This window comes from Leptosomus discolor, chromosome 8 (assembly GCF_034619465.1).
Source record: "Leptosomus discolor isolate bLepDis1 chromosome 8, bLepDis1.hap2, whole genome shotgun sequence".
Classification (NCBI taxonomy): domain Eukaryota; kingdom Metazoa; phylum Chordata; class Aves; order Leptosomiformes; family Leptosomidae; genus Leptosomus; species Leptosomus discolor.
In genome coordinates, this window is record NC_141398.1 from 29,434,926 (window position 1) to 29,723,283 (window position 288,358).

The following is a 288,358-nucleotide window of genomic DNA, read 5'->3' on the forward strand; positions in this document are numbered from 1 at the left end:
TTCCCCTCCTGAGCCGGCAGGAAAGGGCAGGGCCCTGAGGGGAGCCCCCGCCTCCCGCCCTCAAGCAGGGCAGCGCTTGCCCTTCTGGGCGTCGCCGCCGGGACCAGGGATCGCGCTGCGTGTGTGGAAATGACTCGGGAGGAGGGAGAGGCGACAGCGCCCACCGTCCGCTCGCGGCTCCCTCGCCGCAGCGCCCGCCAACCACCGCCGCGGGGCGGGGCGCCGAGCCGCCAAACGCTCCTCTCAGCAACGGCTGATGGCACACGGCCCTGCCCTGAGTGACACCGGGGGTCGCCAATCAGAGCGCGGGCAGCGGACGGGGGGTGCCGCCTGCCGTCCCCCTTCACGCCTCAGGGGTGACGCGTAGGCCGCTGGGCTGGGAGCTGCTCGGGACCTTTCCTGCTTCCCAGGGCACGGGCTGCAGCGCCCGGAGGGTGGCAGAAGCACGCAGTGCCCTCCCTCGGCGGGGAGACCGTAGCGCCCAGCGCAGCCCGCTGATGGGCAGCTCCGGCCTGCCCAGGCCGCGGCCTCCAGGCACCGGTGCGGCGCGGAGCTGACAGGGCAGGGCGGCAGCCCGCCCCGCCGGGGAGGGGAGAAGAGTCCTCCCCTCCTGGGGAGGCGGGGCGGCCTCGGTGGGCAAAATGGCTCGGCGGAGCGCGGGAAGGGCCCTCCGGGCGCTGCTGCTGCAGCCGCCCACCCGGGCCGCGCCGCTCACGCCCCGGGGACCGGCCGCCTCCTACGGGTAAAAACCACAGCCGCTTCGTTGCCCCCTTGCCCTGAGGCCTCGTCCCTCCCCTCCGCCCGGGACTCGCGGAAGGTGACATTTGGCAGGCCCGGGTGGGTGTCCCCGCGGGGGCGGGGGGCAGGGAGTGAACAAAGGGTTTGAGCAGAGGGGGTGTACCCTAGATTTGGGAGGTTGACAAGGCGAGGACGCTGGTACTACTCGGAGGTGCATTAGGCGGGGAGGTTCGTCTTGCTTGGGAGGGAAGACCCCTTGCCTTACCTGCAGTCCCTTCTCGTTCGTGTCTGTCACCCTCCTCTCCGCGAGTCCATTTTCCCCCGGCAAGGCAGGACATGCTGCTGAACGACCCGATTCTCTGCCACCTACGGATAAGGTGTTTCCTGGAGGTCGCCACGGTTGCGAAGAGAATATGTATGTGTAATGTATATAATACTGCTTATTCTGTAAATCCTATTAAGGAACACAGACATCGCTTTTGGTTTTTTTTCCTCACACAGATAAATACTAGGTTGTATTGTAGCTGGAACAGAAAGGTAGTTCCTAGATTAACCTGCAGTCCTACAGAGTATGAGGTGAAGTGTGGCCTCCCACAAGGCACAGTACAAAACCTGCCTATTCTGCATCTGTACTGTCTTGGTAAACATAGGCAGTATGTATCCAATGCTTCTCAAAGGGCGATCAATTTAAGCATTAGTAATTCAGTCACACAATAGTGGGGTTTTTTTGGTTTTTTTGTTTGTCTGTTTTAACATGGTTTCTGATTGTGCCAACCAATGGAAAATGCAGTCTTTATGGAAACTTGACAGAAGTGAATTCATTGTGCTGACAAGCCTACTGAAGTGATTTTAGGCTCGCAGAAACTTGGTCTGAGGAAGACCAAATCTGTTTTAGGTGTAGCCCGTTCCAGTACAGTTTCTCAGCACATTAAAAAACCCAGCTCATTTGTTCTTAGTCCAGAAACTATTGAAAACACTGTCTTTGTGAAACTCCTGGATTTCATTGAACCCTACACTGAGGCACAATCCAAGAATAGAAAATCATCACAAACTCAGCAAAATTCTCAAGCCCCTGATGTTAATAATTAATCCTAAAAAATGCAGAACCGTGTAAAAAACCAATCTAGCATCTGAATCAGGAAAGCAGAATATACATCCCTTGTCTATGAAAACTGCATGTTAGTAACACTTTTTTTTTAAAAGGTGACAAAATGGTGATTATTTCTGTTTTCTTAGGAACTGGAAATGCTTTTGTCATTAATCAGAGGCCAAAAATCCGACCACATATTTCTATAAAACATAGTAAGAGCAAGGCGCTTATTTGCTGTGGTGAGAGCTATGATAAAATAACCTGTTGAATGACAAATGAAAAGATGATATATCAAGAAAAAAAAAAGAAAACCCCATTTTCTTTTATAAATAGAAAAAAGTAAAATTCAGTTATTCAAAAAGGCCATCTGAATGCTACAATTCAGAATTCCACATCAGGTGTGATATATGGACTCAGCATTACAGTCAAATAATCCCTTGAATCGTATTTGCAGAACACTTCAGCAAAACGCACTGAAGTTATAACGACGCAATGAGTTTCTTTGAGCTGTATTCTTGCCAGAGGTCTACGTTTGCACTCCAGTTTTCAGACTGGATCTACACAGGTAGAAAGGGCTTCTGCACAGTCACAGCTTATATTTAGGCATGTAGTATGACTAGTTATGTAGACCAAGATTTTACATAAAATCCAAATGGCTTTGTGTTGAACAGGTTCTGCGGTTTAACTGGCACTTATGTGTTAGGAACCTGAGTTTGCAAGCTACTGTTCATTTTAATTTTCCTTATGAGAAGGGTTTGAGTTTGTGGGATTTTTTACCTTTAATCCACCGTTTTAAACTCTGTACAGGTGGGTCTATGCTTACATGCTGTAAATAGTTCAGAATTTATATGTTAAAATTGAATTTTTAATAGGTTGCACAGTGTGTATCATGGAATAGAGATTATTGTTACATATAAGACTGGAAAGCAGCATTTTTGTATGTGTGTGAAATTTACATTGATTGAATTCATAAGGCAAGAATATTTAATCTAGGTAAACCAAGAGGTGCAGGGAATGAGAGTTAACCATTAGGCAACCAAACGGCAAAATGTTTATTGTATTGTTACCTTTAAATAAAATCAGTTGAAAAGATGTCTTGCAACCATTAAGGCACAAATTTTCTTGGGAGAACAGATACAAGGGTTTATACTGTTAAGAAGGTACCTCCAATCTGTGCAGCTTCTGCTTTCTCGCTAGGTGTTTGTGTCCAGACACAGTATCTCGAGTTACCTGTTTGCCTTTACATGTCTTGCGTTGTACTGAAGGTTAATGTAGGGGTTTGAGGGTCGGGGCTTACGCAGTCAGTTTCTGTGATACCTCTTTAGTGGGTGGGGTTCTTTGGTCATGTGATATTTTCCAATGAAGCATTATATCCTGCTGAGATTGCACTGACAGATATATTATTATCACATTCTTCTTCTCCACCCTCATCTCAGTGCAAGGTCGTTTTCATTGTAGACCCCCTGGTTCATGAGGAACCATAACAATAGATTGTGGTTTCTGTGGCAGATGGAGAGGCTCGGTTTAGTAACAACAGGGTGAACACCAACCATTTCAAAAGTTACGTTGTGACAGAATGAGATTTCTCTTCTCTAATACATTTCCTTCAATATATTTCAGTACCTGCTTTTGTGTTCCCCTTGTTGCACAGTCAAGAATTTTTTTTCCTCCCCTTTAACTTAAGTAATTTAACTACGTTTGTGAAACCTAAGTACAAATGCTACACAGTGGTCACAACTGCTCTGCTCCTGACAAGTTTTTCATTTAGTGTTCTATGCACCCGTGAAAAGCAAGTGACCCATTTAAATCTCACTGTATTGTTGTTAGTATCTAGAAAAAGTAGTTATTCTGTATTCCTTGAATGACCATATATTAATGAGAATTAACTGTCTGAATGTTTCTCTTTTTGTCTCCCCTCCCCCCATCCCTAGTACTTCAATAACATCTGCCAAAATCCAAGTGAATGGAGTCCACCTGCATTATCAGCAGACAGGAGAAGGAAGCCATGCAGTTCTTCTGCTTCCCGGAATGCTAGGTCTGGAGATTTTCTCTTATCTTTGTAGAGCAACCACCTCTTTTACCATCCAGTCTCAAGCTAGAATGCGCAAAACTATTTTGTATTATGTTCAAAACCTGATTATGGAGCATTGTCATTAAACAAATCGCTACACTTACAACAGATAGGAAAAGGCAGAGTTATTGCAGTCAGTTAACATTTTTTAAAGATTTCATTTATCTCACCAGGCACCTTTTATACAATGTATTGACTGTGTAATAGTCACTCCCAGTTTTGGATTTAACTGAGCAAAGGGGGTGTCCAGCACAGGCGGCAAATAGCTACACAGGGTGCAAAATAACAGGGAGGGGAAATCAGGTCAGCTATATTTGTTACACAGACTGAATTATGCATTCCTGTTTAGAAACTAGGTGCATTCCTGTTGAATTAATAGACATAGTGCAGCACTTGCAGTTTATTATCATAGTGAAAAAGGCGCAGTTGAGACCTGTTTTTGCTTAAAGATGCATTTCCATGTTTTAGTTATTCAGGGCAACATCATTAAGATTCTCAATGGCTTTCTGAGATGGAAAACAGGTTCTGCTAGCTAAGTGCTATCTGTCCATCATTTGATAACAACCTTTTAAAATTAACACAGGCTTTTTTTCCTGGGTTTTCGCAGTTCTAAAGAACCAATCAGACTTACTAGCAGTTCATGGCAGGCTGTCAGTAGGACAGTGCTCAGAGTTGAGCTCATGCTTAACTGAATTGCTGGATCAAGATGATAGAATGTCAAGAACTAAAGAGCAGGAAACATTTGTTCTTCATGGCAGCAACATTTTCAAGTCTTTGTGAAGTGGTTCTTTCTTTCAAAGAATTCCGATGGGGAGGGTGAAAAAAAGTTAATGCTAGGGGTGCTTTAGTAGTCGTATGTTTTAACCTATTAATTTTAAACAGCTTTTGAAACTAGTAATCCTGTGGCCAATGCTAACTCTTTAAGTAGTAATAATGTATTTCTTTAGTTGTGAGTAATATTATTATTACTATTCAGTGTACCTTGCTATTGTTCAGTTAGCATTGTCACAAACAGTAATAGTTAGGCTTAGCATCTTTACCATTATTAAGTTTATGGTTTAATATTTTTGGGCAACACGTAGGGGTGAGCTTTACATTCTGTCACATACTTCTTCGCTTTGTACTGGTACTAAGTTTTCAATATATTGTATTAGCAGACTAATAAGTGTGTCGTGGCAACCAGATAAGCACTTTTAGCTCAACAGAATTAATTAGTCTCTAGACTGTTTGTAAACTTCATTAAAACAGAAGTCACGTTTCTCTTTCTAACTAGAAAGGTACTGAGAAAACACAGCATTCGAGTATGCTTTCAGCCTTGTGGATTTTTTTTTTTTAAGTTACAAAAAATGTAGTGTAACAAGCATATGCATGGTAGTGCAGAAATTCGTACAAAGCCTATGGAAGAAAACGTGATTAATATTAATCATTTTGCATTGGTATTTTTCAAATAACTTGATATTTTTCTTCTGACTCTAGCTAGTAATTAGTGTTGCAAGAGAGAAGAGATCATGTCAGGCTGTAGTCAGCTCATTGTGACATTCTATATACAGCCTCTTTTATCATTTAGACTAGTCGATGGTATAGGAGGAGGTATCTGAGGACATATTTCTCCAGGTAAACAAAACAAAACTTATATGCCCTTAAACAATCTTTTTAATGTAATCATAGATAGTAAATTTCATATTTGATTTACATCATTTGAATATAATATATTAGATCTGAACAGGTATTAATCAAGTAGCATGCGATACTGTTACCACATGGCCATAATGCAAATAAGAATTGCAGTCTTGCCTTCATGCTAGTGTTCACAGACATCTTAGTGCAGTAGACTGGAGTAATTAATTTTGTAATCCTTTGAAGGTCTGAACCATCAATAAAAGAAACTGTTCTGCATCAGAAAAATTGCTGTATTTTGGTAACATACATATTAGAAAAGTCAAGTTACAGTTTTGTGCTTTTGTGTCACCACTGTCTCCTCAGGCAACGAAGTATTTAAAGCTCAGCTTTAAGCACCAATATTGCCATAGAAGTGTTTTATCAAATAAGAACTGTCTCACACAGTGCTTTTCACCTACAGTTTGTAGCTAGAGTCAGTATATTCCTCCCCTTTCACTTTCACCTGTGCTGTCCAGATGAACAGCAATGACCCTGCTAATGCTTTAAATATGTTAAAGATAAATCCCTACCCAGGTAACTCAGTTTAATATTAAAGCATCTGTGTAGAGCAGAGTTTTTGATAAGCTTACCTACCTACCAGAAATGGTTTACTCTGGGCATATTGCAGACAATTTGCAGACAAAGATTTTTATTGTGGTACTTGCTGTCTGACAGTTGCATTGGTTAGTTACAATTAGAGATAAAGTGTACTTCAGCTGATGGATAATCTCTTTTTAGAATTAAGATACAAGTTTCCCCAGGTTTACATTCAGAGCATGTATACTATGTATGTATTGTGGTGGTTACTATAACTGAAAAATGATGATGTTTCAGGGAGTGGTCAAACAGATTTTGGACCACAGCTTAAGTCTATGAATAAGCAGCTTTTCACAATTGTTGCCTGGGATCCTCGGGGATATGGACAGTCCATTCCTCCATCTCGAGATTTTCCTCCAGATTTCTTTGAGAGGGATGCAAAAGATGCTGTGGATCTTATGCAGGTAAACGTATTCTGAGATGGTTTTTGTTTATATATATATATATATTAGAAGATATTTTCCTTAAATTTTGAGAAGGAGGAAGAGTGCTGTTAAGCAGGTTGTTTCCAGCAGACAGCAAGTTATGCAAAAGAGCATACAAATGAAGGCTTAAAACTGAGCAGATGTATGCTATTCTGGAAAATATTTTTGTCTTCCATCTCTTCTGCAATATACATAGAGGTTCAGCAGTGGGAATTAATTATAAAGCAATATGGGTTTATTCCAAGACCCTGCCCTAATTGATTTGCAGCCAAAAGAACCATGTAAGTTTAGGTAAAGCGTGTATAAAAAACAAAGTCTTTGCTAAATGGTTTAACTGAAGGGCTTACAGTAGTGAAAGGCTCTTAGGAAATTTTCTAGCTAATAGAATCTTGGCATTTTGCCTTGAGCAAGCCATTTCAAGAAACATTTGATTCTAAAAATGAACCTGACACTTTGCATTTTACAGCTTATTACTGAAATAATTTTTGTGGGAAGTTGAAAAGTTCCTGTGATCACACCAGATCTCAATAACTAATACAGCTGTTGTGATTATAAAGAATATGACCTAAAGCTGTTATTATTTCTCCATCTTGCACAATTTTGTACTTCAAATCTCTGTTTCTGCATTCCTCTTTTATTCCATCCTGTAAGTGTTAATGCTATTCTCCGGTTTAGTTTTAACTAATATTTTGGCTTTGTTACATTAAGCTATACAGTCTCTTTGGCCATGTTAAGAAAGTTGGCAGAGCATTAAAATTCCAAAAATATGAGACAAGATTCAGACGGTCAATCCAACTGCATTTCTGTAATAAGCAGTAACCTTGCAGAAACCCATCTGAAAATGGAAATGCAACCTTCCTGGAGTACTCTGCATAGTGAAGCAAAGTAAGTCTGACAGCAGAATCGGGTTTAAGACACGGTTTTGCCCTCTAACCATAAAAGCAGTCTCTCTGCACTGTAAATCACTGATTTCTTGTGCGATGCTAACAAAGAAAATAAAGATGCTGCCATGGATAGGTGACAAACTTTCAGTCTAAGTGGTTGTAACCCCCTTTCCTGCCTCTGTTCAAAAAATAATAAATGCAAAATAGAAAACCAAGCCGCCCTGAAAGAATATGTAACCGCGTACCTTCCAGACAAACAGGACAGTAGCCTGTCAATCTCTAAAAGCTGCCAAAACAAATGAGACATAGCATCCTGCTTTTTTGAAGATGTTTATTGGTATAAGCATATAACAACAAATTATTAAAATCTTCCCAAGCATGGGTAACTTGCTTCTATTTTAGCATAACAAAGGATAGCGTAAATCCCAAGGAATCATCCCAACGAGGATTTCCAGAATAAAACAAAGTCATAACTCCTGCAGAGGACTTTATAATGATGTATGGTTTACATACATCACCTGGCCTATACTTGGCCAAAAAAACCATCTGTATAGGTGAGCCTTCAGAACCTTTATTCTAGGCTCCTTCAGATTCTGGTGTCTCTGCTGGAGCTGTGAGTGCTGCAAGGTTTCTGTGAAATAACAAAAGCTGAAATTCTGCAGAGTATTTAGCACCTTGATGCAGAGGACACTGCTCTGTATCACCATATTTGTCCTGTGAAGGATTTTGCTTGAAATAAAAGGAGTATAATGCAAATAAGTCCACTTTGTCACACTCCATCCTAATGTCTAATGCTAACAAAGGCCAACAGCATTAAAACAATCATAATGGACATAATTACTGTTGATATTTAAGAGGTTCTTACTCTTCAGAGCTGCTGTCCTAGCTAAAGGATGAGCTTGGTCCTCCCCAAGTTTCTGTAGATCAACTGCAGTCCTTACTTGTGATATACTCCCTGTGATCCAATGAAAGCAGAGCGCTGTGGTATTGCAACTCACTGTTGTAAGTTACTTCTGTCACAGCATATGATAATTTGATTGCATTTTACATGGGCCTGGATGGAGGAGGTGATTTCAAAAGAGATTTTGTTCACTTGCAGGGTAAAGCCAGCACAAAGCCACCCACAGAATTGAGATGTGCAACGAGCTCTCAGGTTGTTGCCAATGTTAGGTAGAGGCCTGTACTGTAAGTGGTTCAAGATTAAAGCAAGCAAATGTGCATACCATATCCAACACATCTGCTACATCACATTGTTTTTTGGAAGACTGCAAAGGATAAATTAAATTTCTCCTGCTGGAAAGGCATCCTGAGACAACCCAAAGAATGCGTGAAGATAATGGCTAGTAAACAAGAGAAATACTGGAGGCAAATAGATCTCAGCTGAAGCACTGGCAAATAACCTGGCATGAAGAACAAATATTTTAATCAGCTATTCCACCCATCAGCCGACTTTGAGATCCGTAATTTACTATTGGTGGTAGGGGAACAGCAGCAGCAACAGCAAAAACTGAAGCCTTATAAGCACTGCTACCCACTCCCGAAACATGTCAAGAACCAGTAACTCTTCAGCAGCACAATACTGAAAGTTGGTCACATAACTTTTTTCGGCAGGCCAGGGCCAGCTTGTGACCAGCTGCTAAACTTCAAGGTTCTCTTTTCTTGCTGTCAGCTCTTACTTAACATGTCCTTTCCCCTACCTTATTTCTTTTCTGTTTAGTAATTATAGCTTAGCAGAGTGAAGTCTAATATTGAGCAACACTACAGTGAGCCTAATACCAAGGAAGAAGCCAAAACCACAAAAGCCTTACAGTGATAGAAGTTTGCTGGGTATTGAATTGATTGATAAAGTTATGCCTCACTTGGGCATTGAGTTTACAAGCAGACTAGAAACTGCTTTTTCTCTCTCTGTAGTAGTTTCTTTCATTGCCTGCATTTTTGCTTTCTTCTGTCCAAAGAAAGCAGGCCTGGACTTCCAACAACAAAACACCAAGCGCCAAAACAACTCATTCAACTAACTTGCTCTTTTTCCTCCAAAAGTACAATATCTTCCTTAATCATATCTAAAAGGCTGTAATTTCTGGGAAAAAAAAAAAACAAAAAACAACCCCTTTGAAGCCTTGGTGTTTGTTTGCTGAAGAGTTCACAAACTGAGGCTTCTATGTGCAAAATGGCAAATACAGCTTAACCATTGAATATCGTCCCTGTACAACCTTCAGATGCATTTGCTCCTGAGTGTGTTTACTTTCCCCACCCTTTGCCCACTGAACATCACACACACAAAATCTCCTATCCCTGCCTGTACCCCCTACCACAGATCATGGTATATGAGGAAACAAGAGTTTCAAATTCTAGTGGAAAAGTATTGTACAAGTCAGAATGAATTAAGGTCTTGGTTGTCATTTTTTGCCCTGAGATTTCCATTTTGAGAAGGAGATATTTAATTGTTAATGTTTTGAATTTCAATTCACCATGAAGCAACATTTAAAGTGTATATTTAAAAGCTTCAGAAAATGTGGATTAGGCACTAAAATTTGATACAATCCTGTACCAAATACTTTAAGCACTTTTTTTGTTGTTACAGAGCAGATTTTTTTTTTTTGCATGAGTAAATTAGATCACTGGGTTCAGTTTTTCAAGTCTTAAACTTTTCTTTTTCTTAAGTTCATCTTGGTCTTGGATTACCAACCATCCCACACTATGACAGTCTTTGCCAACTTTATACCAGGAGAATCCACAGATTCTTGATACCATCAGGTTCTCTGAAAAGGTCCTTACTCTGTGGTAAATAAACATTTCTTAATTTCGAGAGGGCTTTTTTAAATGCAGCAAGACTCTAATATGACTACTGCCTCTTCATTAAATAGTTGTAGAAAATTGGAAGGGCAGATATAATTCCTTGTTTCTAAATATTTTCTTAAATATTTTTACGTATAGCAGGAAAATTATGTTTTCTAATTATGAAAGCTAACTAAAGTTCAACTATGTAGTGTTGTGTCTAAACCTGTACTGTTAGTTTTCAGGAAATATTTGATATTTGTTTTTAAAACCAGCATATAACTTTCTTGTACAAATCAAGGCACTGAAATTTAAGAAGTTTTCTTTGCTGGGGTGGAGTGATGGTGGAATTACGGCACTCATTGCAGCCGCAAAATATCCAACTCTTATCCACAAGTTGGTTGTCTGGGGAGCAAATGCCAGCGTTACTCAAGAGGATGTGAGAATTTATAATGGTATGTACAAACTGAATATCGTATCCTAAAAGAATTATTTTCATTTCTTCTTGACCTAAGGATCTTAGTCATATAACAGCTAAGAGGAGACAGAGTTGAGGACACAACAAACCTAAAGCAACAGGACACAGAATTCACCAAGTTGCTAAGTATAGGGAGAGATTAAAGTCATTGTGAGAAACTCCCTAACAATTATCCTAGGAGTAATATAATAGACTTTTTAACAGATCCTTACCAACTTACACTGCTGAAAAGCATGAGTTATAATAGCTTATCAGTAGTTTTCACAAAGTAAATTTTTTTATTGCTGTAACAAATTCCTAAAAATAAATTCCAAATAGTACTATTGACCCCAGGCTTAATTTCTTTTCTCGTGTCTTGTACAATCTTTAAACAACGTCCATGGAAAGTCACTGGGCTGGCACATAACAGCTTCTGCCTCCAGGGCCTATGTAATTACATAGACAGTAAGAAAACAAGCTCATAACTTACCATTTGAGTTCAGGAAGCAAATGAATCATTCAAGTAAGTGTCCCAGGATACCTTTCTAATTTGCATTCCTTTAAAGTTAATTATTGTGGTTACAGAACCTTTGCAAAGTAAAGAAACATGGGATTTCTGATCATTATTCGACTCATATGAAATAGAATGTGATCACTTGTCTCTCTAAAGGAAAATAGCAAAAACTGCTGGTGAACTCAGAAATTTCCTTTTGAAATTAGAAATTAAGAGTTAAACATGCAAGCTCTCAACGAATTTAACCCAGTATAGTTTCCTTTAAGAGATTTGAGTTTGATTTATACCAGCTGTGAAATCTGCCTGGCTTCAGCTAAATTACAAGTGTATGTATTGCACATGCATACTTACCTGCACTAAAGCACTTTCTTTGGTAGCAGTACTAGTATATTTTTCAGTTCAGTAAGCAAAATGCTTTTTACCTCTGTAGAAGTGCTGCTTTATTTCTTCACATGCTTTTATATGTATGAAGTTTTTATTATATAATTATGTACTGCATGTCAGTAACAGCCAACAGGCTAAAATGAAATGATGATAAAAAAAGTCTTACTTTACACAGCGCACCCACAGCAATGCCGACCTTTGGCCTCTTTGTGGACTGCTGCTTTCAACATCTTTCTCTGGGTGATGGAACTCAGAGTAGCAGGGCAAGCCTTCCACAACTGGCCCATTAGTGCATCTCAGCTGCAGTGGAGGATTTGGCAGGAGAGAAAAGTGTTTATTTGGTATCTGTGTCCTTTCAACGTTGGCTTCACCCCCCACCTTTTTTTAAATTAAGGCCAGCCACAAGGATAAAACAGTAGATTCCATAAGGGTAACAGCTAGCCTGCGGTGAGCAAACTCATTTCCAATCAGATGCTGTTATAAAACACTTTCAGTCACTCCTACCTTGCTCATTTGGCTGGACAGGTTTCTCTTTGTTATTTAACACCTTAATCTTTTCTTCCCTTAATTCCCATTTGAAACCAATTAAAAGCTTTGCTAGTGGCACATATTGCTGTTTTGTAATTCAGTACTTTTCAGGTCTGTTTCAGATTCTCTGCTATGCCAACATTATTTTGGGCTTTATCGATACAAAGCTATACAGGTGTAATACAGTTTAGTGAAAGTCACCCTTGTGAGTATCTGGTTTGTGAGCAGTACTGAAAATTTTAGGTGAAAAAAACACGTAAATCTGATAAATAACTAGAATGTCAGATTATTTGTACAGATTTAGCCTGCCATGAGTCACAGGACTCTACTAAGTAGAGTTACTTGCTTTTCTGTAAGATTATGGCAAATGTACCATGATGTCAACCTCCTGGAATGCATTAGTAAGATCTTCCTTCCTCTGAATATTGGTAGGAGCCATGGGAGAGCTTCCATCCATGAGCTAAAGCAAAAAGCTGAAGGATGTAACAAAGAATTGCCAGCTCTGGCACGCTATTATAAAAGAGTCCCCTTTTAAAACACAAGGTACCTCCTTGAGCTCCTCTTCTGCAAGCCCTCCAAAAACAAACATCAGAAGTTTTAGGACCGAGTCCTTTAATGATTTTTTTTTTCCTGTTGTTCCTTGTGACCACAACAATAAGATGGTCTTCTGCAGCTCAGAAAGACCCCAGCAGAGATCATAAAACTACATTTTTTTTATAGCCTTTCCATACTATGAATTATTTAAAACCATTCAGTGCAGTTTCAAGTTAGAAATAAACATCTGCAAACTGGATCAAAAACTTACTTATATTAGGTGTTGACAGTACTGGGTTATGTCTTCTTGCTGGAAAGGACTTAACATATTCCAATGTTATTTTATGTAGGCATCCGAGATGTTACAAAATGGAGTGAGAAGGTCAAGAAACCACTGGAAGAGATGTATGGACATAAGTACTTTGCAAAAACCTGTGAGGCTTGGGTAGATGGAATATCTCGCTTTGCTGAAAAATCAGATGGTAAGGCTTTTACAATGTAAAACTGAAGGAGTTATAGTAGCAGACAGTTCTGGATAAAAATCTAACAGTTCCCCTAGCAGCCAGTAAAGGGAGGACTCTGCGTATGGCATTAAAAGCTGGGTCTGATTCACACTGATGAATAAAGCAATTACTTTGTAGATGGTTCACAGAACCAGCAAGGTACAGGAGGAAAACACATTTATGGGCAGCATTAGCTGATGAGTCTCTCCTCTTGTTCCACCACAAAACTACATTATTAAATCATTGCTTTTGTGCAGACTGAACAAGAGGGATTCTACTCAAGCTTTTTTCTTCTCTCACTGTCAAAGGATTAGCTCTTGGTAACATTGTTAAAATATCCCAAAAGTGAGGCATGTTCATTCCAGTTTCTGGGAACAGGAGCTGAAGCCCTATTTCAAACCTAGTAGCATACGAGTTAAAAAAGAAGTAAGTTCAGATTTCGAGAACTCAGAATTAACAAAATACATTTAAAAAACACTAGTGCCACAGCTTAAGTCTTTAAAAATCCAAAAAGAATAGTTAAACGAGACAATATAATTATTAAATGCTTATCTCTGAAGAGTTCTGCAATTATTCTACATAGACTTTTACAGCCACGGATACCACAAATACTAACCTGCAGTTCTGTTTTAATTCAGAGGAAAATTGGTTTTAATTTGCCTAAAGCAGAAATACGTAAGTAAAACAAGGAGTCTGTAATTCTCTTATACACATTTTCCTGTAGCTCTCATAATGAAAGACAGGAGGTGACATACATTAACAGGCAGTAGGTACTACAAGGAAAACATTCCTTCATTTTGTATTTTTTCCATAAAGTTTGGTGCAGGATCAGCAACATAGTACTAGAATTTCTCCCAGTAGAGTGATGTAGCAAATTCTGACCTGATTTTATTTTACCCTTTCTAGAATGCATCTCCTTAAAACTAGTTTATTCTTAAGTCCAAAGCCCAGGCTGGTAAAACTGTGACTGTGACATCCTTTTACTGCGTGCACATGCCTCGGACACTATGAGATGGAGTGAGTGTGAAAAAGAAGCCACCTGGAGATGTGTAACAAGGAGCTGAATTACTTAGATGCTGTAACTGGGTCAGATATTGGGAGAAGCCTAACTTTTGTTAAAAAAAAATGAGCAACCATCAGATTGCAGGTTTTTTCCAGGCATAGCTTAGGGAGAGTGACTTAACAAGCAGGCCTCCTTGGAATTAAATTTAAGGCACGCTGCACAAAAGGTACAGATATGACAAAAACAAGAAAAGGGGTTAATAAAACCTGACAGAGATAACAGGAGGACAGCAAAGCCTTTGTTGATCAAAAACTCAAGGTCTTTTTAAGAAATAGACTTTTTGTCCTAAATGGGACAGCTTTTAGTGTGAAGTGCCATAAGAAATGAACTTTTAGAAGGTGCCAGTGATTACTGAAACAGAGTAAGTTGCATAAAGCGGCAAAACTCAAGATTCTTCTTGCTGTTCTATGTTTTTGGAGTAAATATAACCTAGTGGTTATAGTACAGAACAGTTTTAGGACTAGGAACTAGAAAATAATAGTTCGACTGCCAACAATATCCTTAGGTAAATAACATAAATTTACTTGATATTTGTTCTAAAAACCAGTCAACTTTTGTGCAGGTCTTTGAGGACTGTGGGTGAAATGTTCTGAATGAAAATATTTAACCAGTAGAACTGCAAACTAAGACTATATAAATAACCAAACAATTGGAAAAAAACCTCTGTGGAGTAACATATGACTTTAGAGCCAAGGAAAGTGTGCGTATATGAGCATTAACTGTACAGCTATTGGTAGCTGCAAGGAGGCAACTACAAATAAGACAAAGTTAGCTCCAAGATAAATGGAACCTAAAACTCATCAAGTATGTTTTGCCCAAAGATTCTCTTGTGAGAGCATGGGAAGTTAGGCAATTGGAAACTGGGTTACTGAGGGATGAGGGGAAAAATAAAGAGGGGAAGGGGTGGGAAATAGAAAAGTCTTTAAGGAAAAACATTAAAATTACTTCTAGTGAGATTAAAGACTAGTAAGCATAAAATTACTCTTGAGGTTCCTTAAGATGAATGAGCAGGAAGAATGACTTTTGAACAGTTTTAGTACAATTTGTATTAAATGGTCATTCCTTGCAGACAGCAAAGAGTCTGGAAGGTGGAACAGGCATGAGTGCAACCAAAGTTAACTTGTTGATAAAAGTAGCAAACCTTGTGACCTGACAACTGCGGAAACAAAGTGTAGCATTAACAGGAAGGCCATGAGACACTAAGCCTGAAAAGAACAAAGCCAGGAAAGAGATGCGGGTCTTTGCTTTGAACAGTCAAAGAGCACCTGGAGGGAATGTGGGACAGAAGAACTTCATTCGCTCTGTCCATTTGTGCTAGTATCCATTAATGAAGCAAATTTCAGTGAAGTGACATTTTGGAGAAATATATGTTAGTTATAATCCCGATTTCATAGTTCTGTAGATTAATTGCACACTAGCCACAAGGAGAGGCAATAGCTAGAACCCAGTGGAGTTCACAGTCCTTTACAGAGGCAGTTTCAGTCTTTCATACTATTTTAAAACAAAGCATGACCTTCCTTTATTTTCTCCCTAGGTAGTATCTGCCAACAGTTGCTGCCAGATGTTAAATGTCCCACATTTATAATTCATGGTCAGAAAGACCCTTTGGTTCCACAGGCTCATGCAGAATACATTCATAAGCACATCAAAGGCTCTCGGTAAGTTATATGATGGGGGTATTTATAAACCATTGTTGAAGAAATGAAGCAGTTTAAACTCACAGTGTAAGAAAAAAAGTATTGGGACAAGTTGGCTCTGCCATAGGCAGAGCTATTCTAAACTTCCCTAGCAAGTTACAAGACAAACAGTGTAGCTGGACCTTTCTTGCAATATAAAAAGTGTGGTATTTTAATAAGCTCCTTAAGTCCTCCAAGAGAAACCAAGAAAGATCCTTTTCCTCTTTCCACTTCACACACAGAACCACTCCCTAATATTTATCAAAACAAGCAAATTTCTTTGTTTCTGTTATGGCCATTGCATTCCTTTTGCTGCAGGAGACCTCATTTCTGTCCTGTTCAGGACAACAGTGAACTCGGATGCTCTGAATGGAGAGAGATTTCCAGTTATTAGAGAAGCACAGGATACTGGTGTTTGTTCTGTCATGTTGATGTGAACAACCTCCTCTAAGATTTTCTTCTTCCAACTGTCCCATGAATTTTCAGTGGTTTTAAGAAAAGCAGAATGAGAAAAAAAATAGATGTACAACTATACTCAGAGATTTTTCTTTATAAACAAGAAAAATCTCAGGGTACCATCTGCTTCATTTGAAAATTCCAGAAATGCTTCCTATAAAAAGCTGGGATTTCACCAGTTGAATTTTCTTCATATATTTGCACACAAATTCAGGAGTTCTATTACTACTTAATAACAGGCTGATGATTAACACTGGAGAAAAGAATTAGGAGAACAAACCCCATTTTTATGAATGTAGAGTATAAGGAATTGTTTTCATTGGTGTCATCTCTGTGAAAAATTGAGTGTTTATCTCAAAGTCAGCCCCACTGTTCAGAGAAATGCATTATGCCACAGGAAAGAAGAGACCAAGAGACCTCCCTAACAATCACATGCAGATGTTTTATTCCATGTCTGCTAGCTAGTTACTCCCACATGCCCTGCTCAGAACACTTATCCTGTTAGGTTTCACTAAGCTCTGAAATGCTCCAGATGATGACTAAGGCAAACCATCATAAAAACTAGACAAGGATCGTATAGCTTCTCTTTGGAAGACAAATTGAGGAGGAAACACTGTTATAAGTTGCTATCCAATAAAACAAAGTGATTCTTTGCATGTCTTCACACTGAAGTGTTCCCCCATATGTGTATTTATCAGAAAAAAATCAGACTGATGGTATTTTCAGAAACTAATACATAGGTACATGGCCCCTTTCTTCCTTTGTTGTGCCACAGATGACATGTTCCATTGTGAAGCAGAAGGAAAACCTCAAATTCAGTACATTCAGTAACACATGCTTCTACAATCAGCTTTTCTTGCCTTGATTTTTATCTAGTAGTACAGTAGAAAAAGCTTTTGCTGATTGTAGTGCAGATACATTGCTTGTTTCTCTCATGGTAAAAGTGTGCCATCGTTCTCTGTTTATATGGTATGGCCAGAGCTAGGTAGCATTACAGTGGCTTAACAGCAGTAGCAAATAGCACACAGTGCTATGGATTTGTGCATCTGTGTTGCTGCTTAGTCTTTGAAGAAAGAGACTTAATGAAATTCAGACAGGAGTGCTAGAAGACCTGGGTATGTGGTAATCACACATTACTGCTCCTTTACCCAAGACAAAAACAGCACTGGTCACCACCAAAAGAGGAAAGACCACCCTTGCTGTCATGGGTGTTAGATGACATGAAGGCAACATAGCGAAGTATCAGTCAAGATGGCTTTAGCTCTGTTGAAACTGCTTAGTCTGTGGCACGATAAAATAATCTAAAGAATTTCCCACCCCGTATTAAAAAAAAAAAGTAGTGTTAGAAGTACATACCTGATGTATAGAGTTTTTCCCAGATAGAAAGCAATGGCACATAGCATTTTAGGCTAGTCATGCTCATATCAGTATTACAAAGCTTTAGCCTTCTTCACAGATATTCCTTCTAAGCTTTTGTTATAGCTGAAGTCCTGACTTCCCTTCCTACTTTAATAGGTGAATGAATGGTTGTTGGGTTTGGGCTGTCTTTTTGCAGAGAGATTAGATGAAGTTCAAATGCTAACTAAGTTTGGGTGGTGACAAGAAACATACATTTCTGTAGCAATCTCTTCAATGTGTTCACTGCCCAGCACAACCACTGTTCTCTGAAAGAGGCGAAAGACTCTGGTACTTCACATACCTTTCAAAGATGCATCCTGCTCATATAAGTTTTGGAGTCTTATCTTCTTTGCAGACCACCAGAAGGGTTCCTAGAAACTGGGTCTAGGACACAAAAAATTGTTTTAAGCTTAGTTTATCCTCCCCGAAGCCGGGCAAGCAGTATGCTTGTTGCTTCAACTGTTGCTGTGGTTCACATTCTGAACCACATATATAGGGACAGTACTTAAAACAGGAGTTACTTCAGTTCTGTGCTTGGGTAATCAAAAGCAAGGAGAAGGCAATAAATATTTTAATTAGTCATACTCACAGAATATAATGTATATTCAGTGTTTGATTTTTTCCTCTTTTAAGGTTCCTTCTGATGCCAGAAGGAAAGCATAATCTACACCTGCGTTTTGCAGAGGACTTCAACAGACAAGTGGAAGATTTCCTACACTGACTTAAACTGTAAAACAAGTTAGAGGTGTTTGTCCTTGTCTTGTTTAGAAATTTTAGTTGGCTTTCCATTTTCATTCAACTTACAGGTATGTTTGAGTGCTGTTAGAAAAACATGAAAGAAATTTACATGAGAAGCATACATTTTGAGAATATGTAAGCCTCAGTGAATCAGAGCACACCACTGTGCTGCAAGATTTCTGACATATCTTTAAACTTACTACTTGCCACACAGGCCAAATGGCTGTTCTTTGTCCAATACAGGTGTTAAGAAAGACAGAAAACATGATCTAGAATACATGCCTTTATGTGCTCTTAACATTAAAGGACAAAAACACTGTAATAACTGGGATTCAGAACTGTTACATTGAGAAATCTGTCAAAGTTACAAATGCTGAGAGGATAATTGGGTACACAGTTTCTAGAGAACATGCTTCACCACCACTATCAGAACTGTCAGTCAGTACACATGCCTGCTTTACAGAAGTTCCTTTGATACCAGGGGACTTATGCCTCATCCTCCTCTCCTTCCTCTTCAAACTCCCCCTGCTCATCAGCAGTGGCATCCTGGTATTGCTGGTATTCGGAGACCAGGTCATTCATGTTGCTCTCGGCCTCCGTGAACTCCATTTCATCCATGCCCTCGCCGGTGTACCAGTGCAAGAAGGCCTTGCGCCGGAACATGGCCGTGAACTGCTCCGAGATCCTCTTGAAGAGCTCCTGAATAGCCGTGCTGTTGCCAATGAAGGTGGCGGACATCTTGAGGCCGCGCGGGGGGATGTCGCAGACAGCCGTCTTCACATTGTTGGGGATCCACTCCACAAAGTAGCTGCTGTTCTTGTTCTGCACGTTGAGCATCTGCTCGTCCACCTCCTTCATGGACATGCGGCCGCGGAAGATGGCGGCCACCGTCAGGTAGCGACCATGGCGGGGGTCGCAGGCGGCCATCATGTTCTTGGAGTCAAACATCTGCTGCGTCAGCTCGGGCACCGTCAGGGCTCGGTACTGCTGGCTGCCGCGGCTGGTGAGGGGGGCGAAGCCCGGCATGAAGAAGTGCAGGCGGGGGAAAGGCACCATGTTGACCGCCAGCTTGCGCAGGTCAGCGTTCAGCTGGCCGGGGAAGCGCAGGCAGGTGGTCACGCCGCTCATGGTGGCCGACACCAGGTGGTTGAGGTCCCCGTACGTGGGCGTGGTCAGCTTCAGGGTGCGGAAGCAAATGTCATACAGGGCCTCATTGTCAATGCAGTAGGTCTCATCCGTGTTCTCCACCAGCTGGTGCACAGAGAGGGTGGCATTGTAGGGCTCCACCACCGTGTCCGACACCTTGGGGGAGGGCATGACGCTGAAGGTGTTCATGATGCGGTCGGGGTACTCCTCCCGGATCTTGCTGATGAGGAGGGTGCCCATCCCAGAGCCTGTGCCGCCACCCAGCGAGTGGGTCAACTGGAAGCCCTGGAGGCAGTCACAGCTCTCCGACTCCTTCCTCACCACATCCAGGACAGAGTCCACCAGCTCGGCACCCTCCGTGTAGTGCCCCTTGGCCCAGTTGTTGCCAGCCCCACTCTGACCTGCGGGGCAGACCAGAAGCAAGGCGCTGCGTTAGTGCCCCAGGGAGGAACTGAGATGGTGCCACTTCTCCTGCCCCACGGGCTTCACCCCTCTCTTCCACCCCCACTGTGTGCTACTGGGACTCGGTCACCCAGGTCACCACCTGCTTGCTCTGAGCCTTTTCTGCGCACAGAGCTCCCGCTTTGGGACCCCTCCATCCCACACGCACTCACCAAAGACAAAGTTGTCGGGCCGGAAGATCTGTCCAAAGGGGCCAGAGCGCACAGAGTCCATCGTGCCGGGCTCCAGGTCCACCAGGATGGCACGGGGGACATACTTGTTACCTGCAGGAGGAACCAGCGCCAGTGTTACAGCCCCGCAGCCGGCAGTGGTGCTGAAGGAGATCTGCTGAGTTCCCTTCCGCCTCCCCGCATTTCACCAGAGAGACATGCTGTCTCAATCAAGACTACCCTGTTATCAGAGCCATTCTGAGAACAAAGCTCTCTTTAGAGGAGTTGCTGGCAGATGACAGCTCTTTTTCAGGGCTTTTTCCAGCCTCAATGAGCTGACATGTCTGCCCTGTTTTTTAAAGGACATCTGAGGAAGCAGACACTTACCAGCAGCCTCGTTGTAGTAGACATTGATCCTCTCCAGCTGCAGGTCGCTGTCCCCGTGGTAGCTGCCTGTGGGGTCGATGCCGTGCTCATCGCTGATAACCTCCCAGAACTAGAAGAAATTTTTGGAGACCAGCAGTTACTCCCCACAGCTGGCTGGTGCCAATCACACAGCCCAGCGCCGTCTGTGCATGCCGTGGCCCTGACCACTCCCTTGCAAAGCAGAGCAGCTGCCCGGGAGGAAGGTGAGTCAGTGTGGAAGGGCTTCACTGGCCACAGCAGCTGAACAAGCAGACAGGCAGCTGGGGCTCCAAAGTGCAAATTAGTTATTTTATAGCCTGTATCATAGCAGGACAATCCCCGGGTATCTCAGGTTGGTCTTCTCCCATTGTCTAGCGGTGACTTAAGACCCTCTAGCCACTACGAGAAGATGGCAACACCTGCAGCACCCTCGGAGGAGGGGTTGTCCGTGGCACTGAAGCATCTCTCGTTCCCTCCCTCAGGACCCAGCGCCGCGGCTGCAGAGGGGCGAGGCGGCGCGGGGAGAGCCGCGGCTGCCGGCAGGAGGGCACGGCCGCGACGGAGCGCAGCCCCGTCCCACCCCAGCCCGCGCCCTCCCGGAGGCAGGGGCCGCGGGAGCCACAGCCGCCATGCCTTAGCAAACCCCGGGCTGCTTTTCACTTCGGGACGGGGCTGCGCGCTACTCGCGGGGTGCGGCCCTGAGGCCCCGCACCGGGAAGCGCCGCCCCGGTCCCGTCCCGTACCTTGGCGCCGATCTGGTTGCCGCACTGCCCAGCCTGGATGTGCACGATCTCACGCATGGTGCCAGTGCCCTCTCCTGCTCTCGCCGCTGCAGCAGCCGCGCCCCGCGCCGCCCCTTAAATCGGGCGCCGCGTCCCGCCCCGCCGGTGACGTCATGCGGGAACGGCGTGGAGCCAATGGGCAGGGGGCGGCGGGGCGGGGCTGCGGCATTGTCTCCCGCAGCGGGGGGCGGGGCGTGGCCCGGGTGCGGGAGCGGGTGCGGGTGCGGGTGCGGGTGCGAACCCGGCCCGCTCCGCCGGCAGAGCGCGGCTGGCTAGAGGCGCCGGACGAACCTCACCTTCAGCCGGCCGGAGGAAGGCCGGCATGGCACATCTTAGGCTGAAAAAGTGAAAAAAACCACAACCAACCAACCAAAAAACCTGACTCCTCTTCGCACACCTGTTGGAGCTCTTCCCCTTATTTCCTTCGCCTCTGCTGCACCGCAACAGCACAGAATGCGCTGCTGTGTTTTATTAGCGTCCTCAAGCCTGGATTCCTGGCTCAGGGCTGCTTAATTATGTTTTGGCACGTTTTAAGTGTAAGAATCACCTTTCCATAGCTTGAGCACCGGAAACACTGACTGAGTGGCGATGGTGGAGCCTACAGCTGCTTCCAAGCAGCGCAATCCTGTTCTAGATAGTGCTGCCAAACCTGTTTATGTGGGGCTCTAATTTCAGGAAAGAGGGCTGACATGAAAGTTTACACTGCCACTAAAGAGTGGCACTTTCTGGGAGTGGTCTGCCCGTGACAGCAGTTTGAACACCCCTAGGAATGGGATCTCTTTTTTTCTATAAGTGAAGTTATGCTCTGTCTTACCAGACACCTACCATGCATCTCATTTTGGAAGGTTTTGGATCCTGCACCTCTACTTGTTCCCTCGCAGAAATAAACTGAGCTAAGTACATGGTCGATGACCGAGAGAGAAGGGACAGTTTAAGAGCAACAGTGAGAACAGTATATTTGAACCAACTGAGATACACATCTGTATCTGTGTTGTTGCCATGGAGAATATCCAAAATATATTTCAGCAGTGTCTCTAATGGATTGTGCAGAAATGATTTGCCTTGACTATAAAACATTACTTGATTCACAGCTGTAAATTTTTCAGTAGTGAAAGTAACTTTGCCACACAGCTGGCCAACCTGGTGAGGACAGCTTTGCCCTAGGACCAGGAAAGGGTGATGACAACCCAATCAAACGAGGAAGCAGTGGAATGGGTTGGCAAAGAGGATGCAAAATTATGTACCTCATATTCAGCACAACGGAGCTGGAGGGGGTCCACCTCAAGAAAAATATGGAAGTGCCAAGGGGACAGTATGGCAGGGCAAGCTCCTGAACTTTTGCTGGGAATCAGCAGGCTTGGGTGCCTCTCTGAAGTGACTACACCAATGCATGCAGCATGGGCAATAAACGTGATGAGTTAGAGCTCTGCAGGCAGTTCCGGGCTCTGGTCTCACTGGGATCACACAGACATGGTGGGACAGCTCACGTGACTGCAGTGCTGCGATGGAGGGATGCAGGCTCTTTAGGAAGGACAGGCTGGGAAGGCGATGAAGAGGAGTCGCCCTTTGCGTCAGAGAGCAGCAGAAATGCACAGAGCTCTGCCTGTGGGAGGACAATGAACCAGCTGAGGTCTAAAGGGTCAGGATTAGTGGGCAAACCAATGTGCGCTATGTTGTGGTGGGTATCTTCTAAACACCTCCTGATCAGGAGGAGAAGTACGTAAGACCTTCAGACAACTGGAAGGAACCTTGTGTTCACAGGCCCTAGTCCTCAAGGTGGACTTAAATCTCCCCAATATCTTCTGTAGGGACAACACAGCAGGGTACAAGCAATCCAAGAGTTTTGTGAAGTGCAGTGATGATAACTTCCTGACACAGATAATCAAGGAGTCCAAAAGGGAGACACTCTGCTGGACCTGATACAAGCAAGGAAGAAGTGGTCAGGGTTGTGAAGGCTCAGGGCAGCCCTGACTGCAGTGACCATGGGGTGGTGGAATTCAAGATCCTGATAGAAAGGAACAAGGCAAATTGCAGGATCACAGTTCCCTGGTTTTCAGGAGAGCAGACTTCAGCCTCTCCAAGTATCTGTCTGGAAGAGACCTATGGGAGGTGGCCCTGGAGAGAAGAGTCCAAGAGAGCTGGTTGACTTCCAGGGATCACCTCCTTCAGCCTCAAGAATGGTCCATGCCAACAAGCAGGAAATCAAGCAAAGGTGTCAGGAGGCCTGCATGGACGAACAAGGAGCTCCTGAGTAAACACAAATGTAAAAAGGAAACATTCAGGAGGTGGAAGTGGAGTCGTGTGATCCAGGAGCCACCTAGAGTTACTGTCCTAGTGTGCAGGGCTAGGAAAGTCAAAGCAAAATATGTGAAAGACAGTGAAAAGGACTTCTACAGGTCCATCTGCAGCAAAAGGAAGTCTAGGGAAAAATATGAACCGACTATGGAATATGGCAGGGGACATACTCTGTGACAAAAGGACACGGAAAAAGCCGAGGTACTCAGTGTCGTCTTCACCTTGTTTTTCACTACTAAGATTTGCTCTTAGGAATCACAATATTTTGAGATCTCTTGGGAAGTCTGGAGCAATGAAGACTTACTCTTGGTAGAGGAAGATCAGTTTGAGGAACATTTAGATAAATTGAACGTACAAAAGTCCATCAGTCTTGATGAGATGCACTCAAGTGCCCAGGGAGCTGGGAGATATCATTGCAAGGACACTCTTGATAACCTTTGAAAAGTCAAGCCAATCTGGGGGGGTTCTCAAAGATTGGAAAAAAAAATGGGTGTCACTGCTAACTTCAAGAAGGGCAAGAAGGGGGTTCTGAGGAGCTACAGGCCAGCCAGTTTCACTTGATTCCTAGAAAGATGGTGTAATGAATTCTTCTGAAAGCCATTTCCAAACACATTAATGCCAAGAAGGTGACTGGAAGTAGTCACCATGGATTTATGAAGGGGCAATCATGCCTGAACAACTTGATAGCCTCCTACAACAAAGTGCTGGCTTGGTAGATGAGGGAAGAGCAGTTAACATTGTATATTTTTGTGAGGGCTTTTGGACTGTACCCTGTAACATCCCCATAGGCAAATTGATGAGGTATGGCCTAGATAAATGGACAGCGATATGGAGTGAAAACTGGCTGAACTGCCAGGCTGAAGAGCTTGAGACCACCAACACAAAGTTCAGAACCCAGCCACTGGTGGTGTACCCCAGTGACTGATCCTGGGGCCACCACTGTTTAACTTCATTAATGACCTACATGGCAAGAGAGTGCAGCCTCAGCAAGTTTGCTGATGATACAAAATGGATATGCCAGAGGGTCATGTTGCCAACCAGGGGGGACCCCAACAGGCTGGAGAAGTGGGCTGACTGGAACCTCATGCAGTTCAGCTAAAGGAAGTTCGAAGTCCTGTGCATGGCGAGGAACAACCCCACAAACCTGCTGCGCACCACCCAGATGGAAAGTAGCTTGGCAGATAAGGACCTGGGGATCCTGGTGGACACCAAGTTGAACATGAATCAGCTATGTGCCCTTGCAGCAAGGGTGTCCAACAGCATCCTGGGCTGCATTAGGAACCTCATTACCAGCAGGTCAAGGAAGGGTATAAGCTGCAGTGAGACACATCTGGAGTTTTGCATCCAATTCTGGGCTTCCCAGTACAAGAGAGAGATGGACATATTGCATTGAGTCCAATGAAAGACCATGAAGGTGGTTAAGGAACTGGAGCATCTGTCATATGGGGAGAGGCTGTGAGCTGGGACTGGTTGTCCTGGAGAAGGCTCAGGGGAATCTTATCAGTGTGTATAAATACTTGGTAGGAAGGAGTAAAGAAGATGGAGCCAGGCTCTTCTCAGCGGTGCCCAGTGACAGGAGAAGACGCAACTGGCACAAACTAAATTACAAGAAATTCCATCTGAACATAAGAAGAAAACATCTTTGCTCTGGCACAGGTTGCCCAGAGAGATTGTGAAGTCTCCATTCTCAGAGCTATTCAAAACCCAAGTGGACACAACCCTGATTAACCTGCTCTAGCTGGCCGTCCCAGGCTGAGTAAAGGACTGGGCTAGATGATCTCCAGAGGTTCTGGCCCACCTCAACAATTCTGTGATTATGTGTGAGAGAGAAAGGAGTGAGAGGCTGTGTGTGACCAGCAACAGCAGATTGACAGTTCATTGATCTCAGTGTCACAGTACACTATAACATTATATAGCAATTACAACAGCTTCAAAACCAGCAGATTTTTGCAAAGGTGGGGTAATAATTAATATGGTAAATCATTACCACTATCAAGGAGAAAGGTAATTGCAGCCAGAATGAATAGAAGTATTTACATATTACTCAGGTTAGCTCTGCTTAATACAATATAAATTGATGCATAATGTCATCAGTTTCACTCAGTTTTTTTCCTCTATGGCAGGAAATACTAGTGGCTAAAGAAGTACCATATCTTCGCCTGGCATTTGGCTGCTGTGACCTCAGGAAAATACTTTGGTCATATTTTCAAAAGCAGCTCTCAGTTTGCTGCAGTGAATTGACTTGCTTATCAACTGTGGCTCTTTTCCACCCCTAGCACAGGGAGAGGAAACTCGTCAGCTGCTGTGAAATGTCACAAGCATGGATTTGCTCAAGCTTTGCAACACATGGCTTTTGCAATCATAAGATATCCAGAATTGTGCTGGCACTGAGATCATTTCACCAAATTCTCTTGAAGTTTGTGTTCTTTATATCCCAGCTGTTGTCAGCATTTTCCTTTGACACATTTCTGCAACACTTAATTACAGGCAGCCTTTGTTACTGCTCTCACAACTCACACATATATATTTCTACTTGCTATAGGCATAACCCACCCTTTTGGGCAGCAGTAGGCAGTTCCATCTTCTCACTACTGGTGGAACTGCAACACAACTACATCTCTGGCATCTCTGTGGCATCCACACAGGCATTGAAGAGCTTTTTGGGTGCCAAAGTATTCCTGGCAATCTACAAAGGACCAGCTTGAAGCATTCTGGTTCCCCTCCTGAAGGCACCTGGACAGTCCCTGAAATGTCTTCTTCCCACATGTGTACAGTGGCCTCCTATGGCTTTATAGTTATTCCACTAAGGATTCTGAGTTTTTATTAGAAAACTAATTCTTAGATGCTGTAGTACTGGTCTCTTTGTAGATCCCCACTGTTTTTTTGGGGGATGTAGCTCCAGGTTTTAAAACTGAGTACCTAAAGAGAGGTACATGTTCATGTGTGTAAATTCCATCATCTACAGCAATGCTGAACATCGATGAACACACAATGAAGCAAATTTAGAGTTGATTATTTGAATGTCAATTCAGAACCCTCCATTTTGACAAACACTTTAACAACTGTTAGCCATCAATGTTATTTAAATATATATGGCAGTTCCCTATTGCATTTTTCAGTATAGCTCCATGAACTCTAAGTGTTCAGCGTTGTAAATGAAAGTCAAAACTCTCCCATTCATACAAAGGCAACGCATATGCCCAGGAACACCCATGTGCCCCTGGCAGCTGAAACTCTGCCAGCAGCCAGGCAGTACAGCAGCCTCCACCCTGCCTGCTCCCTCCTGCATCAAATCCTGCCTTCCCAGTTTCCAAGGCAACAGCGGAGCCCGGGCGATGGATGCACAAGGGAGGCAATAGGGATCCCACAAGGTTTTCTCGTCTGTCCGTGATTTCCCATTGTTTGAAAAAGAATTACAAAGGTACCCACGTGAAAGCTGCTCGAGCATACAAAATGTCTGCCTTCGGTTTTATTTTCACTTATTTGTGATGGGTAACATCATGCTTTGTTCAGGCACGTATATCAGAGACTACGTGACTTTTTGAATCTTTCTGTTGATACTCAAATGAGCAGACTGTTCTTTAGCTTATTATTTGCCTTCTACCTGGTAACTACAGTATTCCCACCTGATGAGGACTGTCTGAGGTCACCTTTGGAACCTGATGCTTAATCTTTTGCGATGTGCTTTGAGATAGAAGAATATTTCTGCCAGCAAGAGGGTGGAATAACTGTGAAGGTATTTTTAATTCTAGTCATAAAATACCGAAAATACAAATCTATTTTAAGCTCAAAATTACAACCCACTGCAGGCACTAGAAGCAATTAAATACTACAATGCTGAGCACACTTTTATGAATGAGCAAAAGCAGTTTCATTGTGGAGTCCTCTGTACTTGTGTTTATTATACCTGAGGGGTTGTGTGTTTGGCCAAGAACAAAAGAGACGCGAGGATAAGCATGTGAGAGAACGTCACATTACAGAGCAATTCAGGGAACTGTTGATTCTAAAAAACCCCATGCTTCTTTTGAGGGAAGAACTGTTTCTTCATGAACTTAATATTTCTTCCACGTCCTATGGTTTCTTTTGTGATCTTAGATTATAATCTCCGAGAGTCAGGAAATTCTGTGAATGTGGCTGCACAGGACACAGCAAGCAGAACCCCACTCATCTGGCTTCCAAAGCTACCATAATAAACGTGATCACATGACAAAATGACTCCAGAAAGGGAAAAATATGTTGATCATCACCAGGCAGAGATTTACTGAGAAGAGAGGCAAAACAATGCAGCCTCTCATTATCTCTTCTTGGCACACCAGATGTGATGGGTAGCAACCAGATGGCTCCGGCCCCCATCCAGGCTGCATCTACCTTTTAAGATTGCTCAGTAGATGAAATATGTCTGCTATCTCTATGAACTGGGTCCCCCAGTCAAAATATGACTAAGATTCCAGCATCAATATAAATGAAGTGCTGATATCATGTTTTCCAGGGTCACTTATTTTCTGCACGTCATCGAGAACAACGGACAGATAGCAATTTTGATCTGCTAGTCACTGTTTCTTTTGTTTCTTAGCCTCTTTGCTTTGTCTTGCAATCCGATAGTTACTTGTAACTCAAACTGACACTGAACAAACTCTAAACTTCGTCTTGTGATGTCTGCTCAGTGGTGCAGTAGTTTGTGGTGGGATTCAGGGTATATTGTTTAAAATTGCCCAGGTTCCCCACAGGAGAGTTCAGGGTGCTGTCACAATCAGTGGCTGGATCGGCTAAACACGTTGCTCTGCTCTCTCCTGCTTCCATCTGCCTGCCTTTTCCTCCTCCTTTGCACTAGTTCCCTCTGGCACACTCCCTGATCCAAGAAAAAGCCCCCCCCCCCCCGTTTACTGTCCCTAACTGTTGAATTTAGGGAGCTGTATTGACTCATAGAGGGGTCAGACATACCCTGGAGCTGCCTAAAGGAAATAACACAAAGGCAACACCTGAAGCAGGGCAAGGAGAATAGCATCATTCTTTTTAGCAGCTGGAGGATACAGAATCAGCCCATGAAGCTACCCACTTCCACAAGTGGCAGTTTTCTCAATGCCCTGGAAATCTCTAATCCAAGGTCGCTCTTTGTCCCTGCCTGCTAGGGTGCAGCTGGAATCATAGCGGGAATTTCCAAAAACCAGTCATACAATTAATTTATTAATTATAAGACCAGCATTATACTAGATGCAGAGAAGCAGAATGTAAGAAGTCAATGGTTGAATTTCATTTAAGCTTTGTAAAGCTTGTTGTGAAACCATTTGAATTCTGCTTGAAAACCCTGTTTAATTATTCACTATGAAGGCAGGCACTATCTTTCTGTTACAGCCAAGGAAAATGTGGAAACATTTTTCAATGCAAAGCAAGAGAGAACTGTTTACTGAACGAGCTACACAACCTCTACCAGAGTAGCCATTTCATCCTCTGGAGCAAGTATTTTCACATTCTGCTTAAGATGGATTATTATTAACATTTCTGTTTGCAATGATAGAGGCATTCTTGCCAAAAATAAAAGAAAATGTGCCTTAAACTTACCAAGGAAGCCAAGTGAGAAAAATAACCTGATTATAAAAAATGATATATCAATAAATTGAGACCAGTTAGAAAATCTCTACCCTACAAGAGTCAAATGTTAATAAACAAGATTTTGACAAAGCTAACTTAATTTCCTCCCTTACGAGTGGAATTCTCCTAAGGGAAAAATGGCTTTGAATGGGGAGGAGGGAATGACCTACTCTTTTTTTTTTTTTTTTTTTTTTTTTTCCTGCTTAAATACTGTAAATAGCCTTCTTATACACACACTTAAAAAAGACACAATTTTTCTTTCTGGCAGATTCACAAAAAAAAAAATACTTGAAATAGGACTGATACTGGGAGCAGGGAAATAGTTCACTGCTTGTTAAACTGCTCAGATAGAGGAAAGAGTTGTTACCTTCACCATGTCCTTTGCTGGCAGAATGGCTGGGGACAACGGGACAGGTTTCACAGCTTCCCTTGATGCCCTCCCTGCACCTTGGATTCAAATGAACACGCAGAGGGCTCCAGCTGGATAAGTGTCCAGTAGAGTCAGGGCCAAGAAATGCCTTTCTAAAATGCATCACAGCCTCAGGCACTTTCCTGTGATCAAATACTTCCATTTTGAATTTTCTTTTAGGCAAGTTAAAGATAACAACTACCTAAAATGAGAGTATCTGAGATCCAGTCAGCTGCTCTTTGCCATCTCAATAGGTAACAAACAGACCAGGACAGGTGATTGCTGGAGTATCAAAAGGCAGATGCTTAGCATGAATGAGTATCAGATTGGAGGGAAGTAAATTCTCAGAAATCTTTTTTTTTTTTAGTCACATGCAAGGTTAGCTCCTAATACTTATTTATAAAGGTTTATTTTGAGTTGAAGAAAGGTGTGTGTGTGGAATAACCTTATTTGGATTATCTCAGGCACGTACAATACATCAAAAGTCACAAGCTTTTTTCTGTGGAAACGTAGAAGCATCTGAAAAATGCACAGGAAGACTGAGAAGGGGATTATTTGTAAACGAGAAAACAGTGTCTGCCCTACAATGAGGAGGTTCAGGAGAACGGCATTACCTATAGCTGCTATGCAGGCTACCACATCAGAACAGTCCCTAAAAGTATATGCTCATTATGCTTTAATGTGGAACAGAAAAGTAGAATAACATCCCTTGGGAGAAAGGGTGTGTACCAAATATAGGGGGTAGTCACATGATTTCATCCCCTCATAGCTTTAGCAAACAAAAATATTAGGCCTCATTAAACAGAAAGCAATAACTGAAGCACCTCCCGCTGCAAAGTAGAATTTAATATAGTTTAACAGTGCCTCTTAAAAAAAACCAACCAAACAAAAAAACAACCAAAAAACAAACCACAATGACTTGTGGGGCTGCTTGTTTCTTTAAGTGATTTCAGTGGAACAACCATGAAACTCGCCCTACTCAAAGCCACTACTAGGGTTCATCCTGACCTTCCACACAACTCTGCTATGGGGCCTAGAGGGAAGGGCAAAAGAAGAAGGAAGTAAGGGGAGAAGTCTTTCTGGTGTGGAGCACATTGCTAGATGCCCCAACTCTTCCTGGTGAAGTAAGGAAATTTGTCCTTGCACCACTCTACCACAGTCCCTCAGGGCACCAGAGCTGTGTTTTGCAGTAGTGCATTGCAGCATTGTCCCGTAAGGGCTTTGTCAGTCCATCACAGTTTCTTTAAGTGTTTGCACAGATACCTAGAAGGACCTACTAGTGCTATATTCTTTTGAAGTACATAGCATGTGGTATCATCCATGAGCAATTTCCTTGCAGAGAAGATTAGGGGTTTACCCCATTTTTGCAGCAAATTGGTTGGAGAAGAGATCAAAGACCTGGATTCCCATCTTTCTTCAGGTTATAAATCCTGTTGCTACTTTGGTTTAATGTGTCCTTCGTCTCGTACCTTCTGGAAAGACACCTATCAACAGGATGGGCCTCAGGTTTGATTCTTAGATTATCACATCACTGGGACCATTGTATGTTTAATGCAACCCAATTTCTGATGTGTATGGACACCTCACATATGTTGGGAAGAGAAGAATCCTTATTGCTCCCACTTGACAGGCTAGAAAACATCTGTTGGAAAACAGATACTGGCCTACATTTTCAACAGATTCTTAAGTGTTTTGAAGAACCAGACTGTGTATTGGACCACATAACCATCCAGGACACTGTTGGTACAATAGCTTAGACTGAGGTCCTAGAACTAAACAGGGAAGGGAAATTAGGAGAGATGGCATCTCAGTGCTGCCACACCTCATTCCACTTCTATTTAAATTAAACCTACATAGTACCTAGCTGCTTTTACAGCCTTATTTAGCTTTACCACCTTGCATTTACCAGCAGACATACATTGAGTTGTTTACCTTGGTCAAGACATTCTGCTAATGTGTTTAAAAGTGCCACACATTTAACAAAGGGAATAAAAAAAAAAAAAGATTGTTCCCTTCCCCAACACCATCATCTCTAATTGTTGACAGAAAAGAATATTTCCCTGCAGGCCACCATTGATATGTTGAAACAAAAATATATTGCTTGATATTATCAAGTTCTATCTACACACAAATGAGTCATTGTAAGCAGCTGAAGCTGCACACCACTAAGTCTGTACTATCTATCCTCATTTCTTCCAGGAAAGATGCCTCGTGCAAGACCTTTAGCCTTAGAGGTGTTGTTCATCACATGGACAAATACAAATCAACACCCAATAGAGGTTAAAGCAGTCAGATTACCTAATCTGAAATCCTTCCAGTGGTTCTGCTTTCTTTGTGAAACAGAAAAAGTGCAACCATGACCATTTGCAAAGACATCTGGCAGTCAGTCTCCACTTTTATAGTGAATGATCTCCTGGGTAATAGATGCAGATAAAGCTCAAAGATCCAACAGGAAAAAAAAAAAACACAACCAAACAACAGTACTGTAGCCCCTAGGCCCAGTATCATCCTCCATTATAGTTTACTTACTGTTCCTACCAAGGAGTTTTGAACCTGTTCTCTAAACCATCCAGTATCCCCTTTTCCTGTATTTCCCTTAACTCCTACTGAAGTGGTGGTTTGATTATTTTTCATGATGATTATGACTGGCAAAGAAGCTGTGTAGGATTTATGAAAGGACATGTTTCTGCCTAGAGTATCTCTATTTACGATTTCTCTTCCTCCAGGAAAAAAAAACCCAATACAAACAACAGCAAGCATTGTAGGATGGTGTCCTACTTTCTAGTAAGGGAGCTGTAGTGAAATGTGTTGCTTGGGTAGCTATATTTAAGGGTTAGCTAGAAACAGAGTGTAATTACATTAATTAGAAGCTAGACATGCCGAACGCTAGTGAAACCTGCTACAGTCCCACAGCAGAAAGGAAGATCTTTACTATTAAAGACTAGGTTCTCATCTTTTAGTTAAACTTTGTTTAAATTCCTTTGCTGGCTCCCCTTCTCAGCTGTACAAACAAAGCTATATGATAAACAGTTTCAAGTGCAACCTAGCCAGGTAATTTCAAGGGAAGGTTACTTTGACAACCAGATAAACTGCTATTTCCCCAAAGGGCCTGGGGCAGCACCTATTAACTCAGTTACTAAAACAACCTCAATTTGTTTAATGCTTAATCCTAGAACCGCACAAGCGCTAAGACAAACAAGTATTATTGTGGGTATATATGGTTGTATTTGTTTACTGACAGGTCAGGCAGTTTAAGTGCTTCTCACCCCTCTTTACAGGGTGTACACCAGAAATGAAGCATACAGAAGAAAAGCTTTAGCAGTTGCCTGTTGTCCTGTACACCAGGTTAATAGGCCCATCAGCAAAGGAAGAGGGTACACTCAGAGCAGTGTCTGCTGGCAGGGGGGTCAATTAACAGAGCCAAAACAGGCCAAAATATTAATAATGCACAGCAGCCCCCTTTTAAGTCTTTATTCCAGTAATTCCTTACAAGCATTTCATTAAAGGATCACAAAAGAGGTTGCACACATGTGGATACCAGCTCTTTCAGAGCAGTAAGGACCACAGTAATTGTAGCACTGGTAACAGTTCTCAAAGCAATACCTTTTTTTAGGACAGGAGCACTCCCCTAAAATGACATTTGGATGAACTAAGCTTACACATTGGATAACTGTTATACTCCATGGAGGATCTTACTCTTGTTTTGTGGGAGTAAGAAGAGTCTCATAGACCCTATAACTACTGACGACTCCACTGTAGACTCACTCACTTCTTGCACCCTTTAAGCATTCAGCAACATAACACACACACCCCCTCCTCACTGTAAGGAAACCACTCTTACCTTGGCAAAGGTGCACAACAGGGTGCTGCTGCACTGCTCTCACCATCCTGGCTAGAGATCCCTTCCCTGCTGCAGGGACTAAGAGCAAACAGCAGCCCCATAAACATGGAACATGGAGGCAGGAGACAGCTACTGTCAAGGTGTCTATAGGTGACCACTCCCAAGATCATACGTATGCTCTAAGCAGTATTTTGAGCTATATTATCTAGAAATCTGTCCATCGCCTCACATCTCCTAAAGGAAACTGATTGCCCTGAAAAGTCAATCCCTTTACAGTTAAGGGCAGCTTAGTGGCCATTTTTAGAAAACATTAAAGAATTTTATGCCTGAAGAGAAAGTTCAGGTTCTTAATCAAGTTCTCAAATTGTCTGCTAGTACAGACCCATGCTTCTCCACAAGGACTTTTTATATTTAGAGAACGGGGTTGAGGGAAGATAGGGACAGCTCAGGATTAAGTCAAATCACTGGCAACCACCCATATGCATGTACTATAGGCCCTGGAACGAGTTAAATAAGAGCTGCTAAATGGCAGTGGGGAAGCCTACAGCTATCCTGTCAAATCAGTTTTGACAGCTTGTAATGTGGAATTCAATACCTTCTCCCTGACCTGCCATGTATGTCCATAAATGGGAGTTGCAGGATTCTCAAAAGTGCAGTGTCTTATTTCTATTAGCTAAGGCAGCTTCCTCCACAACAGATTAGCTGTTAGACACAGGAGTGTCTGTTAAGAATGAACCCAAATTTCCATAAATCAGCTACCATCTTAAGCTGAGCAACTGCAGTTCCCACATGCTTCTAAAGTCATGGCCTGAGAAGTCTTGTTTTATTGAGTTTAAATTTGCACTGAGGTTAAGGATTAAACTGAGAAGTGAAGCTACAAAAACTACAAGAGATTTTCTTAATCTAAAGAGAGAAATAAGGCAGAGGAGACAGTTTAGGACACAAAAAGCCTTTATGTTTGAGAAGTTAACCATTTCAACAGAAGACTCTGAAGTATTTTTTGCAACTACTGTTACATTGGACGGTCAAGGATACAAAACTGCTGACAGAAGCAACAGTGGAGAGCACCAAATTAAAGAATGCATGCTTCAGCACAACTGCACAGATTCCTCCTCTCAATGAACACTTGCCTGCTCAGACTATACTTAACTCCTACCCATATCAACTTCATGCCTCATCCTCCTCTCCTTCCTCTTCAAACTCCCCCTGCTCATCAGCAGTGGCATCCTGGTATTGCTGGTATTCGGAGACCAGGTCATTCATGTTGCTCTCGGCCTCCGTGAACTCCATTTCATCCATGCCCTCGCCGGTGTACCAGTGCAAGAAGGCCTTGCGCCGGAACATGGCCGTGAACTGCTCCGAGATCCTCTTGAAGAGCTCCTGAATAGCCGTGCTGTTGCCAATGAAGGTGGCGGACATCTTGAGGCCGCGCGGGGGGATGTCGCAGACAGCCGTCTTCACATTGTTGGGGATCCACTCCACAAAGTAGCTGCTGTTCTTGTTCTGCACGTTGAGCATCTGCTCGTCCACCTCCTTCATGGACATGCGGCCGCGGAAGATGGCGGCCACCGTCAGGTAGCGACCATGGCGGGGGTCGCAGGCGGCCATCATGTTCTTGGAGTCAAACATCTGCTGCGTCAGCTCGGGCACCGTCAGGGCTCGGTACTGCTGGCTGCCGCGGCTGGTGAGGGGGGCGAAGCCCGGCATGAAGAAGTGCAGGCGGGGGAAAGGCACCATGTTGACCGCCAGCTTGCGCAGGTCAGCGTTCAGCTGGCCGGGGAAGCGCAGGCAGGTGGTCACGCCGCTCATGGTGGCCGACACCAGGTGGTTGAGGTCCCCGTACGTGGGCGTGGTCAGCTTCAGGGTGCGGAAGCAAATGTCATACAGGGCCTCATTGTCAATGCAGTAGGTCTCATCCGTGTTCTCCACCAGCTGGTGCACAGAGAGGGTGGCATTGTAGGGCTCCACCACCGTGTCCGACACCTTGGGGGAGGGCATGACGCTGAAGGTGTTCATGATGCGGTCGGGGTACTCCTCCCGGATCTTGCTGATGAGGAGGGTGCCCATCCCAGAGCCTGTGCCGCCACCCAGCGAGTGGGTCAACTGGAAGCCCTGGAGGCAGTCACAGCTCTCCGACTCCTTCCTCACCACATCCAGGACAGAGTCCACCAGCTCGGCACCCTCCGTGTAGTGCCCCTTGGCCCAGTTGTTGCCAGCCCCACTCTGACCTGCGGGGCAGACCAGAAGCAAGGCGCTGCGTTAGTGCCCCAGGGAGGAACTGAGATGGTGCCACTTCTCCTGCCCCACGGGCTTCACCCCTCTCTTCCACCCCCACTGTGTGCTACTGGGACTCGGTCACCCAGGTCACCACCTGCTTGCTCTGAGCCTTTTCTGCGCACAGAGCTCCCGCTTTGGGACCCCTCCATCCCACACGCACTCACCAAAGACAAAGTTGTCGGGCCGGAAGATCTGTCCAAAGGGGCCAGAGCGCACAGAGTCCATCGTGCCGGGCTCCAGGTCCACCAGGATGGCACGGGGGACATACTTGTTACCTGCAGGAGGAACCAGCGCCAGTGTTACAGCCCCGCAGCCGGCAGTGGTGCTGCAGGAGCTCTGCTGAGCTCCCTTCCGCCTCCCCCCCGCAATTTGCTGCCCGGGACGTGGAAGGTGAAGGAATGTGGAGGGAGGCAGTCGGGGATGCGAATACAAAGCAGCCGTTTAAGCCGTGCCGGGAAGCTCGTTAGGGAGGGGCGTTACCGGTGGCTTCATTGTAGTAGACGTTGATCCTCTCCAGCTGCAGGTCGCTGTCCCCGTGGTAGCTGCCTGTGGGGTCGATGCCGTGCTCATCGCTGATGACCTCCCAGAACTGCGCGGGACCGGGGGAGAGACGGGGGGGTCAGCACCGCCCCGCCCGCGCCCCCCTGACCAAAGCCACGCGACGTGGCGGGCGGGGATTCGCCACGAGGGGGGGCAGCCCGAGCCAGACGCCGTCACTACCGCGCCCCTCACCCCCCGCCGACGGGAGGGGTGTGGCATCGCCTCGGTGCCCCCTTCCCCCGCCCGCTCGAGACCCCTGCAGCCCGCTGCCCCCCCCTCGCCCCCGCCCGCGGTGCGCCGCGCCCACGCCGCAGAAGCCTCCCGCGTTCCCCCTCCGGGCGGCAGCCAGAAGCCGCCCCGCACGGACCCTCCCACGGCGGGACGAGCCCGTTGGTCCTCCGGAGCGGGAAGGCGGGCAGCGAGCCCCATGGGACACGCGGAGCACGGCTGAGCGGGCACCGCCCCGCGCCCGGCACCGCCACGGATTCCCAGGCAGGAGACCAGGGAGTCCTTCCGTACCTTGGCGCCGATCTGGTTGCCGCACTGCCCGGCCTGGATGTGCACGATCTCACGCATGGTGCCGGTGTCCGCCGCTGCCCCGCTCTCGCCGCCGCCTTCTCCGCCCGCTCCTGCACTCGCCGCTGCAGTGGCCGCGCCCCGCTCTGCCCCTTAAATCGGGCGCCGCGTCCCCCCCCGCCGGTGACGTCATGCGGGAACGCCGCGGAGCCAATGGGCGTGGGGGGGCGTGGCGTGGCTGCGGCATTGTCTCCCGCAGCGGGGGGCGGGGCGGGGCGCCGGGGGCGTGGTCGGGGGCGTGGCTCGATGGGAGCGGTCGCGGCTCGATGGGAGCGGTCGCGGCGCACCGGTGCCGCCGTCTGCCGCCGCCGCCGCCCCGGTTCGCCGCTGACACCGGGGACAAAGGCGCGGAGCGCGGCGGTGGGGCGGCCGTCTGGGGCCGCCCGCCAGTGAACCGGCCCCGCCGCCGCGCTACTGGCGGTCGCCGTCCCTCCGCCCTCCCGCGGCCGCCGCAGCCTTTTGTTCCCAGAGACGAGCAGCTTTCCCTGCCGCAGCAGCGGGCGGTGCCGCGGGGGAGAGGGAGACCCCGGCGGCTGCCACCGCCCCCGCCCCCTCCCCAGTGCCTCTGTTCACACGGCACCGGCGGGAGACTCCCCTCCCCACGGGGGCACCGTGCACCCGCCGGCATGGCCCAGTGCCGGTGACTGCCGCCCCTCCGCCCGCACAAGCCCGCACCAGCGGTCAGGAGCCCCGCTCCCTGACCCAGTTCATCCACCCTCGGCAGGACGCGGGTGTGTTTCCCCCCATCACGGGCTGTGCCGCCTAAGCGCTCGTCCGCCCACCCTGCCCTATGTCCCGCCGTCCCCCGAGCGGTCCCTGCCCGGCGCCGAGCTGGGCTTTTCTTTCTCTGCCTGAAAAGGCCGGATTTAGCTCCCGCAGCTGAGCCAGGAGCCACTCTCCAGCAAAGCCACCGGCTCCGCGCTGTCCCCCGAGCGGCTGCGGCCGCCAGCGACCCTCAGCCAGACAATGGGCAAGGCGGCTGCTGCTGCACAGGGCCCGAGGTCTTGGGAGGGTGCTTTCCCTTAGCTCGGCAGCAGCGGGGTCTGGCAAACTCGCAGCACTTTGTCGCTTCATTGCGGATCTACACATGCTGAGGGATGAAGAAAGGAAAGTTGAAAGGGCGGGGCGCGGGGGCCAAGGGAGGGTTGGGCATGTGCGCCCCAGAGACGCCTTCCGCTGTTTAGTTTCGAGCATCCCGGTGTGGCACCGCGGGCATTACACGGGCCGCAGAGCCGCGGGCAGGGCACACGCCCCCGCCGCCGGAGGAGGAGGTCGGAGGGGAGGAAAAGCACGGAAGGGCGGCACGGTCCGCGCCGCGCCCGGTGCCCCTCGGTGCGGTCAGCGCGGCGCTGCCGGCTCCTCCTCGGTATCGCCCGTTTCACAGCACCGCTTGTCCGAGCGTGTGGCGCGACGGGAGGGTGCGGCCCCCCCCGAGGGGCTGCCCAGAGCCCCGGCAGCGCAGGCAGGCTGCCCGCAGCCAGCGCCAGGCGGTGCCCCACTGAACCCGGGGTTAGTGACCCGCTAGACGAAGGCTACAGCTGTTCTAGAGGTGCAGGTAAAACTTCCTCACCATTTCCAACCCACATTTCTTCAAGATACTCTTTCCTTTGTTCTGTCCGTGTGCCGATCCTCCTAATCCTTCTAACCCCGTTCATGCACATCGGCAACCCTGCCTATGGATTGCTCCAGGTCTGATTTTATATTCTTCCAAGGCAATCCGTAGAACAACCCGGTTTCCTCTGATTGATATGCCAAAGCATCCACACCTTTCTTTTGTTTGCCTTACGAGAAGGTATCCCAGCTTCAAAAGGGGATGCTAGAAAATACACTCTCAGATTTGTCTCTTCAATAGTGATTTTGAGAAAAATAAATCTGGTCACTTGCACTCTGTGAAATCTGTTTTTACTGGTTTAAACCAGGAGAGCTATTTAATTATTTGGTTCGCTACGCTTTGCAAACAATATGTAGCTTTAATTCCAAGAGAACAATTTTTGTGGCATGTTAACTGCATAATCAACATCCACATCTATAATTACTTGTTTAAAAATAACTTGCAGATTAGCAACTCCAGTGGACCACTGACCCTTCAGGGAATGATTCAAAGTAATGCCAGTTTTTCCCATGGCTGTGGTGGGTGTGTTCATGGAAACACTGGTGCAGCAAAACTCGGTTACAGCAAAGCTGGTGAAAACCACAGGTACCGTGACTGTTCAGCGCTATTATTTCCAGGTATTCTGTGTATTGTACAGTGCATATTAGTTATCTACTAGAAGAATTATTGACATTTCAGAGCAAAAGGGAGTAACTGTTTTTACACATCCTCCATACCTACGTTAAGCTCATTCCTAACAGCTTGAGGCTTCAAAGGAAGCCATTTTAAAATCCAATTCAAGGAAAACAGATTATTAACACTGGAGGAAAGAAATTCACCCCGACTGCTTCATCTTAAAATAAATGAATTCACGTTTTTGAAGGAGGGGGTTTCAAGTACATCTTCTGTGTAGAACTTGTTGAGGCTGGAAGAAAAAAAACCCACCACAACGTGAAATGTTTATTTCTGAAGTAAATAGCTGCATTACTGAGGGATGAGGCAGGAAATCCAGGTCTAACTTTTCCACAGCCCCTAGACAAGACCCTTTGGAGGTACACAGCAGCCATTCAGATCACTTCAGGAGACTTCAGACAAGGTCCAGCTTAATCCGAAGGTAAGTATTAGAAACTGAGGGCTTCCCAAAGGTTCAGCATAAATTATTGCAAATTACTTGCAGGGAGATGAACTGTTCAGCTGCCGGTGCCTCTCTCCCCTCTCTGTATTTGCCTCACATCACTGTGTCTGTCAGCGCAGCCCCTGCCCCAGCCCTGAGCCGGCCCTGGCTGGATTCCTCTATCCCCAGTCTCCCCGGCAACCGCCCCCCCTCGCCCCGGCAGAAACGAGCTGCACAAAAAAAGAAAGGAACAAAAAAAACAGCCTGTAACGTTTTCACTTGCCCGGCTCATTTCCCAGGGTGTAAAAGCAGCCTGGCCGGGGAAGTGCAGAAACGGTGGTGGCAGGGCGGGCAAAATGCTGGCTCGCAAGGTTATCATGCAGCTGTCCTAGCAGGACATGAGAAAGGAGGGATAACATGGCCTCAGTCAAGAGTTTGTTTAATGAAGCTCAGAGGATCAACCTAGTTTTATCCATTGTAGCCTCTCCCTGCTCTCTTTCATGGTTCCCATCCTCCCAGCTTCAAGGTTGGGCGTGATCACCGTCATAAGCTTCCGTCTTAAGCTGACGAAGCGGTCACTGATGAAAGGCCCGACTCCCTTGCAGGATGCAGAAGGTTGCAAAAGCCAGCTAACAAAAGTCCAAGGGAAGGACTCAATCATTTTACTTTATAATAGGAAATATGTTCATTTGTGTGATGTACTGCAGCACAGTTTGTGGGTCACTAGAAGGTTTTTCCTAAAGTGAAACTGGGTCTTTCAGAAAACATGCACCCATGCGATGGTTCAGCATCCCATTTCATGGGTCATGTCCTTGTCTGTGGCTCCACTCAGAAGGACGTGAATGACTTAAAGACCTTGAAGTCATGTCCAAACCCGCAAGAGTGGCACCTAAGCTTCCATATCTTGAGGGTGGGATGCTGTAGGATATAAAAATGAGAAAGACGTTTGGACTCTCACAAGTTGGAAGCCCTACGCCGCAGACCAGGCTAGACAGCAGATGATCTGTCTCTAGGGCGGCTCCTTAGGTCATTTAGGGCAAACCGACATCTTGCTCCTCAGTGTGCATCATTGTAACTCAGAGGAGGGCCAGTGAGGGGCCGGCTGGGAGGACCCTGGGTGCATCTGGGAGGAATTCAGGGTGGTGCCCACCGAGAGGGGATATTTTGTATCTATGCAACCAATTTTTTTGTTGGGGATCTCCATTTCTGTGTGTCTTGATGGTTTTGCATACAGGTTGCTGGCAGGCTGTGCCAGTGGCTGCACCCACCTGTGCCAGCTGGTGAAAAAGGACAAGAAGCAGGACAAGGCCAGTAGCAGCCATGGCTGTGTGCTAACCATGACCCTCAGTAGCCTTGCCCCCAGCAAAAGCCCTGGCTGTAACACGGCCCAGCTGCACAGCCTCGGCCCAGGCTCTGAAGAAAATTGATAAGTTAAGGGAAAGCCAGCAGTGCAGCATCACCCCCGACAAGAAGAGGTACAAGTGAAAGCAGAGGTAGGATTATAGGAACATGATCTTCAGCAACTCAAGGACAGGAGAGAATCAGCACCAGCACAGAAAGCTGTGAGATCCTAAAGGAATAAACCAGGGAGGCAGCAGAAAACTGTAGCACGTCAATGCTGAGGATGCGTTTGTGGGAGCAGCAAAGGCCAATCCTTCTCTGTGGCTGTCCCTGCCTGTTGGTGCAATCCTTAAACCCCAGAGCTCATCGAAGCCAAACTGCCCTCAGGCCACAGTACCCAGGACCAGTAGCAGCATGTGCCCAGTGAGACACGCCCAGGGTGGCCCAGGACGGCCCAGGACTGGGCAGGGAGGGGTGGCCACATCATCAGCATGACCCCAGACCAGACCAGCTGCTGGGTGGGCTCTGGTCACCTGACAAGCCCCAGCAATGCTGTAACTGCAGCCCCTATGCTCACCCGGGCAGCAGCCCAGGGGAGCAGGGGCACCCCTCTGCTGCTGCCCCGCTTGCCAGAGGGCCCCGGGGCTGGGGCTGCAGCCCCACAGCCCCCTCTGGTGCTGCCCATCTTGGCGCATCCCTGGTCTCGACAGGGTGAAGCCAGGGGCTACTGGTTTTGCTGAGAGCACCTACCTGCTCACTAATAACGAGTTACTCATTATTAGACAAACTAAGGATTGCTCTCACGAAACCAAAGCTGGGGCAAGGCTGTCAGCCAGAACTCTGCTCAGCACTCTCGGAAAGGAAACCCCCCAGTCTTGGATTAAGGACTCTTACTGCTGCACCTTGTCAGCAAAAATTTCAGCAGTAAGGCGTCCCAAAGGAGGCTCTGAGGCTCACACCAGCACCATGCGACACCTTTCATGTGCATAACGCCATGTGTCGTCAATTCGGACCCCCCAGCACATGCTGGATCTGTCACAGCGTTATTTCTTGTTTCATCTCATTTGTATTAAGGCTTACAGGTATGCCCTTACATAAACAACTGATAATAATTCAAGCATCTAATAATGTCTCCAACTGTATTTAATAGATAATATAAATAACAGAAGTGCAAGAAAGATGAAAAATGGTTTCCCTAGTTGGGAAATTATTGAATGACAAGAAGCAAAGAGCAGGCAGGAGGCAAAAAGCAGTTTTCCCGTGATCAGGTAAGAGTGTTGATGAGAAATTGATCTGCTCTGAATATATCTGCTTGCCTGGCCACCAAACATGGCAAGACACTATTTGGATGCTGGGGTCCCTGAACCAATGACAGGAAGACATTTTGATTCCTGTGTGCTCTGCTCTCCAGGCATAAATATTAATAAGGCTCCAGCCTCAGCGCTGGTGCTGATGCAGCTGTTTCTACATTCATGTGGAACAAATTCAGTAAATTCGAAAGAGCAAGGCATGAAAGAAAATATTCGCTTGTTCGTCTGAGTTATTCTTGAAATCTGGTCTTGGTCCTTTCTTTCCTAAGCAGGATTTTGTGTGTGTGTGTGTGTGTGCGTGCGTGTGCATGTGTGTGTTAGAGCTGAACAGAGATTGGGCAAATTTACATTGTTTGAGGATCTGGTTGCAAATGGCAGTATCAGAGGGTAAAACCACTGTAGGCCCCTCATTTGTGGCCGCCAGGTCAGAATCTGGAACTGCCGTGATACAAAAGCCACATGCCTAGCAAACAGTCCTTTTTTGCTTTTGATGCTTCCTGGTTAAACATTATTTCTTTCCACCTCAAGGACTCATCCTTAAAACCCTGATAGTGACCCACTGCCCTGCATCCTTACCAGATCGAATTTCTACTGAATCCATTGCCTTGCCCAGCCAGCTAGGATTTGGTATATTAAGGAAGCAGGAGTCTTTGTAAACGGATTGAACAAAGCATTTTTTTTTCAAGGTCTTCTGCCACCACCCTGCTTTCTCCTCCCTGCAGTAATATTGCGGCTGGCAGCGCTGCTGCAAGGAAGAGTGTGCTTGTCAACTCGTTAACACTTTCCTTTTTCCTTTGCAAAAGGCGTGGCTGTGCAAATGAATTGTAAAGATCTTATCAGACAGCTGCTTTGACTGCTCTCAGATGCCTCTGATATGCATCTTTCAGAAGACTGGAAAGAAAATAAATATAATTTTGAAGGCTGAAAAAAAATATGGCCCCAGATCACTCATATGTATATTAAATCTCTGGCTTACTGGAAAAGAAAAAGATTGTTTGGAAAGATTTCTTTCTCCTCAGCATCAGTTATCCTCCTGTATCGGGCTGCAGGGAGATGATCTGGGTGCCAAGATCTTGCAGCCCAGAAAAGCAGGATTTGGGGGAACCGCACAGGGCTCTGGTGTGCTGTCAGTACAGCGATAAAACCTCTTTCCTGATGGCAAGATTTACACAAAGGCTTTGATCATCTGGTTTATTAAAGCTGGAAGCATCCTCCCCAAGCTAGAATCGGAGGCAGAGATGAAAACTCCAGCCCTTCCTTCCCCTGGTACCTGAAGGAATCCCTGCTGCTGGGATTGCAGCGATGGGGAAAAGGTGGCAAAACTGGGGTGTGGTAACACAGGGCTGCCGTGCCAGCACTGACATTGTCACTCGGGGCACGCAGGGTGGGTGGGTGGGAGGCGATTGTATGGGAGCGCAGGGAGGGAGTGAATCTGCGCCCACAGAGCTGCACAGGCTTTACAGCCTGAAGCCTCATCTTCACACGGGTGGGGATGCAGGTAGGTGAGCACCTAGCAGTAACTCACGAGCCCAGACTGCAGCATTTTGAGCAACTGCTAAGCTAAGTTCATCATTACAAGCTTTATCTTCAGCTCATAGGAGCTATCAGGTGGTTTTCCCATTGTTTTCTGTAGAGGCTGGCTCAGATCCTGAATCTATTAAAGAAAGGTATTAGTCCCAAATGCCATGAATTCTTTTGTCCTCTCTCCTCCTATTTTCCCACTTATGGTTCTCTAAAGGATTTAGGGGATGTTTTTCACCTGATCTGTGTTTGCCTCATGAGAAACACATAACAAATGTCCCTTTACAGGACTTCATGTGTAACCAAGCCTGGGGAAGGCCACCGTCCATCCCAGGACTCTGTAACAACAGCAGCAACAGCACCTGGGACCAGCTTTTTCAAACACCAAGCAGAAAAGGGAGGTGATTTCACATGCTTTCTGAGAGGCAGCAGGGAAGGAGATTTTTCAATTGCTGTTCAAGGGCAGGGCAGAGGCTTTACGAAGACCCAGCTTCAGCCTGTTGTGAGTCTGCTTGACTTTGAAAATACAGAAAAGGAACCGACAACATTTTCCTAGGATAGCGTGTTCTGACAGCATAACTATTTCATGCAAATAGGCAACACATCCATCTTTGGGTACTGCTGCTAAGTACTATTTTAAGTTTTTTTAACTCTGGAGATTGGGGAAACATCACTGAAGTGACATTTGTGAAAGTTGTATTCTGTATAATCATCAACAGCATCAGATACACTGATTAGGTGGCAGCAGTAGCTGTTTGACATACTTCTGCTAGGAAGTGAAATACATGCTGTTCAAGAACTGTACTATAAACTTGGAGAGCCTGTCTCGAACAGCCATATCCTTAATGGGTCAGACAAGGTTGGGCTGCTCTCTAGTAATGTACAGGTACTAAGCTACCGCTTAGGATATTTACTCTTTCTGCTAAACCACTGTATTCAACAGAGCAGGAAGGAAAAGCCGAGAGAAAAGGCTGGCTTGAGCTGATCCACCTCTGAGCGAACACTTGGGGGCTGCTACGAGACAATGCCAGGCCTGTTAGCTTTGCTCCTTGTCTGGGGATGAGGAAGCAAAATAATCAAAGCTGATTTTGTCCAGCTAGTTTTGCTTGCAAACAGAAAAATTAAAAGGCCATGGCATTGCTTTAGAAAGTAATGAAAGACAGTGGCTGTTTGGAGAGCCAGACTGAGAGGCAGGCACTTGCTGGTATGCTTGAGAAAGGGAGAAGCTGTGTGCAGGCTAAGGGACTCTGAGACTGAGACTATCAAGTCCAAGGCCCAGTCTAAGGAGGAAAAGAAGATTCATGGAAATTCTGACATCAGCAAAAGGAAAGTGCCCAGAGGGATGGGGAAGAGACCAGAAGCACAGCAAGTCCCATCACCCTAACAATAGCAAACTGTCTTTCAAAAAAAAAACAAACAAACAAACAAGGCATTTCATTCCTCTCCCAAAGCAAGCTGAATCCTGATCAAACCTTTGTTTATGTGGCTGCCAGCATTTCATGTTGAATCAGTGATTTCCACAGCTAAGAACACAACTCTTTGCAACCTGAGCAGCCGAGTCAGCCCTCAAGTCAGTAGCAGACTGGCATCGCCTCCAGTTCAAGCACATGCCGTAGCCTGCGTGTGTTACGTACCCCAGCCTTGCATCCTGCTAGGTGACCCAAGGACAGAAAAATAGCAGGAGCTGTCAGGTGTGTTGTACGTCATGTGGGATCTAGGCATTGAATTGAGCAATATAAGGGGAGACATTTTTCAGTACTATCTCTTCCCCCTGCCCTGCTTCTCAGCCTTTTGAAAGCTCAGTTCCATTAGGCTTTGATGCCTGTTCCCTTCCCTGTCAGGTCACAGGTATGTAAGAGCACATTTCACCTGCAGATCTCACTACAACTGCTGGCTTTTATGCACCAGAGTTGGAGTCTGTAAGCTGCTTTGGGATTCTTCACTGTGAAGTGGTCTCTCTGCATATAAAATATGATTTCCAGTTGACTGCAGAAACCTCTGCTTGTCCCTGAGGGGAGCGATGAGTCACTCCATGGTAGTGCCTCCTGTCCAGCAGCTATGAACCCACATGTCTCAAATGCTCCAATAGATTTAAGACAAATTCTTCAATGACTCATATGACAATAAAAGGAAAATCTCCCATTTGATAATGACAAAAATTTAGCCTGGTCTCACAAAGGTCCTTATGAGCTCTGTGTTACACAGACTTCCACTCAGCTGCAGGGAGATACGCAAGGGTTATTGTAATCTTCCAGTTTGCAGAGGAGTAAAAAAAAGCAGAGAAGGAGGGATTTGCACAAGGTCACCATACCAGTCAGGCACAAAACCTGACAGCCCTGTTTTCTAGTCCAACATGCTCCACAGTGGATCATGACAAGCTGCCCATCAGGGAACCACCGTGCCACGTGTCTCATGGAGCAAGTATAAGCAAGAGCCTTCCTACATACCATTCCTTAGTATTAACTATGAACATCAAGACTATCACTGCTAGAAGCAGACACTGTCTGGAAAAACATGCTGCTGATTTCAGAAAGTGCAGTTACTGAGAAGAGACTTAACTGAAAAGTAAAATCACTGAACAGAGTTCTTTCTGTTTTAGCTCAAACCAGGACATTCATCCTGCCCGAGCAGGGAAATCCCGACAGCCAAGGTTACAAACCCCACAAAAATGAGAAGGGTTTTCCTCAGAGAAAATCTGATACCTAAAGTCTTTTGGAAATCAGGAACTGTATTTCCTGGGAACAGTGCCTGCCTAGGTACCAATAGATGCACTGCGGAGTTATTAAGGCAGTTCTGATAACATGTCATAGCAGCTATTGCAGATGTGGAATTGCTTGTACCTCTACATTTTGCATTTGCTTATGGGTGCTTTTTCAGACATGGGCTTTTGCAAGGGGTTGGGGCAGGACAGGGACCAGCCTTGATATTGCTTTGGCTTGCAAGATTCATAACATAAATTTGGTGTTGTCTCCTTGCAGTTCTCTTAAAGTGAGATTTTCATACAAGTTCACCAGTCAGATTCCCCCATTTTCTGCAGCTCTTTCAAAAGTTCCAGCCTGGAACCTCTTCCTCTCTTTTCTAGGACCGTAAGTCAGGCTGATCAGCACTTGACAAAATTTTCTGAGTGCTCAGGTCAAGGAGCTGTGGTTAGATGTTTCAGGAGCAGTTTCCTATCTGAGCTAAACAAACATCCCATCTCAGGAATAATTTCTGACCGGTTTGGTTCTCCAGACTGACTCATTATCATATCAGATGAGTGCTAGAAAGTAGGATTGGGGCAGCCCCACCTAAAATTGGTTTGGATGGCCACAGCATCACAGCCACAGCACCTATACAGTGTAAGCAGAGCCACTTCTCTCTTTCTTACTTGCCCATGTGTGCCTGATGCTGCCCTCTGTGATGCCAGCATGAGTATTTGAGCAGTGGCACAGCAAGCTAGAGCAGAGGGCTGATCCAGCTGAGAAAAACAATTCAATGATGACAAAAAAGGGGAAGTATTTTTTGAGCTCCTTGGGTGTCCTGATGGCACAGGGAAACAAAAGGACCCCTTCAGTCACCAGTGCCACTGAGGGAAGTCTACATACAACACGTGTCCTAGTCTCAACACAAAGCAGGACCCCGAAAGTCTGGGGCTGCAGCACAGCAGCCTGGTGCCATGAAGCCTCACCAGGGCGGCTGGGAGACTTTGTTTGGCTTTGTTGAGCAGTCATTTACTCCTCTGCAAAAGGCCAACAAATCAAGAAAACTGGCATGTCCTGAGGCATCAACAGAGGGTTCGCTGATACACACTAATGGTCAACTGCTTTCTCACATGTTGAACTCACACTTCATTCATGCAGGAGCGAAAGCACAGAATCCATTTTCCAGTCAGAAAATATTTGCTTCTCTCAGTGACATCCCAGTTCATAACTATGTGCTTTACATCTCTTAACTCCTCAGTTACTACGAAGAAGATTTACTCCTGGCTTAAAACTGTACTGGTAAAAATCAGGGTTTAGGATTTAGGAACTTTTGCAGGGCAACCCAACTTTTGGAGAAAAACAATGAGCATAGAAGTATGCATCTGTAAACCACATCTCCTGGGGCTTGGATCTCATCTAAGCAGCAATATATATATACATATATATATATATATATATGCATCCATATACACACGCAGTGCTTTTGCTACAGTATCTTTGTTTTATCATTAGTTTGCTATCCAATGTCTCACTGCAGCTGAGGCTCGTTCTAGCCTCAAACCCGACAAATAAGGCAGACTAATGGGTGCTGCTTTCCTGGCCACAGAAAAAAGATTAACACGGTAAAGGAAATGCAAGAGGTTCCATACACTGCTGGAGTGCTTTCTCCTTTCGTTCTGCAGGGGCTCTGATGGCCTTGTAGTGCTGTAATTAGGAAATTAATTTCACACTTGATGATCTGGTTCTGCACAGCTCCACTCACTCTCTACACCTGCATTGCAAATAAAAATGCTTACACAGCATTTTTCATGCTAGATGAATGTTTTTCCTCCTCTGAGCTTAAACTAGGACTTAGCATGATCTACAGATGGCAGCTACATTTCACAGAAAAGCATGAAATACTTAGAAATGCTTATGTGCAGAAGAACCCTGTGACTTACCTTCAGAGGTCTGCAGGGCTTAGGATCCCAAGGAAAGTTACAAGCACTTTGGAGAAGACTCCTGATGAGAAGAGGAGCAGATTAGAGCTTGGTGAAGTAGGGGGAGTTCCCCTCTAGGAAGAAACAAACCTGTAGACAGCCTTGGAAGCAACAAAAGAAAATTGTACTTGTGGAAAGATCAGGGAAGAAAACAGAATGCTCTTCGATTGATTCAATCATTTAAATGTAGGTTTAGCACACAAGGAAGCCCAAACCCCTACTTGTTGGGAAGAAATATGCCGGGCTGAGACTTTGTTAGATCAGATCCTTCACTAGAACTCCATGGCAGAAGCCAACTCTGTGAGTAGCAGAAAAACTGGCTCTGAACACTTAAAGAATTTGCCTGCCTGAATAAATCTGCCTGCAAAGCTGCGCTCATCTTACCTTTCACCCTAACCTCCCTTAGACTCAATGGAAATTGGTCAGAGGGGAACACTTCTCAATTAAGAGAGAGAGCTAAAGCAGCTCAGATGAACTGTGCCCTAAAATTGCCTGCTTCTCTCCCCTGATCAAGGCAGCCTGGGGCAAATCTCCTCCATCACCCACAGGTGTCTAATCACAGGAATCTCATCACCACCACCACCACCACCACTACCACTACCACTACCACTACCTGTGTGGCTCCCAGCAGACACTTTATTTGATGCCCAGATTTTTATTTCTTCAATGCTTGTGGCTTTCCCTGTTTCAGCTGGTGGCCTTACCCCCCCACCGAGTGCAGGGCAAACCTGCAGCCAAAACAAGCAGAGAGACGAATGTGACTCAGAGGGAAGAGTTTTGTACACTCAGCCAGCACTCACCCCTTTCCAAGGTGGCAATTGTAATAAAGAATGGCAAACTAGCTTTTAGAAAAGTGCTGCTGACCAGCCTTTAGAGATAGGGAGGGAGGCTGATTTGTACTAACCGTTATGCATATATCCATTGTGGACTAACTAACAAACACTTTAAAGATAAGAATGAAGCAGAATCCGCCAAGCGAAGGACACCAGGTGGAATCCTCCAATCAGATTGTGGGGCTCAAGGAACACAAAAGACTAAGCAGGAGAGATAGGGAGGGCAGCTAGCAAGAGCTGGTGCTGCAGTTTGGAAAAAAAACAGGATGGTACAGGGCATGCACCACAGGACAAGTTCAAAAGTTCAACCATGAGGAAGACTTGGACCTTCATCCCCAACGACCACCAAGGACCCCGACAGGGGGCGTAACTTGGGCGGACTGAGGCGGGACTATGGGAGGAACTTATGTTAATGAAATAATTAGAATAACCCAACCTTTTCTTAGAAGTGTAATGAATAAACATGAAAGCTGTAAATATAAGGCAAGAATCCTAACGCTTGGGCGTGCATGTATGGAAGGAGCTATCCCCCGTGCTGCCCGGCACCACAATAAAGAATACCTGCTTAATAACACTTAGATGTTACTGAGTTTTCTTGGCTTCACTTTTGTCACCTATTTGCCTGCCTGATCTCTGCAGTTGCCACAGGCTAAGTGTCAGTCTATAACAGGCTGTCGGGAGAGGGAGAGGCTGATTTTCAAACCCCAGCACAAGCCCCAGCCTCTGCACATACTCACTTTGTGGGAGACCAACCCACGCAGGGGCAAAAGGTTGGCATCGGCTGCAGAGTGGGTCGCTGGGGAGTAGCACAAGCCTGACGCTGCTTCAGCAGCAAGGTTGGAGACAGGTGTAGATGGAGTCTGCCACCATACACCCCATAATGCTTTGTGCGAGCAGCAAGTGACAAATGTAGGGCAGAGGAGGTGGCCTGCAACCCCCCCCCCCCCAGGCTGATCCTGTGCCATGGGTTGTCGGGGTATGGCAGCTGAGCTGGGCTTAACTGCCTCCTGGGATTTAGCATCAATGTGGCAGCACGGGCAGAAATTAGCAGGGCTGAGGATTTTGTCTTTTGGCAGATGCCAGAAGAACTGGGGCAGCTTAGGGAAGTGATGAACAGCTCATTCCCCCCCCCCCCCCCCCCCCCCTTCTTTAATATGAAAATGAAGTTTCAGAATTTGGAAATGGAAATTTTGATTTCTAGAAGTATGTACGAAATTGGAGGCAGAGGAAATATTGATTAAAAGGCCAATCTGTACCATTAACATGCTCGTTCTTTAGGCAGAGATGAGCACCCTGCCCATGGTGTGAAGATATACGTTTCCAGTTGTAAAGAGCCCACGGCCATCCCTGTGCCGCCTATATTCTTATCAGCGACAGACGGTGCTGTTAAGGAAAATCCTTTTCAGTAATGACCAGCTTATCTGTGCTCTGGTGAAAGTGTGGTGGGCACAACATTCATACCCAAAGCAGGGCCTCTAATTATTCGCCGTTCCATATTCTCCGGAGCTCTGCAAACCCGACTCTGCTTTGTAGATCCCCGCTAACCCTGAAAACCTCCAGAGCCGAATGAAGCCAAGGTCGCCGTGACCTTCCTCCTCCCCTTTCCCGGGGGGGGTGTCCGAGGCTGCACAGCGTCCCGCCACTCCCTTCCTTTCAGTCTGAAACCCCGGAGCTCCTCCCGGGTGACTCACCGGAGCCGCCTGCGCCTCGGTTTACCGGCCGTGCCCCGCACGCCGTGGTTCACCTGCCATCTAGTGGGGTTTCCCCATCCCTGCGGCTGCCTCCGCCTTAACCTCGACCCCCTCGCCCCCCTGCGGAGGGCGCAGCGGGCGGACGCGGAGCGTGCACGGCCCGGGGCGGGTGTGAGCCCCGGGGAGGCCGTGCACGGGGGGAGCAAGCGCCCACCGGGCTGAGTGCACGGAGCGGGTGCGCACGGGGGCTGCGGATGTGCGTGTGCATGCACAGGGGGTGCGCACCGCGAGGAGACTGTGCCCTTCGGGGGGCGGGGGGTGTACACGGAGGGGGTGCGCTCCGACCGCGGGGGTTGTGTACACTTCGGGGATTGAGGGGCATCGACGGGGTACGCTCCCCGGGAGGCTGTGCACGGACAGAGGGGTGCGTGTAGGTGCCGGTGGGGCCTGTGCGCGGAGGAGGTGTTCCCCGGGATGGGGCCGTGCACGAAGAGGGGTGCGTGCAGTCACTGGGGGCGGAGGCGGGGGGAGATCTGTGCGTGTACACCTGGAAGGCTGCGCGCCGGGGAAGCGTGCACCCACGCGGGCGCTGGCGGGCGTGCCCAGGGCGGGCGGCTCCGCAGGGCCGGTATCGGGGGCGGCACCGCCGGCAGAGGCTGTGGCGGGGCGGGCGCGGCGGAGCGCCGCCTCCCCGGGCAGCGGGGCGGGCCGGGCCGGGCCGCCCGCTCGGGCCTTGCTTGCTGAGGCCTGGCCGCGCAGGGGGAAGGGCCGATGGCGGCGGCGGGCGGCGGGGGAGCGGCGGCGGGCGGCATCGCCCTGCACGACTTCAGCGGGCGGCTGGGCGAGCAGCGGGTGCACTTCCACACCATGCGGCTGCGGGACTCGCTCTTCCTCTGGGTGGGCGCCGCGCCCGCCCTCGCCAGCCTGGCCGTCGCCATGTGCAGCCCCCGTGTGAGTGTCCCCGCCGCCCCTCCCGGGCTGCCGGGGCCCTGCGGCCGGCGGGAGCCCGGCGGCAGGGAGGGGGAGAGGGGAGGGGATGGCGGCTCTGCCCCGGGCCCCCCGGCCCGCGCTGCCGGGGACTGAGCCCTGCCCTCTGCTGTGCTCGGCTTACAGGACAGCATCCCCGTGGCCGCCTCGCTCCTGGGTGATCCTTCGGACACCGCCTCCGCCTGCCTGGCCCAGCGCTTGGGTAGGTGCGGGCGCGGTGGCTGCGCGCCCCCGCCGGGACTGGAGGGGGGGACGGGACGGGGACAGGATCCGGGCTGGGAGGTCGGCTTCCGCGGGGGCGGTGAGAGCTGGGGTCGGGCCTGGGCAGGGCCATCCCTGGTGGCCTCGGAGCCACCAGCCGCGGTCTTTGTGGGCGCGGAGGGATGCGGTGCCGGCTGTCCCCGGCCGAGCAGCAGCCGGTGTCCCCGGGGCCGCTGCCGGCGGGTCGGGTCACGGTGGCTCCCATTACGGTTCACATTTTTTCAGCTGTGTACAAATCTGCCTAACCTCAGCTGGCGGGGCCTCTGCCACGAGGCACGCTCAGCGTACCAAAACCGCGTTCTTTAATATCCTGACCCCGGCTTTGGGTGCGAGACGGGGAGCACACACTCCAGGCCCTCTGACCTCCTCTCTAAAGCTGTAATACTTCTGTGTGGTGGGGTGGCCATCGTGCAAGGCACGTGCGTTTTGCCTGAAGATGAAGGCACCCCCCATCACATCTTACACCTTTTAGCCCCCAAATTCTGAGAGGATCTGGCCTGGAAAGTCCCGAGTCATCTTACAGATGCCAGTGTTTGATCTGACTGTCCGTGCAGCATGTAACGGGCACCTCTTGGGCTGTCTCCATTTTCAGACCGTGCAAGAGTGTCGTGCTATGCGTAGTGCTATGCCGAGGTAGTCAGATTTTTGAATCTGAATGCTAACTTTCCAACTCCTGTATCTCCAAAAAAATACTTGGCCTAATGCACCCTAGCACCTCCGCCTCTCTGACAGCTGCATTGTGCTGGTTACTCACTGTCACCTACCAGTAACCATTGCAGCCTCAACTGGTGAACTGCTGAGGTACTTGTCACTGGGTTTTAAATGCAAGATGCTGCGCTGCTCAATCTCATCTTCTGTTGTTTCAGTTGGAAAGGCCACATAATTCTTCTTAACGGTCTGCGTGCTGATCTTTGTTATAGGCAATGTGTCCTGAGCTTGTACTGTCAGGCAGTTTCACGAGTCTGCCCCTACTTCTTCTCTATGGCCACTAATGCATATATAAAAAAAGATTGCTCAAAAGACTGATCTTTGAAAAACAGTACTAGCATCCTTTCTTCTTCCTGATAACTTGTCTTTTAATAACCATTGTTGTAGTCTACCTTCGTGGCAGCTCTTTCTCTGCATACTGGCTTCAGTCATATCCACTCTAAGTAGTAATTCTACGGAGTAACGTATAACATGATTTCTTTGTGTGTAATTAGTAGAAGTGAGTTACTAAAAATGTAGTCAGACAGGATTTACTTTGGATAAAGTGTAGCAGTTTATTCCACTTTCCATTTGGTCTCCTCATTACTAATTTCTTCTGAATCTTGCTCTAAGCTTCTGTGTAGTGTTGGAGTCCAGCTAACAGCTCCGAGTTGTCTCGGTGATTCCCACCTTCTCCTGTCTTTTTTTTTTTTTTTTTTTTAGTACATGGGCTTGCTGTCTTCACTCTTAAAAGACTTATTACAGATTTCATAGCTAAAGTTGGTAATAACTTGCCATTTCTTATATTGGTTCTTTCAGTGTTCTCGGACAGAGTCTGGATGGGTCACCTGCTTTTTCTCCCAGTGAGTTGGCTCAGTTTTGCTGCAGGATTTTTTTTTTAAGTTTTTTTTTTTCATATTTACATTGCTAAGTCCATGTACTTGTTACCGAGAACTGGTAGTGCTGCCTGGTACTGGGATATCGGTTACTCTTTATCATTGAATCACAGAATAGTTTGGGTTGGAAGGAGCCTTTAAAGGCCATCTAGTCCAATCCCCCTGCAGTAAGCAGGGACATCTTTAGCTAGATAAAGTTGCTAAAAAAAAATCCTCAGAGCATAATGCACCTTCCTATTTTCTTTTTGTTTGTGTGCCTTAAGTGTCATTAATTATTTCATCTTAAGCTCTCTGTGCCTGCTGTGGCCCAGCTAGGCTTTTGGTCAATGTTCCTCTGCATCCGTGCCATCTAACCTCTGCGTTGCAGATTTGCTTGCTAGTCAGCCCCTTTTATATTTTTTATAGATACTATTCTTACTTGTGCTATCCTGCTTAAGGTATACTGTATTGAGGAAGGCCTGTAGACCTTTTTCACCTTTGGTTGGAAGGCGAAAGTCAGTAATACACTTCTGGCTTTGAATAATTACATGCTTCATCTTCACCCAAGCATAACTGACTTTTGAGAAAAGAAGTACATATTCTTTCTGAAATCCTGCACCTTAGTATGTAGGCTTGCTTTCATCCATCCAGCGATTTAAGTCAGCTCATGGTCACTTAGTCCAAAATTGTTTATTCTCCTGAAACCAGTGGATCTGCAAGATCATTATTAAGCATCTCTGTATATTCTTTGTTTCACAAAGTGCTCGGTAAGGAAATCTGTGTTCTGCCTTGACTAGAAATTACAAGCTCTGCTGTTACTGGTAAGTTTTCCTCTGGGAAATTAAATCCTTGTTACTCCCACAAATTCTGTAATAACAGAGATGCTGTTCACAGCCAAGTCTGACTTGTAGCTGTACTTCCAAGGTAGCCTTTTTAACCATCCTGCCATGTGGTAATTTTCAGGCAGGCAGTATCTTTTTTTTTTAATTTTTCTATGCAGCCACCATTTTTTAATGCTGTTTCCATCCTGCTCTTCGCAGGAACTAACTTAATTAGCATACAAGGCCATTTGAACATAAGTATTCTTATTTCTTATAGTCCTCAGTCACATTCCATTGCCTGCCTTTTGTTCCTGTAATGTCAGGTTCCCTGCCCTGGAGCAGGAGTTTCACTGCTGCTGTGTATCAGCGTACACATTCTCCTGTTGCTTTCTGTATAGCCTGGTAGGGGTCCTAGCCAGACCTGCTGCATTTGGTGTACTGGCGCTCTCTTTTCCCTTATTTCAGGCTTTTTTTCATTTTTCGTCGCTGAAGACACATTTGCTGTGTTCCTACTCTTCTTTCTATCTGTTTCAGTCTATATCTGTATTAGATGCAGGTACTGTGTTTCCCACCACCCTGCCTGATTGCTCTGGCATGAGATGTGTCTCACTGGTCAAGAAACCCAAATCCTAGAAGATTGCTTCCTGTAGGTTAGTGGATTCCAGTTCTTGAGAAAGTCTTGTCCATTAGTGCCTCCCTTCCCTGCATGTCCTGAAATCACAGCACTTTTGGCCGCAGTGACTGCTGAATAGCACTGCGTCTTCAACTTCCTTCTGGAGACTGGCAGATTCTTGGTGAAGATCATCACCTCAACCTCTTCTTTCAGTCTTTCCCAGGTGGGCACAGTTCCCCTTCACCACCTCTTTTCCAGCAAACTTGGTCTACAAACTTATGCCTAACGCTTGTTCTGTCTGTTCTGCTCCCACGGGGCTCCTCTGCAAGATTAGGTTTGGGCCTTGGCCCTGTCCACGAGGTCGTAGGAGCAGGTCTGTGCTGCCATAGTGCCTCTCGGCACTCAGCATGTCCCAGCTGATGGGCTGCTGAGGAAGCTTTTCCCCTGCTTGGGGGGGCCAGTGAAAGAGGGGTGAGTAGCCAGGCTGCGAGGGAAGCAGCCTTGCTGGAGGGTCTTTAGGGAAGCCCAATCTTTCACGGTTTTCTGCTTTACTCTGAAGCTGCAGATGGTCTTCCATGGAGGCGTAAGATCTTCCCTCTTCTGCCCTTCCCACAAAAGTCCACGTGTCCAAATGAATCTGCAGGAAAGTGGGGACAGAAAAGGTCCCACTGCCCCTCAGAGCCGGGGCACAGTGCTGGGAGCAGAGCTCCTCGACACAGGTAGCCCTGAGGGGTTCACAGTGCTTCCAGGAACTGGAACAGCATCCCAGAGACTCAGTCGGAGCTTACACAAACATAATGATGGAGTTGAGTTTTGACACTGCAGTGTACGATATAGCTTCGTTAGCTAGGATAATGGTGTTAATTAGTTCAGAATTAGTGTTGCATTTATTTAGGGCATGATGATGAAGCACTAGTGCTTACAAAACATGCTGCTTTGTACCACAGAATCTGGTGCCAAGCGCTAATTTTTGCAAATCAGAGCAACGTGCTGCATTATATCAGCATTTTGTAGTGCTGAGTCTTAAAAGGCAACTGAGTCCTTGCATTTCAGAAGCAGCTCTACTTACTGAGCCAGGAAACTGGTAACCTGTTAGAATGGAAAATAATAATAAATTGATTTGCATAATGAAAATGCCTCAAAGGGGTTGTTTAACTGCATTTCATATGTGTATAGATAGGTTCCCTGTAGTTAACTTTCCCATTTAGAAAGGATTGAGATACTAGAAATTATTTTCAATTTTTTAATTTCAGATGATATTTTCAAATATTGAGCAGAACAGTCTGCTTTGTCCCTGGGATTGTCAGCTCCCAGCTTATTCCCTGCCAAAAATATCTTGTGACCCAAATATAATTTTTTTGTCTTGTATTTTACAGAACTCAATTTAAATTTAGTGCCTACTTTTCCTCTATGGTGCTTACATTCTTCATAAAGTTTAGCTTTAGCAATGTATAGAGTTACAAATTTGCTTTTAGTAAAAGCTAATTAGGGTTCCATTTTATTTGTAAAACACTTCTCGGTGTTATCTGTTCTACTCTGATAATTAAGTCTTCCTGCCCCAGTGGACGTTATTTTTGTCACTGTTAATTAGCTCTGTCACGGAAGGCAGCTCTTAATTTTATAGCACCTCTCTGTAGGTATTCGGCATTACAGTAGCCTGGAACTTGTGCTTGGCTTCATCACGTTCAACCCAGGCTCTCCAGCTTCTTTGACTGGACACTATATAAATAAAGGTTAAAGGAAACAAAATTATTGACAGCAGGCTTAGACAAGACTGGTGCACACTTTTGGGAGCCTTTTTAGGGGTTCATAATAAAACAAACTTTGTTAATTGGGGCCTAATCACCTTCTTGTGTGCTTTCCTCTGTAAGAGTTTTTCACAGCACAGACTTACTGACTCATAAACTAGATTTCAGTGCTAAGAGTCCAGTACAGTCTGTGGTTTCACTTAAACTGTACTATATCTAAGAAGTGTCCAAAATCCACTAAGAGCACCATGAGGCTTTTCAGTGACTAACGGCTTTTTGCATCAAGGCCTAAAAACTAGTTGATTCCTACCAGGCTTATAGTGCCCATTTCAGTGACAAGCATGGTTTTACCCAATGTGCCAACGCTCAGGTACTTGTTCTGCTACTCATAACTGGATCCAGCACGGCAGGAGTGGAGAACATTGTCTTAGAAATCTGCATGATATGGCTTTTTAAAAGGCTTGCTTGAGTACCATCATCGCTTTTACATAAGAGCAAACTATGGCTGACTACTTTGTTTTGTGTTTTAGCCAGCAAGACCAAAAAACAGATATTTGTCAGCTACAATCTTCAAAACACAGACAGCAATTTCACCTTACTCATAGAAAACAGGATCAAAGAAGAAATGATGGCTTTTCCAGAGAAGTTCTGATTTTGCATCATTGTAAAATAACCTGAAGTTTTTGTTTTAGAAAAACTGATTGCAATTTTCACACTGACATTAAGTTAGTATATTTGTTTTGTATTGTTTTGATTGAATTTGCAGTTGTTATTAAATATAGATGGACCTAAATACACTTGGACCTGGAGTTTATTTTTTCAATTTGCTACCCTGTTAAGTAGAGGATAGGTGACTAGAGTAGAAAATATGCTGAACTTCATGTATCAACTTCATTGTAAAGTGCGTGCAGTGTCTGTTCTCTTTTCAGTACTGGGATCTGCTGGGAAATCAGTTCCAAATTCCAGCTGTACAATTAATCTACTATGTACTAGTATTGAACATAGTATAGCAGCTTTTAGTGTTCAAGTAAAAAACCCCCACGTTTTTGTATTGTAAAGCAGTAACATAAAATGGATGTTGCTTTACTCCTTTCAGCCCTTCTTGGTTGTAGTACTAGTGCTAAACACTGAATTTCCTTCCATCTCTTGAACACTAGAAGGGTTTCATGAAGGGTTATCTGTACATCCCTGAGAGCTATGTAGAAGGAAAAAGCACAGCTTGAATTTTGGAGCAATAGATAAATCTGTCAGGCTGCTAGACAAGCATCATGTGTGTAAACTGAGCATACTTGTTAGAAAAATCAGAGCAGTCGCTACCATCACAACTGCAAAGCATCCTGCTGCTACGTCTCTGAACTTACTTTCAGGTAAGATGGATATCCTTTTAAAGGCAGATTCATGGGCCATTTTGTTCAGTGAGAAGGGCAACTAGAAGCTAACCATACCAAAACGCCCAAACCAGCCATAGAGCCAATGGCACGGTGACCGTGGGCAGCTGTCTGTAGTACGTGCTGTGCCACACCACCTATTATTCACTGCAATTTGGAACAACATGGAGCATAGCAACCTGACAAGTGAGTCCAAGTTATTTCTTTTTCATTGCAAGTAGAGCCCTGACTCAGACATAAGCTTCTGATATGAACAAAACCTACTAGTGCTGCTGCTAGACAGCTGTCCTAACAACTGGCAGAAAACTGATGGACTTACCTTGCTGTGGTGCCATAATCAGCAATTAAAACCTGTAACCAAGAGGCTGCTGATGTAGAAGGTGCAACCCCTGATGGGTCTCTTATCTGAAGGGGTATGAACACCTAGTGGTTTGATGTGGGCACAGAGGGCCTTTCCTTACCTGGTGGGAACAGCTGCTGGTCCTTGGCTGCTGTTCAAGACCAGAATAGCACAAAACAACTGTTGGAGGGTATTTTCTTTTTAATTTACACTAGCCAGGAAACAAAGTCAACTATTCTGTGATTGAGGATAACAGATAATTAGTTGCAAATCAATGTGCTGATTTAGTTAGCCTGACTTACAATCAGCTCATTCTGTTTGTAGTGGAGGGTGGGACTGTTTGCTGATGTAGCTGCTGCTGGGCTGTTTCAGAAGTCACTGTGAGGGAGCCAGACCAAGGAGAGCAAACTGATGGGACAACATCATTTTATTCTGTATATTTACATACAAAGTTCTTTTCAGTAGGTACAACAGATGTAACATCATGCAGACATTTAGCTTGTAAGACTGTTTTCAGTACTTGATTTAAGCTTGTGCTATGAGGAAGCACCACCAGACTATTCATGATCAAAACATACAGTAACACGATTCTTTAAAACTTCATCAGAAACTGAAATGGGGAGGGAAGTCTCACCCACTAGACATAACACACCATACTCCTTTCCTGAAACATTTTACACAATACATTTAAAATGAGGTTTGTAAGTTTATTTTTCTTAAAAAAAAAAAAAAAAAAAGTTACAGCAGGGGAGATCATCTCCCCACTTAATAGTGTTGTCTTATGTGCCAGCTAGAGGCGCAACTTGACTTGACATTCACAGAGTTCAGTTAATGGCACTTCTGCTTCCAGTTTGGTGACCTTTAATGTTTGGCTCCAGGAAGTGGCAACAGTTATGTAAAATACTTCCATTAAAAAAAAAAAAAAAAAAAGCCTGCTCAACAAAATCAAAAAGCAAATCACACAACCCCCCTTCTGAGTGGCCACAAAACACTGTCAAACAGGCGACTGCCATTATCCATTTGCAGCGTGTCTGGCAACATAAGCAGTACTGAAACCTTGAAAGGGGACAAAACCCCCAAGATCAAGCACGATGTCACTTTCACATTTTTGTTTAAACTTATGAAGATGGAAGGAAGCCCTTACATGGTAAACCCAAAGAAAAATCCACTGATGGGCTTAGAGGTTACGGAAGGTTCACAGAAAAACGCCAAAATGGACAGGACAGCTTTGACTGCTTCCCCTGTTGTGGTGGCGAGAAAGAGCCACCTGAGAAAAGCCTTTCCTGGTGACGGCTGTGGCCGAGGAGCCGATGGTGCGGCAGACTGGGACCCCAGCAGAGAGGCCTGTCTGGCTGCAGGATGAGGCAGAGCAGGGTAAGCATCTTCTGCCCTGCTGCATCACCTGGTACCTGACTCCTCCACACAAGATATGCTTAGCAAAAGCTTTCCAACTCTGTGGGCGTGTGTGAGAAAATATAATAATCACAGAGGTGTTAATCTTTTCAGGAAAAGGAGCAAAACTGAAGCTGCCAAGGCAGGAAATCCATTTGTGTTTTATTGTCATGACAGAGGCAGAGGGCCAGACCAACTCGAGAAGTTGGGGCTCCCTACATTGCAGAAGATCAGTACCGACTACCTGGTTTCAGGCAAAAAAAAAACCCCAAAAAGCAGCAAATCAAGTCAATTTCGTAAGAATTTTTAAAAAATTAAATTGCTGCATGTTCCTGTCACCTAGTTTGTTTACTACATAAATGTTGATATTTTTAGACAACCATTCTCTTCCCTGGGCCCATCTGTCATCAGAGCGCAACTGCCAGAATAGGAAACGATGAAGCGCTGTGAACAACAGCGGTGAGCACACCACGACTGCTGACAGTGCTGGAAGCAGCCGGTTTTATAGGCTTCTGGATGGTCTACAAGAGCCGTACCGTAGCTTGAGCACACAGGCACAGAGACCACAAACGAAGGAGCTGCTGGCTCTATGGCACGATGGATGGCAGGACGCTGCTCTCGGCCTCTGCGCTCGCACCTTCTCCACTTTCAGGCTGTTTTTCTCTTCCCTTAAGACTTGTTTTGCTTCTTCAATTTTTCGTTGTGAACCCACTTTTTTCCCCTGCCCCCCCAATGTATGTGGCTTGCAACAAGCATCTTGCATCGAAGGCAAAAGGTATTGCACAAATTTGGCAGGTGAATACTGCATGAATGGGCAAGGCCTGGGTTTTTTCCCCAGGTGAACACAGACTGCAGAATTCTGAGCGCAGAACAAAGAGAGAAGCAGCTGTGCTCAAGCTTCACAATAAAACTTGAGTGTAAGGAAGGTTGGGCTCTCGCTGTCACAGCAAGTCTAGCAAAGGTGAAAAAAACCCAGTAGTGTATCTTTGGGCAAAACTACCATCAACTGGTCCAGTGTTTCTTATCAGGCTCAAGAAGAACCCAAATGTCCACATCCTCCGTATAAAAATTAGCAGCTTTAGGACGACATTGTTACTCTGAACACAACAATCTCTGTCGCTTCTGCAGGTCTACCTGTCCCCTTGCACTCATCAGCATCTGAGGCTGCACGATGTACTGCATCGCCTGCTGGGGAGCACGTATCTGTGATTTATTTGGGACTGTAAGAGGACATTGGCAGCCTAATGGAGGATGGGAATTGCTAGGTACAGTAGTTAATCGACAATATATACAGCAAAGGAGGAATGGGGAGGGAAGTTAGAGGAGGAAAGTGCAAATGAGCGCTTTCCATGCGTACGAAAGCGAGATGCACATCAAACAAAGTGGCAATCATATGGACACTCAATACAACATCGACATCCTGCTGCTCTGTTTGTTTGAATGTCTGCACTATCGAGCAATCACAAATGGATGGTCTGAGTGAGAAAGGAGAACAGGGAGGGAGAGCAGGGATGTTAACTACAATGCAAGAAAGCTATTTGTTTACAAGGTCCTTGCACTGAACTAGATCCTCACGATATTCGCACAGTGAGAACTAAAAGCCTGTGGCCAAAGGAAACAGTTGGTTTCGGGGCTGGAGGAGAGAAGTCAAGTGGCCACTATCAAAGTGCCAGCTGCACACTAGGAGACAAACTGGGTGTTCACTTTGCTTAGTCTAGAGTATGATCGATCCAATTTAAGTAAACTTGTTCTTTTTGCAGTTGGGGAAGGGGGGAAATCCGGGTGAGTTCACTGTATATTCTTGAGTCAGAACCAGAGAACATCTCCAAAAGCCCCAAGACAGGCAACAGCAGACCATAAGTTGTTATTCACAGGCTATCAATTCATTCCTTTCCAATAGTCACTTAAGCATTTTGTCCACTTAAATTGAAAACCCAAACCCTGGTTCTAAAAACAGGGAAGGCAATGCCAGGACACTCATTTTGCAGGAGCGGGAATCCGAGCTGCGCTGCCTTTTGGAATAAAAGTACAGATCGCAGACCATTCTCCTTACTTTTTGTCCCTGCTGGTCTATGCTTTTCTCCTGCAGCAGTCAGTCAGAGATTCTGGGCCTCCTTAAAGCCATTCTTGGGAAAACTAATTTTTGCATCATTGGTCCAATCATTTACATCATCTACATTACTATTAAAGACCAGTGGGAACCATCGAAAATAGATTAGTGGACTCTTAAAACACAGAAGGCTGATTCTCATTGAAAAAACAGCTTGTATGGGTAGGATTTTCTTCACTGCATTTGGTGAAAAAAACTGTACTAATTTAGAAAGTAACTTTTAAGTACACATGGGCTATAAAAACAAACATAAGCTGCCTAAAATGCAGTCAGAGTTTGAGTCACAACAGGTTTTGCTTTTTTTTTGTGTGTGTGTATACAAACACAGCAGGCAACCTGGGCGCTTGGACTTCCTAGACAGGCAGAAGAATCTTGCACAAATCTAAATTTCAGTCAATTCAACTTTGCAGTAGATCTCTCTTTCCTTTAAAGAAACACAAGAACAAAACAGAAAACAACCCCCCCCATGGTTTCTTTCTTGGAATGGCTGCACCTCTTATTATAAGATGGCTTCATTTTTGTGATCTATGAAAGGAAAAGGAAATAAAGTGCTTCTTGAGAATAAATCAAAATAAATATAAGTTTTTAATGGCAGGAAAAAAAGAGTTTTGAAGGGCTACCTCCAGCCAGGTCTTTTCTCAGATTAGTCTTTTCCCCCATAACTTTTTCAAGAGCAATCTGCACAACAGTTGAAGATGCCAAAAGTTGCTTTAGCAGCAGAGTTGAATTCCCCCAAGTCTGTGTCTGCTCCATCACTGGTTTGTAAAATCTCTGCAAAACACCTTTGCCCAAAGTGCTGCTCCTCCTGCACAACAGCATCAAATAAAATACAAAAGAAAGAGAAGGAAAAAAAAAAAACCCCAACCAAAAAAGAAAGAAGGGAAAAAAAATCCACCTGGTTACATCGACTTCATCCCATTGGCAGTGGTGTTCTCCGAGATCCCGTCGCTCACAGCTGCTGAGTCGTGAAGACCAGAGTAATCCTTGAGTTCAGAGTTTGTCAGGAGCAGGGGCTGCTCCCCCTTCTTGTGTGGCAGGAGGGGCTGCCGGGTGTAATGTTCCCCGTCTGGGATGTTCTCGGGCAGGTTCTGGTTCTTGCTCTCTGGCAGCAACAGGATGCAGATGATGCAGATAAGCGTACAGCAGGCAAAGATGACATGGTGGAGGAAGTAGCCTTTCTGGTTGTGGAGCTCCATGATGGGGGCGGTCAGGCGGCCGAAGCCTGCACTGGCCAAGACCAGCCCCAGCCCACCTCCCCTGCAAACACAGCAGAGGTGAGAGCCTGGCCCCGCATCCCCATCGGCACTGGGGTGGGGACCCCACAGCCCTGACAGGTCCCCCAGACTACCCCCCTGCCTGGCATGCGCCTGGGCATCCAAAATCTCCAAGTCAAATGGTTTGCTTACAGCTTTCATACTGCCTGGTTACTCCAGCAGGGACTTGCTTTGCTGTTGGTGATGACTGCTGCCTATTTGCCTCAGTGTGGGGAAATAACTACACTCACTTAAGTATCTATATACGTACATACTCAATGGCTGGACTCTGATGATCTCAGAGGTCTATTCCAACCTAATGATTCTATGATTCTATGATATTTTCACACCCATATGACTGCCCCCACATAAGGAGAAGAGCAGATTTATTATGTGAGTGTGTAGACTAAAGTATTCCCATTTCCAAGTATTCCCATATTCAATGAGGGAAAACCAGACTTTGCTTAGCGTGCCAGCCTTTTCCAGCTTAGACAAGACACACCAAGAAGCAATAGGTGCAGAAGTCAAATTTGGCTGCCTGTAAGGTATCTGTCATCAATCAACAGTGGAGGCAGGAAATTATAGACTTTACAAGCCACTGCCTCGATCCATTATACCAAATACTGAGTGCTGAAATATTTTCTCCATAAAAAAACATGTTGTGGCTAGAACCTCTCGACACACTGATGTTGTAATAAAATGCATAATTTTCAGAAACAAATTATAACATAGCTAGTGGTCAGAATAGGAGAACAAGAGTTTGGGCTTAATTTCCAAGACGTCCTCTTAACTCGCTGCAGAAGTTGAGGCAGGTCCCTCACTTCACTCTTTCTTGCTTTTCTTGTGTATTCTTGTATCACAGAAAGGTTACAAAAAAGTTAGCATTGGTGAAATGCTTAAATTATAAATAGGTAACTTTATAAAATATTCTTTATGGCAGAAATGCTTATTTGTTAAATGCAATGTGCCTTTAATAAATGCAGACCAAACAACAGTGAAAACACATTAAAGCTTAAAAAAAAAAAGTGTGGAAACAACCTCATCTTCCTCCAGTCACAAGCATGGAAGTTGCTTGTGCAAGCTGAATTCAGCACTCTCCTCTGATGCTCGGCCATGCAAGCAGCCTCTCTTGAAATTCCTTGTCTTTCTCATCAACATCTCTCCAGCTCCTGGAGCAGGCAGGCCCTGCTCACCTCCAGCCACCTCTTTTTGAGGCACAGTTCATGCTCCTGGGGCCTGTCCCTGCCAGGTAAGCCGGCACAGAAGCGGCACCGCAGGCGTTTCTCTGGGGCAGACCATTCCCTCCTCCTGCTGAGGTCTCCAGCCAATGGAGCGTCACCCTCAAGTGACTTGTTTTAGCAAAATCTCCGAGCGCAGCAGCTTGTCAGTCATTTTCCAAAGACCCCGCTGCCTGCAGAGGGAGGCCTCCCCATGAGCTTAATCGCTGGCACCCTGCTCCCCACTACCCCACCAAGCTCGCCCGGGCAGCACGCTTCCTGCGGCTCCTCCAGGAGATGCCATCTGTTCCCAAACCCTCTGGTCATCAGACTGACTCAGGTGCTTCTGTTCCTGGCCCAATGGCAGAGATGTAATTATTAACAACAGCCAGACTTTACAGAAGACAACTACAGAAGGCAAATGAACTGCTTTGCATCAACTACTTGGAAAAAAAATTTCATCAACTATTGAGAGTACCAGAAATCATAGCACTATAAAGCTACAAATGCCAAATTCACTCAGCCAACCACTGTGTTAATCTCCACCCAATCCTTTCCAAAATGCAATGCTGCTCACTTGACAGCTAAAGGGCAGCAAGTACAGGTTTCAAAAGATGCTCCTGGAACACTGATTGGATCAAAAATTCACATATGTACCTTCTAATTCTCCAGGCTCAGCAGAACATCTTTCACAGACAACAGTGATTTCCCCAAATACTGCAAAAGCCCTTATTAAAAACTTGCCAGCTTTCCGATGGCAATTTAGAAACCCAGCTGAATGCGCCCATTGTGCAATTGGCCTCCCTGCAACTTCATTAATACACTCACATGAGTAATCGACACAACCAGCCCTGAATGCATGGCAAATCACTTTCCAAGCTGGCTCTGGAGCAACAAAAGCCTGGTTCATTTACATCACTGTTTGCTACAGCTAAATTGTATCTCAACCCCTGAGAAGGACCTGAGGTGAGTTTTAAAAGCTGCTGTAGAAGGACATCAAGCAAGCTGAAAGGAAACAGGAAAAGGCAATAACAAAGACGGCTCTGTCATTACAGGTCAGGTGGCTTCAGATTTGGATAGGGAGAAAAGTTTTTCCATATGATGTCAGTAATTACAGCAGGTGTTACTTTATCCAGCGCCATCAAATCCTGGCAGAAATGGGCTTGAAAATACATTTTGGTATGTGTTCTGTAAGATTTTTAAAATGTTTGACTATACTGCAAAAACAAAAATGGGAAAAGAAAAAGAAAACTGAAAATACTGTAAGGAATTTTTTGTTGTTCACATGTACATCAGGAAAATGGGTACAGGGCAAGAGGCGGCACCCTCCTAATTCCCACTGTTTTTGCAGGTGTCATGGGGCAGCATGTGGAAATCAAAAACATTCAGGGTGTTTTGGGGCTCCTCCTCATTATGAGGTGTCCCAGGGCAGGAGGCCAGTGTCTGTACTTTGAACATGCTCCAAGGGGCAGAGCAGAGCTGAGGGAGGGAGCGCAAGGGCTGCTGGCACTCATGGCGAGCCCCAGCTCCTCCCTCGCACTTCTGTCTGGCAGCGGCTGCTGCAGGGGCTTTCCCACAGAAGAGGATCACCTGCAGGTGATCAGAGCCGCTTCCCCAGCGGCAGCCAGGCAGGATGGTTTGTGTGAGGCTTATGGTCCTGATGCGGGCAAAACGCAAAGGGATCTTGGTCCGAAAGTTTGTCCTCAAAAAGGGCCTCCATGTTCACAGGGGAGAATTTGCTTGTTCGCTACCACAGCGTTTTTTCAGAGAGCAGCAAAACATCCTCACTGATATCCTTTGCTCGAACCAGGCTAAACCTAAGAAAGGGGACTTGCCCTTCTCAGCACTGCTCAGGGGAGCAGAGAAATGTCGCTCCTGTCTTTGGATGGTCATTTATCTGTTTTGTGCAAACAGGTCGACACCCGGCACGGCTCAGAGTATAAAAGAGCCAGAGAGCTACTCAGGCTGGGGGAGACTTTGGGAGAACACCGATTTCAGCCTCCTGCACGAAGCGGGGCCAATACTGAATTCAGACCAGGATTTTAGAGCTTTGCCCAGGCAACCCAGACACTTCTTGAAGTCAGTCCCTGAAAACCTCCACGGTTTCCCCCTGCCTTTTCTGTACATAAGCAACCCTGTTGTGCATTCAGTCCTAGGCCAGAGCTTCAGTTACACACGAGGATGCCCTTGGCCTCATGGGGCAGGGCACCACCTTTGAAAAGCCAGGCCTGGTTCAGGTCCCAGTAAACAACACTGTATCCCACTGGAAATTTGGCTTGAGACAGCTATTGATGGGTAAAGCTCCTAATTTGGCCATTGCTGCCCACTCTTCATTTCTTTGGCCGGGTGGGTACAAAATCAGGACACAAGAGAGAAAAAGACAGATGTGTCTTCCACTTGGTAGTAACTGAGCATGCAGAGACGGGGACAGTACACACTATGCTTTTTCTCAGCTTTTCTCAGCCTATTCCTGTTTAGTAGCTGTGCAGACTGCAGTGGTGTTCCCCTCAAGACTATTAGAAATGGATTATCAGCACCATTTAGTGCTTAAATTCAGTATGTGGAAGGAGCTCTGTACTGAAGCCCCAGCTACAAGGAACAGGAGCTGCTGGTAAAGCCCTCCTGCCCAGCACCAGGAGACCGGGATATAGTGCAAGGGTACAAACGACTCCTCTGTGCCCTGTGACAGTGTGGGACCTTTGTGTTTCCGAAGCAGGCAGCACCTCTTGGTGATGAAGATGGCTGTTTTCCTCCTACACTGCTGTAACCATTCATCTCAACCCCACAGCGGTGGAGCTGGACAAGTGTTACGGCTTCACTATCATGCCACTGCTCCCTGACAAAGGCGGTGCTGTTTTCCTCCTCCAGGGATGGGGGATTACAGGTAAAGGATTTGATCAGGGAAACTCCAGGGACAACACTAGTATTCCCTCTGCCTCCCTTGTCCTTAAGGTTCTCCGAGAGTCAACCAAAAGCATATTAAGATCATCTGAAATACTAAAGGGCATCCGAGGCAGTATTTTGGAGAACAGGTTTGAGGGAGCAGCCAGATCCCACTGAAATGCAAGACACAAGGCAGCTTAACCACACCTCTGCCTGGGACAGGTTTGTGCACTGTCCTGAGCTCCACCTCCTAATTACAGCCCTGAGTGCACCTTATCAAGAGCTTCACGGTGGTAGGATCGCAAAGTGCGGCAGAGTGTCATCATTCCTATTAATAAATGGGGACCCTGTGGCATATCCATCTATTGTCACTCGCCTGGTGTCACCCAGAAGAATCAGGGGAAGCAGAATTTCAGCTCCCAGCCAGGATTTTGTCCCTTTCTCTGTAAAAACATAAGTGATTTAAGGAAGAAAGCTTGCTAAGTTCATGCTGCGCATCTGACCCTACTTGGTAGATTCTTTTCTGGTTGACGTGGACAATTCCTTATCTGTGTCTTTCAAACAGAGACAAGGAGAAGATTAAAGAGGCATAAAAACACCAAACTGACATGCACATAAAGTAAATAGCTGTTAGGGTTTTGGGCTGCTGTATAATCTCCTCGCCACTCACACTGCCTTTCCCTGTGGAAATAATGTTATCTGTAAAATACATTCACAAAGTCAGATAGCTTGGAAGAAAAGGCCATGGATCAAGGAGACTGTGGCTACTCAGCTGACAGTTTTGCTACAACACTTTTGCAAAGTTATTGAAAATGCATATAATTTGGAGAAAAAAAAAAAAAAAAAAAAAAAAAAAAAAAGAGTATCCTCTTCCCTCCACCCTCTCTCCCTCTCATCCATATGACCTACATTCCTGGAAAATTCAATGGAGTCAGGGTGGACTCCTGAATTGCTGTGGCATTGCTGAAGGCATAATCCAGAACACAAAAGCACAACCTTTGTGCTGCAAAAGATAACAGTGAATATGTAAAATGGTACAAAAACGTGACTATACAAAGACATTTTATGGGAAGCTCTCCAGCAAAGGTCATCTGCCTGACTTCTACTGTTGCCCAGGATGAAAGCGCTCCTCTTTAAAGAAACTTTGAGCCTCTGCTAAGGTAGATCTGGGTGCGAAGAGAAAGATTACTTTATCTGCAATAAAGGCAGACCACTCACACTGCTGCTGCTGCTGTAGGAGCGGCAGACTTGCAGAGCATTTATAAGCACCAAAAGCACTTAACACTGTGTGTTGCAACACCTCCTTTCCACCAAAGCACCCCTATAGCTGGCCTGATCAACGTGCCCTATGGAGGCAGGGATTGCCTGCACCTATGTCCTCCTCTGCATGCTTGTGGAATTTCTCTTTCAATATCAAGCCATAGACTCACATGGTCACTGCCTGCACAAACCCAGCAAAGTAAGCGAAGCAATAACATGGTTCAATCGCACACATGGTTCAATCGCACGACCTGGTTCGGCTAAGTATCTAAGATCGTACTGCACTGCAAACGAACGCAGTTCGTGTGATGCCTGGCCTGCTGATAAGCACCACGATAGGACACAAGGTGGAGCCACTGGAAACAAAGCCTCTGTCTACAGACGGGCATTTACTTAGGCAGACTGACTGCAGCGACATTAAATCAGTGGCCTAAAAATTGCTGCGAGGTCTCCAATTACGGGGGATTTCCCCTCCCATACAATGTGTTACACTACAAAGCCAGTTATCAATTAAATGAGGATAATTTTGTCCCCATCCTTTGAAGAGAGGGGCTCCAATGTCTCACCTGATTACTGTGGGTGTGATTTCAGCACAGAAGAACACGCTGAGGCTTCCAACAGCATGCGAAGAAAACATACCCACGATGGAAAACGCGGTAGAGAATTTGTCTTTGACACTGTCACTCATACCTGCCAAGATAAGCGTGTTCATAAAAAGTGAGAATGAGGCCAAACTTCCAAGGAAGAAAACAAGAAAAACACGTTTATGTTACTCACTCTCCCTAGACAAGAATTTGAGTCATTTTTGTAATACTAATTTAAAGCTGGTATTTATAAAATCCATCCCCATGCACCTGAGACACAAACACACGTCAAAAAGAATCATAATATCATACCAAAAATGGCAGCAATCTCTGAATTATTTATACCCAGCCACCACAAAAAGGTAAAACTCAAGAAAAAAACACATCTTTGGGCAGTCTTTTAGGCACCAGCCACTTCCCTCCCACGTTTGACAGACAAACAGAGGCAGGCAGCATTCATGAGGCTGCTAAACATCTGGTACAGCTCGGTGGCTTAGGCACTGGAGAGGCTCACAGGACAAGAGGGGAAAGAAATAAAAGTACTCCCATCTCCGTGCTAAGCCCCTGCACATGATGGGTCTGCAAACTCTGTCGTAACCCCCAGCTTGACAGCCTTCGCCTGACAACTCTGGGTGAGAAAAGCTGATGCCAAGGACAGTGAGGTCACCCAGCAAGGCTGTTTGCTCAATCATTTCATGGCTGGATAGCAGCAAGGTTTCCAGGAGTGAACAGTGTCTATCAAGCACAGGGAGAAACTCCAGTAAATCTAAACAAAGCTAAAGGAAACTGTCTCCTGGCCACAATGACGATACATCCCTCACTTGATTCCCATGGGGCAGGGGTGGGATATCTGATCCAGAGTCGTACAAACTCATGTAGTCCATCCTGGCCAGCGAGGAGGCCACACTGTTCGCAGAGACTATCATGCCATATGAGGGGAACACATCGTGCCTGACAGTAGCTGGGGAAAGGACTGGAGCTTTGCAGCCAACACCCCCACCTTCCTCCAGCCAAGTTGCAAGATCTGCCTGGAGAAAGGGCTGCTCATCAGCATGCACTGCCAAGCAGGTGTTCTCTCTGGGTTGGATCCAATGAAAGGTAACACCTGCTTTTGTTCTTGCTGAGTATATCAGCTCTTAGGAGAGCAAAAGATACTCCGGAGCTCTTAGGTTACAGCTTCTGAAATGTGCTACAGCCTCCTCAGGGTTGAGCCCTTTCTGCAGTGCACGCCAAATCTGGGGGAGAGAGCAAATACTGCCAGCAGGTAAGGACATGAGCATGGCATCTTGCAAACTATGGGTCTCTGAGGGTCCTTGGCAACTCTTGCATAGCAGGTGAGGCTGCACCCACTGGCCCCACAGGGAGTCGTGACTGTTCAGCACAACAGACCTTGGAAAAGCTGGGTAAGGACAGGTCCATTAAATCAAACACAGAAGAGTAAGTCTTGTTCCCCTATAGCCTGTCACTGCATTGCTATTGCAGTACTTCAGACTGGGCTAATGCATCTGGGGGAAGTATTTTTCTAAGGTGCCTAAGTTGCATAATTGGAAGGGACTTAGGCATCTCAGATCTTTCTGGAAACGACCAAACTGGGAATGTTGCTTCTGAGGAGACTTTCTGAGAAAACCTTGCCCCATGTCTAAAAACAAACCTTGAGGGACCTCTGCACCCTCTCTTGACATGCAGAGGCGAGTCAGATTATGTGTAGGGGACGCTACACTGAGAGACTGCATATAAACAAAGAGGCCTGCCTATGAGCAGTGTCCCAAGGCACTGCATAGAAGCGTGCTTTTCCCCTGCACCCCTCTGTGGTAGCAGCTTTGCCCTGGGTGCCCCGCCAGGGCCTTTTGGATCCACCCGTTCCCGGGGGAGCGCTTCCTGCACGATGCAGACTTGTCTGTAAACCATACCTGAGTCTGGAAGTTGACTGTATTTTCCGATCACTGGATCCAAGACCACAGAAGTCAGAGGAAGACAAAGAAAGAAAGGGAGAGAAAACAAGAACATACTGGTTTTAGATATTTATTTATCCAAAGGAAAAGGAAAAAAAAGAAGGCAAATCCCACATGCCACCCTCGCCCCCCATACACTTCTCTTTTCCTGTGCCATGACTGGCATATCTTCCCATGGCCACCAGATAGGACATGCTGTTTCCAGGCCCCTTTCAGCTGGAGGCCAGCATGCTAATGAGTCAGTGATAACAAACGGAACAGTAAAGCATTTTTTAAAGCCCCAGAATTACCACTGGGATTAATACAAAGGCCTCTTTGTTGTTAACGAAGGGGGAGAATAGAAACTGCCCTCATGCTGCAGCCCTGAGGGAATGGCCAACAGAAGCTTTAGTTAGAGAGCAAAACTCTGGACATCAGCACTGTCACACTGATGGGAGACCTATTCCTTGCCAAAACGCTGAGCCGGTGGTCCATGGGCCGTGCTAACCACCAGCTGCCATGCATCCTAACCACAAAGGAGTGCATGGCAGTACTGGGCAGCAAGGGGAAGGGCAGTGGTGTGAGCTGGGCACAGGTGACAGTCCAGGGTCCGGAGGAAAGGCTGAACACGTCAAGACTCAAGATCCGCTGCAGGTTTGCTGCTGATGGAGAATAGCCCTCTCCCTCTCTCACCCTCCTTCTCAAATTCTGATTTCATTTGCTAATTACACCCAAATTACGCTAAGCTAAAACATGCAGGAGGCTGTAACAGATTTCATAATCAGCACGGTCACTGCTTCTCTCCAAACACTGTCTAAGCTCTTCTGAGGAAGAAGGGAGGCATGGTCTAGAGCAGGGGGAAACAAGCTGCTCTGAAGTTCAAGGCTACCTTTCCGTCCTTTTCTCACAAAGAAAGGGGCGAGGTCAGAGCAGGGAAGGCTGACAGGCACACAGCATTGAGAGAAGTCTAGGTGCCAATGCAGCAGCAAGCACCTAGAGCCCATGGCTGCTCTTAGTTTTACTAACTTCACTCACAAAACCACCCAAACCTGTTATGGAAAAGGTTGTAATGATTCCTACAGGGTGTTCCTCCCCACATCCCTCACCCCTTTTTGTTGTTGGAAAAGCTGCAATCATATTTTCATGGCTCTGGAGCAGATTTTCATGGCTCTGGCATATTTTTTTTCCACTAAGTAACTGCATGTTTATTACTTCAACAACCTCAACAAACATCTAATGTCCTTAAAAAAAATATTAGACATATCTAGTGTAGAGAGACCTTGATGGACACCACCACAAGAACGTGGAGTTTGGGGAGATTGCACACACACAGCGCGCGTCTGCACGTGAATGATCGCAGCCGTCAATGGGCTGGAGATGAGATGGGATAGCTGGACACGGTAAGCTTGTGCTCAAAGGGAATGTAAACATCTGTGCCAAGCTGGGAGCAAACACATGCAATTCTGGAGTTTCCTTCATATCATGAAAGAGGTTCTCTGTTTCCCTCCTACACTCCCACAAATAGCATGTTCATTAAAGATTAACTTAGTAAACACTTTCAGGAAACAGTCTGTAAATATGGACAATTCTTCCTGGCTTGGGGCTGCCTTCAGCATGCGGGAATGCAAAATCTTTCCATCCTCAATGCAGAAAACCTCTTTCTCATTAAAGCCCTTAATTATTTCTAAACTTAGAAATGAAGAACTGCAACAACAGTGTTACGGTGTTCATCTCATAGCTGGTTTATCCAAAGCATGTCTCAAGACTCTTCTGCCTTCCTTGGGGTGAGGTTTCATGGGACAGGGATCTAATGATTGGCAACTGTAAGAGTGGCTAAGCACATCTCCCCATCCCCTCTGCTTCAACACCTCTCTGATCCATCATGTTTAACTTCTTCAACCAACAGAAAATTGAGACAGGGAAATAAAATCAAAAAAAGGAAAGGGACTATTTCTGTAGCAGTTTTAATAGTTGAAGCAGCTCAAAAGGGCCAGAGAAAGGACACTGTCTGCAAAGGAACAGGTGGCACACTCTTGCTTTCATCAAGAACAACCCATTTGAAAAGCAGTCACGTGTATACGTTCACATGGACTATACGTACACAACATGCTAAAAGCAGCATGTCTCAGCTGTGTATTTCCATGCTTACCTGTAGCAAGATGCTCAGAGCAGGCAGAGGACACGCACTTATTCCTTTAACTTCTGCTTGTTTACAGGCTATTCAAGAAGCAGACTGAAGTGGGAAAGTTTTCCCTTCCCAACCCCTACCCAGCTCTTTCCCCAGAGGGTATTTCACTGAAACAAAATTAAAAGTGTTTTTTGCTTGTTTCTTTTTAAGTGACAGCCCTATAAGCAGCCCCAATGCTCAACGAGCTTTGCCACAGGGACTCATCCAGAACATAATGGATGTTCTGAACCTTTGTTAATGAACCTAAGACAACAAGTGTTTGGGAAATCCTTCAGATGAATTCAGCTTCTTAAACTAAGCAGGTGTATGGCATGTCAAATCTGAGAAAGGCAAAGGAAACACTCATATTCCCTGGTGCCTTATTTGCATGTCAAACTTGTATGGTCCTGAAAAGCTTTCATCTCCAACTTACAGTTGAGAAGGCCCAGCTGCAGAAGCGATGCCAGGGCTGTAAGGATCATGAAAAGCAGGAGTCCTCCTCTCCTCCCCAGAAACCCAACCACCGGGCACATAGCCAGGCAGGATGCCAGCGCAATCCCAGCCATGGTGTAGTAGTCCGCATAGAAGTTGTGGGTAATTGCCATCTTCGCTTCGTGCCCCATCATGCTTTTCGCAAAACAGTGGTGTATGCCATAACCAGTCAGCCTAGGGGAAACAGGAGATCATTGCTGAGAAAGCAGCCACACACTGCAACGTAATTCAATGTAGGAATACATTAATGCAGGAAGAATTTATTCTGCTGCAGGAATACACCACCTGGTGCTAAAAGACTCAACTCGGACTTCGAGGTGCTACTGTAAAAATCAGCAATGATGAAAAGAAAAGAAACCCCCCTATTCAAGCAGATACATGCAATCTACTGGCCTCATTTGCTGCTGAAGATCACTGTACAAGCAACTTCATAAGGAGTCTCCTAGTGCTTAACACTGGTTTTCCCAATGTATTTCAGAACCCCTATCTCAAGAAGGAAATCTCTCTGTTCCCAGTGCATCTGTTGATTCTGCAAAGCAGCAGCTTGTGTGCTTGGACAGCAAAACACTATGCAATACAGATGTGTCTTTCAGGAAGACCTGCCTGTCTGTGGGATTTGGTCGTACTAAAGATTGCATCTCACTTTCCAAGCTAGCCTGTTACTGAAAACCCCTTAGAAAGGACTATTTGAAGTCACACATGCTGCAATGATTATTACACTTATGAACCAATAGGCCCTAATTCAGTCTACACATTTACACCACCCTCATAGCAATGTGTCTTCTTCTTTTATAAGTTTCTTCATGATGCTAGTGATCAACATCTTGCCACTCCATTTCATTCCTCTTTCTTCTGTTTCCCCCTGCCCCAAGAAAAGAAAAAAAGAAGAAAAAGGAAGAAAAATGAAGAAAAAAGAAGAAAAAAGAAGAAAAAAACAAGAAAAAAAAAAAAAAAAAAAAAAGCAGGGGTCTGGAGGAACAAGAGTCAGATGAGAAGCCCCAGCATCACCCCTGGCACGGCACAAAGCTGCAGCAGAGCTGCTACAGGAGGTCACTGCTTCCAGCTGCCCCCATTGCAGCACAAATACCCCTGCCAGCAAGGGCCTCCTGTCCCTGGCATTTAGATCAGACAAACCTCGTGTCACAAATTAATTGTGCCTGACAGAGTGGCAGACATAGATGAAGGTCTCCAAAAAATGTCTGGCAGGTACATTACACTAATACACCTCTAGCCTCCTGAACATCAGGAATTTGAAGCACTGTGAGTGTAAACTGGATATTAATACAAGCACGGAAACAGTTTGGGGAAGATGCAATTGCTGAGTGTGTGACAGCCCAGGGCTTCGGGAATTTCTCTTGCAATCTTGTGAATTGATGCTATAGTTCAAATATACACCCTCAATATCAAACACCTTTGTCTCTAAAAAAACCCAGCACAAGTACTTGCTGTTATACAAGAATGTAATTTGCTTTGGCTATCTAGATTATAATGGACTCTTCCCATAAGTGAAATATTAATCAATAAAACAATATTTAATAAGAGGGCAGAGTTAAACAGTGTGTATTTTCACTTTCTCTTCTGTGCATGCAAACACACCTGCTGAAGTTGTTATTTAGGCCATGACCTATAAGCTAAATTAATCTATTATCTGCACTTTGCTTTCCAGCCTGCTTCCCCAGGAATTACTCTACTATCTTAACTTGCTGAGCAGCTCTGAACAGTTGCTTTTAAAACTAAATACATTTATCTCCCTCGATGTCTCATAATTCTCTGCAAAAGGTTCCTTCTCCATGTTCCACGCTGCAAAAATTTAGCACATCCTCATTTAACGGGAATAACAGAATTAAAATTCAGTAGGTCTTTTTTCCACCCCCAAAAAACAAACACGAAAGCTATTTCCTCAAACACACATCTGTTTCATGCGCTACTTGGATGGCAAACAGCCTCCATGCGCTATTGCCAGAAGTCACTCTTTGGGCTGCCTAGTTCTGGTTTAGGGAATTTCCAAATGCGTGTGATTAAAAAGGGAGGGAGAAGGGGAGAATTCCCCACATAAACATTTTTTGTGAATACAGTCAACATTGGCTATTAAATCTGCCAGCTTAGCCTACGAGGAAAATTCTGTTTAAGCACAGGGGAAGTCACCCACTGGTAGGTGGGAGAGACACATAAAAATCATAAACCCAGAATTTTTTCTGCAACCGATAACGCTGGAGACCAACCCCTGAAGTTATGACCGATCCATGAGCCCGTTAACAGGAGTGAAGGCTGCAGAGTAGTGCCCTGACAAAGAAAAAGTCACGAGAGCACTATGTATTTCTAAACAGAGCAGAGGATGAGGGATTTCCAGTCTTCTCCCCATCTCCCATTTGAAAAAAAAAAAAAAAAAAAAATCACAAAAGGAATTCGAATGGGCATTTTACAGGATCAGAAAATTAGAAAATCCACTGCCCTCCCAGAAGCTGGGTTTGGTTATAGGATAAATTTGCAGCTCATCCATTTCCTCTTTACAAGGTGCTCAATTCTGGATGGAAGGTCTCAGAGCCTGTAACCTGCAAAACCCTCAGGCAGATGCCTGGTTTTGCCCACGTAAGCATGTGCAAGATGAAGCCTTAGGATGCAGGCAACCCATTGCTCTGTGTGAGGCCGCACATTCTCATGGTGTGGCCCGTACATGATTTGGGAGAGCTGAAGCACTTTGCAAGCTGCTTTTGAAGACCTATTGAGGACAGCTGTTATACAAGGGAGCAGGCTTGTGTTCACTGGCAAGTACCATCTTCCTCTGCAACACAGCTATATCAGATGTAAACACCTTGAACTTGCGCTCCTGTGGCATTCACGATTACAAAAGTCCCACCTAGGATGTCAGCAGCAGATGTCTGCATGCGTGAGCACGTACCAGCATGTGGCCGTGAGAGACTACCGGTGATAGCAATGCACTTGCAGCGTGACACCTGAAAAGAGACATGGTGCTGCTCCCTGAAACAGCCAATGAGTTCCTCCACGTTTGCCATAAAAAATAATTCCCTGCAACAGCTGGTGTTTTTCCAGGATCATCTATCAGAGACACTAGGAAAGGGTCCCACATGAGGAAACAGAGGAGCTCCTCCACCATTTCGCATTACTGCTTCCAGTTCACCAACCACATAACTATATAAAGAGAAGGAGATGGGACTTACGAGTTCACACACAAAACGACGATGTTTTTCCACAGGTTCCTGGTTCCGACCACTTTAACAATGCAGACTTTCTTCGGTCTCCTGGCGATCTCTTTTTCTAGCTCTGAAAAAAACCAAACCAAGATTATTCTTTCACTGGGGAGAATGAGGAGGAGAAGCTTCACTTGTGAACTACAGATATTCTGAGGAATGTTCTGGAGAGCAGGAAAGTATTGATTTCACTAACAGCAGCTATAACACTGCTAAACAACCTGCCTGAGGTCCAGCTCAGATTCCTCCTTTTCTTCCAGGCTTCCCTTAACTGCCCAAGAACTCCTTCACATCCCAAACCTTCTCCTGGTTTAAAATGTGTATGTAAAATGAGGGCAGTACGGAGTTTGATTCCAGCAAGCATGATATAAGATTTCCTGAAGCACTTCAGGACTCTTAATTTTTAACCCCTCTCTGCAGGCAGGGCTATGCTTGTGCAGTTACAAGACCTGCTGCCTTTCTGCAATGCACACCTGAAAAGCCATGGAAAGGACTGGAGCGCAAACTCATTTTTAGTGGGATTCTTTTGAGGTTTCTTCAAATCCAGGTTTCAGAAGGAATATCCCAAATATCATTAGATTAGAGCTTGAACACCTACCTAAGCATGCCAAAAAACCAACTGTTTCCAAGCTACCGGATCAGTAAGACAGCTACAAAGGCATAAAGTCCAGTAAAAACGAAAGAAGCTGTAACTATGAAGAAGCATGATATGATGCACTCCAAGATGTATGGACTAGGACTGTTTTTTAGGGCAAAGACTTGTACTGCTGTTTTCTAGACTGACTGCATTTAAAGGCATCTGTGTCCCCGTTTTGGACTGTGCGTGCGTTCCCTTCACGCATACGCAATTAGCCTGTGTGTCCTCAGTTGTCCGCACTGGCCCGCCCTGACCCCTGCCTTACTCCCCTGAATAGGAATGTCTTTAAGACATGTGGGACAGGGAAAAATGAAAGCAAGCCATGGGGTAAAAAAAAAAAAAAAAATCAAAATCACTGGAATTTACAAATAAAACAAAAGACAGGTTTGTCTGCTGTTATTTGAAAAATGTATCATAAAAACAATAAATCAAAGAAACAGTATTTATATGCAAATAGTTGAGCTATTGACTGCTTATGGGTCACTCCTGGTCTTCTATCTAGAGTAACTGCAGGGAACACTTCTGAGAAAAGCAGCAAAGTGTATTTCGTATTAATGGTTGTACTCACTCAGAATATTGCCATGCTACTTTCCTTACTACCTGATAATACCCATTTCTCCCCAGAATCTATGCAGCATGAAGCTCACAAAAGCATAAAAATAGAGGTAGAGCAAAAGAGGAAATTGGTCAAATTAGTATTTGTACTACAGGAGCACTCAGCAGGCTCAGCAATGGATCAGGGCTATATTAAAAAAATGAGCAGTAAAAAAGGTGGTACCTAATCTCAAAGAGCAAAGTCAAAATTATTTTTGTAGTAAGATTCTGGAAAGGAGTGAGTGGGAATAAAATAACGCAGAACAACTGAAGCAGTTAGTTAAAACGCAGTTATAAAGCCTATATGATCCCAAGCCAAACTTTCTACAGTGAAAGTCAAAGCAAGCACTAGAAGAAACACAGGGTTTTGAAAAGTTGTTGATGATTCTTTACTATTTCAGCTGAAGGGCAACAATGAAAATCACCACCCAAACAACACACATTGCAAAGATTTCATGTGGACATAAGGGTTCATGCTCAAGCTGTCTAAGAATGACCAGATCTGGCCTGTCAAAGCAAACGATCCCATCTGTCAGCAGAAGACAGTCCTTGATGCCATGTTCTTTGGATTCTCTTAATTTGTGGTTTTTTGTTTCTCAAAGCAATTTTTACTTTTTTCTTTCAGAAGAGAAAGTAGATTTTACTGGCAATACATGCTTTACTGAGCCACAGCTTAATAAAATTAGGAGAAGCAACACTTTGTTATACTTCTCTTTGGAGCCAAACGTTATTTTGCCCTTTGCTCCTGCTTTGTTCGTACATTAAGGGTTGCTAAAAGCCATATGCTCTTTATTTATTGTCACACATCCTTCTCATGTTCACTCAGGCCCCCTTTTATCCTTTCTTATAAATCAGTCCTTCCAAACTAATTCTTGTTGGTGTTTTTCACTGAACTGCTGATCTACCATCAAGTAACAGGTAGCCCGTGGGTTATACGAACTGACACCACCTCCTCTGCTTCAGTCGCAGGGAGGATCACACACAAGGTGGAGTTGACCCCTTCTCTACCCTGCCTCATGCAGCAGTCTCCCTTCAGTGAACCCTTGCTTTTGCTCTGATGGGGGTTGTATTCTATAGATACACAGCATCATTATATGAAAATGTCCCCAAAGAGATTCCACATATAGCTGCAGTACAAGGATTAAAGAAAGAAGGGGGGTGGGGTGGGGAAGAGAGAGAGAGTAAAAAAAGAGTATCTGCCTCAAACCTTACACCAAAGAATGCAAACAGCACCTGACCTTTTACTGAAAGCCATCTGGCTCTACAGCTAGTTACTCCTCCATCCCTCTATAATGTGTTAAAACTCTAAATCTAAGCCACCTGCTTCAGATGAATGACCCTCCCCAAGTCTCCAACACCATTTATCTTTCTGATGACTTTCTCCATCCTTTATTTCTATATACACAAGTCAGCCGTTCACCCAAAAAAACCACCTTACTGCAAAATCAATAATTTACAATAATCAAAATATCATTCAGATAGCAACAAATAAGCTATGTGATGTGCAAAAAAGTAATCAACTACAGAAATGGCTCTCATTTAAGCGGCCTGCTGTCTTTGGAGGTAGCCTGCTTGCACGGAAGGACCTGCTCTGACTGACTGTGATGGGCATCAGGAGAGCGACAGCTCTTAGGCTGTCTGGACTTCATAGGTCAATGTCAAGATCTTAAAAGAGAAGTCAAGCCAACGCCTATTAAAACCCCATGAAAGCAAACTACTGCTCTCTCAATTACTGCAATAACCCCAGGAAATCTCCCCCTACCCCTAACTTATTCTTTGACTTCGCACTGAAGTCAACAGTTCAGAAGGAATTTGCATTAAACGTTTCAGTTCTGACTGATTTACCAGAAGGGTGAGAGTGGAAAATAAAAAATATTTTTATCCATTTACTCAGAGGCCCCTTCTGAGTTTTCCCATACTCTGGACCCCACACACACTCTAGGCTTCCTTTTCAGGGACCCAGTAGGAAAACTGTCAACAAGCTAACTCTTTATATCTCAGTGGAAATTAAAACTATTCATTGGGAGACTAAAAGTCTCATGGGGAGGGGAACCCTACTAGCTTCCAGCTCCCAAGTCTGCTGAATTCTCACAGGATCCTCTGTTTCAGGAGCATTGCTTTCAAAATCAGAAAGTATCTTTAAAGCCTTCAAATGAAGCCACCCATCTCTGCATCACTTGTCAAAGACAAAATACACAAAGCTCAAATCAAGCTGCCGAAAAAGGATGTTCAAAATGACAAGTGTCCTGTGGTGATGGACTTCTACTGGATTATTCTGGCTGCTAAATGATACTGTCAGTAGCTCTTTGAACATGAAAAGAGCTATGGAAGCCCAGAACAGAGGCTCAGTCAATCCCCAGAGTATGACAGCTCTGCAGTAGAAGGCAGATCAGTCTGAAATGCAGAGCTGAAGCAAACTACTCTCAGCCATACTGACTTACCGGTACACAGGATTATTTATACCTTCCAGGATTTCTGTCTCCATGAACTCCTTTTGTGCTCATTTATTTATTTATTATATTATTATAATAAAATGGGGGACTAGCAGCCTGATACTGTGCATTTTTGAAAAGCCTAATAGTAAAGGACTATTGAAGGCTATCAAATCACATATAGAAATTACACGTTGGGTAAGGAGCTGACTGATGTGCAGACAGCAATAAGGGACAGGAAAATGGAAATCATAAGCAGATGGCAGGAGGTTAGCGGCTTGCGGTCACTTGTCTTATTCTCAAAAAGAAAAAAAAGAAATCTTGTTTAATAATCTCACTAGGGAGCTTGGCACAAACCTTAGAAATGTGCCAATGAAGTCTGCTGGTGACAAAGTGAGGCACTGCCAGCAGTACAGCACAGAAATGGGCCATTAGAGGGAACTGGATGAGCTTGAGACCTTGTGTGGCAAAAGCAAGTAAAAATGCAGAATACCAGGTGAGATACTCAGGGACTAATGGGAAATGTTTCTGCTGGAAGATAAGCTTTTAACAAATAATGTTTTGGACTTGGTTATATACTACTTGAACAAAAGTGACTATAAGGCACCAGTTTATTGTGTCCACGAGGTATTTGCAATTCAGACAAAGAAATACTGCTACTTTTTTACAATTCTGGTCATCAATATTTGAGAAACTAAAGCTTTGGCAAGCCTATATAGAAAAGGAGAGGAGACAGAGGAGAACTACTTCTCAGCAAAGGAATGGGGCTTCTGTCTGCTCACACAGCATGGGAAAAGGGAAAAAGACATTTAAAGTAAAGATAGTCACAGACAGGAGCAAACAGGAAAGGAAAAAAAGAGAAAGAACCTGGACGGCTTTTGTGTATTTGAATTGCATGCTAAAATGTACCCCAGTACGAGAGCAATTTGGAGTCTGGAATGGCTATTCAACAAAAGCACAGGACATAAATACTAACAGCATTTAAAATGAAGCTTCATGAGAGCAACTGTATAACTCAATGACTATAATAGCAAGCAACTGATTGCAATAATTTGTTTCAAACCCTTACTTCTAATTACATTCGAAAAAAGATAGGAAAAGCCAGACATAAGGTTGCCATTGCAATCTTCAATTACTCATATACATGATGATATAGCACTTAATTAATGATGACATTAGGTTTTTTGCCCCCCAAATGCTCACTGCAGTCAGCAAACGGGCAGCTATTAATGATGTCTCTAACTTTCCCATTCAACACGTGCCCCTCAGCCTTATTATCCAAACCTCCCAGTGAGTACAAAATCATAGGTTTCCTCAGAGACATTCCAACAGTCCTATCAGAATATTCATGTACTTCATAAATACCAATGAAGTAATCTCCACCACATTCTTGTAAGAGTAAGCACAAAGATTATTCCTGTTTTGCAGGCAGGGAGATAAAATACAGAGGATTTGTGTCCAGAATGAAAAAAATCATGCAGCAATACCGCTTGTAGGAGCATATAAATGCTCCCAGCTTTCTGCAAATCAAGCACCAGAATCACATGCTAGAGACAGACACTGAAGAAACTGTGATTAGTGACAGCACTGAAAGAGCCTGATTCCAGGGAAATTTCCATCATTGTACAAGAACATCCCTGGCAGACAACAGGGAACGAGCACAGCTCTTTGGGAGGCATTCAGCTTCATTTCCCCAAGACTGTCCCTCTTTCCTTCTGCAACCCTCTGCCTCATTCACTACACACCTTCCAAATTCTGCAACAAATGAGGAACAGACAACAGCTTCATTCCCACAGCATCGTCCATCCTATGCACTGATTCGTCCATCCTATGCCCTGTGGAAAAAATAGGTCGTAATCATGTTATTAAAGGCTGTATCATCATGCCTTCATGCCAGGAGGCCAAGCAAGAGTTGCCCAGGCAACCTGACTTCTTGCAGTTCCCAGAGCGTGACTTGTTAACATTCACATCCCTCTAACATCAGCAACATTAAGAAAAAACCCAACACAAAGAACACCTCAAATGTCATTGTGTGGACCCGTATCTGGGCCATCAGGACGTTTCAGATACCTACAGACACATTGCTGCTAACTACTCCTGGAGCTATGGAGGAAACCTTAGCAGGCAGAGCAGGTGAGTTGGGCAGTACGGAGCAGTGAAGCACACATTTCAGGAGTGGATTTCACAAGAGAAGAGTGCTGAGACTGAAACCTTGTGCTCAACAGCTTGTTCTGGAGGGAGGGGGAAGCAAATGATTGCAGCTCCTTTGGTCTCCATGCTTTAGCTCTCCTCTCCAGCCTTTAATTCCCTCCAGTCCCTTGTTGCCTTTGCCCCTTTAACTCCCCTCCAACTATCTTTATTCTTTGCTCCCACAACTCTTTTCACTCTCTGATTTTCTGTCTTCCCTGTCCAGTTGTCCCCTCTTACTGCTCTCTGCCTCCACTTGGTTCCTGAGGTCTCCTCTCCTACCACTCATGTCCATATTCAGACTCACCCATCCTCTTCTGTCTTGGTGCCTGGGGGAGTGCCAGCAGCACCAGGGCTTGCTGCCAGCTCTCCACACGCGGTTCCTGCCCAGCAAAGCCTTCTTCTCTGGGAGCAAAAGTACCACTGAGGACAAAGAGCCACTGTGCCAGTTGGGCACAAAGCAGCTGCGGCAGGCTGGAGCGTGGCCAGTGAGAGTCTGCGGAGGACTCCACTAGTGAGAAAGAGTCATTCAAGCTTAAATAGGGGCTGACAGCCCCCTCTTTTCTTTGTTTACATTTCCTAACATATTTGGCTTTTTCCAGTGGCATGAAAAATCACATCATCAGTAGAGCACTCCCTTTTTCTCCTGTCCCCTCCAAACGCCGCTGCTGTCAGAGGTCACTACTGCCCTCACCAGCCAGGGCATGCACAGGCTCTCCTCTAGCCCACAGAAGAGGACTTACACTGATCAGTTTTATTCTTGTTACTTGTTACTTATCGTGTACCCTATGTCCTGAGAGTTTCACAAACTCCATAAGTTCCTGATCCTGGGCAACAGGGGACCACCAGGAGAAACCCAGCCCCTCCTGAAAGCTGATTTAAGATACAAGAGGGCAACAGAAATCACTGGCTGATTTTGTGTGAGATGGAAGTCTCTGTCGCTGACGCACAGTCCTTTGTAAGACTTAAAGGCTGCCTTCAAGTAGACCTTGGACTGTTTTAACTAGATGTCCCACATTTAGCTGACTGGCCCCTGGGACTTGCATGGGATATTTCAGTTTGGCACAATTAAACAACTAAGAAACAGGATCTAGTAAAGGGACACATCTGGCAGGTGTAGTACACAGTAGCATCATATGGAATTACCTGTATTACGGGGCCAGGGAACTTCCTTGCTTTCTCTAGCTAATACACCTGGCTCTTCATCCACCACAAGCTTTAAAACAAGTGTAGTTGTAGATGTGATTGTCTAAGGATATGAGTAAAGCTTTGTAGGGAGAGTTAATCTCTTCTATTAGGGAAATAGATTGACTTTCAGACATAAGGCTTTTTCATCCTTCCCTCTGATATTTACCCGATGGAAAAAAAAAAAAAAGGCATGCAAGTACATAGATCCAAGCCTCAGGCTTAGGCGAAAAAAAAAAAAAAAAGGCAAATCAAACCAGAAAACTAGTTTATGTATAAAAGAAATCATGGCAGCATGTTGCTCAGTAGCAAGAAAGGTGAATGATATTTTTTTTTTTCATTAAAATGAAAGCCCCTGAAAACCACGGCTTTCCTACTGCAATCCACACACATGCACAACCAGTACTTGTCACCACTGTAGCCCTTCTTCTTCTCCACAACGTGTCCTGCACGCTAAAGTCTTTGTGTGTATTTGGATGCTTGATCTTTGCTGGCCACTTTTGTAATTACATCAATATTATTTCGCTAAGCTTAAGGAATCTTGAAAAGGAACAGCTATAATCTGTCTGTCCACAGGAGCATTCCAATTTTCATCTGGAGATGAGCAAAAAGGGGTTTTGTTATTTAGGCTGGTCAAGCAGTTGTTTTTCTGTTAAGGAACATCTGAAATGTTTTCCACCGCAGGGGAGGAGGAGAAGAACTGCACAAGGGTGGGTTTCCATGGAAGCATCCAGTCTGACACTCGAGTAACTGCTGATAGGGCTTCTCAAGTGGTACATTTCCCAGCGCACCCAAACACGCCAGCAGGGCTAGGTGCTCGTGCAGCAGAGATCAGCTTGCAGCAGTTGATCTGTTCCAGGCAACAAACAGACCCTTCACCCCACAGGAAGAAAAAACATACATCCTACCAAAACACTGAAAGCCACCTCGACAACATGCCTTTAAAAGGTGTAAGGGACAGTTGGTGCTTTGGGATTTCCAGTTCCCCTAAACACTCATTTCTCCTGTTCTTTGAACAGATCTCCATGCTTCCTTAGCATTTATTTCACTTGGGTCAAAACGACTGCCCTGCAGCTGCACTGAAATGTATGTTTGTTTCTTGTTCCTCCTGGGAACAGGAAAGAGATCAGGAAGTTTTTGGAGAAACTGGCAGTGAAAAACTTGTACTGAATTAATATTATCAAAATATTTCATTTGCTCATGATTAAGGCTGACTTTTTTTGGATAGTATTTTGAAATATTTGTCAACAATACTCACCAAGCCTGTTTTACAAATGACATTTCAATATGCAGTTGGATAAAAATAATTCCCTTGACGCAAAAATGAATTAAAACTTTAATTTCTAAAACAGGGCCAAGTGTTGAGAGAACTGATGAATTTTGAGACTCAAAAATTAGGGACGATGTAACCAGGTGTAACTAGCACACTTGGATTTCTTAAGCATTAGAGAAGAAAATGACCACATAAAACCAAAAATAGTGTTATGAAGGCTAATTATTCCTGCCAAAAATCACAAGGTGCGCCAATCACTCAAAACCAAAGCCACTTAAAGCTGTCGAGGGAGCAGCTCTCCTTTGGTTTTGCAACCAACAACAGACACCTCTGGGCCAGGTTACTCAGAAGATAAGCACAATATTAATTTACAACACTCTGGGCTCCTATCAACATCCCTTGTTTCACTTTAATTTGTTTGCTATGCATACTCTTGTGCTGGCTGAACATTGCCCACCAACAGTCCATGCTGATTTTCCCCAGACATGGGTTGTTACCACAGCTGCCAGACCTTTCAACTGCAGCTGGACCACTGTCCAGACATTTGGTTGTTCCCTTTAGAGACATCTCCTAGAAGAGCACTGGCAAATTGCTCTGACCCTGTGGATTGATTCAAAAACAGCAGATAAATTTTGCTTCACCCACTTGAATGCTGCTTCTTTTTATTACAGAACTCATATCAGTTGCCAAAATGGGTGCATATGAAACTACTGTAACTCCTGTAATGATCTGTTATATAGGATACACTAATTTGACTGGTACATACGAGTAAAACTATAGTAGGGGTTCCAGCTGGAAGGAACTGCAAATGAGCAGTTCATGATTTAAATGTATTGGGAGTAATTCAGTCACAGGAGGCTGTTATGACAATGCAGCAAGGAATAACAAACAGCAACACAATGGTCCCCAGCTAAAGCAAAACAGTTTCCAGCCCTTTCAGAAGCCAAACAAAGAACAAAACAAATCACAAACAAAAATCCCTCCACACAGATATGAAAGCTCAACAATGGAGTCAAGGGGAAACAGGGGATATCTGCATCAGGCTCAATGGCATCCTTTCTCCCAGACAAGTACCAGCTTTTTACCCGTTCCCTGCTACGGCAACTACAGGTGTGCAATTATAGCACGAAAAATACGAGAAATGCTTTCTTCTGCTTGCTGACCTACTGGGAGACACATGGCTACATTCTTCATATGAGATTTCTACATTCCTCTTGTCCTCACTCAGACCGCCAACACTTCCACTCACCCAGAATGAGAGAGAAGGTCCTTCCAAAATATTTAGTTAAGCTCATTTCATCCTTTTGATATTGGTTTTCTCTCACTCTCCCTACAGAAATGCAGCAGCCCTCCAGAGCTGGGTCAGTAAAGCCTTAACATGTGGGGCTACAGAGAGAGTTTAAAGAGAAAAAACTATGGAAGAGATAATAAAAAAACCCAACAAAATCCCCAACAAATCCAACATCAGCGAGGAGGCAGAAATTACTATATTCTGTATCACTTAAAGTTTGCAAAGTTGTACTGACAACCGCTATATCTAAATGTATTTGCAGGCAGAGAATCCAAAGCATCAAGATGTGTAATAATGCTGTTTTTCACATGAAAGGGAGTCCCTCCTTAAACAGGAGTGTACCCCTACCATGAACCTGCTGAAAAAAGTAATCAGTCACAAATAACAGTCATAAAACCATTTTGATATTTTGCATTCCTCCATGGACAATATCATTATACACGGCTTAAATAATCCCTCTAGCACACAGTTGCATTTTTTTTTTTATCATATTCCTTAAAGAAAACTTGGGTAATTTATTTTTTTCTTTCCCCTAAAATACATTTTGTTTCATTTGCAAATTCAAGAAGCTGACTAGCTGAGAAAAGCCAAATTTAGAGTTGGTGGGAAACTCCAAGTCTGATTGTGAGACATTTCGTTGCCACAGAGATAGGTTTTCTTCAAGATACATTTTTTACTCTGGGGAATGTTCGCAAAAAGGAGGTGGGGGGGATGGAGATCACCAGGTTAACGGCTGCTCACATACCCCTAAGCTATTCAGAACTTTACCAGAAAGATGGCATTTACATTGCAAAGCCATGTTGTGTGCGATGCAGATCCAGGAACTGTAACACCCAATTAATGCACAAACTAATTAACACCAGTCTGCCAACTGCACCGGAAAGCACAGCAGTGACCTGGGTATGAATACCACAGACCCCAATAAGGGCTTTTTCACCCCTCACTGATGAAGACTGCTTTATTCGTTAGGCACTGATGTAAACGGTGACATTTTTGCATTCTGGATGAAGTCTGACTTTAGCACTGACTGACTGAAGCTACAGTTACCCCAGAGACCTTTGGCAGCGAGTATTGGCCAAGCGCAGGCAGCATTACCCCTACCCATGGGCAGAGCTACTGAGGTCTCCCTGCAGCCCCTGGGGTCAGAGCAGTTAAGAGTTTGAAAAAGTGGGAAAAAAGAAACGCTTCCACTGTTTTCTAACTAGTCTAAATACAGACTGCAACTGACGGTGTAAAATGGGTGTTTATGGGCACTGTCAAGCCCATAAGAAGGAAGAGGGGAGCCTGAACCAAATCTGACAGGTGAGCTGCAGATCTAGAAACTCTTCGCCACACACACACTCACACAGTCTCTGCTGCAAAGCACCCTGCGAGACAGGAGCATGGCTATTTCAGTGACAATCCCACTCACAAGAGGAGTCAGCTCTTTCTAAAAGCATCAGTAAACCAAGGAACTGATAATTTAGACTCTCAACCAAAACCTGCACCCTGCCGCTGTGCCCCCCCATTCCCAGAGCAGCATCATTCAGATGATGCAGGGGAGGAAAGGAAAACAGCTCTTGGAGCAAGGCTTTAAAGAGAAACTGTGATGTGGTTTAGGCCTACCATGGGGCTGACACTTTAGAATTGGGGGTCCAAGCGCTGCTGCTTCTCCAAACTAACAAAATAAGTGTTGTGTGACGGGCAGGACCCCAGCCAGCAGTTTCCTTACAGCACAGTTTCCAGAGGCACACAGGGCTAAAGGTGCCCTCTGTAGCCATGGTAAAATTCTTCAAGAGACGTCTCTAAAGACATACAGCACTGCAGGATGAGACTATAATTACTAGGACTGTTCAACAGGCCAAGTAATTTTAAACACAGAGCTGGAGTTTGGCATGGTTTTTCAAGAAAAGCAAAATGAATGAATGAATGAACAGGATGATTTTACAGGCAGTAAATAGATTATTTAATTCTGGGCAGCAATGCCACATGCAGCCTTTAGAGAAGGACAGAGGGATTTGTGGCTGGCTGGCTGTCGTACTCACCGGGCACCACTCCTTTGATGTCGCTTTCTGTGTTCATCCTGTTCTTGTGCGTGAACTGAAGGATCAGTTCCTTGGATGCCTCAAACTGTTGTGTAGCCATCAGCCACCGAAGAGACTCTGGGAAAATACTTTAAAGATGGAAAACAGGTTAGGGTCGCTTCCAGGTTTCTGTCAGAGGAAGAACTGATAGAGTTTAGCTGCTCATTTAACTGTTCATGAGCCACATAATTCTTTTCAAAAAGCAGAAGAATCACTTATGAAACAAATAAGAGGGAAAACAGAATGTGTAAATTAATGTAATTTTCTTTTACATTGATTCACAAATGGTATAGGAACCATCCTATCACGTAGAAATAGAACGTAACAGAATTTTATAATTCTGCCTGTTAATGCAATTTTGAAAGAACTGGGAAGAGGAGGCAGCACTGTCTGAAACAGACATTTGCTGCCAAGAAGGGAATGAATGAGATATGCAGTTAACACATGGTAATTCAGATCAAAGAAGGAAAATAGCTGACAGAAGTGATTTGGATTCTCTTGTAAAGACAGAAAGAGGAAAGAGAAAAATTACTTTTTAGGATTATAATGGAATAGATTTTTTTTTTTAATTTTTAAACATGTCAGAAATGTTCTCCCACATATGCAGACTTTAAGCCATTCTTTTATACAGGCCAGTATTGTGTATGCTCCAGACAACATTCATTTGTTTCTCTGAAAGTTTACCCTAGCAAAGATAGTATTATGTTAGTTAAGTTGCCTTAAAAATATACACATGCAGACAGAGTTACAAAATAAAAAAGTTTATTTTCCATCTGGTTGTTTCCTTCAAGTGCTGATATTCACCTGATTCATTAGCTTAACTTTTTTTTTTTTTTTCAGAAGAGTTAATTTTAATACAAAACCAAAAGAAATACATAGATCTTAAAACAAACAAACAAAACTCTCATACTTCCATAGATAGGAAAGCTTCCAGATCTGACTCCATGCCTATTTTTCTTTCTTGTTTAGGCCTCATTTTTACTAATCTTCCAGAAGACCTTTCTAAGAACAAATTTAACAACTATATTTCACTTCAAAAATACAATAAACCCGCAAATTTCCTTCATAAAGCACTGTGGATGCTGCCTCAGTTCTTATACCTCTAAGCAGTGGATCGAGCGATTGCACCATTATGGTACGATCTTTTAAGGCTGATGAAATTTGGAAGATAACTTAGCGAGACCTCAATCTTAGGAAGGGCAAGTATTATTTTTTTTTTTTTGAAGAAGAAAAAAAGCAGACTTCAATCCAAAGGATATCAGGGAATAAAAATATATAACAGCCATGATGACAGCCATTCAGCTTTACAGCTTATTTACTATCACCGGTGCTACATGGATGCTTTGGCATATCCTCCTGCAGAAAGTCCTGTACTGCAAAAGCATTTTTTGAAATATTAAAAATTATTTGAATGCAAAATCTCCCTGCACTGGGCTCTGGAGAGGGGACAGCCTCAGCCACTAGTCTAAAAGCTGCACTTTTTGAATGGTCTGCTTACAGGTCCCAAACGAAAAGCCCCATGGCAAGCACCTGCTCCTCAGGGAAGGAAGAGAGACACAGGGATGGGCATTGCAGGGACAAATGCTGTCTCTGCCTTCCAGCCGCTGCAGGTGTCTGAAACTGGAAGTGATGAAGCCTCATGTCTTTCAGCTGCTCCACTACTCAGTGTGAGCAGTGGGAGGATCTTTAAAAACTCCTGGGCTGCTTTAAGCCCACATTATCAGGTACAGCAAGTGGAAGTGCTGGCAGCCTTGTCTCTGTGCAAGTGCCCAAGCTCACTTGTGGAGCGTGGACCCTGCTGCCAAGGGTCATTTGTACGCACCTACTGTTGCACCTTCTGTTGCCAAACCAAGCATGATAACAAACTCAAAAGCCAAACCAAAACAAAACAGCCAGCTCCCTGGCCCCGGTGGACTTCTGCACAGAAATTTGGTCACAACCTCGTGCTTTGTCACCTGGCATTAAATACTAAGTGAGTGAAGCTGAGAGAGCTTTCTGCTGAGGGTGGGCAGTTGCACAGATGACCAGGCTGAGCTGACTGTGGACACCTGGTTGATTGTCTTCTATCTCCTCCATCAGCAAGGAAAGGACCAGCCTTTTGCAGTCAAAGAACAGAACAGGGCAGGTGGGCAGGTACAGGGGAAATGTTTGTCACCTGTTACACAGCTGCTGCCTGGGAGAGGAGAGGGGCACGGTCCTGTCAGGAGCTTCCTGCATCCAAGGTAGAGGAAATAATGCCTCTGTATAACTGGAGCTCCCCTTCCCTCATGGCTCTATACACACACACACACACTTTGAAAAGAGCCTATCTTCTATTAACTTATTTTTCTGTGTGCTCATGTCCAGCTTACGTGGGTGCCGCTCTGCCTTCTAGAACAACCCGAGAGCTCAACAAAGGCATCTGCTCGATTTGCAGGTGCCCCAGCCCATCCCTCCTACACAAATCTGTTGTTTTGCCCTTTCCCCCCTCATCCACGTCCATCTTCCCAATCCACTCAGCCACAAACTGCCTGGGGACAGTATAGCCTGCCACATCCATGTGGCCAGGAGCAGAGTAAATCTATAGGTGGGAGAGGGCTAAGCCCCAGCCTGGAGGGGCAAACAGCTCTCTCACAGCAGGAGATGGAAGTAAAGACAGGAAGGAGAAGGCAGCTCAGGGGCTATCACAGCATCTGTTACTGAACTCACTGCCTTGGGGACACAATGGGGAATCAACAGCAGTGCAGTTTTCCAGTTCTTTTATTACAAATCAGTTAGTTTTCTTCCTTCCTCTGTAACATATGCTGAGGGTCCACACTCTGTTTCCCAACACAATGCTGGGGAAGAGGGAAGGGAAGGAAAGGAAAAAGGTAATAAAAGAATATGCAACAGATGGAAGAGAAAAGCCTAAAAGAAAAGTGCATACTGTACCGACAGTATAATTAAATAGGCATTCTAACCAGAGTCCATTTCTGCTAATGCAAAAACCGCAGGCGATGCAAATCCTGTTACTTCAGCTGTTACCACTATTTATCAAGCTGCCATATCACACATTATATGAGGGGAACTATTTATGTGGTCTGCCTGTCCCATACAGCCAAAAAGCCACAAAGCTCTTGCACATTAGGAAATAAATGTTAGCATTTCCTATCACTTTCAATGTTACCCAGGTATGACCTCTCAACAGGAATGTCCAAGACCCTGACTCAGCCACCTGGAAAACCTGCTACCTCCAGAAGATTGCTGAGGGGTTACTGCTGTCCATGTCATTTACCATGTTCATTAGGCATCTTCATACTATTGCACTGTCCTTTTGGACACAAATATCTGCAAACACAATGTTTGATATTGGGTTCTATCCAGTGGTGGATACAAGGCATTCCAGCTGGCAGGCAGCCCAACAGGAGCTTTTGTGGTAGACCTACATGTGTATAACATATGGCAGGTTTGGGAGAACAGTATCGCACATTAACAAGGACACCCTTGGTTATTCGTCATCAAGATTAACACTGACAAGACGAGACTATTTAGATGTTATATGTTGGAAAACAGGGAAACAAAAAAAAAAGCCATTATCTTGCAAAGGACCTGTTACTTTCTCCTGTGTGCTGCCTTTTGCCCTCAGCTCAAGCTGCAGTCCGTCTACCTTGGGGATAAGTGAAGAAATCCCCACTGAGGGTTACCACTATGAACTCAGGAGAACTCTGCAAGGCCTTCATACATTAACAGAAAAATATCTGTCAAAAACTCTTACATAGTGTAATAAGTTTTTACATGTTGCAACTTGTGAGATGTTAAAACTAGCAGCTTGGCCCTCCACAGTACATAAACAACTTGGTCCTGCACAGTGTGGTGGCCTTTTTTCCTCATTTTTCTCAGTGTACAGCAACTAAATATTCTAGTCTTGTTAGTGGTATCTTTAAAACAAACAATCTAGTGTGTTCTTACTGTCACGGTTTTATACTACACTGCTCTCATAAGCCTCTGTTGTGTTATGCCGCCACTGCGTGTCACTATTAAGACAGAACAACAAAGAAAGATTTTTTGGGAGGTTTATAAAGTTCTGGTGGGGATAGACCTGGCACCATCCCCAAGGTGAGAGCTGCCCTACTTCTCTCAGAATAGTCGTACCAGTGCCGCAGTGCCACGCGCAAGAGAGGAGTGGGAGCAGCCGGGAGGGGGGCGGATTCCTTGTGGGAACGATCCCAAGCCACTGCCCAGTACAGACCATCTACCCAGGCTTTGGTGCAGTGTGTGGTAGTTTGGGCAAAATCCAGCAGGCAGTCTAGTTGAGGGCTGGCTACCTCACACACACAAGACGTCCAACTGCGCTTGTTCAAGAGCTGAACCTAGGTTGGCTAACCCAGGCCAAAGAAACAAACAGTGACAGCCCAGAACCACAATACAGGTTTTAAGAGAAAATTTAGTGGTGCAGTCACAATCTGACAACAGCTAGGCTGAAACGCACCCTCTCATGAACTGTTTTCATCTTTAAAGGGGAAGTGACAGACAGAACAATAGCAAAGTACAACTTGATGCTCAGTGAAAGAGGACCATCTCCTGAGTTCCCACCATGTCGCATCATGTAACCTATGTGTGTGCTACAGAAAATTATAAACTTATTATTTCTTATTTCAAAGTCAAGTCTTTGCAAAAGGTGAATGGAAGAACAAAGGGAAAGGCTCACATGTATTGTGAAGCACCACACTTGCTGACAGTGAAGCACCTCCCGAGTCCAACATTAGGAGCTCATGTTGCCTTTGACCCAACAAGAGGAAGAAATACTTACACCCAGTAGAGCAGCATCAGCAGGAAAGGACAGATGATGACTGCCTGGAGGACCTGCCAGTCCCTGCAGAGGGCAGCCAGCCCCGGCATGAGGAACTGCCCTGCCATTTCGATGAAGCTTGCCACCATGGTGATCATGAACCGGTGCCCAGGAGGACAGAGCTCTATTCCTGAAACACAGAGCACATGCAAACGCATTAGCTCCCCACCAGCAAAGGTACCCAAAAGCTTCCCTTTATGAAATTTTCAAGGAGTTAATGTCACTCAAGACCTTTGGCCAGAGTTATGCACAATCCCATAAATCTTGTTTCCTCCTGTATTTAGACTTCAAATACCCTAGCAGCTATAGAGAAGCCCATTAACAGCTGGCTGTGGCAGAAACATTGCAACTTCCATACACCTATGGCCTCTCCTGCAGACCTGCTGTATCCTCATCGTCAGCTTTCCTTCTCTGCCTAGAGAGGCGTTTTACCAAATTGCAAGATGTTTGTTTTTAAAGGGAATATAGGGTAAAACACAATCCAAAGGTTTTGGGTCGAGCCTTTTCACACTTCTCAGAGACACCACATGCCTTTCCAATCAGTTTGCTGGGAGGCAGAAGAGCTCTCAGCAGGATACAGGCTCCTAGCTCATACGGGATGCCACCTGCCCACAGATTAATATGTGACGAATCAGCCAGTTTCAAGCTGGATTTTGCAGAGTAGGTTGTTTCTGGGTTTGCTTTTTGTTTTCGCGATAGCTGATCTTGATCAACTTTCCAACGAGCCAGCCTTCCATCTGCCTTATCCTGTCCTCCATCCTTCCTTTTGCTGTGGGGCAATTTACTGCCATCACTGGTTGTCTCAGCTGCCTTGTGACACACGCGTTCAGCAAATAAAAAATTTCCTTAAATCCTGAATTCTGGCTATCTTTATTCACTTCTCAGAAATGAATTTGAATTTATCAGAATCACAGCTTTGAAAAAAAAAAAATGTAAAAAAAAAATCACAGAAGTAATAGCAGAAAAATTGGACTGCCCTGTGGAAATATATTCAAACAATTTTTTCACCAGTAAGCTGTAATAGAAGCCCATATTTCGTATTTTCCGTTTGCCCACATTCACATCTACAGATTAATAATTAAGCACAATAAACCTGCCACAAATGTTGCGTAGTGCTTACTGCTATGCTGATATAGAAACATAGGTTCGTAAACAGTCATGATATGTTGCTGTCAGCATTGTTGCTTTTCCTTGGGATGTCTCCTAGGGTTGTTTTAAATTAGAATTTAACAGTTGTTAAAATTGTAATTGAAAAGCTATAAGATAATAGGAAGAGATGACAGCTGCTCTTTCATTCACTCTCTCATCTGTAGCTTGTTCAGCTTTTATCACTGTAACACAGATTTAAACTAGCTGACCAGGAACTAGCTTGTAGATCAAATGCAGGATTAACCACCACACATTTTTTCCCCTTTCTTTTCAGCCAATGACAAAAAACTGTCAATGGATTTTTGCCAATACAGAAGGAAAATGTATCTGCTGCCACAACACGCCCAAACTTTCATTAGCTTAACCACAAACACAGCAGCTTTGCAAAAGAAAGGGGGAAAAAAACCCCTCAAAGACTCTCAATTACTATAAAAGGCTTTTATATTTTAATTAGAAAAACAAGATTAAAACACAGAGGTTATTATGACATTAATATGGTTTCATTCTTACTAATGAAGTATCCCAAGCCCAGGCAATTTTTTTTATTCTATGCAAAGAGATCACTTCTGTTTCATTTCTCTAATCTTCAAATATAAAGCAGTTCTGTTTGTTTTTCTAAACCTTAAAGTCACAGTTACTGTCACTCGAATATTCCTTCATTAAGTACAAGGATGAGTCTTGTTGCTATAGAAACAGGAAGTCTGCATTAGATAGGTAAGACTCTGGCATTTCCATTCCATTGCTTAGTTTAGTATCAGATAAAAAAAAAAATAACCAAGAGAACAACTTTTACATGAAGTCAGAAAGAAGCATCTGAATAATAAAATTATATTTTATTGTCACGGTTGCATTGCACATAGCTCCATATGCAGCAGTTCATTGTACAGAAAGGAAACAATTTCAGAGATGGTTTAGCATCTATTTTCTTCTCTGGATTATCACATGCATATGATCAATTTTTGCCTTTTCCTCTAAAAAGCTGTAGAAGACAAAACCAAAAATCCATGCTGTAGCAGGGTGAGCATGACTTTCAAGTGACATCAGCAGGCATACACATCACACGCATCAGTGTATGTGAAATATCACATCTCTGTTGAAATGTTCAACGTTATTAGGACAGCCTACTGACTTTCCAACGTCTCTGGCACCAATTTTATAGGATAAAAGACTCAGCATCGCAGTTTTCAGCCAGCATTTAGCAGTCAACCTTTTTCTACCTCTGTCAGCAAAGCCACTCACTGCAGCACCTCTGCCCCAGCACCGGGAAAGGCACCCTACTGATGCTCACACCGATGATGTGATTCATTCAGGCATGAGGCCTCTACAGCTGCAACAATTTCCACCCGGTTTGCATGATAAATTACCAACTCACAAGAAACCACTAGAAAGCAGAGAACAGCTTTAGCCACCTATGGCAAATCCAGCAAGAAAGCTCCAGCTCCCCCACTCAGTGAAAAGGTTTCCACCTCAACTTTGCAGAGCATGGAGAGTCAAGTAAACTCTTCTCATACATAGAAATCACAGAAATTACTGTCAGTACCAAAACCTCCCAGATATACCCATTTGCTCTACTTGGAAAATTTTGTGGGGGCAAGGAGACAGGTGTGGAAAGGATTTTGATTCCTTGCTCAGCATTTCTACTCTAGGCAGCACAGTCAGTAGATCCAACTTAGATGCCTAATTTCCTTAAGTCCCAGGCAAATGTCTGTATGGGCAAGTTGAAACCTGTACACAAAGCAGCAAAATCAGACATGCCCAGGACACGTAGGACAGACTTTCTCACTGTCAGCAGATGCCCAGTAACAGCAGACACAAGTGCGGAAGCGGGACCCAGACAGCCCCTGTGGCAGAACTGCTCCACACACACTACAAGTACGACCCAGCCTGAAGGCAATGGCCTCACCACATATGGGGTGCAGACCCGGTCCCTGTAGGCATCACTGACATGAGATGCTGAACACACGAGGCTCATTGCACAGTACATGCCTCTGGCTGGGAAATGCAAAAATAAAGTGTAGAAATCCTCCTTCCGGACCCTGTCCTGTATGTCTTTCCTCTACAGAAATGACCACATCAACATCCAGAGCCCATGAGCCTGCCACAGGGAGAGTCAGTGTGGCCCTTCTTCCAAGGTATTCAAGCATTTTTGGGAGCTGCTTGAGGCACTCAAAGTAACCCCACTACTAACTTGCAGGATGTGCAGAGACACGTTCTGGCATGGAAGGAACAGCACTGGGGCCAGACACGTTACTCCATGAGTCTGCGTGCAGCGATTCGTACCAAAAGTATTAAAACTGATGACAAACAAAGGCAGAGTAAAAGTCTGCGTGTCTGTACGAGTGTATGCATTGTGAGAGCGAGCAAGCAGGCACCAGAAGGCAGGGCAGAGCTCAGGTTAAAAGAATGGCACATGCCCATTATGCCAATTGCACCCTACCTGTGATTTCATTCAAGCAATAAAAGGAGGAGGAACAACCTGCCCTACAGACAAGGTATCAAGATGAAGAATAGGACTGGAGTCATGAAATATCAAGACTATGAGAAAACAGAAGAGAACAAAAATTCATTGTTTGCCTGACAATTATGAGGGATGAGAAAAAACAATGAAGCAAAAAACTACAAACATCATCAACTCTTAAAGGGTACGAAAAGCGACCCCAAACTGGTTTGTTGCTGTCTGCCAAGAACCACCTCAGGGATGTGATGAGGTCACAGTAGCCACTGCCTCTTGTCCTCTGTGTCATGCAAGTCACCCTGGCCAGACCACGTGGACATACGCCTTGGTACTTGTGAGTGCATGGATGTGAGAGCATGCACAAAAGAAATCCATGAGCGAATGAGTGTGATTGTGCAAAATCTGCCCTCTTAGACACTTCGGGGAGGGGGAGGGTGGTGGTGATGTAGTAAAATTAACAATTTTGTCCTTCTATACAGCCTGTGACTGAGTTATTCAGAAATCCTATGGGAAATATTTTCAAATATTAATCAAGGGAATAAGAACCACAGCAGCTATATTGGCTGTTCCTAGTGACAAAGGCCAAGCTCAAGAAAAGGACTTTCAAACCAACGTTTTTGGTATACTAAGAGGACAAATTTCAGAGCAGCTCCCCCACTGCTTCATACATTGTCCTTTTTGCTTACCCCTAGCATTGCAGCAATGGTCCTACTTGACCCCTAAGAGAGCCACGTGGACCCCTAGGATGTGTTAGTTACACATTCTTGATACATGCTGAAGGAAAAAGCCCACACTGAGGAGGGCTCTGTCCCCGATCTTCCCCACATTTCCCTCTGGAGGCAGACTTGGAGACATGCTGGGACAGCTTGCCTTGCTGGTGCCATTCCCCTGGAGCAAAGGCAACCCTTGGGTTTCAGAGGAGTTGAGTTTCATGACAGATGCTGGCCTGAGAAAAGCTGCCTCAGATGCCGATGGACCTACAGGGCTTTGAGCTTGATCAGACTTTCTGGCCATCTAGCTTTAACAAGCATGTTGTCGGGGTACACTCTTGCACCTTAGGTGAATGCAGAGTCCAACAGAGGTTTCAAATCTGCAGCACTTTCCAAACACGTCTAAAAAGCACAATAAGTAGTTTTTAGGACCAGGAAAACTATGGGCTGAAGGCAAAATTGTTGCATGCGACTCCTCATTTGATCCACATTGCACACTATGTGACAGCAGTGGCAAGGTTAGAGCTACATTTTCTTGACAGATCAAAACAAAGAAACAACTGGAAACAAGAAGTTCATTGTTATTTCATAGGAGCCAGCCCACAGCACGCCAGTGCAGTCAGATCAGGTAAGATCTCCCAGGCAGGTTTTGGAATATTGAAATTACTTTTCTTTAAATGGGAGCAATTTTCTCTCCCTCACTCCCTCTGTGTGGTCCTTTAGGACTCTGATTAGAAAGAACGGAAAGCCTGAACAAGCCTTCACCGGGAAAAGCAGGTCCATTGCACTGAGCACATGAAACACTGGGAGGCCCTTCAGCAAGTGCATTTGTGGTTTTGCCAAAAAGAAGCTGTGTATAAACATCAGTGAATTAATTCACTACAATTATAGGGTACTTGAACATTTGCATGCCATTTATGTTGCCTCAGCTGGAAATAGGTGTGCCTGGAAGAACCCAGGGAGCGGAGCAGAAAGGAAGGTGTTTCTGAAGTCAAGCTGTAGGTGGATGAGGTATGGCACATCTCAGATCCATATGCATCTTTGGAGTGTCTGCAGAGAGCCATTAGTCCTGAAAGGTTTTACTTTTTTGTGGTTTTCAGAAACCTAGAAACAGCTTCCAAAACATGACAGAGCTCTAGGCTATTCCACACCAAAATCAGTTGTCCCTGACAGCTGACCATAAAGACTTGGATTTACAGAAAAGGACAGGACTCCATCACGTATCTCTGCATGGCTGGCAAAATTTAGGCAGATCCTAACACTGCCGACAGCTCTGTCGGGATGGTGGGGGCAGCTAGAGTGCCTCCTCCAAGGAGGACTGGGGCACTCTTGCCACCAGCGTACCGAACAAGCTGCACAGGACACAAGGATGGGCCACGAGGGCTCACAGTCAGCCCTGCCTGCTGCATGACTGCGAGCGCTCAGACTTGTCAGGATGTGGGTGAGGAGGGAGCTAACAAAGAGCCTCTACAACGCCACAGGGGCTCAGCCCCACTCCATGCAGACCTGCTCCCTCGCACAGGGGGTCACCATCATCCCCGGGCATCAGCAGAGAAAGACGATGAAACCATAGGTCAGATAACAGGTTACCTACAGCAAATGCAACCGGTGCTGGTGACAAGGGGCACATCGATTTTTTATCAGAAAGGGCAAGCAGCCTTTGCTAACAGCTTCTAGATGAAATGGAAAACCCCCTGGGACGACAATTTTTCAGACAACCTCTTCCAAAAGAAGATGAGAAATCGAGTTAAAGTTGGCCCGACATCTGCAATGCTACCCTCTCCCCTTTCCAGCCAGCTCCTCTCTCCCACCCTCTCCACCTGCAGCTGTGGAAGGAGCAGTGCAGCTGGAGGAGATGGACACCCAGACAGGTGACCGGGGAGGTCTACAGTAACATCAGGTTAACAACAGCTCATGTCACCACAGAGCATGGCTCTGCACAACCCACCTCCTCCAAACCCCACCTTGTGAGCTGTTGTCGCTGTGAAGGGATTGAGGGCCACATACCATCCTTTCTCACTTGGTCTTACACTTGTGCACTAGTAACATATAGCTCGCTTCAGATTTCAGAAATCCTCTTGTTTGTCTTTAAAGGCTGACATTTATTCTCATCGGATATTTGCACAAGGATGAATAGCAAATACTTTTATTTAAAGAAAAAAGAAAAAGACATTGTAAGTCTTTGCAAATAACATATCAAGAGGAAAAAGAGGTTAAATCACATTGCCTGAACAACTCTGCAGCATTCACTCGCCCATTTCCAGTCCCAAAACACAGAGCAATTCTTGCACCACAGCCCAAGTGCTAGCTTCATCAGAAATCAAATGTTAACTGCTTTCTGTGCCTTTGCAGTTTTCTCTCCCTGGCAGGTTTCAGTCTACGCACCACCAAGACCATAATTATATAGCACCATCCCTTGGAGAAAATGGCCAGGACAAAGCACCTGAAGTCTGGTGCAATCCCACTGAAAAAAAATCCCCGGGGAGACAGTCTGATTCTAGATTCACATTCAAAGTTTCACATCATACTAAAAAAACCCCTCATAAACCCCAGGATTTTAGACAGTTTCCCCTGTTATTACTATACACCCATCACTCTTAATTCTCTCCCTCCAAGGACCCCTGTAGATGTTCCCCTGTCCCAAAAGGGAGGAAAACAATCAGACTCAGATGAATAAGACACATTCTATCAGTTGAGCAGAAGAAGGCTCAGTGTAAAATGCGGGACACCAGAAATTCCCAGCAGTGGTAGCATTCTAAAGCACCAGGGCTGTGTTTGCTTTTCAGGCCCAGCAGCTGCTCAGCTCAGTCAAGAGCAATGTGCAGGCTGTGGTTTTAAGCCAGGATTTTGCATTTGGACTCTGCTTTTAAACAGAGCACAAAAGGAAAGAAAAATCGCCTCAGAACACTTAGTTTTCCAAGCTGTTCAGCACTTCCAGCATGTCCCACCACTGCTGTGCTCTCCATCCCTTTTGGCACAACGAGCTCGGTCACCTCCATCACAGAGATCTTGAAGACTGCTGGGAGGTGACCCCGTCCCCACTGCTGCTGTATTTCCTAATTCCCACTAAGCTCTCTCGAACCTCAGGGACCTCTCCTTCCTCCAACACTCTCCGTGGGATTTGCCCTCTGCTGTAAACAGATCATCTTGCTGGATATTCCTAGAATAATGGCCCCCAAGCTCACTTTTGGCTAGTCGACCAGATAAAATTGCAGCAAAAACTATTAACTCCCACACAAGCCTTTAAGATTGCAGCTGGCTGCTGGGGGAGAAGTAAATAAATGTAATCCAGCATATTTGATTTTATACCCAAATTTCCAAGTGTTTACTACACACAAACTTGTAAAAACTGCAAGCTCTACCCACGGGGTACGTACACTTCTCATCCCAATTAGTGCACTTCTGATTCAGTGCTGGCTGAGACGGCCCGGGTTAAGCTCACACTCGCTCCTGGCTGAGTTTAGACATGGAGAATATTTTCTTGATCATCTTTGCTGTCACCAGAAGTAAGGGAGAAAGCACCCCGTGTAAATACAGTTTATTAGAGAACAGTAAATGAAGCAGCACGTGGAAGGGAAGGTTATCATGCACACTGCAGTTCAGACAACTGCCAATTGATGTAAACACAGGACAGAGACAGAGTGGAAGGGAAGGAAAAATCTAATTTCCTCACTGGAGAAATCCAATTGACTGCCAAGCAAAGAGAGCAGTAATAGACTGAAACTCCAATGGTTGAGTAAGAAAAATTGGATTATTTTCCTCCAACTGCACAGCAGGACAAAAGTTACTCTAAAATACATATATGAAGCGACACAGATGCTCCTTCAAAGGCACTTTTCTACACATCATAGGTTTGGTGAGGGTTTCTTTTAAACACACAGCAAACCACTACTTATATCTAATTATCACTTTTAATGTGCGTCAAATAAGTCGTCCGTGCACTGATATAACCCAAGCTGACAGAGCTGTCAGGCTGGTTCCAGGGCAGGCAGCCAGCATGACACCTCACCAGATGTGCAGTGGCACTCTTCATTTCTGACCTGGGTAGGTAATCCATATCTACTGGATGGAGCCAGCAGATAGGTAGATGTCTAATCAGAATAGATCTCTTTCTCAACAGAACTAGATCAGACATTCATTTTGTATACAAGTACCAGAATAGCATTAAAACTGATACTAGGCCAAATACCCTTTAGATACACTACTTAGCCTCTACTGCTGTGCACACTACATGTGTAGAGATATAGCATGAAAAAAGTAAACACAGCTACACCTCTCACCCAAAATCCAACCAAAACACCAGGTGCAACCTTCCCTCTCTTTACTTTCCACATGCCTCTCTCCTGTAAGGCACAAACGACTTACACGCCAATCCAACTTCAGGCCTGTTATTGCTCAACTACGTTAGGATATTTCAGGAGGACCTCTCCTCCCAACTGCAGACAGTCTGTAGCTACCCACAGGTGGAAGGTTTGGACCACAGACACGGAGCAAGCTTAGGTTCGATGCAAGGTTGCTTGAACATGGATGCAGTTGCAGGAGTTGAGGACCACCCGGGCACAATGCATGTGCTGCTGAGCCCCTTCCTGGGGCCAGGCTTGCTCACAGCAGAGAGCTGGGCAGGGCAGGGGTGAGCTTGGCTCCTCAAGGCACAGGAGGCCATGAGCAGAGGCTGCCTGACCACTGCGTGGGATGCAGTTTTGCCTGTGATCATGCTCTGGCTCCAAGCTGGCTCCCACAAAGCATCAGCAGAAGACAAGGGAGCACGTGTTGCTCCTCTGTTCATCCCATAGTATCTGTATTTGCTGAGTTTTATATTGCGCAAGGCAATGTAAAATTCAGTCTGTAACTTCCTATACCCCATTAAGAGACTCTCCAAACCCATATTTATATTTATTTTTGCACAAAACTAAGATTGTATAGAAATACATTGGATTCTTCCTTGTTCCAAAAAGGTGGCTTGCTTTAGAGGAAATGTACAGCTGATCACACGAATATTTCACAAATCAAACACCTCTGCTGTTAACAACAGCTGGCCCCTTTTCTTTTGGCAGGATCTAAATCACAACCATCATCTTTTTGACAGGCACGAACAAGAGCAGCTGAAACAAAAACCAGTGTGAGAGGTATCAGAGGAGCTCATTTCCTTTGATGCTTCAGATGAAAGTGTTCTGCATTTGTTAGCAAATTTTTAACAATATTGTAGCCACTTAAAATAAGAACAGAGAAGAAATTTGAAAGCCACAAATCTGCACGGCAATCTCTTAATTAACCAATGGCAAATAAAATTCCAACAGCAGCTGTTTCTAAATCTCAGTTTGCAACCTCCCGTCAGATGACGGTCCTCAAAGAGGTGAGAGCAAAGAAGTAACAGCCTAACACCTTGTTTCAGGTTTATTAAACATTTCCCAGCTTGCTGAGGCAGCAGGGCAGCAAGGGGGAGCCCCTCTCTCCCTGAGCACTGATCCAACACAGAATGCTCCTTCAAGCAGGAGCTTTTCACCATTACCGCCATGCTGTTGGATGAGTGAATAAATGCACTAAGCCCTGGATTTGAGCATATTCCCAGCAGAACTGCATATTGCCATCAAGAATTTGGGAGCCTTGAGCTGTTTGCAGCCTATCTTACCAAGCACAAAAGACAAGCACTGAGGAAACATTTAAATGCAGGACCAAGAAATGTACTTGGTGCTCCCTAGGTCTTAATAAAGCACCGCCTGCCCTGCATGCCCTCCCTCAGACCAAAGGAAGATGGCTTTTCTGAAGCACTACACACTGGAGGCACAACCCTAGGAAAGCACCTTGCTCCTTTTGCTTCTGTCCAATTGCTTACATACACAGAACCTAAGCAAACATTTGGGTGGTTGATTATTAAACTCTTATACAGTTGTAAACCCATACACATGTGTATGTATAGATGCACACACACATATATATGGGTATGTGTGTATAATTGTAAACGTAAAAGCCCATAGTTCCTTTGCCTTCCCTGACCCCACTCTGATGTCAAAAGCAATCAGTGGAAATTTGGGTGATATCCTGAAGAACCCCGTGCCATTTCAGAGGACCCGAATTGCTCAGGTGGCATCACCAGTGTCGGGGAGATTCTGCAATACCACAGCAGCACTGGCTGAAAGCATGCACCAAGGGCCAGCAGAAACACAGGCGATTTAATCAAAAGCAATTAGTAAGCATCTTTGTGAAAGGCGGTCACACATTTGGCCCTCAGGGTGTCCTTGTTTTTAAAGATTTATGCCAGGCACTCTGGTTAGTTGTTTCATGAACACTGTGAAAGGGGAACTGGGGAGATTCAGAGCCAGTAAGACACTATGTTTTGGGTGCTTTTAGCAAAGTGTGCATTTGCTGAAGAAGGAAGTGCCGCCCAAACTAACGGGTGACTTTTGTATTAATAGTCCTCTGTCTCCAGGATTCAGCATCAAGCCTGACACAGGTCTGGGGAAGGCAAAGGCAAAGGCATGCAGAATGGGAACGCCCACACGACGAGAGGACTGTGCCGAGCAGTGCACGCAACCATTGCACCAGAATCAGCACAAGCAGGATGGCCCCTGGTCAGGTCTCCTCTAATTTTAAACCTATGACAAAATAAAAAGATAAATGAGGTGGTGGTAGTATATAGGTGATGAGAAAACTGGTACAAAAGCAGCTGGTGCAGTTGGAAGCAGTACAGGTATTGTTTTTCATTTTTCTTTTCCCAATGAGCTTTTGTTTTCCAAGTAACATTCCCATAAGGGAGAAAAAAAAAAAAAATTCTAGGGGAAAAAGTAAAGACCAATGAAGATTTCCTTTTGGTTAACTGACTTTAAAGTGAAAAAGATATGATATCCAACCTTGGGAAAAAACCTGCTTCTTGAAGTTATTAAAGTTATCATAATTTTTATTCAAAATTACATCTTAAGTTTTTAATTACAGGCTTTTATTCTTTATACCAAATACATGAACTATATACTGTTTAGGACACGTTCCACCACTTTGTGCATGAGGAGTGCTCTGTATAGTGGGCTTTGCTCATGGATGGTTTGTGGGCAGTCCTGCAGCAAACAGCGTAATTCAATGAGTTCAATGAGAATGCTGAAAACTTGTCTGGGAAAGAGCGTTCCCTTTCCAGCCCTATTCAAGCACATCTCTATTTCAAGCCAAGGTTAACTCAGGAGGGCAGCACCTGTAGTTGCATGCATGGAAGGGAGAGCAGTGGAACGCCCCTTGGTGCTGCTGTCACATACATAATTAAGATGAACTCATAATTGCCAAAGCTTAAACATTTCTTAAATTTTTTCCTTGCTATCTTTACAAATACCATCTGTAAAAAGTTTTTCCAATGAAGCACCAGAATTCCTTGAACTGGTAAAACCTGCCTTGAGGGTGAAGAACAATAAAAGGGCAACTGGCATTAAAATGCCTCCAGAACCTCATGTTTCCATGTAAATTGCTGGGCTAAGGATGTCCATGCAATATCAAACCAGACCGCCCAAAAACATCCACTGGGATTCAAAGTATTTCCAGGATCATCCCTGAAAAATGGGTGCATTTGCTCAAGAGTATCTCATAGCCAAGAAAAATATGCAGCTTTACAAGGGTAAAACACTAATATATCCTGATAAACTTGTAGTAAGAGCTAAATATTTCTGCTGAATGGATGGAAACCCTCCTATTGCTTTGCAATAACTGAAAGAGAAAAAGCTCGCATTTCCTAATATCCTCCTTCTGTGGAGGCTGGCAAGTAGGCTGGGAATACATCCATCTGCCCAAGCAGAAGCCATCCTCTTGTGGACACTCACTTTCCTACAGTGAAAGACTTCTTTCACAAAAACTCCTGCCACTCACAGAAGAGTTCAAAGATGGTAACACTTACCGATTTGTTCCAAATAAAACCAGAACGAATTGCTGGGCTAATTAATAACACAACATTAAAAGGAAACCGAGTTCCTTGGAAAGAATCCAGCTGCAGTTCACGGAAGGGGATTTCACTTGTTTCGATTACATTAGTAAACTTTGTACACGTCGCAGCTACAGCTAAAATAGTGAAGACATATGCTCGCACCCACCCCTTGGGAGATGAATGACTGTTAACCTTTTCTTAACAATTCCTACATATTTCTCCATGTGATTCTCTGTGTTTCAAATGGCACTTCCTATTGAGTGGTGCTTCACTGTTCCAGCAATGGTGCAAAGACAAAGACAAGACCTGTGGGTAGAGGTAATGCTGCCTAGGAGACCAGATGGCAGAGCCTGGTGTAGACCTCACTTTGCCTAGGTATGGCCAAGCCATGCTCTTAAGGTCAGAGGATTTTTGAGAGGTTCTCCCTCCAGTGAGTTCTGCTACTTTGAAGAAAAATGCACACAGCAATCACCTTATCCATTAAGATAATTGTATTTTTGTTTGTGCAGCAATACTGAGATTGAGTATAGTACAAAAATGACAACACAACTTTTATGTGCTGCTTCCTATTCATGCAATGCCAGAGGTGCATGGCATGTGGTGTTAGATTTCCCCTGCTCAGGAAGCAGTTTCAGGTACATCAAAAAACCCCCTCCTGTGTTTACCATCCTTTTGTAGCAAGACAGAAACGTGTAAGGGGTGGGAGATGGAAGAAGAGTGGCAGAAAGGAGATGGTGGCTGCGGGGGCAGGGGGAGAATAAATTATAGACCGATTATCCCCAGCTCACCTTATCAGATTTCCTTCCCACACTGAGCTATGAACAAATCACTCCGCTGCATTTTCCAGTATTCACTGCCTGAGGGTAAATTGACAGTAAATACAGAAGATGGGAACTCCAACAACAGACAACCAACCTCCAACAGTTTCACTACCAGTGATGTTTCCCTCACCCCAAAATCCAGACAACACACACCTGCACGTTTGCTTACATGGAGTTAAACCAGAAGTATAACCTTCACCCTGAGGTGGTTTTTCTTTTAACCTAGCCAGAAGCTGTTGCTCAGATCACTTTGCATCTGACACTGTAGAGCTATAAATAACACATTCACAACACATCCACGTACTCACATGTATTTGATTAAAATAAACTCATCCAAAAGACAGGCGACCTTTGAAATGAAAACAAATGGATACAGGAAGACTGAGGATTTAAAAGCCTGAGAATTGCTGAGCTAGTTACTGTCAGGCTGCCATCTCCATCACTGTGCTAGTATTACCAGCAGTGTTTCTGTATAATCACTTAAAAATCAAATCAAATGAAAATACGACTTTTTTTTAGGAGAGGTGTAGAATTGAGAGCGGGATTGAGAACAACACAGAAATTAAAAAATAATAATAAAATATCAAGGAAACACCCAGGGACAAGCCTAACCACATTAATACATTCACTTATGACTGACAAAAAGTAATATGCAAACTCCTAAAAGGACAAGACAAACACAGGCAGCACAAAAATGGAACAAGGCAAACCATCAGCTTTGGTGGTGGTTTGCTCAGACCCTGGCCAGCACCACAGTTCACTAGCAGGCTAGTGAAGAGATGCCTAAGCCTTGTAACTCCTGGCCTTCCTCCCTTTCAGGGAACTCAATTTATAGCCAGTTTTTGAACTCCAGATACGAGAAATTGGAAACGCTGATATAGACGGAGTCTCTGGGTTTTAGGTAGCACAGCTTGGTTTTAATATTGACCCAGCTGACTGGAAAAGAATCATCTGCAAACAGCAAAGATTAAGATCTGAAGTGTGGTAGTAACTTCATTTCCAAATCCTCCTTCAAAACAGGAAAACTCCCTGTGCAGTTCACCGCATGGAAGAGAGCAGGGAGCAAAAAATATCCAAGTTCTGTGCAAAGAAGGAAAAGTGCAGGTGTGCAAGGCCTGCACTGTTTATTACTGGATTATGGGTAGCTAACATACAAAACCAACTATAAAAGCAACAGCTGTAAAATATTTTCCATTTTAACAATCGTTGCACACTCTTCCTTCCTAGAAGTTACAAAGATTCAAAGCTGATTTTTCAATTTGAACAAATGCTTGCACAAAGGTAACAAAAAGGAAAAAAATGCTAAGGAGGGAAAAAAAAAAATCAACAAAAACCCCACACCTGCTTTTTGGTATCCTCTCCCTCACCTAAACACAAATAATGTAACAGGAAGCCCTGCATTCAAGTATGGGTCCTAAATACATAAACACTAAGCTTCATTGTTTGGGAAAATGAATTAAAGTTCTTTGGAGATGCATGTAAAATAAGTAACAATGTTTGGAGTTGATGCTAATAAGGACATCTTTGTGTCTAAATATTGTATAGCCATACCGAGCTATTTATATCATATTTGAAGCTCCAGGCCTAAAAATTAATTTTCACACCAGATTCAATGGCCCATTAAAAGGATCTTTTTTTTTTTCTCAGTAGTCAATTATTCATTAGTCTCCTAGAAACGTTCGTAGAAGGCATAATTTGTTTCAGGAAAGAATAGGAAATTGTCATTATAAAGACATCTAAATATAATATTTCTTTATGACAGAAACAGAGCAGTAGGTAATGGGACACTTAGCTGGCCAACATCAGAACAAGCTTCAGAAGAATTGCTTTGGACCTTGCATCTTGCAGATCAATAAATGTACTTCCAGCAGAAAGAGTGCCTTACATTAAAAACGCTCCTGCAGTCCACGAAACAAGTTATCCCAGATCCGATGCTTCAGTTATGCTTCCACTTAGCAATTGACCACACTATTTCCACTTCAGCAAAGCACGCTGAATGTTCAAGGAGCCAAATAGACATTTGTACCACTGCAGGCATCACCATGTGTAACAGATAAGGCTTAATTAAAATGAGAGTGTAACATATAGCCAACTGCCTTAAGAACGTGTTTCTCTTGATTATACCTCACACCAACAGGTATTTCACACCAAACAGTAGAAGGTCTCTCTTCCAGCCTCTTCTTTCCATGGTTTCACACATAAACCACTAAATGACTGCGTGCTGCAGCATATGCAGTTAGTTGATATTTACCTATATTTACACTATCTAGGTTGCATGACCAAAGGCTCCTAACACAAGTACTCGCTCTCAAATATGCAGCAGTCACTTCCTGTTTGCTTAGGAGCTGTCAGCACTTGGGACAGGGTAGAACAGCTTTGTAAAACTCCACAGCAATGCTTTACTCCAGCTCAAGAAAGCAGCAAATTAAAATTTAAAAAAAAAAATCCCTGCTCTGAAATGAGATGTGGAATTTACCTAGGTAGGAATGTGGCTTGTAATACTCCTTCACCGTGAAGTGATCTGTGTTTCTCCTTCACATCTTGCCAGAAAGGTGGTGGGCTGGGGGGAAAAGTACTTCATCTCCTGATTTTTCTGTCTCAAGCAGGGCAACTGCAACTGGCCCATGGATTTTGGAGATTACTTATAATGCTTCAGAAGAAAAGGAAACTATAAGTGCTTCAGTGCCCAGTAAGTATCATAAAACAGATGACATCCATTGCAGTCACTCTCCAAAAACCAGGTTAATTAAAAATATCCAATCTCTGGAAGATTCACCAGTTGGGCCCCACACAGCTGAAGTAGGTTTCCTAAAGTTTGGATGGCTAAAAGTTGATAGCAACAAGGAATATTTGAGACAGGATTTCATTCTGAATTTGACAGAACTAAAATATCAATATTGATTAAAAACATGGCCAGAAACAGCTAACTGCAAAATTCTCTGGGGTGTGATTGGCACCTTGCACTCACCAGTGATATTTGCTGCTGGAACACCCACAGTATTTGATCCCCTTTTCTGGAAAGTGGAGTACATTTCTTCCACATAAATGAACTCCTCCCCTCATCCACATTTTTTCACAGCGAGAACAGAAAATTATTTTGGCATTAAAGAGGTGTTTGGGTTTTTTTTGTTTGGTTTTGTTTGTTTTTAAATAAAAAGCATGCACAAAACTATTGCATGCTTTAGGCAATGGCAGTCTCCAGCAAGTGTGTTGTGGTCCTTCCAGCAAGCACACGTTTGAGAGCACCTTGTGCACACTGGATCTGACCACGGGTCACTTGGAATAAGCCTTTCACAGTTGTGGTGCAATGACCAGCACCCCTCTAGCATGGCAGTTTGTAGGGTACTTGCACTGCCGCCAGCCCACTTAGAGCCTCATCCCTTCCCCAGGCCTTGGGGCTGCTTCGATACTGGGCAGGCCATAGAGGTTATGTGGGGAACAGAGCACACAGTGGGAGGGGGAGCAGGAGGTGAAACAGGGAGAGCGGGGATGGGAAGATGTTGGCAGCAGTCAGAGGCACCTTCGCTAATGAAAAAGTGTAAAAGAAAAGCCAGAGATTGGGGCTAAACCCGCCACACCACATATCACCACCAGTTTCAACAGCAAGCAGTCAAGTTATGCCAGAAAGATTCAAAGCACCAAACTTTCTGTAATGTGCAGCATGTGTCTCTTGTGTCCTGACCACCGTGAAGGAACTGTGGATTTGGTGTTGGCTGGCCATGCAGCCCTGGGAATGACACTTGTCACCAGAGCATCACCAGCATAGCAGAGGAGACACTCCCGCACATGAAATATCAAACGATCCTCAATCTAACCTTTGCCAGGTCAGCAACCAAAGAATGAGATTTCCAAGTACATGTGCAAATGTAGGTGAGATGGGATGGGTACATCTGGTTTTTATAACGTTTTAAGATAACTCATGATGTCTGCAAGCGTTATAGGAGATTTTTAGATGAGGCATTTAATAAATAAAAAGAACATACACAGGATCATGAGAGAGTCTTATATTACAGTACCAGTATTTTCCACACAAATTATTGCTTGAATTAAAATTGATCCCCATAATAAGCATACACTGAAGCACATGAAGACCCAAAGCCCAAGACCTAATGCACTTTATATAGGATTAGAATAAGCAAAGCTATGGCTGAAAAATTAAGTTCTCTGTGACTGCAGCGCATTCCCCACAAGAACCTCGCTACAAAGTGCTGTACAAGCTCCAAATGTGTGCCTGTGTTGGAGCAAACGTAACACCCTGGGACACCAAGGGGCTTAACATCTTTGGAATGAAACAAAGAGAGGCAATAGAGAAATAATTTCTTACTACATTTACAATGCTGGCAACAAAGCCTATTTCCATATCTTTCATTAGAAAACAAATGCATACCAATCTGTGGGCCAAATATGCTCCTAATCCAAAAGCATAAATCTGAGGCTTAATAAATAATAATAAAACAAGCAGCCTGATCTCCCCTCCTTCCCTCTTCCCATTTTCTTCTGCGTTAACTGTTACATGACCTCTACGTTGAAATGCTTCAGTGGCTTCTATCATAGGCCTCTTTGAGAGAGGCCACAGGGTCTCCTTCCAAAGAGTAGGATCTTCCACTCTTAAGTCTCATAAGCACACACAGGCAAGTGACTAAAGAAGTGAGAGTTTGGAGAAGATAATTTCTTCCTCATGAACCAAACAAAGGACAACTTCTGCATGGCAAATCAAGGAATGCAAGCACTAGGTTAGCAGTTGGACTCTATGATCTTAAAGGTCTTTTCCAATTTGAATGATTCTATGATTCTATGAAGGAATTAAGACATTTCCTTCCTGAGAGTCACCCTCGAAGACACTACCCAAAATACACAGTTTACCTATTTCATTGGTGCAGTCCTACTTATTTCCAAAATCCGGTGGTGCACCAGGTCTCTGCACTGAGCAGAGTCACCGAGCAAGCAAAGCTGAGCCATCCTCGTTCAAAGATCACAGTCTTCCCTTCCAAAGCTGCCACATCCCAAGCGGCCTGGCACTCAGCTCCTTCCCACAGCCAAACTCCATCCACCCCAGACATTTCTTGCTTCTGTTACACTTAAATCAAGTGAAGCTCCACACAGACTTACCTACCACCCCTATCATTTTTATAGCTATGGCTAAGTTGTTTTCAGAACCTGAGAACACTTGGGTCTCCACTGCATCTGCAAGTCAGACCAATGTTCTGATGATAGAGCTGCTTTTAAATGATGGCTAAAGCCTGCTGAAATCTTGAATTGCACTTAAGCAAGCTGATGATGCTACAACGACCTTTAACTTTGCGATTTCATTCAGACATCACAAAAAGAAGAAAATCAAGGAACTGTTAAAGAAATGGGAACAACAGTTAAGACTGAGACTACTTGGGTTTCTTCCCCCCAGAGACATCAAACTCAAAATTTTTTTAAAAAATTCATATCCTTTCTTCCTAAACCACTGTTTCTCCTTCCCCGACTAGGCATACCCACACAGATACACGCAGACCTTTCTTGTTCCCAAACTCCTGACGGAGGAATTGTACCAGTCTCCCTGCAAACACCACTCAACACATGGTCTTCCCTGATATGAGAACTACTGGTCACTATAGGAGTCAGATAGGGAGCAAAGATAAATTTAGAAAGTCAAATGCATTAAAAGATGTTTCTGTTGTTGCTTGCCCTCACCCTGGAGTGACTCAGGAGCTCCTGAGAGGTGGTGAGATGCTCCTTACACAACCAGCAGCTTCTGAAAGGCTTCAGTTTTAACCTGCTGACAGGTTAAGTGCATTGCAGAGATATCAGACAGCCTAAGAAAAACCTCGCCTTATTTTCGGACATACCCCCTTGCTACTTAGTTTTTATCTCTGATACTGCACTGCAATATGTCGGACTAGTCTTCCTTTCCAGAAAACCTATTCAGGTGTGTTGCATCTCATCTGGGGATAGCTCACGTATGACAGTTACACAATTTTTATTTTAAGAAAAGGTTAACAGCAAAAGCAAGAGTTTCTGGGGTGGGTGGTGGTTTAGGGAGTATACAAGAACCCTTCAAATTCAAATCACACTTTTCTGCACTTCTACAGCTGGAATTAAATCACGCCTATTTGAATCTCTTCATCAAGTATTTTTAATTCTACATTTGAAATCACAGTATGTTTATCTTAAATTAAATTAATTGTAAAAAATTTAAAACTAAATTAATTCAAAAAAGTCTTCAAGCAAAAATGATTTGCTGTCAAATCTTTAAAGAAAGTCAGACACTGAGCATGCAGAAACCATTGACCAACACTCTGAAAAAAGATTTTGCAGAAGGTCTAACTCTGCTTTTGACAACGACATTGCTCCCCAGGTGGGCAAAAAATATTTTGTAAATTTAAGTTTGCTTAAATTAACCTGTCACTGTGAGCTTTGAACTTGTCAACTTGTCACTGAAAGCAAGCTGTGGGAGTGGGGAAACTTCAGAATTCAGAAAGCTTATTCGTCTCTTCCCTCTGGTATCCGCTATGGTATTTACTGTAGTATCCAAAATCTTGAAGGATGTGGTGACCAGAAACAAAAAGCCATAACGCGCCCTTTCTTTAATGCCATTGGATAGCTTTAAAGAACAAAACCATATTTTGGTAAACTTTTTTGCTAAAATGGAAGAGCATTTGAACAAGCTTTTGTTTAACTAATAATTAGCCTTTAAACAAATGTTGGTGCTTTTTAATTCCATTTTCCATTTGAATGCAGCTTGGCACAAACCACAAGGAAAAAACAACTATTAACCAGGAATCTGAGCAAGCGTACGCTGAGCCCTACAGCTGCTTCGGTGAGCATGTACACAGATACAGCATGCTCCCACCCAGTTCTCCAGGAACAGTGCCAAATGAATGTGAAAACTATATTTAGTAACAAGTCAACTTACTTCCCTTTCGAAAAGCATCTTAAATAATTAAGTTCTGACCTTAAGGTAGGGTTTCAGCCCTGCTGTCTGAAGGCAAGAATATACAATCTATAGCCAAATTCTTGATGTTTTCCATACCAAATAACTTGCCTACTTTAAGATGTGGTCCAAAATTGAGATTCAGAGTAACCAGCTGGAACCACCTTGCGCACCAACTAGCAGATCCACTGCAATTTTGTGTATTACACAAAGCACTCTGCCTCCTTCAGTTCCCCCTTTCCCACCAACTACTTCTTGTCCTTCTGGCTGATAGACAAAATGTTCAAGGCTTTTGCATTTTAAAACTGCTCTGCCTGTCCTTCCATTACAGATACAGGAAGGTTTTCTGTCTCAAAGATGTTGTTGGTTGTCACCAGCCAAGTTAAAAACATCAAGACAGGCTTTAGACCTTGCTTCATTCAGCCAGCAAAGCCTTCGACTTGGTGCCAAGTTGAAAAAAAAAACCCCAAAACATCAAAAATGCAGTCAGGTATGTGGAAACAGTTACAGTTCCCTTACAGTAGCCAGCCAAGTCCAATGCTGGACAGGACTTGGACAATAGTGTCCAAGGCAGGACAGCAGTACCTGACCCACACGGTTACAGTGGCAGACGGACAAGAATTGATCAAGCTCTGCCAAGAGGCGGGCAGGGGAGCGGGACATAAAAAATAGCCTTCATATGTTCTTGTGCATGCAAAGGAGAATTGTCAGAGTGAAACTGTACTGAATAAACCTGTCAACCCGTATGGTTGCAGAGTGCCTCTGATCCCACAGAAGCCATCTTAAATCCAGATTTACTGAATCACAAAACCACAACCTTACTATTCTGGCACATTGTAACCATATTTTGCTGATGTAATTTTTGGTGAAACGGAGAGCTGTGTGTCTATGGGGCCATGGAAGGCGGCCAGACCCCTGCTATAACTTCCCAAATTTTCTAACAGTAGAAAAGCTCTTCCTCAATTAATTTGGGGGAGGTGGTGGGCTGTTTATTTTACTGCTTTGACATGTAATGTTTGAAGATATAAGAAAGACAAAGTTCAGAAACGACTCTGTATGAAGCTCTTAATCTGGATTAAAGAAAAAAAAAATGGTCTTATATCTCAGAAGCAAAAATTGACAGCACACAACTAAAACCACACAAAACCAAGCCAACAGGTAAAATGTATTTAGAGACCAAATGATATTTTTGTCAGGGAGATTAGACAAGTGTATTTAAATTCAGTTAATTAAATTTAAATTCACTTGTGTGGGGGCGTTCACTAATTTTCCTCTCTTAAATATATCCATAAACAGATCCATTCCATTTCCCGACAGAGTGTCTTATTGCCAGGCACATAAATTCTGCTCAGTTTGATGATCACGACACATTCTTCTCATCTTCATGTTTAAGGGGAAGTCCAAAGATAAGCAAGAAATTGCATGTTCTCACAAGCAGCCTCTCTCCAGCCTATTCCAAAGAACAAATAAAAGGGAAGAAGTATGTTTGTTTACAAGTTTGGTTTTGACCTTCTGACAAGTGACAGTTTCAGACAAATGAATAAGCCAAATGCACATTGGTAAAAACCTGAAATTTGGAGATTTCTACAAACTATCCAGTTTCCTTTCCAGAAGGAGAGATATACAAGTAGAGCTGTCAAATATTAAGAACATCAATGGAGGATGCAAGGATTTCCTTGTTCTGCTAGTCTATGCGTTACACTTAACTAAAACCTCCTCCTTTAACTGAAAATACATCTTGGCCTGAATTGACAAATCAGAAAAGCAATAGCCCAAACTTCCCTGGGGGCCACTGGTCTGGACTTCTCCAGCACAATCCAACATAATGTCTTTGTGCATACATGAAGTTCATCGCTTTTCTAATTGTTTTTGTTCCAGATAACTTCAGTGAACTGAAACAAGTTGAAGAAATCTTGGTCCTCCCACACAAGGTCTTTCTGTGATCAAGTGCTCTCTGTTAGTGACTGGATGGAAGATGTTTTTCCTGTCTCCTCATCCCTCCTCTCCTTACTCCTCAGACAGTGGAAGTGCATCCTCCTCCATACCATCTATTGCAAACACGTATATATTATGCATCATTTGAAGACACTACAAAGACTTTGTCTACAAAATGCAGAGACTTTTGGTCTACAGAAACACCTGTGTGAGAAGCAGCAGTCTCCACTCCAGACACTGCTATACCAACAGCAATTTCTGAAATTGCTTTACCAAACAGTATTTTGATTTTTCTTCACAAGACCACCCTCAGCCCCTCAGCAGCAAGGCAAAAAAACAGCTTCAGCCTTGCTTTTGCACAGGTTGGCTCCCAAAACAGCCAAATGAAGAGGCTTTAAGCATGTTGTAAGCAGTAGATGAGAAGTCAATGATAATGTGTAGGTGTAACACCCATGGCATCATTTCCTGGTGTGGTACCTCAGAAACACTGTATAGATAAAGGCTTCATCTTGATGTTTCTCTGGCACCAGCACAGTATCTAAAGGTGGCCCAAAGATGGGACTGGGCTCCAAGATCTAATGGGACTGTACCGCATTCTCCATTTCAGCTGTTTTTTTCAAGAACAGGAAATGAAGGGTGCTCCTGTGTTTGAGAGGAATTATGTATGAAGTACATAACTCATTCCCTCGGGAAACAGACCACTGAGTGACTGAGACTTAGGAACAACACAGGCTCCCAACAGGCAATGGCCTTTGCTCAGAGGATGGCGACGCCCTGCTATGACTGCCATGCCACCCCTGGTAGAACTCTGCTGCCATGCTGGGATGTATTTTATCAACAGGCACCAACCACCCCCTGGACAGCAGGTTACATCCACCTGCATCAGTGACCACACTTCTATCAGATCTCAAATGAGCTGAGCACCCCAGGCCCTGCCCAGCATGGGTTTCAGTAAAGCCTCCTGTGAACCAAGTCGGAAAAATAACCAGCCTCAGAGCTTCACACCTACTTATTTAACCTAAAAGGAGAGGGTACTTCCTTACATCTCCAGGCTGTGCTACTTCTTTTATCCAGCTGCCTTTAGTGTACTCCTCTGCTCCAGGAATGGGAAATATTTCACATTACAGCAGTTTGCCCAGGAAGCTTCGAGACTTGCAAGTATTTCCTGGCCCCATCAGCCATATAATGAAGCTTGAAAGTTAAGTTTGCAGCATCATTGAATCAGTCATTATTCTGTCTGCACACAGGCACATACAGAGTTTTGAGTGAAACCTCCATGGCTACCTACACAGGATGAGGGTGTGGCCTGAGATGATCTTTACAGGAGCACTCAATGTTACAAACATGTGGAAACTTGGCAATGGCTAGCAAAGCTTGAAAGCCTTATGAGCTTTCACCTATTTTGCTAGCTACTCTTAAAACCCCTCCTCCTGCCCTTCAGCTGAAGCTAAGCACCCTCTGAGGGTGCCAAATGCCAAGCACATTGGAGCTGCTGGGATGGTACTGCTCAGAAGCAACACTCACAGCTGCTCCAACATGCCCTGCCCTGCAGGCCTGCTGACCTCTCCAGTTTTCCAGACACACCCCTTCTTTGATTCCTCCTTCTGACTTCCCAAATTTCAAGCCTGCTAAGAACTGGCTTCAGACAGAAGGCCAAGATAACAACGAGGAGCTGCATGCCAAGTTTGTGGTCTCTTGCTGGCAGAGAGTCTTGCAAACAAAGGCTGAACCAAATCCCCAGACGGGATCCATGATTCACCACTGTGCAAACGGTATTTGGGACACCCCATATTGACTTGTCTATAAGCTCAGCCTCCACTGCAAGTTAGGAGTTAGAGGAAGGCAGGTATGTTCTCCATCCCAACTGTGCTGGTCCTCAAGCCCTACTCCTCTGGATGGCTCCTGCCAGAGGAAAAAATCTGCCCCTAAGCAGAGCCACTAATAAAGCTTGAACCACGCCAAGTCCTTCCCCCATCTTGAGGAGCACCCTGAGGATTTTGGATTGCTTTTGTGTGACTGAAACCTGTCAACAGGCCCAAAAGTGATGGGGGCAGAGGAAAAAGGAGAAAGTACTGGGGCAAGGAGGAGGATACACAGTGACTGAACAAGTTGCATTAGTTGATTTTCTTAGGAAAACAATGCTTAAAAAAATTAGTTACATGGAATGACAATCATCTTGGCTTGGAGACACAGAAAATTTAAGGCAAAGTTGGGAAATTTGGACTGCTGTTTCTGACTGTGGCCTGTGCTAGAACCACTTGGCAAGACTTTATTTGTGATCTTTTCTCCACAAGACAAGTCTCCACCTGACGCAGCCACAGGAGACAAGATACAGAGCTGCATTTAAACTACAAATCCAGAGAAAGGATACTCCTAAAGGAAATGCTCGTTGCTCTTGTGGAGGCTGTCACACCTTCAGGACTAAGTGCTCTGGCCTTCTTGGCACACCAAGGAGACCTGCCAGCATGTTTAAAATGGCTTGGTTCTGATTAACACTCATTTACATGGTCACCAATTTGAGTAAGCCACAAAATGTGCCTGAAAGAACCACATCCAAAAAGTTCAGTTTAGATCTGCACTCCCCAAATTACCCTCCGACCCATTAAAAATATCCGTAATTTAGCCTTGGTGCAGCAAGGGTGGACCTTCTCCTCTGATGTCCACTCGGTCCTAACAATTAACCACAAGATGCTCATGACTCTTCCCTCATTCCCCAGATAGCTACTTGTTTTCTAGTAACAGATCTGGTCTTAGAAGTATAGAATCAGTTAATATAGGAAATGTATAGAAAGCTGCAATAACTCAAAAAGAAAATAATTTTTTTCTTCAGATCAAGTTGGTTTGATATTCCAGACAAAAAAATCTGCAGTTAGTTTGTACGATATGAGATAACAAGTACTATGGAGAAGGGAGAATGTGTTGGCAGCACAGAGCATGAAATGACATAGGCAATTTGGCTGCCAGCAGGAAAGATTTGATTGAAAAAAAGAGAAGTGTAAAATGTTTGCCTGTGCCAAGAAAGCTTGACCCCTGCTTTTGAGAAGATACATAAATTGGTTCAACAATTTTACAAAGTTTCAATTATGCAGTACTTAGTGCCTGGCAAAAAAACAACTTTATTCTTACTACTTATAAACTCTATTGAATCCCTGCAAACATATTTGCTCAACATTCTAAGTACTGCAAACACAACACTAGGAAGAATGTTTTTTCCTCCACTTCTGCAGGGTTCATTCAATACTGTCACAGATGACCAGTTCAGTCTGGCACAGGGCAGAATGAAAGCTAATCAAAATGTTCTCCCCGTTCTTTCCAAAGGTTTAGTGTTACAGATAAATGAGCAAACTGATTTTCATTTCAGCACCTGAGAAGAAGCTTAAAGTAAACACCTTTAACATCCTGAAGCAGCAGTGCTCTTTGCAACAACAGTTCTGTGTGGCGATGCCCAGAAGAGCATGGAGAACATAAGGCACATGGTAAATCCAGTCTGATACCTGTATTTCTGTATTGATCCTGTTGGTCTCAGTTCTTGTAGTTATAAAAGTGGCTATAAGCATTTACCTTGAAGGAGGGGGGGAAAAAAAAAAAAAAAAAAAAAAAAAAAGAGTGCTGCCTTACAGAAATAATGAACACTTCAGTTGGAAAGAGACAGAGCCCAACCAGGGGATCAAAATTAAAATCAAGTAAAACAGAAGAAAAAAAACCCCTCAAACCAGTAAACTAACATGCTTTGTCAAGTTGGCAGCCAAGCAAGCTGTCTTCCCTGCACTCTGATTTCACTGCAGTTGCTTTTACTTCACTATTACAGTATGTCACCCCTCTGCTCATGGGTACATGATGATTACTAATATAAGAGGCATAGGAAATTAAGTTAAAGAACAGAGGCTCAGGATAAAACAGCTTGTGTAACTCGGTATGTAAGATGCCAGTTCTTCACAACGCCAACTCTGTGGCAATAAACACACAGATAAATATATCACAGCTACAAGAAAAACCCCACAAACCCATAGCCAACCCACACGCAGTGGTTTGTTTGGGAGGGTTTTTTGGCAGATTGCGTTTTTGTGGGGTTTTTGGGTTTCTTTCTAAGGTTTTTTTTTCCTTCTCATTTGCAATTAAATAGATCTGAAGATCACAGTTTGCTGATGTCTCTCAGGTATGATCCAGAGCTGCTTGTTCTCCCCATACATAAAAAACTTCCAGCAGGCAGGGAATCTCACCCAAGCATGATGCAATTGCAGCTTTTGTGCACCTCAGCTCTATATGAAGCAATCTGCCAATTTGCACCCAGTTACTTCAGATGGCTCACACACTTGCCAAAGAGTGCACAAGCTGCCAGGAGTGTGGGAGTTCGTTACCTGTATTAGTTTATTCTACTGCTCACAGGCCAGCATGTGAACTGTAGCACAGTAACTAAATTTTGAAGTGACAGGAATAGAAACTCTTAATTGTTCGCACAATCAACCCCGCCAGCATCAACTTGGGCTAAAGCTTGGACTCAGGGAAGGACAAGAAAAAAGAAAAAAAAGCTTTATTTTGTGAATGGCAGTCCCTAAGACAAGAACATAGTTTAAAGAAAGGTTTCACGTTTGAGATGACACACTTTTTCCTCATAAGCCCTTCCTAGTTTTAATGAAGGGGGAATGGAACAACCCCAAAGAACAGGTAAATAATTAAGCAAAACTACGACAGTTTGGTCAACATCCTACTGATTCCCACTTTCTAAAAAATCTGAATGATGCTACAAACAAGAGCATCGTCCTCTTAGAAGAACAGGACATAAACAATTTCAATCCTTACAGAAAGCAGACCTCTCGAGAATTGTTGTGCCACAGCCCTACATGCACAGAGGACTCTGGCCCTGCTAGATGCAGTTACTAGCGCTGAGGATTCAGACACTTCTCTTTTATCTGTTCCTTTGGGCCACATGAACAGTAATGGACCCCTGCGCAGAGCTAAAAGTGACATAAAACCAGAGCCTTGCCAAATTAGCTGGAACACTAACTAAGAGCAAGAGGCCTAAAATTCATCAGACAAGGAAGTGTCTGAACTCAGCAGATGCTGAAGAGAGTTAAATGTAGGCTCCTACAATTTGAAAGACTACAAGCAGGCTAGATCAATCAATTACAGCATTGTTCCAGGATACCAGACTATTTGAAAATGCAGAGGCACCAAAAAGATGTCTAAATGACAGAAACAGAAGGTCATTCAACCAAAACCAGAGCATTCCAGAGCTGCAGCAACAGATGACAACAACGATAGCTTTAGTTCTTTAGAGTCAGGCACATAGGACTAATTTTTTTCCTAGGTGAAGTAGGTAGGGACAACTACACCCCTAACCATTTTGGGGAAAGTTGTTATGTGCTTACTTGCTCTATTTCAAATGAGGTGCCTGCAATGTCTCCCAGCTATAATAATGAGAAAGACCTGTGGCTTCCACTGTAGACCCTGCATGATAGTCTTCCTCCTTGCAGAAAGCCATTCACATTTTATTTGCATACCTACCTACATGCCCCTGTTCTCCCTCCTCCACCGGTATTTCTCAGGTTGAGAATCAGACTCTCTTGCAGTGTGGAAACTAAGATATTGCCAAGAAGCATGACTGAATATAAATGAATTCATCAAAAATGAAGGAAGCCTAAAATACTATCGCAACTTGAATGTTCCAAATAAAAGTTTCTTATCCCTGAATCAGCATATTTTGCAGCTCCTGTATAGCTTTCTTTTCTTATTATTGCTTCAGATACACTCTGCATCATATGAGATATCAGCACCAAAGGCACACAGAAAAACTTCTCAGGAAGAGACTTCTGCCACACTTCCCTCAACCTTCTTGAGTATATCTAATAGAAATGCCTGTCCAAATTTTTCAGGTTTTCATTTAAGACTGAAATTGATTTACATTCTTCAATGAAAAGTTCTTTTTTTTTTTTTTTTTTAGGATGCTGTTAAAAACTTCTTTAACATTATTTAAAAACAGATCAAGCAACTTCCAAATTTAGAGTTTTTGCTCAGATGATCTTCCAAAAATATTCACATATGTTTTTCTATTCATGCCTCCGTCAAAGTTACTTGGAAAATAATTAGCAGTATCTTCTTTGTTGTGGCTGTCTAAGAGCTATATATACATGCAGAATGGCAGAAGTTTCCTGGGTCATTTCTAGTTCATTCCATTTCTGGCTCCGCAAATCCCTACCTACACAACAATTATTATTAATTAATATATGAAGGAAAGAGAAGTGGGAGGGAGGAGAGAGAAATGTACAGAAAAGCACCTTCAGCCCAGAAAACACTTAAATCCCCTTACAAGCTGACAAAGTTCAAGCATATTAACTACTGTCCTGAATGCAGACTGACTCCTACTCAAGCCCTAGCACTTTTCAGAGTTAAATCACACTGCTGTAACATCTGAGCTTGTAATCAAGGTTAAGGAAAGACCTTCAGGTTCATGAAGAGAAAGTTATTGCCTGAAGCACTACTAGTGACAAACAGAGAAAATAGACTTAACAGGATTAAAAACAACCAACCTGCATGACCTGGTTCTCCAACCCAGCCTTTCAACAATAGCATTAAGAAAGACCAAAAGAAAGAGGAGAGAACCCTCTTCACCACTCACCTATTCTAAATCTTTCAACGAATCATTCAGCTTTGCTCAGAAATGCAGAGAGGATGCGTGCAAGTGATCATGCTCTAGCAAGAGAAGCAAGATCCCCACCTCCTTTAAAACAGAGTCAGAAAATAGACTGTTAAAACTGAGATGGTCAGGAAAAAAAGAATCTGTGAACTAAAGAAGGAAGCCATAAATGTTAAAATGCTGATGGAGACAAATTGAAGCATGTATGTACTCAACAGCTGAAAAGAGAGATGATGCAAGAAGGGAACACAGAGGAGGCTGACATCTCGAAAATCTAGCTATAAGCATTTACAGAACAGACAGTGAGGAAAAAAACAAATGAGAAAACCTGGGGGAGTTACAAGACAACGGGAGCAAAGAGGTTACAATTGTTGTTACTTATTCACCAGATTTACAGCAGTCTATTAACTGGCACTGCTGTTATCTATTGCTAATACAGACTAAAACCTATTTTATTCAAGTTACTGAAAGATGAGTACAAAGGTGACAAAACTTGGCATCGTCCTTGCACAGAAGGTGTCGATGCTCACTCAGGCAGCCAGCAGCAGTGAGCTAATTGAGACTCTGAGGTCTTTCCCCAAGCATGCCTGCTATAGCCTGCAGCGGGGTGTGACCAGTTTACATCTTTGCATGCTCTTCTTTAAATATGTTGATGAATAATTTAGTTCAGATGATAAACCCTTTTGCGTATTTAAGGCATTTTCTCCTCAAGACTGTCGATGTGGTCCCAGACTATTGAATTGGAAGGCACTACCACTCCTCCCTCCCCTCCGCATATTTTGCCTATTTCATAAAAAGAGTGCAGAACACCGGTCCGCCCATGACCTAGAGCAAGATGCATTACCCAAAGGAAACTGGAAACGTTGTACCACATTGGTTTAAGTCACAGTGGAGCTGAAGAACAAGAGAAAGGCAAAGTGCTTTTGCCTCACTAAAAAGCACGCTCACATTATTCAGCTTCCCAAATGCCCAGCACACACCAGAAAGTTTGCATGAGGCATGTGCAGGAAGGCAGAGGATGTTCACAGGGGTCTTAGCTCTGCTGGGAGCAGGGTGGCAGATCTGCTGGGATCAGCCCTGAGCTGGCCAAAATAGGCTGCAGGGCCCCACTGCTCGTTTCCTCCCACCACCGCATTGCGGCAGCTTCCAGCTGCGCAGACAGGTCCTGCCACTGGGACAGGATCATTTCTGCTGGATCTGCTTATGGGTGCTCCCTGTGCATCTGTCACTGGCACTTGGCTCTTCCTTTTGCCTCTGGCACCCCCTTCCAGTAGGGCACATTACCTTGCAGATGTATCTCGCCATTTGATTTAGCAGCAAACCAGCTGATTTGTTGCACAAGCAGAAGCAAATCCTCTCGTGCAATGCACAGGAGAGATTCCAGACAAATTCATATGGCTGGGACAGAGAAGATGCTTCAAGGATGTTGAAATAACCTTATTTAAAAAAAGCAGGTATTATTATGGCATACACTTGGTATAATAGGCATCCTTTCTGCTCCAATTCTGAGGGAAACTCAGATTTCTCCCCAAACTGCATGGAAAAGAACCTCATGAATATCCACTTCACCTCTGGTATTCAAAAAAATTCCTTCCCTGCTTTATTCGTCAGCCTGACCACAAGGAAGCTCTGCACCATGACTGCTGAAGTCCTTCACATGCAGCATGAACATCCCCTGCAATATGAAAACTATGCCACATTTCCAAATAGCATCACAGGTTGTTTACAGTGGCAAGCCAACTAAAGATATTTTTATCCTCATCTCCCAAGACCAATTTATAATTAGTACAGCCTTTGAACAAGAGGCACTTGCAGCATAGCATCAACATGCTGATTCAAAATAGCGCTTTTTGTAGTGCCAGCGGCCTCCCCAGGACAGCTCTTCTCAATGGTGTTTGGTGTAACAGACTGCTGGGTGATAGTAATAGAGACACGGGCTGGCTGCGGGGCACAGTGTGGACTAGGAGCTATGCAGTGAAGGAAAGCACCTTGCAGGTGGAGATGAGAAGTCCCCCAAGAAGTGGTATTCCTTCTCCAAGTGGATGATGCAGCCACCACCACTGCTCTCTGGCCTCTGTACCACCGGCCTCCTGTCAAAAAACTTTCCTCCCTTTCACAGATATCCTAAGACTCAGTTTGCTGCTACATGAACACAGAGCAGCTGCTCTGCAGAAACACTTCCACGGCAGTGACCGTCAGTGTATTTCCATGCAGTTCACATTACAGCAGCCCTCCGGTATCCCCAAGGCCTTCCTACAGCTCAGCTGCTTAGCTCAGAGGGTGCCAGCCACACAACTCCCATCTGAAGTGTCCCCAAGTGCAGAGTTTGAAATATAGGTGGCTGCTGTAATGCTTTTCACAGCATACAGATATAGCACTCCAGTCACAACAAAGGCTCCTTTGTGCTACTGCATGGCCTGAAAAGGGGTGAAAAGACTATTGCCACAGGATATGGCTGCCAGGAAGCTAGGGAGAGGCGTGAGGGGGTAGGAAAGCAGAGAAACAGAGCCAGAAGAGGGAAAGCAACAGGAAACCTGGTTCCAGCTACCTCCTCATCCTCCCCCCAGCTCGGTTAGAGTAAAATATGTGGGCACCCACGATACACAGCATTTTCCTCCCCTTGTCCATGTTTCTGAACAGAAGACCTGAAGAGCTGGAACACAGCAAGGGGAGCCTCCAGGCTCTCACCTGCTCTAAGGTGCTCCTCCGGGGCCAGAGAACAGGCAGGCACCACCCGAAGGGCAGCATCTCTTCACACCAGTGTCCAGAGGGCAAGGGAAGCCAAGATCAGGTGAACCCTTCAAGTCTCATTTATGGGATAATGCAATTATAACCCTCTGTTTGCCCAGAACCACCGATTGTCAAGGCAACAATTTACCAAACCACACAGAAGTCACAGAAGTAGAAGCAGGGAGTAAAGTCCGTGGATGGCAGCGACACCCACCCTGAATTCTTCTCTTCTTAAAAAAGAAAGTCTGTGGGCTTATATGTCAGCAGAAATATTTATGACAAGCTAAGCAACCTTCCTAAACATAATTAGCAGTCTCATTTTATTCAATTATGAGGTCACCAAGACTCTTTTCTGTACTCTGCCAGTTTTCACTATGGGAAAAAACCACCAGAAACGCCACAGATGAAACCCACACTAAATTAACTCAGCTTCCTGACCTCCTTTGGCCTCAAAAAAGCAAAACCTCAGGAAAAACAAACCACCTGCACCCACAGCCTTCTGGGACAGTTTTAACACAAGTGAGAAAGCTGATCAAAGCAGCCACTGTAGTGAGGTGAGAAACAAACATTGTCCACTGAGACCTGCTTAATTAGATCTGCCCATGCTGTTACTGACAGAATGTTGTCCTATGTCCTTAAGTTTGTCATTTCCAGGCTGCTGAGGGTCCTCCTCCTATGCTAGTTTTACCCTTCCACCTGGCAAAAACTTGCTCTGTTCTGCTGGCAGTTAACCAAAGACCAGTAAGATCATCTCCTAGAGCATGCTATGTTATCACAATACAGCACTGATCTCCACAAGCAAAAACCCTCACATTTTCAAGGAAGGCAAAACATTAAGGGCATATAAGCAAGAGATAGCACTTACTATCTCCCATGTATCGAGAAGGGCACACTTCTGGGCTGTAAATCAAGGTTTCTGAGTGTTGAATTAGCCTTCAGAGTCCCAAAACCAACAGTTGCATTGCTTTGCCTAAACCATCATGACTGTAACAACTTTAACAAAGAGAAATAATCCCATGGAAAACACTGGCCAGTTTCCAAGACAAATAAATAGCTATAAGCTGAGAACTGCTCAAATAGTAATTACAGACAATAGTCAGCTGGATGGTGCATGTGGAGTAGCCAGGGAGAATGGATAGACTAACTCTCTCTAATGCGAAGGGAAGCAAGAGGGGCAGCTTATTAGCCCTACAATGCAGATGGGCTACAGCCAAGGTGGCATAAGGGAAAACAGGGTGTGTCTCAAAGCAAATCTCTCGTGAATCGGTACATGGTAGACCCCTGCACACAGAACTGGCTCTCTAAGAGGAGCTATGTCTAATTGGCACTAAGACATTATCTTTAGCTTCCGGAAGGAAACGTACTTGAGTTTGCACTTGAGTTTGCACTTGAGTTTGCACTATCCAACTCAGTTTTCCACATCATCAACACAAGTAAACTGCAAGCTATTATAGTTTTGGTTTGATTTTATACAACCATCCCTTACAGGAAGCTAAATTTTAGAGAATCAAATTAGTAATTATTTTGTTTCTAAAGTAAAATCCATATGGCTTTACAACAAAAAAGTAGTGTTTTGGTGACTTGAAGTGTCACCACTACAGCAGCAGTCCAAGCTAAATTGTATACCTCAGCAATCCCAGAAACCTGTGTTCAAACACAGTTAAAATGAAGAGCCTTGTATTTCTATGATTGCCATAGGAATGGCATACTTTGATCTGATGGGGCATCCTTGCCTTACTGGTGGATGTTTTGCTGACAGAACTGACCAAAAAAGGCATCAGATTGAAAAATAATACTGTGGTTATCTACTAGCCATCGATTCTAGCCAGTACTCAACATGTGTGCAGTTACCAACAGCACTGCAGGGAACAAAGGAGCACAGACCTGGTTTTAACCAAATTTCTTTCTTGAATCAGAAAGAAACATCCTCCCATCAGCAAGGCTGAGCAGCAGTCATACAACCAAGCTGTTCTATTACTTCTAGACATCCTGTAAAACCTTGTTTGCAGACTCTGAAGAATACCCCAACTGAATTAAGAACAGTTCAATGAGGCAGAAAAATAATACCTTTTGCCTCTGGAAACCTGGGTTAAAACACTGTCTCAGCCATGAAGGCAAACACCACGTGGTCTTAACTGCATGGGTCGCTACAAACGTAAAAAAACCCCACCCGCCACCTAGGAAGACTCCATTTACATACAATTGGCAGTGCCGAAGACACCTTCAGAATTTAAGCTCTGCATTTATGAAAAAATTAAATACAAACAAATTAAATACAGAGAGGGGATTAATTCAAAGGGCTTGTATTGGCCACTAAGTCACTCAGCGTACTAGTTGGAAACTAATCTTGCTGGGCTCTCCACCTTTTTTTTTTTCCTCTCTTTACACCCCTTGGGTTTCAGAAATAAGTTATTGCGTCAGAATCCTGTTATTATTCCTTTCTACCTTAAGTTTCCTGTTCCTTCCCTCTCCCCAATGTACATATGCAGCTTTGCCAGCTCCTCTTTTCACTCCTCCTGCTTCCTTCACCCTCCCACAAAGCCTGTCCTACTGGTATCCCCTCATCTACAGTTAGGAGGGTTTGCATTAATTGTCTGCCTCAAAGTAACTGCATTCAGCAAGACAATTCCTTCTTGGAGGGACAAAAGCTACCTTGAGAGACATGTTGCTCCTGCCACCCTCCTCACTTCTGTTAGCCAACCTCCCAGTCTTGCTTCCCTTCTCCCCTTCAACACAGGGAACAGAAATCCACTGACCAAATGTGTCTTAAAACATGAAAGACATTTGCCCTCACCCCATCTTGCCCAGCATGATGTGCAGCGTATAGATGGAGATTCTTCCTCATCAAGTGCACCTTGGAGCCAGAATGTATGACATGCAATCCACGGTGGGCATCAGTTGTATTTAATGGAAAGTAGAAGGGTGAACAGGGCAAAGCACGGCACACAATACTGATTGTCGAACCTGAAAAAAAAAAAGCAAGAGCTCCTCATTTCAGAGGATAACACCAGGAAACCTAATGGGATCTTGGGAAACAAACGGCAGCAGCCGAGCATCGCGCTTCACAGCACTTTCACTGTGGCTGACATTACGTTCTGATTCATCACCTTTCTACACCAACAAGATAGAACAGGAAAAGCACAAAACACACAGGCACCAACAACCTGCAGTGCCTGCTGACAGATCCAAATAACACCTCACCACACGAGGTCTCTCTCAGGAAACTGCAGGAAGGCCCTTAACAGAGCCTGACACAGCCTTTCACACAAGGGAAAGAGCTTATCCTCAGGCAGCAAGATCTGTGTTTTAAGGGTGAGCATTTCCCCACTCCTAGCCAGAGACAGGCATGCAACACGCCGTTCAGCCGGACACGTCTTCTTTCATAGCCTAGTTCAGATAAAGCTGCCGTTTAGTAGTCCTAGTTGTTAATGGATCAGCCCCTCTAGCTAACATGGAAGAGATCTGCAGAACAGAACTGGAGATTTTGTGTCTTAACCTGGCAGCACAGAGGGATTAAAAATGCTTTCTGTAAAAACATATGAACATGTGGTCTAAGGTGGGACAAGACCCCTGTAACAGATTCTTGTGCTACCACCTCACTTTCAGGACGAGGTGGTAGACACGGGGATGTTAAAGAGTACATTAATTCTAGACAAAAAGCCTGCAGCTTCCAAAGGGTAGATGAATTATTAAAGCAGCAGCAATAAAAATACTCAGTAGTTCAGAGACATATACCTACATTATAGGCAGATAAGTGCTCCAATAACCTTATACTTCAATTTGTAGATTCGGTCCCCCCTCCCTACAGGTAGCAACACAGCCATTTAAACTCCACCATTTTTATTCATCTCCCTTTGTAAAAACGAATTAGAAAATATAACTAAGAGGCACCCTCTACATAGTAGTAGCAGTTTCCTCTCTCCTTCCACCTTCTCTCTTCTCAGCCCCCAAAAGACTTGACCATGTTTACTTCACTGGTGAACAAGCCAAAAGAGGGATCATGATGACGGTTAAGAGCTTTTAAATACATTTATTTTTCCTTTAAAGTAATCAGGATGACAAACGCTGGGAGATTAAAGATAAGACCTGTCAGAGTTTGAACAGACATTCCTTAACACCCTCACCTTTCAGAAGTCAGGTTAGCCACTAGAATACCCCCAACCCAAGATATTCAGAATAAGGGTAGGCCTATGTGCCCTCAGGGCATCGTAACTTTGAAGAAAAAAGTCTGTTACTGAAATGTACACGCAAAGTTCACCTAGCTTTGTGAGTAAAAGCAGAGCATATTCTGTGTTTGAATGAGGAATAGTTGTTACCAACTGGCAGGAATTAAGTTTCACCTCAGCACATTCAACCCAACAGAACTCCAAACCACCCATTTATAGACATGAAACACAGAAAAGCAAAAATAAAGTCTTCCAGTGTTGGCTGTGCATCATTTAGTTGAGCAACTCCAGCTAGCAGTATTTAACTTGGTTAAATGAAGAAGTTGGTAGGGAGGCTGGAATCTCAGCAATTTCTCAACAGATTAATTTACTGTATTGTCACTTGAGGGGAGAAGTTTTGAGTTTCTGATGTTTTTATTGCTATACACTGCGAGTATTAAACAGGAGATGACAAACAATTGCCAAGCTGGCTGTCTTCCAGTTAATCAGACTGCTTTGACTCAGATTCATCTGCAAACTGGTGTTGAAAACCAATTGCTTGTTTAATGGGGCAGAAAGATGAAATCAATTTCAATATGCATCTCTAAAGTGTCCCTCTTATGTAGAAGTGCTGCCTGAGGGACCGAGGGACACATACATTTCCTCCTGGTTGTGCCAGTTTCACTTCCAATTTGCTACCCCTACAGGTAGAGAGTTGTAAAATTACATGAAGAAAGAAGTTGTAGCTGCATGCAAACAGTATCTCTTTGGTTCAACAGCATCCTCAAGATGCAGACAGAAGTTCCCCCGGGTCTCCAGGGAGGTGACAGCCATGCACCCAGGTGAGATTTGTTAACACTGACTCATCAGGTGTTTCATTAAGAAGCTGCATCAACGAAGAAACCAAACACAGTGAGCAATGCTAACACCAGCTGCTGCCACCGGCACCCACGGTACTCTAGGGAGAAGCGGTGTCTGCTGGGGTGGAGGGCGTTTCAGGGACAGATCACACTGGTGTGGCTGGGGAGTTCAGCCCAGGCCTGTCTCCAAATGAGCAAAAGCCATTAAGTGGCACTGCCAGGAAATCAGTGTCAATAGTAAGGCAGACACACACAGCATTATATGCCTTTGCTCAGGTGAAGGGCATTCTCATCGTATCAAAAGTGATTTGCTGACTGCACTGCATCCCATCATCTTTTTCCATAAGGAGACAACTAAAGGCAATAGCACCATTTTAGCCTTAACCCTTTTTTCCTCTTCTCTTTTAAACACAAGAAGATTCCTAAGTTAAGAAATAATTCAATTTTACATTCCAACTTGGGAATTAAAGAACCACATTAACAAAGAATTTAGGATTTTTAATTTTGCTGTTCTGTTTTTTTATTATGATTCTATGACAAAACATGCACAAACAATTTATGTGATCCTTTGCTAACATAACCAATCAGAAAACAAAAATTTATGCTACTTTAGGAAAGTATAAGACAGACCACAGCCTGGACCAGTGGTCAAAACACCACCTCCACAGCCCACCCACACCCTCCAAGTGCTTTCAGTATTTTGTGGCTATCACACAGAGAAACATTCCCATGTCAGTATTTTGTGGCTATCACACAGAGAAACATTCCCATGTCATGCAGGTGCACGTGAGCAGGTCTGTGTCCCTGCCAACCTGGTGCTGCACAGCATATTGCCTCTTACAATGGCTTTACACACAATTCCAGGGTGCCAGCCCATCTTCCACAGTTATTCTGAAAGCCAGTCTTCCCAAAGGCATAGCTTGGTCCCTCCCTGCCCCTTGCACCAGCACCATGAGCAGTGTCAGGGTGCTTGGTCCTGCCAGAAACCATGTGATGAAAATGACAACAGACAGCCTACCAATGCATTAATGCTCATCTACAGTTTCAGTCAAAGGCTCCAAGTTCACAGAGAAACTACTTGATGCCACAGTAAGGAATTTCTGTCCCTTAAGACAGCCTAAGAGATTACACACATACACAAAAATGAAGTCTCCTCTGATGTCCCATGCAATGTATTAATTAACACTGCAAAAAGAGTCAAGCACTCAAGCATACCAGAATTAAAAAGCCTGTGTTATCTCTTTGCAAATCTAGCATCTGATCTCATACCATTTTAATCATCACATAGATAACTAAGTTTGCAAATTGTATCAGCCAATCTTTCATTGTGCTTCTTCAACACACTATCTTTGGAACAAGGTACACAGAGAGATTAAATGCTTCCAAGCCCCACAAAAAGAATGCAAAAGAAATGAAGAAAAAACCCACAACCCAGCCCTTGGGAATTTGTTTCCCTCTGGAATGGAGGATTTGAGTAGCATCCATGACAGCAGGACCAGGGCAGCCTTGCAGCTCTTGTCTTTGACTCAGCCATTCACAGGCTTTTCAGGAGCTTTCAAAGAAAGGCTGTGACTTCCTATCCAGAGGCTTTGGACTGCCACCCTCAGTTATCCCAGCTTAAATCAACAGGGGAAAGAATACTGATAGGGTTACCAGGTGCAAATAAGCACGCTGATACTAATGTCTGCAGATTTGGGGAGCAACTGCCTCTCCCACCACATACCCATGCAGCACACAAGTATCACTGCATTTTTCAGGCCATTCTGGGTTATGTTCAGTCAGCATTTTTCTGTAAGCTAGTCATATGTCACTAAGAACTTGAGATAGAGGAAAAGAAATTAAGGTATTGCATGGGAGACTGTGTCAACAGTACATTATATTTGTTGTGTGCATGGGATGGGGAGTTTCTATCCCATGAAAAATTTTAATAGTTTGACACCTGCTTTTACCTAAGTCTGTCCTTGTTGCTTAAGAATTCCCATGATACAACAGACTAGTTCAGCAAGGAAGGAAACTGCCGTGAAAATATACAATCCAGGAATCTAGCATTCAAAAGCACCACATTATCTCCAGAGAATGCAGAAATTAAATTTGACCCAGAATGAAATATTTACAGTTTCCCCAGCACAGGGAGATGCCAGAAAAGTCAAGCATTTTCTGTAGAAAGTTTCTATCTCAACACGATATAGTTTCCAAAGAAGAAATATAGGTGTGTATATATATATATATATATATTTTTTTTTTTTAAGCAATCTTCACCTCCTCTAAGTCACATACCCCCATATACCATGCTTTCCATTTGGTGCTTTATCATGTGCCTTTTACCTGTTTGCCACCATTCACTCATATATCCATCTTTGCTAGGTCTGCTGCTAGTATTTCAGAATTCCAAATGAAAAAAAGACCATGACTTTTCATTAAAAACAGTTGAGTGAAAGAGAGTTTCTTCCCCTCCCTGGCCTTTCCCCAAGGGAAGGTGGCCAGCTCAACTGGAACCCACACCACCATTCCTCACTCGTCATTTCTTTAACTTCCTTTACTGGAGTCAAGGTTGCATACTGCCATTAGAAAACTTTATACATTAATTCAGTTTTCCTCACAGAGTGATGCTCTAATTTCTTCCCTTTCGATTTTGCTCTATCTGAAGCGTACTCTGCAGTACATGAGAAGCTCATCTACGTATAGTTCATTCTGAATGCCCACAGACAATGTGGTGTGAGAAGGAAAGAGCATGCTACAAGTTATGGTTCCCTCATCTGCACCAATCCCACTGTTGTTCAATCACACAATAATCCTGAGGTGGATCTGTTTAAAAACAGAGCAGAGCAACTGGTGGTGGTGGAGTGGGAGTAATACTTCAAGAGGTACTTCTGAATTTTTTTATTTAAGCCACATCACCTTGCAGAGTTGATTTTGAGTGCAGTTATGAAACCAGCTAAATCGGCAAAATTCAGGAGGCAGCAACATGTGGCAGAAACTTCTGAAACTGGCTATGTAACACTAAACTAAACTACACTAAAATTTCTGTAACATGCAGCTATGCCTTTGCTCTATTTTCACGTTTAGTTTCATGACACAGTGCTGGTCAGGATGCAGTTCGCCACCCCATCAGCAAAGTCCACCTTCCTGCGTTCTCACCTCCCCTGACACCTCTGACATTTGCATTTGTTTGCTCCCCTATTTCAACAGAAGAGCAGAAAACCAGCTCAGCAGAAAAAAAAGTCAATTTTGTTTGTTTGTTGGCTGGATTAAGTGGCTGAAGAGGGTAAGACAAATGTCAAAGCCAGCAGAAAGGAAGCGGTTGCTGAAATGGATGTGGGTGAGCAGCGCTGTTGCTCCTCCCAGCAGCAGGAGCTGCTGGGTAATTCCCCCAGGGTTCACCTTGGGAATTAATGTGCAGCTGTAAGAGTGCAAACACAGTTCTATATGGTGACCACAGTAATGGGAACACTATATCCAATAATCACCGAAGATCAGTATCTTACTGGGATCACAGCAGCAGCATAGTTCTCATGTAGTAAAACTTTTCCTTAAAGACTACCAGGAAAACACTGGTACTCTGAGGACTGGGTATTGACACACAGGCAGCAGCTCTGCTGGCCCCCAGACCCGCACCGCACTGACAGCGCCTCTCTCGACGTATACCTGTGCCTGGGCAAGTTGATAGGGTTTCAGAGGAGACCACGACACTGCCAGCCTCTCCAGGTACAGACAACACGGGACAGCTTCACCAGACATGTCCTATGCCCGTCCTGATCCACCAGTTTGCAGAACAAACAGAAAATGAAAGTTTTGATAGCTCATATGTTTAGGTTTCTCAAATGTATAATAGTTTTACACTTAGCTTTTAAGTGAAATTAAATCTGATGCATTTTACCCTGAACACCTGCCTTGAAACTGTCTCAAGGTTTACACTCCAACAGTACCATTTCATAGCAATTACACATTGTACAAGTATAAGTGCAATGCAGTATAAAAAAGCCAACGGAGATTTTTTTGGTTTGGCATTTAACCACGTTACAGCAGTATCTTAAATTTAAGTCACTAAAATTCTATTACTTGAAATTAGAATTGTGCATAGTATTTTGCAGACCAACATTCACAATTCTGAATCATCAGGACAAATTCATTTTCATATAAATCTCACAAATCTTAGTGAATTTTCTTATTATAGCAAGTGTTGTAGTGTACCATTCTCATAGATGTCGTTTCCGAAGAACAAGCACTATTCCCTTCCAGTGTTGAGAAAGTGAAACTCGCTCTCTTCAGTACTACCATTTATAACAAAACAAATGGGAGACACAGCTGAAACCTAAATGCATAAATCCAGAAACTTCCCTTTGTATTTTACTATTTTACACAGTGTAATATTTTAAAATAGAGACGGACATGCTGTAGTCAGGCATTTTCAGGCAGCCCCCTAAGTAGCAATCAAAAATTAGTTAAGCAAGCAGAAATGAAAAAAAACACAACAAAACAAACCACCCCATGAACTCTATGACAATCCCAAAGACATTGCAAATGCCCCAAGTAGAACATCAGGGTCATACGAGGTGGTCAGACAATTCAGCGCACACAGCATCTTTCAGCATCTTTATCCTAGACGCAAACATCTTCATCTCTGCCCCACAATTCAAGCCTTAACCTTTTTTATCCTAATGTCAAAAATAAAATCCAGTCTCCTTAAAGGGCAAAATTTACTGAAGCAAAACTGACAGGACAGCAACAAAATGACCTTTTCAAAGAAACCGTTTCTTTCCAGTACTGTAATATCAGATTGATGGCATGCATTTCTGCTCCTGAAGGTTTAGGACTGCCAAGTCAATGATCAAGATGTTTTACTTTGAATCACAGATTATTTGTTGTCAGCAGCAGGCTGGAGGCTTCTATTTATTCACTAATTCAGATGTTGCTAAGAAAAGCCAGCCAGAAAAGTGGAAATCTCATAACCAAGACTCGATTGTATTTGGTTCTCCAACTGAGCTTCAAAAGTTCTAAATAAATCCAAAGTCTGTATCCTCACTATGAAAGCTGAAGTAAATAAAGTTAGAGCCATACAGATCTCTATAAATTATTTTTGAGAATCCTTTTCTCTACTGCCAATTTATCCGCTTTTCTCCAAGACAAGTTAGTCAGTGCCTAGAAGTGGTGGAAGGACTTCCATCTGCTACTACTTCAAAGACAGCTATCCTGGGAGGAAATGTCAACCTGTCCAAGACATACATTTCTAAACACATTAGACCTGCTGTCTCTGCCAAGATGCAATTAAACACTGTCTAATCTTTAAAAAGCCTGCAAGAAAGTTTTAAATTCCATATTCAAGAATGACCGCACTGAATAAAAGTGAGCTTCATGGTGACTTGTAACAGCCTAATTTGTTTTCACCGAAAGAATTTCCTGACCTAAGGTTGCTGCAATAAGCTCGCAAGAATTGATTCATCCGCACTACAAGGAAGCCACAAAGACTCTTAAACTGTATTTACAGCAGGGCACTACAGCAAGCTGAATTTGTATCATGGCTCTTGCAGTCCCTCCTCTCCCCTTGACTGCCCAGTCACCTGCTCCTGCTCTCCTCCTTTGTCTGGGAGAGAGGGAGAAAGACCAGGGGGAAACTGATTTCAAACCAAACCAGAAAACAAAAATCAATAGTTTTCTGCTGGTTTACACCCTTGAATCAGTTCACTGTAGGACCAGCAGTAGGTGGGAGCACTAGCCAGAGAAGGATGGGCAGACCCAGAGCAGGCAGAGCCAGGTCAGCTTAGGCTGTCCCAGAGCCGTTGTCAGATTCCCCTGCAGGGCAAAAGCTCCAGCCGGTTCCTGCACCGTCATGCTGAGATTTTAACTACTTCCAGCAATCAGGGCAGAAAGGATATTTTTGTTTATCACGTAAATAAAAGGCCCTTTCCCACTTCGACAAGCAGGTGGGTCATTTCTCCAAGAAGTTCACTTCTGTGAGGTATTTCATCTGCACCGCGCTGCTGTGAGCAGTGCCACGTGGCAGCTGTTGGCTTGCAGCCGAGGGGCACTGGGCAAAAGCAGGATGTACATTGCTGGCCTGAAGGAGGAACAGAGACTATGGGTAAATAAATGTTTCCTAATCAGAACAGAAGTCATACACAAAGCTGTCCTGGCACGAAAAAGCAGTAATATCTCCAACGTGAGTTGTGAGTCGCACCAGGCACCGAAAACTCCCAGCCAGGATCCCAGCAAAGTGCAGCACCGAAACGGCAGTGCTGCTTCAATTCACACAAGCTAGCACGACATGCTGCCAGCTTCATCTGGCCATGTTTTTGTTTCCAAAATAACTAGGATATGAAATTTTTAATTGCTGCTATTATTCTTCATTGGATAGGTGCAGATTTCTTATTTTAGAAAAATATCTGTCACATTCCCTCTTATCAGCAGTAAGAAAGAAGAGGCAGCTGTGGTACATACTGTATATTTTATTTTCTTTACTTTCCCTCTTTGGGTCATGCATCAGCTTTTCTTTTTCTCTGCTTTGCCACACATTACTGGCCCTAGACCACACGAAGCACTGACTCTCAGTCAAAGACCACCATTGGAGAAAAGGCCAGGAAGGGAGGAAAAACGCCTGCATGAATACTTATTTTATTGAAATGCACCACTTAGTCAAAAAGTTTGTCTCCTGAATAAGTCAAACCCATCGCGTTAAACAAGGTTTACAAGATGCAGATTGAACTTTGCATATTTTCTTCCAGATTTAGCAGAGGCACTAAAGAGAAAAATAAGTAGGACAGGACAACACTTCAGGCTGATTCACAACTCTAAACTCACATATGACATCTGAAAAGACTCATACGGGTAGAGTCCATGTTGATACAATCAAAGCTGCTCCTCCCCAAATTCCAAAGCACTGGAGTGCAGTAATTGGGTTTCTCTCCTGTACAGATACAAGAGATGCCATTTTTTTCAAATAGATGATTAACACTGATGTCTTTATTTATTTAACTTTCAAAGCAGAGTAATTTTTAATGGGCCTATAATTCAAAAGCTCTTTAATTAATTTTCCTCAAGCTTCCCAGAAACACAGATTTGGTTTTGTGCCTTGAAAAACAAGTCAGTCAATTTCTAAGCAAAAACCCCCATCTCAGAGTCAAAGCTATAAATGAAACAAAAATGGGATTTTTATTAAGAACGCTGGTTTCAATTTCACCACATAAGCTACTTCTACCATTATACAATCTTTTTAAGTTGCTCTTGTTTTTCCTCGCTGCCTTCAATCCATTTTTGTTTGCTATAGTAAAAAAAAAACATTTCTAACCTTATATTGCTTTTTGCCTCATCACATTATTGATTCTGCTTCCTGTGTGTTTTTTGTTACTTTTCCTTCTTCTGACTTACAAAGTTGTTAACAGAGTGCTCTGTATCCAGGAGACAGCTACACTGACTACCAGTACAGGATTGAAATTGGGGTGGAAGCAGCATTGGAACTGGAGAAGGCCCTTGAAGAGCTGACAGAGCTGCACTTCGTTCCTTCTGGACAGTAGTTTCACATCAAGCAGAAAACTCCAGGGATTCATGTATTTATTTTAGACAATGATCCCTGGTCCATGTGCTTAAATATCTATTGAACTGAATGCTTCATGGAGAAAATGCCCTCCTCATTTCTCCAGGGAATTAGCCTCAAGTGTTTGGATAACAGACAGTGCATAAAGTAACCTACTTATGCTTCAGTACCAGGGCGCACAGATCTTCCAACCTGCATTTTTAACAGAATTATTAATTACAGCACACAGCAGAGCTTGCCCTCTTCCACTGCACTGAGGCACTTCTCGTGTGCTTGGCTGGACGAGACTTGCACAAGCGTTGCGCTTTGCTGCTGCTGCTTCTGCCAGAGATTATTCTCCTCTGAGAATTAACAGCAGCAGAATGAAATGCATGTTCTTAACTTAATATATTGAATATGTGAGGTAAGCCGCTGATGGAGATGTATTTGCACTCAAATGCCTGACTGTATGAGAGAGGACTGAGGCATCGGTGTACGAGCCACAAGAGGGTGGTACCTGCCACAGCAACAGGAGAGAAAGCTGGAAGGAGAAGCCACAGGAATAGTTAGTCTACCCTGAATTCCTCTAAGTGCAAGCCAGTTAGAGATGCTGGGGCATCCAGGAGCTGGGGAAATCACCCAGAGAGACACAGGAATGTGGCTCCAGAACTTCTGATGCAAATGCTGGATGATGCTCTGTCCCACTGTTCAGCACAGACACTGTTCATCAAGGGACAGCTCCACTTCCAAGCCACACAGCCTTCTTGAAACACCCTTTTTTTTCCAAGATACTACCTGTTTTATTACCAAGCCTAAATTCAAGAGTATCTGTAGTTGAAAGATTCCTTACCAAACGTATGGGTGACTAAAGCAGACATACAGCTCATATACGCAGAACTGGAGTAGGGCTTGCAAAGATTTGCACGTCATTCATTAGACTTCAGTAAACTGATTTCTTCCCTCACAATTTATACCATAACCAGAATTCAAAGAATGTGAGCAAACAAGTTCTCAAGATACTGACATGCACTTATGTCTCAACTTATCTCTAAAAACTACATAAGTGTATGTACAATTCGTTTCAGAAGGGACCAGATGTTCTCAAAAGACAAAGACATAGCTCATACTTCTATGTCCATCAGTAGTTGCAGCATATAACTTATAAACAAATTCATCTGCAATGCAACATCAGGCAGTTTTCTTTAAAAAAGAAAAGTGATATGAGTGCTGGAACATCCTGTATGATTAAATTCTGTAGACTGGCAAAAAATAAAACAAAGTATTAAAACAAAAGTGAATTTTTTATTGTATTTGACTAAATAATATGCATTTGTAGAAACACTGCAATGAGCGCTGCCTGCAAATTTCATGCTTTGAGTGAAATTTAATTAACTTGAACTAGTAAAAATCCCACAGGGTTATGTTATTTGTAAGTGAGAAAATAGAAGTCATGTCTGCACGACTGGGGATGGAAATTTGGCTAGCCTTGTTAGATTACGGTTCCTCTTGAAAGGCACATAAATATTTATGTGAATTTGTGTGCTGACATTTGTTGCTGGACTTGAATATTCACTTCTAAACCCACCTTCCTTATACACGTGGTTTTTCCTCTATGCACATCCTGTTGCCATGATAATTTAGCTTGCATTTTCCTGACCAGCTAACCTGTCGAGACAGGCAGGAAAGGGAAGTAAAGCACTATTCATTCATAGGTGATTTATGAAGCTGTGCGTGCTTCCTTTTGCAGCAGAAAGTTAACACATGCACCCAAGAGAAATGTGCATATGCCTGTGCCTCACTGGAAGAAGCAGCTGGGGGAAAAAAAAAAAAAAAACAACAAGCCCAGTCCTGTATGCCAACTATCTTAAGGGCAGCTTCTCAGCTGGTTGCTGCCCAATTAATTTCCAACACTAGCCTGTCCAGTTTTCAAGTTCTGCCAAGTGTAAGGACACAGCTGAGGAACAAGATAGCTAAAACTCAGTAAGTCAACAGACTTAGCAGAATAGGCCTTACATGTATGACTTCTCTCTGATGCTCTCTGCAACAAATTCAGTTTCCTGCCAGGAAAAAAAAAAAAAAAAAAAAAAAAGAGAGACAACTGTCAGAGCTTTCACATCCCGGTCTCCAAACCACTTGCATTTCTCTGGGAAAAAGCCTCACAATATAGCACTCAGGTCATGGCAGTATGTGATTAATCACAAATTCACCACAATATCGGACATACACCAGTGAAACAATATTGCTGCACCATCAAACCCTTCTAACTGCGAAGTACGTAACCATTTTCCAGCCAAAATAAGCAGAATAGTTGGAGCCCAGGCATTGGGCAGGCTGTAGTGGGAAGGCTTTAATTTGGGGGTGAGAAGGAGCAGACCTGACAACTGTGGTGGAGCGCTCTCCTCCCGCTGGGAGGACCCCTTGGCAGTACTACTGAGACACACTCTCAGGAGGGGGGCCGGCAGGGGCCTTGCACTGGTGCATAGCAGCCAAAGGACTCTGTGAGATACAGACCACCCACATCCCAACAGCGACATCCGCCACTTCGGACAGGGCTTGCACGGATGCATTCACACGCGTTATGTGATGCTTTTACTACCAGCAACCCTCTGCAATGCTGAACACCAGCTTGGATCTACATAGAAGGAAAAGCCATCCAGCAGCTGTCTTACATCAAGGAAAAAAAAAGGCAGCAGGGGGAACAGACCCTTTACAATTTACTCTTACAGTAAGGTTCTAACACCGCTTTAGCAGAGTCAAAGGGTTGCAAGTGAAAGGAAACTTTCTGGATTTAAGTCAAACACTCCCTTATAGTTTGAAGCCATGGTTGTATGAACGGCTGAAACAAGGCAAAGGAATTTAGAAGGGGAAAAGAGAAGCCCCTCTTGTTTCCTTTCAGTGGCAGTGAGCTCTTCGCTGCACAACAGGGGTGAGCAGACCTATGAGTCTGTTTGACATTGCTCAGATAAAAAAAATAAAAATAAAAATAAATCCCTAAAAGTGTCATTACAATCCTGAACAGTTACAAGCATTTGCATGACAGAAGGTAAGATTTTGAGCGTACCCAAACTGCTGGAGCTGATTTGGAACAATTAAAAGACAGACACTCTAAATGGTAAATGCAAGCTGTGTTTTGAGCTGGGGAAGTTGCAAGTGTACTCTAATCTCATCTGATTGTCATCATCACATGTAAAACAACTGCAGTGTTGCATCTTAATTGCATTCCCAATTGACCAGTCATACAAAAAGTATCTCAAATAAAATTAATTCCTTGGCTTTTTGTCACATTGACAACACACAAGACTTTCAGCAACTGAAATGGAAAAACTGATTAAAATTAGATCCTGCTGCAATTTCTGCATTAACCAAACATCTTCTAACCTCTCAAGGAGCTTTAGAAAGATTGTCCTTTTATTCCCCTTCGGCATACTTTGAGACTTTGTATAAACTAATTTCAAACAGGCTGCCTCAAATGGTACAGTTTTTCCAGGATTCAGGACAATATGTTAGCAATGCTTCAAGGGCATCTCTGCTCTGGAATACAGTTTGTAGGGGTTAAAATAAGGATGACAGCCCCTGCCCTGATGGCAGACATCATGTCCCTAGAAGAGCTCATCACCACTCTGACCATCAGAAAAGGGAAGGAAATTCAGAGGAAGTACTGACAAGGAGGAGGCCAACAGATTATACAAGGAGTCATAATTTGATTGTTCTGAAGGAACCAATGTAGAGCAAGGAAGATTTATACTTATAAGGAGAATACTGTAATTCCAATAACCTTTTCCACTCTTGCATAAATTGAGCCCTCAGGCATTTGATAAAAGGTGTGCACAGTCCTTTTTTTTTGAGCAGCTGGAGCGCTCCTACTGCATACATTTTTTTTTTAACAGTTCTTACACAAAGCTACTAAAAATGCAGAGGTGCTGTTTCCAGAAACTCACATCCCATCTCAATGTCAGAACAGCCTGTGGCCGCTCTTTAAACAAAGTGGTTCTGTATCATTTAATGATTAATGGTCACTTTAGGGCGATCCAGTAAGATTTTTGTTCAGTGGATCCCTCTATGATCACTCCTACTAGATCTGCATCAAGCGACTCAGAGCAAGGAAAGGCTGGTTACATAAACAGAAGGTAGGTGGCTCAACAACCTTGATCTTATCACAGACCTGTCAGTAGAGAGAACTGCATGCTACTGCAGAGCTAACGCACATGTCAATGCACTGGAAAGGAGTCAGATGTTTTCCACATCCTCCGATTTGGGAGTTATTTATTGAGCTGGTTCAGATTACACAGAATAACTTCAGAGCCTGCGGTTTCCAGTGCTTCACCTGTGTTGCCTAGCCAAGGCCATGCTTCCTACTGAAGAGTTCAGAGAGGAAAATGGAGAATAAAATCAAACAATTGCATGTTTTAACCATTCCAACTCGAAGAGAGGTGGGAATTACAAGCCTGGGATGCTTCTGAATCTCAGCACCTATACAGTTCCAGGAGTGAGGGGAAGGGGGGGGAGGGGAGGGAAAAAAAAAAAAAAAAGAAAAAAAAAAAGAGATAAATCTCACCCTTTATGCTGACACCTGACTGGAAGCAAAATTATTTTACAAATCTGACACTACTACAGCCCAACAGCCAGAGGCTTCCACGCTTAGTTTTGGCACTTGCTCATTCTTCAGCCTGGAGCAAGCTTTCTAGCATGCTGCTCTAGCTTTCCAGGATACATGTTAAAAAAAAAAATCTTAAGAAGCCACATTTAGCCTCTCTCAGATCACTGCCTGTGCAATTTACAGGAGTAACAGGTTAGATTGACCTAGCTATAAACGAGAAAGATACATCACAGCTGGACAGCTTAACCAGTCTGGAAGCTTTTGCCAAGCTTCTCCAGGCTTTTGAAACTCAACCTATGATTTTCAACAGTCTTTCTACCCTTTTTCTCCTAACAGTGAAAGAGGAAAAAACATGCCTATTCATCCTGCTACTATGCATCAGAGGGGCACTCCTGCTTCCTCGCTCCAACCTGAGATGTTGTCTCCCTTTCAGCAAAGCTATTTCCAGAGCCTATTTACTGGTTCATTCAAGTCTAGACTTTTTAATTTTGCAGCATAATCTGTAGTTCAGTCACCCATGAAAATGCTGAACAGCCTGCATTTGTGTGCAAATCTGCACCATAGCTTGTGCTGTCTGAGCCCAGGTACAGTTGTTAGCGATGGCACACAGTGCTTTAAAAGGAGGCTTGTTAAACCTGCCAGAAGCATTTGCCAGAAAAATACAACTTTTCCCCTCCTCTCCTCCCCCTTAAATAGTTTAATTAATACTATCATCCTAGTTTGACATCAGGAAGTGACAAAAGCAGGGACATTGTGGAGGAGATAGATGTGGCATAGGAGGTGATCACCTGGAAGGGAACCCTTGCTTCCCTTCATTCGTTTCACTGGCCCTGCCTGGTGCGGGCCCCACTCCTGCTCTAACCCCCGGGCTCAGGCAGCACAAGGGACACGATGCCCGGCAGATGATCTCCCAAAGGAAGAGGAGACAAGATCAGAGGGCACATCCCACTGACAACAGCACAGCTGGTCTTCTCCAGAGCAAAAGTGGAGGCTTCCCTTGCAGAGGGCTCAAGCAGATGCTGGCATCACCGTGGCTTGGGCAGCAGCATGTGAGAGGAGAGGGGGGACTCCTGCCCTCAGCCACGTATCAGCTCATGCCAGCTTGTGAAAGCGAGCCCTAAGGCAGGGACCCATGCTGAGTCAGCTGCAGCATCTGGCCTTCTACGCAAGTGCACAGGAAAAGGCTGCCCTGTGGGCACAGCCAAGGCAATGCCCCAGTGAGACTGAAGTGACCCACAAGCAACACCCTCCCCACCCTTGAGATCATCAGATTTGCTTTCTCCCATGACTTTCACATTTGCTGAGTGTACTTTGTCCCACATGACTTGCAACCAGCAAGCAGAGCTATTTGCAGTAAGAGTGGCACACCTCATCTGCTGTACAAGTCCACAGATGCCAGCTGAGGCCTTACTCAGGCGCACATGTCCCTGCTCAGGGCTCCCACACCTCTTCCCCTCCCCTCTCAGCCTGTCTGAAGGAAAGTCCTCGCAAGACCAGCTTAGGGCTTTCCACCACAATGGGTAAACTCAAACCTCCTCTTCTTCAGCTGGGCAGCAGGCTACGGCACCGTGGATCCAACCATGCTGAGCCAGCAGGTGCAGGATGCCTGTCCTTCCTCCCTAGATGTGCATGCAGCAACAAATACTGGAGCAAAAGGCACCTTCAGAAAAAAATAGCTTTTCCTCTGCTTTCTCTTAATCTGTCCTCCTCCAACCCACAGTCTACACTCTTTCCTACATTTAACTGCTGGGCAGGCCAAACACCCCCTTCCAACCACTGCAGCCAGAGTGCTCCTTAGCACTCCTCCATCATTTCTCTCTCCATAAGATTTTTGCCTCCAGTCCCAGCACCCTTCTCCCACAAGGGACAGCTGGTTTCTGCAGAAATCTGCTCAGCAAACATAGCAGAAGACCTAACCAGCATATCACAGCAGGCAGTTCCAGCTCTGTGCATCAGACAACTGCTCAGCATGCCGTACTGGAAGCCACTTCACCCTCCTGGGGAGAGCTTCCTGAGGACCTTGCTGGTGCCTCACCACACAAGACGTGCCAGCTGTTCAGGAGCACAGGAACCCACTGAAGGTTGGTACTGAGCAGGAAAACACTTTCAGAAGGCTCCCCTGCTCCACATCAGCATGAAACAAAAGCCTTTCAAAGCTGCATGTGTTTGTGGAAAAGGATTAACTGCCTTTCACTCTCCTAGATGATGCAATGATCCAAAGCACCCGGGAGGAAAAAGCCCCAGGGTCATTTCTTCTCTGCTTCCCTTCTCCACAGCAAGAACTATCACCTGCACAAAGCCATTCTCTTCCTACAGGTTCACTAGAAATTTCACCTGAAACACATTTTCCAACAAAACTAGTTTTACGAATCAACATCCAAAAATGGTTTCTTTATACAAGTCCCAAGCAGCTCCAGGCAAGAGGCTGTACTTGGAGCACACAAGAAGCTAGCTCGCTACAACACCAAGGAAAGCCTGCAGAGGAGCACGGGTGGCTTGGGCTCAGTGCCGTCCCTCCACAGAGGACAAGGATTGTCCCTGGGCTCACTCTGCACTGTAGGGCAGACAGGTAGGAAAAGAGCATTAGGCTATAAAGAAGAGTGCCATTTGTATGGTGAGGGCAACTCAACCTTAGCAGCTGTCTTTTAAAGACAGCACTTTGGTGCTCTTCCCACTCCCAAGGCATCCAGGGCTGTTATTTACAATTTACCTTAGGTGGGCCATAAATCCCATACAACTATCAAGCTCAACACAGTGTAAAAGGATCCCTGTGGCAGGCTAATTACCTTTGCAGGCTATGCAAGCCTATACAGCTTGCTTCTGCACAGTAGCTTTGAAAACTTCAGCTAATGACTGTCTAGCAGATCCAACTTTCCACTTTCTACTGTTCTACTCAGGGCAGCCAGCCGGGAATTCAGGGGCAACTCACCTCCAGGGGAAGAAATCAAGGCCATTAAGAGAAAGGGAAGAGGGGCTATGAAACAGAAGATGACTCTACAATGGAGTGTAATGGCATGCTATGGACTTCAGCAGAAAGGGAAAGATAGTAAATCTAAACAGAGAAAAGGCCTAACAGATGACGAGTACTAAAATCAAAACCACCACCACCGACCAAACAAACAAAAAATGCTGTTCCTCCCACTCTCTTAAAGCTTTAAGCATTAATCTTCTTCCACTACTCTACACCAAGATGACAACTTGTTTTTCTTAGGTGAAAATATTTAATACAGAAAACCCCACTCCCCTCACCTCCCTAGCTAGATGAGAAGATTTACCAGAGGTGCACGTGCTGCATCTTTCACATTTTCTCACTTCCATTGAAGTACACTATTGTTCTGGCTGTGGCTAATTTCACACAGTTCTCTGCTAACAACTACTAGCTCTATTCATGCATTGTCTATCCAGACAGCAGTTATAGCAAATACTTGAATTACAGGGGAATCAGATTCAAATCTGTGCTCTGGATCAAGCAAAGCATGAGCTAACCAGGATCTCCCATTTGCTGAATTAAAGCCTTGGCTGGCAAGCTATTGCCTGATCTAAGGTGACACATGCACTCTCTTGCTTTGATCTCAAAAGGTCCATAATGAAACTTTTACTTAGATGGCATTTCTCCATGAAAATCTTCCATTGCAACGACTCTCTTAAAAATCAAAAAAACCCCCGCACCAACCAAGAAAAACTGACATGCTACATCAGGCTGTGAAAAATCCCAATAAGCCTAATTTCCAGCTGAATGTCATACTGTTAATGGCTGAAGCCCCCTCCCATGGGAACCACACAGGTTAAAACACTTCCCAGTAAGAATGTAACATCTTCTATGGTGGTTTCGTTTTTTTGTTGAAAAATTCTCACTAGAGATTACATGACCAAAGGCAAGAGAAGAAAAATATGTGTCTCTTGGGTATCATATCAGCTATAACGAAGAAGTGCAATCCAGAACAAACTCTTGTGTACTCTGGTTGGGCTTCTTTCCTCTTGCTGAAGATCAAAAACAAAACAAAAAACTGTGGAACTTAATACTGTGAAACACTCCATGCAAAGTAAAGATACTCTGCTAAATCTTGATGGGTTAGATACCATCTACGATAAAAATTTATGAAATACATAAAAATTCATGAAGATCTGAACTGTTGGTGCAGTACTACCTGTTATTTACAAACAGCCAAGGAAGCAAAAGCAGACAGAGGGCTCTGGAGCATATGCAAGGGGAACAGGTTAGGCTGGTGGCATCACACAGGCTGGTGGCAAGGCCTCCAAAAGGGGTTTTCAAATGTTTTGACTACAAGTTTACTAGTTACCCCCGTTATGAGCATGTAGACATTTCTCACAAGCTTTTCCTCAAGTTTCTCTCAGTTATTTCTCACACACAGCCCCCCCCAATAAAAAACAAAACCAGCTACGACTAAAAAAACCACCTCGATAAAAGGACATCAGGCTCTTCTCACAGATTTTAACTGTACTTCACAATCCTGAGGCAGGGACATGGGACCTCTTGCTGCAAGTAACAGAGGAATTTCTGAAAATGTACCAGAATATGTACTGCTAGAGACAGCAGAAGTGGAGAGTCTCCTATTCAGCGTAATACTACATGAAATCCTCTCCCATTATACATTATGGCTACAACACAAATGACTTCTAGGTTTGAATAATAACAAAACACCTTATAACTCTTTTAAAATGGGCTCTCAAACAGCTTCACAGTCTGCTCTGTATCAGGCTAAAGAGACAGCTGCAAAATCCCTACCTCCTTACCAAAACTCAGGCTATTCCAGTTCATACAATTCCAATTTGATCTATTTGGAAGAAAGCAGGGAGCCAGAGAACAGCAAACCATGTACTTGATAAAGACACATTTGGATGGGTGATAAAGGTATACTCACGCAGTGCGTACAGGGAGAGGACTATTCCAGCCAAGCAAAACCCCTCAAAAAACCTGAGTGTGCTGAACATGGTCACATTCACTGAGAGTGCCACAGTCAGTCCAAATATCAAAATGAATATGACTGAGAAGAGCAGTACAGGCCGTCGACCAACCCTAAAGATAAGGAAGAATGGAGAAACAGAGTTAAAAGCCAGGACAGACATAACACTAGATCATTACAACTGGCAGAGGGGAACAAGTCATGCAAACCTTGCCAAATATTGCCACCCATTTTTAATGCTTGTTCCATTCTTCTCATTTTTTTTCTGCTTACTAAAACTCAGATTCCTCAGCCAGCTTTGCACTGACAAGTTAATTTCAGATGGCATTAAGCAGAGACAGCACATTGTATTACTGCTTGAATTAACCATCATTTTCAAAACACCAAAGATGAACAAGGAAACATCTAGGAACTATCATGAGCCCATGAACAAGTCCCTTGGAGATTGAAAGCACCTTCTCAGAGCTTTCTGTAGTAGCACAGGAGCGTGTATGATAATGTATATTATATGGCAGGGTAATATATATTATATGGCACGGTATATTATTATTTCTCTGGTCTATAGCCACAGAGCTTATTGCAGAAGTCTCCTCTTCCTAACAGACATGTGCTTTTCACCCTCACCTGCAATAGGAGCTAGCTAAAAACCCTACATTTCTTAGCCTCGTCGCTGAGGGCAAGCCTAACAAACACGGACTGAGCACAAAACAGGGCTCACATTGCTTCACTGAGCCTTACAGAGACAACAGTAACACTCACAGGAAAGTTGTGAGCTCCAAGTCCCTCCACCTGGTATCCCCACAGCAGCTGCAGAGACCCACAACACGAGCCCAACTGGAAGGTAAGGAAGAAACTGCTCCACAAATGATTACTGGCAACAGGGGCGTGAGGATTTGCAGTCCTCCTTTGCAGGCAGGCTTTGCAGCTGCAACCTGTAGTTGCACATGTTGGTGCAGTGCTGATGAAAAGGAAGAGTTATGTTGCTATTGAATGTGGGGGCATTTGCTGTGGAGATTGTCTCTTTTATGTCAAAGGAACATGAGATTTTTACATCTCTTACTCATATGCTTAGTGTTTAGAATTCCCCTTTCCCCCCCTCTCTTCCTGGCAAGGAGAATGACACAAAGCACCAGAGAACACAGCTATTTTTAAGCACGAATTGGATCATTATGTGGAGATTTCCAAAATTTTTCAACTTGTCAACTCCTACAAGTTTTCCAGTGGAACTGAGGATCCCTTTTAGTCAGCTCCATATGCCATTTCCACAAAGAATATATGAACTTGCTTTTCGTAGGCAGCTTTCACAGACCCATTCAAAGCAGTCTGTCAGCTGCAAGCCAGCCATCAGGTTGAATTTCAGCACAATAAATGGCATTTAAATCTCACAACTTAGTCCAGTTTCACATGCTGAAATGATTCTATTCAATTATTTCAACAGACTGTTATCAGTAGTTATAAAGTATATCATATATGTGCATACACAATTAGAACTTTGGATTTTTCTTCACTTAAAATGGAACGAGATCAATCAAACACAGGGTGAAGGGCTGAAAAGGAGACATTATAATTTTTTTGTATTTTCGGGAACTGGAAGAATACACCGGTATGTCTGTACGTGCTTTTTCAAAGTCACACCTAAGAAGGTGGTGTCATGTCTCCTCGCAAGAGGACAGGTTTTCTATTTTTTTTCAGCTGTAGCATCACCCGCGGGGCACCTCAAAGATTTGACTTGTTAGCATTAACTATTCAGTGTTTTAAAACACAACATACCAATGCATAAACTGAAGACAACAAGGTCAAAGCAGACTGCTCTCAATCAGCGTACAAACCCAGCCCACCAGATGACGAGCTGCTTTTGAGCTGAGGGTGGGAACACATCACTGTCTCAGTGATACACAATGCACAGGAACATGCTGGACACCGGGGCAGTTACTGCTTTGTGTGCTTCAGATTTTATATTTATGGAACACAGAGCACTTGAGCAGAGAGGGGAAGTACCTCATACAAAACCTTGAATACAGGAAAAAAAGCTATGAAGTTTGTGTTACCGGCTATCTGCGCAGAAATTTGCAGCCCTATTTTCGTAATTGCCAAGCTGTAATTCATACTAATTAGTATTTGTGGAAGTGTTTTATAGATGAAAGGCATTATGCAAACACTCAGAATTAGGGACTTAATTCTCATCACAAGCCTGACCTGCCAATCCCTGATGTTGATTAAAAAAAGACCTCATGCTTAGCATACTTCACTTCCCTTCTTCCCCTCCTCCCACCCTCTGAACTCAAGGTTATCCATCATTAGGACGCAGAATTTCTTCTACTGTTATACAGCCTATGCAAATGAATGGTTGCTGCTAATGAAGAATCAGGAAATCCAAGACCCTCCTGGGCCTGTGAAAGCCAACCGAGGCCAGATAAGTTCTCTGGTAAGGGCCGTCACCAGCACCTCCCTCCAGACACAAAACTAGTCTCCTTCCTCACCAAGGTATGCAGCACATTCCTCAAAAATCAAAGCTCCAGGACACCTATCATCTATACACTTGGTGAGCCAGCAGTGTTTTGACAAGATGGTGTCTTAGAGCATAAAAAAGCCTTTAAATGTAGACAGAATTATCTGACTAACAGTACATGGAAATACTTGTGAGAAATTAAACCATAAACAATCTCCCTGGTAAAACAGCCCCAGGATGCTATCTCCTGCCATCCAAACTATTCCAGAGAGAGATTTCTATGCCCAAAAGTCTCAGCCTACACTGCATACTATTATCTAGATCAACTGCTAAATGCTGCTGCACAGGTAATTGACTAGGGATACAAGCAACCTCAGGCTTTTGAAGAATCTTCAATCTGCACAGTGTGACACACAGATGTGTCAAAAAGATATTCCTAATGTTGTCAGAGTTGCGCCACAGGGGGAGAGTGAATGGTTTGAGGATGAGACCTGCTCTTCCCATGCTCCTACACATGTACCTTACCACTCTGAGAAAGCTTTGCTTTTGCAGCCAATCAAATTTCTCTTCACAGGTTTTCTCTTGGTTTTGGGACTTGGATCACAAAAGCTCAAAAAAAGCACCAGAGCAGGTGCAAAGCAGGAGCAGTACTGGGCAGCGAGAGGCAGAGACCTACTGTCTCGATGCTACGTGAACACCAAGCCCAGCTGCTCCAGAAGGAAGCCTTCCACAGAAACCTCAACAGCCTCTGTCCAGAGCAGGCAAAATTGCCAGCAGTGCTCTGCCTGTTGAACAAGTAACTTACTCAGGCATTGGACACAGCTGGTCTTCACACAGCTGAACATGTTTACAGATCATCTTCCTATAGATTTGCCACACAGAGTTATCCCAGTATGCACACCTACTGTATTTTGAACACAGACCACTCCGTTTACTTTGCAAATGAACTTAATACACTCTACACCTTTGCCATGTACAGATTTGAAAGCCTTCTTTCAAAAAGCAAAAGCAAAGCCCCAAACCTTAATGGTATAAAAACCAAACCACCTTCTAATGATCTAAACTGGAGAATGGTATATGAGTGAAATGAAAACAGATTTTGAAAGTTTTAACACTTTTATACATTACTCTGTTTAATCTCCCCTGCTCTTGCTTGGGACTGACACCCTTTTTTGTCTTCTTTTTCCTCTTTTTATAGGTACAATCCCCTTTGTATCCATCTCTCCACACAACTCCCTACCTCAGTGGAAACTCAAGTTGAGATTAAATACCAAAGTAAAACTCATTTAGGTCTTCTTTTACCAGCCCCAAATACTACTGCTAAATGACAAAATGTCCATCACAGGACCCCCGCTGGGTCAGCTACATCAGATGGCAAGGACAGAGACTGAAGAGGAGCATGAGGACTGGCTTTGGTGGCAGCAAACCACGTCCTTTCTGGTCACCCACAAAAGGGCAAGGGGGCCACTGTTCCCTCCAGCCACCAAGTTATCCTTTTTCTCCTTTGTACCACAGCTGGAAATCAAATCCTCTTTAAGGTCTCCTAAACTTACTAGACAAAAAAAAAAAAAGAGAAAAATACCTCATTTTTATATGAGGGTAATTTTATACTGCATTGGGTCAGCCAAGCAGCTTGCAGTGGGGTACAACAAGCGCACGTGGCAGCACGAAGTACACACTGGGGACAGAAATGGCTGGAAGAGCAGGATGCTGCTTTCGGTGGCAGAGAACTATTAACTCTGCTTACTGCAATTCTCTCTTGAAGCCAGTGCCTTAGGCAACAAGTTGTTCACTTATTTGTGACTTATTTGTCAATTATAGCAGCTTTTTCCTAACTTGGGAATAAGTCTGTGTTCTCCACACTGATTCCTTTTTAGGGAAGCCAAGCAAGATTCTTCATTTCCCCACTATACTTTCTACGTGTTGTTAGAATCTTAATCAAATTCAACTGGATTTCATCATGTATGTTCCCTACTTCACTGAAAAGTCACAATTCTTCACTTCCCTAAGAACTTTTAGTGACTTTCCAATAATTAAGATGCAACTTTTCTACAAATGCTTGAGCCAAATTACTGCATAGCTGCAGTGGGCCTTTTCTCTCCCAACTGACTGGTGAGTTGCTGAGGCTTTGTAAGATTTCCCTAATAGGAAACTCTTCTTCCTTTCGTGTTTTAATGAACAGCAGAAGAGTTAACTTGGGGCCACTTAAAGCACCAACATTGGCAACTGTGCTGGAAGCCACTGAAATGACTGGGACAGCATTGCAGAGCTGTTGTTTCAGATGTGCAAGTTTCCATTAAAATCACTTGAGTCATGTCTTTAATTTTTTTTCATCCTCTTGCACTACAAGACCCTTTCTTTAAATAAGAAATGAACTCTCAGTGTAACTGGGGTATCCAATAATGTTTTCACTACTGCAATTTAAGGAATTTCACTCTATGCTTTTAAATTTAATACCCCAATGTTAACAGCACATAAGTCAGCAATTCCTTGTTTGCTTAACAAGAGTTTTAAAAATAGAACAATGGAAAGGTTTGCAAAAAAAGCCTTCTACCCACTGAAAGACACTGTGTAAGCACAAGGTTGACATTACATTGGTCTTGTATTCAGTCAAATCAAGACTGCTTCCAATTTCTTTTGGCCCTATCTCCTGCTTAAAAAAAGAAAACCTTAAACTAAAGGCTTCACTTACATAATTAGAAAATACTTAATTCTGTACTAGCATTACAGCTGTACTAAATTGTGTCAGAGGGAAATAATTAAGCCAACTATCAAATAGTTTATTTATGTTATTTACCTTGATATAAATTACTCAGTTCAAGCAATTAACACAGTTTTAAACTGTTTATTCATCATTCTTCTTTCAGAACCTGAAAAATCAGTATGCAAAGTTTTCTTCATGACTACAAAGTAGAAGAAAATTAAAACAGTATTTAATAGTTATTTATTTATATTTACATTGCATTAAAAGATTTTTCACTTACCAGTCAGCTATACATCCTGTTATTAAGTGGCCGAAGATTAATCCTACCAGTAGGGAGAATTTAGCAATGTGGACTTTCCAGGCAGAATCACAAACAAGATCCCACTGGAAGAAAAAAAAAAAAACAAAACACACACACAAAAAAAACAGATAAACTGAAATGAATTAGTTTCTCAGATGTGTTCAAACATACTAACATTGGTGTAGAGCTTCTTCCAAATTTCAATCCAAGCACCAGTGCATGTCCTAGCACCAGTGCATGGAAAGGGCAGAGGAAAGCTTTCCCCCTCAAATCAACTCCAGACCCCAAGAAACAAATTAAAGACTCATTTACTTTGGTAAGTTTTATCAGACTCCTCATTATAAAATGACAATATCCAACACTTAAGTCTCCCCCTCTCCAGACCACATGAGTTTAGACTCAGAGCCGTATCTCCATCAGACATTGGCAGTGCTGATGTAGATGAAGCATCTCACTGTAGCAGCCCTGGACACCTAGTACCAGAGCCCTGTGAAGCCCACCAGTGGCAAGCCTGACAATTTAAGAGCAAGTTCTCTGATTAACCTCCTCAGGGCTGCTTGAAAACATGGGAAAAAGCAGCTGCTTTACCACAGACCCCTGATGGCCATTAGCTCCATGGACAAAGCGTCAAGACACTTTTGCTTTCAGAAAAGCATCCCGATTCCCCAGGTGGTTGAAGGGGATGAAGTCTAACTAATGGCACAACTCATCAGGACAAGTCCTGGCATGGAGCTGGACAGGGCGGCCCAAGATGCCACAGCCGCTTGACTCCTTGGGACAGCAGCCCCCAAAGCAACATTTCACAGCTCGGAGATTGGGCAGGGGCCGAACCTCCACACTGAAGCTATCACTGACACTGAAATTACCCTTTCTGTCGAAAGGAAGAGAAAATGGACTGTTTCAGCCATGCTGTTATTAGAGCACTGCCTCATTCCCATGAGAAAGACGGGAACGACAAGGTTTCTAGTAAGGCTTCCCTAAACTCCAAGCCATTTTTCTCTGAGGCATTACCTTGAGCCTCAAGAGCACCAGGCTGCATTCCTGGCTTTAGCCCAACATCACCATTGCCCTCAGACATGTAACTTAATCCCTGTTATATGTAAAGTGTGGGTAGTACTATTATATCCTTGAATAAGTGTAGGAAGATATGTTTGTTCATGGTTTGTGAAGTGTTCAAATATTGATGGTAATGGGAGCCATATACACTTCATGAAAAGTAAGTACAGCTAACTTTGGAGAGTCAGATACTCCAGAATCGAAACTTTGCAGAATAAATGGTTGTGTGTAATGTAACAGTAGCATCCCTCCTGACACCAGTAACTGAAATTTCATGGCCAAAAATGCAAAGTAAAAGTATGCAATTTATTTTTAAAAGTCAGATGCAACTTCAAAAGAAAGCTTCCCTCAAAAGAGTTCCATTAGGTGCACTGTACTTTTAAGTATTTCCATCACATACAGCGCTTCCACAAATAAAGCTAGCTCTGACTCAGCCCTCTGGTTGAACATCACAAGAGAAGTCCTCCCTACAATACACCATCTCACCAAGAAGTATAGCAGTTTTGTGGCTAAAAGAAACGTGCCAGATTTCAGGCTCAGGCTTTCTGTTTTAGTTAAATGTATTTTTGAGTTCCTCATTGCACCGGCTTGTAGAAGTTGGGACATACATGTCTGATCCTCCAACCTACAGACTGAAGGCACTAAGGAACCAAAAGCGAGTAGTATGAGCAAGTATTTTTTCCACCAAATAGCTATGAATTTTTTGCAGCTAACAGCTCAGCAAGGCAGTGAGAATTGCTCTCCAAAGATGCTGACTTTTCAGAAGTATTTAGCAAGTGTGGGAAATGCAATTCCTAATATTTGCAATTATAGAACCAATCTCCAGATAGCAAAGAAAAATATCTGCCCAGACAAGCCATAAACAAGACAAAATTCGGGAGATACACTGGAGCTCCAGGCAGGCTTTCAAATGCTCCGGGTTTATTTTCACAATCCAGAATGCGTATATGCTGCTTAAAACTGAGAAACCATTTTTGGTTTTGGAGAACAAATTAAGTTTATTGAAAATAGTCATATTTATACAATATCACTTTTTTAAAGGCAATCTACAGGAGTTAATTTTAATTTTATTGCTGTCAGAGGAGTGGTAATGTCATCCAAGTGCAAGAAGAAAAAGCAGATATGCTGGTGCCTTTTCATTTTCACAGCTTACTATTGTCAGGCAAAGATAGCTGGCCCTTGCATGAGCCCCAGGCAGAGATTGTGCAGTACCAGATTGCACAGAGGTAAAGGTTCATGCTTGGAAGAGCCAAGATCTCGTGACTGGCTGTTGTGAAATTTCAGGCCAGGACAACAGATGTCAAACACTTTGGCACACCGGCACACAGAGTAAGAGTTTAAAAGCAGAAGAAAGGTCAATCTATCAGCACGTCCTTCGGTGATGCCTAAAATGCACCCACTCCTTTTGATAACTTATCTGTGAGTCATTTGTTTGTTTGTTTTTAAGGCTATTGCCCAACTTCCCAGCTGCTCTGAAAACAAAAACATGTATTTCCCTGCAAACCCTGCATCTGTCCCTTTCCTGCCCTTGGTTAAGCACCCGCTCTGCTGGCCAGTGTAAAGCAGAGCTGATCCCCCAAACCCAGCCTGACGTGGGTGCTGACAGACACAGGCAGCCCCTGATCCTCTCTGACCCTCTTCAAAACCCTCAGAACTCGTAAATAGAGAAATGGTGAAATATTTCATCAGTTGCTTTAGCACAAGCTTCCAGAAAGTCTCCCATGACCCCAAATTTCTTGCTCAGTACCAAGAGCTCAAGCATACCTCCAGTTTCTCCTCCAACAGCTGTCACAAACCAGAGAGGTCACCATGAAGCAGTTGTCCAAAATAAATTTGTCAGGACAGTGGTGGGTGCCACCAGGGTGTTCAACTCACAGAGACAGAAGAATAGGAAGAAGGCACAAAAGAAAAATGGATGCTGCAGTCAAAAGCAGCCTCAGGTAAAGATGACATTAATAGGACAAAATACATATTTAATAGCTAGCGTATCCTCCCCACCTATCTTAACACAGCAGCAGAGCAAACCAGCAAGGCTTCATCGTGGTGAAAGTGCAGGAATTTTGCCAGAGAACTGCACTCCCCCTTCCCTTCCCCATGGAAAAGCCAAAGGCAGAGGACTGCACCCTAAGCTTTGAAGAGCTAGAAATGAAGCAGAAACCATTACGTAGCATCAGTGCTGCCTCTCCCCTTAGATACACTTGGGCTCGGCAGAGCAGAGCATATTCAACATGTGCCCATGTGGCCTGGCTGTACCTGGAGCCATGGCAGGTCCTGCTGTAAGTGCCAGTAGTTTCATCCTGCAAACACGACTCTCAGATTTGCTCCACAGAGAAGGGAGTGACAGGTTTCCATGTCCCCGCAGAACAAAATGCTGGGCTGGGCACACTGATGACAGTTCAAGTGGCACTCCAAGTAAATCTGCACTGGGAGATTGTTTTGGCTGGAGACTAGATAGTAATCCTCTAACACCTCTTACAAAAGGTAGATTAATCTGTTATAAGCAGGGAGATCATTAAATCCTGTAACTGCTCTGGCTGAATCCTCCTGTGTCCCGCTTGGGAGTGAAGAGTGCCCAGCCTGAAGGAAGGCTACTGCTAAATGCTCTCTGGGATTTCTCTTTGTGTCCCTGGGTCTTGTCTGTCTTTCTGTCCTCCATCCATCCTCATAATGCAAGAGATCTGATAAAGGGACTTGCTAAACCTAAACAATAGGACCATATTGTTATGATGAAACAAAAATAACTATATAAAATATGCTGGTGGAAGGGGAAGATTTAAAAAACCAAAAGTTATTTTTCATAGCAGTACAACAACATAGAGAAATTGCCACCTATGCAGATGTGCAATACATTGCAAGTGGTTTTTTCATGTTGTGACAGCATTTTTTTGTCAAAGCTTAAGGAGTCACACCTTCAGGATCCTAATGTTTAATTGATATCAGTGAGTCACCCCCCCATGCTGTGAGTCACTCTGCTTTGCATCAAGATGGAGACTACTTGAAACATGAGATGCTTGGGAAGACATCTGGCAAAAGGTAACACACCTGAAAGGTGACTATCTTGTAACTTCTTTACAATGGGCGAAAATCTGGACAGAGCTTATGCAGTGAGTTGGTATTTACACAGAAGTTAGGTTATAAAAGTTGCAAATGTAAAGTCTGCTGCCTGTTTGTTACTACGAACACAAACTGTCTCAATTAAGGGCTCCCGCCTCGAAAGCACTTGTCTTCCAGTAGCCATAATGCTGTCTGTGGTGTCTAAGCACGCTGAATAGCCATTGCAAAAACGTCATAATAAGATGCTTACCAAGGATCTGGTTTGTTCTATCTTTACCCTGATTGCATGGAAAAGTGCAAGGCAGACCCTTCTGTCCCAAAAAAGAGCAAAGAGATGGGAGGAGAGATGTTCTGGTCCAACACTTGCCTGGAGCCTGGCACAAATATCCCATGAGAGGGGAGCTGGACATGAACACCTCCCCACACTGGGGATTCGCAGTCCGTTTCCAATGACCAATGACCAGATCGGTGCTGAAAGAAAGCAGATCCTTCCCCAAACAGACTGCAGGTGGATCATAGCTCTGCTCTGACTGCGCTCTGCATTGTTTCAGCACAAGGAGACCAGAGAGTTACCCATGCTGCTGCCTTGAAAGACCCTAAGCCAGGCACAAAGCTGCACCTTCAGTCCTTTCCTGGCCAGACAGCACCCAGCTGCTGCGCTGGCCCTCGCAGACCCTGTCTCGAGGCACATAACATGCCCCACACATCACACATGGCCTCTTGACCCCTAGAGAAAAGGTTCCACATGTATGCCACAGCTTACTCTCAGGAAAAGCCACAAGCTCGCCTGCATGTTAGATGGCGATTTTAAGACCAGTAAGTGAAAATAAGAATCTGTAATTTGCCACAAAGGTCCATGTGTGTTGGGTCTCATCTATCTTTGTTCCTCTCCTTCCTGCTTCATCTTTTTATAACCAAACCCTGTCAATTTCCCCTGCACAGCAGTAGAATCCATCTTCTCTATAAATACCTAATCTAGTGAGAGTTTAAATTTATAATGCCTTCAGATTCTTTTAGAGTGTTTTTCAAAAAAAAAAAAAAAAAACAAAAACCAACAACCCAACTGCAAAAAAACCCCAAAAAGTTGTTTTTAAAAAGATTAGAATAATTTTTTTAAGTTATGCTTTTCATACAATATATGTAATAAAAAGCAAAACAGTCTCTAGGTACTTATTCCTGGTGGAAAATCTCCAAGTCAGCAGAGTAAGCACAAAAAAAAAAAAGTGCCAAACAGAAAGGCAAAAAAGTCAGTACTTCTACGATAATATACCTACTACTAGTGCCTTTTCCCAGTACTGAACTATGTGAGTAGTACTCATAGTTACAGCCATGGGAGACCACCATACTAAAACTTCCCTCCAGGCTGCTACAAGACAATGCTTCTCTCCTCCTCAACTCCTGGTTGCATTTTGAATGTTAAAGAAAGTGTTTAAGTTCCAGAAAAGGGTATGATGCTCAACTCTGTAGAAAATAACTGTGCAGTTAAACAACACTAAAGATGTTGCAGGAAGAGGCTCCCGGGGGATGTGCCAGCCCAACTGCAACACTCAAAGTTGTGGTGGTTCTACTGCCACAGCTGTCTCTATATCTCCCTCTCAGCCACAGCAACCACAGAGCATTTAAACTATTTAACCTTCAAGGTTCAGAGTAAGGATGCCTCTCCTTTGAGATCACAGCTGGGCAAAGCACTCCCCGATCCCTAATTTAAGTGTCAATAAAGTGTTCTTGAGAACACCTGGCATTTTTTGACCACCAGCTCAACCAGCTGGGTGGAAACATCAAGGTCACATTTCAAAATGGGGACATTCAAAAGAGTAAAAAAATTAAACCAAATAATCCTGGAAGACTTGAGAAGAAGGTATAAAAATTAGTTATATCCTCTTTCTTTGACCAGACACTTTCAGAACCAAACATCTCCAAACTACATCTTTCCTTATGTTTTTATTTGACACAACTGGACTTACCTGGAAAACAGAAGAGCCATTAAAATAATAAAAGAAAAACAACAGAACAGCTATCGAGAGGTTTTGTTGTTTGTTTTCTTTGAACAGGCACATAAAGAAGCCTACCTCATCTAGTCCAGAATGCTCAACCCACAACACAGTCAACACCTGACTTTTAAGCTACTTCCTCTCTGTGTGATTCTAGACCTCCAAGTGCTGAGCACATGATAAAGCTGAAGAAAGGTAAGTGGATGCTTTGGCTGAAAAACTTCAGCCAATGTCTGAGTGCTTAGGCCCTCTTAAAGATAAATCCTTCTAAAACAAATTTCTACTGAGCAAGTACACACTGGTACTTTGAGAGGTTTATAACCATCCAAGTTTGCAAGAACTTTTACTCAGGTAGAAAAAGAGATACTGTTGGTAGCAGAGCATCACCTTTTGCACAGTGCCTGCCTCCTTCCTGTTCCTGGCAAATCTGGGGTCCCTATGCCTGTACAGTGGAGCTTGCTAACTCAATAGATGCAAGGGTTTGTTTTGTTTGGTGGCTTCTCCAATTCATTTTTCTTGAAGTGGGAACATCATTTTTTTGCACTTTTCTTTCTCTGAAACCAATAAACCATTTCTGATGATGGCAGACACCTGGCAGGGAAATCTGCAGTCCAAGAAAAATCATCAACAGTGAACACAAGGTCACGCACACAGAAATCGTCAGGTTGCTTCAACTACAGACAAGACTGACTGCTTGGGCAACGTACCACTTGAAAAATAAAGCAAAGAAACTACTTTTGACTACTACCACAAAGGCAAAGGTTTTGGGGACATGGTGAGGGAGGGGAGAGGTGAAAGAGAAAGAGGAGAGGGCACGACGTGAGCCAGAGGACACGTGCTTAACACTCTTCCAAGAAAGATTTAATTAAATCATGCAGCGTTGTATGAAAGCAGTTTTATGTACCTATGAAAACAGTTTCCATCCCTGCAAAACAGTACAGGACTGCACAACCACGGACTTTGCAAATCTTACTAATGGTTTTTGAAGTTTAACATAGTTAAAGTTGCTGAAATACATCCTTCAAAACCACATTTTCTGGTATGCATGACTTAGCTGTGAAATCTCCACATTAATTTTTGAAGTGTGTATTTTTTAAGTCTGGTATTTCAGCCTTGAAAACAAAGCACACAGGCTGCCACACTTCACTGCATGGACACTGATATATAAAACAGCAGTTTCTCCTGGTTTGCAAACTTCAACTCTGTCATGCAGATAGGACACCTAAAGCACAGGTTGAGTCAAGCTGCTTGCAATCAGAAAGGCAGAGATACACTGCCTCCTATATGAAGCACCTCAGGGTAACTAGGCTGTCCCCACTGTGCCCCGCAAGGCAATGCTGTCCTGCTCACACCCAGTATGTACATGGCCCCGTTTGCTGCCCCAGCAGCCGAAAGGCAATGCTGACAGCAGATGCACTACTGTAGCATCTCCTGCCTATACCCAGTGAAGCAGCACCAGGCTGCCGGCCAAGCTGCACTGCACACATCTGCGTGCCCTGTGTCAGATATGACACCTTTCAGTCATGGCTCACCTGTAAGAGACATGTCCCCAGCGTGGTGAGATGGCTTAAGCAACACTGCAACCACAAAACAAGCCCAAAATTTCAAATATGCAAAAGGATGCAAATTAACTTTGTTTCAGAGCCAGTAAACTAACCTGGAAAAGACTTTAAATTGAACGTTCTGCACTAAATCATTCCTTAGTCTATGCCATAAACAAAAAAGACCCTCCAAGCTATCCACGGAGCACATCAGCAGAGTCCCAAGATAATGAGATGCCACCTGAAACACCACAAAACTGGAAGTTTCATTTACCCTTCAACTTCACACTTAAATCAGGAACAATTAGCTCTTCAGTTCACACCCTTGCTCTCATCACAGATCTCTTTCTTTTCCCCACTGGGAGAGGGAAGAAGGAAGTTTGCTAAGTAAATAATCATCACTAATATGCTAACAATTAAAATATGATTTGTTAATCATATGACAGTCTTCTGAATACTCAACACAATTAAATCAATTTTAGTAGCATCCATATACCACCCACTTCTCCATCACTACTTTTCTTTTCATTAGCAGGAGATCCCTTTATTCTGAGACATTTTCATCTTTTCCAGCCTTTACCCTCCCCAGATTAGTCAACTAACTTGTTTCTCAGCTGATGCAATCTGCTTTGCTTTTTCCAGCTAGATAATGTCATCTAACATCAAAAGTTTTTGGGTTGACAGTTGGACTTGATGATCTGAGAGGTCTTTTCCAACCTTAATGATTCCATGATTCTGAGTTGGGTGATAGAAAAACCTTGCTTGCAGCTTTCATGAACACTATATTAAGAATTTTCCAGAGAGCAGGATACTTCCAATCTCTCTTCTACATCTCTGTTCTGCAATTAAGTATCTTTTCTACATGTATTCTAACATCATTGGGAGCCACTGTCACAAAAGTGACTTTAATTTTAAATCTATTCTTTGCCTTAAGACCTGTAGCTGTTTGCCTCCCTCCAGCTGCATGAAAAGACCAGGAGCAACAACACATATCACTAGGACTGATGGAGACACACACAGAAAAACAGTTTTCAAGGGCCCTACCCTCAGTTTTCAGCTGAGACCCTTTATTCCGAACAAGGCGTGTGCTGCTAGGACTGACTTTGCAACCAAACAAAACAAGAAGTTAAACTAGTTTTCAAATTTGTATTTAGAACTGGTCTAAGCACTGTAAATAGAAGCCATATGTAAAAAAAAGCTCAACATTTTAGTTAAATATTAACATTCCTTATCATCTGATTATCAAAACCAAGTTAACACTTTGAGGACTGGGATTTTTCAGGCTGCCAAAACCACACGTGCGTAAAACGTACAGCACGAGTGCAGCCTTGAGAGGGCTGACACGGCAAAATCTAATTTACTGTCTTATTGGGCCTTTCTAAAAACTGGGGGGAAAGATTCGAAAATGTCAAGCATGGCATAAAACTCTGACATAGAGAAGGGGGAAGGAGATGACAAGAGAAGGAAGTCTTTCCTTGTGAGAAATACTTACTTAAAATCACCATAGATAAAAAGATCAGACACCTTATTTTTGACATGCAATTATTACTGCCGTGACCCTGACCTCTCATCATTTGAGAACTACAACTACTGTAACTCAGGCAAGAAGAAAAGGTGAGGGAAAGGGGGAAAAAAGAGGGTCTGGTATTAATTCAGATTTAAATAAATATTAAGGGGAAGGAAGAAGGGAGAAAAATATTCCACTTGTTTTACAAATCAAAATATGAAGCTGGTCTATCAAGCTTGTGTTGTTCAAGCAGGCAAAGTTACACAGCCCTGGGAGACAGAGCAGGGGAAAAGGTCTTACAGTTTAATTTACATTCCTTATCCTTAATAATATGCGTAGGGTGGACATTGCGACATTGTCTACTCATTCATGGACTTCGATCTGGAGGCCAGGAGGAGACCGGGCAGCTCCAGAGTGCTGCAGAGTAACAGGAAGATGGTACTTGAGCCAAAATGAATTCCTCTGTAACTCTGCAGTTGAAAAACCTTTCCCAGGAAACTACACCACCCTGCTCTGAAAACCACATGCAAGGGTAACTACGAATAGCATGCTGCTGGACAAGGCAAACATACTGCTTCCCTGCACCTCAAAAGTAGGATTCTGGATTCTCCCATCTGTGCTACTTGTGGATCTAGATAGGCATCTCAGAAATGAGTATCAGCATATATTAATTTATTTAGTCTTTTGTTCCTGTGTTACAGTAGAACAACTGGCATTTTGGGCTCTCCCAAACTAAAAGAAAAAATAAAAACAAAAGAAGAAGAAGAAAAAGTCTTCACCACAGGAGTGAGTCCCACCCAGCCCATCGCCCCCGGAGCACATTCGCCCTCGCCTCATCGGCTCACAGGGCAGGCAGGAGTTTCCGCCCCGACGCGCCAGTTGCGCTGAAGACAGGCGCGCACCGCAGCCAGCCGCTGATCCATCTCCTGCCGTGTGGGAATAGGTACGGACCTACTGTGCGTTCCCAGCAGGTATGACGTGGCCAGGATCGGCAGGAGCTACTCAACGCGCACGCTAATCACTGCCGCCTGCTGGGTTTTATGGGTCGGTGGCACGGCAGGCTCCGCAGCACCCGCACTGGGCGTGGGCCAGCGCAGCTCTGATATGGTGCTGAGGAGTTATCAGACACTGACACTGGTTTTGCCTGGATATCTGCAACACACCCCAATGACATGTTCTGGAAGGGGCTTGAACCTCCTTTCTCCCTTTTTCAGGTCCCTTCCTTCCCCTTGACTTTGAAAGGGAATTCAGAGTGCATACAAGGTCACCTGCTGTCAAAAGTCAACTGGAAAAACATACAAAATTAAATTACATTATGAGAGCTAAGCACACATTTCAGAGTTGAGGTAACCAGAGCCCAAGAGAAGCTGCTTTGAGGGAATTCAGTGCAAGAACTGAACAGTCAGCACTAATGCAAAGCTGCAGCATCTTCCTACAACAGGGTTCTCTGATCTTCCACACATCGTCTACAGCAAACCCCACTCCTTTCTCCTACAGCTAGATCTCAGCCTAATTCATTCCACAGTGGGTAATCCAGTGCCGGCCAGGCTGCGCTGCAGAAGAGGAGGAGGAAGAAGTATGAAAGGGAGTGAGAGCAACTGTCCCAAGCAAGGATGCCAGGTAGTGCAGAGGGGAAACTAGGCAGAAACAAATAGGCTGACAGGGAAAACAAAAGACAAAGTACACAAAAACACTGGATCCCTTTCAGCATCTTCTAAATTTAGCAGCTCTCTAGAATTCATTTGGAAAGCTTTAATTTAAGACTTTGCACCATTAGTATGGCCAAAAGTTTTTAAGTTAAGGAAAACTACAAGTCTAGTGCTATTCCAGATGTTATTCCATTAAAAAAATGAATGCCTTCACATCTGGCTGACCTGTAATCCTCGTCTCAACGTTACCATTAGAACTGTCTCCAAATTAGGTGCCTTCCTAAGTGCCAGCTCCTCCTCTTTGACAAATGCTTTAAGAGAAACCATGAGGTCATCTTTCATAACCACACTTTCGTAGCCAGAGCAAGAAGAGGTAAAACTGTTAGTGCACTTTAGAAATTTGGTTTTAGACTGCCTGATCAGCTGGTACATATACACCGTAGCCTGCAACTTCTGCCACAGCATGGGCAGAGCCAATATATTTAAACTAAATGACTGAGATACAGGACATATTAGGGAGTGGAACCAAAAACAAACAAGACCTCAACCATTTCAAACATCACATCCATTCAGGGTTAAAAAAAAAAAAAAAAAAAAAGGCAGTTGTTTGACATACATACGGAAAGTGAGGACTATGAAGGGCTCAATAGTCTTGAAAAGCTGAGAATGACTAAGATATTTCAATATGGAATTACCTTCCTGGATGATCGTTGTTAGTTTTAGCAATGCTACAAACTATTTATGGTAGGCTGAAATCAGATTCCTGTATCCCAGACGCTTTACCTTAAAAACCGGTTATAATAAATATTAACTCTATGTGTATTCCCTCTAGTGAAAAAAAAAATCCATAACAAATTGAAAACCTAAGACTGAGTTCTGATGTCAGTATTGGTGTTAATCCAGTTTCTATTTTCTAGACCAATTTCTTCAAAATTTTTTGGCCCATAATGCCCCCCCCCCCCCCAAGTAAAACCAGTATCAACTGAACAACTACATGTAGTCTGGTGATACCTTACTTGCTTATCTCAAACATAAGGTAATTTGCTGTTTGCAGGTAGGCAGAGGACAGTTCTTCACTACCAGGAAATTGCAGGTACTGTTCCTGAAACAGCCCGCCCCTTCCTTCACACCACTCAGCCAGAAACTTGCCCCATTGTTTCAGGGTGTTGCTCACCAGCACCCTGATAACTGGAAGACTCCATCACAACATTCGGCATGTATGGGCAGGCCCCAGAGCAGCTGCAGCAGGACAGGCTGTCAGCTCTCCTTGCTCCCTCTTTAACAAGCAGATTTCTCAAGACTGCGAGCACTCGGACCAGCAACCACCTCGGACCAGCAACCACTAACTCTATCAGCTAACTCACAGAGGGAAGGGGAAGAAATAAAAAAGTTTGGGATCTCTACCATAGCTGAGGAAGCCATAAAAAAAACGCAGAAGAAGTAGTTTGCTCTGGTCTCACAGTATTCCTGGATACCTCTGACCACAGGGACTTGTTGACCCCTTCAGCACCCATTAGGACCAGAGAGAGTAATTCCAAAGCCTCATCTGAAACAAATTTAGAATAGTCTTTCTGCCCATTGCAAGTATCTGCCTTGGGTCCCTAAGCCCCATTCACCCTGTACAAGGGAAGCAAGGGCATGGGTGCAATATCAGTTTCAATCTTGCTACTTCTGACAACTACCACACTGGGTACAATAACTCAGGGTTTTCATTGATTTGGGACTAGGTAGAAGCCAGTCAGCCAGGAACCAACACTGACAAGACAAATCCTGGCACTTGTGGGAAGAAAGAGAAGCATCAGTATTTCTGAAGCCTCCTTGCAGAGACCAGCCAACTGGAGGATATGCAGAAACGGGTGAGATTCCATTCACAAATGGGAGAAGGTAAAGGTGGCACAGCTCTTATTTTGGGAAGGGTCTTGTCAGAATGATCCCTTCAAACTAATTAACAACAACTAAAATCTGAAAGTCCACTTGAAACGCACATCTATCCTCTACCCCAAGAAATATCATCCGACAAGCAGTGCCAAATTTATCACACAGAGGTTTGTTTATTTGTTGTACCATTTCTGGCTACTTACAAATACCTGCTATAATCCCATGAGACATCACAACAGTCTAGGGCATGTGTCACTGCACAGAGCCGTTTCACTTCATTAACCCAGTAGAAAACCCAGAAAAAATAAAAGTAATAATTAAAAAAAAATATTTAAAGAGAAGTTTTGCTACCAGGTTAGCAAGCTGAATCAGCTGAAGGCGTGTCCAGAGAAGTGCCAGAATTGCCATAAAAGCAAGGGAAAGAAAGGCTGGTAGGGCACAGGCATCTCCCCTTGCAGGAGCAAAGAGCATCACATCACAGCCTGAACCAATCCCAGTTCACACCAAGACAGCACTGCCCCTGGATCATTTGGCTGTCCTGAATTAAGCTCCACTTTTTTGGAGGGGAATATTTGCTAAAGGCTCAGCCAAACTGGCAGGAGAACAACTGAACCAGTGGCAAATAGGTAAAATGATGGCATGTTACTTGGGAAAGAAGACGACTCAACCCAAATCAAGTGGGAAGTTCAGAGTCAAGAGAACAGCATTGCAGCAAAACAAGGCATCTGGAGCAGAAAAGCAGCCACAACAGGAATTCCCTTGTGACTAGACATGAAATATTATCACATAATTGCTCCGGGTGATTAAAACGCAGCCGTCAACTAACCACTTCCCTCTACGCCACCCCCAAGAGGTGGGACAATCTGGAACGCTGCAGGTGCACGCAGAGGGATGCTGTGCCATCAACCACTGCAATTTAATCAAGCCTCAGTCCTTGCCCATTGTCAGCTTTCGGTGTCCATAAATTAGCATTCAGAACAACAAACAACCCCCCCAAGCAACACAGTCGAACACAGCAGACAGGTCATCCTAGTAATGGAGGGAATAAACCAACTACCATCAATCCTGTAACTAAGAGCTTCCATGAAAACTTTGCCCGAAGATTACAGCTGGCTTTGCAGATGGTCAGAAGATCCAGGCACTAAAGAAGTTGATGAAAGAGTTAGAAAAGTCCCTGCTGAGCCCACACTCCAACCTCCTGCTAGGCTTCACAGCTACATATGTTTAGTTGTCATTACATTGCTTATTGTGTTAATGTTAATAATTTACCTGAAGCACCACTTTGCAAATGGGTAAAAGGAGACCTCAGGTTTCCCAATGGCAAAAAAAGGAGAGTATTTCTCAGCATGCTTCCTTTGGACAGTGGCGAGATACATGGACCATTTAAAAGACTGTTTGTTTGGGTTGGTTTGTTTCTGTTTGGTTTTTTTACTAGCCTTTTGCCTAAAGAGTAGTCCAAGAAACATATCTCACAAACAATACACAGGCACTCTGTTTATAGCAGTATCATAATGGTGATATTGTGATTAAAAGATAGATTAAGATCCTCAAAGCAGCATTTAGCAGTGAAAAAGCCTTATAAGTGAATTGTCCTAAAGGAAGATATTTATGTATAGACCAAGCTGAAGTCCAAGATTTATGTACCAAGTCAGGACATTAGCTCAGATGGGTGATTTAACATGGCCACCAGAATCCCTGTGGTTAAATTATGCATTTGACCTCCTCGCTATATGTATTTCAACAGCGTTAAATAATAAGCGGTACGTCCTTTATTACCATTTCCAGTCCTAATGACTGGCAGCGCTATAAAAAGCACCGTTCCCAGTGACTCAGTCAAGGAGGTCAGGATAATGGCAACGCCTAGCGTGGCAATGCCACTCTTCAAGGAAGGTACAAGGCCACCCCTGGCTGCAGCAAAGACTCAAAGAGAAGCAGAGCTAAACAGAGCGCAGAGCAGGGCTGGAAACAGCAAGATCTCCACTCCATCAACCCCAAGCATGACATAGGCTGGGAGAAAACGGGCACCAGGGAAGGGAGAGCTGAGAAAGCCTGGACAGAGAGACAACATGTGATGAAAGGCACCATTAGGAGAGAGGTTATGGAGGCAGTGAAACACAGTTTAAGGACTGCTGTCTGCTCCTGAGGAATGTGGGACAGTAACGTCTCATATGTATGTACATCAACAAAATGCAGATCAGGAAATATGCTTCATGCTAAATAAACACAACTGTTTTGTCATTTCTGAAGCCAAAGCAATAATGGAGCAGTGATTAGCTTGGACCACTGAAGATGAGAACAAAGGGATTTACTGGCCAAACAAAAGTGCATTTTTTATCAATATACTTTTAGCTCTGTGATATTTCAATATAACCCCTAGCTACTACACAGATGAGCATGTATAAGAGTAAGATTTAATAAAACTCTATTTAGAAAGATAAGAACATTGCATAATACATTACAGAAACAAACGTATTTTTGAGGGGAGTTAAGGGAGATATGAACATCCAGTCTTCTGAATTCACACAGAGCAGCTCTTTCAAGGACGGCGAGATGCACGTAAGAGGACTCAGCAGTTACAAGAATTGCCCCCGCAGTATCAGAGCTCCTGGGGGTTTATAAAGAAAGGCAGTCCGAATTAAGCTACACTGATGCTCTGCCTGGGTTTTTCCTGTCTTTCTTCGTTAGGATAAAAACAGACAACACACCCACCCAGAAAACCCCCAAACAAAGCTGACGCACAAAATAAGGAGGAATCCTGACCCTGAGAAAACAACCTACTTATAATTACACGGGATTACAAATCAAAGCAAAAAAGCTGCCAAGTTTTTGGAAGTGGGCATACAACAAAAATTAAAACTCCACACTGGAAAAACCCGTAGTCTCAAAAGCTTATTATTATTCTTTCTAACAGAAAACAAGACAGCAGAGACACAGATGTTTATTTATCCCTTAAAATTGATCTGCCCTTTACCACAAGTTCTTCCAAAGAATGCTTCTTTTATTGTTTTTAAAGAAGCATGCAAGATAGCAAACTAACTCTTCCTTGACTTTTTGTGAACAACTGATGATGATGACCTTCAAAAGATTCAAACATTTAAAACCCTTTTTTTTTGACAGTTTACACTAAAAAGAAATATTTCAAGATCTTTTTTTCATGCCTAAGCATCGGTGTTAAACCCTAAAACATATGAATAGCTCAGTCTCTGGTTATAAACAGAAGAAAATCTACCACTCTTAAATGTCAAATTTCATTATGCACTTCTACATCACAAACCATTCAAGTCCACCATGCACCTGTGTTTTTCTCGTGAAAGGAGCATAGCTGGGTTACTTTTTTTTTAATACATTCTGGGTTCAAGGTTTTGAGGGATGTGCTTTACCCATCTTTTCCCAGTTGCACACGCTTTCAAGGGACACAAAGAGAAACTGAAATGATTTTCACTGATTAAATACGAACACGTGCCGGCTGACCAAAGCACAATCATGCCGGTCATCTCATTATTGCTGCGTTTCTTTCCCCCAACTAGATAAGCACAGTTAATCCAAAACAGTGCTCCCAGGCAGGAAGTAATTTTTGCTGATCTTAGTAGGGGAGTCTTGAGATTAAGGGAACTACTTTCCTGGTGTAACTGATTCATTCCACATTTCTGAGAGCTCCAGTTGCCTGTTTAGTAGCAACAAGGCCCATCCACAGCTGGTAGGGCTTTCGCAGGGCCAGTACCATAAACAAGCAAAAGCTTTCAGGTGAAAAGGCAAGGCATTTTTTTGCATGCGCTACTCAGCAAATATGAAATAAGAGCAGGAAGCAGCGCTGTCCTCCTCACTAGAAATTTTCCACCTTAGCCATTGCATTAGGAAACACAAAACAGAGCAGCATGCACTTTCTGCCTCTGGAGTACAACTACTTGCGTGAGATGTTTCTTCTTTTATCGCTCTACTGAAACAGTTATGAAGGGAATAAGCGCAAAACAAGAAGAATCCAGTAGAACTTTGTCTTGTTTTCCCCTCCACCGTGACTACCTCCCCAGCTTCCCCAAAAACACTCTGGTTTTTGGTTTATACGCCTGCTTTACCATACTTGCACAAAGATGAGCGGAATCACAACTGAAGCCTTCTCCACAACCCTTTCCCCTCGCTAGCTGGTGACACTCGCCCACAGCGTTTTTCCCACAGACACCTGCATCCCAAGACCGCAGGGCAGGTGCCATTGCTGGGGTACCAAAGAGCCACTGAGGAGCCCGTTTCGGGACATAACTCTGCAGCTCAGGGCCCAGGTACAAACCCGCAGGTCGAACAGCCGGCATGATACCCAGGGAGGGAAAGGCTTACGGGGATGGGGCGGCACGGACAGAGCCGCATCGTGTCCAGCCGCTCCCCTTCCGTCCTGGGGCGGGCGGGTGCTGAGCGGGGCCGGGGTAAGGCCGAGGGGGTCCGTGAGGGCTGCATGGGGAGGGGGGGCGAGGGAAGCCACCTTTCTCACCTTGCTCACGACGTTTTGGACGAGGCCGGCTCTGATGCGGTAGTGCCACTCGTGGCAGTCGCACTCGCTGGCGTTGCCCCCCGCGGGGGTGGGCAGCCCGGGCGGGGGGAAGATGCTGCCGTTGCCGCTGCGGTTGGCGTGGCCCGGCGCCAGGGACCCGCTCCAGTTGCCCTGCCCGTCCGCCTCCCGGCACCAGAAGTCAGGCTGGTCCAGGAGGAAGGAGTCCGAGAACTTGCTGAAGCCGATGAAGAGGGCCGGGACCCAGGTAAGCAGCACCAGGGTCCGCTGGTACCCGCCGCCCAGTCCCCCGAGGAAAGGCAGCACCGAACCGTCGTAGTCGAGGAGCAGCGGGCTGCAAGCGGCGGCGGGCGGCGGCGGCGGCACCGGCACCGCCTGGATCTCGACACCGGCCCCGGCGGCATTGGTGGGGGGTGGCCCCGGGGGGGGCGCGGCGGCTCCCCCGACCCCCGGCACCGAGCCGTTCTCCTCCGGCAGCGGCCGGACCCCGCCGCCAGCCTCCCGGCGCCGGTCTATCGCCATCCAGCCGCCCGGGGGGGGTCACATAGGGGGAGGGCTGGGGCAGCCCCGGCTCCCTCTCGAGTCCTTCCCTCTCTCTCCTCCACGCACACACACCTTGCGACGTAATGTATTGCACACACGCTCCCCGCCGGACCCGGCAGGAGACGGATGAGGGAGGAAGGGAAGGAGGAAGGGAGGGAGGAAGGAGAGGGGCGAAGAAAAGGGGAGGCACCGAGCGAGCCCCTCGCTCGTTCCCTTCCTCACCCGCACCCTGCGGCCACGAACCGCTGCAGCTGCCAGCGGTACCCCCCCCTCCCCTCGCCTGTGCGTCAAGCTGCACTCATCCCAGCTCTCCCTTCCCCCCTCCGAGAGGCACCGCCGAAAATAAAAGGAAGGATCCAGCCGGATCCGAGCAAGCAATGGGCCAAAGGAGAGGGAGGGAGAAATGGGGAGAGGGAAGAAGAAATGGGGAGGGGGAGGAAGAAAAGCGGAAAAAAAAAGAAAAAAAAAAAAGACAAACAAAACCCAGCCTGCAAACCAAACCCTGCAACAACAAACCAAGCAAAACCGGTGCAGCAAGGCTCTACGAACACGCCTCCTCTCCCGGTTTTGGTGAGGAGGAGGGAGGAGAGGGAAGGCAAAGGAAGGAAGAGAAGAAAATAACAGCTCCCGACGCGGCTTCCCCGCTTCCCGCACAGCTAAGGGTCCTCTCCCGGCCGCAGCAGCAGCGGCGGCGGCAGCCCCAAGCACCCCCCCGCCGGCCCGTCGCAGCCCCCCGTCCCGCACATCTGGCTCTGCAGCAAGGGGCCCCGCCGGCCCCTCCGCGGCCCGGGCTGCGGGGACCGCCGCCGCCGTGCGCCTCCCGCGGCAGCCCGCTCGCCGTGCCGAGCCCTGCCGTGCCGCCGGCCGCACCTCCAGGGGCGGGCAGCCCGCCCGGCTCCTCGCCCTCCGGCAGCCCCCACCTGCCGGCCCGGCCCGGCCCCGCCGCCACCACCCCCGACTCCGCCCCCGCGGTGCCGGGCGGCCGCACCTGCTCCCGCCGCGCCGCCGGCCCGGCCCGGCCCCCCTGCAGGCGCCCGCCGCCGCCGGGGGCGGGACGGCGCCGCGGGGCGGGGAGGGCGCGGGGCGGCTCCGCGCTGGTTCCGCGCCGCCCCGCGGCCGCGCTGCGCTGCGTGCCGCCGGGCAGGGGCAGGTAGGGTGGCGGGGCGGGGGGGTGTGAAGGCCGGGGAAGGAGGTGCTCTGGCTCTGCGGTGCGCTGTTATTTCCGTATCAATTATTTACACGGTGTCGCTTTAATAATGCAGTGCGGCTGCGGCTGGGCGGGCCGAGGGGGCACCGCTCCGGGGAGCCAAGTCGCAGGAGCGCCCTGGGTGGCTGGAGCGGGGACGGACCTGGAGGGAAAGGGAAGAACCGAAAGTCGAAGGGGGCATCTGCGAGACCTAGAGCAGTGCGAGAAGGCGCACCCGCATGGCTTCAGTCAGGCTGTCAAATTAGTACCCCCTTAAAAAAACCCCAAAACATATTAACACCTGACATTAATTGTAAAATTAATTGTAAAATAGGCAGTTCAAATTTGTGAAGGTTATTTTTATGTTAAGCTAAATTTATTTCAGCATGTAAGTGCCTCGGGCTCTTTTCATTGTCGAGCATAGCCCATGCATTACTGATCTGTGCAGTTATATTTTCCTTTGGAAGAAGGGAAAGAGAGACAACAGATCAATACACACTTGTACACGTGAACATGGCTAGTGAGCAGAAAACACTTGTGTGCATTAGAAGAGGACTGGCATCATTGCTGAATATAAATGGAAAAGCAAGTTGTTGTTGGATTTTCATTTACTTGATCCAGTCTCTGCGAGCGAGTTATTGTACACCATTAACTCCTTAGATCTTTCTCCCTTTAGCTCCTTTTCTCACACAGGACACCAAAAGGGTTTCCTGTCTACTGGTGACTCTGGATCCCTTTTGTGGGGCTTCCCCTAGTCCTGCTCTGAGGGATCCCCAGCACCCAAGCAGCCCTGCAGCCTCCCCAGCTCCATCCTCCTGTCTAATCTGACTATGCCTTGCTGAAAGGTGAACCTGGTGCTCTGTGCCCACGGAAGTCTCCTCTTTCTCTTCCTGTCCTGCAGTGCCCTTTTACATCTGATGGCTCTTATCATGACCCCGCATGATGTTTTCTTTATGCCAACCAGCTGCAGTTTGTCCACCTCTCCTGCTGCCTCCTTGGCCACCGATTGCCCCCGCTCTCCCCTGGTTGCCCCTCAATTGTTGCCTGCAGCAGTGCCCCAGCCTCAATGTGTGCAGGGTGTTAACCCTGCCTGCAAAACCAACTCCTGTTCTTGCTTTTCAGTCACCCTCTGTGCTTTCCGAGAAATTTCTTAGGATTGTATTAAATTCTTATTTCGTCCTCCAATCTACTTGCAGTTGCTCCCTGATTAATGCCATCTCCAAAGGCCGCTAATGAAATGTCCTAGGACAAACTGCTTTGGAAATGCATCTATAATCAACCCGTTTGCCAGTACACCACTGAGAACTGCTGTTTCCACAGTTTTGTACCCACTGCCCAAATTTTTCGCATGAACTGAACTCCCTCATTTATGAATGACTGTGCAGAGCCTAACCAAGGCACAAATGATGGGAGCCCTTGCTTCTTTCTTCCATGACAAGGTCTGTTCCTTTACTGCCAAAGGAAATTTGGCCAGCTTGTCCCAATTTCTTGTTGACAAGTCCACGTTAATAGTTGCTTATCTCCCTGCTTCCTTCTATCTGTTTACAAATAATGTGTCTATCTGTACTAGGCACTTCCTGGAGAATAAAATGTCTGGCTGGTCATTTTATTTATATATTTTTAAATGCTCTTTTTAAAGGTAGGCACCAGTTTTGCCTTCTTTTATCAGCAGGGTCCTTGCCCATCTTCTCTGCACTTTCAGAGATAGACATTAGTGTTTCCAATGCCGTTTGAGCCACTTGAGCATGAAGTCCAGCCAGCCTGTTCGTTTGAACACCTCTTGTAACTGATTCTGTCCCAGTCTGGGCTGAAACCCTGTTCCCTTGTCATTAATATGCATTATATCTATCACCTGATCGCAAGTGACCTGTTTTAGCCAAGACTGGTGCTAAAAAGGCCTGAGGCACTCCAAATCTTCTCAGCATCAGTCAACAGCTTTCTCTCTCTGATGAGTAATCCACTTGCTTTTGTCTTCCTCTTACGACTGATGCACTTACCAAACGATTTCTTGTTACTCGTGATGCTCTTGCTCATTAAGTTTTATTTGTTGTATTGGCTTTTTTGTGTTTGTCCTCATCTGCTGTTGCTAGGTGGTACTTCTGCACTTACCCCGTGGAAACCTGATCTACTTTCTCTGTGCTTCCTTTCCATGAGCTCATGATTTAGCCCGATCCATTGCTTCCTAACCTTCCTAGATTTCTTCTGCGATGGGACTGTTTGGGACAGGTCTTCTAGAAACTCCCAGCTACCACTTGCTGTCTTTTCCTGCAAAGGGGAAAAGACCTTGCCATGGCCTGGTGTTGGCTGGGAGAAATGGAGAGGGGAAGAGGACTTTGGGACCACAGGTCTCAAGTTGAAGTTTTGAGGAAAGGGAAATTTGACTGAAGAAAGCAAAGAACTGAAAACCCAGAAGAGATGGGAGGGAAAAGAAGAGCCCTCAGAGAAGGAAATAGGTGTACTGTGAATGAATAGATCTGTAGAACGAGTACTTTTGTCATATGGTACAATGAAAAGTCCATAACAAGAGACAACCACCCTTACTCAAGCTGATCAAACATTTTCATCCCAAAGACCTCTTCTGAGCTGCTCCTACATCCTGACACTTTGTTTAGAACTGAAAAATTTCAAAGATGGTATATTCCTGAGAGTTAGGTATTTCTACATAGTAGAAGTTCTCCCGCCCTTGAAACAGTGATCCTCGAGAGACTGTTTCTGTGTACAAGAAGGCTGAGGACAAAAAAAGGAAAGAAAATACATTTCTAGCAGATAAGACATTTTTTTTATGAAGTAAGTACTATTGAAGCAAAACTTCATGGAAAAATATCTTTCAAATAACAGAAATGCCTTTACATACTCTTGTGAAAATTTGTTTTCATTTGAATGAGGAAATGAGAAAGATTTGAAAGGACTATTCCAGCTGTGTGGTGGAGCCTAGACATGAGTAAATGATGATGTTGAAATCACAGAGGCAAGCCTCTCTCTCCTGTGCAAGGCTTCATGAGATGCTATGTTTCATGATCAAGCATAGTTTCTCCAACAGTGCCTCTCTTACCTCAGAGAGTGGATTTAGGATCTTTGGGGTGCCTCTTTGCTACAAGACAAAAAGATACCATTTAAAGAATAAGTTACAATCAAAAAGAGAATGAAACAATGTCTTTCGGCTTATTTTTTCTACATTCCCTGAGTTATATTAAGGAAATTGCATACCATTATAACCTGTGTCCCCAACAGTTTGGGGAGGCGGAGAAGAAAAGATGGCGTTGGTCTCCTCTGAGAGGAGCAGTTTGATCCCTACTGTAACGCAGAGCGAGTGGCCTCAGAGCTGGAACAACATGACAGCAGTGGAAACCAGTGAACTTCACCCTGTTGCAGAATGAGCATCCTGTCTGTTGGCACCTCACCGCAGGTCAGAGGATTTGAAGTCAGGACCCGGAGAAATATCATCATGTTTACAGAGGAGGAAAAAAAAAAAAAAAAAAAAAAAAAAATCAGGCTTCCTTAGCCTTAGTGTTAACATTTCCAGATTCTTGGAAGGCCAGCCACAGTACTTTGAAGAGCTTCTGGCAGAAATTCCTAGTTTATGTGGAATTTGCAACAACCTCATTCCACATAACAACCCTAGCTATATTTTATTGTTTTATGGGATGTATGCTTGGTTGCCTTTTTTGTGTAAAGGAATCCTGTACTGTAGAGGTGAAATTATGCCAGTGCAATAAACCAAAGTTATTTGGTAGAAAGACTGATTAATAAAATCACCTATTGGAATGCAGACTGTTTATATAAAGGAGAAAAGCACCATATCTTCATAGGCTTACATGATAACTCAAGTTGGAAGGGATCAGGAGGTCTCTAGTCCCATCTCCTCTCAAAGTAGGAACAGCTATGGGGTCAGATCAGGAGGTGCAGGGCTTTATCCAGATACTATAGGGGATTATTCATTTCAGTGGGGTCAGGTAGGTACAGCGAGAGCTGGATGTTAGGCAAGATAAACAGAAAGAAAGAGGAATGAATTGAAAATGGCAGAAGGGGCTAAGCCACTTGGGCAACAGGCAGAAAAGCCTGTATTTATTTCAATGTGATCTTCTCCGATCCTGTTTGAATCAAAGACACCTGACTTTCACCATTCTTCTGATGTCAGCAAATATCAGTGAAGCTCACTGGCAAAATGTTCTGTCCCTCCCTGATGCTGATTCAAACAGAAGATGACAACTTATTACTTGTGTCATTTACACTGCTGACAGAGGTCTGTACCCAGTATGGGGAGGGATGCAGCAGTGGAAGGGTTGCCATCCCCCATCTGCTAGGGATGTAAGCATGATGGGGAATGTGGATGGCTTCATTTATTATCCTAAAACCAGAGAAAATTATTTGTACACTAAGTATTGGAAAAGATCATAGATGTTGCAAAGTCAAGCAATCTGACATTGGTAAATGCTGTTACTAAGATTGCTTGGACAATGTTAATTTGTGCCCCAAATCTTGTGCACATACATTCTGATGCAATCTTTAATTAACAATGCATTATGATGCAACCTATAATTATGATTATGTACAACTTTTCTTGCAGATCTCCTGTCTTATTCAGTAAAAAAAAGAAAAAAAAAAAAGATAAAAAGAAAAAAAGATAACCACTTAAGAAGCCCTGACTCTCAGCAGTATTTAGGCACTTAAAATACCTTTGAGAATCTGGGTCTTAATGAGGAGGAATTCAATATTTTGTTTTCTCCTTGTTTAGTATGGAGCCCCATGACTTATTTAATGCACTATCTTCAAACCCTGCTCTCAAGAACTAATGATTAATGTCCTCATGAGATTTTTATAATTATGTCGTATGAAGTATCCAAGTGTTTCACAAATATTAATGCATTTATTTTCACAGTGTCTCCATGAGGGGAAGGTTTATTACCTTCTTTTCATATTGGAAAACTCAGAGGCAAATATGTCAAGGTGAAAACCATGAGTTTTGGGTACTTGCAGCTCACAGCAGTTTAGCATTCTTGAGCGTGGTGTAGCATTTTGTATTTTCAAAGAACAGCTCCTGTTGGCAACTGTGAATGCGCAGGGCTTTTGTAAATCAGATACCAGTCTCTAGGCATGCACTCACAAAATGAGACAAATGCAACTGGAATAATATTATATGGTGCTTTGAGGAAGAGACAAAAGCCTGATATCACTCCTGTGCAAAACAATGGAGCAACTGATGCATCACTGCATTAATAAAGAATTAAAACTAGGTGAGATAATCAGAGCCAGTTAATCTGGATTTAAGAAAATAAACTTTGTCACAATACTATTTTTTTTTTTAAATGAAGTTATGAATTTGGTTAATGAAGGCAGTGGTACTGATGTAGACTGTTAGTGGCTGTACAGTAAGAAAGATAAACCCAAGTTAGTTCTGCCTTAGCTTGGTCCAGGTTGTGAACAGACGTTATCTTATGGACACAGATGGCCCATCAGAAGAATTTACCTCCACCAGCTGCTTGTGACCATTTCCTAGCTAGAAATTAGTTCACCTTCTGATCTGCCTGCAGAGCAGTTCCTGCATGCACCTCCTACTTTACAGTAGGGTAATCAGGGAAGTTCACTCAGACCAGCAACTTAATTCCATAACCTTGTCCTGCTAATTTTCCTTGAGGGGAGTTCAGGAGCTTACTCAGATTCCTCTATACCTGTCAGCAACCAGCCAGCTGACTTTCTAAGTTATGAATTTAATTCTCTGGAGAAGCAGTGACACCCCTTAACTCTTCCTCCAGTCTCCCACCTCATTTGTGATTCACCTACCTCTACAATTATTGAGGCAGCGTCATGCAGGGAACAGCCTTCTTCACAGTAAGGTGACCCACATGTGAAGCGGGTCTATCCTGTTCACTGAATAAAGCAAGCACCCTGTGGAAAAAACAGTAGGTAGTCAAGTAACTAAAGGCTTTTCTCACTGTACATACACAAATATTATACACTTTATACATATATGTGTATGTATGTATATGTATAACATATACATTATGCGAACATACAGAGAGGCCAAATTAGATTTACAAAAGATGTTTTATTTGTGTAATTTCTCACTTTCAACTGCTTAATCTTGCATTCTTCATGGTGTTTTAAGGTAGGGCTCTTACTCTGTGCGTATACACTAAAACAATGCAAAAAACTAATGAGTGCTTACACAAGACAAGTTCAATAGTGTGCATAATTTTTAGACACAGATTGTTTGAACATCTTAATGGAATGTAGTGAAATCAAGTAGGAATTAAGTCAGTCCAGTGGCTTTTTTATTTTAAACAAATCTTCAAATACTAGAATTAAATAAATTAAATTAAATTACCAATTAAATTAAATTAAACAGGATTTGAGCCGGATTCCTGCTTCAAAAGACCAAAGTCTCTAGCAGCATTCATTTTATGTTCCCTTGGTCATAAAATGGTAGCTGAACATCTGATGCTGAAAAATCACTTAGTGCAAATGTATGTATATATTTTCTGCATCCTCCTCTAAGGTTTCTCACAGATTCTTAGCAGAAACACTGAGACTAGAATAGTAATACTTAGTTCAGGAGCAAGATCGGTGCATTTTCACGTACAATAGGAATCACAACCTGCTACACACAGATGCTTACTGTCACTTTCACTGTGTAACTCAGCTTCTAACGGGAAAGCAAAAACGGAACAGCACCTAGGATATTCCTTAAGGATTATCAGAAGGAAGGAATCAGGATACTCTGCGGGAACCCAGTGACTGAGAGTGCAGTCCTCAGACAGAAACATTACACCTTGCACACAGACTAACTGTGCAAGCACATGTATATGCTACAGAAAGTAACCAAACAAATGTAAGGATGGTAACTTGAAGCCTAATTGCCTCAAATGTACGAATCACCAAGTTCCAATCTTACAGGACCTAACTGGAATATTTAATGAAAATGGAACTTACAATCAAGAACCTTATTTGCACATGAAATATTCTTTTTGATTTTTTTTTTTTCTTTACACTTGGATAAGAGACATGCACAATGGGGAGCGTTTCTTCCTGTGCCTGCTCCTAGACTGTATGTGCAAGCTCAGACTCACCCAGTGTCCAAATGGTTTTGCTGTGAGTCCATGCTTACGTGGGCTGGGAGAGAGCTCCAAGGTACAGCAGCAACTTGAGCCTTTTCTATCCTTCAACACAGGCCCAAACTGGATGTTACCTATGGAGAGGATGAGAAGAGGCAAAATATTAATTAGACCATGTTGTGTAGCCATGTGATGTTGACATATATGCATCCATCTATTTACACGTTACCTGGCACTACTGCTGCTTGCACCCTGCAAGTCCTGCTTGCAGTTCGACTAGATGATTGTTGTAGGTCCCTTCCAACTATCCTATCCTATCCTATCCTATCCTATCCTATCCTATCCTATCCTATCCTATCCTATCCTATCCTACTCTGTATCATAGACAGGAATTACTGAGGTACCCTGCACAGACGTTGCTAAATTTGACATGCACAATTGCAGCCCTGGGTACTCTCCCACTGCCTATCCACAGGGAGCACCTGCACCAGTGGCTCACAGCTCAGCTCATGACTCTCCTGAATAAATCCTTTCAAAAATTGCAAGGAGAAGACCACATCCTCTATTCTCTGTATACAAAACAAGCATGACTGTGCACATATGGTTTAAGAGAGAAATAAGATCATTAATTAGTTCAAGTTGGACAAAGAGCATGTTGATTTTGCTCAAGAAAATTGTTATGAAACAAAATAATGGCCTTAAGAACAAAAGGGAAAGAAAGAGGTTGGGGGAAAAAATCATAACACAATATTTAATATTTTTGTTGTATTTTCTATCAACAATTGAAGATTTGAGAGATGAGAGGCTTACATGGCTAGAGTTAAATGGTTTGTAGTTACCTGGAACCCAGGCCAGCTTGTGCAAATACAGGTCTGCAGTACAGTCAGCCCGGCAGGCTTTGTCTTTCCAGGCATAACCACTGGTTTATACCTTACCTGACAAAGGTCAAAATTCCCCTTCCAGCATGCTAGTAATGTTGTCCTGAGCTGTTAGCCTCTACCCTGGAATTACCAAGCACTTCTTTAATAATGGGGTTTTGGCCTGAACTTATGCAACCTAAAATCAAGGAGTCCATGGAATTTTGAAATTAAAATAAAAGATAGAAAAAGGGAGAGAGGAAGAGAGTTATGTCCCTTCGTTCATCCAAAGAGCTGTGTATTTTACACGACTAGAGCCCCAGGACCTGCTGCATCTGAAGTAAAGGGTGAAATTCCGGCTAGTTTTGCTCTGGGTCAGTAGGGTCTGTCTGGAACATGCAGCTTACCAGGATGTTTGCTCAGTCCACACCCAGAGTACCAGAGGAAAGGTGAGAGGCATCAGTGGTACCAAGTACGCTGCACCAGATGACCCACTGCAGACTTGCCCCATCCTTTTTTCCCCCTGCTGTTGTAAGGATGTTGCATCCGAGGAATCTGAAAAACACAGAAGACAGTCAGAAAACTCAAATTCCTCTGCAGCTGGAGTTATCTAGTTAGAAATGTTTTTCTAGGAGGGAAAATCTGCCAGCAGCAGCCAGAGAATGAGAGGTTACACCTGGATCAAGAAGAAATGCTGCAAAGGAGGAATCAGCTGGGAGTAAACACTTGGCTTGGGGAGGTTAAGCTTTAGGAAAAAATCTCCACAAAACCACACAAAAAAACAGGCATTAAAAAAGAAGAAAACAGCAGATTGTAAACAATCTTGTGAAGAAACAAACCTGATATAGGATGACAGAGGAAAGGGAAATTAGACTTTCACCCATACAAGGCTTCTGTTTGTGATTAAGAGGTAAAAGAACAGAAGATCATTGATGAGTAGCTTTTGCTGTGGCTTTTCCCTGCTTCCACCTGCCCACTCAGCTGGTCCATGGACAGTCAGCCAGCAGACCAGGCAATACCAACAGACTCAATCAGCGAGGAGGAGGCTGGTTTTTGCTGGCAAAGCTGCATTTCTTTTCAAGCAAACATTCTTTTCATATGCACCAGAGGTTCAGCCATCTTCCTCTAGAAGACATCAACTGGGCAATGAGTTTAAAGCAGCTAGTATTTAAAAAATAAAGAAGGCTGTACTGGTGATTGCAGGGTAAATTGTTCACACTCGTGACCATATCATGGGAGAACATCAAAGGCTTCCACCAGTTTCGTGGTTGTTTGGAATGAGATAGGCAGTGAGCCAAAACCTACCTTGGCGAAAGCCTCCCATGTCATGCAGCTTAGCTGTCCTGCCAGCTATCTTAGGCAGGACATTTCTTATCTCCAGTTCCTTTCCACAGGGATCAAGTGTTTCTGGCCATTTGGATTTTGACAAAAGGCTCTCTATGGTTATTAGCTTTAATACTATTCCCGGGTTTTAGGCAGGAGGGTGATTGTTAGGCCAGTTTCACAGTGGTGTTGACCTAGTCATGATCTCCTTATTCAGTGTCAAACAGTTAGACACCTCACTGGCTCCTGCTTGTTTCCATAAGCTTACCTGGAGCAGATGACTAACTTGTGCCCAGTTCAGCTTCTCCTCTGCAGCACACTTTTGTGATTAAGAACCCAGTGGTAAGATACAAAGACATATTTGTATAATTATGCAGAAATTCTCCATTAACCTTTCTCAATTATCTTTAAAAGTGTGTTACTATGAGAAAATGCTCCTGGAGTCAGTTATTTTAAAGTTTTCTTCTTAGATACTTAAAAACATCCTTCCTGTATTCTCAGGTTTGAGGACAAACCTTTATCCAGTTAGTGAACATAGATGCAAAGTTTGTTCACTCTGCTGGGAATGAAGCATCCTACCCACTGCTCCAAGACCTCAGAGCAAATCAGTGCAGTGCTTAATGAGCATTAGCCTATATTATAAAAGGAAGAAGGTTACAGATAGTAAGCTTTAAAGTTTAGGACAAAGTGTCTTTTCCTCACTTTATTGGAAGTGAGCAAAGTAGTAACGGTACAAAGCTAATAATTATGTCTTTTAAAACCACAAATAGAGGCATGGTGTCCAAGTCAGACAAAGTTCAGAGGCTGCTGTTTTCTTTAAGTGAATTTACCTAAAACTCCTGTAAGCTTTAAATCTGGCTTTTCTTTTTCTTTTCATTGCATGAAGTGCAGACTCCTGGGCTGTGACTGATACTAGGCATCCGTATTCCTCTTATTTGTAGGATTGGCTGCTACCATCATGGAAAACATTCGTGTCAGCTTCACCTCTTTGCAAAACAGTCAGCATTTGGTTTGGCTGAACAAAAAATATTTTGGAATGAACCTCAGTGACCTTCTGAAAATTGATAGCTGGCTTGCGACAGGCAAAGCTGAGTCACCAGTTGCACGGGGTTGAAATCCAACCCATACATCTGTAGCATATCTTGCATTGCCAGCGTATTTGGTGTTGTGACGTTTTCAAGCTTTAAAATAGCTTTGAAGAGCCTCTGATCGGATTTTGTCTGGATACTGCACGTTACACATAACCTCTGGGAGGAGGTGAATTTAGACTTCTACTCTGTAAAGTCTGCGTATTTGAGTTCTCCTGTTCTATATGTGTTTTCCTGGGGAATTTCCAGTTCCTCAGAGTAAAGGAAATTCTGAGTTCCTCCAGGTTCACACTATTCTGGTGGATTCAATCCATCAGACCGCTGGAGTGAACAAGTGATTCACTTTCTTTTATTAACATGTCTATTCCTTGAAGGGTTTCTGACACGGTTTTGATGAAGTCCACATTGCTTGCCACTTTGTTTTTAGATCCAGTCCAATAGCACAAGGAAATCTAAGCTCTTCTGGGATGGGGGTATAAGGACTGTGTAATGATTTGCCCGTACATTTTGGGGTCTTTAACTGAACTTCGGATCCTCCTTCAATCTCCCACATCGAGTGCAGTGCAACAAAGTTTTTAGAAAGTGAACTGCTTTGTTGCTGCCAGTCTGTTTTACTGGTTAGAGGGAAACAAGCTGTGTAACATTTTACATTTCATGTCCCAAAGTATAGCCTCTCCTTGAAACATTTAGTTCAGTTCTGTTTTCAGATTTTATCAACATTTTCAAGAGTATCCCCCAGGTAAATACTTTCTGCAACAGCCTCCTTGTGTGCCAAGTTCCCAGCTTACAGCCTGCTCTGACAGCCTGGCTGCAAACTTGGCTGCAGGTTGCCATTTCAAAAGCTGCACCATGATATTATTCTCAATAATTGGTAAGTCTTAGCTTTACCAGGAATAATACAGATCCTGTAACCACCTTCTATAATCCAGTGAATGTTCCAGGAGCATTCATGCTGTTACCCACATATAGCAGGCATAGAACAGCTTGTACTTTACTAGAAGGTGCTGTAATTTTGCCCATTGCAGTTTGGTTTTGTTTTTTTTTTTTTGTTTTGTTTTTTTGTTTGTTTTTTTTAAAAACTTCTCTTGTGGTTTTAAGAGCCATGATTTCCATTATCTGATTTTAAACAAATGAAGTTGAGTATTTGTTGCGACTCTTTGAAACACCAGGGTCACAGTCTGCTTGTACACAAAGCAGCTGAATAGAGTTTCAAGTCTAAATCTCCACTTAAGGATGGTTGGATGGTGGCATACAGTGAGTAGCGATCAATGGCTCAATGTCCAGATGGAGATCGGTGACAAGTGGCATCCCTTAGGGGTCTGTACTAGGACAAGTGCTGTTTAATATCTTCATTAATGACATAGATGGTGGGATCGAGTGCACCTTCAGTAAGTTTGCTGACAACACCAAGCTGAGTGGTGTGGTTGACATGCCTGAGGGATGGGATGCCAACCAGAAGGACCTGGACAAGCTTGGAAAGTGGGCCCAGGTGAACCTCATGAGGTTCAACAAGACCAAGTGCAAGGTCCTGCACCTGGGTTGGGGCAATCCCTGATACCAATACAGGCTGGGGGATGAACGGATTGAGAGTAGCCCTGTGGAGAAGGACTTGGGGGTGTTGGTGGACCAAAAGCTGAACATGAGCCAGCAACATGTACTCACAGCCCAGAAGGCCAATTATATCCTGGACTGCATCTAAAGAAGTGTGGCCAGCAGGTCAAGGGAGGGGATTCTCCCCCTCTACTCTGCTCTGATGAGACCCCACCTGCAGTGCTGGGCCCAGCTATAGAGCCCTCAGCACAAGACAGACATGGACCTATTGGAGCAAGTCCAGAGGAGGATCACAAAAATGATCAGGGATCTGGAGCACCTGTCCTATGAGGAAGGCTGAGAGCGTTGAGGTTGTTCAGCCTGGAGAAGAGAAGGCTCCAGGGAGACCTTATAGTGGCCTTCCAGTACCTAAAGGGGGCCTATAAGATGGGGACAGACTTTTTAGCAGGGCCTGTTGCGACAGGACAAGGGGTAATGGTTTTAAAGTAAAAAGGGGCAGATTTACACTAGATACAAGGAAGAAGTTTTTATAAGGGTGGTGAAACACTGGAACAGGCTGCCTGGAGAGGTGGTAGAAGCCCCATCTGTGGAAACATTCAAGGTCAAGTTGGATGGGGATCTGACCAACCTGATCTAGCTAAATACTTCCCTGCTCACTGCAGAGGAGTTGGACTAGATGATCTTTAAAGGTCCCTTCCAACCCAAAATTATTCTATGATGCTATGACTTTACCATTTTCCTTTTTCTTCCTGGAATTCAGAAAACTTTGTTCATTTTGAAGAATCTCAACTGTTTTGTGGGGATATACAAAAGCTTAACACCTCCAGAATTTGCCTCAAGCATTTCTCACCCCCCACCCCCCACCCCCCCCCCCCAAAAAAAAAAAAAAAAAGTAACAGAAGCAATGTAAAAGTTTTTTCTGGAAACTTAGTTACAAGTAATTTACACCTGAAATCTGTAGTTAGAGAAACAAAATCTGCTGTCACTGGTTTCTCAACAGTGGAATCATTGCTGAAAAAAAAAAGTCATACCAGGGCAAGCAGAGAGAAAAGCCATGTTTTCCACAGCTATAGATGTAGCAAGGCATAAATTATGGCTGAAAAAGTGCCTCAAAACCCTAAACAGGCAATTGGCATTTGTTTGTAATCACTGGTGGTGGGGGACATTTTGAGCAAATATCCCACCTCTCTCACCTTTCCAGCATCTAGCTTAAATGCAGTATAGATGCCTGAAGGTAGGAACCTAGCGTACCTCTGCAGCCAAGGAGCTGGACATCTCCAGAGAGCAATGAGAGCACACAAAGCTACATGCCTTACATCAGTTGTTGCATGTCTATCCACATTAATCCTTTTCAATCAGACATGTTAGCGTGGTTAACCTTAAAATATATGCTTTTCTTCTGTATTCTTTAAACATAAAGAATAGTGTAGGATTGCAGGATTTTAAGGAAAACGCATTTTTTAAAAGATCTACAACGTTCAGCTAGTATGAATTACTTTGCTGGCTTTACACACACACTGTATTTTCTGTCAAGATCTAAGACGTGGCGAGGTTGGAAAATCCTGTCCCTTAGCTATTGATTGTACTGGAAAAGTGACTTCTCTGATTCCTTCCAAAGTGAACCCCAAAAAGACCTAGATGGCAGAGCGAGGTGACACCCTCCATTCCTTGTCTCTCAGCATGGTGAGACTTGGGTAATGATCTGCAAACCTGATGCCCAGTAAAGCAGGGCTTCTGCTACAACCTCCTCCCCTGTCCTCCTTGGTGAGACAAGGTATCCCACCATGCAGCAGGTGAGCTGAGCAGATGTGGGGTCATTTCGCCTCGCCTCAGACCTGTGGGGAGAAGATGGGCCACATCTCACTCACAGATGCAGTGCAGGAGGAGAGGAAGCAGCAAGGAGAGAACAGCTTTGTTCAAGTGCAGACACAATGGCCTCTCCCAGTTTTTCACTTTTTCTATTTCTTCACTTTTTAGGGAGGAATGAGAGGAACCAGAGCACATCCTGGGGATCTTCAGCTTGGTCTGTGCTACTAAGACTCAGCTGATACCCTGGGGAGATATCATCTGCCTGAAATCCCTCTGAGGTTATCAGGAGTCTGTACTCCTTTGGGCCTGAAGAGAACAAGTTTTTAAGAGTCTCTGGAGAGACTGTGATAAATAACATTTAACTATTTAACCATATGTCCTTCCTGATAGTAGTGGAAGAGGATACGTCTGCCCTCCTGCTCACAGGGACATTACGGAAGTGAATTTTTAGTACCTATATACAGTGTGAGAAGAGACAATGTGTTGAAAGGCCTTGACTCTCCACCAGAGTCCACGTATAAAAAAACCCTTGCTCTTACTTCCAGATAACTAATAGGTAGTAATTAATGGGATCAGTCTGGTAAATCTTGCTTGGAACTTGATCAGAAAATGATTCAATAATACCATGTATTCTACTGGGTGTACATGGCATAGAGGTAATAAACACATCAGTTGTTTCCCAGGCAATTATAACATTGTAATTTTTTTTTTTTTTCCTAAAAGGGGGAAAAAAGCTATCTATTGACTAAATTCTCTGTCATAATTTTAATGTTTAATCCCCAAGGCCAGAGCAATTACTTTCCCTTTTCCTTTGATATCTGATGCCTTCCACCTGGGTTGTAGATTGCTGGCACAGGTGCTAAATTTAGTAGAATTAGTGTGTATAAGTACTAATTAAACTAGCCACGACAGCCATTGCCTTCACCAGGGATGCCTTCCAGCCATCCCTGGAAAAGAGAATGTGTGAATTTACAGGCTTTCCAAGGAGCTGTGCTGGGTGCAGAGGCCTGCTGACTGTAATCCCCAATTTAGCTACATAGGATGGAGCGGCACTTTTCTTGTGTTATCTCAGCTGTGAGGTTCAGTGTCAACCTGCAGAAGATCAGCGCATTCATAGCCTGGAAATAGACTCGTGCTCAGCTGTCCAGAGGGGGAGGTAGCATGGCACTTGGATTTTGTTCTACCTGGATATAAGTCCAGCATGCCTCAGACCCGGACCACCTTGCTGCTTTGGGGCTCACACCTGAAAGCATTGTTCTGACTGCAGCAGAAGTAGCAGCAGCATGGTATAATCCAGCAGCCTACATGCTCAGTTTGCAAACTGAAAAGATAATTTCTCTAACTGCTACTGCTGCAGATGCAGCCTGGGGTCACTGCATTCAAGTGAGGCCTTTATTGGGTTTTTTTACTTCTCAGAAAAGATGGTAAAAATGAAAATTCTCTGAGTAATTTCTACCCTCATTTGTGCAAGAGCAACGACATTCCCTTCAAAAGGTGCCTTTTAGTGACACCATGGAAACCTTGGGATTTTTAAAGGATTTGAACAGTATAATTCACTGGGAATTGCAGAACAATTCTGCTAGTGTGCCAGGGAAGAAAACTCAGCTTGTTCTCCTTGAATGTGAAAGTACAGGTCTTAAAACAAATAAATCCAACAAAGAAAATCCTTAGTTTGGAGTTGTACTCACTTGAAATGAAATTCATGCCTAGTAATGATCTACCACAAAATGGATGAATTAAGTCCTGGTTGAGTCAAAATAGGTCTTCAAGATGCCTATGTTTTGTGCTGATCCTCTCCACAGGAACAAATTTTGCTCCAAATTCTATTTGTTTGTTAAAACTAAGAGAAAGTCAGCAAGGCTTCCTGCAGGTCCCAAGCTCACTGGAGCTGTTGGCATTTTGTTGAGTAATTATAATGGCTGTAAATGTATTTTGGAGTTTTAGTTTGAACGTGTTATCAAGACTTTAATGTACTGTATAGCTGTGTGTTGCAATTGTATGGCCGTGCTAAAGTTCTTGGTATTTCAGGTGCCTTTGCAATACGTAAAGAAAGACAGCACATCCCTTTGATAGCATAAGACAACTTATGCTATGCTGTCAGCAAGAGCAGAAATGGACTTTTAAGTAGCTGGTATCACCAGCCAACTGCAATATGGTGGAAATACCACTGAAACAGATGAAAGCAATACGAGTAGACACAGCAGGAATGTCCCCACAGGCCAAGTGGTATTTCATGCAATTGTATGAGTGAGCTGGTATCGTTTTCTTGAAACTTCAGAAGTTAACTTAAACAATAAGCACAGCTTATCAGTTCAGTAGAAGTTAACTGATAACTTGAGCTCAATAGATTAGGCTTTGAATACTGCTGTCATCGTCCTTTTGCTTACTGGAGAGATGGAGAACAGCTCTTGAAACAAGAGGGGAAAAGCACCCCACATAACACTTTGGATTTGCAATCAAGTCAGTACTAAGAGAAAATGGTAGATCCAGTGGTGGGCTGGTCCTAAGACTCTTTGTACAAGACAGGTATTTTAATGAAATCATTCCTCTGAATAGCACATTAAATTATTTTCTCTAAAGTAGAGCTGAAAAACTACCTGTGTATCTGTGCCCCTGAGTACTGTTATCTGCTCTTTCAGGTTAGCAGTTGTCACCAATATGTTGCATAGTATGTAGGAATTTAAGTCTTCAGTAACTGAATGCTAGTCCTTTTCAAACAAATTTTGGCTGCTTTGTCCCATGATGCAGAGCCCCTTGTGGCAGACCCCTTAACTGCTGGCTCAACTCATTTTTTGCCATCCTCATGTATGAGCTTTAGTTTCACCAGAGCTGCCTTCTGAGCTAATTAGTGCATGGCAGTGAGCTGGGGAATAGTTAGGTGACATCCATTTTCTGACACAGATAACAGTTAAAGGTGTGAAATTTCAACAGCAAGGTTAAAAGCATGGATAAATTACGACAAGGCAAAACACATTCTAGTGGGAGCTTTCTTTATTAGGCCATACACACAACTACCTGAGAAACATTGCTGCACCACTCTGCTTACTATTACATGGACCACAAGTTTTACTCACAGACCATAAATTTACATTTAAAGACTAATCTTTCCAGCATGCTGTGTCCTATATCCCTCAGAGGCTTTTCACAGAGGGAGCGGTGTCTTGTAAAGGTCCCACACTATGATAGCGCCAAGTCAGGCATGAGGATCCAGGGATCCTGACTGTCAGGACCAGGTTTAACGCACACCAGACAAGTCTCTCCTCACTCATTCATTTTCCTTAACTCCATTTTCCCCCTGAAAGTCAAAAACTGCCAAAGCCAAGAATTGTGTTTAAGAAAAGCCTTCTCCCAGGCACTTGAATGCTCGCAAACCTCTTGGAGACTCTATAATTGGCATGGTGGCTGTAGACATAGGGAACTCCAGTAAAATATACTGAGGATACAGACTTTGCTGTACTGTCCATTTTTGTAAGCCCAGTAATGAGTCCCTAAGAGACAGTCAATAAAGCCCAATTATTCCATCCAAACAGGCCAGCTCTCGAAGGCTGACTGGTTTGATCACTAATTGTGTGCTGCTGGAAAGACAGTGAAAAATTAACAGGGATCCTGAGGTGTTACTATGAAAAAAAAACTAAATTTGATTAGGTTTTTTTGATGCTTTTTATTCTGTGAGTGTTCCACTTCCCTGCTGGAGGTCTGACAAGCAACCCCTTCCTCATGCATTACCATTCCTAGAAAGTGCTTGGTCACAGCTGGGCAAAAAAAACCACTAGACAGCAACTACTTTTCAGGGTATAAACACTCCTTTTTATGTTGACTATAGTGATCATTTAGAAACAACATTATTTTCTCCCTCCTCTGACAGACATTGCGCTGCCTCTGTGGTATTTTCCCATCAGGCCCAGCCCCGCTCCTCTCACTCATGTCAAGTGTCTCATTTGAAGTGACCTACGGGGTAATGAACTGGCATCCCTAAGGGGGTAAAATCAGGGATTTAGGGTGGGAATGGAAGCCTGTATCAGTCCTTCTATAAGGTAGCACAGGTCCCAACCCATTAAGCCATTGAGCAGCCTTGCATTTTAGATTTAAGCTACATCAGTGGTTTTAATAACCTTATCATTCACAGAGCAACAATATAGGGCTGGTACGTTACTCTGCCAAAGGTGGTGTCTTAGACCACAGGGCATACACTCCATGGCCAGCATGCTTGTTCTTTTATTAATTGCAACAATATAATGTTTCACCTCGGCCAGGTGCATCCTCTGAGGTTGCCATTCCCTTTTCCCTGCCCCATCACACACATTTGGGAGATGCCATTTGCACACCTGGTGGCAGATGTTGCCGTGCCTTTCTCATTTCTCAGTGGGGTACTTGCTCTCAGCTGACAAGGAGCTTCATCATAACTGTTATTTACAGGCAGCTGGTAGATTTTTTAAAGAAAAATTCTTTCTTAAAATTCCAGCTAAGCTAAACTGACACAAATTAGAGCATACAATGGCTTGCTCTTCTACAGAAACAATTCTGTAACATCTGATTACAAGTCCATGATAAGATGAACACACAGGAGCTTCCTTGTCTTTACGCCCTGGAAAGTCACAAAAATCCGAGAGCAGCTATGCAAGTACCTTGCTGATATTTAAAGATCATCAATATAATTGAATTCAAAGAGATGGAGTTTCTAACTTCCCTTGACAGCATGCAACCTAAGTGTAGTTAAAAATACAGCCAATGGGTTTTCAAGCGGAGGGTAATGCACTGCCAGCAATTTAAGGTTTGTGCTGTTGTATACAGAAGTTGCATACTGGACAGTTTTAGGTTTTAGTCCTGGAGGGAGAACTGTGAGATTTATGGGAGATGACAAAAGTGATTTTGACCCACTGTTCTTTTCTGCAACTAGTACCTTTGCCCTTCATGCCGTTGCTCTTGATTAACATTTGCGAAATGAGGAGTCTGGGAATAGCATAGATACTGCACCAGAGCTCAAAGCAGCTCTCTTTCAAATAAGAAAAATAAGTCAGAAAGCTGGTGAGTCTTCTCCAAGACTCTTCACTAAGATCAGATGGTAATCATTCCCCAAATTCCTCAGCAGGCTTCCTATAGCCAGGAAGCATTGTTGGCTATTGCATGAATAAGTGGGACTGCAGAATGTGCTGCATTTTCTCTCACCCATTGAAATGGCTGCACCATCATACCAAAGCATACCCTGTACATTCCACTTGCATGTATTATTTAGCACTAGTCACATCTTGACAATACAATATCCACTATTTGTACACCTTTTGGCATGTAAGCAAGTTTTCTACAGTAGCTCTACAGATAGCAATTACAGACACCTGTTTGTCCCACATGGACTCTCTGATGTGAAGGATCAGTTCATTTGCTTGTCCCCCAGTAAGTGCGTTAACACCATCTTTCCTGCTTATCTATCATCTATTTCCATAAAACTTATGGATATGATGAAACTATGATACCTCAAGTGCCTCTATCAAGTTAGAATAAAATTTGCCAATAAATTCAAGAATAATTGTGTAAGAAGACAGACAAAAACACATGACTGTACAAGTATTGCTTATCTTAAGAAACCAGGCTACAAAACCCACAAAAAAATACAACAAAGACAGCACAGGCAACCTCCCTCTCCCTCAGGTCTGTGAGCAGCTACATCCTTCCTTTTGATAAAGAAAAGCAGTGTTTTTCCCAAAGGAGAGGAAGAAAACACAATATGAAGAGCAGCCTGCATAGGAAGTATTCTTAGCAGGCTTAAAAAAAGCATAGCAATGCCAAGTTCTTTCTTTCATCCCTCAAAACACCTTTTTCCTCCCAAGAATAACCCACAATATTGAACAAAAGCCCTCAGTGAGGTGTGCTCACAGTGTGCTGGATGCCATCAGACAACACCAAAAGGCAGTCTTGCCCTCAAAGCCTTATGGTCAAAATGGGTTTGCTGGTTCGAGGGCTTTGAAGATGAAAGCCCTTTAACCCTGTAAGCATAAGTATAATCCATTCAGAAGTATGAATTTCAACATGGAGCACTTTTGGCCATTCAGTGCCTGTGACTTGCTCCTGAAAGGCAGAAGGAGTAGCTAACAGGCAGCGTAAAATCCCATCTGAAGCAGGACGCTTGTACGGGAGTCTGTGTCCAGAGCGGGATGCTACAGATAATGGGACAACGAAGACAATGCGGCAAGTGAGAACTATTTTGCAAGTTAAGCTCTCCTTTGGTAGCATACTTGATAACAACAGTAAAAACAATTCTTTACAGGAAATTCTTGAGTATCACAGAAGAGGGATAGGAGACTGAAAGGAAAGGTAACTAGTGGAGGAACGCAGTAATGTATTTTTTTAATTACTGATTTGCATCATAATTACTTAGCTTGCTGGTTGTTTCTCCTGCTATAAACTCCTTATTGGCATTCCTAGGGCAGACACAGCACTGATTTCTCCATTCCAATCCTTGGTACCATCCCAGCATTTGTGTCTGCCTTGCTCTGCCCTGCTACTTCCTACAGCAGACAGATCCCTTCTTGCCCAGCACACCACTGTGCTCCAAAGTGAGTGTTTCTGAAGCTGTGGTCAGTAACTCCAGCAGTGGTAGTCAGAATAAAGCAGCTGGTTTGTGTAAAAAGCCAGCAATTTGGGGTATTTGTGTTCTGTGGGACAAGGCTGCAAGAATTTCCAGCCTTTCATAACGTTTAAACCCCTTACCCTTCCCTACCACCTCCAACATTTATTTTCAGCTATGTGAGGGTGAAAATAGCTGAGAGCCGGAGGCTGCATTTCAAGAGCAGGCAGATCAATTAAACCACTGCAGTCATAACTGCAATCCTTAATTGACAGAGGTGGGCCAACAGGCCATGCAAGGAGTTTGGTAAAACACAGGGGAACCTCTTTCGATCTGTACCTCTTACTGGGGAACCTGCTTACATGTTTGTGATGACTGGTGGCACCAGCAGCGCAAACGCGTGTCCTGTTGCTGCTGAACACATGCAGATGCCGACCATGTCCCTTTCCTCAGGAGACCAGGACTTTGAGATGGGAGACCACGTATCAGTCTATTATTTCATTACAGTAATTACTCGAGAGTGCATATTTCCCCACAGCTAAGAGGGTGTTTCACATCTTCAGCGCCTTCAATCTTATAAATGCAGTCCTGGGGCGAGGCAGAAGCTCACACTTACAAAACTTCTGAAATCTCTTAAAACCACTCTGAAATCAAGTTTCCACTCTTTCCAGGCTAAGCTTTGCCTTTCATCTGCCATTTCTGACATGCTTTCTTTGTACTTGGAAGAAGACAGAAAAAAACAACAACAGGGAGAAAATTGTTGTGCAGAGATGAACCTCAGCAATGTAATATTTCTGTCAGTGAAAACTTACCCTTCTCTTTTGTTATTTGGATTATAAGCCCTTCACAAGGCTTATGCTACCTGGCAACCACCAACAAAACAAGAGTTTCTGCTGGCTCTGGTCAATGCTGTGCTTTGTGCCAGTATGCAGACAAGTATGAGCTCGGCATCCTAATCTGTTTTAGGTGAGGTTCTCCATCACTGCTTCTTTTCGCTTGCCCTATTAAATCCCACATCAGGCATGGCTCTTGAGAACTGAGCCCTACTGTGCAAAACTTGGGCAAGCTACCAAGCCTGTCACGCATGTTATTTTTCACCTGTGCTGGATCCTGAATACTGCATGAGCCTTCCTCTTTTTTTCAAGTGGATTTTAGCCTGTGAGTGCTGCACAGTAAACTGAGAGGCTACCAAGCAGCAGTACTACTTTCATGTTCCTGCTTCATCCCACAGTTAATAAATGTTAAACTTGCTGACACTATGAAACAGCATCCAGGGGAAAGTTCATAAGCTATAAGACTTACATCAGCACAAAGTTATAATCATAGGCCTCGCTATCCAAATGCATCAGTCTGTATGCAAAAGCCTGCAACTATAATTATCCACTAGATCTTAATGAGACAAAAGTTTAATAACGCTGTGATGTTTAATGTTTCCACAGTTTTGCATCTTACGTCATATGTTTGGCCATAGTTTGACTCAAACTGACTTCCTTATTTACTGCAGTATTGCCAAGTTACAGAAACAAAAGTCTGAGGAAAAAATGCTATGAGAAAAGAAAACAAGCTTGGTATTTCTGAGATTATCTTAGCCTTTTATGTTGGAACAGATTTTATTTCAAATAAAAAACTTGTAGGTCTTCTAATTACCCCAAGTGTACACCACAGTTAGATCAACACTGCACATTTGTAAGTTGAGTCCCTAAAGCTTTGCATGGAGCAGTAAAGACTGCCAGATGGGCAGGGGAGAAGTAAAGTCTTTTTTTTTCCCCTCCCCAGATTATTTTTTTAGTCCTTAGCTTTAGATAAATTAGGGAAAATAGACACATTTTTCAAACTTAGACAGCTCAGCAAAGATTTATGCTCAACCTCCAACCTCAGTCAAAAGGAAACAAGAAGGATTTATAAGGAATGAGATGAAGATAAACACCAAAAATGTCATAATGTTGCAAGATGAATGAATGAATGGGATGGAGCAGCCTGCTCAGTGCTGCTTATCCCAAAAAAATGATTGTTGAATAACCAAAAGTTTTTCAGAAGACAAAACCAGGGCAGTCAGAGACCTAGAAAGGCTCTGGTTAAAGTGATTAAACCCACTAAATTTCTCTCTCTAAGGAGGCGCTAGAAATGGGAGACAGAAAAAGTATAATAAGTTATGACTGATTTGAGGTGTAAAAATTCTGTTCTTCCTAACCAGCAACAGCAAGGGGACACCTGGTGGCTCTGAAAGGTGATGGCTACAAAACTATGAGAGAATGTGAGAACTTTCACAAAAGCAAGGAGCTCTGTGCTCCGGGGCACTGGTGAGCACAAAAGAATTTAGAGAGAGGCTAGATGATTCATATGGCTACTGAGAATAAAGTTACAAATAATTATACAAATTAAGAAGAGAGATTGAACATTATGCTTCAGGCCTTAAGCCAGCCTGTGGTTTAAGAGATTACAGTAGGACTGAGATAGGAAGGGTTACTGAACAGAGCTCTCTCACATCCTTCCACACAGTCAAGCTTGGGCAGAGGGTGCTGGAGCATGTGGCTGCACTGTCTGTTTCAGGTAAGAGTTTTTGTAACAACAGAGCCCTTGCAATTCACATGCACACTAGTGGGACTCTAAGGGCTTGCTTCCGAGATCGGGCCATTCATTAAAGTACCTGATCTAGAAATTCTTGGTTTCCACTACTGTTTGGGTGACAATGACCTGGAATCAATTTGATACCTTTGCCATTTCATCCCTACTTCTTTTGTGGACACTTACTTTATTTACAGGATTTTGCTTTTGAATTTAAGTTAGCACTTCAGGATTCTCTTCTTGTTCACCGAGAGTACCAAGAGACAGCAGTGCTCAATACTTGTGCTTTAAGCTGTCTCGCAGCACAAGGAGCAGGTATTGGCTTTGCCCTGCCCTACGAACAGCATCAAGTTTTTCTTCCCGGAAGAGCAATAATCTGCTCCTGAAGGCATTCTACAGGGGCCTGGTAACACGCTGCAGAGCTGCTCTGCGTGGGCCACTTCTCCTGTGGGCACATTCAGCTCACCTCCTACCTTGCCTCTGAAAACGGCACTCTGCTGCTCAGTTAATGCAACTGTAGTTTGTGTAACAACTGTCTCCATTAGAAAACAATTAAGCTCTGATCTCTTTTCTTTTATCTTTATGATCTCCAATGGGGGAAAATTGTTCAGTCAATTAGCTGTCAATGCTGCACCAGCAGCTTTTTACTTGAAATTCCAAATAGACAGGCCAGATTTTATTATTGTTAATCAGTAAGTCTCAGAGTAAAACGTCAAAGAAATTCACATTCCCTCAAAAGTATCATTAATAATGTTGGCTGAACTGAAGTAAGAGTTCCAGTGGATTTAACAAGACATGTTGAAATTAATTGCATTATATTCCAAATATTATTATTTCAAGCTTCACAATGAAAGAGGGACCATTAACTGAATACCTACAGAGGATGATGATAGTTATAACGAGGAAAAAGCTGACTAAGGCTACCACACTTTGAAAGACTGTAAGATCATTGTTTATTTTACAAAGCAGCAGCACTACAGACAGTGACAAATTGCTGTAATTACAGTGCCTCAACCACTGGAAGCAATGCGTTCAGTGAAAAAAATTTAAAATATGGATTTTTCCATCTGTAATTGTTCAGAGTGCTCTGCAGTGCAAACAGCACTGCATCAGTAGCAGCATCAGTAAAGATCATCTAGGAGTGACCTAGTGTCCTTGGCTGCAGCTGCCTGGAGCCAGGCCACCAGGCAGGAACGTGTCTGCACCAGGTTAAGTGAGGGCAGGAATCGACTGAAATGAGAATTTCAGCTCTTACTTTGCCACTGCTCTATTAGTGGTTTTTGTGATTGAAGCAAGGAATTCCCAAGTGTACATGGAAAGAAGATCTTATTCATTTTAAGCATCTCTCATCTGACTAACTCACTCTGTAATCTAAAATTAGGGAGTCCCAGAGGAATATAATCCCTTTTGGTTTTTTCTGCTGATGTAATAATACTTGTTCATAAGAAGTTAAACAAAGTCATCAAGACCATTATGCCCATAACTCATTTCAGTCTCACCTTTGCTTGTCTTCTTCCTCATTAGTCAGCTGTGAGATCAGTTCAATGTGTCAACAGCCTCAGGTCTTGCATCATTTGCCTAATAGAGACAGCAAGAAGGAATACATATTTTACTCAAGGTTGCATTGTTCTTTCAGTTTTTTCTTTAAGAGGAAGAACAACTGCTAGCTATGACCAGACAGAAACCCCTATATATACCTTCTTGTCACATGTATGCCACATCAGCTGAGTCAGGTGGAAACCTATACCTTGGTCTCTATCTGTTCCACAGTCCATTTCGTTTGGAGAACCACAGCATTTCTCTCATGCTGTGGCAATGCTTGGCATTTTGCACCATCCCAGCTTATGTCCTGCAAAATAAGGATGTATGAGTTTTTGGAGACAAGTTGCTGGAATGAAGGACAAACTCCAGGACTCCAGGCTCTCCCCAGAAGGATGTACAGTTCAGAGGAGTGCTGTTAAGAGACTCAACTTTATTCCTGAATTTTAGTCACCAGAGCAAGGTTATCTTTTAGCAGAGGCTGATAGCCTCTTCTTCTAGCAGGTAGTTACACCATGCATAGCAATTCTTAGATAACAGACAGAAGCCCTACTTTTGTTCCTGAAGTACAGAAGAAATCTGGGAGCCAGAGCATGACTTAGGTTTGCTTACAGGGAGGGCTGGGGAAAAGCAGGTTTTGGGTTTTTTCCCCTGATGATCACCACATTCAAAGAAAAGTGCAGCAAGTGACAGATGCAAAAGCCAGCATCTCATGGGGAACGCTCCTGGTGTTGTATACTTGGCAGTAGGATGGGGAGGGGGGGTGAATCCCCAAACCCTGTTAATTCACCACTATTTATTATCCAGCTCTTTGTGTCATTTCAATATACCAATTTTCCCTTATCCTGACTTTTGGTAGGGCACAGTCACCTGCTCTGTATTTTCACATTTCCCGTCCTCTGTGGTGAGAATGCCGATAGGGAGAGAAAACATGGTCTTTTCCTTCCTTAAGCCTGGAGGAATGATTAAACCTCAAAAAGCAGGAGGCTTTCACTCAATGCAGACTGCCTAGAGCTCCTGGTTGGCTCTGGGCAGCTGAAACACAGCATGGCCCAATGTCGCCTTCTGTGTGAAAAGATGAGGCACCTTCAGGTATCGTCATCTTATCAGAATAGACCCTCAGGTCTAAGCCCCATATTTCTCAAGACACACTGCCTTTACACCCTTCCAAGCTCACTCCTAGTCTATGGGACCACTGCGCTATGTTGCCCAATGTACTCCCCGCTTGACTTGCTGGAGACAGGAGAGGTTTGTATGGTGACGTAGCAGCCCTCAGTGGCATAGCTGATGTCCAAATAAATGAGCTCTCAGGTGCACAAGTCCATCTTCAAATCTTAATGCTTACCAGGGTTTTTCCTCCAGCTCTATCAGTTGTTACAATAAGAGATCTTAAATCTTCCTACAGTTTCTGACTCACGGCTTCAGGGCCATCGCTACCAGTAACAACACAGCTACAGGATGTTACAAATAGGGCAGCAACATAATCTGCCCAACACCTCTCACAAAAAAGCATAATGCTTGGGCCATTTCTGTAGGGTGCAGTATCAGAAGGTGTTATTTTTTAAATTTTATGTCTAAGATGTTCCAATGCAGTTGGGGAGCCCAAGACAGTGGCCACAGAAGGTATCTAGGACTTGTCAAGGAAAACAACTGTAGGACAAGGACTGCGATAAAAAAGTCTATGCCTGCTTCAGTATACCCCCTCCCAAATCTGAGAGGAAGTTAGGATACCCAAAGCTCATTGTTCCCTTGCTACGCATCAACATTTGATCTACTTCTGGCAAAGAAGCCCTAAATACCTAACGTTGATCAGCTTGGAGAAGGTTAGCCTGCCACTGCTGTCAGCTTGTCTGCATGCTGGGCTGAGTGATCCACCAGCTGGCAAATCACACAGACATCAGATTTACAGATCTGATCTTTTTTGCTGTTGAGTTGCTTCTATTTCTTAACTTAAGGTAGATGCCTGTGTGTAGCATACAAATGCTTTAAATTCCTCACAGAAGGATGAGGCAAATCACCTTAATCCTCATGCAAAAGAAGACTGAATTATTATACAGTCTTCAATAAAATACCACATACCACCTTTTCCCTGGCATTCCTGCCTCATTCAACACAAAGAATAACAAGTACTCACTTAATCAGCAGTCATTCAATATTTTGTTTTCTTCTTGTCACTCAGCATGTGGCCCTTGGCTTTCTTCATGGAGTGCTGTTCAGACCCCGCTGTGGGGACAAAATTCATCATTTCCTTATGGCCTCATCCTCACCGCATATCACTACAGCATCTAAGTACTTTGAAAGTATTAACAAACTTACTTACGCAACCCCCCTGAAAATGCTGTATTACCCTCATTTTACCGAAAGACAGCTGATGAACAGAAAGATGTAGCTTTCTTGAAAGGTCAAAATCACATATTCAGAGTGCATATTCTGCTAATTTCAGTTTCAAATTTTAGGATTTAATGCTTCAAATGAGACCACAGGTGGGCACACCCAGAATGTCAACTGGGAACAACTCATAGCTGCAAAACATCTGCACCACCTCCCCAGCACAGGCTGGGAAAGGATGCCTTTCCCTAGGACCACATTGAGCTGCCAAAGGCTCCTTTCCCCTTCTACCAATGCCTGCCTCAATTGTCATGCACCTTCTAACTTCTGCTGATAGTGAAAAAGAGGTAGAAAACAAGGATTCAGAGTGAATGCAAATGCATGGAAGGAACTTGGAATCCATCTAGTCCGTTCCTTTTGACGCAGAAAGAGTTAGCCCTGTCTTATCCTTGATGCCAGTCTCACGCTCTGAGGACCAGCAATTCCTACTTTTTTCCAGGTGACTTTATCCCAGAATTTTGCTGCTTGCAGAACTGTTTGCAATTTCTTCATGAAGTCTAACCTACATCTCCTTGATATGGCTCGAACATTTTGTCCTGCCCACTGCAGACAGAAAGAGCAGATAAGTCCTCATTTGGAGCAACTGGCCTCTTTCCACAGCTCCACCTTCTCACCAGAGGCACTCTGTGCATTCACAATCCTGCTAGAACTGTAGTGTGCGATCACGCAAGAATTGCGTTTGCAGTATACAAGGGTGGGATGAAAGGAGAAGCCAATGAAGATTTGGTAGGCATCTTGATGCTTGCATCATCTAGCCAGGTCTTTGTTGCCCATCGTGATGACGTCCTTTTAACATCATTCTTCATAAGACTATTTACGTACACACATATTTTGGTAAGTGCCACACAAGTTCAGAAACTGATGCAATAGGTATCACTGCAGCAGCCAAACAGCACAGATCAGGTGACAGCCCTTCCCAGAAAATGTAACCAGAGTATTGTTTGAAGTTCTAAAACTCACTCTTTGATGCTTCAAGCACGTACTTCCTGCAATGCTCTTAAACACCCAATTAAATTTATCAGCCACTGACATTCACGTTTGATGTTGATTAGCAACTCTGCATTAAATTAAAATTTATGTCCAAGCTATTCCACCATGTGGCTGGCCACAAACCGACTGCCCAGAAGCAATTGTATTCTTTTAATCCTACCTCATTTTCTCAGAACAGAGCTGAAGCTGGTGGGAGGCTCTCTCTGGGGAAAGCCTTTACTGCTTGCATTAGCAAAGCTCCCAGGAAAAGAGAAGAGCAGATCCTTATAACTGGCAGGGAAAGAAAATCACTAGTCATTGTATTTCAGTGCAGCTGGTACCATCTGGTGTAGCTCAAGAGATGGTCTGAATGCGTTCAGCCAGAAGGATGCTCTTCTGGCAAGAGTTTAAGAGTTCAGTAAGAAAACCAACCAGTTATTCAAGGTGGATTTTATGAATGCCAGACAGTAAGGAACAGCTTGCAAAATCAATCCTTAAATCAGCTGCCCCAAGGCTCCCTGCCACTACTGTATGTTTCTTCAGCTGCAGAACGAAATAGCAACAAGTTCCCTTCTGTGAGGCTCTACTCAGTGGAGAACTTGATGGTTGATTGCTTCATCCTGCCCAGGAGGCTTGCTGTGAGTGCTGGACTTCGGCCTGAAGATCCATGCTTATTTGTAAGATGGTGAACTTTCAGCTTGTTGAAAGCACCTATCAGGCATGAGTGTATATATGTTAAAGACAGGAGAGGATGATTATTTTTAAATATTTACTTGTATAAACAGAGAAGTAATTTTTGTAGTTCATTACGATCAAAAGAAGTTGCGTTTGGCTTAGAAAATAAAAGAAATGAAACTCCTAGAGCATGTGCGTACAGTCTGTATTCAGTCTTTCTAGGTATTTATGTTCTGTGATACAGTTTCAAAAGCTTACAGTAGTAATTTGACTGCCCCGAGTCATACCAAACACTTAACCCATCAGCACATACCTCAACAAGAACCTTTCTACATCTGTATCATCATCCCACACATGCAAAATAGCTGATATTTCAGATTTCATCAGTTAGAAGACTGGCTGAATATTCAGGTTTTATCAGTACAGGATAATTTTGTTAATACTAAAGGGCCTGAGGGTACAAGCCATAAAAGGAAAGAAGGGGGGGGGGGGGAAGACTTTTAACAATGTATATTGGAAACTTTTCAAATTATCTGAAATAATCCATTTAATTGCAGCTCTGACAATTCACACCTAGAGATGTTTACAACAGAAAACTAGACAAGTAGTTTTGACAGTTCAATGCTGAGAAGCTCACCTTAAAAAGAAAAAAATAAAAAAGCAAAAAGGTACCACCTGTCCATCCCTGCTCCTAGCTATGTTATTGGTACTCATTGGGTAGCAGGGGGGAGCAGGCAGCAGGGGGAGAAATCACAAATGAAAATTTAAGCTCAATACTGAAACAAATCACGGTGAAGACACACTAGCCTCTCTGAACAGCTAGTAGGAGTCCAACCAGCTGGACTGTTTAGGAGCAGATTGGCTAAAACACCAGAGCATGCAAACCCCCATGGTCTCCATCTTTCACAGGCAAGACAAAATGAACCTACCTAAAAAGTCTTTTCTCTCCTTAGTCATTATTCTGAGGACCCTGGGCACAGAAAACTGACTAGTTGTAAAAGTGAGAGGACTTTTGTGAATGTATACCATTTAGTCCATCATTGTTCCAGAAAAACACATTTCCTGGTTTTGCAGCAGGAAGCCAGGGTCTCAGCGTGATGCTCCTCCAGGAATAATGCCAGTTTTCTCCCCTGTTTGTCCTGTGATCTTGCCATTCAGCTGCCAGAGCCATCCGGCAGGCACAGGTAATCACCAAAACAGCCCGACGACAGGCTTTCCTCAGTCCTGGACTATAAAACAGAGCTAATGTTACGTGGTCTGGAGCATTGCTCAGAATTATTGTAGGAGCTCAGCCTTTCAAACCTGGTGGCCATTTTTCTGCTCCCATATGGTATGTTATGCCCAGTTCTCTCCTTATTAAGGCAAGGTGAAAACTCCCTCCATAGCTGTAGCTCTGCAGCACTGCCAATGCCATGTCTCTCCACCCTGTAAGTCCAGAGCATCGTGGATATCCTGTGTTTCAAATAGAAACATTTTTTTCAGTGGTTTCCCTTGCTCACAGCTGAACTCCAGAGCAGTTACCCCAACATAATGAAGAAAGGCTCCAAGGCTGTAGGACATAACACCAGATACAAATGAGAAACAGAATCTCCTTTGGTCTCACTGTACAAAGTTGATAGTGGGGATCCTATTCCCCAGCTGTTCCTCAAAAATTGCTTTTCCCCATTCGTTCTCCTTCAGTGACCCTTGCTTTAAGTATTAGCTCCCAGCAATACAGGATTAGTGAACACGCATGAAAACCAACTGTATTTAAAGACCTCATTTCAAATACTCTTTCTTTGAATTTCTTCCCTTTGATGTTGATCTTTCTGCTATCTCCACTGTTGCCTACAGAATCCACCAGCAGCAGGGGGCTGGAAGTCAGCTCAACAGATGCTGCAAATGCCACCACTCCCACTGAGCTCATTTGAGAGACCAGTGCATGTGCACTTGGCTCTGATGAAGTATACTGGGACTGGGAGCACTACAGAAGGAATTAGTATAGCAAGACGTACTGTTCACCTAAGAATTCTCCAAGCTGTGATTAACACACAGAGACAAAACCCACTTTGGCAGTCATCAGCCTCTCTACAAGGATATATTGAAGTCTAAATTTCTGCTTCCCGTGGGCAAAGGACACTTCATTGTCCACTTACTTCAGAGTAGAACAAGCACCTTCATACTTTCTCCTCAGGTCGACCCCCCATAACTAAACACAGCTCTATACAGTCAGCACGTATCTGTCTCGTTTCCTTCTGACTGTCTCCTCTGCCACTTGGACTACTCAGTGCTTGGATGACTATTGACCAGCTTGCAGGCCTCAATGTCTCTGCTTCCAGGACTGAACAGTCTTGTCACCCTTGTGCCTTTAATTCCTTTAGACTGCTATTTCTATTTTTTTCACTTCACTTGAAAGTTTTTTGGGTTGTGGACCATCTCTTCTCAAGCTGAACATCACCTTCAGGTCCTGCTGGTTCCTGCACTAGAAATCAGAACAACACTAGTACCTGTGATGGCAATGTGGCACTGATGGTGGACAGCTCGGATTCTGACCAAAATTAAAAACCAGTCTGAAGTTCCAATTCTGATTTTGGACCTCTAGTCCCAATATTCTGGCTTTAGATTTTGCCCTAGCTCTTTTTTTGTTTCCTTTTTGTATTTATAGACTCTTGAGCAACCATCAGAAAGACTAGGCTTGTGATCTGGAAATGGAAAGGCTTCATTAATGTTTATAAATATGTAAGGGGTGAGTGTCAGAAGGACGGAGCCGGGCTATTCTCGGTGATGGCCAATGATAGGACAAGGGGCAACGGGTGCAAGCTGGAGCATAGGAGGTTCCACATTAACATAAGGAAAAAATTTTTTGCTGTGAGGGTGGCCGAGCACTGGAACAGGCTGCCCAGAGAGGTTATGGAGTCTCCTTCTCTGGAGACATTCAAAACCCGCCTGAATGTGTTCCTGTGTGACCTACTCTGGTGGTCCTGCTCTGGCAGAGGGGTTGGACTACATGATCTTTCGAGGTCCCTTCCAACCCCTAACGTTCTGTGATTCTGTGGTAATCTGTCTGCCTTCTGTTAAAATAACATTTAAATCTACTGCTAGAAAGTACTTCTAAAATTCACAGTAATATGTACCTCCACACATTCTTAACACATAGCAAAATAACTAAATAAAGCACTAGGCGTTAATTTTAAAAAAATAGTTAGAAATGTTATTTTTAGTTTAAAACATTATTGGTCATTTTCATATAACAACTGCTCTTCAACGCGATACCGTTTAATCTCAGACATGTAATTATAAACATTAAAGGTTTTTTCAAATATATAATTTTCTCCATTGTCAAAAATATCACTGCAAGCAACATGTCACGGGAAACACAGTAAAGACCGTAAACCTGCTTGATTACAGCTGCAGGCTCCTAGGTAAGGAGCACTGAGCAAAATCATAGGTCAGCCATGACCCCACAGCTTTAACCCTGTGTCTGCAATTAGTGTGTGCATAGGCTGATTTCAAAAGGCTACCATTTTCATAGTCCCAGCGCATCATATGGAAAGGATCTGATGCTTCCAAACAAGACCTATATGCAAGGAATGAGCACATCAAAGCAGATGCCCAGAAATTGTACCAAATACTCCTGAGAGCTGGAATACTACCAGTGCATAAAGTAGGAATGAGAGAAAAAGAAAGCCAGAGGGAGGAAGGAAAGGGAGGGGAAAATGTCCTCTAACAGAAGATGGAGGATGACAATTTTTGGCACAGCTGATATACCAAGGAAACGAGAACAATGGATGGTCCCTGGAGGTCTGCAGGGCAGATCACAGCATCTATTAAGCGCAAAACAAACAGTCCCACTTTGATGATTTCCTTTGTGTTTACTGTGCAATGGGGAGAGGGGGAGTTGAGCTGATAAGTGATTGAAGAGACTGCAAGAAAAATGATAGATTTTGTTGACAACTGAAAAATGAAAATGCTTAGAAGATAGGAGCCCAACTGCTGATGGGCACCTTTTGGCTATGCTGGATCAAATAGGTCTGTAGGTGCCCTTACCTCTGGTGCATTGGCTTCTGCAAAGCAAGAAAGTATTCAAGCCTGAGAGTTCTTGCTCGGCTCTCAAGCTTATTCACTCAAAAGTTTTCATAAATTAATGTGTTGGCACACTCAGGTCATACATTATGAAATAAGCTTCCTTGAAACCCAAGAAAAACTCCCCTGTTGTCCAAAAAAGAATTTTTCTAGAAGTTCTGAATGTAACAAAGTATGAGGGATTAAGCTGAGAAGTTGCAGACAGGAAAAATACTTGTTTGACAATATGAAAATATATATATATATATATATATATATATATATATATATATGAGTTCATTTTCAGGAGATCTCACTTTATTTCTTTTTAAATTGTTAATGTGCAGAACTGAAATGATGGGCTTTCTATTTCAGGATGTTAAACATATTGGGCTCCAAGAGCAATTAAGAGATGACTAATACATTTGTGCTCCTCTTCCTTTACTCTTATATTTCTATGGTTTATTTTCCCAATTTGCCTATTTTTCAAGGTCGTTCTTTAATCCTTCCTAGGGAGTGCATTTGCTTTTGTTACCATATTCCCAGGAGCATATGGATAAGGAGCCTGGCTCTACATGCTGAGGTTTAAAGATATTAAATGAAGCAGGAGAGAGACTGGAGGCCAATGGCTCTGTTGTACTTGTCAATAGCTTATCCAGGCTGGTGAAAGCTGAGGGAGAAATTTTTCCAGTTTCTTCTGGGATTGCAGAACTTCATTTAACAAGCTTCACTACTTAGCTCTGGTATAGTCATTTTCCAAACTGAGTCTGTGAACATTGAAACCTAAATAAACAGGAAGCAATGACAGTCTTGGACAATTTGGGGACTATCAGCTACTGTAAACTGAGACAGAGGAAGGGGAAAGTTTGGGGACTTGAGCATGGGGGAAAGTTTTGTTCATTTTGCCTTGTGCTAGACTGACAAATGAAGACTATCCAACTGCTGCAGTAGGTGGGTAAACTCCCAACATCTTGCTTCCACCAGCTGGCTCTCACATAAGTTGGATATGCTTGCCTGGGCACATCCTGAAATCCACATGCATGACCACAGGAGGACTAGAAAATAAGCCCGTAAATTCAAAAGTGTAGCTGATCGTACATATGAGTCAGGTTGGAGCCTTTACCAGGTTATGGGATTCCACAAGGAATCACTCCAGCTTGACTTAAAAGATCTAGGCTATTTAATTGTGCAGCTCCAAGACTGGTGATGTTTCGTATTATCCCATCTCCTGCTGAGTCTCTCCCTGCACCCCCTTGCGCTGTGTGTATATTCAACAGTATTTGTTAGAACAAGACTTCTGGGAATAGAAATTGGAAGACATCCAGATATTTCAAGCTTGCAGGCTCTTTGCATCACGTCCTCTGCAAAACAGGGTTTCTTTATGAGGACGAAATAGCCAGTCCATTGATGCCAGTGTTAACAGGACAGACCACCACCATGCAGCAGGCTTTGCAAAAGCAGCGAGGCCTGACAACTACAGCAATTTGCAGGAGATGCTACAGACCTCTGCAGCACTTCCCTGCAGAGACCATGGGCACCCATCCCTTTTCTTTGCTCAACCCTGACCATGCATCGTCTCAGTTTCAGCACACTCAAGGGTCCAGAGCCCAGATCCATACCCCACCACTACTCCTTGCTCAGAGCCCTCAGGGGCTCCTGTACAGTTTGGCACAACCAGGTACTGCACAAAAGGAGAACAGAACATCTACTGAAAGGGAAACACAGCCCTGTTTTGATTTGCAGATAGCAATACCAGAGGCAGCACCTGGCTACTAAAAGGGCAAGTAGAAAAAGCCTTCTGTTCTACTTTTGTCTTAGACTTCAGGTGGCTGAAGACCGTAACTATGAACATGACTGTTCTAAAGCGGGGCCTGGAGTAGCCGGGCAGTTGCCTGGAGGGTACCAGAACAAGCCTAATATATAGGCAATATGAATATGCTGTAAGATATGATGCAGACATTTAAGCTACCAGGCTGAAAAATCAGGCTGTGCATCCACAGGTGAGCACTGATGGCAGCAGCTGGATTTTCAGGAGCAGAGAGGAAGGCACAGAACTCCTTAAATCAGTGATCTGTATCATTTGAAAAAGTAGGGCACATAAAATCAGCCTCCAAAGCACATAGTTTGACACACAGTATTTTAGGTACTGTTCCGAGATGTGAAAAAATAACTCTTGAGAGTTCAGCTAGAGAAATTGTTATAAACAATAGTCACTGATGTGTGTAAAGTTGAACAAGTTACCAGTAGATCATCACACATAATAAGGTTTGTTTGGGAGTAAATCCCAACTATTTTTTGTTGTTAGACATAACCAAACTTGCAGGTGCATCTATTTCCTAACAAAAACAGCAAAATAAAAGAAAAATTCTGGTTTTGTATCAGACTAGCTCAATTTCCTAAAGCTTAAATAATTTTTAGAAGCCTTTTGAAATAAGAAATCAAACATCAAAATATTCTAAATGTTAGCGTTTCATGTTCTTAATTCAGCTCAGCTGTTGACTGAATTTGACCCAGGATACTGAATAATTGTGTTCTAAATTTTTCAGTTAATCTGCTGCTCACCAGAAATGCCTTGCTGCTTTCCAATTAGGAGTTCAGCTGGCAAGAATAACAAGTTCTGATTGAAACTAGACTACACTTAATCATATTGCGCTGTCTGAACTTCAGTTTCATTTAGATGCTGAAGGTAAATTAAAAAAAAAAAATCTTTCAGGCATGATTTCCCGATAATCGATCTTCTAGAACAGAAGCATGCATTCACATCAAGCTAGAAAGAAAAGAGTGCAGAACTAAACTGGGAGAGCATCAGTTAGAGAACACAAACAAATTAGCAGCATTACAGTTTCCCTAAGAAAAAGGGATATGTTGTCACATTATCTAGCTCCTTTTCAACTTCTAGTAACTATGACAATGCAAGTGGCCAGCATATCGTGACTGTTTGTCTTTTCCCCTAATCTGTCCCCAGCCTTTTTACCTATAGGCAGCAGGGAACAGTTTTCAGACCTTCCTGCATTACCCTGTCCATCATGCCCCATCACTCCTCACATTTCCCATAGCAGGACTGGGGGAGTTCCAGAGGACCAGAGATGACCTGAAGTAGCACGTGTTCTCATCATTCTTTGTAGCTAAGCAAATTGGCCCAATACTTGTGTGTGTTATTCAGACAGCTACATTGGACACAGAGCACCAGATTCAGGAGGCACCATGAGCAGAACATTTATACACCACTCCTCACTAAAATGAACCTGAAGAAAGGAGACAGAATCACTGAAAATTTATCTAGCTAGACACAAGCAATTGCCAATGACAGTTTAAAAAAAAAAAAAAAGAAAGAAAAGCAAATAGACAAACTCCCAATACATGCTCTGTTTGGAAAACCTTTTGAAGGCAAGTAGAGAAGGCTGCAGCAATAACAGTGGGCCATGGGGTGCAGCATATGCACTGCATTTAACTCTGTGTCTCCTGAGCAGTCCCAGGCTCCCAAAGAGCAGCATATCTTCAGCACCGGGACTTGACACTGGGAAATGCAACTCCTGATAACGATCCATGATGAAGATACCATAACCTAGCTGGAAACGTTCCTTAAACTCCCTGCCAAGGAAAATGGTTGAGCACAAGCTATTAAGCTACAAAAGCTACCTACCCACTTTATTAGTGTGCACTGAATTTGTTTTGTTTAAATGACTCTCAGGGGAACAAAGAGCGGAAAGAGGCATTACACTTGTTGCATATTTACTACCGAACTCATTCAGCTCCATTACAAGCAAAGGAAGGTTTCAAAGCCTTTGCTCACAAGCTGGAACGCTTACCAAGAAGACTTTATTCATAGATACAAGCTAGGTCAGCACTTCCTAACTCTTTTTTCCTTTTTTTCTTTAAATGGAAGAATTATTTAAGGCTTAAAAAAATCTTACTATGTAAGATCACAGTTTTCAGTAACAACCATATAAATTTAGGTTAACCTTAATGGTCATTTATTGCCTTTGTTCCCCTTTAATCCCTCAAATTTGTTTGCTCACATGACTAATGTCGCCTATGAGAGTCTGATCTTTCTTTTTCTCTCCTCTTCATTTGGATATTCATCTGCTAATATCTTACAGACCACAAGTGGAGGACTGCCCTAAAAGCCATTCTCCCTGCCAACCAGATAAGCACAGCTCCATAGAATAAAACAGAACTTGGCAGCTGCAGTGTTCAATGTGCATTTCCCCACACAGTATCAAGGAATTGCTAAAATGGGAGCATTTGGAAGGTCTGAACGTTCACATTTTGCCATTAACTCCTTATCACTATTGAAAATCCTGGAGCTTGGTCATGCAAGTCTGGCACTTGTTTACCCCATCTTCTGGACCTTCAGGATACTCAGACTCGTTTGATCTGCCACAAGATCTCAGCTCAGACCCATCAGGCATGAACTACATGTTCAAATGCAGCAATGCTTTTAAAATGTCACAGTGTGGAGAGGTTCAGACTTGCTTTGCGGGAAAAATTAACAGCCAAGCTTCTGCAATATCAGCCTAGAGTCAGCTTATAATCAAAACAGATGTAACTAAAAGCCTGATACTCAAAAAAAAAAAATCTCTGTTTTAAAGACAGCTTAATCCTCTTGGCACCTTCATCTTGGATCTGACACTCAAGTTACAGGGTCAATCTCTTGGCTCCTATTCAGAGGGCTTTTTGCTGTACTCTAGTAACCCTCAACAAAGGACTAGCCCTGGGAGGCACCAAGTGCCTGCATGGTTTGCATTAGTTTTTGTCACACTGGAAGGAGTATCACACCTTCAGATATCCATGTAGTTCAGGTAATTAAGAAGGGACTTTATAATCACATGTTTAAATTTTAGTTGAAGAAGGACAACAAGACACTTGAAAAAGCAGCAGTTGATTTCAGTGAGAACAACTGCAAACTCCTGTGCTTCTTTTATGGCCTGAGTCTGTTTTAGTTGTGAATAATCAGACCTGTAAAAGCAACTACAGTCTCTTAAAGAGTAGGGGAAGGGTATATCCATGTGGGGAAAAAGAAGCAGAATATTAGACCTTTTTTAAAATAAGATCTTACCTTTTAAAACAAGATCTCCCTACTTTATCAGTAAACAATACTACATAGATTATGCAGAGCTCTCCATCCTAATTTTTATGTCACCAGTAAAGCCAAAGCCGAGAATAAAAACCCCAGTAAATATGAAGGCATGTGTTCATGTTTCCAGATTTGCTGTTGCTGGACTTTCCCCTTTCTTACCAAGAGTAAACAGAGCCTCTAAAAGACTATGAGCACACAGGGTGATTAATAATAATGTGAGCCTCCCTGGGGCTGCCTGAACTGCTTCCAGAAAGTAAAGGAAGAGCTCCATAGCAATCCTGCCAAACCATCCCATTTTATTCCTTGATGGTTTTAAGCTAAGAGATTGAAAAACTTTGAAATTTTGTTTACAGCTTTGGAAAAATCATGTTAGTAATCAATAGGGTGGAAGAATAAAAAAAGTGCATCTGTTTTTGTTTGAAAACATCACCCTTCTAAGCGATCCGCCTCCCCTTCACTCCAGAAATAGCATTTCCAGTGCTCTGTGTTTTACTCAAAGGCAGAAAGCAACCATCTACCACGGTGTAGCACATGTAGTGGTGTGACAGGTTTCTATGCCTTCGTGCACAGGGAGCTGCCAGCATGGCTGGCCTCATCTCCCCCTTGGAGCAGCCCCGAGAGGCACCGATAAGACATGTTGCTCCTTCAGCAATAACTATCAGCATCCATAAGGCAAAAGGATCACCACAGATATTGAGAAAACCCTCCTCCCTCTCACACCCAAGCAGGATAAAAAAAAGTACCTGACTTGATAGAACGAAGCCAGGTTTTCTGGTCAGATTATTTTCTACTGTTGAACAATGACTGTTTATACCAACGATAAAAAGCAGACATAGCAGTGAAACAGATGAGACTGGGGAGGAACAGCAAGGGCAAGCTTGGAAGGAGTCTACAGAGGAAAGTCCCCATGACATGCCTCGTGCCGAGCCTGCAGCTGGGCTTTGGAGACAACTGCTTGCTGGACAAGTGGTCTAGTTCCTTTCAAAAAGCTCAGTTAGATGGGTACAAAGTAAGGATGTATGCATAAATAAATACAAAAGCAAAAAAATAAGCACAAAAATATAACCCCCCCAAACATGTTTAAGTATAAATAAAACTAGCTTTTTACTTGGAAATGGGATTCTCCAGCTACTGATAAAGCCAATGTGTTGGGTAACACAGAAAGTCAGATTAAAGAAAAAAAAAAAGTATTTTTTAAAAGATTAAAAAGATAAAGCAAGCCAAAGTACTCCTCATTCTCTCTGAGTCAGTCCATGCATACTGCAAAGACAAGTACCATACCTGTTCAACGGGGCAAGGTACATTGCAGCATGTGTTACATGATGAATCAGCATTTTTATTGTGGATTAAAGGTGAGCATGGCTGTTTTACAGGCAGAGGAAAGCCGCACATGGTGGGATGTAACCCAAAAAATGCATGACACTGAAAGCAATACTTTGTACAGGAGGAGCTGGGATGCACTTACAACCCCAGTCCTTGCAACCACCACCTCGCAGAGGACTGGACATTATTTGAACAGCTTTGGAGACTTCCTTGTTCTTACCAGTAGCTCTGGGTATTTGCTAAATATTTGCTTAAAGATATTTGCTGGAAGCCCTACCAGCAGTAGTCAGGTACCGGTGAGCAGCTGACTTCCCTCCCCAGAGCACCATGGCCAGCAGTCAACCACCTTCTCCACAGGAAGAACAAGCAGCAATTAGAGGCAGACATTTTGAAGTGCAAATCCAGTATGAGAGAGCGTGACTAGAAAGCAGGCTTTATTCCTCACACCTTTTAATTAGTTTTGTCTTGAATAAGACATTGAAATCTAATTTTTCTAGAGTGAGGGGAGATAGAGAGGGTCTGTGAATGCTCTGAAATACGTTGAAAATTCATGTAAAAAAGTTCAGGCAGAGAATGAGTAGGAAAGATACATCTTTCCAACCAAAGCAAAGCCTCCGGATTGCCTGAGGGAGCTGATATTCCCACTGCTAAAGGTTTCCCTTCAGGTCAAACATAACTTACCTTGCTCATTTCTGCAATAAATTCTGTGGAGACATATGACAATTTTCTCAGACAAACCCTCCCCAGCCCTTGTACCCCGTTCCTCCTTTGCAGCAGCTGACTTTGCAGCAGCCAACAGGCCTGCCTGGTAGTGCTGCCTGGGTCAGGAAGGTGCCATCATGGGTCTGCAGGGGACTTATTTTCCCCAGGCAGCTTGGTGTCATCCTTTACACCTCATCCTACAGAAAGGCTTTCTAATCTCCCACCCTTAAGCCGTAGGGCTGGTGGCCAGCTGAACGCCCCTGCCACTCCTGCAGTGCTGCTGTGCCATATGGGATCTACCCCAACTGGCTGCTGCTCTTCATCCTCCCCAGATGCTGTGCACACACCGAAGAGCCAAAAAAAGGGAGCAGCTGCTGATGGACCGTCTGGCCAGAGATGAACCAAGGCTTCTCCAGGCCTGTGAGAAGTGACGGAAAGGCCAATGCAACCAGAGCTATAAACAGGTAACTGAAGTTGTCCCACTGGGATGACCCAATGACACATACATGCACACTTCAGCACTGCCCCCCTTCCCCCCTTGCAGTTCTCCTTAGCCTTTCTGGTTTTTAAGCAAAGCAGAGCTGTGTCCAAGCCCAAGAGCAGGAACCTTGTGGGGAGTCAGGGGCGGGGCGGGGGGCGGCACACAGCCTTCCACGAGCCAGGTCCCCTGCTCGCATCTGGTCACTAATCCCAAAGCGAGGAACTGAGTGTTAATTCTTTCCCCCACAGCTCCCTGCTGCTTTGGCTACCATATTATCTGTACAAAGCTGTACAGAGGGAAAAGCAATCTGTTCAGAATCGTTTGGGAGTGAAGGATTAAAAAAAGGAAGACGACAGTGACACTGTTACAGACAAACACACAGAGAAGCCTTTGTGTGCCAGAGCAAGGGAGCCAGCAGAGATATCTCCAGCAGTTCACAGCAGCAGAGCAAGCTAGGACAGAATTAGCAACAAACTCATTGGGATGCAATTTAATCACACTGCCCAAAGGCAGACCCACTAAATAATCTTGCTTGTGTGCTTTCAAACACTCACTGCCATCGAGCATTATTTGATCACTTCAGCTGAGGCAGGATAGCTGTTTCTCCATCACTGCTAGACTATGGGATATCTCCAACAGCTTGGGATTAGGCAGGTAAGAGCCCTTCCCTGCTAGTTTGCCTACTGCTGCTGGAAGGGAGGCACAGCAGCCGCAGAGAGGGCACCTGGTTTACTGCACACAGGACTGGATCATACCCTTGACAGTCTCATAACGAACTGGTTCCTTCGATTCCTCTCCACATGCTTTCCAGCCCTTTCTATCTGGTATGGGCTTTGAAATGTGAATAAATAGTGATTAGTCCTCAGAGCAGAAGAGCAAAACACAGACAGGTGAGCCAGCCAGCACTCCTCCCACACACACTGCAAGCCCAGGGGTCATCAGATGGGTGAAGCAAATGAGGTCCCATTGAGGTCAAACCGTGCTTGCCTAAAATGGGAAGCAGAGTGAGTCCTTAACCACAGCTTGTGTGATGGTGGTCAGATGTTTTTAACCAGGCTGTTGTAGCTCAACCAGCTCCCGCCCCTCCTACAAAGTTATAAATACCTGTTCCATCAGCTGTGCTGTAGAAGCAAGTTCCTTGGTCAGTGGAGGAAAAAATTAATCACTGTGCGATCAAGTCACTGAACCGTAATCAGACCTTTAGCATTAGCTGTCTCTATTAGACAGGTGCTCAGCAAGGAAGAGCTGAGCTTCCTCCAGCGCAAGCAAGGCACATTACAGATCTGTGTTGCCAAAGCTGAGACTGCCTGGCCTCTTTTTGCTGGAAAAATGGCAGGACAAGCATTTCACATGTGCATGCTGGTACCCTGCACCAGATGCCAAAGCTTATTTTTTATGTATTCCCACAGCAATGGATACCAGAGGCCAAATATAGAAAGGTTTCCTAAGGCTAGCTCTATGCTTACCTGAGATTTATTATAGAAATGACCCTGTTCTCATATTAGCTAGGTTAATCTGTGAAACATTCAAAATAAAGCCTCCAAGTGCCCTGGAAACCAAGATATATCATTAAGGCCAGATAAGGGCAGAAGATTTTCAGTGATCTTCTGCCACTGTTATATTCAGAGCTCAGCCAGCCTACTAGGTTACTCTCATTAAAACATCTCTGCTCTCTTTGAGCAAAGCTTATTCATTTGAAATTGTTCATAAAAGCCTTGCAGGATGCACTTTGGAAATGCTGCAAAAGGCAGTGAAGAGATGGGCTTGCTATTCCTGTAGACCAGCACTAGTCAGGCTCTTGATTAGAAATGGGGTCAACCAGCTAGAAAATGAAACAGACCGTGATGTAAGATGTCCAGGTACACTCTGCAGAAAGACATTCTTCATTGAAACACCTTAGGACTTGCTGGAAGTTTCTGGCTATTGCCAGGGAAGAACATTTGAGCAAACAGCTCAGCCAGGGGAGTAACAAGTCCTCAGCACAGCTCCTCACACTGTGGAGATTGCCACCAGCAGAATTCTGCTGTTTTATCTATTATTCAGCAGCTGCTGCCAGCTCTCATTCACATGTATTACCTGGGCATAAATAAGTAAAACACCATACATACAAACCTATGACAGGGGAGAGCATTAAAAGTTAACAAGCAAGCAGGCTTCATGCATTTGCTTGTACTGCAGTCTGATACTGACCATTTCACCAGCACCTATTATGCCGAGATCCAAATCTTGGATGATTTTTACTCAGTTACACACTGGAGAAGCCTTTCCACCTTCTATTTCAGTGGTAAATATCTTCTCTTTTTTACCTGGACAAATGCTCCCCCCCTCCCCCAACCTACTCCAATAAATATTTTTAGAATACTAAAAGAGGCCTGTTGCAATTTCCATTCAAAGTGTTTACATGGAGTATGACATGATCCAGCCTCCCGCCACTGCTTGCAAGAATCATCCTAACTCACCTCTAGCGTTACTACTTTTTTCAGGACCAACCTAAACAAACAAGGATCAAATCTTTTCAGTGTTCCTACACATCCAGTGGAGATTTATGCACCCACAGGCTTTCTGTGCAGCCTTGACTTCCGAGCTAGGCTAAGTCCTGAAGTAGTAGACCCTGCCTCATTAACCAAGGCAATAATCACAGCTAGACTTTGTCATCCTCATTCCTGACCTGCTTCCAGTACCACTGCACTGTGCCAAGCAGATAAAACCACTCTGCATTCTCACATTGCAGGCTAATCCTAGGAAAGGCTTCTGCTACCCTACTCTGGAGAAAGATGCTGCATAATGCTAACACATGCAGCTTGGTATATCGTAAAGTTCATGGTTTCTTTCTTCCTCTTCTCGGAATCAGTAGCTCTCAGGGTCACGCCACAAAGCCGCTGAAACAGCATAGCCAAGCCATAGCCATACTCAGGATAACCGTAGCTCTTACATTAAAACCAAACCCAAATGAAACAAACACATGCACAAGTTTAATTATATAGAACCACATTCAAGTGGTACCATAATTGACCAAACTGGAAACTAAACCTTAAGGGGAAAAACAAAACAAAACAAAAAGACATGTGTTTCTTTCCACCAGGAGTCAAAATTGTCACTTGGCCACACGATTACAGAGAAGAGAAAAAGAAGTAGTGATCAGGAGTACTCTTAAACCTTCTTAACCTTCTAAATCTACTTAAAACCTTCTCTGTCAGGACATTGTGTAAGTTATTGCAAAGTAGTTTATATAACAAAGGCTTTTGGAAAAGAATTATAGAACAAAAAGTAAATTATAAATACTACTGATTGGCTTTTGGACATCACAAAACTTTATGTTCTATTTTGATTTATGCATAAATCAGCATATTTAAGATTACTTAGAGATTCATTTTTCACAGGACGTAACACAGCAGCAGATATTAAACCATTCTTAGAGTGCAGATGACACTGTTAGGTATACAAACATTCTTATGTTCTGAACTGCCTGTTTCTCTTTAAGGTACTCCAGGAAATTAAAGCACCTTTGAGTTTCACACCAGAGCAAGAGGTTTCTAAGGCAGCAAAACAAAACACAGGCATTTCAGAACTTATTAGTTCAGCAAAACTGATCCAGGTACTTACAGTTCATTATAGAATAGGGAAGTCAAGAATAGCCTTTGCTCAAACTATAAAGCCAGACTCACTTATCTAATTTTCAGCTTACTGCAAAGCAATAGATATTTTTAAGTAACAGCTTATAGCTAGGCTATACATAGACACATTTGTGTTGAGGAAAAGTAATTTCAAACTTGGCAGTGTGTGCAAGTATGTCTGAGGACCACTACTTCCCTGTAATGCTAACAATCTGGATAGTACATTCTTCAAAATCAGCAGTAGACTTAAACATTTCTTCCTTTTGGAAATAGGACATATTTCTGGATGTTCATTTTAGCTGCTTTCCATTAGCATTTTCCTCCTAAACAAAGAAATTCCTTTCAATTTGTTTAATTGTGGGTATATTTACTATCATAGCTTCAAAATAACATCTGCCTTAACTTCAGCCAGATTTTATAGAGGGTGAGATTACATCTAAGAGTTCTGCCTACCTGTGAATATTTTGCACACAATATTTAGCAGAGGACTTTGGAGCCAGAATTTTGCTGCTCATCGTACAAGAGAGGGAAATCTCTTAATCAAGTCTAAGAAAAATTACCTGCAGGTCAGTAGAGCCCTGGAAAGGGCACAGTTTATGTCTGCCCAGCACCTACCTCAGCTTCTCTCTATCCATCAGGATCTAACACAGGAGGAAGTTCAGCCCACTGGACAAGTCAAGATTCCTTCCAAACGCGAAGTCTAAGGGAACACACCAGAAGCATAACATCCATCAGCGTGAGATCCTGCTGCAGGGGATTTGTCCCAGGGTGAGGGAGGCGCCCCATAAAGAATAACCGCCATCAGCTGTCTAGCAAAGGCCGAGCTGGAGAGGCCTCACCACACATCAGAGCTCTTCCAGGAGCAAGCGGCTCCCTCTCATTCCTGCCTTACACCTTTTTTTTTAGGGAAAAGCCTCATGTCAAGTCTCCTATATCTTTGTCTCCACAACTTCCTTTCTGACCTGTGCCAGACTCATGGACCCCTACCAAGCTTTTTAATAATGACAGTCTTTTCCACCCTATAGGTCTTTCTTCAGCCTATTCATGTGGCAGACCTGCATAGTCTGATCCAAGCCTGTTGCACACAGAAGAGGGTGCCAGCCTGGAATTTGCTCTTCCTCTTGGAAATTTTGGGTCCAAGTCACAGCCAAGAGACAAAATAGCTCTTGTAACTGTTTGTTTACAAATATAGCAGTAAAGCTCATAGAGGTATGTGTCACCATAAAAACACTGGCTATGCTGGGCAGCCTGGCTGCTAGAGGGCATCTATCTCCACCTGTTTTAGGAGATGGGTAGTATTTTAGCAACAAGTAGTATTTGCCAAACACTACTTTCCTTCAAACATCTGTTGGGAGCAACACAATTATGGCCAGTCCTGCCTTGGGCAGCAGAATAGACTAGCTGTGCTCTTGAGTCCGAAACTGCCCCAGGAACCTGTTTCGGTTGCTCACCGGAATGGCCAAAATGCGAGGAGTATTCTAGACACACGGACAGAAACCTCACCAGGACAGATCTCCTTCCCAACTCTTAGATTTCACCACACTTGCATAACTTCTCCACTCACTGCTGAGAACGGAAGATGTCACGGGTGATCAGAAATTCTGCTGTAATGGGGCAGCTCCAGAAAAGCCAATAGAACCATACTAGAATTAAAATCATTGCAGAATTTAACCCACTGAACATTTCCATGTGCCTTTCTGGTTACCATAACAATATCTTGCACTGCTGTTTCTAGAGCTAGAGGTCACTGTTTCAACTGTACAAAATAAATTAATTTAAAAAACCTATGATTTCTGCTCTGGAAACCCTTTACATTAAGTTGAAGTGCTTTGTCTTTTTTTTTCCCCTTCTGTTAAATAAAAAAGAAAAAAGTGATAGTTAGAGTGATATGTACTCCCTAGATGCTTTAAAGTTTCCATAATTAATTTTGGGTTTCAGATAGCATCAAATACCATGAAAATGCACTTGCTATTAAAAAAAAAAAAGAACAACAACCACCTAAACAACCAAAACACTTGAAAGAAGAAAGTAGGTGAAAAAAACTCCAAACACAAGAAAAAGAAATGATTTAATGTATTGATTTCTGAAGGGTTTTTTGTTGGAAAAAACCACTGCAATCTAAAGGAAGACATTGGTAGCATCCCTCTGTACATGCAATTCTTCACCCACTTGGAAATTAATGCAAGCTACCACCTCTTCCATCACTGTCTGACCTTGAGCTTGGGTCCTCTGCACTGATTGCTGGATGCCACATGAAAAGACAAGACATGGCAGGGTAAACAAGGTCATCTCAGCTGGCAAGGACCAATGCCTCAGAAATGCCTGCTCATCAGTGAGCTAAAACAATTCACTGCACAGGCAGATGTATGTCAAGATCCGCAAGGAGATAATAAAAACAGGCTGGAAATTAGTTCATCCTGAACATCTGTGTATACGCCGCAAAGCTTTCATTCATCCTGGGGGAAAAGCTGTAGGCCTGTTTCTCATTCCAAAGGAATCGGCCATCCTGCTCTTGCACGAGTCAGTTCACCCTGCCAGGGCACAGCCTGGGTAGGAAATGGCACAGATCTGCTCTACCCAATCAAACTTTTCTGAAGCAGCTCCTCTGCAGCTTGACAGGCTCATTTCCCAGGAACATCCACTAGGTATCTGCTTACCCTGCCACCAGGTCAGAAAAACAGCAATATAAAACTTCAGGTAACACTTGTCAGGGTTCATCAGCTTGGGAAAGGTTTCACTATTTCTCTTGGGCATAAATGCTCTCCACCTTGCAGAGGCTAGTTTTAATGGTGTAAGCATCAGCAGGGAGAACGTGAGACAACACATTTGCCGTTGTTACTGCCTCAAGAAAATTCGCCAAACAGCTGATGCTTTTACAGCTTAGCTGTGGGGAAAGCAGCATGTTTCTTACCTTGACAGAAGTCAAAGAGAAAAGCTGTAGTAAGAGGCAACCCACACAGAAATATTAGGAGGCACATGCATGTCCAGTTAAGGGCACAACCTCACCAACACCATCTTGGCAGGATTTGTTTGGCTCAGTAAAGCAATCAGTATCGCCTGATGGCAGTTTACTCTCCATTTGGTTCTACCTTAACAAGTTTCTATAACATCAAACCGCAGCTGACACTAACTGGCATCTTAACCAGTCAGAAGAGAGAAGAAGTGAGTAGAGATGTGAGGAGGCAGGGCAGGCTTCAGGTCAGGGGAAGCCAGTCCTGTTTCACCCCTGTCAAGGATCTGGTCTACTGGATTTAATTGAACTCTGCAGTTTAGACAATACTTGATAAAACCTGAAGAGATTGGTTTCTACTACTACCTGTACTGAGATCATATCCAAGCTTAATGTTTAGAGCAGAGAGAAACACCACTGATTTACTCACAAGGAATAAAATTATTTTGTGAAGTGTAAGGAAGGCAGCTAATTAGAAAGCCAAGAAATTAGATCTACTATGAAAATACTTTTTTTTTTTTTAATATTACTAAAACAACAGGAAGATACATAACCAATGCAACATACCCAACTTGAACGTAGCCTTCAGTTTTATTTTTCTAAGATGTTACTAAATACTATATGAAGGTTACGAAGAGATTTGAAAATAAGGATTTAAAGTAGACTACTCACTCTCTGTTGCAGCCAGTCAAGATAAGGTACAACCACAGTGCAGAAAATAAGAAAGGAGAATGTATATTAAGAAGCAGCTAGCCTGATGTTCAGGATCACAAACTAGGAGCTGGGGCTCCACCAAACACTGGCTTCTTGCCTCAAACATGGTCTCTGCGTGTTGTCAACAAAGATCTCTTTCCCAGCTCTCAGACTACATCCTGTATCACTTATTACTAATGAATCCCTGAGGGGTTTAGAAATTCAATATTGCAACATGAGAAGATGTCTTAGAAGCAAAAAAAAAATAAAGCAGAGGCACCTAGGCTTTAACTAAAGAATTAATCACAATGGGCCAGATTCCCTCTGGAAGCAGAGCTCTGCTTGGTGCAGGAGCAAATGAACATCACCTCCAGACACATGGGAAGGCTCAGTCCAAGCCTGGAAAGAGCAGTCCGGAGAGCACTCTGATTTACGCCATTGGCCTAAATTCCTGCAAGACCACTATGAGCAGAGGATCAATCATGCCCACTCCGTTCCCTGACTCACAGCAAGAATAACAGAAACGAGAAATGGGTCCCAGAGTTTGCCAAAAGAAATTTCCAGGCTAGCAGCAGATTTACCACCAGTCACTTTAACTGGAAACTAGCCCACGGTCTCCATGAGGAGAAAACTGGCCTTTACGTTGGATACAGATATAACTCTATTGGCAAGTGCTCCTAGAATAGATGTAGCAACAGTATTATTTTGCTGGTAGAACTTGCCTTGGTTCTGCTGGTGAAATAAGCCAAACTGACAGAGAGACCACTTCAAGGGCTTCTGCCTACATTAAAATGTCATAAAAAAAGAAAAAGAAAAGTTGTCTCTCTGTATAGTGTTATTGCCCTGGCAACAAACCTACATGTCCATGGAACGGCTTTAAATAACACGAGTGGGCAAGACCTTAGTGGGTAATGCAAGTTTGCCCCCGTAGCGAAATGCAGCATGTTGTCTTTGTAACCCCTGAACTGCCACACAATCTCTGTTTGGGCTCCATGAGCGGTGCTTGAGAGGATGCCAAAGCATCACTTGTGCTCTGCACAAGTCCACCTGCCGGGAGTAGCACTGACATGACAAACAAAAGCTCCTGCGTTCAGGGCAGCTACACTTTCCATGTTCATAGACATAGATTCATAGTCAAGATACAGACAGCATCATTATCTGCTTTTCTTTGGTTTCCTGAAGAAGTACACATTTGAACAGTATTAGGATGAGGGCCTATCACACCATGGTGTGTCTGAAACTATTATCTCTAAAGCACATGTTGCAATGTCAAGGTGGAAGTAAATTTAGCAGTCCTTTACCCAGACCACAGAACACGCACCATCTAAGAAAGGTAACAAAAAACCAGATGAGACAGAAAACTGATCCAGGAAGGAGTAGGGAAAATCTCTTAATAGCAGCACACAAAGCTTTGGGAATGGAAGTCCGCCTTGTGTTCCCATTTGCCACAGGATGATGTGGAACAGTTTACATGCAAGCCAAGGGCATCTCCATGTATTGCAGCTATTAGCTTGAGGTCCTTAACTCCACAAGGTGTGTCAGGCTATCTTTGACAATAAAGACAGTCACCAACAATCATAGAACATGAGCAGGTAGCGCCTGTTTCTCTTAAGCCCCACAGCAGGCTGGATCTCAGATCAGTTTCCATCAGACAAGCCAGTGTGAGATGACATACTAGATTTACGCCATGTGTAGCAGAAATCCCTATCTACCTTGCCAGATCTAAGGACATAATGACAAACTCTAAAGCTGGGAGCTATTTTAATGGGAGCACACAATAGCAGGAAGTAGCAAAACTTCCTCAAAGGATCACGTGGGGCAGAGCTTTCTCTCCTGCCTGTGGATGCAAGTAATGACCACTTTTCAGTTAATTAACCGGGTGCCCCAGGCCACCAGATCAGGATACACAGGACAAAGATACAGGGTATTTCCACAGTGTCAGGCAGCTGCTCCATCTACTGGATTAAGCCTACAGCTAATGCACTTTAGTGTTACCCATGCATCATGAACACAATCCTCTGTGTCAGTGAATCATAACTACAAATAATTTTAGCAAGACCTCTGGGAGGTCATGAGTACTATGGAGGTCCTGGTACTGTGGGTGAGTTGAGTCATTGTAATGGGGAATAAGTAGAAAAAAAATGGTAAGGCCACAGGCAGGCTAGCTGGTCTCGTTATTTTCTGTTCAGTCAGGCACTTGAAAGTTAATTTGTGAAGTAATGTGACTGAAGTAAAACCTTAAATGAAGTTCCTTAAAATATATAAACAAATTAGCATTGATGCTGCTGTTTCTGGGTTTCTAGGGTACATAGAATGTCAAGTGACTGATGATGCATACAGAAAGCCTTGCAACAAAGGAGATCAGTATTTGCTGAAACAGAGCACATCAGAGAGTTTTGCTTTTGACAGAGCTGAATGCCAGCATGTTCAGTCTTCCACACTGATAGACACAGTCAGCTAAGATGAGAAAAAAAAAAATTCTGTATCACTCCACACCTTGTGTGGTAGTTTTTATCAGGGTGAAATAGAAAAATAGAAGGACTTTTTTTTTTTTTTAAACTACGCTTACTTTGCACAGCTTTAAGTGGCTGAACAGAAATTTAAAATAAAAAGCTTTGGCCATGGAAAATAAAGAAAACACATTTCAGGAGAAGACTGAGACACCTTTGTTTAAAGTGACCATCATTCTTGGATACTGGGTAAGATAATTCAGATGATATACACCGAGGAGATATGCTTTCATTTATTTCTTTTCCTCACAGAGCAGATCACATTTCATCTTATAAAACCTTAAAAATCCAAAGTGTGATAGAAATGAAGTTTCTAGTAATGAAAACAATGTCAGAGTAAAGTGCATGTGATATCGAGTCATAACTTCTCCATCAGCTAAGGCAGACTCATCTATGTAAAAAGACTACATAGACCAGAGCTACTAATGTGTAGGAAGGTTGTTAGCCAATATCAGTTATGAAAAGATTTCCTGTGGAGAAGGATCTTGTTCTGAGAACCAAGGACCAAGAAATTCCTCTTTTATTCCCTGCTGCGATGGAGAAATTTAGTGTGACATTGGGTTAGCTGTCATTTCTTCATCTGTGTGATGGTTATTGTAAGTATAATGCCTGTATCACAGCAAGATCACACGTATCCTGAGATGGAAGTTTCAGCATAAACATAATATATCATTATTCTTAAATGAAATAATTCATAGTACCTGCAAAATAAACTATCATCTTTATGCACCAGAATACATTTCATATCGTGAGAGGTGTCACTGAAATAAATACTCAAAACATGAAAAAAAATTGTGGCCTACCTAAAAATTACTGTGATGGGAATTATCTTTTGCATCCTGGATAACAGTGCAGCTGTTTCATCTGCTACTTTCCCACTTTGGTGAGATCTGCTGAGGACAACCAGCTCCTGTCCCCATTTATAGTCTTTAGTTTAGAAGCCAGGACAAAGGACTATGGGTAGGTCTTTCCTCCCAGATTTCTGCTTTGATGATTTGAAAACACAACTGCTCACCAGCCACGAGGGGCCTGTGCTGGTTGCCTGCATTTACATCCTCATTCCTAACCCCTGAATCATGGCAGGAGCAATGAGATTAACCAAAAGGACTGCATGATCTCATGCAGCATAGATACCTGCAGGGGTGCATAGCCATGTGCTGCTTTCCCTCATTGCTCTTACCCTTGTCCTTCTGCCCCAGTTCTCCCTCTTATTTTTACTATTTCTTTATTGTGTCTCATCCAAGTAGACTGCAAATGCTAGCACTCCCCATGTGGCTGTGGTTCTCTGGACTGTCTCACAACATGTGATAATAGACAACTAAGAATCTCGCAATAGCACAGTCCTTCCTCTGCAAGGAAAAACCCTCCCAAACATGACTAGCAAAGTACAGTTTGGAGCACTACACAGCCAGGATTCCAAGTATAACCAAAATACTCAGTATTGTGTAAAATGTCCTAGCAGATTTTACTCCTACTGCCTTGCAATGATTGGCAGAAATGTCTATCAGAAGATATTTGAGAGACAGCTCTATCAAAACACAGAGGTGACACACACACAGAGCCTTTTTTGATATAAATAGGATGTCATTACAATTCTTTGTCACATGCAATGATAAATACCACTTAAGATTATTAACTTTGCAGTATCACCAGTGGTATAGGAAAAGAAATCCAGGACATTGCCACTTAAAACACAAGATGTTGCCGGTGTTCTGTAGCCAGGGATTGCTTTGTATTTCTTGTGGATTTCATAATTAAAACAAGAAGATAAAGCACTATCTTTTGAGGCTTGCAGGCTCCTAATGAGCTTGGTTCTGTGGTGAGAGTTAGTGGAGTCTGATGCCTTTCTTGAACAAACAGTCTCTGTCTGTGCAATGTGTACACAGCTCAGTGAATTTACTGAGGGTGAACTGGGAGTATATCATACTGCTTCCCACCCTCTATACTAACTCCTCAGAAATGATGCCTGACGCCTGCCCTTGTCACCAGTTAATTTAAGAACATGGTCCAGGCCAACAGACTGTGATGATGAGTATGGCATCTTTTACATACTGTAATGAAGTTAATAGTGCTCACGGAGATTGTTTAACTACAAAAAAACCCCAACCAACCACCAAAAGAACAACAAAAAGGGCCAAAAGCTCCCAAACCCTCACAACACAGGCAGAATGATGGTGAGCTGCCCAGATTCTCACTCCTTTCCTGACCCAAGAGAAATTAATCTTCATGCCCAATCCATCACCAAGATCCCCGCTAAGAGGGCTCTCAAAGGTGCCAGATAGTGCTGATCAGTGCATGATCTAGGTGTCTCATGATCTAAAAGAGTTCAGGGCATTTTGTGCTAGCTGAGGTGATAGAGAGCTCAGTTTTGGGTGCACCTGCAGTGCTGTGAACCACAAGGCTGAGGTGCAGGAGCCAGGCCCATGGAGCTACATTTTGGGTCCTCCCATGCTGTACTGAGCATGGGCAGACAGAGTCTGGGTCTTGGTACACAGGGCAGGCTCAGCTGGAGTCTGCCCTAGGAACTTGCATCCAGTGGGGGAGGTTAGGTTGCTTTTTGCAAACAGGTGATTTTGTGCCTGTTAAACCAGACCTTGTTTACAATTGCACAAGTTAGTGAACAGCTGTTCCCATTACCATCACTGTTCAAGATAATGTTTTGAACCCTGTGCATCTGGATGCCTAAGGGAATGCTATCTAAGCTATAGTCTCCAAAGATGCTACAAATTGCACGATTTGCACTCTCATGCCACCATCTTAAAATATTTGCTTACCTTTTCTGCCCATTCACAACAGGATCATAGAGGATATTTTTCTCTTCCTTACTACTGAGTCAAAGCTTTCTTTGAAATACTATTATCTTTCAGAGAAGCCACCACCATTATGTACATGGCACAAGCTACATGAACTCAGACAGGGGATAGTGGAGTAGTAGAATGCATACTCTGGCTGCTATTTCTTAGGCTAGGATCTAAAAATCATTAATACTGAATCCATGCCCAGTGCAAGTCTGATCCAGATTAGACATGCTCACACAAACACATTTCTGTCAGAAGGAGCTGGTGCACATGGTACAGAATTTATACACTTTACAGGATAGCTAGATCCAGAAGTAACTGTCCAGGTGGTACAGACAAGTAGCAATTGATCCACCAGAGCCTGCTGAAAAATAGGTGATACATTGATATGTTTTCAAGAAACTTGAAGCAACAGAATATAACTATACTGTACCAGCAGTTTGTCACATGATTGTAAGCATTTTTAATCTGGTTTTATGAAGATCTTTGTATCTTCCCAGTAATAGCAAAAGAAATGATGCTCTGGTGATGCACACAGTGCTCCTTGCAAAGCAGATCCAGGTGTTAAGCTCCAAACTGTCTCTGATGTTTCTCCCCAGGCACTGCCCTGCAACCCTTCACTCAATTCACTGTGAAACCTCCCAGCCCCAGCCCCAAGGACTGGTTTACGCAAAGTAATTCCCACCAGTTTAACAACAATCGGTTATTAAACTGATTCAGTTAATCCTTCAGAAACTCCTTTTGGAACACAGTTGAATTCATTTATAACAGTTGTGGCTTAGAGCAATTTACCTTTCAGTTGGTGAGTTAATTGTGATATCAATTTAAAACTTACCTTGGTAGTTTAACTTGAAATGAAGACATAATTGCCATTAGCCAAAAAACAGTTGTGTTTCCAAGTGATGTTTTCCATAACTGATTACAATTAAGTCAGTTCAAGTATTTATACACATCAGCCCCAAATCTCCTGCCCCAATTACTTGGTCTTTGGTTTCAAAGTTGAGCAATGCAGAAGTGAATGATCCATCTGTCCTTCTGGTAAACTAAAGGGTAACACAGGCAGTACTCAACTTTTTTTTCTTTTTTCTTTTTTTAAACAACAGCTCAACACACAGAAAATGTGTTGAAGAATCATAGTGAAATGGCAGCAATGAAGTGTTCGACCCACAAATTTCCCTTTCAGTCCATCAGCTCTTCAAGACCCCCAGCTTTAAGTGCAGAACATTTACCAAGTGGTGGGTTTCATGTACGTATTTGTTCACTGTGCTTGTCCCAGCCACTAATTATGGCCCTATCTGTGTGGTGTAACTACACCCTAGGAACAAAACTATAGCTACTCTTATGATACACAAGGGAACAGGCTTGTGTTTCCAAAAACTTGGAGTTGGCCTTCCTGGAAACAAGTTGAAACAAAGGAAGCAGTTTAGCTGAAAGCAGTTCCTCCTGGTACGGTGATCATCCCATACTAGTTTTACTCCTGACCAGTACTTTCAGATTAATTTGCTATAAAGCCTAATTAAATAAATCAATAGAATTAAATTAATATGATTAAATAACATTAATGAAACAAGATGTGTTCTCATTTCTAGGATAGGAAAGGAGCAGCAGGGAAGACAGTCCCTATGTTCCCACCTGATTGTGCTGCCAGTGCAAAAATAAGAAGCATTGAACCCCTTTGCTTACTTTGCTAGCCTTGTTTAGTCAGACCATCACCTGCTGCAGACTCAGTAGGAAGCAGCCTGAGACTCCCTGGCAAATCAGTTTGGGGAGCAGGCTGGGGTGCATGGAACAGGAAAGCTTGCACTGCCAGGGTGGAAAAGCAGGGCTTGCCACTGGCACAACTCAGGCTCCTGCCACCACTCAGGCTCCTGCCACCACACAGCTGCTTGCCAGGACAGCGAGCCAAACAGCTTTTAGAGCTGGAGCTACTTTCTTCTATGGCTCTACTCTTCACTAGCAGAGGGAGAAAGAGAGGACAAGGGGATTAAAGCAGGCTGAGCCAGGGTACATGAGTGTCACAGAGCATTGTCCTGCACCATGCAGGTGACAGTCTGTGGTCTCAGGAGGGGCTGATGCCCACAAGAAAACAAAATGGCTTCAGAAGGGGTGAATGGTTCCAGTCACACCTTTTCCATCACACTTAAACTGCACCTGTCCCAGGCCAGCACTGCTGTGCAGGGTGAAAGCTACTTTCTTCTGCCACTTGCTCTGCTTCTCACTATAAAGGTTTTTAGGACTTTTTCTAGCTTCCTAGAGTCAGTCTGCACGCTGCCCCTCCAGCACAGGCAGCACCTCTGTCTAGCACTGCTGTTATATTTCAGCTTGGTGATTGGGTGTTAGGTTCTTTCTCAGTTTCGTCACCAGTAGAGAGATCTTTTCCATTTCACGAGTACAAGTTTTTCAAGTCCTGTACTATTTTGGGAGGGCACCAGGTGTCACAGCTATACACCAAGCTGTGTCGAATTTTTCATTTTGTTTCAGCTTGATTTCTTTTAAGAGTTGAAGTTCCGTTCAGTTTTCCCTGGCTTGAATTTTTTCCTGGAGTTCCCTTTTGATAGCCTGTGCTGTCTGGGCAGAGAACTTGTCTCCATTGCTGATGTTTGCCTTTCAGTGTACTAGTACTGCTTGACACTGTATTTTTCATGAGTGAACCCAACCACTTTGTTTTGGTTGTTTTTTGGTTTTTAGCATGCCACTTTGCAGCAATATGCGTTCTATAAACTCTAAGTTTAAGAAGATCCTTGTCATCTACCTATGCAATGCCAGCCTGTGTTGCTGAAAAACCTGTTACTTCTTCCTCATCTGGTCTATGGTAGTACCACATGTCAGCAAAGGAAGAACTGCTAGAGCTAAACCCACTCCTTTCTCAGGTTACCTGCTTCTGCATGGCACTTAGCATCTCTACAGTCTTGTTCACCATGATGCTGCAGGGCTGGTGGATGGTTCTGTGCCCATTCACACTGACCATTGAATGCCTTTTAAAGTAAACTCAGGTAGAAACAAGGGAGCCCACCATTGTTCACAGTGAACTTGCACATCTTCAGCAGGAAGATGCAAGTTGTCTCAGGGTTGAAGCCTGCCTCACTTAAGCTTTGCAACCATTTGTTTTTTCATCCATGACTTGTCAAAGCTTATTAACACTCAAACAACCACCAAGAATGAGCCTCCGTGCTCTCTCACCCTCTAATTAGACATACGGCATTCCCGCTCACATCCAAACCCTCCCATGTTGTTAAGCAAATATGCTGACACCCAGACCAGCCTTATACAGCACTGTGGAAAAATCCTGCACCCATGCTGAGGGCAGCTTGCTTCTCTTCTGCAGTTAAAATCTGATGGGCAGGGAAGAGCCCAGGTGTCTCATGCTTTTTCACAGTTCTCAAGTGTTAGAGCCAGGCTGACAATGGCTGTTTAGTCTCCTGGCATAAAACTACTACATCAGTGGTAGATGAACCACAATCTCGCTGTTCCTATCACACTCTCTGCCCACGCTGAAGACAATTCCTGTGAAAGCTGCCTTTGCCAGCCTCACACAGCTGTGCTAGCTCTCCTGAGACAGAGAACCTTCCTAGAAAGCATCTTCAGCCCCTTTCTACCCACTGCACCCTTGTGAACAACATACCCTGAATGAACCAGACAGGTAAGAATAGGAGAATAAGCACTCCTTGGGTGAGGCCCTTGCAGGTAAGTACATAGTAAAAAGTGAGAAGCTCTGTGGCAAACTTCATGGTGTGACTCACTTCGTGGCAGTACAAAGAAAGAGAAAAGGTTATTTTCCTCCACGCAAATGAGAAGAAATATTGGGTTTGGGGGAAGAACAGCTTGAAAGTGCTCAAAGTCCCTAGAGGAAACCCACCAAGCAGGGCTAGTGAGACTCTGGTTTTCCATTGCAGACATTCTAATACAGCATTTAACCAGCTTGAGCAATTCTTGACACTACCTTGCAGCCTAATCCATAAGACAGCCATGATTTATAGAGTCTCTGCTTTACCTCTTGAGCAGAAAAGCAAGAGCCAACCACTGACCAGTTTGGTATCCTGCAGGGCTGCTCGGTATCTCTGTCTGTAAGTACAAAACAAAGCACCAAGGAAGAAAGATGTCAGAAAACTGTTTCCTAAGGCGCCAAAATGGAGAGTGGCAGATACCATTGAAAGGTTATTTCACACTGACAGCAGCAGGTGCAGATAATGCTGAGTGCCTCCCCTCACAGAACAGTGCTTTGAATTGTGCTTTTAGACTATTGCCCACCACAGCACCCTGTTAGCAGCACAATGGGATTGCCAAAATGCCATTTCAAGCCCAGTGGCTCTTTATGCAATGGCTGGTTTCTGCCAGGGACTGACACAGCTGAGGGAAGGTGGTGTTTGTAGACGATACGATATGGTCTGCACATCTGTATAACAGTAGGTATTTGTTTAGGTATCTGCCTCCTTGACCAACATAGTTGGGAGACATGTTATCTCATGTCTTGGTTTTCATGCAGACTGCAACAGGTAATATAACAAATGAAAAACAGGTGGACTTCTGCTGAGGTGGTTTTGGTTTATAAGCTTTTAAAAATATTGTAAGTGACTGACAACCCCAAACCAGCAGCTTTGTTGGGTTTTTCAATTCAAGAGACCTTGGTTTATTGTCTGTATTAAATTAAGGGCTTCAAAGAATGTAAACAAAAGGAAATCTGCCATCTCTGATGGTTACAGCTTCATGAGCTTACAGTAGGCTTGGCTCTGGATCTGTTTTCTTTTGAGAAGTTGCTGCCTTTAGTCCAAAGGACAAAGCATTATTTCCCACCTAAAGAAAGTCTCAGCTGCCACCCAGTGGAATTAGAAGTCACTGCATTATACCGGTGGCTCCTACCACTGCCTCATCATTCCTCTTGGCTACAAGATTTTAGTGACCAACAGTAAGATTTGGTTTGTCTGCAGTATTCCCTGCCTATAGACCATCTAGCACTTCAGAGAAGTATCACCATTTCCATTTTTCACAAGGGAGACTGAGGCACAAGGAGCAAGTGATCTGCCCAGTCTCACTGCAGGCCAGAAACACAGTTAAAAATAGACCATGCCTCTCCGTGGTGGATGTCCTAAACATGGTTGGCTGCTGAGCCAAAGAAGATCCTATGGTTTCATAGTTTGAATCAGAGGGGATAGTACAGAGCAGGGAAAGACAGAAACACAGCAGGGGCTAGGGGTGGGATTAAGGCTGTCACATTTAGCCTGGACAACTGGTTGACCTGTTTCCTTCTCTTTGTGGTCTTCTGTATTTTCTTACAAGTAAAATGAACAGTCTGGTTTAAGAGGTGCCTGCAGGGATTTTGCAAGCTGTCATGAGTTATTTTTCACTCTAAGAGAGCATGCTCCGGTTACTGCAAGAAAGACCTTGACATATGGTAGGATCTGGAGTGGAAAAGCAGCAGAGCTGCCTGTACAGCTGGCAGTGCTGCTCCCTGCAACAAGCAGGCAGCCAGAAAGTCACAGAGGTGCTATGAGTGAAGAGTAAGTGCTACACAGAGGCAGGCATAGCCCTAACCAAAATGCAGACAGAAATTGTCCTTGCATTAGTCTATGACCACCTTATGTAAAATGGCAACATAACCTACCTATCAGGTATTATGGGGGCCCTGATGTCCAACAATCCTTCCTCTGTCTACCCACAATTAACATAAGCTTTAAGCCTCTATGAGCCTGTTCAGTGAAAGAAAATTAGAATAGCTGGAATATTTCTTCCCCATCCTACAGAAGCACATAGCTCTGAGTTGCAGCTCTGTCATAACAGGAATAAGTACTGGTAAATGCATGCACTGGGATAGGTGGAAGGCCCTTAGAAACTGGTAGTGGCAGCAAGAGGAGGCATATATTTCTAAAGACAACATGTATGCATGCAGGCACTTGCGCATATACTTGCTTGGAAGATGAAGAATAACATCATATTTACAGGAGATCCACATTCTGAAAAAGAAGGTAAAGCATAACCTTCTCTGACCTAAACTACAACGGCAGGGTATACAAGTTATTTTTCAGAAGAGGAACATTTTGCACTGCCTGCTATGCTCCTGAAGAGCACCTAGCAAATGATCATCATCATTAAGAAGTACAGAACCTTTCCATAAGCCTATGTCTTCCTCCTTGACTAGCTGGATTTGAAAAGCACATCTCCAAAGTTCATGTAGAGATCTAGGTATCTCAGAACACAAAGCAGTGACCATTGGGGTTTTAGGGATTCAGGGGAGACTGCCCAGCAGCCAGCAACTCAGGCTATTCCTGGTCAAATGGGAGTCTCACCTTTCAACTCACTTTCTAATTTGCTGTGCCTTTACTCCCCTTAAAAGGTGCAACAGACACTGAGCAGGGATGAACACTCACATTCTGCTGTTTGCCAGGGTCACTGAAGACCCACTGGGGTTTGACAATATTTTCACTTTCCTACTGAAAGTTCACATCATTGGAAGCCTACATCAAATCAAGCCCCAGTAGTGACTCAGTGCCACAGAGTAATCCCAGATGGCAGTATCATTATCTCTATTTGATGGCACCATGAAGCAATGACAAAAATATCCCTTTCTAGATTTACCAAGTGGAGACTTTGAGCAAAGTGTTCTTAAGCTTTATATTTTAAAGATAAAAAACGACCTATTTAACTTTTCATCATACCTGTGGAAGAAAAGACATTTTTCTATTGCTATATAAGGGGATTTTAAAACAGTTTCCATAAAAAAAAAGTAGTCCCTGAATGGTGTTTACAACAGTAACCAGCCTCCCCTGGTATTATCTACTTAACCTCATGCACTGCTGCATCAAAACCACAATTGGTGCAAACCACAGGCTGACTGACTTCACTGTTTGTGGCCAAATGATTTTGATTAGCAAGAAAAGAATGAGCTGTAGTTTAAAACCCAGGCAGCTTCACACAGCCAGATCCAGGCTGTGTCCTAGGCACAAGCAGGTCCAAGCAGAGCAATTCCATGAAAGCACCAAGATTTTGTGGGGTGTGGTGTGGTGGTGGTGGAAACGACTGGGGAATAGAGAAATCTGTGTAAACAGAAACCTTATTTACCAGAAAAACTTTGTTATTTAATCTGTTGCTCTAGATGCACAGTAAATTAAATCTGGAGAATGTACTCCGCCAGGCAATCACGTCATGATGGACACCATGTCCAGGCACATGGGCTGCTAAATTGCTGCCAAACCTTCAATCTGGAGCCATGTAGGACACACAGCTGATGAGCTTATTCACTCTCTAAACAGGCCTTAACAGGTAAAATATCATCATGCTCTGACTAGACAATTGCAGCGGAACATATGTACATAGTGCCATCTGTCTCTCCCCTGGGAATGTGCATCTTTGGGTATCTAATTGCATTTCCATCTGCAATTTCTGCCGAGTCCATGGAATGACTTTCGTACACATTGGTGTCCAAAGTGCACCGATATGCTTACATGCGCATTGTAAGCTTTGCACATGAAATTGACATTGTCCTAGTGTTTCTCACATGTTTGGCCTCTTCATTCTTTGATAAAAGGAAAAAAGTACACTTGCTGGTCTTGAAAGCTGAAGTGTCAAAATGACACCCCTAGTTATTCCAAGGAGGCACTTTACAATGGTCCCACAAAGTAAACCATATTTACTTGCTTGGCAAGGTACTATCATGGTGAACGCACATGCATAGACTGACTGTGTTAAACTAACAGCATGTTAAAAAGGGATGCAGAGGAGAACTGTGATATCAGAGTTAATTAACCTTCCCCAGCAAAGCAGGGCCTCCTGCATGAGTACAGGTTTCACTTGGCCCAAGAAATCCATGCTATCAAGATTCTTCAACATGAAGGGATTCAGATTCCAACACTGCCAAGCTAAATGGGAGTTAAGAATTGCTGTAGCAGACGCTGTACAATTGCTTATTCACAAACTAGAACTGAGGGATCAAGAGACCTCAAGCTAACTGCCTCTCTACCCCTAGGCTGCTGTCCAGGGCGCTGGGCTATGTTAGGGGAATCCACTTTGAGGGCTTTCCTTTTGGACCTTATGATCTGGTCTGCTCCATGCAGTGGGTAGCACATGCTACATGGGCCTCAGGGACCCTCTCCACCCCTCGATCTTTTTTCCCATTCACATCTGGATCCTGACAAGCACTTCACCCCAGTGCTTGTTGAAGGTCCTCCAAACACAGCCATTCCAAACCAACCAAGATCAAGATTAATGATCAAAAGGAGAGTGGGGTTTCCAAAAATTATTTCCTATAACAAACAGTTCAAATAAAGCTACCTGAAGTCTTGGGCAACTACAATTCCCCAGACTGCTGTTAACCAGAAAGTTCAGCTGTACAGCAGTATTACAACCTTAGTTCTGTTCCACATTAACCACATAATGATGAAAATATAGGTACAAGTCGAGATCATTTTAGGAACTTTTTCTCTACAAATATACTCTTTTAAAATATAAGTTACCTTTTCACCATGTCCAGGCTCTAAACATACAATTCTTTTGTTTACAAGCCATAAGAGTTAGATAAAAGATTTTATCTGCAACACTTTTGTCTCGTGATCTAGAAACACACCAGGAAAGGCAAAAGACTGTGTATGGTTCAGGTCTGTTTCTAACACTGGCTACGCACATCAGTCTTTGAATGAGAGTTATAGATAATATTGGTAAATGTTTATGAAATCTCTTTTAAGGCACCGAGTTAGTTAAACATAATGCCCACATAGTAAATATATCTTAGTTTCATCAAACAAGAAGATACTGCAAGTATTTAACTTCCTCCATGAAAATCACCCCACTGATTACACATGGATCAGAGTTGTCTAACTTTATTCCTCTCCACTGTCATCTTGTTAGACATCCAAAACAGGCAGCTTAATATATCCCATAAGAACCCAGTTTCCTCATAGTCAGAAAAGGTACCTATGGGTTGGGAAGTGTATTCCCATTTTGCCCATGTCCAAAAGATCCAACAAGACTGCTTCAGAAGCTGCAGCAACAGCAGAAGACCTTCTAGAGGCTGGCTGCTGGATATAGTCTCTGTACCGTGGACATGATACATAAGAAATTTAATTTTGAGTGGAGCTATATTCGAAAACAATATCTGGACAAGTCTATGACAATTTACCTGTCCTTCCTTCTATTGTTAAACTGTCAGTCAGTAGGGAATAGCAAACAAGAGCAGCTAAAGTGGAACAGACAGCTGTGAAAGGATTTAGAAAACTCAGAAGTGGCTATCAGGAAATAATTTCGGTGTTTATTTGTAATATTTGGCTTAGCACAGAAGTGTCATTGTGAAGATAAAGAAAAAATGTCAGAGTTATTCTTTGGAACCTTTTATTCCAAATGATGCATCAGTATTTTGCAGTTATGATCTCCTGGCCATGAGGAAGGATTGCCTCATATTAGCTTCAGTACAATATGATGGTTCCTGCCTCAAAATCATTGAACAGGCAGGCTACCAAAAAAATATAATGCCAGGAGAGGGAATTACTTCGTTTTGCTTTTGAAAATCAGTGTAATAAATAAGAAATTTTTAGTCAAAATTAGCAGCAAATGCCAACTCTTTTGCCTGCATGAAGTAAAATTTCTGGCAAGATTAAGAAAGAAAACTGACTATAAAGAAGGGCTGTTCTGGCTTGGTCCAATGACCACAGGAAGGTAGCTTATTTCCGGAATCTAGTGGGATTTCTTTGCACTTCAGGGGAAAGAAGATGAGACTCTTTCTTGTAGCACTCCTATGTCTTCCCTATGAAGTGCTTGTCCATTGGATGCAAACCAGAATGCAAGATCATCATTCCTATGCCTGCCTTCTCCACTTTCAGGCCAATTGCAGCTTTGGGGACAAGAAAACTATATAGTCACAGATGCCAGTACAGAGATTGCTGTTGTCACTGAATTCTCTGTCTGTAGAAGTGTGGAAGCAGGCTTCCCAGGCCCTATCTCCTTTTCACTCACCTTTGCATCATCTTGAGGCCATCTTGCTTATTGGAGGTTGTAAACCTCTTTTAATCACTCAGTTTGACATTGGTCTTTGCTGTTCTTCAAGTTACTTTTAGCACTGAAGGTCTAGTCCTAACTAATGTGAAAGCACTACTTCTGCAAGCATTTCCTCATGGTTATAGCCTGCACTGAAAATCAGGTATTGCATGGGCACATGAGGTTGCAGAGTGCAGCAGTAATCAACATACAAGCATGACCTACTGCAAAGCCTCTGACTAATGCTCACAAAAATACTTCTTTCTGGTAGATCACTAACAGAATGATGTCACATTTATGAGATTGAAACAGCTGGAATGAAAAGAATGATTTAATTGATTACTTCAAGCAATGAGATGATTGCTTTTCCTTTTACAACTCCCACTACATTCACAGCCTCCTAAAGCTATCACAAAGACTGATTCCTTTCACACTAACATCATTACCAGCCTCAAAAAACAAAGAGCCATCAGCCAGCAAAGAACTACAGAAACAGGCTTGTTGCCTGATGAAGAGTTACATTTTTTCCCCTAAAAGTTGGCTGTTAAAACCCAATCTACTGGGATTTACAACAGGCAAAAAGTAACAGATAAGCAGCTAGAACTACCGCAGTGATTCACCTGAAGTTTCTGAACAAGCTCCAAAGCATAAGCACAGAGGAGTAGCTAGTTTTCTAGCTAGTACCCTGTGATGCTGAGTGTGATTCACCATTGCCTCATTTAGAGCTGTGTTCCCACAACTGCCCAGGGTACCTGTGCAGTTATGCAATGAGGCATCAGCAGAAACAACAGCCAGTAGTGCAACACCACAGTCAACAAAATTGCTTCTCTGCAAGCAAACACATTTACAGAAGCCTGAAACTCTTGTAAACAGATAAGATTGACTCAGACCATGCATTTCAATTTTGGACAGTCATACAGAAATTCATGCACCAAGCCCCTTCATTAGGAAGGAGAGAGAATCTACTGATAATAGCTGCTTCAGCCTCAGAATCTTGTAGATCATTCTCAGAGGCAAGCCATACTACAGATTTCTTAAGTCTATCGACAGGCCTTCCTGGTTCTGACCTCAAGTAGAAGACCTTTGTCTGGGTAGATACAGGCTAGCTCCTCCATGAAGTGCCTCAGTTCATACTGCTGCAGCTTCATGTGAGAGTGCAAAGACTCTCAGTAGAAGTAATATCTTTGAGAAATTCCATCAAGCCCACGCCTTGATATGCCCGATATTTGACATAACTTGTTAGGTGTACTGGTTTAGTCTTACGCTCCCTTGAACAAGGATGAACGCAAAGCAAGAAGCAGCCAAAAAGCACAATGGTTGGGACAGAGTTATTGAAATTAACCGATTTTAGTTCTGGTCCAGTATTTAGATCCAAATTTTCAAATTCTCCCTTTAAAGTGTAAAGCTTCCTCTGTATATGGAAATACTGGTGAATATTCAAATACATACATACATATACATACACAAACGCACATGTATGCCTATGTACATATATTTAACTCAAATTTTATATTTGACTCTCTGAAGAGTTTCATTCCTTCAAATCACGCTAGAAAAGGGCAGTCCTAAACACAAATTTTCCATAGTAACAGCACTACACTGATAAGAATGACATGGTGGACACTTTCCAGATTGCCATATTGTAATAATGTTAAATTGCAAACAAGAACAACGTGTAATCACAATATTGAGTATATCACCTAATATGTTTTAAACTATATTCCTTAAACGGCTGAGATAAGAATGTATTAGCTAGGAAGTAATTCAGTATCATAAGAGTCCTTTCTTACGACAAGGAAAATAATATGACAGCTATAATAAAAATGCGAAAATAGAGCTCAAGAAGCCAGCCCAGCAATTAACATCCTGCCTGGGGTCAGTTTGTAACTCTTCAGCTGGATGTACAGCAGGCAGAGAATACAAATACAGCTGCAGTGAATAGTGCGAGTCCCTCACCATGTAACAGGTACCCCCTTATTTATGGACACCAGAAAAGTGGGTGTACTGGGGGCAGGTTGAGTCCAAGGGCAGCAGGAAGGTATGCAGTGCAGGAGGGATCCCAGGCACACTTAAAGCTTGTAACAAGCTCCTTGTGTACTTGGTGGAGGTATCTCCACTGACCCTTTTTAACAGCTACATGCACCACTTAGTAACACCACCACCACTCCACAGGAACCATGCCTCTAAAAAAAAAAAAAATCTCTTGTTAGTCTCATTCAGTTTTGGCACCACACAAGCATGCATTTGATGTAACTAAGAGCTAAGCAGAAAATCAAGGGACAGAGCTGTCAGAAACCACAGAGATCATCAAAAGCAGCTCCCAGGCTATTAAGACACAGATACTAAATTTAAAATATCACCTCCACTTGTTTCTTGTGTAGCACAGTCCACAGAGCTTCTGCTGAAGTCCCAGACCCTCACCCCAAATGAAAACATTTTTTCTTTTTAAACAGCAGTTGCCATCTTTCTCTCTCAGGTAGAAGTGTTTTCTATGCCCAGACCTCCTCTAACAACCTTGGGGAAGGTGAACAAAATCTTTTTGGGGATGCTCCTAAACCAGACAGTTTTGGTTTTACACAAAATCTAGAGGGACACAGGAGTATTAAAGTCTCACAGCATCTTACAACACAAATGTGGCAGCCCACATCTTACTTGGAGGCAGTGATCCACTTGTACACTTGAGCATGTACTTCTGCCAGGATGAGGAGCTTTTCGGCAGATGAGTAGTGAAATTGTCAAGAAACAGGAAGACTCATGCAAGAGACCTCGCTATTCTCACAGCATGTGCACAGAAACAAAGCTGGGGGGACAAGCTAGAATGGGGAATACAGCCACTGAATGAATGGATATTTGCAGCAAGGAAACAATGGTAGCATTTATTTTATAGTTATTTAGTGAGCTAGCATCCTGAAAAGCAATGTATCAAATTTTGGAAGTCAGATCAGATTTAGAATTCCTCGCTCTCACAAATGACCAGAGAGAGACGATTTACAAGAGCGGCTTTACTTTTTTCCTATCAGGCAGCCCCAGTAGGCTCAAAGCCCTCCAACCTAAGAAACACAGGCTGTAATTTTGTTATTTAGTAGGTTTTAATACAAGGCTCTGTCTAGCATGAATGTGGAAGGCATTAATATTCATGCCCAACTGAAAGAGGGCTGCTTGTCAGTTAGTGCCATTCATCTACTGAGCATCTTAATCTCTCTAGTCACTACTGCTCATCTTTCTTTTCTTTAATTTTAACTCCCTTTCTTGCTGTGACCCATTTTCTAGAGAACATATACTCAGCTAATGCTAGTAGATCAAATCAAAACTGTAGCTATGCTTCCTTTGAACAGAGACCACATCCTTTGCATTCAAAATAAAACACATTAGTTTTTCTGGCATTTATTTCTAAGAGGAAACACTAAATCTGATGGAATGCCTAGCTTAATCTGAGAATCGGTTATTCTTATTACCAAAAGTATTTTTGGATTACAGCAAGAAAAAGCTCGTTATTTTTCTCAAAACAGGCTGTTTACCTCTACAAGTAACTCAATCTCTATCTCTTGTCCACAATACCGAATAAGAAGCAGACAGTAATAGCTCTGCTGATCTAAGTTCTGGTATGTTTGTCCCCTGCTCTACCTCTGTGGGTTTACTTGCTGCTTCTGAAGCCTGTTAGACCCTCACCAAATATATTAACTTAAATGATACAGCTGAATGCAGTGAAAGGAAATAGCTTTGAGATTCTTCTTACAGTCAGCTCAGCACAAGACATGCTCAGTTCTGCTTCAGCACCTGGTTACAGCTCAAAGTCTTTCTATCCTTTAATATATTGCAAAAAAGTATTTACCTTCACTGCCCAGCAGCAGCCCAAGGCCTAAGCAATGTGTATTCCTCTCTCTGCACATACCCCGGGATGGCCAGGAGTTCCTTTCAGCAGGCAACCCCCAGCAGAGCACTTTGAGATTAAGAACTCGCTTTGAGGTGAGGACCATATGCTGTGATCCCCCTTGCTGCAGGAGAGCTGCTAAACCCTTACGTGGGAACTGCAGGAGCTCAGGAGGTACCAAACCCCAGACAGGGACGAGGTGCTGTTGATTGGAGCAGTGATTTGCAGAGGAGGCAGCCTGATCCGCAGCAGCGGTAGGAACCTGGAAGCAGCTTGCAGCTGGGTAAGGCAAAAGGATGTCCATTTGCAGGGGTCCAGCAGGAGGTAGGATCTCTTCACACAGAAACCAGCTTCTCCCAAGAAACACAATCTTGCCTCTCAGATAGGACTTAGAGCTTGTCTTCGTTTCACTGGCACCAGGTTAGGTGGTCTGTGTCACACCCTGTGGGGATCCCCTGTCTTTCAGAATACATGCATTCTCCCCAGCTTGAGCCATGACATGGGGGCTGTGCATCGGAAAGGGAGATGCAGTATGGGTTCTAGCAGGTGAGTAGGGTCAAGTTGCTGTCTGGCAAAGTCAAACCTTTGCATCTGTCACTGCTGAGCTGCATCCTTGGCCATATGTTGCAACACTGACAGTTCTGATCCTTAATGGCTTTAACAGAGCAGGTTTTCTCATTATTTGATAGCTGCTCTTTGAGGCTGTGTCTGACCTGTGCCTTTAGAAGGCCTGTCTCCAATATTTCCCCCTAAAGACTGTGCTTTTCATGGGCTTATGCACACAGAACTCTCAATCCCTAAATAATTGGAGTTATTTTAAAAATAACTCTTCCCCACCCTCCCCAAAAGGGCACTGTTGACAGCTTCTGAACTGCACATATTAGAAGACAAAATTCTTATATAGACCAAAAAGTCAAAGTAAACCTAGCTGCTACAAAAGACTCCATTAAAATCTGTTGTCATGGGCCAAGAGTCACATCTAAAGCTCTTCTCACATTAATGGGCATCTTTCCAGTTGTTTCACTGAGAGCTGGATCCAGACCTTGGCTTTCATCCAAGAGCCCCTATACTGAGAACTGCACAGAACTTTTTGTCTGCTACAACTGGGAAAAGGCTGAAGTGACCCTGCAAAGATTTGTAGTCAAGCTTCAGCAGAGAGAGGTGGAACAAGAGCAGTCATGTATTCGTATTCTGTTTCTATCAGCTCTCTATTCTTAAGTTCTGCCGATTATTCTGTACACCCAGATCTTCTTTCGTACTTGCTTTTGAAATTGCTATTTTAAAAATAATTCACAAAAAGGAAATAGTGTTTTTATGGGGCTTAGACTCTTAACTGGGACAATTTTCAGCTTGCACACATATATGTAAAAAACCTGAATGTCTGAAAAAAAATCTGTAAAAAAGGACATTTAAAGCATTTTTAAAGTTAACCTTTTAACCAGAGGAAAAAGTCAGATCTTTTATACAAGGCCAGCTGAAAAAGACAGTTTCTTCTTTTTTATAGAAAGCAGGATTCATGTTTTCTAGTTCAGCATTATGCTCTGAATCACAACTGTACATGCTCTAGTACCAATTTTCCATGGATTTCCTTCTGCTCAAGATTGGCTGCATCTTAAAAAAGTGTTTTATGTAAAATGAAAATAGGAAGCTTTTTCCTCTTTCTACATAATTTCCAATGCATACCAGATCACACCTTGACAGCCTCAGATGATTTGATGCAATGGGTTTACCATACAGCTGCAGTATAAATTGCAATCTTTATCTTCTAGTGCTTCAGTGATCATCTTCCAAATGAATTTAAGGGTCCTCATATTCAAAAAGTAGTGGCACAGAGGACTGAGGGTCAGAAGGAATGAAAAATATAAAGCTATCCTTACTGTGTTCTGCAGTTTGCCTTTAGACAACCAGAAGACCTTCGAACACCACAGTTCTGTGCCACAGGGTATTTGGAGTGCAGCTTCTGAGAGAGAAAAATCGAGTACTGAAGGTTCATTTGGAAGGACACTCTTGAAAGGAGAGAGGTTTGAATCTGGAATAGCAACTCAGTTTTCAAGTGCACTATTTCTCCAGAATAGTCACCTGTGTTTTGGGGGAGGGAGTGAGCCAGAAGAAAGGAGCTAGCTGAAGGAAACTCATCACTTTACCCCAGAGATAACCAAACTCACTATAGCAGAATAACACTTAAGCTGGTTGACAGCCCCACTGCAGCCAGGCCTGTGTCCCAGTTTACAAAAGTAGCCACTGCTACTGCTGTTTGCATGCCATTTCAGTCCAACGAAATGGTTCTCTGTCTCTAACCAGCTTTTGGAAAAGCAGATGTGAGCTCCTCAGTCACTTAGGTATTAGTGACAATTCTACCCTGCTCACACTAATTAAGAGGAGAATAACACACAGATCCTAATTAGCACTAGATTTGGCAGAGGGTTCTGTATCATATATGTGCAATGTTTAATGAGTATGTGGCAGATGTTAGTCATCCCATTTAACACACAGCTGGCAGAGGTTTGTCTCAGAACAGAGTAGGATGCTGAAGAGGAACCAACCAAAATACTGCTTGGACCTAACGTGTCCTTTGCAGAAGTGTTTCTGGGTTGCTAGCTGACCTGCTTGCCTTTTTTTCCCCATTACTGACTTTTTTTTTTTGTGGAGCTAACACAGCCCTACTTTTTTCCACAGCTGCTGCAGCATTTCTCAAAGATGAAGGCAGAGCTGTAAGAGGTTATTTTCATGAAGTAAATGGGATAAAATGCCACAGAGCCAGCCAAATGCTAGGTGACAGAGGCACACATACAGTTACTACTGCATCTCTCAGAACAGTCCCAGTTCTCTCCAAATGTGGTTTGACTAGAGTTGTGCCCCATGGCTGCCAGCAGTGTAAGAAGTGACCACGATAGATATCTCTACTGGGTGATTAAGAACACCAACAAATATCTGCCCAAAATTCTCCCCATCAAGGGGCCACTGCCTTGTCAGGAGAGCCTCATGGCTGGGAGGTGGTTGTTGTGGTGCTGAGCGTCAGCAGCAAGCTGTGCCCGGCCACGTGCTTGGCTGAAACCCACCCATCACAGCAAGTAGTTCCCTAACTCTTCAGCACTGGCAGCATTACAAGAGCAGTCTATTAAATATGAATATCCTATGGTGTTAAGCTGCCACCCACTATAAATAGTGAGGCATTCATTTTAATCATTTTATTGGAATATGGAGGCCTAGAAATGTCTTGCTTTGGGATTTGAATATTTATTGCCATTTGCAATGTTCTACTGCTCAGTAAGCTCCCCTAAATGGTTAGCCACTTCTTCCATCAAAAAGTCATTTTATTTTTCTTAAGTACTGCAGAAGTTGCAAACAAAAAGACATCTGCAACTTGGGCTTTATAAGAAAAACACATTTTAAAAATAGGGTGGCTTTTTGGGTGTATTTAGACAAAAGGCTCGTTTTTAACCTTTGTTAAATGAAGGATTTATAACAATTAATGAAAATAAAACAAATTAGAATAAATCCTTTAATAGTCTTGCCTGGAACATCAGTTAGTCCCCTGAGTGCTTTTATCAGCATCCATGAAATGCAGCTGCACTCACCTTGGAAATATTTTTGATGCTTGCTCAAATAAACAGTTCTGTGTTAAAATGGTGAAGAACCACAGTTAAACACTGTGGAGGAAGAGAACAAGAGAAGTCACCAAGTTTAATCTCTAATGTAGGAGTTTTCTTCCTTTATTGCTTTTTCTTTCCACTTTCTTTTCACTACAGTCAGGACTTGCAGGACAACACTAACCAAATTTACCTGATTGGCAATTACCACTCCAGATTAATAAATTTCTGTAAAGGATGGCTTAGTTGACCCCTAGCTCCTTACTCCAGGCTACAAAAGCGCGCAGACGCTTTGTGCTGCCTTTTCGGAAAGACCTGCTAACTCACCCTCTGCATTTGTAGTGAAGTATTCCTCAAATTTTGTAGCAGAGGCAATGAGTTCTTCAGCAACAGTCATGGGACCAAAGCTTGCTTCAGGTTTACAGCAGCAACTTAATGTGTGAAAACATAGCTTCTTTGGAAGAATTTTGTCCATAGTAACAAACACATTTAAAACATGCTCTGTACTCCTGAAGATGTGGCCAACTATTCTTGGGTTCAACAAACCAAGTGCTGTACAGAGCTGGTCAGAGAGCCTCAAGTACTTGCCCATGCTACCAAGCATTATAAAGGCAAGGAGAAAACCATTGCATCTCTCCCAAAACTCTGGATTTTACACTTCCATTTTGTTCTTTCCTCAAATAAAATGGAGGAAAAAATCCTGAATAAGAGAGAGCAAGCACTTTTCTTTTTTACACAAGAAAATTGCACAACTTTAATAGCATATTTTGCAACATAGCCTATTTCCTACCCTTTAATACTCAAGGGACCACAGAAATCAGAGTGCTTTCAGCAATCTAAAAAGACCTAACGGTAAAGAGCACTAGTAAGACAAGGGGGTTAAGAATAACATTTATTTTTCCAATTTCACATTGGCTTTTACCTAGGGTGGAACGGGCATTGTGGATACAAAGCACATTTCCCGTGTCCTGGATGCACTGGTTTGTGTATTTGCTCTCTGCAGATTTCTCACTCCAAGAGCAGCCACATCCTCATAACCATGGAAACCACTATGGCAAATTCCCTCAAAACACAAAAGCAGGAGGATGGAAAGGAACAAACATTAAGAAGGCTGTACACAAAGAGCAAGACTGCATCTTATCTTCATAGAAGCATTCCCAATGGCTTGGGGAATATGCAGGACAGGAGAAAACCATAGTTTCTTGATGCTGGAGGGTCAGCTGTCAGGCTGCTTACCTTCCTCACTGGACAATAAAAACTGAGGACTTCATCTAATGCTTTTCTTTAGCATCACAGTTGTGCTCTGTAAAGACTTGCATGCATGCAGTATCAGAGCTTTTCTGAACACTTGGTGGATCAAAGGACTCAATACCGAATTTTTGTGGCAGTATATGAGAACCTTGTGTCACGCCCAGGACAGATATTGAATTTAAAAAAGTAACTTAAGTTTTTGTCTTCAAAAGTAAAAAATAAAGGTATGCTCCTGGATAAAATCATAACAACAGAGGAAAAGTCATATCTGAGCAGACCTTCATCCGCCTAGTTCAGTTTTCTGCCTCCAACAGTACCTGCAAATGAGGAAGAGTATGTACCACTTGGGAGGGACTTTCAGCCTAATACTCTGCCTATCTCCAACTCTCCCCAACCTGAGCTTGTTGTGGTTTGTCTAGATAGCAAACCTCAAAGAAGATGTATTCCAAACACTTCTCCAAGCTCCTTTGCAAACCATCCTTTGGTAGACAGTACCACAGGCCTCATTCTTTCCACATGACAACCACCTCCTATTTGCATTGAGCCTACCTCCTACTAGCATCACTTGATGGCCTCCCTGTTTTCATGCCAGAAAAAAATAACAATCAATCTCTATTCACCCCTTCCATATCACTCATGATTTTGGAGATTTTGTCATATCATCCATCTATCCCTGGAAAAGGACAATGTAAAGTTCAGGCTACTTAACTGTTCCTTGAACAGATCAACTCATACCTTTGCTTACATACATTACCTTTCTTCAGACTTTCTCCTGCTGTAATACACCTTGAGATGAGAGGACCAGAACTGCATGGAGGGGGTGAACCTTCAAGTCATGAAGTTATTTTTTTATCTCTATTTTCTTCCCACAAAGTAATAATATTTCATCTTTTTTCTCATTGCTACTGAGCACTAAGCTGTTGGTTGATTTCATGGAACTATCATAAACCCACAGTCTCACTCTTAAGAGACAATAATAAAGTCATAGCTCAGAATATTACATGTGAGGCCAGGATTACCGTTACCCAGGAGTTACATTTACCTGCACTGAATTTCATCTGCTGTCTTACTATCCATCCTTCAAATTCAGCAGATCATTCTTCAGTCTACACTTAAGCTTCTCCAGAACACTTGGGTGATTAGCACCAGCCCTGGCAATCAGTTAACTTTCGTTTTGTTTATTTGTACTTCAACCTGCTCCATAATTACTTCAAATTTTAGGCTGATCATTTGCCGAATCACTGCTACAAAGAATGGCATAGGGAATCTCCCCAGCTTCTTCTACAGCAAGCGGCCACAAATGATTATCATCTCTTCAGTAGTCTTGTCCACTTGGCTATCAGATGGCCCCACAAACTTTCTGGTGGACTTTTTGTTCTCAGTGTTAGGCCCTGCAGCCTCTCCTCCCCTTCTCAGGGCCTTGACAGCCATTGCTCAAGGCCAGTTCTGATATGGTGCAGCTGTATGACCTTGGACCTGACTGCTGGGAACAGAGCTGGAAGAAGCTTTCCTGGGGGCCTCTGCTTCTTCCAGGGCACTTAAGCTCAAGTCCTTGCCATTGGTCCCTGCCCAAGCTATGCTGTAGGTGCCCCTCCACCCACTCTTGCCCCTCACCAACCCAGACCCTGACCCAACAACTTAACTTTCCAGCTTTGGACCTGCTTGTCCCTATGGACTCATCTGGCAAGCTGGACTCCTGGCTGTCCCAGGTCACTGTCACCTGACCCGCTCTGCTCTGTCTGCCTGGGCACTGTGGGACTGGGACCCATCATGAGGGCACTGCCCTACCTGCTTTGCTTCACCTTCACTGCCAGCTCCCCTTCCCCTGTGGGGTGTCCTCAGCCCCATTGATGCCTGCCAGACAGCCTGGAAGGAGGACCAATTCCTTTACTTATCTGACCCTCAGATTTGGATTCATATTGTGTTATCATTATACATTTCAAACTCATGGTGACTAAATCTGAGGAATGTTTTTGGTAAGAGATGTGGAGAGGAGGAGAATCAAGGGCCTCAGTTTATCCTAATGTCAGCACAGGAAGATCAGCAGATGCGTACTCCACACACCTTCCCTGAGCACGACCTTGATCTGGTTGGTTAAGTGCTCCCTAATAGTTTGTCTTGTTCTAAAAAGGGATTAAACTTTCCTCCTGAGAGTAAAAGAACGCTTCTTCCCCCCTCTCTAACAAATGTCAACAGCAACAGCCCTGTCTGGAGCTGAGAAAACTTGGAAATTTGCCATTAACTTTTAGCAAGTTAAGAAAGAGGCCTCATGTACAGAGTAGGGACAATAACTACAGAAGAGAGTTTGGTCCTCCTCTGTGTTCAACATGTATAAGCACACTAGCATGCGAGGCTGGTTATCAGCTCCTAAGCGTTGTAAAAATAGACTCGGAAACTTGCAGAAAGCAGCTTATCATTCCAAAGCATCAAAAATTTACTAGTGAGTATAATGCATTAAAAGGCTTGTGTCAACGCAGCTGGCTTGTAGCCTCAGGTAGCAGGCTTTCTTTTTTAAAAAAATCCGTATTTTGGCAACAATTTTACTATGCCAAGATAAACTAGAGATGACCTGTGGTCTTTCACTCACTATACTTTAGAAAAATCTCTTCTTCAATACTAATTATCAGCATGGCCTTCAAAACGAATGCTAATGCAGTTTTGATAACTGTATGTTGAGGTACACACAGAGGCATAGAAAGTTAGAAATAAAAATCTAAGCTCTGTAGTCATGTTTCAGCAAGCTGTAAATGGACTTCTGCAAGGGTGGCAGAAGCAGGGAAAGCACCTAGGAAAAGCAGGAGGTCAGGACATCAGGTTTTGTTGGCATAAAACCTACCTGTGATATTAAAATACTTTGTCTTTTTCCTGATTCTATTTAAGAAAACTAACACAGTTTTACAGTGCTCTACATTTTGATTGAAATAGTTTTCCCCTTCTCTCCTTTCTCTTTTGTTACACCTTTCTTAGTGGTAAAATGACGAAAGAGGAGAAAAGAAAAACAGGGATATAAATGGGGGGGGGGGGGGGGGGGGGCAGGAATGAAAAATGTGAGTATGCCCTTTTATAATTAAACTGTTCAGGGTGAAAATGGCTTTTAAAAAAAAGCCTTGCTGTAATGGTGCAGGAATATATGGAAAACCATGCCTCCAGACTGAAACAATATTTGTGGGTTTTTTTTGGTTTAGTTTTAAACCAATAGATTTAGCTGGTAAAGCTCTAAGGAACATAGTGAAGATTACAAAGGAAGTCTGTACCAAAAAGTTTCACCTTTTCTCCTCTCATTCATATCAGTTGCTCTTAATAAAACATAAGTCCCTAAAAAATTTTGTCTCTTAGAAGTTTGCATACCTACATTCATATCTGTTTGTTTAGCTCAGCTGCCTAAAACATTTCTCTTAAATCAGAATCCAGTGTCATATCCAAAATTAAACAGCACTAGTTAACAAGGTAAAATGAAAACAAGAATGGTAATTTCCTTAGTTTTAACATTTAACATTAGTCATGCATTTGAGTGTCCCTACTTGGCTTCTGAACAGGGAATTCCATACAGCATCTACCCAGAGTATGGAAAAGGCTATTGATAATAATAATTGCAATGGAACACAAGACACTCCTCAGCTCTGCGGATTAGATGGAATAAAGACTTGGAATCCTGTTCCAAAAGGCTCCCAGGAAGGGCTTGATATTTACTAAATGAAATTAGGCAACTGACCATAGCCAAAGAAAACAGCCCTAAGGAATTAGTATTGTTTATTGCATGTCTCATCCTTTCTCCCAGGCCCTTGATGTTCAAAAGGTTTAAATTGTGCTGGGTCTAAAGAGAGAGAGAAAAGGGCCTTACCATAAATATGCAAGGTAGTGCACCTACACTGGGTGACTGAATAGCAGATCCTGCTACAAGCCTTGTACTGGCACTAATTTAGAGGTAGCTTATATGGAAATGGCTTGGTTTTCTACATCCTATGCAGGAGCGTGCAGAGCAGAGACATCTTGAGTCCTGATCTAAGCAGAAATCCAATTTCACCACTTTTTGAAGTGTGGTAACAGTCAGGTGGGACACTGGCCATTCCCACCTGGGGAAATTATTCCTATGCTCTAGAAAGCTCACTACAGGTTTTAATTGCTCAGAGTAACACTTCTTCCAAGTGTGTGCCACACAGATCACCTTTAACCAAGAATTCAACATTCAAAAGCGCTATCAGTGTCTCGGTTTCTAGGCTGTAACCATAGCCTCTGCTGCAGTCATAAGCAGTAGGCAGCTATTTTTAGCACAGCAGGCTGGAGTCCCATTTGATGTGTGTTATGTTGGAGGCTGCTTCAGGAACAGGAATGATAACAGAACCATAGACAGGGAGCATATTTTCCCTCTTCAGGCTAATTAAATGTGAGTGTGAGCATCTAACTGCATATAAAATACAAAAGATATCCACCTTCCTTCGCAGCTAGATTTAGATGCCCAATAAACTTGCATATTGAATTCTAATCACACTGTGCTTCCCTCATTCACCTGAAGCACTCTACTGGTGAAAATCCTGTTCTTGTAGGAGGTACTACAGCACCTGATGCCCCCTGATCAGGCTAAAACCTTGAATCTGGATCTATGATCTCAGGGCCACCTGAAGTGGTAACTGCATCTTTTCTATTTACCACGGCCATGTAACTGCTCTGCAGCCCTCTTCTGACTCACTGAGCTGCTGCTTGCTTCATAAAAATCCTGTCTGGCACCGTAGCTCTGGAAAACGTGTCTGTTTTCCATGTAAATGCTTCAGACATCTTAATCCAAAGCCCAGTAAGTTCATTATCTATTGCTATATTACCTGCTACTATATGCCTCAACTGGCATTTGTGCTCGTGTTTTGCCAACATCTGCTTACACCCGTTACCAGCCAGCTTTTTCCTCCCCTCAGTCATGTATCTAATCACCCATCCTCCACATCCAGCTTGCCTCCTTCATCATTTCTCAGGTTGTTAAGCATGAAGAAGACAAATGTAATCATGATTCTTCTTACAGCCTAGAAACTGCAGTTCTGCACATTTCAGTACAGATTGGTGAAATGTCCCGTTTCCTCAACTTGAGGAGTGGGACTCCCAGCCCCCTTAACCTATTCACACCCAAACCCCAGGGTATGATATTTTCCCATCAGCACTTCAGCAGTGATTAAGTAGAGAGGAGATCAAGATTGTTCTTTCTGAAAAGCATATTGCTTGCACATTCAACACAAACAGCACCAGCAGTGATTGGGCAGACTCCATAGTGACATCCCACTCCCAAAACCCTGACCTTTATGGACCACCTGCCAGGTGAAACCTTCATTCTTCCTCCGCAATGATCATATTTACCACCTGAGGCCACAGAGTTTATGGCCAATATGTGCTCAAATTTGTGATTAATATAATGCCTGCTTGTTTGCTGGATTAGGTATTTACTCACTCTACAGAGAGAGGATGCCAATAAGCCACTTCAAGTGAACGGCCCATTGATAAAGTTTCTACAAATACAGTCTGGAATCAAAAGAGAAACACAAGCAAAGCTCCCAATCATCAAAGCCTGTAAACTGATTATTTCTGGAAGTTACATGTGAACAGATTTTGTCATTTTATTCTAAAAGTCAGAGCATCATTAATACATCATATGTATAAATGTCACATCAGTGTTTTCTAGCAGCTGAGCCATCAAGCAGCTATACCCTCCAGAACAAGCTAACTATACTGTTAACTCATGCATTGCACAAAGAATATATTCCCAAGCATGTAGTCTCTTTTAGACATCTCTCCTACAACAGCAAAGTTCATGCTTCTACCAGAAAATGCTTGTAAAGATGTTTATCACAATAAGAGAAACAGGGGAACTCACTGTGAGTGGAGTATGGTGGTAACAGCAACAGCTCCCATCAGTCATCCAACGAGCATCAGACAACAGATGTGACATGTCAGAAGGCAGCCCAGGAAACCCCCACAACAACTCAGGAACAGGACTAAGGGCAGCCACTCTTGTAGCCCATCTTAGGAAAGGACTAAAGGTCCCATGCTGAGCTGAAGTAGAGTCCCTGGTGAGAGGGTGTGGGCAAGGTCCCAGGTGAGGGTGGTCAGGGCAATCAAAGCCTGTTAGTGCCCTCATGGCCCTCACCTGCAGCCACATGCTTTTTTAGTCCTACAAAAAGACACATGGTGGACTAATTGAAACAGAAGCTGAATTGCTAAGCTCTTTACTTTAGCTGTGTGGTGCTTTAAAGGGGCAATTACAATAAATTGTGTCACTGCTAGTACAAGAGCACACAAGCCCATCCTCACTCTGACAAAGATGTCTTACTGCAGCTTCAAGACTGAAGCTATCCCTGGAGATCTCTGTTTGCAGTACAATCCTTCTCTTATTTCTCCATCCTTCTCTTTCCAAGTCATTTCCTGACCTCCCTCCGCATACACCCACTGCTTGCTTTTCTATGTGAAGGTCACTTCAAGACAGCTGAATGCAGCATGTGGTATCACTGCGTTCAACCACTGAAGCCAATTCCCATGAGACAAAAGGAAACTTGGCAAAATGCGGGAAATTTCTGTTTTGAAAAGAGAATAAGTTCATTTAGAAGTCATGGATTCTGTTCAACTTAATTTTAATAGCTACAAGGGAAAATAATGGACAATGGTTGTTTTGCTGGCGGTGGTCCTGGTGGGTTTTTTTTTTTCATTTTACATAACAAAGTTAGCTTCTGGTACATGTAATTATTTCTGTCTCCAGCCTACCTGGTACAAGGTGATACAGCTAAACAAGAAGTCATGATTACTTGCAGATAGTTTCCAAACTATACTACAATGCTAAACAAAGCTAACTTACCAATGGAAATTACTAAAGCTGCTTGGAATACCCCCGAATGCTGGAGGCATTTTAAGGCTATGACACAGAGCTTTGTAGAGAGGTGCCTTCAAGTTTTTGAGAGCCCCCCGTGAGGTGCCAGGGGAGCCGAAGGAGGCTCAGTGGCTCACAGACCTTACAAACACACACACGGAAACTGTGGCCAAGTACTGATTTTTGCCAGGTTGTGTCAAAAATAGCTGTACCAGAGGGACATGCAAGATCTTACATGGAGCTCCATCATATGCTGTAAAAGATTTTGGAGAAGAATTCTCTATTTTTTTGAAGTTAACTTGAAAAAAACCACACACAGAGCCAATGCTGGGATGCTTTTAATTCAGTGTTCACATTTGGGTTTTCTTCTTGCCAATATATCAGCTGTCATTTCTATCTAAAAGTTTCTGAAAATTGTTTAGCAGAATTTGAGGACTAGAAGACGGGTATCAAAGGCATCTCCACAGCCCAGGTGGGTCTGGGGTCTAATCCAGTCCTTTCTGGCAGCAGCAGGCCCTCATGCAGCTGAGCGCTGACCTGGAACCAGCCAGCTCTTCAGTTCAGGCATGTAGGTGACCTCACCAGACAGCAGAAAATGAATTTTACTACTATGCAAGGTTTGACAAGGTATCTTTAGAGAGTAAGAAGCTTTTCTCTAAATCTTTACCTGAGCAGGTTCCCTTAATATCAGCCTTTCAAGGAAAGAATGACAACCTAAACCTCTGTAGCAAATCCCATCCTCCGGTGCAAGGCATCTGCCTGCTAGATGTCCTGCTAGGACAAAAACTGAGCACTGCAAAATCCTGTCTCAGCCACCTCCTGGTGTCCCACCTCCTCTTTTGTGACATGAAAGTTGAAGCTGTTCTTTCTCTCACCAGAGCGTAGTGGGGTTATACACATTAATCGTAAGAAATACAGACGTGATAACAGGGATTTGGAACACCCAAGAAAGTCTGAATTCATATAATTCACCTGTAAATGCGTCCAAGCAATTTTCACATCTTCACTGCTGCTATGGACTTTTAGGTGAATGCAAATTCTCCATTTGTTAAATCTTGCTATATTACGTATATTACCTTGGTATTTTTCCCTTACCTAAATCCCCCACTGTATGTATTACTAACAATGTTAATTATAATGAGAATGGGTTTAGAGCAAGAAGAAATTACCTGACAACACTGAAAATGGGAATGCTCTGTGTGCTATGAAACTTGGGAATTGCACTTCTGGGTGTGAGTATTTCCATAAGAAAGCAATTATATTGATAATAGCTGACCAGTAAAATAGCCTGAATAATTTGTGTATGTGTGGGGAAAGTAGTCTAGAACAGGAATGGACATTATTAGAGGAAGCAATTAGAAAACATTAATATATTTTTTAAAGAGTTTGATGCTGAGCTACAAATTATTGCTGCTATAAAGAATGGCCTTGGAATCCAAGGCTGAGATTTCTAGAAGTATTTGCTATAACAAAAAAATAGCAAAAAAACCTAGTGGACAAGACATAGCATAGTGTGACACCCTTCCTCTTCCCTAACTCTCTTAAGATTTGGCAACATTATAATGACAGCATATTTCATGGTTTGAAAAATAAAAACCAAATGATTTTGTCATCACTGTTCCTCCCGAGACACATACCTCTTGCTCCTTCACTAGCTACCAACATACTTCAATTCTATTCTGCTCACGCAGATAATAGCAAGGACTGGTAGACACAATCCCCACGCAGCACGCCAAAGGGAGAAGCCAAAGTTGCAGAGAAAGTAAAGAACAGCTTTTTAACAACACAGCTTACATAGGAATTGGCTTTGCATTGTGGAGAGGGGTTTGGGAATAAAATCCTTGGGCCACTCATTTCTGTTCGAATCATCAGTAGGTTAACTAATGAATAACGCTGAGAATTACATGTTCATTGTTATGTTTCTGAAGAAACGCACCGAGTGGATGGCAGCACTTCACATCCCGCAACATATCTTTTCCAGGGTTCTGCAGACCTGAGCATGGGGGACTTTACCAGCTACAATGGGTTCACAGGGCAGAGGTCTTGTTTAGAAATCTAAGAGACAGAATTTTATTTCAGCTACATTTTTCTTAATTGATGAAAGACTGGTGTTTGTCTGGGTTTTTTTTTTTGTATGCAACAATGCAGCAAAAACTGAATCCTGCACCATGTTTAATGTCCCCAGAATATCAGGGTACCTGTTTAACAATGGCAAAAATAAATGTATTTCCAAAACACAGTCCAAAAATCCTGAGCCTCCAGTATCTGGGCTCCAAGGGCACCCACGGGCCTGGCTGTTCCTGCCTGTCCCCGGGCCTCTCCTACCTGCCCACGGCCCAGGACCCAATGTCAGCCCCTGCCACAGCAGGACCACGTCCCGGCTGTCCTTGCCCAATCCCCATGGCGGTGCCCGATCCCTGGGGCTGCCCTGGTGCCCTGCTCCTTGTGGGGTGGAGGGAGAGGCCCTGGCTGCCAGGCCCTGTCCTGATGGCCCCACGGGAAGCCCCTGCTGCACCCTGACATTCAGCTTGAGAAACTGGAAATATAGGACAGAAAAGGAAGAAAACCCAACATGCTCAAATAATGAAAGGAAAAACTGGTTACCATAGCGCATGTTAAGCACTTAAGCAAAGGACTGCAAGGGATGTTCGATTCCTGATTGATTTATAAGTTGTTTTGCTGGCAGCAGCCGCAGAGACCCTTTCCACACAAACCTTGCCAGGCTAGGCACGAGGTCCTCCCTCAGGCTCAAAGCCCAGCGTTAGTTCAGGCCCCACCTGCCCTTCCCTGCAGCCAGGACCCTGGGGCACCAGCGAAGGCCAGGCACAGGGCAGCTGTGGCCGCCGCCACGGCCTCAGCAGGCCAAGGGAGGGGAAGTCCTGCACACTCAGCCTCTTGTTGACATGTTCCTTTCCAGTTAACATGACAGTTGCTGTGCAGCAACATTGGGACTGTGCTTCACCAATAGCTTTGCCCACGTGTTTATGCCCTCAGTACATCAAGAGGATTGTTTATGTACAACCATATAAATGGGCAGAGCATCCCCATACAGACAGATGTGCATTAACTGCCCACCACCATGGCTTTAAGCCTTATGTAAACCCACCCTCTTGTTTCTTTTCAGCAGGACTGGCTGATAGAAATGGCCACTTCCCCACCAGCTACTGTGAAACAAGGGAGGGAAGAGCCTGCTTGTGCCCTGGAATGGACATTGGTTTGTGCCCGTCACCTCAGCCAAGGATCTCCATAGACACACCCTCTTTCCAATGGATGGGATCTACAAAGGAATGCCAGCAGCCCAATGACAACAAACCACGAACAAAAATTAAGGCAAATCCCCAAAGCAGAGAGATTTCAGGATGAATCCCTGTTTCTCCAGACCTTTTTTTTTTATTCCCTCAAGAGAGAAGCAGCTGCAAGAAGACAGCGAACGGTTTTTTGCAGTCATGAAGGTGAAAAAGTAGCTAAGATATATTTTTAGGTATTCACTTCATTGAAAAACAAATTTTATTCTGTGAGTGGCTCTGTTCTGACACAAATTCTCTGTCTTAGCTTAAAAATTCCTCAAAAAGGCTCTGTAGAAGGAAAAAATGCATGCAACCCTCCTGCCCCCCAACAGACACTTGAGAGGCTATTTTGGAAGAGAGTCACTCCAAGAGAAGAAACACGTTTGACACACAAGCTGAGCACTTGGGGTTCCATTTTGCCATCTTTTGTCTGCTTGTGAGCACTTGATGCTTCAGTTTGAGACAGGTACCACAGGTCCAGGTCTCCTTTCACTCCTGTGTAATGCTGAGGACATTACCAGGAAGACAAAAAGAGTGACCCAAGCCTTGTGTGAAGGGCTGGCAGGACACAGCAGAAGGTGTCTGTCTGCTTCATGGTGGTCTTGTGCTCTCTGGCATTGTGAATGAACTGCATGCCAGTCCAGCCCCACAGAGTAATTCAAAGTATTATAAAACATGAGCTGGAGAACTGCTGGCCCAGAATAGCAGACAGACAACACTAGGGCATGGTGAGAGTGAACATTTCAGCTGGAGCACAGAAAGAATTGTCAAAACTCTGTATTTTTCCAAAACTACTAGAAAAAGAAAGAGGAATGGGCATGGCTGGGAAAGCAACCTCAAACGAAAAGGAGAAAAAAAAAAAAAAAGCCACTGTTTTAAGCTCTGGAAGTGTTCTGAAGGTGAGTTATATTTTATTTCATTAAAATATATTTTAAAAACATACTGTGTAAAAGAATTAGGATTCTCAATAATTTATTATTTACATTAGCAAATTCCACTTATTCTAAAGACAGAAATGAAAAGTCTGCAGAAGGGAGTTGTATCAACTTCTTCAAGACCAAGCAAGTCCCTTTATCAAGAAACCAGTCCAAAATGCATTCCTTCCCATTTCAATCCCTTCAAATTCATGTTTGCAAAACAGATTGCAAAAAAGCTCAATGAAAGGTCACATTGACGAGTGTTGAGCACTCACATTGAGAGCTGGGATTTTGGAGCACTCCACAAGAGAGAGACCCTGAGGAGATTTTACTGTTGCACTACTCAGTAGTCAAGAGGCTGCAGGGTTCAAACCCGCTCTTGCTCCCACTGTCTTACCTCCACTGAAATCCATGGCATTACGTGACAATGAAGCCTGCACCCGGCCCCACAGGCAGCTCTCAGAAAGCTAGGCAGACTCCTTGAGCCAGGCTGCGAGCAGAGAGAGTGTTTTTCCTAACTCTGTATACACATTGTAGCTTGTAATTCTTTTTCGGTCCAAACACAACACAAATCTCATTGTCTTCCTCCCCATCCTCTGGGGAGAAGTATGCATAGGGAATTATCTCTCTGATGTAAACAACTGTAAGCACCATTCACATTTGCTGGTCCACATGGAAAAAAAAAAAAAATCATATCCAAGTGCCTGCCATAGCCTTGACCCTTCTTAGCAGGGCAGCTCAGCTTTCCCATCAGCTTTCCAGACCTCTGAAATCATATGGGTACCCAAACATCATGCACGATCCAATGCAATGCCAGCTGCTGTCTGCTTTACTATTCCAGGAAAGAGTAGTTGCTTCTTCAGTGATTATTAAAAAACCCATGATTAAAAGAAGTAAAGTGGTCAGCTCATGTGTTCTGTTTCCTGGAGGCACTCAATGGTATTTCTGACATCTCGTGTAAGGCACCAGTCATCCGGTAGCTGAGCAAAAAGCGACCCACAAGACCTCCATTAAGCAACCACAGAGGGAACTGACAAAATTCAGCTGGTTTGCTTGCCTTCTCACTTACATAGCATAAAAAGTGTGGTCACACCATCTGGGGAAGTTTCTGGTGGTATCCTAAAATAGGAAGCCTCAACTCGCACTGCAAGCCAAGGAGCATGGGTGACAGCGTACTACAGCACAAGTCTGAGTCAGAGTGGCAATTCCCACAGACACAGCAGAGATTTCCTTGATCCCCAAGAGGCCTCTGCTGCCATGGAAAATGAGTTTGTTGTCAACAGCAAAGCAGTTACCTCCATAACTCACAAGGGAGGGCTAGACTACAAAACCAGCTTTGTGGCGTACTTGCTGCAACTTCTCTGCTGCTGGTCTTGCCCACACAGCCTTATTCACAGAGATGCAATGCCAGAGATAGCAGAGCCTACAGACGAAGAGGTCAGCTGGATGCTGGCTGACTGCATCGCTGAGCAGCCTCAGTCCAGAATATCAGTCTCAAATGGGACCAGGTGGTAGTATGTCAAATTGGTGACATAAGCTGTTGGGTCATCACTGTCTTCCAGCTCTGAGGTAAAGTCACTAACACTTTCAAACCTAAAGAGAAAATAAATAAATAAATAAAACCACCAAAAAGCATTAAGTCATTAACATTCATTTAGAAAATGAAAGTCAAAGGAATTGGAAGAAAAGTACTGGGGGAGAGGGAGAAGGCTAGGGCATCTGCAGACTGACTCTTAGAAATTTTGAGAAAATACATTTGTGAGGGGACTAATCAGAAAGAGGGCTGGTACTGCAAGTTAAAAGTTCTGAGTAAATGTAATGTGTGGACTTGCTTCACACCAGAGCAGTGTTGCAGTACAAGTATTTCTAATGCTGGTTTGCAGCTTCATCTTTGTGAAGCTCACTTTGCAAGACAAAAATCTAGAGTCCCAACTCCCTTTCCAAAGCTTTGGTATCTCACTCCCTCTCTTGGCAGCCTGAAATTCAAATTCATACTAGAAATCGTCAAGGAAGGTCCATGCATATCAACTATGAATCATGAAGCTATAGTTTCTTTGACATCAGGCTATGTACCATTATGCTTGTACAACCTACTGGAGACAAGAGCAACGGCATCTGCTCTCACTTTCATAAACCAAAATTCATACTTCCTAGAGAGTTGAGAAGTAAATGGAAACCTTAAAAAACCAGCCTATTTCTTTATAACCTATGGAAATAAACAGGCTGATGATTTTTCTTTCAATAAAACAGGATGGCTATTCCCTTTTAAACCATGCTAAAACACAGCTGTGCAGCATACTAGGAGAGCACGTTCTCATCTCTTCAGTAAAATGAACTTTTATGACTCCTCTCTAGTGTGACACTGACTCTTCATAGCACTTGTCATTATAATACCTGAACTTCGTATCTCATAACACCTGGTTACCACATTGCACTTAAGATGAGCCAGATCAAACACATTATTAATTTGTTTTGAGGCCCCAGGGCTCCCCTCCTACTAATGAATTAATGATTTCCTGGGACATAGCCTTTCTTGTCAGGCAATTCTGAATACCTCTCCAATGAGATTTTAAGAGTCTAGAAAAGCTTTCACTGTGGTATGGGAAAACCTTCACAGAAAGTACTCAGAGCTGATCCCACCCACACCTCCTTCAGCCCACACACACCCCCTCACCACAGGCCAATGAGAACCACGGTGCATGCAAGCAAATATTCTTGTTACTCCTGACTTTCAAATCTATTGGTGAGAAAGGAAGGAAACAGCAAGTGAGCTCTGAAGAGCGAATCATGCAGCCAAGGTCTACATACTTCCATTTTGTTCTTACAGCTTGTGGCAGCCACACAAAATGCCTTAGCTCCTACACAAAAGTGGAAAGGAAACTGCCTTGTTTCTCATCTGAACTTGGACTCTCACCCTTTCACTTCACAGGTACCTTCTCTGGGTTTGACTTTTACATGAGGCCAAATGTCTAACAAATAGGAAACAATGACGACAGTGTCCTTCCTCCAGAGCTTTGCTGTCCTCCCCATGGCATGGGATTTAGGTTTGGACATGCAGAGAATATCCAAATATGAAGAGATTCTCAAATTTAGTTTTACTTGTTTTGTTATTTTCCTTCCCACTTCCTAACTCCTGTGTTACAACCTGAACTTTTGCAAGGACTACCTACTGTCTCATGCCTACTCCCAACCAGAAGGCATCAACTTGTTAAAACCCACACTTTCCTGTTGCACACATTCCCATTCTAAGGAGGCTTGAATTTCTGCACTAAGAAAACATTTTATTTGTTCCCAGGTAGCCTAGCAGTTAAAGGGAGTAACTGCAGGCCAAGGATTAAATCTCATCTCAGTTCAAGAAAGGGACTTGAAGAACTGTCAAGTTTCTTTTTCTCACACCCTCTAATATTTTGAAAGCACTTGCATTCATTCTGATAGAGTGAGAAAAAAATTAAATAGAAACTGAACAATTGCACAAGATGGAAAAAAAAATCCTAACGTAGCTCTGACTATACGATGTGTCTCTAACCTTTTTAGGCTGGCATACTTCAGCTCTCTGAATAGCAAATAGATGAAGCTTTAAAATAATTTGCTTTAAAACTGCATCTCACCCACACATGAACTAGTTAGACTCCTTTAATTAAGTGAGGCAACTGCAGACATCCCTCTAACCCCATCCTAGAGCCCTAAGAGTCAGGTATTTCAGAGGACCTGACGAATAGTGGTAGGATAAACACACAGATAAATCTCCCACTCCCGTCTCTCCCCCAAACTTTCTTTAGAAGCCTCACGAGTTATTGGATAGCATGGTCTATACATCTTGCAATGTATAGACACAGCTGTCTTTTCCACGCTCCTACCTGGTCCTTCTGACCTATTTTTTAACTATGAGGACCACAACATTTTTTGACCAGAAACTCATGGATTTTCTCCAGCAGTGCTGTTGCTATGCTCTTTACTTACAACGAAACAGAAATGAGACTGAACTTCGAATGTTTATTACACTCATTCCTCTCTCTCCCCCCAGGCTATTTGCTTGCCTGCACGTGTGGGAACATGTGCAGAAGGGAGTTGACTTGGTATCTTGCAAACACTTCACAGTTGTACTGTCTTATGGACTGCTAGTGATCCAGAAACAGCAGATTGTGAAATACCAGTGGGGCAGACAGAACGAAGAAAGCAGGAGTCAGTAAGGCTATTCAGATAATGCTCTCCTCCTCTTGTCAATTGTATAAAACTAGATTATTACAACTGGAAGGCCCCACAGATAGGGCACTACAAGCAGCATGTGAGATATAAAACAGGGGCATTCACACGCTGTGGTTGTGCAGAAAGCTTTCCTTGCCACCAGAAAGGAAGCGTGGGCACAGAAGTCTGCAAAGCACTGCTCTAGAGTGCTCATACGAAACCAAACCAAATAAACCAGGACTGTTTAGTACAGTTAGCAGCTGTACAGGATATCCAACAGACAAAATACTTTTGTGCTGTTACCAACACGTCTTTTTCCCCAAAAGAAACTCTGCAACTACTATGGACATGCAGATTCCTAAATGCCCAAACAGCTGCCCTTGGGTTTTTTCCCCCCCAAACGTACCTTGACGGACACACTGTCCTTCAAGGGCCTACTTCTTGTGCTGTAATACAACCTTCTTTATAATTTTAACCTCTGTTAATGCATTGGAGTTGCTGCTCACATTTGCCGGGAAGAAGAGGGAAACAAGGTACATAGAAGCTATGGACATATGGCTTGGACAGGCGATCTCTTTGCTGGGTACAAAACTGGCTGGATGGCTGGGCCCAAAGAGTGGTGGTGAACGCGATTAAATCCAGTTGGCGGTCAGTTACAAGTGGAGTTCCCCAGGGCTCAGTATTGGGGCCAGTTCTGTTTAATATCTTTATCAATGATCTGGATGAGGGGATCGAGTGCACCCTCAGTAAGTTTGTGGATGACACCAAATTGGGTGGGAGTGCTGATCTGCTTGAGGGTAGGGAGGCTCTGCAGAGGGGTCTGGACAGGCTGGATCAATGGGTCGAGGCCAATTGTATGAGGTTCAACAGGGCCAAGTGCCAGGTTCTGCACTTGGGTCACAACAACCCATGCAGCACTAAAGGCTTGGGGAAGAGTGGCTGGAAAGCTGCCCGGTGGAAAAGGACCTGGGGGTGCTGGTTGACAGCCGGCTGAACATGAGCCAGCAGCGTGCACAGGTGGCCAAGAAGGCCAAGAGCATCCTGGCCTGTATCAGAAATAGCGTGGCCAGCAGGAGCAGGGAACTGATCGTGCCCCTGTACTCAGCACTGGCGAGGCTGCACCTTGAATGCTACGTTCCGTTTTGAGCCCCTAAAAGAAAGACACTGAAGTGCTGGAGCATATCTGAAGAAAAGCGACAGAGCTGGTGAAGGGAAGACTTATGAGAAGCTGTGGAGGGAACTGGGGTTGTTTAGCCTGAAGAAAAGGAGGCTGAGGGGAGAACTTATCGCTCTCTACAACTACTTGAAAGAAGGTTGTAGTGAGGTGGGTGTCAGTCTCTTTTCCCAAGTAACAAGTGATAGGACGAGAGGAAACAGCCTGAAGTTGCACCAGGGGAGGTTTAGATTGGATATTAGGAAAAAATTTTTCACTGAAAATGTTGCCAAGCACTGGAACAGGCTGCCCAGGGAAATGTTTGAGTCACCATCCCTGGAGGTATTTAAAAGACATGTAAATGTAGCACTTCGTGATATGGTTTAGTGGCAGGCTTGGCAGTGTTAGGTTTACTCGGTGCTAGGTTGGACTTGATGATCTTAAGGGTCTTTTCCAACCTAAATGATTCTATGACAATTCTTGTTAACTCACAGGGATATCCCCAGTGTAAACACAGTGTGAGACAACAGCTCAGCTCCTGTCATCACCTTATGTACAAGCAGTACCTGAACAGATCTCCTCCCATCTAAGACTACAAAGCACAGCGGAAGCATTTTTTTTCCCTGTCAAGAGCAGGATTTTATTTTCCTGGAAAAATTCTGTATCTAATTTCACCATCTCTGTGCTGCCTTTTCATCACCACCTGTGAAAGTCTCTCCCATGGACCACAAGACCCTTGTGATAATGGTAGCAGTGTCCTGAAAATGCACATCTAGTACTGGAGTGAATTTGCCAAAAAGGCAGCATGTCCAAGGCCACAGCCTCTGCTGCTGGCCTAAGAGACAGAAGTGCAAACAGTCCTGGCAGGGGAAGGGACCTCTGCAACAAAACCAAAGCATAAGTCCAAATGCATTTATTTACCAACTTTCCTTTCAAAAGGACTGCAGAGTACTCTAAGAACCCTGCGTAAAATGACTATTTATGCCACATGGATGCTGAGCACACTGGGTTCATCACATTTTACAACAGTATGGTATACTGCCAAATAAAATTAGAGCGAAAATGAAGGAAGCAGAAAGCAACTACTTCAGAACAACAGAGTAAGCTACTCCAACTTGCAAAAATGCTATAGTTTCTTTTGCAACAAGCATGAGACTTTTCAGCTGATGCATCACTAGGTAGGTAGTACTGCAGGCTACAATAGCTAATAGGTCCGCTGTGGGACCTTGGGGAATGAATGCTACCTGCCAAAGCTCCTAGTGCTTCTCTCCAAAAAATACAGGTTTGCTTTGCAAAATGTCTGATTCAAGTACATCAGCAGCCAAAACCCAGAAGTCATACAGAGTTTAACGCTGCTGAAAGGAAAAAGTTCCCATCTGAGGATATACAAGTCCACAAGGAATTAACTCTGATTTCAGAACAGAAAACACCAGTCCCATAAATCAAATTTTACAAAGACCAAAAGGAACTGCATAGGATTTTGAAAAATTTTAAAGCTTCCTTTCTGGGCTACTAACCTACATTTAAAGCAACAGTACAGAAGACTTCTACTATTAAAAAAAAGTTCAATTTTTAAAAAACAGCTGTGCTACACAAATGCCATTATCTTAGCTGTTACCTCTCAGCTATAAAATACAGCTACAGGATGGGCAAATTTAGGGCACCATGTAAAACAGACATTTGAAGTTTATTAATTTCTTGACTCTCAATTTAACTTCCTTCAAGGAAGCTAAAATCCAAATGCACAAAGCCAGGTTGTTATCCTAGATTTATTTCTTCTACCACAGTTTCTGAGAAACCATGCCTAACATACATTTTTTATTGTATTAGTATTGTCTAGCATTAATAGTCTCTGACTTCGTGGGGATGTCAGTTTCTGATCTCAGATCACTAAGTTTTGCTTGGGCTGCAGCATATTTTTAAAATCAAAACTAATTTTAATTTGTTTTTTAATATTTTTTTTTAAATAATCAAAGTAAGCCAGCAAAAGGCTGTCTTTGGTAATTTGCTCCTATTATTTGCCACTCTCAGTACTAAAGAGTGATCCACTATGAACCATGACATCTTTAATTTCCAGACACTGGCCTTACAGAATTACTTCCAGTGTAGCACTTCAGCCTCATTAATACAAGCTTACAAGCTTGAATGATGCTAGCAAGGTCAAGGTTCAAAACACTAAATGATAAGTTAACAGAAAGACTTCAAGAAGTTACAATGGAGCCAGAGCTACACTCCAGCCCCTGACAAAATCTTGTCAAGCTCTAAACCTTTGCACAGACTGGCATTGCACAAACTGGCAATGACCACATGTCAAATGTGGCAAGGCAGAGAACTGCATTCAAAGATAAAGCCACCATAAGGCTTTTAGTACTCGGGTTCCATCATTTTGACTGCTCTAATGAAAAAGTAGGTCAATCTTTCTCATTAAAAATATTTAAATGCTTCGCTACCAGAAGCTCATTGAAATATCAATCTCCTGCTACGACAGAGATCTGCGGGAGCAGATTTACATCAATACCCACCTGTCAATAGAGTCACTGACTTAAGACCTACACAAAAGCCCTCCTAGTTACAGGTTTCTGACCCCAGAATACCTACATACATTAGGAGGGAGAATTTACAAATAAGATTAATCTAACTTCCCTCTCCCCTAATGAAGTGCACATGCTCCATTCACCAAGTCCCAGCATGCCGCAGCACCTGAGCAGCTGCTGAGCTTCCTTTGATTATATTCAGGGGTGTGTTCCCCTCCTCTGAGGATAGTGTTTTGCTTCCCAAATAAAGCATACCCTTCGTAGCAGGATATTCCATTTGTAAAGATGTCTGACTTTCCAAATTTGGGCTCAAACCAGCTATCATCACAGTCACGAGAGAAAGAAAAGGTCCCCTATGGCCACCTAGCAGTACCCCTATGACAACAACAGCTTTTCTTCCATACACAGAGGACTGAGAGTGTATGACTTCGGGTCAATCATTCTCACAACAGCCATTTAATCCATTTTAATAGAAAGAGCTGCGAACCGTTAGCAATCAGGCCCAGCAATCTTTAACCAGCCAGAATGACAGCAGTACTGGTCTTGCTCCTAGACAGAGGATAACATTTTGCTAGGGGAAGTGGGAAAGCTACAGTTTATCTTAAACTGACAGCACTACTCATGCAGAAACCCCACTTACAAGTGTTCTGCTGAATCTACATCCAGGTGCTTCTCTTTTCCATTGGGTATACTGTGGTCAATGACTATTGTTTCAGTGTTGGCTAAACAAAATCCATTTGACCGCATAATTTCTGTCAGGAGAAGAAAGAAAACAAGATTAAAAAAAAAAAAAAGCTAGAAAACAACTGCATATCTCATGTAATTGATACAGCTATGAACCGAGATGTGTGCATCACACTGAAAATCTACACATGAAAGTAGGAATGAGGAGTTGGTTTCACAGCTTCTTACATTGCAAACGACTAGTGCTTAAGAAATTTTATTCACATAATCAATTCATGACACAGAGCATTTGAAGCAAGGCCCAGTTTCAGCCCTGTTATTGCCCGTGGTAAAATTCCCATCACCCTCAGCAGAACGGCAGCCCATCCATATACTGCCACCTACCACTACCAAAACATAATTGTATTTTTCCTAGGCAGTCCCAGGCTTAAGCCAGTTAAGCAAAAATTAAAGAGACACGAAAAAGGAAATAAAAAGTTACCTTCTGAGTCACTTCAACCACCATCTTTAAGTCATGTAAAACTATACCATCTCTTCTACACTGCCTTCCACTCTATTTGTTTCTTACTATGTAAGAAGCCTCCAGTCCAGAATAGCTAAAATTCACACTTAATTCCACTGACTTACTACCATTGGGAGAGTTTATCATTAAAGAATAGTACTTGATGTGAATGAGAAGTTAATCCACGTCTGTGCAACATGGAAAGGCAAACTAGGCAAGTCATGAGGATTTCTTTCAGTTACACAATCTTAGATGAAGCTAAGGCCACCACAAAATGAACATCGGTCTCTAGATAAATCAGCACTGACTTAAGTGGGATGACTCATGATCTGTCTCAAGGTATGAGGACCCTGTGTTACACCCTTACATCATCAGCCCAAACGAAAGAAAATTAGTCTGTGGCAGAACACATGGCAAGCACAAAACATACATACAGGGAATCTTTAAACAAACAAGTTTCAACTATACATACAGTTCAAGTAATGAGCAGGGGACGAGATAGGAGAAAGAAGGGAGGTAATTTTTTAAAGCATACGTTTACATGTTCCAACATTAATGTAAAGCCAGAGCTCACTTCCATATTTTTCTTGATAATGTCACCTTTGATTTTCAGTCTGTATTTTACTGCGACTCACTTTAGCAGAATACATTTGGGGGTGGTAAAAACACTGAACCCCAGCAGAAACACACTTCACTCATGGCTCATCTTGAGCCAACACTGTACTGCAGAATAAGATTTACACCATAAATTCAAATTCAGCTTTCATCTAAGAGGGCAGCCCTTTCTCTCTTCCCCATCACCTACCATTCTGAAACTGTCCCCCACATGGTTCTGTTGTCTTATCAGAGAATACAAAATATTTGTGCCTGCTTTTCTAAGTCTGCAAGCCATGTAGAAAGCTGCACTATGACTAACATGAATGCCACAGTGTTTTCCTAGCGTCCTTGACATGACCCGAGTTACAGCATTTCATTGCTGTGTGAACTGCTTTAGACGTTAACATTTACTGCCATCTACTGACAATGCCGCAGACACTGAAACCATTTCCAGTGTGCAACATTCAGACAAGGCAAATATCAATTATCAAATTTCCACTTATGTTCTTGAATTCTTTGCAGCAATCACTTAAATGATAAAACTAATCAACACAAGATGCTTTTGGATAGCTGCAGAGGTAGGAAAATCTTCCTACAATTAATTAGATATGACTCATCTCTACCAAAATTAATTTAGGATTAAAACAAAGTATGTTGTTATTATTCAGTTAATGTGGTTTCCACAGCTTCTCTACATAGAGGCCGGCAGGAGGGTTCCCTTTGCTGCTAGCCTCTGTCCATCAGCCAGGCACCCTCACTCTGCATTTATGTTCATCTTGACCATCTCTTGGTTGTACCCACCATGTGACATGCTCACTCATGCACACACAGAGTACACGTGCCCTAAGGGAGTACACACCCTCACAAAAATTCTACAAAACCCTTCCAAACAGCAAAAAGCCCCAAGCTAGAGCAACACTGCCATTTCTAACCAGTGCAAGTCCAAATAAATTTATTCTTGATATTTGCCTGTTTGAAAAAGAACAAGATACCACCCTTTGAAATATTTTTACAGTATATGGTTTGGGGATCCTTTATTTCATAAGGGGCAAGTGCTAGGACCCACTTTTCAGGAATTTTACCTGAGATTTCCACATGGACTCAAGACATCATCCAAACCTCCCTAACCACAGATGGGGCGTGAGACACACGTTGGCTCCTGTCTCTCACTCCCAGGAAGCCAGATCTGCATCACCTCCTGTTGCAGTTTGGCCCCAGGTGCTCTTCTTTACAGTCCCTGTGCCGCACTGCAGTCGGAGCTCGGCAGGCCCTACAAGGCGGCACCAGCCCAGACAGGCTGGCAAGACCACACTTCTCACTGAGGCTCTGCACTACACTGTATACTTCTGAAGAGTTATTGGTAGGCTCATAAAACATTCGCCATTTCATTGAAAGAATATTTAACAGAGGACTAGTTTGTTTAGAACCAGAGCTCCAGATCAATTACAAAAAAAAAAAAAAATCTACCTTGTGTGTAAGGTCGATCCTTAAGACACACCGTTTATATCTTTAGCATGTTGACATGCTGACTGGCCATGAACTGATGCACTGTTAGTACCTCAGAACACTGCTACCAGTTTCACACTAAACACTTATTACACCTTGGAGATCTATGTAGTATTTTACTCTCTGAAATAATCTCTTCTGGCAACACAACAACAGCAGTTAGGCTTGCATGAAACATTTCAGTACAGAAATACAAAACCAGGCACACCAGAAGTCCACAAACCTTTTAACAACAGTCATTGGCAGACGCAGAGGGGAAAGGCCGAAAGAATAGGCAAGGATAGAGCAATACTGCTCTCCACTAGCAGTTTGTGGCTTAGAAACTTCCTGTGTCTCCACCAGTGACAGATCTGAATTTACTTTTCCTCCACTTATTTGTCTAATTCCTATTTGAAGTGATTTATGCTTTCAGCTCCAACATATTCTACAATTAGTTCCACTCCTTAACTTTTGGTATTGCATAGAAACAAAACAATATTATAACCTTTCTTTTGTTTGTTTAAAGCCTGTTGTCTGTCAACATTATTGGATAACCTATAGTTCTTGTTTCACAGGAAGTACGGGGTAATAGACCTCTTTCTATTCACAATTTTGTAGACTTCCTTCATATCCCCATACTGTGATCTCTTCTCAAAGTTGAGGTGTCCTTCTTTATCTAACCTTCTTCTTAGAGAAGCTGTTCAATTATTTGAATCCTTGTCCTTTATTTATATGCTTTTAAATTTTATTATATCCTTTCTGAGATGGAGAGACCAGAATTACGCACACTGTATTCAAGATGTGGTGATGCTCCTTTCCTAATAAATATCTAATATTCTCACTGCTGGTTTTGCTCACTGCTTAGTATTGAATTTACATTTTCACAGAACTGTATCAATACCCTCAACATCTCTTTCCTAAGTGGCAACAGCACCATCATATGTGACGACAGTGAGGACTGCATCTTCCTCACATCCACTTCCTTGCATTTATCAGCTTTCGATTTCACCTGCCACTTTACTGCCTGAATGCATGTTGCATATTATGTCAAGGCTAATTATATGTTCTATATTGTAAAGCAGACTATGGAGAACTATCTTTTGAATTGCTGCTGGAGAAAGAATAAGGGGAGCAGCAAATAAAGTAATTTTCATCATGTAATTCTTGTGTCAAATGTAGGAAGCTAATAACTCTTACCTGATATTTTAACTGGACTTTGAAAGCTTGGCTGAATCTTATGGACATTGTCATTTTTTAGAACTTGGTCCAAAGGAGATCTCTCAAAGAATGTGAGGACAACTTCAGATCTTGAATACTTCAAAAGAGAAAAAGAAACAGACGTCCATTTTTACCAAGGGTTTGCATTGTCCCTCTTCTCCCTTTCCACTCCTTGGCAGAACGACAGAAAGATTTATTACAAGCAACAACCTGGAGACATCATTACACAGTTCTGGCACTCAGCACCTCTCCAAGATACTCAATAGACTGCCGCATCTTTTAGAGTTTGGCAAAACCCATCACTTTCTAATCTGCATAAGAGTGCATGTCACCATCAAGGACGAGTCAAGCTGGGCTAAATATAGAACTTGACCTACCCACCTTCCAGGGCATGTTTATAATAGTCTTCAGAAGCTTTTCCACTTCATTAAGTCTGGCTTCTATGTCATGGGCTTCTTTTATTGTGATAAGCCCTAGAAACAAAGTAAACAGATTGTGAGCATAGACAAAAGCACACTGAGGTGAACACACACACTTCAGCAGCCAGAAGCAGCCACTCAAGAAGATGTGGAACGACCTCAGATAGCGTGCCTCCCAGAAATGTCTTTTAACCCACACTGATGACAAAGCGTGTACTCCAAATTGAGGTGGGTGTAGTTACAAGCAGAGTTGCAAGGCTGACACAAATTCAGCTGTTTATGATCATATTTAGGAGTTGCAAGACAAGCAGGAGTAGAACCGCCTACTCCCTCACCCATGGTTTCACTATAAAGCATTCCCAGCAGTGATAATCAAACAGCCTATTTTCTGCTTCCAAGAACCATGATTCATCCTTTTTCCTGTCAATAAAAAGCAAAAGAAAACCCAAGAAAACCAAAAGACACAACCCGTATATAAGAGCAAAGAACTAAACACAAGCTAAACAAAAGGCTTTGAGGGCAGTCCTGTGTTTCTCTGAATGTAAGCCCCAGCGAGCAGCCCAAGGAAGATTTCTCAGTAGCATGTTCTTCAAGTGTAAAATGACCTTTTGGGATTTTCTTATTTTTTTTTAATCACTGAATTATCACAGTGCTGCAGAAGGGATTAAAACGGAAATTTTGCTGTCCCGTGTCCAGAATGATGCATTAAAATGCTTCGACTTTTGAATTGCCCAATATGGGGATCTTCAATGTAATACTGTACTTCATACATATAACCTGCAGGACATCTGCAACTTCCCTCTCCTCTAGCAGACTCAGAGAAATATAGCACAGGTTATATACAGGGAATATAAGGAGAAGTAATCCCCAAAATCTTGCATCCTTCTAGCAGCCCTTTTATTTCTGATCTTTGTAACCTACTTTTTCTAACCCAATCATTGTTTTGCCTCTACATTTGCGTGTCTTTTCCAAGAAGCAGGATACATGGATGAAAATTAAATACGTAAGAGATTATTAAATTTAACAAGCTCCATGGGTCAAAAAAATCAAAACAAAACCAACAAAAAGCTGGAGCAGAAAGAGACCCAGTAAATTAAAACACTCAAAACTAAAAATCTGCAAAGCAGTCTGTGAGAAACTACTTCAATACACTAAAACTGCATTAAACCCAGTGCATCTCCATCTCCCTATTCAAAAGGCAAACGTACAGAAAGAGCCATCAAACATACACAGTGTGGGGACAACATCCACAAAACGTCAGTCTGCATCACTCCTTGCTGTTTGTTACCGACGAGTTTTGATCCCATACAAACTTTCCAAACAAAAGTGTGATTTTGAAGCTGTCAGCTCTCCTCCAACTACAGCTCCAAATAAAACTGAGATTGTCTCTGGAGCAACCAGGTTTACTTGATGGTTGTCCCACAAAAGTAGCCTGGCTGCATAAGCCTTTCTATTGCTTGACAGTCCCTCATTTTGCCTGGTGTTGTCAGCATCGCTACCACCTCACCCTGGAGCAGAGCATACTAGCAGGCATATAAGAAACAGCTTTATATCCTGCTTTGATCAGTGTACACTACAGTCGAGTAGCTTTGCAGGGAAATGCTCTGAAAGGCTGTAAATGCGAATTAACTAATCTGCATGGGTCCTCAGACTGCGTGTTAGCTGGGTTGTGCTTAACGTTACAGACCTGAATTGCAGACCAGCACCCTTCATCTTCCTAACTACTGGGTGTGAGCAGGCCTGGGTGGATCTGCTTCACCCCTCCTCAAATATGTTTCCCATCCTACATCTGAACAAGGTTCAAATCTTTCAAAAAGGGTGTTTTAATTTCCCTAAAAAAAAGAAAAGCTGCCAAAGGCCCCGTGACTCAGACACCCACCTATGATGTTAGAAACATGCTGTCGCCCTGCCACAGCCCACATCAGAGAAAACTGAGCTAGCCACCATGGTGCCAGCTACCATGGGATGCCTCCACTTCTCCTTATGGTTTTGCTCCAGTCTATGTAAATACTGACACATTCAGAGCAGAGACTGCCCGACTGTGGCGCTCACCTTGCAGGTAAACACCTCATCGCTGACTCACCTGGGATTCAGCATTCAGCTGCTCTCTCAAATCCATCCTCAACCTCAGACCCTTTACCAAACAAGCATTTACTGTTGAAACTAGTATTTTACTAGGAAGAGGAATACTTTTAAACAAACTAAGATATTCAGACCAGGGTGGGGGGAAGAAGGAAAAAAACACCTCACCAACAACACTGAGCATTCATCCTGTGAGGAAAACCAGCCAAGTAGTTAGGATTTTCTCTCATTAGTAATCATGGAAAGCATCTGCAGCTCCACACAGCCTTTTTGTGCTCCAGCAAGAGAAGTCGGACAAGGCTGTCAGCCTGTCGCACTGTCACAGATCACTCAGTGGGAGGTTTTACAGCTTCTTGCATTTACCGGGAATTTCCAACCCTGGTATATTCCTCCTTCCAGCTCTCGGAAAGGCACAAGCCATGCAAACCCACACTCCAATCTCGAAACTGGCAAAGACATCTTGTAACATCTGACATGATAAAAAACGTTTCTCACTGAAGCTTTCAGCAATATCAAAACCAAAACACAGACAGCGTAGGAAGGAGTGTGATACATCTGCCTGGACAGCTTCCTATATACGTGCTTAGTGATTACAGATGCACAGCTTTGGGGTATAAAGCTGCTGACCTTACATGAATCCCCTGTACAGGGAATTCAGTTTGGCTGGGCTAAAGTCTGCAGTTCAAATACACAAAAACCACTTGACCGGCTATATATATACTGAACCCTGTAATTTCTTCTGCAATAGCCACAAAGTTTGTAAGGCCCTCATTTATCTTAATTCTAAAAGTCTCTGTTTTTAAGAGTTAACAGATGCCCTTGCGGTTTTCAGCTAGTCATAGCCTATAATCCCACAAACTGAAGGACTGCTCACAACCCCACAGCCACGCTAACTGGAGCAAGGCATTGCCTGCCCAAGCAGCCGAGAAGAGAGAATGCCCCGGTCCCTCCTTTCGCTCCCTCTCAGCACTTGCTAACTGGCTGCTGTCATCAACCACAGCACACACATGCATGAGGAGCACTACGTTTTCACAAGGTGAAGTCTCCAGCACCAACACTGGTTTAAGGTGCTCTCACCCTCCCCTGCAACTCATTTCCTCTCCCACACCACAACAGAGGCTGCTGCTGCTTTGCCAGCACAATTAGGTGAGCAGTAGGGCATACCTTGAACCGCTCTTGTCAAAAGCTTTACCTCAGGAAACCCCAGCCTTCACAGAAGCAGCAACAGACTGCAGGCTAGGATGGCCCATAGAAGCTCCTTTCTCACACAGGCACTACACTGAGTTTGAGCAGGAATCAGGACATGTGTAAAGAAGAGTCACAGAACTGTACCCAAGCTTTCCATTCTTTTTTTCTAAGAAAAAAAAGCCAGAGAATGGTGTAGGATCTCCAGATGCTGGAAATGCCTGAACGGACAGACACACACACATGCCAGCTGACTCTGCAGACAGAGCCCAGCACCTCCACCATTCATTCACCCTGACACAAACGCACCACAAGCTGGATGCATCTGGAGTGCATGGGACTCACTGGCCACGTGTGCAGCATCCATACGGCAGTTACAGCATGTCCTGAGGCTGTTGTCTCTGCCCACGGACCATGAATACATGCCTATCTTTCCATCTGGGGCTTTTAGACCCCAAGAATCCTTTTTCAGATAGTTTGCTAAAAAATATAAATAAGACACCAGTAAAGCAACCAGTAGCCTGGAACCAGCTGTGCTTTCTTCCACTTGTTCAGTCATGCAACAGAGCTGAGCTCAGAGACGGGAAATCTCGTAGTGAGGTCATGGTGAAAGGCTGTTCTCATGCCTTTTCCTCTGCCCTGGCCCCTGTCTGACTGCTAATGGAAAACATGCACAAACTCCTCCCAGGAAAACTTTGCTCTTGTCTTGTTACCCATACTGTGCTTGGACAATTAACTACCATTTCAGGTGATTTAAATGCTATAAACACCTGTGTTTATAGGGGTTGAGGTAAACTGGAGCCCCATTGGCTCCTTTCTTACCACAAACCCTGTTGCCAAATACCACAAACCTCTAAGATTTCTTCACCCTGCGCACAAGGGAACTCAGATGGTGGGTGACAGGAGGGATAACAGCACCTAACCCAGGGCAGCACTCATGCGCACCCTGGGATATTTGCTTTTATCAGGGTTCTGCTGTGTGCACAACCCCTGTAGTCAGCAACCTCATTCAAGCCCTTTGACATCTCCTTTGCCCCTTTCCAGACCAAGAGCCCCAGGCAGAGTCCTTAAGACTAGTTGAAAAGGATTTGCGTTCAGTTTGAGACCAAGCATACATAGCAACTTTACTCATAGCAACATGCCTCCGGAAAAACACGGCACAAACAGCACCAGAGGCCTGCAGCCTCCTTCCTGCTCTGGGACCCTGGTGCCAGAGCAGCTGCAGGAGGCTGAGAGTGCAGGCCAGCAGCTGCATACCTGGCACACTGGCTCATGGCGTGGGAGAGGGGTCCAGAGCTGCAAACGAGCAGGAAATAATCTCAGCAGAGGAGGAGAATGAACTGGGAGCCAATTTGTGATGTCAACACACAAACCTTGGTAGGCCTGTCCTATTACTGCCATATGAGCCACCAGATCTCCAAATAACGACATTTTGACAACGACAGATAACACGCTGCATGCTTCTACCAAACAAAGTGGGACAGGAATCACAGCATGTGCCCCACAGCTCATAATGAAACCACAACATAGTCCTGACAATCAGTGTCCACGATGAGCACATTGTCTCAACAATCCTCTAGCACCTTCCAAGGAAGAGTAAGTTCATGACTAAGTCAAGTATGTCTCATATGCCATCTCTCAATGATGACACATAAAAGTCTGTTTTTCTGGAAATGTGTTGCTACGTACAAGTCACCATGTATACATGATCTCAAACTGTGGGCAAACCCTATTTCTCCAATCTGAAGGACTCCACTTAGGCTTGTGGTCAGGAGAGGAACAACGACTGTCCAAGAGTTCTGCTTTCTCAAAATCAGTTCAAAATGTAAAGAAAGCCAAGCAAGAGCAGAAGCCAAGGCATACTTTCTGAAGATGTGTGCAAGACAGAATGGCAATACTCCTAAATTCTATGTATTTTAGTATGTACATGAAGATTAAAATATCGCATTGAGCCCTCCTCATCTAATCTTCTCTTCAGCCCCTACAGGAAGACTGTGGAGCAGATATCAAAGTAAAAAAAAAAAAAAAAAAAGTAGCAAATAAATCCAGGGAGAAACCTTACTGTATTCTGCTAACCTGAATGGCAAGAAAGATTTAAGGCCTACAGATTGAGATCTTGAGCTCATCTTTCTCTCTTTGCACAAGCCCATGAACAGCAGTTGGAGATTTCAAATCTTTAGGGAAGACACATAAGCTGTCTGGAACAGCAGACTGCTACTCTACTCTCTCCCCTAACCAGACTGTATGGCTTCAACAGGACATATGCCCCCCTTCCCCAGTTACAGTATTCATTAACGCTACAGTGCTCAAGCTTTTTTATCCTGTACCGTCATTCCTCCTTTCCCTCATATATGTTCTAACCCACGTGCACACACACACAATTCAGAATGTAGATTGAGCAATAGCTCCAGCCCTGAGAGGAGGTAAGCAAAAATCACAGAATAGTGTCCAATAGAAGTGTTCAATGTGGTTCATCCAAAGCAGGGCCAGATCAGGCTGCTGGCGACCATATCCAGTCAACCTCTGAACATCCCCACGGACAGATATTCCACAGAATCATGGAGGATCTGAAGCTACTCAGCTGGGATACGAATCAAGGCTGAAAGGTGGCAATTCAGCCTGATGTTTTCTGCCATTTTGCTCCTTTGCACTGCTTCCCATTTCCTCCCTCTGCTGAACTGGGCACTTCTCAGTACTTCAGCTGGCACTTTTCCCTGCTTCATGGCCACAACACCTCACTCCTCCCAGCAGCTGCCCTGGTAGCACCCCTCCTCACTGCAGACACACATTCCCTCAGCCTCACTGCCTGGGAACCATGGTATTAGCCACCTCAGACTGGACTCTGAAGAGGCCAAAATAGCTCCCACTGACAGCTGCCTCCTCTCTGATGGAGGAGAATAGGATAAAAGGTTGTTAGAAGGTTCAAAAAAAACAGCAGATGAGAAAGCTTGTTTCACACAATTTTTCTTCACTAACTCTGCATAAATAACACTGCAGGAATCCCTTAAGTCCAAAGACTTGATAAGATCCAGAGAAGGGCAGATAATTGCAGGCAATGAGCGATATCAGATCTTCAATTACTAGAGACCAGGACTGTCATTTTTCTGTTCTCTGCTGGTTATTCATGTTGTCTTCTGCAGCATCTGGTTCTCATCACTAGGGACAGGATCCCAGAGCTAGCTATGGCACTGGTCTGACTTAGTCTGGCAGCTCTGGCAACTCCTCTTTGATGCCTCTCGCCTAATTCTATAACACCCCTCTCAAGACAGACATGGGGAAATTCATCCATCTCATGTGACAAGAGTCACTACAATCTCTAAAGCCTTTACAAAGGGTTTGCTATTTATACAGAATCACTCACAAGATCCATCTTGGTGGCATTACTTACGGAGCAGCTAAAAGGATACAGTGGAGTTGAAAAGAGGGGTGCAGGGAGGTGGATTTTGAAATTTGTTATACATTGGGCTGCCCTTGATGTTGAGGAACAGAATAGGAACAGGTTGTTGGTTTGGGGTTTTTTTGGGTTTTGGGGGGTTTTTTAAGAGGTGTGAGTACGCAAAGCGCACATATGTCACTCCATACTCTTAGAAGTCCCACTAGGTAGCAGCGAGCATATTGAAGATAGTGAGAGAAATCTGTTAGATGCAGAAAGATAGAGAGCTTTCAAAACCCTGCCCGCACTGCACACACCTAGCTCTAACACAAGGGCCATTTCTTCTTTTGCCATTCATATGCAGCACTTAAAAAAACAAATGAAGCAAAAGTCCTATCCAAACAAATGTCCGACTGAAATCTCCCAGAGCAGAGGTTGTGACCATGACCACCTGAGGATCCTAGCACACTCAAATATCCATGCAAAGCAAGGAGGCAAGTTAAAAGCTTGAGATGTCCAGACCCTCCAGCCGATGGGTTTTCCACACATGTATTATTAGTTAAGGGATCTCCCAGGTTCTTTGGAGTGGAGACAGCACCTCCTGGTTACAGAACTCAGCTGACAGACTTTCCCCAGAGAGCTCCCTGTCTTGATGCCTGATAAGCCACATGAAAGAAAAAGATGTCAAAGAAGCAGAGATGAAAACAAAAGCAGTCAAAGCCTGATGAAAAATGCAAGCTCCTACAATCATTTTTAGCGCTGATTTCTTATCAGGTGAGAACGGTCATGAAGAAACAACCTCATTTCCACTCCTTTCCACCAAAATCCTCCCAGACACATTGCCTCGCTCCACCACAAAGAGGCAACTTGTGCCTAGCTTTATTAACAACACAGCCAGCTTCATTTATCGCCATCATTATCAATGAACCATGAAATTCAGCTAATAAAACAAACCCAGAAGCCCCAAACTTAATTTTGGTTATACAGCGCTGCTAGGGCCTGATAACCAAGAGCTGCCTCCTTTGTCTGCCAGACAGAAGCTCTGAGCAAGCGCCACTAATGAACTGTTGACAATGTCAACAATGAAAAGAGCACAATAGATGCAGTGTATTTATCTGTATTGTCACAGCACCAAAACAGCTGCTGTCTGTGGAAACCACTGTGCTGCTTCTGTCGAGCTCCCTCTTCTCGTAAATCACACTCCCAGATGGTTTTGTAAACAACAACAATGCTATAATGCAGCACATAGGAAACCATAAGTTATGAATGCGACATTTGCAAGCAAACATAATGTTCCTGGACCAGCTCTTCACAAACTGCCTTCCGCTTTGTGCAAGCCCTTCAAATGGCAGCCCTGAAGGAGCTTCCCATGTGCTTCCTGGTGCATAGCCACTCGCACTCAGAAAACAGCCGATCATCTGCTCCCCACATGAGGCAACCAGGCCAGAGGGCAGGCACACGCCTCGGAGCTAGAGTTTAGCATTAATCATCTGGGAAGGACTGCTCAGGGTCTGCTGCAGGTGAAGTGACTACCTCTATGCTACGAGGCAAACTACAGATGCAAAAGTTCTGTAGGAAATCTCCACCACTGCTGGAGAACTTCTATGGATGGACAGCGGCTTAGCACCAGCAAAGCAGGAGGGAACAGAAAAGTTCTGAAGAGCCACAGATAACCACGGATGGCAGCAAGCTGGTGAGGGAAACCTGGAGGCAAAGACAGGGAACAGAAAGCGGCTCAGGGAAAGAAGCAGAGAGGAAAAAAAAACCCAGAAAAGAGTAAGGGCAAAAAAAGGCCACGACAGAGCAAATGAGTCGGAGGAGGCATGAAAAGAAGGAAGGGGGAAGAAAACAAGCACTTTGTGAAGAGAGGGCCCACCTAGTAAAAAGAAAAAATAAAATCTGTAAGACCGAAGAGAGTTTGGCTCAGAGTATCAACGCAGGACCAGGTGCTACCCGTAGGCACAATATGAACAGCTACATTGGAAGAGCATCTGAGCCTCTCTTCTGATGACAAAGGTGACAAAGCAGTGGCAGAGGAGGATTGCCAGAAACCACCCTGACACTCCAAGGGCAAAACAAATCCCAACTTTGAAAGGCTGTTAACATGCCCTTCTGGTTTCCTGGTCCAGCACTTAAGGGGCTGATCCTGCCCACACTAAAGTCAGAGGCAGGTGTCTGACTGCATAGAAGTTGGATCAGGTTCTAGGATAAGTCTTAACCAAGAACCCCTTAGAAGTAATAATTAGTTAAAAGAGGAGAAAAGAAACAAAAAGAGTACTTTTCCAGATTCATAATTCACTTCCAGTGTCTATTTGGTCTGTTGCAACTATTTCTAAATCATCAATTTTAAGCTGGCTTCTAAGTCCCTAGTGCTGCCTTTCTCATGAAGACTGATTTAAATACAAAAATTGTTTATTTTGCATATAGAAAGAGACAGTTTAGGAATATTAGGCTGTGTTCTAGCTCTAAGAGTGAACTAGCCTGTGTTTTTCTGTGATCATCTTCTGTGCATTTGCCTAGAGCAAGGGATAGGCACATTTCAGACACAAATAAAATACTAGCAAGTTACTGGTAACATCACAGTGAATCATATTTATTCACCCTGCAGGTATGCACATATCTAACCTTGTTTACCAGCTTACTAGTAACATGCCTTGTGTTGTGGAACATCCTTGGCCCTTAGCTTCATAGTACCCTCCAGATGCAGAGAGTGCACTTTGGCATGTGTTGCTGTTATTAGTTATCAAAGAGAAGACCGGATTGTGTGAATGCCATACCCTCCCCTCCCTGGGACCTCCCCTCTTTCCATATCAAAGAAAGCGTAAGATGAACAGCCACCGCAGAAAACTATACCTCCCATCCTCTCCTCTGTAATCTCAAAGCACTCAGCAGCTCCAAGAAATATGGAGAGGCAGAGTGTTGTGGAAGTCAGTCCATGGGGATGAGGGGTAGAGAAAGGAAAGCAGAGGATGGGTTGCTATTGCTGAGCAAGAAAAGGCACACACTCCTGCTTAGTATGAGCTGTTTGCTGAAACCAGCAATAATGGTAACAACCAACTCTTTCTAATATTGCTGATGCTTTTAAAAAAATAAAATCTTCTTTTAAAAAGTTAATAACATCAAATAGCTCAAGCTTTAACTCCTCAACTATATTCCTTAAATGTAATGTACTGCAGCTTGACTGAGCTGTAGGATAATGCTAGTCCTTTTAATGCTCCTTAGGCAAATCTGTAGGGACTTTAGAGTCCTTCAATGCAATGCAAATTTCATTTGCAACATTTTACCACTTCCTCCAGATAAAAGGCATAGCTAATATTCACCTTCTTTCAGAAAGCCTAAGATAAACACACCTATACAGACTCACATACATATGCACATACATTTGTATGTGTATAAAAATACTCACATACAAATGTATATGAATGGCAACACACACACACACACACGAGTGTGCTTTTGTCAGGTATTTCTGTTGGGTTAAGTATATTGAGGTTCACTGTAGGCAGCAGGATGGCTGCTTTTAAACAGGACATTAAGAAACCATGCTTACCCTGTGAGTTTTGCAAGGGCCGGACATGTGCCATGCTCTTCGTACATCCCAAGCTTTGCATCAGTGTCACTTAGTTAAATTAGTCTTTTACGTTTCAACTTAGTGAAGTTACACAAGGCTGTGGGCAGTCACTTTAAAATGCTGGTATGATGAAGCATTCTCTATGCAGAGCACGCTCTGCAAAGGAATTTTCTCTAGAGCAGGAGCAGCGTAATTTTAAACAGAGTATTACTGAAATTGTGTAGTGCACTCTGATTGCTTAGAAACTACTCCTGATTTTTATTCTGTCTCTGTTGTAAAGTTAACCCCCACCCCCTCACCACGCTGAACAGATCACGATCTGCTTATATTGGGGTTTCGATTTGTTCAAATCCTGGACTGATGCTTTGCTCATTCCCAATTCTACTGAAGTCGGTATGTCTGTTCCTGAGATAAGGGTAAGTGAAGGTTGCTGGCTTCAGGTCTTAGGCAGGAATTGAGCCTTGCAGGCTGAGGATGCTGACTCTTTCCCAGCTGTTCATGCACTAATGGTGTGTGTTACCTGGGACTGTCAAGTACAGCCAGTGTAAGGGACTATAACCCCATCTGGCTGCAACTGCACAAACGATGCCTCAGAGAGACACGAAAACAGTTAAATATTTTGCAAAAGCTGTGATGGCTCTTGAGGAAAGAGAGGAACCACACTCACTTAAGGGAGGCACCGAGGAATGCAAACGGCTTTAGGACACCGAAGGGCTCCTGTGCCTAACCCATTGGGAGGGAGCACGCTGGGAGGGGCCGGAGGCCAGGGACAGCAAGGCCCGAGCAGTCTCCAGCCACACCCAGCACACGCCCCAGCCCAGCAGCCAAGCTACCCTTCAGAGCCCCATAAAGCCAACAAGTACAAGGACTACTGGTGTATTGGGAGGTCAAATTTAAGTCACAGTGACCCTGGCAGGTTCTGTGCCCTGCAGGCCCCAGACCTACACAGCATCCTCAAAAGCTGGGGCCCAGGTGCCATATAGACTTAAAGGCCGTGTTATTTAGAATTTACTGCTGCTCGGCACTACTGAAAATTATGCTCAGAGTACTTTAGGTAGAGCACCCGCAACAGATAATAAATTCTCGTAATATTTCAGATCCCCGGTCAGCAACCTAACCACATAAGACCCCGCATAAGCGGACTGTGCCAGGCACCCAGCAGGGCCGAGAGGTGCTGGGCAGAGACCTGCAAGAACAGCCGGAGGACCCCCCTATTCCCAGCCTGCACTCGAGTGGGGGGAGCCAGTCCCCCTCCTGCACGCAGCCCCCGCAAGCATCTCCCACCGCGCACCCCGGAGCGGGCAGCCATGGGATGGATGGCGGGGCCGCCGGCAGCCCTGCGCCCATCCCCGCCGTCTGCAGAGGGCACTCGGGGCCTGCGAGTGCCGGCGGAGCCCCCCCGGCGCCGGTGGAGCCGAGTGCCGCCGCCCGGCAGCGGGAACGGGGAAAGCCCAGCGCCGGGGGACACCCGTCGGGGAGCGGGCTGCGGTCCCACCACCGGCAGAGCTGTAAGAAGAAGGAAAGGTATAGGCATCTTTAAATGAGGCACAAAAACCCCAGCCCCTGCCCCACTACCAGAGGTGGGGATCTGGCAGGACAATGGAAAATGCCCTGTCTCACTTTAAACACCCGTCAGAAAGCATCCTCGGGGAGTCAGCCCGGGAGAGACCCCCCGGCGCTGCCCGCCTGGCAGCGAACAGAGCCCGCTGACACACCGGTTGCGCCCAGAAATAAGTCCGGTGGATTTACACCGGTATGGAGGGTGGAGAACTTGTCTCGAGAATGTCATAGCGCAGACCTCTGCAAGGGGGGTGGGGGTGGGGTGGGGGGTGTGTGTGTCACACTAGCAAGGCGAGACGAAGCGAGAGCAGGGGAGAACTTCCCCATCCTCTCACTGAGGAAAATATACACAAAATACCGCTTCTCTCCACTCCTCCTCAATCTAACCATTTACGCGGTTACTCAAACAACTGGGGAGACTGGAAGTGCCACACACACACATTTTCAGCTAAGCGGATGCTCCGCACCACTCTACACACTTTAAATATTTTAGAGCAAGACACGTAACTGTATCTAAAAAATACCCCAAACGTTAAACAAACTAAAACGAAACCCCAAGACAGCTTAACAGGTACATTCTGCTTCTGCACAGAGAGGCCTGAGCACGGGCAACATCCCCCGAGCAGAGTTAATCCATTTCAGAAACGAAAAAAACACAGTTCTAACCGTTGCTGCAATTCCCCTGTTTTGCAGAAGTTATGCGAGGAATTATGCCAGCTCCTAGAGTCGCTCCGTCCACTGGCAAGCGCCGCAGCCTCTTTTCTTTTTTTTTTCCCCCCTCTCCTTGTGGCAAACAACATACCAACATGCGGAGATTTTTCAGCTACAGCCCTTCCCCTGCCAGCAACCCCCCAGCCCTCCCTCGGGAAGAAAACTGGAGGCAGCGGGGAGGGGCAGCGCGAAGAGGGATCCCTCTGCTCCCCCAGCCCAGCCCGAAGCCCCCATTGCCGCGCAGCTGGGGACAGCGGTGGGGCTGGGGTCTCCCTCCTGCGGAAGTCGGTCACCCGTTTGCCAAAAAAAAAAAAACCAAACCAAAACCAAACCAAAACAACACCCCAAACAGAAATCAACAGCCCGGGAAGAGTTTCCGACAGCAAAACGCCCCCGCAGCTTTCCTGCAAACCTGCCCCCCTCCCCCCTCCCTCCCTCGCCCCGTCCCGTCCAGTCCCGCAGCAGCTCCGGCTGCTCATCCCCCTTCGCTCCCCCGGGAGTCCCCCCCCGCCACCGCCACCGCCGGGGCAGCGGCTGAAATCCCGCCCGCCGAGCAGCGCGGGCTGGGCCCGCGGAAGCTGCCCAAACCTTGGAGCAGCGGGGAGCGGGACAGCTCGGGCCGGTCCTCGGGGAAGGAGTCGAGGAGCCGCTTGAAGAGGCGGCCGAGGTCGGAGTAGCTGCGGTGCAGGTAGAGGATGTTGCGGTCCGACCACTCGGTGCGGATCTCGTAAAACTCCTCCTCGTCGCCCCGCCGGCTGATGATGAGCCGCCGGATCCCGTTCACCCAGCAGCCCCGCACGTACATGTTCACCAGCGAGGTGCCCTCAAACACGGCCGAGGCCATCCCGCCGCCACCCGCGCATCCCCCGCCGCCGGCGGAGGAGGGCGAAGCGCACCGCCCCGCGCCGCCGCGGCCAAGTTAAGAGGAGGAGGAGGAAGAGGAGGAGGAAGAGAGAAGGGGGGTGCCACCCGCCACACTGTCGTGTCCGTCTCCCGGCCCGGCCCTGCCCGCCGGGGCTGAGCCGCCTCCTGGCGCTGGAGGGAGGGCCCGCCGGCGCCTCCTAGACGGCGGCCCGCAGCGAGGGGCCGGCCCGGGCACCGGGGCCCTGCTCCGCCGAGCCCCCGGCACGGAGCAGGGCGGCTCTCACCCCGTCCCAGGGCGGGGAGCGGGGTGGCTCGGCCCCTTCTTCCCCGGCGCCGCGGGAAGGCAGAGCCCCTCCCGCCCAGGGCGGGGGGGAGCGGGGCTGCCTGCGGCCGCTGTCCCTCCCCCGGCCCTGCAGCCAGCGCCCACCCCCTCCACCCAACGCCCGCGGGCCCCGTGGCGGGATCCTCCTCTTCCTTCTCGGGACGATTTCTCAGGCGCCACAGACGTGACAAGGAAATTTTTTCCCTTCCCAGTGATCCCAGAAGTTTGGGGGTTTTTGTGGGTTTTGTTTGTTTGTTTGTTTTAGTGTGGGTTTTTTTTTTTAAACCAACTTCCAGCCCGGCCAGCCGAGGGAGGAAGAGGGGGAATTGCTTACACCTCCTCCAGCTGCGGCATATGAGGCTGTCAGCCCCCAGCAGCGCACACGGTTGGAAAGCATCTCTCTGTGCCCTGGGGAACCTAAACAGAGACCTCGGCAGCCGTGGCGGCATCTCCGGGTAGAGAGAGGTCCATTACAGAGAGGAAAAGCAGGAGAAAGTGGGTACGCGGCTGGTGCCTGGGACTCCTTTGACCCTTTCGTACCCGTCTGGTGGGACGACATCCCTGGGGGAGCCTCCAGCAGCATCGCATATGGGAGGGAAATGGGGAGATGGGGGGGGCTGTGCTTGCACATACAGCCCCTCTTTCCACAGAGACCCAAGCACTGGCTTAATGCACAGAGAGTGGGGCACTGGGAGAGCTGGTGGGGGCTGCAGCAGTCAGCAGCACTCATCTGGCAAAAACGGAGACACATTGTAAAGTGTGTGGGAGATGCTGGGTGTCTGAAAACGCCTAGAAGCTGCAGGGCTAAGATACACATACCAAAGGTGAAGCAAATGACAACGCAGTGATGCATGACCCCGGACCTCTGCTCAAAAGCACTGCCTCTGGCACTGGGCCTTCTGCTGCAGAGGGGCTTGGCAGGGTGGTGGGAGGTGGTGGGCAACTTCCCGGGGTCATGCCATGGCCTGAGGCAGGAAAGACCCTTCCTGTTTGTGTGATTTGGGGAGGCCGGAGGTCATTGCACTTACACTAGGTAATATCAAATTCAAGCCAGTTTTTGCCAGCGTGACATCTGTGGCCAGGAATTTGCATGGTAACAATTCGGGTGCTGTTTAAGTGCTCAGAAAAATCAGCAGAGCCCAGAAACAAGACCACTGTTACAGGTATCGGCCAAAAAGCGGTGCTTGGAGAACATCGCAGCTGGATCAGCTTGGGACAGTACAAATAAGCATGGGGGGGATGACACACATCTGAGGTGAAAGATACTTAATAATTTTCTGTAAAGTGCATAATTAAATAACTAAATCGGCTTGTTGCTAGTAACTGCCTAAATCATTTAGGTGCCACATGCCTCTATGGTAAACCAACTCCAAAGAAGCAAATGCAATGATGTCCCAATCTCCCTATTCAAATACATAATTGTGTATTTTCTCGATTTAACTTCTACATAACAAAACGGGTTTTAGTTCACTCTGAAGCTCAGTCATATGTAAAGAATGCAAACCACTGAACCCCCTCTTTCCAAACAGAAAAGCACATGTGTGTTTACTGCAGCCTCGCTCTATAGCACCTGCAGACATTTCTTTAGAGAAATCTGCATTTTTCAAAACAGGACGGGTGATACTCAAGATGTCGGAGTGGATCATGAGGCGCTCAGCACCGATTCCTACCAAACTGATTTCACTGAGAACAGCGCTGGGGCTGTAGCTGCGATAAAAAACCAGACAGCAAATGACCTGAAGGTACACGGTTTCCAAGGAAAGCTGTGTACCCCTGCCCAGAGCAAAGCATGTGGCAGAGGCCAACCCACTTCACCTTGGATCACCACAAAAAGGGTTTTCACATCACTGTCGGGCTACACATCTCCTAAGCACCCCATATTAGCTGTCCAGAGTATTCAGTATGGCTTCGCAGGAAAGGAATTGTTGTGAACCTTTGTACTTCAGGAAGATGTCCACACAGCTCCTTTTGTTTGGGGCAGGCTTTTGTAATACCTTATCTTGTTCCGGTACATGGTGGTCTTCCCAATTCTTCCCTGTAAAAGCAAAACAACGAAATAAAATGCCTTCTCTTCTGACAGTTGCTGTGGTAGCCTGAAATAACCACACATCCTAAGGAAGCGAAACTTCTAGGAAGAGAACTGCAAGAGTAACCCCCCTTTTTTTAAAGATGTCATCTTTGCGTTGCCTCTGTTTAAGCAAGGAAAGCACTTGACTTCTGCTCATTCAGACTGGTATTTTCTGCCTTTGTAACAGAATGATTTTTGCCATTGTCGGCCTGCTCGCAAGCTGCGTGTCACTCAGTAGACCTCCAAGGCTCTCAGCACCTTGTCAGAGCTCTGGATTCTGCAAGGTCTTGGTTGGGGGTCCTTAGCTTCTGCTGGGCTAAGAGTGGCATGCACCATCCTGCAGGCTCAAGCATTAAATGTTTGGTTCGATTTTTCTTTTTCAGTCTGACTGGTGCCACACTTCCAGCTTAATTAAATATTCAAGTATGCAAAACCGTAGCTACCTGTCGCTGCCTGCTCATGGAAAATGAACCTATGCTGAAAGTCTACATCTAAAGGGCTTGAAGCTGACATACTGATGCCAGATCCTAAATTTTAGGAGTATGAAAAGTAGACATACTCCTACGCCTAATGCTGCAGGATCAGTTTGTTATTCCCCAATGAGTATGGTCCTGTTCCAGAAAAAGGAATCTTAATCCAGTAAGTACAGTACAACATCCCCTTTTGGCGTGAAACATGAAATGTGTCACAGCTTTAAATCCTGCCACTGAGCACTTCTGGTGTGGCCACCCAGTGCCTGTGGGTGAGTCGGTAGCCCTCCACAATTTAATCTCATTCTCAGCTCAGGTGGCAGGCTATGCATATATATGTCCTCTCACCTCCTTGGTAGGCTCCTGAGCATCCCTATTACAGCAGTGTAATGCTGGCCAGCCATTACGTTTGGGCACAGCAGCTATTCATGGAAGTTGGGTTAGTAATAATTATCTGTTACTGTGTGGTTCCAGAAAAGTTTTTCTGGAAAATGCTCACACACATAAAATAAGTGTTTGCATTAGGCTAGTGGTGTGCCAAGGAGGACGGCAGGACTCGCAAGATTATCTGCAGCGTGGAATATAAAATGGATGTGCAGAAAGGGTGGATAGTCCCAAAGGACATAGACATCTTCCAGATGAAAGTATCTTTTATTATCAGTGCCTTTTATTGTTGCTCTACAAATTGCATTTGTCGTGCACTTTTAAAAGTACATAGAGGGTGGGCATTTGCATTTGACAAGTGTATGCATTTCATGTTTATGCAGCATGGGCAGAGACACAATGCAGCAGCTGCTTTTCAGCAGAAAATGGGAAACATGCACTTGCCTTTCTATAAAGAAATTTTATTCCTTCTTGTGTGACATGTAGGGTTACTATTTTCCATATTTATGTTCTGAGACAAAAGTAATTAGTGTTAGTTGCATCTTAGAGAATAAAGATGCTGACTGAGTATGTATTTTAGCCCCTTACCCCTTGCTTTTTTGTGACCTTACTGTCTCATTGGAGTCATAAAATAGTATGGGAATGCATGCATTTTCTTAGCCATTTATTAGTTTAATTTCTACCTAACGATTTTCTAGACTCACATTTTACTTTCACAAACCGGTAAACAATTTCATTCATTTAAAATACATGCAGAGTACCTTCCACATACTGTTAATCAGCTCGCTGAAAGGACTCAGGCCCTGTGAAGGTTACTCTGGCCAAAAGTTCACTCTCAAGTCTTCAACTGATGCAAATGCAACCAAAGTGATGCAGCAAAACTGCCTGAATTTGAGAAAAGGCTAGAGCCAAATCAGGGGTCTTCAGAAGTAAGGGCAGGTAACTCTTGCCTCTCACGCTTGCGATGTGAACCATGGCTAGAAACACAAATGAAGTTGAATGAGCCTGTGGTTCTGTCCTTGTGTTGCACTGTGACATTTGTCAGCCCTGTTTTTTCAGGTTTCTTCATCAGTGTAGTGGAAATGATAGGGATACTTGCCTTCTGTCATATACGAGCAGGCTATGAAGACTTCTGAAGGCTATTTCTGTACTAGCTACATTTTCTTCACGTGTCCTACACCCGCCCAGTCCACTGCAGCACCTTCTTTTGCCCTCACCAGTTATAGTCGCCAACATTTATCACCTCCCGGATTGCATCTGCATTTGTGAGGAACTTCATCTAGATGTCTAAGAAGATCTCTCCCCGTTACTGTTTGAGAGTCATTTTAGGGGTCTCTTTGCCATTATATTTTCAACCCCTTTAGCAGAGAGGTGTGATGATTCACCCTCTTGCTGTCCACATCCATGAACTATATACTTCGAAGCGTAGGAAGAGGCTTTTGTACTATATTCATAAAGTCCTCATTTTTGGCAACGGCCTGTATAGTGAATAATAAGGAGCATCCACTACTGCAAACAAGGTATAAAGAAAGTATTTTCCATCTTAAGGAAAAACTAGATGGTATCTTCTGCAAGTGCGACCAGTGAAGCTGGCAGGTTTCACTACTTCAGTTTAGATCATTAACCTCTTTAAAGAAAATAGGTTATTGAAATAGCAGCAGCCATTAACCAGCCAACACGCATCTCCACCTGAAACAGAGGTGACAGGTGTTGCAGAGCCTCTCTGGAGCAGGAAGACATAAAGGCAATGATTGTCATTGAAGAGCCAACTTGGAGATCAAGGACAGAGGCAGGCTGCGATTTGAAGGCAGCCTGGCTTTGGCAGCACTGTCAAAGAGTTACATTTTCTGCACTGCAGTGCCTACCCCTGCCAGGTGATCTGGGTTATTGAGGTATTGAGCAGGAAGAACCAGCCAGGGGCAGAGAGGGGAGTATTTGCTTTAGCTGATACTGCCACCAAAACTCAGGTGTTGGAAAATGCTGATCTGAGGAAGGAGTCTGAACAGCTTTGGTGCATCACCCTGGAAAGAGTCTGAGAAAGGCAGGAGCGGTTGCCTCTGGTTGGGGCTGGGGGGAAGAGGGCCTCTGGTTATTCAAGCCTTCTTTGCTCAAAGAAGCTGACTTTGTACATTCTTGTAAATAAGCAAAAATTGCATCCAAGGTGCCTGGCTCCATTACTAATTGTTCCTTCTAACTATTCAAGACCCAAAGATTTCATCAAGCCACTTCTTAACAAGTCAAAAAGCAGTCACAGCTCCCAAGCCTGGGGTCACCAAAGACCTCTTGCCTGGTGACTTTTTAAAGTCATTCTTGCTGTGAAAACATGGATGGCCCAGACTCGACAGTGAAGGATAGAGTCATATTTCCAGCCTTCGCAAAGATGCTCACTTAGCTCATTCTGCTCTGTTGCCATTATGGTGTTGGAACAAATAAAATGCCCACTTATTGCTCAACAATACCAAAAATAATTTGTAAAGCAAAAGGGACTGAAGCTTTATCCACTTACACAAACAGTGAAAAGAAGAGAATGAGCTTTAAAAAGCAGCCCACACCTCTGTAATACCTGCAAACAATGTGGACTGGACACTCTTCTGTTCTCCCATGGTGTGCACCTTTCTGTTAAAAGGGTTTTTTTAATGTGCAATCCAAAGGCAAAGCAGCTCCTCCTGTTTTAGTCTTCAGTTCATATGACAAGATCATCTCTTCTGAACACCTCTGGTGAGAGGGAGCCCTTGGTGAAATGAGCTACTGACTGAAACATCCTTTCATGCTCCTGTGGGGCGGTTTGACAGCAAAAGGTTTGCATGCACAGCCAGAGCACTGCTGGGACTGTGTATTCTCACTTTGTTCTCCTCCTTTCTCCCCGAGGCTGATTCTGTGAAGTACTGAGCCCTCCTGGAGCCAATGGGAGTTAAAAAAGTTCTTGACATCCTTCCAGCTTTGGCTACCTCATAATATAGCCATTAATGTATGCACAACCTATTTTTAGAATCTGTAACATGTTTTCTGGGTAAAAAATTACTTAAAAGATCCCTTCCTCTCCCTCAGAGTTGACATTGAATTTGATTTAATAGCGGACCCTGACATTCTTTCCATTAAAAAGTGTATTATAAATGCTCAAGGAGCTGTAACTGCAGTTGAAAGCTAGGTATATTCCTGCCAAAGGGTAAACTAGCTTCATCTAATAAGAGAATATTTCTAGTGGAACAATTTACCCTTTATGAGCCTTTTTCCTGAAGAACATAGAAAGTATATCTTCACTATATTTCTAGCAGAACAAAATAAATTAAATATACCTGCAGGTTACTAAAAAAGCCATTGGCATAAAAATATGCAAGACAAAATGTATCTGCTCTTTCAGACTCTTAGCCTAATGCAATCAGCCAATAGGGCAATAAAAGGTCCACAGTACTGGCCTTCAGTATGGTTTTCAGTGAACCTTTGTATGGCCTAACACTGCATGTTTGTACTGCACATCGAAATAGAAATCCCTGAAGTGTTCAAAAAGATGAGCATTATTATTCTGAGTCTGCAGAAGGGGAGACAGAGCCACAGGGCAGAGAAAGCAGCTTGCCTAGGACTGCAAGAAGAGCTTGTCCTAAAGGTTGAAATATTTGTAGCACTTGGCACACAGACTTGTATACAACCCTTAGAGAACATACTGTTTCATGGGGCGGGGGGGGGGATCACATTGCATATGTCCACTAGAGCCATAAATGTACAAGACAGCCATTTGCACAGGCTAAGAAATCTTAGCCTTTTTTTAATTTTTTTAAAGGGTGAAACTGCTCAAATGTTCTTCCATTTTTTTCCTGAATATTGTGAAGAAAAATCACTCAGTTTAAAAATGGTAGGCAGAGGATAGTAACTTCAATTTGGGCAATTTTTTGCATTAGTAATCGCAACGAATTCTTCCTTTGCTTTCACAACACTACCCCAGGATAAGCCATTGGCCTTGTTCTAGATGCTGAAAACTCTGGCTGTATGCTAACAGTTGGTAACTCTCCCTTAAAACATACAAGGAGTCCAGCTGACCTGTAGTAGTCTACTCGTGCTCTTAAAATTAAGGGCACACTAAGTGCTTAGCTATGTGAATATGGAGCCCTTCAACATCTGCTCAAGGCAAGGAGAAGTTCTCAGTGAAAGAAATACCTAAGGAAGTCACAGCAACAGGAATGCTGAGTATGAAAGACATGCAGGATTGGACCCTGAGCCTGAAGAACAAGTATTACTGAATTGTGTTCATCTGAATAGCAGCATCCATAAGATACAGCTCATCAGTGTTTGCTGCTTCAAATACTTCAAGTCAAAACAAGTGTGAGTGATTTGATGTGTCTATATGGCATAATTAGAGATGTAAACAATGACTGCCGTTGCAGAAACTAGAGCAATATGCTAAGTAATTACCTGAGTTATTTCAGTCTGTCTGTATTCTACATCATTAGTATAATCATGGGAGTTAAATTCAAGACCCTAATACCTTTGGTAGTTCAGTTTGTGCACAACAACCTGATCCTCAATTTTTATGATGTTTCCTTGATCGCCAGGGTGGCCTATGCTCACCCCCATTTTTCGTTAACTGAGCCACAAAGGAAAGACCCGTTAATGAAAACAAGGTTAATTATGCTTTTATCAGAATGGCTTCAGAAGGGATTCCTTCTGAGAAACAGTGGAGTGGGGAGTCCCTTCGTTCTGTTCCCCTCCTCCTTAAAAAATAAAGTGAAACCACACAATGCATGTCTCTATTTACATTTCAGAGTTCTTTTCATGCCTAATATGCTTGTGTGAATGTACCAAACACAAGTGAAGCGTGAATAATATGTGACTTTTTTTCCTTTTTTTTTTTTCCTATATTGCTTGGCACTCTATTTTTCTAACTCTTCCCAAGAGCAAGAAGGAAACCATTTCCCTGCCCCCTTCTTCTTTGTTTCTTTTCCTTCTTATTCAGGATGGGGCTTGTAGTGAATCTCTTAGGACTATTATGCTATATTCATCCGTTCTACTTGGCTCAGCTCATGTGTGAATTGGGGCTCTTTTCTCTATGAGAAAAGATATTTCCCTTTATAGTGTTCTAAGTCAGTTACTGTGTTGGCCTTATGTATTTTTTCTCTTCCAGCCAGACATGTGATAAGTATTTTCGCTAAAGCCCTTACTATTATTTGTCATATATAAAAGACCAGGGTACCTTAAACATACATATGGTTTGGTTCATGCATACTTAACACACTGAAAAAAGGTTATGAAAGGTAACATAGCACCTTCTCTTTATAAATAAAGGACAAGATCTGATGGACAACTCTTGTCACTCTCAATGTAAAGAGGTTAAGAAAGAACCTACAACATTTTTGTGTTTG

General features: G+C 43.9%; 6 protein-coding genes across 11 annotated transcripts; 2 read left to right on the plus strand and 4 right to left on the minus strand.

Moving 5' to 3' along the window:
- Positions 1 to 641: 641 nt before the first annotated feature.
- Positions 642 to 18,473, plus strand: BPHL (biphenyl hydrolase like). The gene is made up of 7 exons (XM_009950834.2): positions 642 to 742; positions 3,760 to 3,863; positions 6,393 to 6,559; positions 10,541 to 10,694; positions 13,007 to 13,138; positions 15,757 to 15,880; positions 18,386 to 18,473. Exons 1-7 carry the CDS (start codon positions 642 to 644, stop codon positions 18,471 to 18,473), a joined length of 870 nt encoding a protein of 289 aa, XP_009949136.2.
- Positions 18,474 to 18,976: 503 nt separating this feature from the next.
- LOC104340117 (tubulin beta-1 chain) lies at positions 18,977 to 21,452 on the minus strand. 3 transcript variants are annotated; one of them, XM_086469547.1, is made up of 4 exons: positions 21,396 to 21,452; positions 20,635 to 20,743; positions 20,251 to 20,361; positions 18,977 to 20,037 (listed from the first exon to the last, which is right to left on the minus strand). In XM_086469547.1, exons 1-4 carry the CDS (start codon positions 21,450 to 21,452, stop codon positions 18,977 to 18,979), a joined length of 1,338 nt encoding a protein of 445 aa, XP_086325673.1. The 3 variants fall into 3 exon arrangements, with proteins under 3 accessions (XP_086325673.1, XP_086325675.1, XP_086325674.1); XM_086469549.1 differs by lacking the exon at positions 20,635 to 20,743 and having other exon boundaries at positions 21,419 to 21,452; XM_086469548.1 differs by lacking the exon at positions 20,251 to 20,361 and having other exon boundaries at positions 20,629 to 20,743.
- A 13,281-nt stretch (positions 21,453 to 34,733) lies between these two features.
- LOC147414967 (tubulin beta-2 chain) lies at positions 34,734 to 36,961 on the minus strand. Of its 3 annotated transcripts, XM_086469544.1 has the most exons (4): positions 36,905 to 36,961; positions 36,326 to 36,434; positions 36,010 to 36,120; positions 34,734 to 35,796 (listed from the first exon to the last, which is right to left on the minus strand). In XM_086469544.1, exons 1-4 carry the CDS (start codon positions 36,959 to 36,961, stop codon positions 34,736 to 34,738), a joined length of 1,338 nt encoding a protein of 445 aa, XP_086325670.1. In that variant the 3' UTR covers positions 34,734 to 34,735. The 3 variants fall into 3 exon arrangements, with proteins under 3 accessions (XP_086325670.1, XP_086325672.1, XP_086325671.1); XM_086469546.1 differs by lacking the exon at positions 36,326 to 36,434 and having other exon boundaries at positions 36,928 to 36,961; XM_086469545.1 differs by lacking the exon at positions 36,010 to 36,120.
- A 14,757-nt stretch (positions 36,962 to 51,718) lies between these two features.
- PSMG4 (proteasome assembly chaperone 4) lies at positions 51,719 to 57,666 on the plus strand. Its single transcript, XM_086469438.1, has 3 exons — positions 51,719 to 51,973; positions 52,136 to 52,211; positions 57,545 to 57,666. The coding sequence occupies exons 1-3, from the start codon at positions 51,794 to 51,796 to the stop codon at positions 57,664 to 57,666; spliced, it is 378 nt and encodes a 125-aa protein (XP_086325564.1). The 5' UTR covers positions 51,719 to 51,793.
- A 5,477-nt stretch (positions 57,667 to 63,143) lies between these two features.
- On the minus strand, positions 63,144 to 170,146 carry SLC22A23 (solute carrier family 22 member 23). 2 transcript variants are annotated; one of them, XM_086469287.1, is made up of 11 exons: positions 169,607 to 170,146; positions 152,430 to 152,533; positions 146,955 to 147,109; positions 93,671 to 93,839; positions 88,864 to 88,991; positions 82,649 to 82,738; positions 77,211 to 77,313; positions 73,973 to 74,205; positions 71,352 to 71,384; positions 69,424 to 69,547; positions 63,144 to 63,501 (listed from the first exon to the last, which is right to left on the minus strand). In XM_086469287.1, exons 1-11 carry the CDS (start codon positions 170,144 to 170,146, stop codon positions 63,144 to 63,146), a joined length of 2,037 nt encoding a protein of 678 aa, XP_086325413.1. The 2 variants fall into 2 exon arrangements, with proteins under 2 accessions (XP_086325413.1, XP_009952624.2); XM_009954322.2 differs by lacking the exon at positions 82,649 to 82,738.
- An 84,966-nt stretch (positions 170,147 to 255,112) lies between these two features.
- On the minus strand, positions 255,113 to 279,740 carry PXDC1 (PX domain containing 1). The gene is made up of 5 exons (XM_086469418.1): positions 279,485 to 279,740; positions 266,377 to 266,468; positions 265,975 to 266,092; positions 262,150 to 262,261; positions 255,113 to 255,230 (listed from the first exon to the last, which is right to left on the minus strand). Exons 1-5 carry the CDS (start codon positions 279,738 to 279,740, stop codon positions 255,113 to 255,115), a joined length of 696 nt encoding a protein of 231 aa, XP_086325544.1.
- Positions 279,741 to 288,358: the final 8,618 nt, after the last annotated feature.

Excerpts from the sequence above, each read along its gene's own strand:
- BPHL (XM_009950834.2), top strand. The coding sequence starts at position 642 with ATGGCTCGGCGGAGCGCGGGAAGGGCCCTCCGGGCGCTGCTGCTGCAG. Across the intron at positions 6,560-10,540 it reads ATGCTGTGGATCTTATGCAG|GCACTGAAATTTAAGAAGTT; the intron begins GTAAACGTATTC and ends GTACAAATCAAG. Across the intron at positions 10,695-13,006 it reads GGATGTGAGAATTTATAATG|GCATCCGAGATGTTACAAAA; the intron begins GTATGTACAAAC and ends TATTTTATGTAG.
- LOC104340117 (XM_086469547.1), bottom strand. The coding sequence starts at position 21,452 with ATGCGTGAGATCGTGCACATCCAGGCTGGGCAGTGCGGCAACCAGATC. Across the intron at positions 20,744-21,395 it reads GCAACCAGATCGGCGCCAAG|TTCTGGGAGGTTATCAGCGA; the intron begins GTACGGGACGGG and ends AATTTCTTCTAG. Across the intron at positions 20,038-20,250 it reads GCCCGACAACTTTGTCTTTG|GTCAGAGTGGGGCTGGCAAC; the intron begins GTGAGTGCGTGT and ends TCTGCCCCGCAG.
- LOC147414967 (XM_086469544.1), bottom strand. The coding sequence starts at position 36,961 with ATGCGTGAGATCGTGCACATCCAGGCCGGGCAGTGCGGCAACCAGATC. Across the intron at positions 36,435-36,904 it reads GCAACCAGATCGGCGCCAAG|TTCTGGGAGGTCATCAGCGA; the intron begins GTACGGAAGGAC and ends GGTCCCGCGCAG. Across the intron at positions 36,121-36,325 it reads CTACTACAATGAAGCCACCG|GTAACAAGTATGTCCCCCGT; the intron begins GTAACGCCCCTC and ends TTCCTCCTGCAG.
- PSMG4 (XM_086469438.1), top strand. The coding sequence starts at position 51,794 with ATGGCGGCGGCGGGCGGCGGGGGAGCGGCGGCGGGCGGCATCGCCCTG. Across the intron at positions 51,974-52,135 it reads TCGCCATGTGCAGCCCCCGT|GACAGCATCCCCGTGGCCGC; the intron begins GTGAGTGTCCCC and ends CTCGGCTTACAG. Across the intron at positions 52,212-57,544 it reads CTGCCTGGCCCAGCGCTTGG|CCAGCAAGACCAAAAAACAG; the intron begins GTAGGTGCGGGC and ends TTTGTGTTTTAG.
- SLC22A23 (XM_086469287.1), bottom strand. The coding sequence starts at position 170,146 with ATGGCGATAGACCGGCGCCGGGAGGCTGGCGGCGGGGTCCGGCCGCTG. Across the intron at positions 93,840-146,954 it reads CCTCTCCCTGTACGCACTGC|GAATAGAGCTCTGTCCTCCT; the intron begins GTGAGTATACCT and ends TCTGTGTTTCAG. Across the intron at positions 69,548-71,351 it reads CAGTCAACTTCCAGACTCAG|GTATGAGTGACAGTGTCAAA; the intron begins GTATGGTTTACA and ends TTATCTTGGCAG.
- PXDC1 (XM_086469418.1), bottom strand. The coding sequence starts at position 279,740 with ATGGCCTCGGCCGTGTTTGAGGGCACCTCGCTGGTGAACATGTACGTG. Across the intron at positions 266,469-279,484 it reads CCGCTCCCCGCTGCTCCAAG|GGCTTATCACAATAAAAGAA; the intron begins GTTTGGGCAGCT and ends CTTTGTTTCTAG. Across the intron at positions 255,231-262,149 it reads GTAGATTCAGCAGAACACTT|GTTTGAAAGTGTTAGTGACT; the intron begins GTAAGTGGGGTT and ends TTTTCTCTTTAG.